The sequence below is a fragment of the Ovis aries genome, chromosome 14, assembly GCF_016772045.2.
Source record: "Ovis aries strain OAR_USU_Benz2616 breed Rambouillet chromosome 14, ARS-UI_Ramb_v3.0, whole genome shotgun sequence".
NCBI lineage: Eukaryota > Metazoa > Chordata > Mammalia > Artiodactyla > Bovidae > Ovis > Ovis aries.
This window is the reverse complement of record NC_056067.1, coordinates 4,466,775-4,755,132: the sequence shown is the minus strand read 5'-3', so window position 1 is coordinate 4,755,132 and position 288,358 is coordinate 4,466,775. Positions and strand designations below refer to the sequence as shown.

General features: G+C 47.0%; 4 protein-coding genes and 2 non-coding genes across 9 annotated transcripts in view; 2 read left to right on the top strand and 4 right to left on the bottom strand.

Moving 5' to 3' along the window:
- The window catches only part of WWOX (WW domain containing oxidoreductase), a 915,505-nt gene extending 914,702 nt beyond the window's left edge, over positions 1–803 (bottom strand). For both annotated transcript variants that reach the window (XM_012189589.5, XM_015099953.4), the window contains exon 1: positions 607–803. In XM_012189589.5, the coding sequence (XP_012044979.1) occupies positions 607–713 (107 nt within the window). In that variant the 5' untranslated portion in view covers positions 714–803. The remainder of the gene's footprint in view (positions 1–606) is intronic.
- Positions 804–30,317: 29,514 nt separating this feature from the next.
- Positions 30,318–39,993, bottom strand: CLEC3A (C-type lectin domain family 3 member A). The gene is made up of 3 exons (XM_004014922.6): positions 39,774–39,993; positions 34,398–34,481; positions 30,318–31,979 (listed from the first exon to the last, which is right to left on the bottom strand). Exons 1-3 carry the CDS (start codon positions 39,886–39,888, stop codon positions 31,585–31,587), a joined length of 594 nt encoding a protein of 197 aa, XP_004014971.1. The 5' UTR covers positions 39,889–39,993; the 3' UTR covers positions 30,318–31,584.
- Positions 39,994–73,041: 33,048 nt separating this feature from the next.
- On the bottom strand, positions 73,042–242,901 carry VAT1L (vesicle amine transport 1 like). Its single transcript, XM_004014921.5, has 9 exons — positions 242,558–242,901; positions 212,822–212,951; positions 208,341–208,556; positions 164,816–164,958; positions 155,216–155,319; positions 152,949–153,004; positions 148,618–148,812; positions 78,261–78,344; positions 73,042–75,654 (listed from the first exon to the last, which is right to left on the bottom strand). The coding sequence occupies exons 1-9, from the start codon at positions 242,788–242,790 to the stop codon at positions 75,556–75,558; spliced, it is 1,260 nt and encodes a 419-aa protein (XP_004014970.3). The 5' UTR covers positions 242,791–242,901; the 3' UTR covers positions 73,042–75,555.
- TRNAC-ACA (transfer RNA cysteine (anticodon ACA)) lies at positions 96,725–96,796 on the top strand. The gene has a single exon. It is a non-coding gene; the product is annotated as a tRNA-Cys (tRNA).
- Positions 209,229–209,388, top strand: LOC114118113 (small nucleolar RNA SNORA15). Its single transcript, XR_003591660.1, has one exon. It is a non-coding gene; the product is annotated as a small nucleolar RNA SNORA15 (small nucleolar RNA).
- A 43,734-nt stretch (positions 242,902–286,635) lies between the features above and the next one.
- NUDT7 (nudix hydrolase 7) overlaps positions 286,636–288,358 on the bottom strand; it is an 8,349-nt gene continuing 6,626 nt past the window's right edge. For 2 of the 3 annotated variants that reach the window (XM_004014918.6, XM_004014920.6), the window contains one exon: positions 286,636–287,400. In XM_004014918.6, coding sequence (XP_004014967.3) covers positions 287,032–287,400 — 369 coding nt within the window. In that variant the 3' untranslated portion in view covers positions 286,636–287,031. The other variant, XM_060397869.1, reaches the window with a different exon arrangement.

Here is a 288,358-nt window from a genome sequence, read left to right as displayed (position 1 = left end):
GGATCCAGCACAGTTTGTTCAGGCCTCAACTAAGCCTTTACCACAGCGCATCAACTAAAACTCTCCAACCAACCCTCTTAACAGATGAGTAACCCCTGAGAGTTATCCCCCCCAGCCCAAGCGCACACTGTAAGAGGCGGGAGAGAGGGCCTCCTGGGGCTTTCAAAACTTTCCCGAGAACTACAGTCAAGCTGTATTAGCTACATTTTATATACAGGCATATACATGCACACATACATATATACACACACACAGCTCTATTAGGACGTCTGTTACAAATACACACTCCCAGGCGGCCCTTCTAGACCCCCGAGAAAGGAGCAGGGCGTGCTCGTTTTTTCTGTTGTTGGGGAAAGGGGATGCAAGCGTGTGCATCCCCGCACCGCCGGGCACCGCCGCCTCCTGGGCAGCAGAGGGAGTGTCTGGGCGCCGCCAGGTGACCCCACGCTGGACAGCAGAGCCAGAAAGCGGGATGGGGCCCGTCCTCAGGAGGCCGACAGCCTTCACTGCGCAGGCCTTCCCCGCGCGGGCAGGGGTCCGGAGGCAGCACGCGTCCCGGGGCGCGGAGCGGTCAGGGTCCTCCGCGCGCCCCGGACGCCCCCTTACTTGGCGTAGTAAACCCAGCCGTCCTTGGTGGTCCTCTGCTCCCAGCCGGGGGGCAGCTCGTCCTCGCTGTCGGTGTCGTCCAGGCCCGCGTAGCGCAGGGCTGCCATGGCTGCGGGGGAAGCGGTCGCTCGCCCGCCGGCCGCCGGGTCTCCGCGCCCAGGAACTCACTCCGGCTTCAACCGCGCGCCGCGCGCCCCGCACGCTCGCGCCTGCGCACCGCGCCGCCCGGGGCCCCTCAGCGCCCGGGCCGCCGAATCCGAGGCCCGCACTTTCGCAGCTGCCGGAGCAAAGGAGGGCGGGGCCTCGGGAGAACGCAGGGAAAAGCGCGGAGCGACACACACGGCCGCTCGGCTGGAAGTAAAAACCGGAGAGCGCCCCAGGGCTCCGGAGGCGGGGCCGAGCTCCTAACCCCGCCCCGCCCCAGGCCGGGGGCGTGAGCATCCAATCCTGGGCTAGGGCTCCGCCCCCGTTGCTGGGCGACCCGTAATCACTTCCGCGTGGCTCTGGCCTATCCCGCAGGAGCTCCCGCCACTGGGCATCCTGGGAAATGTAGTCCCGGGCCTGGCCGGACTAGCGCACCGCGCGGAAAGGGAAGAGGTAAGTGGTGTTGGCTTTCTACGGCTACACAGCCTGTCCGGTGTTTACGGCAGGAAGTGAAGGGTCTTGCTCAGAAGCCTTCCAGAGCTCTCCCAGGCTGAGTCACAGATTTTGTTATGCGTGTAAAGTCAACGCTGTACCACGCTATAAAAAGGCAAATTCCCACGCACCTGCTGATGGAGGTGTTTTTCATGGAGAAGTTTCTTCCAGTCCCAGCATGGTTCTATTGGTTACAATTGCCTGCCGTTTATAGACTTTTCCAGAACATTCCCTACTTAGAACTTTCTTCTGAGCCTTACAGGGAAATCTGTAACTTCTCTGGCCCTAGTTTACAGAAGAATGCAAGACTCCACGTGTTTTAAAGTGAGGAAAATGGGAAGAAGGGAATCTTATCTTTTATCTTCAAGTCCTTTTATCAGGACTTTTATCTTCAAGTCCTGGGATTGATGTTGCTTTGGAATTTCTGCTCTGCCTGCTCTTTAGAGGAGAGACTTGCTTTCCTGGGAAGTTACCCAATCGAAAGCTCACCTAAGGTAAGCATGTTGCAGTTTTGACAGACCCACTATCCCATCGCAGATCCATCACATCACTCTTTCCAAATCCATGTACATTTAAGTGACTATTAATCTGCCAGCTTCTGCTCATCCCAATTTAACCCCTTGCCCCTGTCACCCAAGCCAACTTATTCCTTTGATGTGAATAGGAAATTAGATCCCAAAATCCCTTAGTGGTGAGGAAGGAGATGAATAGAGTCAATCTCCTTAGCCTCAGTTTCTCCAATCATCATCCATAGCCTCTGCTCAGCTTCTCAAGGACCTGCTGCTTAGACTTATCTCAGGTTACCTTCATCAGACCCTCCACTGGCACCTGTTGCCCATGACTTGGCATCTTCCACAGATGGTGATATACTATGGTGTCTTCCCCAAGCTGGGTAGTACTCCCCTTGGCAGGATTCTCAACTTCTCGTTCGAACCTCTGCCCTTCCTACCACTTTAAAACGGCCTCTAGGCTTCTCTGCCACGGACACCAGGGTTCCTCAACCTCAACACTGCTGACATTTGGGGACCCTGTAATTCTTTGTTGCAGGGTTCTCCTGTGCACTGTGGGGTGTTTAGCAGCAGCTCTGTCCTCTACCAACTAGATCCAGTAGCATCGCCTTTCCTGCTGCTGCAACAACCAAAAATGTCCCCGGGCATTGCCAGCTGTTCCTGGAGTTAAGAACTGCTGATCTGCACTGACGGTAAAGCTGGAAGTTACTAGCCTGTGAATCAAATGCTGATTTGATGATTTGATGAGATTTACTGAAGGCACTGAAGAGCCCATTTCTGGCCAGAGATTCACGAGGTGGTACCTAGATCCTACCGGTTCTGATTGCTGAGTTCTCTAGCATCATCTGAGGGCATCTGCCTCTCTAATTCCTGGCCCATCCTCAGGTGAGAGACAGGAGCTGACAAGTCTGACTGGGTGGCCCAGGCTTCCCATCATGGTCCCAAATGGTTATGATGACCTCATATTATTCCTCTCTTCCTGCCTCTAACTGTTGGCCTTGATCAGAGGTCAATGAAGAAAGACATTCAGGCCTTTGGGGAATTGTGCAATTAAGCAAGTCAGATTTAGTATTTGGACTAAAGTCTTTGGACTATTTAAGTCTTTGGACCTCACTGAAACTAATGTTGTTTCAGTTACGCTTATTAGATTGCAAGCAGCAGAGACTCACTCAAAAGTTTATGATCAGGATGTAAATGAGCTAAATTAGAACATTGTCATGACCTGCAGGAGCCCAAGGACAAGCCTGATTTTCTCTCTCATGGGTTTCACGGTCTCTTGCTCCTGCTCTGTGTTCATGGGCAAGCTTTTTTTTTTTTCCCCCTGTTTCCTTACTCGCTTCCTTTATTCATAGTTTCTGCTCCCTTTGGACTTCAACTTGGATGTGATCTTGACTTGGGATCTGTCAGAGGGTGAACCCTGTTTGGCTGGTAAGATTATTATGGGTTTGCAGAGTCTTAAGCTTGGGAATGAGCCAAGATCCTCAGCATGTGCTTACAAAAGCCTAAAGAATGGTGTCTTATTGTAAAGCCAGCTGAATCAATTGATTATTACATTGATTTAAAATTTAAAAAAATTCACCATGTAGTTATATAACTGCACACCAGATGGTGCTATTACCCACAATTTTAGGGCTAAAGCCCAATTTGAGACATGGTTTTCTACATTTGAAGTTTTCTTTCTGACTTCTGTGATAACACAGTGTACGAACAGAAGACTGGTACATTTTCTGCCGAAAGCAATTTGGCATTATTCATGCAGTGGGCACAAGTTTCAGTGAAACATTCCTGAGAGCCACATTTCTTTAGTTCATTGTCCAGGATGATGGTCCTCTCCTTTCCCTTCAGACACACAAATGGCCCAACAATTCTGCAAACCTGCTATAATTAATAAGCAAGAATACTGAACAGGATTCTCAGGGAAAACTCTCCTGGGTAATGTGGACTTAGTTAGAAAGTGTTTTTGTATTTTGACTATTCATTCAAACACACAGGTAACAAAAAATTGTATTAGATCTCTTAGAAAAGTCAAGAAAAATGAAATACACCTTGCATCCAGAAATCAGTTGGTTAGAATAAAACCGACAGACAAAGAATGATGAGGGTTCTGAGGGCAGTTCCAACCAAGACCTAGAGGTATGCAGAGATGGGGGAGAGTTTTGGTGACAGGCTTTCCTATCATTTATCTTGGGAACCAAACTCAGTTACTGTCACTTGCAAGCTGTGTGGTACAGTGGCCAAGCCACTTACCTGATTCCGTGATCATCAGCCCAGTTTCTGCAGAGGAGGCACATGGGGCACAAAGAATTGCAGCAGCGTGCCCATGGTCACTGGGTGAGCAAAAGCCAGCAAGGCCTGCAATGGAGCACAAACAAGGTCACCTACCCCAAACCCACCCTCTCAACCCACCACCCCACGAGCTGCCTTTCCAGAACAGGGGTCCCCCGTGCTGGGTCTCAGGTGGCTGCCCAGGGGGTTTTGATCCTCCATGGGAAAGTGAGAAAAGTGTATTAAAGACGTGAATTCTTCTTAAAGGTAAATACGTTCCAGTTAAAGTACTGGGTTTTTCTTTCTATGAGATTACTTCTGTCCTTTTATTTTATTTTTTTTTTTTTTTGGTAATCTATTCTTTTCCTTTTTTCCAACATGTTTTATAATGACATTTTTCAGACATCCAGAAATGTTGAGAGATGAGCACAATGAATACCCGTACTACCCCACTCCTGACACACACACATAGGTGTATCACACTTAACCTTTTGCCGTATTTGTTTTAATCAGAGGGAACTTGAGTGCCTGGAACTTTAGGAGAGAGTGCTTTTGTATTGTTTTGGAAGTTCTCCGGAATAAGTACGAATGGACTAAGAAAAATCTCCTGGGCCACAAGTAGGCACTCTCTCCTGGAGACCTCATCACAACCACTGCAGTGACTTCCAGAAATTAGACCCTTACATTTGGAAACATCACTCATCTAATTCATGTGTATCGGCCCCAGGTGTCAGTGTGGCTGTAACTGCTAACTGGCCAATATTCACAAAATTCTATTCCAGCCTAACTTCTTCCCTGGCTCCTTTCTGTCCTGCAGAGAGAAGGGCCCCCTCTGGGGGCAGTCATGTTGCCATAAGAAGTGCATTCTGTTTAAAATCTTCCACCATCTGTTTAGAGTGTCTTATTTTGACAGCCAGAGCTTCCTAGATGTGGCTCTGATCCACAGCTGTCATGAACTTGCAAATAATTCTTCCAAAGCCTTCGTGTCCTGGAGCCCAAGATTCACCCCACATCCTGCCAGACTGTGCACGTAGATATGCCAGGGGAAAATAAAAACAAAAAATAAAATTATTATGTGTGTATATATACATACTTCCCTGGTGGCTCAGATGGTAAAGAGTCCGCCTGCAATACAGGAGACCCAGGTTCGATCCCTGGGCTGGGAAGATCCCCTGGAGAAGGGAAAAGCTGCTGCTGCTGCTAAGTCGCTTCAGTCGTGTCCGACTCTGTGCGACCCATAGATGGCAGCCCGCCAGGCTCCCCCATCCCTGGGATTCTCCAGGCAAGAACACTGGAGTGGGTTGCCATTTCCTTCTCCAATGCATGAAAGTGAAAAGTGAAAGTGAAGTCGCTCAGTCGTGTCCAACTCTTAGCGACCCCATGGACTGCAGCCCACCAGGCTCCTCCATCCATGGGATTTTCCAGGCAAGAGTACTGGAGTGGGGTGCCATTGCCTTCTCCGGCCCACTCCATACTCCTGCCTGGAGAATCCCATGGACAGAGGAACCTGGTGGGCTATATATACACAGGCATACCAGGGGCAGAGTTGGGGGGGAGAGGCATAAAGAAAAAGAAACAACAGAAGTGATGACTCCAAAGCACTAAGCGCAGCGCCAAGGGCAAAGCCAGCTCTTGTTATCCAATGTTATAGCATTAAATGTTTGCTACTATCGTTGTTGTTACTGGTCATTAAAACTGGACCATGAGAGCTTTAAAATCCAACCACCAAGCACAACTCTGATTTTAGGTCTGACCTTCATCTAATGGGTCTGATAGTCCCCACTGTATAATAAGAGCTAACATGCACTCAGCATTTACTATGGTAAAGCACTGTGCTAAGCACTTACCAGGAATCATGTAACTCTACCTCACACTGTAAGGTAGGTGCAATTATTAACCACCTTACAGATGAGGGAACTGGGGCTTCGGGAGGTAAAACCTGCTTCCAAATCAGAGAAGCAGTGGTGTTGCGATAGAACCTAGTTTTCTATGACTCTTGGCTATGGCACTGTATACACCGCAGGGTCCAAAAGAGAGTGTGGTTATGAACTTGGCAATTGTGAAAGACGGTTTCAAACAGACTCCTTTCTGCCCTTGGCCAACGTGCTATACTCCCAGGAACCCCTCGGAGGGTGGAGGAATGACGGGAAATTGACAAGGAGCCACTGACTAGAGAAGGTCTTGCTGCTCTATTATGCTAACTAAGGAGCATAAGACAAGCGCCCAAGACTAAGGAGATAAAATCGCATGGCTATGGTTCTGCCCCCCACAGCCTCACTCTGAAGTCCTCACTCCTAAAAAGTGCTTGGCACAGTGTGTTTCAGACTCCAAAGTTGTACTCAGATACAGCATTTGTTTAATAAATGTCAGTTCACTGTGGCGGCGATGGTGGTTCAGTGACTGTCAGTTCATTAGACTTGGTTAATCATAGAGATAGATACTGAAATAGCTTATAAACCTAGACAACATCTATCTCTAATAGAGATTGCTATTGCAGGTGAAAGACGTGTGATAAGAAAAACCTGAACGAACTGTCTTTAAAGTGATGTGCATACCTCTTCCACCCAACTTTCCTCCTTACTGCCATCTGGAAAAAATGATGGCATGCACGGAGCTCAAGCAGCCACGTTGGACCATGAGATGAGAGCCACACCCAGAGATTGGGGAAGGCGGGGGTGCTACAAAGTTGCTAGGTCCCTGGCAGCTTTATAGAATTCTCATATTTACTCTTTACTCCCCAAATCCCATACTTACGTGCAAGAAAGAGACCTCATGTGTTTAAACCATTGTTGAGTTGGCTGTACTGCCACTTGAGTTGAACCTAATCCCAAAGGTGATGCCTTTTTTACTTTTTACTTTCCTTTATATCTTTCTACTTTCCAGATTTCAAAATGCCCTTTCTATAAACTTTTCTCCTGTTTTCCTTGTTCTTAAATATTTCTTTACCAAATGAAATAAAAAGTACTGCTTTTCGACATTTTGAACTTTGGGGAGAATGTGGCTATCAATAGGTGTCTGGTCTACCATCTTTATTCAGAAGTCTGCCCGCATGTTTTTCAGACAATCAAACAGCATAGTGAATAGAAAGTTCCTAGTCTAGTGCCAAGTACAGGGCAGACACTCAATAAACAACAGGAATTACTGTGTCTCTCTCATCATCACTGTTACAATTGCTGTTATTTGAAATGCTTTATCTAAAGGTCCCACTAAAATGCAATTGAAAAACAAATGCTATGCCCTGTATGTATTTTGTAGCTGTGCTAATCTAAGTCTCACATTTATTGAACATTTTTTAATAAATCAAGAGAATATTTGTAGTGACAGGGGATTTAAACAGCCTGATTTAGCTCCTCTAGGCAACAAAGCATGTTTTGTTGACCTAGCAGACAGAAAATGTATCATATGCCAAAAAAAAAAATCATTCCCCTGCCATCTCATTTCCTCTTGGGCTAGGTTCTTGAAACTACAATCCAATTCTTACGATGAAGTTCAGAGAAAGAGAGGCATGCGAGGTTAGGTCTGCTCCTCACTGCTGTGTGAGTTTGTGCATATATGTGTGAAGGAGGAGGTGACGGCGCCGTGAAGATGCCGTGGATTGATAGAGTCTGATGGAACGAACAGCACTTGAACTTTCATTTCACCTCCTGTGTCCACTGGGTGCTTGGGAAAGAACCTTAACTTGGCCCTCCTGTCGGGAGCCACGTTAGCCATTACTGACAAAACAGAGGCATGGCCCTAAACCCCCTCCCTTTGTTCCGTAGGCACGGACCCGGAATGAAGGAGTTAGGCTTTGTGATTCTGACTTGTGTTTTCCTTTCCTTGGCTGAGTTGACTGAAGAGAATATTAAGGTGTTTATTGTTTTTGAGAGGAGCAAGAGACGGCATAAAGCCTTCCGCAGCTGTGCTCAAAGAATAATTCATAAAGTTAATCACTGACATTTGTTCAAGGACTTTTACAAGAGAGTGTTCCAGGGTGAGCACAGAGGCCGCAGCTTGAGACCATGGGAGGGATTCCTGTCTGAGGCCCATTTGTGAGAAAAGTGTTTATGGCAAAGAAATTTGCTGAATTTAGGGCTTAGGAATAATTAAAATAGTTAGAAGCTGAAGATTTAAGGATTTCTGTAATGTTACAATATTCTACTATGGCTTATAAAAATTAGGGACTTTAGAGATATTATTAGCTAGAAGCCCTTTTTAAAAATAGTGAACTTAGGATACTAGGGGCAAACAGGACTTAGAAAGATAAGAAATAAACTGAGGAATGCGGTATGCAGCCCAGACATTAGCGTGAGTTACAGTGTACTCACAAGGACACATGAGAAGAAGTAGATACGAGAATCGCTGAGGAAGGAACTCCTTTTGAGGGGCAACAATGATTTTTGGAAAAAAATAAATCTGGGTCAATGGGAACTAAAAATATCAAACCTCTGACCTAATGCTTTTGTAAAAGTATAAAAGAGAATCATATGCTTGAAATAAACAGGCAGTCCAAAGAAAGACTGAGAGGCTGCCTCAGTTTCTCTCTCTCTCTCTCTCTCTCTCTTGCCAAGGCCGTCCATCCTGAGGGCATCCCTGGATTCTGCTGAGGCTGGATCCTAGCACCCTCCAGTTCTTCAGCTCAGAGTATGAGGACCATTTATTATTCCTCTCTAAACCTCTAAGTCTCTCTTTTTTAGAATGTTCTGGACTTCAGTTCAGTCGCTCAGTTGTGTCCAACTCTTTGCAACCCCATGAATTGCAGCACACCAGGCCTCCCTGTCCATCACCAACTCCCGGAGTTCACTCAGACTCATGTCCATCGAGTCCGTGATGCCATCCAGCCATCCCATCCTCTGTCGTCCCCTTCTCCTGCCCCCAATCCCTCCCAGCATCAGAGTCTTTTCCAATGAGTCAACTCTTCGCATGAGGTGGCCAAAGTACTGGAGTTTCAGCTTTAGCATCATTCCTTCCAAAGAAATCTCAGGGCTGATCTCCTTGCAGTCCAAGGGACTCTCAAGAGTCTTCTCCAACACCACAGTTCAAAAGCATCAATTCTTTGGTGCTCAGCCTTCTTCACAGTCCAACTCTCACATCCATACACGACCACTGGAAAAGCCATAGCCTTGACTAGACGGACCTTGGTCAGCAAAGTAATGTCTCTGCTTTTCAATATGCTATCTAGGTTGGTCATAACTTTTCTTCCAAGGATACTTACCTGATGGTTAAGAATCAGCCTGGCGATGCAGGGGAAACTGATTCAATCCCTGGTCCAGGAAGATCCCACCTGCCCCCGGGCAACTAAGCCACACCTACTGAGCCAGAGCTCCAGAGCCCGCAGCCTGAAACAGGAGACGCCACCGTGCTGAGAAGCCTGCGCACCAAAATGCAGCTCCCACTTGCTGAAACTAGAGAACAAGCCCGTGGGCACTCATGATGACCCAGCACGGCCTCAACTTGAGTAATTAATTAGATGTTCAACAAGGACTTCCTGGCGGTCGGGTGGTCAGAACTCCATGTTTCCACAGCAGGGGACATGGGTTCGATCCCTGGTTGGGGAACTAAGATCCCACATGCTGCCTGACCAAATAGAAAGCTGAGCGCGGAAGAATTGATGCTTTTGAACTGTGGTGTTGGAGAAGACTCTTGAGAGTCCCTTGGACTGCAAGGAGATCAGCCCTGGGATTTCTTTGGAAGGAATGATGCTAAAGCTGAAACTCCAGTACTCTGGCCACCTCATGCGAAGAGTTGACTCATTGGAAAAGACTCTGATGCTGGGAGGGATTGGGGGCAGGAGGAGAAGGGGACGACCGAGGATGAGATGGCTGGATGGCATCACGGACTCGATGGACGTGAGCCTGAGTGAACTCCGGGAGGTGGTGATGGACACGGAGGCCTGGCGGGCTGCGATTCATGGGGTCGCAAAGAGTCGGACACGACTGAGCGACTGAACTGAACTGAAAAGGAAAAAACAACACTGCTCTTACAGCGATGGTCCCTAACCTTTTTGGCACCAAACACCGGTTTCGTGGAAGGCAACTTTAGCACAGACGGGAGGGGAGAGGGGGCGGTGGGGGCGGTGGGGTGCTCCAGGTGGAGAGGCGAGCTCGGGAGCGTGGGGAGCGGCAGAGGACGCCAGGCTGGCTCGCCCGCCGACCGCGACCGCGACCGCCTCCAGAACCAGTCAGCGGCGGGGTGCTGGGGCCCCGGCTCCGCAGCATTGTCTTCTGTCCTTAGACCTTTGGATTCAGTTGCTAATACACTAACTCCCGCCTAGATCACGGTTCCGTTTTCCCAGGTGCGCTTACCTGCAGTCAATTGTGTCTTCTGAAAATATTACATGGAAAATTCCAGAAAGAGACAACGCCTGAGTTTTAAACTGCTGCACCATTCCGAATAGCGAGGCGAAATCTCGTGATATCCTGCTTCGTCCCGGGACGAGAATCCCATTTGTCCAGCATATCCGGATCCACTGTCCCGGATATCCCAGTGCTCCTGTTCAGATAATCCTCATTTTACCTAAGAAATGGCCCCAAAGTGCGCGAGGAGTGATGCTGGATGTTCTAATATGATAAGGAGAAGCCGTGAAGCGTTTCCTTAAAGAGAAGAGGCGGAAGTTCTCGACCTCAGGAGGGAAGAAAACAATCCTATGCTGAGGTTACTGAGTTCCACGGTAAGAGCAAATCTTCTATCCATGCAATTGTGAAGAAGAAAGAAATTTGTAACAGTTTTGCTGTCGCCCCTCAGGCTGCAAAAGTCTCGGCCACAGTGTGTGTTACATGCTTAGTTAAAATGGAAAAGGCAGTGCTTTTGTACAATAAGGTATTTTTAGAGAGAGAGACTGCATTCTCATAACTTTTATCACAGTATATTGTTATAATTTGTCTTTTATTATTGGTAATTGTTGTTATTCTCTGACAGTGTCATATGTATAAGTTAAGTTTTATCATAGGGATGTATATACAGGGAAAAAAGTGTATATATACATGGGCCTGTACCAGCCCTGGTTTCAGACATCTGTTGGGGGCCTTGGAATGTATCCTCCATGAATAAGAGGGACAACTATATATATTTCCACCCAGGGCTGCAGAGATGAGGTTTTAATAATATTTATCAAATATTTAATAGGTACTGCTGCACTGGCCAAGTCTTTCACACATATTATCCAACCTTTATTTTGACACAGATACTAATATCAGTGAGAGTTACAGTGAGGAAATTGAGAAGCAGTGGAGTAAGGTAAACAATATTGAGTAATTAGTATGAATCAAGAATGATTGTTCAGGAGACTTCCCTGGCAGTCCTGGGAACCGCTGGAACTAGAGAAAACCCTTGCACAGCAACGAAGAAGCAGCATAGCCAAAAATAAATATTTTTTAAAAACCTAGAAAAAAATTTTTTAAACAGGGAAAACAACAGCTAACATTTTTGCATATTTGCCACATGCCCAGCTCCGTCTCGCCCTTTATAAGCAATGACTTTGGCTCATTTAATTCTTGCTAGAACAGTCATGAAATAGGTAGTGAGATGTTGAATACACAAGCAGACAATGGCCGGACCATCTGTGACGGTAGAACTCTGACCCACAACCTCTGCAGCAGCCAGTCCGGGAAGCCAAACCACAATGTCTGCAACAATTGAGCCAGACTGGCCAGGATTTGATGAGTAACAGCCAAGTGTCCTATATTTTGTTTCTACTTCCAACTCAGGACCAAACAGAGAAAGCCCAATATGGCTGAAAACCCACAGCAAAGTATGCCCCGATTCTAGTTAGCCACACTCCCTTCACTTTCCCAGTCAATACCCTGCAATCAGACCACAGCTGACTCTCTTTTCTTACTAGAAAGTTAACCCAAGTGGTGGTCCTGATTCCCCCGCGTAGCAAGCTCTGAGTCAGTTACTCTGCTCATTCTCACTGGGGTCGGCTCAGCTCATTTCTACTGTAGGACAGCTTAGGGCCCTTTTGCAGCAGACAAGAGGCGCAGAGAGGCTAGGAAGGAGATACCTGTGTCACAAGGATGGTAATTAACAGAGCTGGGATCCCATCTCTGGCCGCAGACTTCCCTGGAACTCCACCTACTGACCAAAGGCAGCCCTGGGAACCCGAGACGGAAAGTGGGTAGTGTGTGTGATGTGTAGATTACGCCAGTCCATTTACCTGGAGGCTACACTGAGCTGTTGCTGTTACTCTTTTTCAGGAGTCAGTCTGATCCTTTAAAGAAACTACGTGAAAGTAACTCAGTCGTGTCCGACTCTTTGCGATCCCATGGACTGAACAGTCCATGGAATTCTCCAGGCCAGAATCCTGGAGTGGGTAGCCTTCTCGTCCCAAGCCAGAGATCAAACCCAGGTCTTCCCCACTGCAGGCAGATTCTTTACCAGCTGAGCCACAAAGGAACCCTTCCTTAAAGGAACTAAATGGGTCCCAAATTGCTAGAGCATAAGGACCACAATGCCGGGGGAGGGTGTACAGACTCCAGGCTCCTGCTCCACTTGGAAGGGATCAGAATCTCCGAGGTGTGTCTGAGAGGTTAAAAAGGGGCTCTTCCCCTGAGAGGAACTTAATTGCACTCTGGGAAAAGGTGAGCTCCCTGCCCTGAGGTCTAGGGTACTGCGAGGTAATTTAAAACCAATTGTTCTATACAAGCCTAAACAGAAAGGGGCTGCGGGGTTGGAGCAGGTACTTTATTGGGATGTACTACACAAGGGATAACTCCAGGTTATTCCTGAAATCTGAGAGAGGACACCTGACTTTTGAATACTGCCAAGGAAATATGCTAGCCCTCCCACCCCTTATCCGAGGGGAATGAATTCCAAGATCTCCAGTGGATGTCTGAAACTGCATATAGTACCAAGTCCCATACAGTCTTTCTTGGTATTCGTGAGGAATTGGCCAAGGACTCCCACCCGCCAATCCCCAAAATCTGCCAATGCTTAAGTCCTTCATATAAAATGATGTAGAAGTTGCTTTCACATGATATGACCCTGTATACTTTACATCACCCCTAGATTACTTCTAACATGTAATACAATGTAAATGCTATGTAAATAATAGCAAATACATTGTGGCAAAAACTGTTAGTCACTCACTCCAACTCTTTGCGACCCCATGGACTGTAGCCCCAGGCTCCTCTGTCCATAGAATTCTCCAGGCAAGAATACTGGAGTGGGTTGCCATGCCCTTCTCCAGGGGATCTTCCCGACCCAGGGGTGGAACCTGGGTCTCCTGCATTGCAGGTGGATTCTTTATCACCTGAGCCAGGAGGGAAGCCCACATACAATGTAAATACTATGTAAACAGTTGCTGGTGGCTGGCAAATTCAAGTTTTGTTTCTTTGGAATTCTCTGGAATTTCTTTTCCAGAGTATTTTGGATCTGAAGTTGGCTGAATCCAAGGATGCAGGCTCCACAGATATAAAGGACCTACTACTGCATACGCTGTTTTTTTTCCTACACTAGTGGGTGGGTATAGCATGGATAGGAAATGGCACAACTTAGATCCGGACTTGAACCCACAGGCTGGGACTCAAACCCAGACAAAACCCAGACTGAGACTTAACCCACTTTTTTTTTGGCTGCGCTGAGTCTCCATTGTGGTGCTCAGGCGTCTCTTGCTTCAGGGCCTGAACTGTAGAGCACACAGGCTCCGTAGCCCCCGCAGCATGTACGATCTTAATTCCCCAACCAGGAATCAAACCTGCCTCCCCTGCATTGGAAGGTGGATTCTTAACCACTGGACCCCCAGGGAAGTCCCGAACCCACTGTCTTTTAACTGAAAGCACCCATCTGGCTTCAGGACTTAAGGAAGCTTATATTCTTTATGTCTAACCACAGAAAGAATTCAGTGAGAGACAAGTGAAAGATAAGAAGTGGATTTATTTAGAGATACTCCATAGAGAGGATGTGGTCCATCGCAAAAGGCGAGTGCGACCCTGGGAGACACATCCTCCAGCAAACAGAGTGTTGGACATTTTGGAAGGCAGGAGGCCTGGAAATATGGTTCGGTTTCATGGGCTAGGAAATTTTATGGGCTAGGTAATCTAGGCTAATGAGTGCCCACCTTGCGGCCTTTTGTGCTTGGTCTCCGACCGGCCTTGGCCATGGCGGGCTTGTCCTCCAGCTCATGCTAATGTATTACCACGTGCGCATAATAAGGCGCAGGCTCCTGGAAGCCGGATCCTCCGCCGTCTCGGGCCAAGCCTGGTTCAAACTGGTGTTTAAGGTCTCCAGGGTCTGTCGTTCCCCTCTGGTTTCACGTACGCTGAACAAAGGGGTGAGTCACCACCCGGGACGGAGGGAGGCAGTGGGAGTTTTCATCATACTCCTCAAAACGGCACCCAATTTAACACTCAAGACTTGTTTACTTCTGGAATTTTCCAATGTAATGTTTTCTGGCTAAGTTTGACCATGGGTAGCTGGAACCTTGGAAATCGAAGTTGAGGGTAGGAGGGGATGACTAGAATAGTGTGAAATTATGAACTCCCTGTTTACAAACAGCTCTGAGGAAGCTCTGCCGCAGAAGGTAAATATTAGTTTACAGCAGGTTAAATGAGGACAGGGAGAGTCTAGGGGAATAAAAGAGACATGGTATTTTCTTTGCTCTTTGGACTTGTTCTTCAGTTGGTTGTTACTGGGCATATTTGAATTTTTCTCCCTCCCTCCATCAACAGCTGTTACTTTTTTTTTTTTCTTTTTCTTTTTTTGGCCATTTTCACAACATGCAGGATCTTAGTTCCCTGATCAGGGATTGAACCTGGGGCCCTGGTAGAGAGAGCACTGATTTCTAACCACTGGTCTGCCAGGGAATTCCTGGCTTCTGAAGTTTTAAAACTGCCCAAACTTAAAAGATGTACACCTAAATTCTGAGCAGTACAAAGTTATCTGGCAGCAGCAAAAGGGTATTGGCAAAAAATTAACAAGTCAATCTAAGAAAGAATTGGTATATTTTATTCGAACCAAATTTGAGGATTATAATAACCTGAGAAGAGTATCTCAGAAATCTCTGAGAACTATTTCACCCATTAGAAATCAAGACACAGTTTACATAAGTTTTGTTTTTGTTTTAAACAGAAGGCTGTACATTATTATTATTTTTTTTTTGGAGATGGGGCCGCTGAGCCACACAGCTTGCAGGATCTGTCTTAGTCCCCCTACCAGGGATTGAACCTGGGCTCTTGGCAGTGAAAGTGCAGAGTCTTAACTACCAGGAACTCCCAAGATGAGCTGTCTTGTTGATGCTAGGAGAATGTTGCTGTTATGGTTGAGCAGCAGATGCTCCTGCTGATGGGGGAGGTTTTGTCCAGTGCATGGTGTGGATGTATGCATAGTTGGAGGACAGAAGAAACTGAAAGAGAATTTTTAAATTGTTTAAATTTTTCTTATTTTGCCATAAAATGCAAATTTTATTTCACAAAGAGAAAAGGGCACATCCTAAGACCACTCCAGAAAACCAGCCAACTCCCTCATAACTTCCACTAATAAAAGATGAGGGGAAGGAATCTTATTGGAAATGATTCCTCTGACAATGTGTTTCTTTTATGAAGGGTGCTTATTGCCTTCATTCAGTATGGTCCCAGGGATCGAACCTGGGCTTCTTGAATCTGCAGGCAGATTCTTTACCATCTGAGCCACAGGGAAGCCCATTCAGTATGGTCGGGGGAGATAATTAGAAATAAAACTTCTCAGACCCCATCCCAGTCAGAATCTGAATTTTAGCAGGATGCCAGGTGATTTGCCTGAAGTTTAAAGTTTACGGGCCACTGCTTTAGAAAGCCACTGCCGTTTTCCAAAAAAGCAGCCTACTCTAGATATTTATAAGTAAACTTTTAATTGTAGAATCATTTTAGATTTACAGAAAAATTACAAAAAATTTGCATACATCTGACACCCAATTAATATTTTGTATTAACATTTCCCCTGTTAACATCTTACATTAATATGGTGCATTTATTTTACGATTAACAAATCACTGTGGATATGCCATTATCACTGAAAGTCCAGAGTTTATTCCCTCAGTGTTCCCCAATGTCCTTTCTCTCACCTGTGATTCCACCAAGGACAATTTAGTCTTCATGTCTCCTTAGGTCCTTTAGATTGTGACTTTTTGTTTTAATGACCTTGAGGGTTTTGAGGAGTGCTGGTCAGGTGTTTTGCAGGATGCCCCTTGGCTGGGATTTCTCTGCTGTTTTTCTCATGATTCATCTGGGGTTGTGGGTGTTTGGGGAAAAGACCACAGAGACACAGTGCGTCTCTTATCACGTCAGATTAAGGGTGTCTGACATCCCCGTGACTTATCAGCATCGAGGCTGACCTTGGTCATCTGGCTGAGGTCCTGCTCATCAGCTTTTAATGTTTTTAGTATGCCTGATTTAGTGCATATTAACTAAAATTGGTATCAGGAAGGGAACCGAAGGAGACCTCAGATGGCTGCCAGGAGCCCCAGCATGCAGGAGCTGAGTCCTTGGAGGTACTGGGCAAGTCCTCCTGGTCCTGGGTCCCCAGCTTCCACCTCATGAGCTTCCAGACCATCTGAGCATGTGTTTTTCTGGCCTGGGTCCAGAAACCTGCTGGAGGCTAATCGGATCCAGAAACTGGATCGGATCTGGAGTCAGACTGGGTCTGACTTACACTGGAATGGAGTGAATGTGATGTCGCTGGTGAGTAAAATTTTTCAGGCTGAGCTAATCGGTTAAAGTTACTAAAGATAATCAAGAATTGCGTGCCCTAGGTGGGGTCACTTAACCATCTTAGGTAAGCTTATCCATCTATGAGACGCCTAGAGAAGGGGTTCTCAGCCAGGCACTCTTTGTAACAACCGGAGGATAGGAACTTTACCTTCTCTACAATTTCTGGTGACCAGCATGGAAGCCTCAGGGACACCCTACTCAGTCCAGAGCCTACAGACAGCAGTCTGGGAAAGCTGGCAGAAGCCAACAAAGGGTAAGAATTGTTACCAAAGTCAGCTCCCGTGGTGTCTGGTTGATCCAAATTCAGTTGGCAGGACAAACATTGGTTATCATCCTTTCTTTCGCAGGAGAGCTACTGCCTTCTTGTCTCATTTTGTGTCCTGAGAACTTGGCTTGACAACCATCAGGTTGGGACCCCCAACATATGACCAAATTATGGTCTGGATTGCACCTCAGTTAGTGGCTGGGGTCCTGCTGACTGTTGCCATCTCTCGGGGGAATTGTCTAAGTCCGTCTTCCTTTTGGCTGTCTTTGGGAGTGACTCTGGATCTGCAGAGGGCAGTAGCTTTTGCCCTCTCTTTGAGGACGTCTCTTGTATTCAAGCAGTTGTTCAATACTACCAGCCATATTTACTGCTCTCTCAGCTGAAACCTGACAACATATTTGAAAAGTTTTTTTTTTTTTTTTTAAGTAACTCTGTGGTCATACAGGAGTGGAAAACTTCTTTCTTCCCTTCTAATTTCTTTGACTAATCTGATAATTAAAATGACATGAGACAGATTAACAGAAGAAAAACAAATGTCGTACATCAGGAAGCCCCACAAAAATGTGAGATTCTCTGGCAATCAGGTAGCTGAGGCTTACATAACTAGCTAAGCAGAAAGGGGTAAGGGCCAGGAGCTTCAAAGGGGTGCAAGATGGTTCACAAGAAGATGAGAAGAACAAATGTTTGGTAAACAAATGTTTGCCTTGCCATGCTGGTAACACTTTCTGATGTTGACTTTAAAAAGTGCACAATTTGAGAGGTGTGAGTTAAGTTTTGTTTGGGACAAGATGAGGACTGCAGATAGCGCTGAGAAACTGCTCCAAAGAGGCAGGAAGTAAGATGGTGCAGGGCGGCAGGGAGGTCAGTATACATGTGATTTTGGTGAAGGGGGGATACGTGCAATACCTGCTCTCTACTCTGAATTCCTTTTGGGGATGTTGAAAATCAGCAGCTATGGAAGCATATGATTTAATCCTTGTAGAGGTAAATGGCAAGTGCCAAGTTGTGGTTGACACTGTGTAAAAAGTTATCTCTGGTGATAGTTCTCTTCCTGAGACCAGCCCCCTATCTAAACTCTTTTTAAGGCAGTTGAGAGGGAGGGGAGAAGGCCAAAGCCTTTAACTGTGTGGATCACAACAAACTATGGAAAATTCTTATCTTAATGAGATAGGAATACCAGACCACCTGACTGAGATTCCTGAGAAGCCTGTATGCAGGTCAAGAAGCAACAGTTAGAACTGGACATGGAACAACAGACTAATTCCAAATTGGGAAAGGGGTATGTCAAGGCTGTATGTTGTCACCCTGCTTATTTAACTTCTGTGCGGAGTACATCATGCGAAATATGGGGCTAGATGAAGCACAAGCTGGAATCAAGATTGCTGGGAGAAATATCAATAACCTCAGATATAGAGATGACATCACCCTTATGGCAGAAAGTGAAGAAGAACTAAAGAGCCTCTTGATGAAAGTGAAAGAGGAGAGTGAAAAAGTTGACTTAAAACTCAACATTCAGAAAACTAGATCATGGCATCCAGTCCCATCACTTCATGGGAAATAGATGGGGAAACAGTGGAAACACTGAGAGATTTTATTTTCTTGGGCTCCAAAATCACTGCAGATGATGACTGCAGCCATTAAATTAAAAGATGCTTGCTCCTTGGAAGAAAATCTATGATCAACCTAGACAGCACATTAAAAAGCAGAGACATTGCCAACAAAGGTCCATCTAGTCAAAGCTATGGTTTTTCCAGTAGTCATGTATGGATGTGAGAGTTGGACTATAAAGAAAGTTGAGCACCAAAGAATTGATGCTTTTGAACTGTGTGTGGTGTTGGAAAGACTCTTGAGCATCCCTTGGACTGCAAGGAGATCCAGCCAGTCCACCCTAAAGGAAATCAGTCCTGCATATTCATTGGAAGGACTGATGTTGAAGCTGAAACTCCAATACTTTGGCCACCTGATGTAAAGAACTGATTCATTGGAAAAAGACCTGATGCTGGGAAAGATTGAAGGCAGGAGGAGAAGGGGACGACAGAGGATGAGACGGTTGGATGGCATCACCAACTTGATGGACATGAGTTTGAGTAAATTCCAGGGGTTGCCGATGGACAGGGAGGCCTGGCGTGCTGCAGTCCAGGGGGTCACAGAGCTGGACACGACTGAGTGACTGGACTGAACTGAGGGGGGAAAAGATTATTCTTGGATCTGCTGGATCTAATTGCTTTAGCTCGAAATAACCCCCATGCCAAAGTGGCACATGCTGGGATAGCATCTTCTCCTCCCCTAGTCAGAAGTTGCCCAAATTGGAAGCTGATACTCAGAGACTCAGAAACTGGTTTTTAGGTCTTCTCTCTTAGACTAAAGTGAAACTAAGACCCAGAGAAAAAGAAAGATATCCCAAAGCCTTCGGGGAAGTACTTACTAAAGGATTCTAAAGACACACAGCTCTAAGGTCTAGAATATAGGGATTTTTTGGAGTCCATCTTGCTAGAAATTCTGGGCTTTCCTGGTGGCTCAGACTGTGTCTGCCTGCAGTGTGGGAGACTGGGGCTCAATCCCTGGGTTGGGAAGATCCCCTGAAGCAGGAAATGGCAACCCACTCCAGTATTCTTGCCTGGAAAATCCCATGGACAGAGGAGGCTGGTAGGCTACAGTCCATGGGGTCACAAAGAGTCAGACAGGACGGATCGACTTCACTTTCACTTTCACTTGGTGGAAGGTCTACTTGCTGACAAGAAAAAGCGGGGATAATGTCTTTGAATGGCTGGGTCAGCATCATGATCATTCAGGTTGCAAGCCAGTTCTTTGAAGAATTAAAAACAACTGTGTACTTGTCATGGGGCTTCCCTGGTGGCTCAGACGGTAAAGAATCTGCCTGCAAGGCAAGAGACCCGAGTTCATTCCCTGGGTCGGGAAGATCCCCTGGAGAAGAGGATGAAAGTGGGCTGGTTCCTCGGTGTTCTATTGTTACAGAGACTGAAGGAAGTCTTGCTGCTCAGGTGCTTTTGTTGGGGGTGACTGAGACACCCCAGGACTGCTATTAAGACAAGCACAGAGGTTAGACTGACACATCCCCACCCCATCTCCCTCGGGTGGTGTGAACTCCTGCGATTCCTAGAAACTCGTGAGGTTTCCAAGCATCTTTTCTGACCATAATGCATTAAGATTAGATCTCAATTACAGGAGAAAAACTATTAAAAATTCTAACATATGGAGGTTGAACAACACACTTCTGAATAACCAACAAATCACAGAAGAAATCAAAAAAGAAATCAAAATATGCATAGAAACTAATGAAATGAAAACACAACAACCCAAAACCTGTGGGACACTATAAAAGCAGTGCTAAGAGGAAAGTTCATAGCAATACAGGCATACCTCAAGAAACAAGAAAAAGTCAAATAAATAACCTAACTCTACAACTAAAGCAGCGTTGGAGAACCCCAGAGTTAGTAGAAGGAAAGAAAATCTTAATAAAATTGACAAACCATTAGCCAGACTCATCAATAAAAATTAGAAATGAAAATGGAGAGATCACAACAGACAACACAGAAATACAAAGGATCATAAGAGACTACTATCAGCAGTTGTATGCCAATAAAATGGACAACGTGGAAGAAATGGACAAATTCTTAGAAAGTACAATTTTCCAAAACTGAACCAGGAAGAAATAGAAAATCTTAACAGACCCATCACAAGCACAGAAATTGATAATGTAATCAGAAATCTTCCAGCAAACAAAAGCCCAGGTCCAGATGGCTTCACAGCTGAATTCTACCAAAATTTCGAGAAGAGCTAACACCTATCCTCCTCAAACTCTTCCAGAAAATTGCAGAGGAAGGTAAAACTTCCAAACTCATTCTATGGATCATACACCATGACCAAGTGGGCTTTATCCCAGGGATGCAAGGATTCTTCAATATCCGCAAATCAATCAATGTAATTCACCACATTAACAGAATTCAACATCCATTTATGATAAAACTCTCCAGAAAGCAGGAATAGAAGGAACATACCTCAACATAATAAAGCTATCTATGTCAAGAAGAAGACTCACTGCAGATGACATGTTAAAACTATAAAAACACTGATGAAAAGAAATCCACTAATAGATGGAGAAAATATATGTTCATGGATGAATCAATAGCCAAAGCAATCTTGAGAAAGAAGAATGGAACTGAGGAATCAACTTGCCTGACGGACTCTACTACAAAGCCACAGTCATCAAGACAGTATGGTACTGGCACAAAGACAGACATATAGATCAATGGTGTATCAAGGAAAATATAAAACAAAAATGGGGATCTGACATACGGATGGCTAACAAACACATGAAAAAGATGCTCAACATCACTCATTAAAACCCTCCTACACCAAAACTGCAAAATAGAACTACCTTATGACCCCAGCAATCCCACTTCTGGGGCATTTGTGTATGTGGTCTTACTCAGCCGAATTTTAGGAAGATGGTTTTATATACTATCATGAATTGAATCACCAGTCTATGTCTATGCAGCACACCCGTTCATGTTTTGGGAACTCGTGAGGCTATAAAAGGGAGGTTTCAAGAGGGAGATTGTCAGGTAAGGCAGGTAAGCTTAGGTTACTCGCGCTTGGCTTGAAACGTTGGCTTTCTTTGGGTCATGATTGGCTGTGTGCACTCTGTCTCAGATTAGACCACTCTGGTTACTGCCTAATGTGCGTAAGAGGATCAGTCAGTTCCTACAAGAGAGGGTCATGAATTCCCTGACCAATATTATTTGAGATAATCAGTGTTTTGCCCAAAGACTGATTGTTCTCGTTTTTTTTTTTTTTAATTAGATGCTTAACTATCTATCTATTTATTTAATTGAAGTACAGTTCACTTACAGTGTATTAGTTTCAGGTATACAGCAAAGTGATTCAGATATATCTACATACCTGTATACAATGTCTATACGATCTTTTCGGATTCTTCTCCTTTATAGGTTATTACAAATATGAAGCATAGTTTTCTGTGTTATACAGTAGGTCCTTGTTCATTGTCTATTTTATATATAGTACTGTATATGTATTAATCCCAAACTCCTAGTTTATTCCTCCCTACCCCCCTTCCCCTTTGGTAGCCATAAGTTTGTTTTTATGTCTGGGGGTCTATTTCTGTTTTGTATGTAAGTTCATTTGATTTGTTTTAAGATTCCACGTATAAGCCATATCACATGATCATCATCTTTCTCGGTCCAGCTTACTTCACGTAGTATGATACTCTCTAGGCCATCCGTGTTGCAGAAAATGGCATTGTTTTATTATTTGTATGGCTGAGTAAGATTTCATTGTAGGTATGTAGCACATCTTTATCCATTCACCTGTCAATCAACATTTAGGTTGATCTAGGCCTTGGCTGTTGTGAATTGTGCAACAATGATGCATGCATAGTACCCTGGGGTGCATGTATCATTTTGAATTATAGTTTTCTCCCCAGATATATGCCTTAGAGTGGGACTGCGGCATCATATAGTAAGCCTAATTTTAGTTTTCTTTAAGAAACCTCCATACTATTCTCCATAATGGCTACACCAATTTACCTTCCCATTAACAGTGTAGGAGGTGGATGGTCGCTCCTCTTTCTATGCGTTCTTTTCTGCAATTATTATTGTAGACTTTTTGATGATGGCCATTGCGATTGGAATGAAATGATACCTCAAGCATTCTGGGTCTATGTCAGGTCATGTTCATTGCCTCATTAGCACAAATTGATTAGAGAAGTCACAGTCCCTAACACTCCCGATGCTGATTACTCAGCCACCGAGTTGCCATTATGCAGCCCAGTGGACGATCACTTGGACAATGTGTCCTGGAAGCCATCCACAAGTATTCTTGGTAAACGAGTTTCCAGAGGCAAAGCAGACTAGTCTGTAGACAATAAATGAGCTAATAATCAACATCCTGTTTTAGAGTGAGAGCTTCCCTGGTGGTTCAAATGGTAAAGGATCCACCTGCAGTCTGGAGACCTAGGTTCGATCTCTGTGCCGAGAAGATCCCCTGGAGAAGGGAATAGCTACCCACTCTAGTATTCTTGGCTGGAAAATTCCATGGACAGAGGAGTCTGGCAGGCTTCCATGGGGTCACAGTCAGACATGACTTAGCAACTAACACTTTCACTTTTACTGGTTTGGATTGAAATGAGTGGGGAAAACAAACTGTAAAAGACCGTCCCAGGCTTACCCATCTCTGGTCCAGTCTTGTGATGGCAGCATTAGCCCCACAAGCCTTGCAGAAGGCCACCACACAGTCTCTACTGAGCCCCAGCACATAGCCGGTCTCCCCAAGGGAGCCATCAACCACCAGAAAGATCTGGGGTCAGACTGGTACTATCACCATTCTCATAAAGTCATCTGGAAACTAAGATCATGCGGTGGGACAACTAAGCCTTGGTCCCACAACTACTGAGCCCACAGGCTGCAACTGAAGAAAGCCCAAGCACCACAACAGAGACAGTTTTAGAAAATTTAAAAATTAATTTAAAGAAACATAATTTTATTTGTCACAGTAATTGTATTAACTCTTAGGATTATAGCTACAACTTACAACAATGCTAGTTATTATCCTAGGCATTGTGCTAAAAGGTTGACATGCATTCTTGCATTCAGTCTCCGAAGTTCCGTGAAGTAGGTATTATTACTAGGCCCATTTTACAGATGAGAAAGATGAGGATTGAAGAAGTGAAGTGACTTGTTCAGCGTCAAAGGACTAGCTAAGTGTCAGAGCCGTAATGGAAGCATAGGTCTCCTCCGGAAGCCAGTGCTTTTTGCCTCTCCTTCGGTAGGGGCTGGCGCTGCAGAAAGCAATAAAACACAAGGTTTGCCCTCAGACCTGGAAAGCTAGATGACGCGTGTCCAGAAATGATTGCTGAAGTAGAATGTAATCTTCTGCCCATTTTAGTTGGATGATATGTCTATTGTTGACTCGTAAATAGATCTCTCTGTGTAGTCTAGATACAAACCTGTTATCAGATGCATGACTTACAAATATTTTATCCCACTCTGTTGGTTGTCTTTTCATTTTTTTTTCATAGTGTCTTGTGAAAAATCAGAAGTTTTAAATTTTTTTTTAATTAAAAGTTTTCATTTTGATGAAAGTCAACTTATCTGTTGTTTTCATTGTTGCTTGAACTGTTGTCTACTCCAAGGCACAAAGATTTGCACCTATGTCTTTTCTAAGATTTTTATTGTTTTAGCTTTTCCATTGATGTCTTGGATCTCTTTTTAGTTAATCTACTATACAGTGGAAAGAAATGTTTCAAATTGATTCTGACGCATGTTGACTGTCCAGTTGTCCTGGCATTGTTTATTGAAAAGATTGTTTTCCCCCATTGAATGATCTTAGCACTCTATAGTCAAAAATCACTTGCCCATAAGTATACAAGTTTATTGCTGAATTCTGTTGCACTGATATATGTCCATGCTTATACCAATATCACACTATCTGGATTACTCCAGCTTTGTAGTAACTTTTGAGGTCAAGGTATGTAAGTTCTCCACTTTGTTCTTTTTCCAGATTGTTTTGTATGTTCTGGTTGTGAGCATTGCCGTATGCATCTTAGAACCAGCTTGTCAATTTCTATATGTCTTTTTGCTTCTGCCAAGACGCCAACTTGGATTTTGATCCTGATTGCGCTGATTCTCTAGATCAATTTGGGGATTCGGGGTAGGGGGAACTCAGTCTATGTCAGACTCCAAGGTAAGCAGTCTACTGGCATTATTTCATTGCATTCTCCAAGAGCCCTATGATGTAGTGATTACCATGTGCATTTTACAGATGAGGACAGTGAGGCTTTTAGAGTGTCAGAAGTCATGTTTCTCAATAAATAAATTCATAAATGAGATTTTTCATGCTGCAGTTTTGTTGGGGGCAGGTGAGGGGGGTGTCTCCAGGACCAGCACCAAGAGGGGAGAGGAAGAAGTTGAAATGGAATGCAGTTACAACAGAGGCCTCAACTGACCCTGTGCAAAGAGCTAAAGCTGGAATGTCCCTTCAGCAAGGCCCAAAACTGAAGCAAGGGGCCAGGTGTCTGTCTCTCCTCATCATTATGAGCTGCCCCAGGACACGGTGTTAACCTGAGTGAAGCAGCTCCCTTTAGCGGAGGGCAACTGCTCAGGAGGGCTTCATCTGTGAGCAGCTGGGAGCCAACGCTCGCAGCAGCCTGCATCCCAGAAGGGGATCTGGGTGCACCACTGTGTCTACTGGAAGGCTGTTCTCTCTCATCCCAGGCCATGAGGATAGTCAGTGCTGAAGGGTAACGTCGGAAGTCCACCAACCTCACTCCAGACTGTGAACTGGAGTAAAGACTTTATTCCCACATATATTAATTTACTATCATTTGATTCCATAATCAGCCCAGTTAACTTATAGTTTGGACCTAAGAATATAAGTAGATTTTATAAGAAGAAATTTAACTCAAAAATTACAGTATTATTTTAGATTGTTTTTTATATCATGCTAAAAGACAGCACATGTTAAAAGTGAGTGTTCACTGTTAAAAAGGAATCTCTAGGACTGATTTTGGTTGCTTATTCTGGCTAAATCTACACCTTGGGAAAAAAAATTCTGTCATTTTAATCTTCTTGTCATTGTTCTCTGAATACTCAGGAAATTTATTTTCTCAGAGCCACCTGATATTTGAGTTTTGAGTACTTACCTCTGAAAAGATGAGGGCCCACCCATCCCCAGGTCTCAGAGCTCGGTTTGCAGCTGATGGTGATGCTTTTCATCTTCTGAGCCTCTCCTATGAGCAACGAACCTGGGCAGTGTCCTTCTGTGTGCACTATCTCATGAAATCATCACAAAGCTTCAAGTGAGTAGGAATGTTAATTTCATTTTCTAGATGTCCTCAAATGTTATCTGCATTTTACAGATGAGAAAACCGAGTCAGCTTGTGGGTTTTCCTCCCTGTCAAAAAGGTGGCTTGATAATCAGCTTTGCCATTACAAGGCAAGGGGAGAAGGCAGTCATGTCCATCACCTGTCACTGGACCCCTGTGGTCAGCTGGTGTTGGCAGTCGAAAGGGTAAGACAAGGAGCAGTGGATTTTCCCAGACCCCTCCTCCCTCACCTTGGTGCCCAGAAGAAGGCAGAAGCCAGGCCGCTGCCCTTTCCTCCCCAGGAAGCAGGTGCTCCTGGAAGACTTCGACCTGGATGAAAAAGTGGCGTGGCTGTTGGACCAGCAGCCCTCTCTGTCGTTGAAGTTCACTCCCAGTGGCGAGATGCCGCGGGGAGATGCGTCCTGCGCGGGCGTTCCGAACGATCGGCTTCAGCACCCGGCACAGGTGGACAGCGACGAGCGCAGCAGCCCACCCCACACTCCCGGCGCGGCCGCTGCGCGCGCCTCGCCTCTGACCGTCGCCAGCAGCGTGCCCAGCGCCAGGTCCAGCGCCAGCACCTTGGCGCTGTCGGGCCACGCGGTTGCCTTGCGCATCGCCCTGTGCCTCCTTGCCCAGGCCTGCCAGGGGCTGTGTGCGCGTGTCCAGAGCTGCAGCTGCTCCCCAAGGCAGGGCTCCCTATGTGGGCCCCCTGTCGCCTCTCTCGGGGCTTCTAGGCGCGCCCGTGGGGAGGCAGCCAGAACATGTAAAAACTTCCCCAGGCGGGTGCTGATAAGTATACCCCTTCACGGCCTAAAGGGCTCTAGTCCCCGTTGAAGTCTGTCTTGCTTCTGGAGATTTTCTAAAACTCTGTTTTGTTTTAAAATGCGTTTATCCTGGTTTGTAAATTATATGTATTTCTGGTAACTTTTTATTTCATGCTGGTCTCCACTCCCAGTTTTTAGCGCAGCCTGAATTTGTGTAACTCAAATGAATATAAAGTGAAAGTGAAAGCTACTCAGTCTCGTCCAACTCTTTGCTACCCCATGGACTGTATAGTCCATGGAATTCTCCAGGCCAGAATACTGGAGCGGCTAGCCTTTCCCTTCTCCAGGGGATCTTCCCAACCCAGGGATTGAACCCAGGTCTCCCGCATTGCTGGCAGATTCTTTACCAGCTGAGCCACCAGGGAAGCCAAATGAATATAACAAATATAATAATATTACCTGGTACCTGTGAGGCTTCTTCCAAGTACTTCTCTCACTTCCACCATCCCACTCTTAACTGAATAATTAATATATCTGAAATCAACTATTACAAACTATTAACTCTGTGTTTATTTTATTTTAACAATTTTCTAAGGTAAATATTAAGACTCCCTTCATGTTGTTTGACTTTTATTGTTTATTGATAAATTAGGAATGTATTCAGCCAGGTAAAATGATTTATTCCAGGTCACAGAGCATGCATGCTAGTATTCAAACCCAGGACCAGCTGACTCCAAATTTAGTGGTGTTACAGGACATGCTGCCTCTTCAGTTTGCAGGATCCTTTCGGAAAGCAATTCCACACCATGATCCAAAGTGGCTAAAATTATTCCTATCTTTTGATTTAACAATTCCACTTCTGGAAATCTATCTGTCTTTGCTTAGGTTTATTTTTATTTTGTTTTTGGCTGCTCAACACTGCATGTGGAGATTTTAGTTCCCCAACAAGGATCGAACCCTTGCCCCTGGAGTGGAAAAGCGGAGTCTTAACCATTGGACTGCCTGGAAATCTATCTTAACAAGGGAGAAAAATCTACAGTCAAAGAGAAAAAGAAAATCACCAAAAAATATTCATTAGCATTATTTACAGAATAAAAATGAAAAGCAAAATTTCCATTTATTTACACAAAGACTAAACAGTTATATTTAGAAGTTTAAGTGAAATTCCACTCATAAATGGCGAAATGGTAAAGAATCCGCCTGCCACTGCAGGAGATGCCAGAGATGCGGGTTTGATTCCTGGAGGAGGAAGTGGCAACCCACTTGAGTCTTCTTACCTGGAGAATCCCATGGACAGAGGAGGCTGGCGGGCTACAGTCCGTGAGGTCGCTAAGAGTCAAACAGGACTTAGCGAGTGAGCCTTCGTTCATTCATTTATGTGCTCAATTAATAGCTCATTGGAATGTTATGGAACCATAGAAAGTGCATTATGGAAAAGCTAGGAAAATGGTTATGAGTAAAATAAAGCAGGCTATAACATTGCCTAGTGATGTGACCTGTACCTTGCATGGAAGGCCGTAAAAAGATACTGCTGGATACATATGCTCAATAACTATTAACTAGATAAATGAATGAAAACGACCAAGATAAACGATAATTTCTCATTTTTTCCCCCTACTCTTCAGATTTTCCTGTCATGAGGTGTTCTGGTTATTTAATGGGACAAAGCTCTTCATTTTCTTAAAGATGCGATATCCAGAGTGCTTGCTTGCTCAGCAATTATATTTTCAGATTTCTGTGGATGATCTATCATTTCCGTTGAGAGATGAGGAAGTGAGGACCCAAATGTCTATTCTTACCTGAAATCACACATGTAGTGAGTGTGGAGTCTAGGTCTTCTGACTCCAAGTCCCTTGACCTTAACTGACCTTGACCTGGGCTGGCACTGGGAGACAGGAAATTGAGTTCCAGGCTCTGCTCTGTCCCCAGCTTGCTGGGTGATTTGAGGTTAGTCACTTCTCTTGGGGTCTCTCTTGGACTTTTGCCCTGAAGATTGATGGATCACTTTCTTTTCCATCCTCTTTCAGCGGGCGGGGGAGTGTATTGCCAGAGCTGCCTGTTCTGTCTGGCTGCACTCCCTCTCGTCACTCCCTCTCTCATCTCCTTGTCTGATTCCCTGCCTGTGCCATTTCAGTTGTGTCATGTCAGTCCTTGGACATCTCGTCGTATTTTCTGAAATGATCTTGTTGTTTCCTTTGCTTGTTTATAGTTTGTTTGCCTCTCTAGATGTGAGCTCTGCAGAGTCATAACCTAGGCTCTCCTGGTCGGTATGCCAACTCCAGCTAGCTCAAATGCAAAAGGAAAGGGATTGTAGAGTAGCTCAGAAAATGTGCAGAAGTAAAAACCAGGGCTTCAAGAATGATAAACTCAGCATTTTGCGAAAACGCATGCACGTTTCCTCTCTCTCTGTCTCTTCCCTTCCTGTTTCCTCTCTCCACCCTGTCATTTCTCATCACTCCTTATCTATGTTGGGCTTCATTCTGCACCTTGCATCCAACTGAAAGGGAAGAATTCTGTCAGAACCCTATATTCTGTTTGATCCTGCTTAATGTTTCTAGCAAAAATAAAATAGCAAAAAGCGGTTTAGGACTCCCAGTGGCACTGGCAATCACTGGGAAAGATTCGGAATGGATTTCCCTGGAATATACATGCCTTTCTGAACCAGGAGATGTGTTAGCTCTGCTTGTTGAATGTGGGCACATTTTCTCTTACTATTAGTGTATTTCAATGTGGTGTTTCTTTGTGAGAATCTGTTTAAATCAGTGCCCATTTGGTGGGTTTCTTTTTAGGTTAAACTAGATAGCAATATCTGTAAATTCACAATTTTTGTATGTAATTAGAGCTAATTTTTTTTTCCTGGACTCCAGTGGCAAGTCCTGCTCTCCTCCTGTGAGCTAGTATATATACCATCACTTACTTCCTTTCTTTCCTTACTTACGTATTCTGTAACGTGGTGCTTTATAGTTAGTAGGAGTCCTTTGAATCTGTGGCATCAGATTAAGTTAATAACTTAAATAGCTAAAATTAGTGGGATTCTCTATCTGTTAGATGTACTTCATTTGGTGAGAATACGAAACTTCTCTGTAATCAGAGAGCAGGAAAGACTTCGTATCTTTATTTTTAGTGTAAGAACTTCTATTCAACTTAAGCCTTGGAGCCTTGAGATACGTTTTCCTTCAGATCACTAAGTTGAGTCTTAATTACTGTTTCCTTTAACTAATTGATTTTTATTTTGTAGATCATATAATGACATGGCTGGAAGCATCTGTGATGGGTAGAAAAATTGCTCTCAGTATTGTTCTTCACACAGATTAACTGCAGGTCCTACCCTTGACTTGAGTTAAAGGGGAACAGACCTGCTAGAGTCAGCAGAGACTGTCTCTGGGCAAGTAGTTACAGGTTCAGACCCTCGCTCTCAGACTGTGGTGTGTGGTCCAGCCCCGTTGGCTTCCGCGAAATGCTTTTAGAAGTGAAGAATCTGGGGCCTCAGCGCTGCCTGTGGGATCTGCAGTTTGATAAGATTCCCATGCAGAGACTGTGGTTGCATTGGAGAAAGAAACTGATCGGGGTCAACCAAAAACTATGGCAGGTTCAACTTTTGAAAAGTCTTCTTCCTCGTCTCCACTCTGCTTCTTTATCTTCAAGTGAAACTGTCCCTATATACATCTAAATCACCAGTTTGATCGGATCTAGTGCAATTCTCCCCCAGTTTCTTCAAGTCTGATATAAACCAGCATAGTTTCAATAACTGCAGGCAATACCCGTATAGCCCCACACTGATCAGAATTCAGGCTTTATTGTGGTTGTGCAGTGTGAAGAACTGAACCTTAATTCCAAGCATACATAATTAAGTTTATAAAGAAGGATTTTGTTCCCAAAACATATTCAACATTTAAAGGGAGAAAAAGATGTTTATTGGAAGAACAGAATATATGTAGAATTGTTTGCTTCTAAAAAACCCATTTCCACCAAGCCTTAACTTCATAATTTCATACGAAGCAATGGCATTACATTGCACAATCTAAACAATTTAGTGGGGGCAGCACTTGGCAGAATAAAAAAATAGTATATAGATGTACATGTAACTCAAAAAATATTTTTTAAATCCAACTTCCAACTTTCAATCTAAATATAGATTTTTCTCCTAATAGACTTAAATATATGATTGTTAAAACATATATAACTGTGTAAAATATATTTTTTAAAAAAGGAAACTAAGGTGTATAATATCTGCTGTTGGTTTCATAAAACTAAAGCAGGGAAAAAGGAGACTTTAAAAAGTTCCTCTTCTTCTGTGCAGTCTGCTACTCTGTTCTGCCTTAGGTTTACCTATTCAAGTTGGAAACTGGAATGCCATACCGGGGTGGAAACTGACCAAATACGCTGCCTTAACATCTCCTTTCAGATCTTTACTGGGAACTTAAAAAAAAAAAAAAAAAAAAACAATGTGTATATCACTGGGGGCGGGGGCTGGAGTGGGGTGGGTTTGAGAAAAACAGTTAAACCAGAGCTTATCTGAGACTTCTATGTATTCATGTGGCAGAGCAGTTACATGTCCCACCAGGGGATGCTGCGACTCAAGGGAAGGGTGACGGCTAATAAGACGCTATCACTAGGAGGGAGCAGACCCAACATCAGACTGAAAAGGTTTTGGATTATGTAGCACCTCATCACTCAGATACGTACGAAACCTTTAACAGAAAATCTTCCAGGTAGCCTACAGCTTGCCTTTCTGACCATCGTCTTTTTAATACATACCTGGTCTATACAAGGAAGAGGGACCAGGAATGAGAAAGGTCTAATAGCCCATTTTTGCAGAAGCTATTTGAGCAGTGTGTACATGATGGAATGATTATTTTCCGATCCCCCAACCCCCGTGGAGGGCAAAAATCACAATAAAATGTGGTAGCAAACTTGGCTGTCTCTCGTATTCCTAGGGACATAGCCTCCCCTATGACAATTTTGAACCATTCTTGAGAACCATCAGCCTGTAAATCATGACCGGTCTTTCTGGGAAGATGTACCTGAGAAGGGACTACTGAGGGATGGTAAACTCACATATGTACCTCTTGCTGCTACTACAGGCCTCATCACTCCACTTGCCCTGAGCTGACTGGGAGAAGAAGGCACAGTTTTCCCGCTTGCCACCGTTAGGCTGTGCCTGGTCCCAATTGAGGAAGGAGATGGCAAGCCCATTGACGTCGACAAACTTGCCTTCTGCGACCATATCGTTGATGCCCAGCCAAAAGTCATTGACCCCCGGCAGGCTCCTTTTACCATAGTCTCGGAGGGCATTGATTTCATCGGAGCTTCTGGGGACAACCAGGGTCCCGCCCTTGGAAATGCAGTCTTCATTGGCTTCGTGGAAGTGCTTCGAGCCTTCCGCGGCAAGGTAGCACTTCTTGTGAAATTTTGTGCCTCGGAGACAGACTGTAAAGATGTGAGATTTGACATATTAATATTCTGTGGCAGTATAATAGTCTAGAACTGGCCCTGGCCAACAGTGGTAGATAGCTGTGGCAAGGACGATGCATAGAGATAATGGTGAGTCATTGTGTAATGAGGACTCTGTGCACAGAGTCAGACACTGTGCCAAGCATTTTACATAAATGAACCCATATCATAATCACAACTGTCCCATGATGTGGGATGCTTGTGACATCTGTCCTTACATATCAGGATAGTGAAGCTTGGGGCTTCCCTGTGGCTCAGTGCTAAAGAATCTGCCTGCCAATGCAGGAGACACGCATTCGATTCCTGGGTCCCGAAGATGCCCTGGAGGAGGAAATAGCTACCCACTCCAGTATTCTTGCCTGGAGAATTCAATGGCCAGAGGAGCCTGGTGGGCTACAGTCCATGGGGTCAGAGTCAGACACGGCTGGAGCAACTAAGCACACATATAATGAAGCTTTAAAGAGTTGTTAGCATATAAACAGGTGACTTGCGTTGCATGGAAGATTACAGCAGGTAACTGAGCCCACAGCAGATAACAATAAGCTAAATATTGTTCATCTTATCCAGGATATAACCCAAATATAAAGACAGTTTTAAGGCATAGCATTGGGGAATCAGGCTTCAGGGCTGTACTGCCTCAGCTTAGGTGTCAGTTCTGATATTTATTATCTGTGTTAGCCTTAATTTCCCTGTGCCTTAGTTTCCTCATCTGTAAACTGAGAAGAATTATAGCAGCATCTGTCTCATAAATTATTGAAGGATGAATGTGTTGATGATGGATATGAGTCTGAGCAAGCTCCGGGAGTTGGTGATGGATGGGGAAACCTGGCGTGCTGCAGTCCATGGGGTCACAAAGAGTCGGACACGACTGAGCAACTGAACTGTGTTGATGTTTATAAAGTATAATTATAGCCCCCAACTATGGCTGAAGGGTTAACCAAGCTCTTTCCCCTTCTGCAAACTCATTTGACCTTTTAACTTTCTAATTCTGTTCCCCAGGAAACTTGATAAAGGGACTTGCCAGCAGTGTAACTAGGCAACATTGCTTATGGTGAAAATGGCTCAAGACCGGTAACATAGAGCTGGGCTGGGAGCTATCAATGTGCTGTGCTCCATTGCTCAGGTGTGTCTGACTTTTTTGTGACCCCATGGACTGCAGCCCTCCAGGATCCTCTGTCCGTGGGATTTCCTGGGCAAGAATGAGTTGCTATTTCCTTGTCCAGGGGATCTTCCTGACCCAGGGACCGAACCCATATCTTCCATGTCTCCTGCACTGTAGGTGGATTCTTTACCACTGAGCCCCCAGCCCTGGGGGCTGTAAGTAGCTGCTGAAAAAGCCCTCACTTTGGTCTTCCTTGAAGGCATTAACCCTTGTAATTGGGCAGCTCTCTTCTGGGACCCCTGAAGCTCTGCCTTTGGAGTTGCTATGACAGTATCCCTCCCTGAGGATGTGAGCCTTGCAAGCCGGGCTGTTGCTGAGTCTGCCCAGCGCGGCTCTCATTTCCTCGCCCTGGGAGCTTCATGGGCTGCTGGGAGCTCTGCTCTCCGATAAAGGAACACTCACTGTTGCCCTCTGCTGGCAAGCTCTTCTCCAGAGGATCTGACCCACCCAGTGTGGCCAGAGCCGAGTCCTGTGACCCTGGGTTTAGTTCCACCTCTGCTGAGCTCTCAGTGGGTTATTTTGTTGTCATTTAGTTGCTAAGTCACGTCTGACTCTTGTGGCCCCATGGACTGTAGTCGGCCAGGCTTCTCTGTCCATGGGATCTCCCAGGCAAGAATACTGGAGTAGGTTGCCATTTCCTCCTGCAGGGGGTCTTCCTGACCCAGGGATCAAACTCGGGTCTCCTGCATTGGCAGGCGGATTCTTTACTACTGAGCTGCCTGGGGACCTAAACATCTTAGTAAACAGCTAAGGAATGCTGGTTATTTTATGTAGTTAATACTTGTTTCAATTTTGTTCCATTGCCTAATAAAGAATTATGAGGACTTCCCTGGTGGCACAGTGGTTAAGACTCTGTGCTCCCAAAGCAGGGGGGAAGAGTTCCATCCTAGGTCAGGAAACTAAAATCAGGCATCTCTCATGTCGCACAGCACAGCAAAAAAAAAAAAAAAAAAATTATGGATGGACTTCTAAAATGTATTATTGAAATGCCTGGTTTGATTTTTATTCCACTCATTGAGAGGCGAAGGAAGTGGAAAATCAAGCTGATTTCCCAAAACATTCATCCTCCCAGCTTTTGAATCCTTTGTCCTGGACACATCTCTGCCTTGTCAATGTCTCTCTCTCTCTCCTATTTTAAATGTCACCTAGAATGACATGCAGTCTCGATGTGGTCAAATTGCTGGCTAATCACAATTTCTTTTCCTGTCTTGTTGAGGTAAGACGGGTCTCACCTGTCTGCAGGGCTTGCATTTCCTTCAGGGCATTGACTTCTCGCCAGAGCTTTTCCACTTGAGTCTTCAGGTCTCCATCCTTCTCTGAGGATTTTTTAGAGTGGGGTGGGGTAGGGTGAATAAAACAACATATGATTAAAATAAAGTGCAAATAAAACAAAATAAGATAGAGTTTCGGAATACAGAACGTAAGCCCAGGGTGATTTTGATGAAACTGAGCCCAGAGTACATGAAAAACAATGGATGGAAGCAAGTTGTTCAGGAAGATTTGTAAGGGTTTGGTGGGGGTAATGGTACTGAGAGCTGCTTCTGTGAGTTGGGCCGCCTGTCTGTCTCTCCAGCCCTATCCTGTGGGACTCACTCTCCATCACTAGACTTTAGACTGATTGATTTTCGATGCATTCTAGAACAAGCTGCCTCAGCTCAGGACCCTTTGAGTGTGTTCTTTCTGCCTGGAACACTCTTGGTCCAGGTTTTGTCCTTTTTCTTTTTCTTAAGATTTCAGTTTTATTTTTATTTTGGCCCCACAGCATGTGGGATCTTAGTTCCCCAACCAAGGATCAAACTCCCATGGTCTCCATTGGAAGCATGGAGTCTTAACCACGGTTCTGCCAGGGAACTCCCTTATCCATCATCTTATCAAGCTTAAACATCTCCTCTTCTGAGAAGACTTTCTGGGCATCCTCTCTACATCTCTCTGGCTGGTCTCTTTCCTTGAACCTTTGTTTTCCTTCCACACACTTTCTCCAGCCTACGATCATGTTTCTTTACTTAATCTTATCTCTCTGGTTGTCCATGGTATTCCTGGTGTTTCACATGGTGCTCAGCACATCATCAATCTCATAATGTTTACTGAGTGAATAGGCGATGGCATACAAAATACTTTCATGTTATTTTCACTTACTCTTCAAAGATAGTTAGGAATGGAGGAAAACGAGATTCCCACTGAAGAGTGAGAATGAACTCAGTAAGCTAAATTGGCAGGTAAGTGGTAGAACTCATACTCAGACTTAATTGGGTCTCCAAGTCCCCTGGCCTCAATACCCCTACTCAACTGATGCTCTGGGTGTAAAGGCTCTTAGCAGGGCTAAGTGATTTTCATGGAGAAATATGGAAAGGCAGTGATAAAGAGCCCTATAAAAATACTTCTGTATTAAGGACCAGCAATTTACTTAGTCTTGGATGTCCCCTGATTAGGCTAATCTTCATGGCTCTCCTTGGGTATAAGTAAGGAAGTTAGGAAATTAGTCACTTTGACTAATCAAAAATCCAGACCTGATGGGCAGTGTCTTAGAAACGGACAACTTGTGAGCTCTTCAAAAGCAGGAATTATAATAAATCTTAATACACATTTAAAAATATTAAAGGCACCATACACTGTGTGCCAGGAGCTTGATTCTTTCAGTGTTACTATGAAATAGACAATATCATTTCAGAAAAAAGAGAGGCACAGGAAACTGAATGAACCTGTCGAAGACCACCCAGCTGTAAGGTGCAGAGTTGGGAGTCGAATCTTGCTGTCTTCAAATCTGTTCCCTTTCCACCCCTCCCATCTGTTTCTGGACAGTGATCGCCTTTACCTGCTTGGTCCCTAGCACGTAGCCTCAAGCAGCTAAGATGCTTAAAGCTTGATATGGCTGTTCCCGGCTGCCTCTTTGTGGGGATACCACATGGAGAATCTGTGTTCTGTCTTGGCTGTTTTCAGGACAGGCCAGTATCCAAACATGGCTGACTCAGTTTCCCCTTAAACATGTGCTTTACAAGTCAGGTGTTTCCACATTCGGGTTAGGAAATGCCTTCTGGGGTATCCAGGTGTGGACCTCCATTCTCAAGGCATCCAATAGCTCAGCTGAGAAGCACAATAGCAAGGGTTTCCTCAACGGGACCATTCGACCCAGAGTAAATATAGGGGTACATTCAGTATGCAAAGCCAGTGGCTGTTGGGGGCCAGACTTGCAAAGACTGCTAAGTTTTCCTCCAGGTTACAAGTTGTGAGCCATACAGATGTCACCCCAGTTCCTCTCAGCTTCCTGCTCCACACTATTTAAGTAAATGGCCTCCACAGGGGAGCTGCAAACATTGTAATTAACATGAAGACACATGAATTAATATTAGGCTCCTGGGAGGCCATTATGGAAATCATTATCCAGGTGGCTTGGAGTCTGCTTCTGTCCTTTGTGAGAAATGTGGTTGTGTTTTGTCAAAATGAATATAGGGAACAACTATTTCACTAAATAGAGATTATATTTAATTCATTACTACAACATAACTTGCATTGCTCATCCTAATCTGTTGAGGCCTGTGAAGTGACTGGCAGGGGAAACTTGTTTTTGGAGCTAAATCACTCAATTACCATTTTGAGTTTTTTTAAAGGCTCCCTTTAATTTTATTATTGTTGTTCTTCAAAAATAGGTACCAGATAAGAATGCAAAACTAATTGCTGGAAGAAATGACCAGTAAATACACGAAAAAATATCTCAACCTCATTAATAAGCAAAGAGATGCAAATTAAAAGTCTTCGGGGGTTTTGTTAAGCTGGCACAGCTTAAACTGGTGATAGGTCAGGTTGTCAAGGTGTGTGTTCGTGTTAGTCGCTCAGTCGTGTCTGACTCTGAGATTCCCTGGGCTGTAGCCCACCAGGCTCCTCTGTCCATGGGACTTTCCAGGCAGGAACACTGGAATGAGTTGCCATTTCCTTCTCCAGGGGATCTTTCTGACCCAGGGATTGAACCTGGGTCTCCTCATTGCAGGCTGATTCTTTAACTTTTGAGCCACAAGAGAAACTCAGTGGGTGCTCTCGTATACTGAAGTTGAGACCACGAGTTCATGCTACCATTTTGAAAGACAGGTGGTGTAACTAACTTACAATTTTAGTTCTAGAGAAGTATCATCACGATATTCTAGCATGGTGATCAATATCTGTGTACAAAGCAGTTCACTGAGGCATTGGATCAAAAAGAGATAGATTTGATGAACATAAAAGTTCACCCAGAAAGAACAGATTAAATAAGCCATAACCCATCCACACATGGAATGTTACACAGCTTTTAAAAGGGCTGAGGAAGGCCTTATATGTGAGGTTATCCAAGAGTTAACAGATAAAATCAATTAATTTGTCATCCAAGTACTTTAGACAGCCAACAATTATTTTGTTAAAAGTAGGGCTTCCTGGGTGGCAGAGTAGTAAAGAATCCACCTGCCACCTGGGAGACTCAGGTTTGATTTCTAGGTTGAGAAGATCCCCTGGAAAAGGAAATGGCAACCCACTCCAGTATTCTTGCTTGGAAAATCCCATGGACAGAGGAGCCTGGTGGGGCTACAGTCCATGGGGTCCCAAAGAGTCAGACACGACTTAGCAACTGAACAGCAACAGATCAATTTTTAATTGGACATTAAAGAAAACTCTGGGAATATTATCTCTTAGCAGTTAATCATGGTTAATTCTATGGAAAGAACTGAGAGAGAAAAAAATGACTTTTGCTTTTGATTTCATAAGATTTGGTATTATTTCCAGGCAGTTTAAAAGAACTGTTTAACAGGTTTAGGCTAATGGCTTCACATATTGTAGAATCTACTTTCTTGGATCTCACAGCAAAAAATGAGCAAAACTGCTTTGGAAGGATGTTATCTAGGATTGGACCCAGTCGGTTAAAAAGCAAACAAAAGCATGTGTTCACTTGTGTATGTGTGCCTTGAAGGATAGAACATAATGCCCTGAACTGCAGTTATTTCAGAAGTACCCACAGAGAATACACACGCACATTCACATACTCACACCCCTCCCCACAGCCCTGCTGGGTGGTCACCAGCTGACCACTCCTTCGTGGCAAAGAGATGCTGGCGGCAAAACACGCCTCATCACCCAGCAGAAATGCCACCTCCCTCCCCTTCCTTTCCCTGCCTTCGTCTTCCACAAGATACTTCATCGCTCACGAGGGATATTTTCATCTCTCTTTAAAGGAGGTAATGGAGGTGTAGTATTTCATTAGGAAAAAAAAAAATTTCTGTTTAAGAGGGATGGGCTGGGGTGGGCCATGGGAGGGGAGTTCAGAAGGGAGGGGACATACGTATACCTGGCTGGTTCATGGTGATGTGTGGCAGAGGCCAGCACAATGTTGTAAACCAATAATCAAAAAAAAAAAAAAAAAACCTTATATCAGACCTAAAGTAGGGCACTTCATAATCTCAATAACATGGCACAACAAGAGAAGCTCCTTCTCACCAGCCAGCCATTCCTGTTGTGTTAATTCAAGACTTCAGCTTTGCTGGTATTATTGTTTGTGTGTTGCTAATAATGAACTGAAATTGATGAGGAAATAGTGTCAATATTTACCCTGAAATATCCTATGAAAATACCTCAGAATGAGATACACCTCACACCACGCCTTTCTCGATGAGTTAGTTTTGATTTAGTTTCAGTGTGTTGCGTGTACATTGCCATTATCTGTTCCTTGCAAGATTTTTTCTCTCTCTTAGACCAATTCAGGGCTTCCCTGGTGGCTCAGTAGTAAAGAATCTGCCTGCAAAGCAGGAGACCCTGGTTCGATCCCTGAGACAGGAAGATCCCCTGGAGAAGGGAATGGCAAGCCACTCCAGTATTCTGGCCTGGAGAATCCCAAGGACAGAGGAGCCTGGTGGGCTACAGTCCATGCGGTCATAAAGAGTTGGGCACAACTGAGCGACTGACACTTTCACTTTTTCAGCCCAGTTCAAGCCACCCCACATTGGGATTGCTTGGAGATTGTTTTGCATTAACATATTTCCAAATGCTGTATGACTTGTGTGTTGAAATATTTTTAAGTGAAAGACTTAAAACTTCTCTATGACATGAAGAAGCTTAAACATATGATATAGACTGTCCTTATATTCCCAGGGATATGAAAATATAGCTATTGATGGAAGCCACATTACCAATAGCTCTATCCTCTACTACACGTTGAATAAGATTATAGTTATCTTACAGATCAGTTTGAACAGCTGTATAATATCTGTGAGTGGAACAGTGTACTCTATGAATCGATTTGTTCTCCTTGATCCCTCATTCCAAATAGCAGATGTTGTATCCAGGTTGTCACACTCTAATGAGCATTCTCTTGCCTAAGCTCACCTGATGAAGGATATACAATACAGAAAGTCTTTTTGCAAGAGCCTTTTTTATCCTACGAGACCAGAATCCCACCATATGATTCCTTTAAATGTCAAACAGTTCCAGAGAATTAAGAGGTCACTCAGTCCCCTGAAAATGCCATATCCGCGTGAATCCGTGGTAACTGCCGCCAGAGCTGGTCTCCTGGGGGAGTCTGGAAATGGATGTCGTCCAGCTCCTCCCCACCCTGAGCAAGCCTAGAGTTCTGCTGGATGGAGGCACCCTGTTACCTTTCACTCGGCGTTTGCTGTGCTTCCTGGCTTTGAACTTGGACGCGTGGCAGCTGGTCTGGTCCAGGAGCAAGATGATAACCAGGATGTAAATTACAAGTCCGTTCTTTGCCATGGCTGTGGGGCAAGTCTGGCAGCCACTGTGCCGGCGCCTCTGGAGTACTAAGGGCAGAGTAGACTTCACAGCCACATCTTGCTCTGAGATGCCTGGGGCCAGCTTTATAAAAGCGCGCTGTGCAGCTTGGCTGGGATCCTGCTGACGGAATGTTTGAGTGCCTCTGCTGGCTGCAGCATAAGGTGGCCCCTGTTCTCACGTCTCATTTAGGCATTAAAAAAAAAATTTCCTGAGAAGAAAAATTATCCTACTTGACTTGCCTTTTCAGAGCATATCAGAGTTTATAAAGGGACTGAAAAGTGTTGTCTTTTTCTTTTCTTTCCTTTTTTTTTCAGTCTAAAGTCCAGGAAGCTTGGGGTCTCTCTGTGAAGACTCTGATGAAGTCTTTGGTTTGGAGCTCTGAAGTTCACTTAATATTCTGAGAAGTGCATTCAATGACATACACGTCTAGGAAAGTTAGTGTGTGGGAGTGTGTGCATGTCATGCCGGAGCACCACCTGTGTGTCTACACTCGTGTGTCTGCACAGCTCATATGGAGCTTGGGAAGGGTTTATTCACACGGAGTCATGGAGATGGTCAAAGGGCCTCCTGTTAGGATTCTGTGGGTTTAGCAAGAGTTAAATTCTTGGGGAAACACACCTTAGAAAGAAGACAGTGAATTTTTTCCATAAAAATTAATGTAAAATAGCAACCATCACTATCTCACAGGTCTTCACCAGCTAACACTGTATTCCTTTGAAATTATCTCAAACACTTAAAAAACACTTTCAAAGGAAATACAGAACTAACAGAGAAATATAGTGAAAGACTTGCTGTAATTATTCTTACCTGGACAATAAATGGGCTTTAGGAAAAGTACTGAGAACCAGGGACTTCCCAGGTGGTAAAGAATCCTCCTGCCAAGCAGTAGACTTGGATTCAATCCCTGGGTCGGGAAGATCCCCTGGAGGAGGAAATGGCAACCCACTCCAGTATTCTTGCCTGGGAAATCCCACGGACAGAGGAGCCTGGCAGGCTACAGTCCATGAGGTCGCAGAGAGTCAGACATGACTTAGTGACTAAACAACAGTAGCAACAACTGAGAACCAGGCCGACTCTTATGACAAAATAAGGAACTTCCAGGAGTGTGTCCAAGGTAGACCCTGGGGAAGGACCTCCATCCTGACCAACGGACATCACTATCTGGATGACCAGGTCTGGATGGAGAGCAGGGTTTGTAGATTTTGGAAGATCCCAAGGACCAAACTCATTGTATCTTTTTTTCTTTTGGAGACAATACAGGAAGAATCAAGGGGTGATTAATTTCTTCTGAATCTTAGTGAGCAAAACCAGTCTAATCCATCTTGATTTCCCTCCTGCTAAAGCCACCTTGTAGACTATCTACAATATTGACATCGAAGTCAGACCAGTGACGTAGGAAAGTCTAACGTAATGTAACGTATGAAATAAAAAATAATGTGTGAGTTTAAAAATAGAGATTTTATTTATAATGTAAACTTGTACTGATGTGGGCAGTCTATATATAGGCCATTGAGAGCATCTTGGACACAAACTTGAGCTGGGTTCATATTTTACTCTCAACCGTTTGGCAGCTGTGTGCTCTTAGGCAAGTTACTGAACCTCTCTGAATCTTTTCTCATCTTAATAATGGGTTAAAGTAAAATAAAGTAAAAATAAAAAAAAAATAATGGGTTAGCTAGGGATGCTAACTTTACAGGGTTGTTGGAAAGAGCAACAAAGTTATGACAATAAGCATTCAGTGTGAAGTCCAGTGCTTAATAATAATAGCAATGATGATAATAGTAATAATACCTGTAATTTCCTTAACATAATTTGTAATAGTACAGCAGTGCCAGATGTTTGTAGTCTTCACAGCAAGCCCATGGTATAAACATTCTCTGCATTTCACTAATGACTGAAACTGAGCCTCAGAAAGTTGAAGTGGGTTTGGTCAGCGTCACCCAGGTCCCAAGAGTGGGACTTGATTTAAAATCTAGTTCTGATTGATCCAGAAGATACTTCTTTTGACCTGGGAAACATGTGTGTTGATTTGAAAAGGGAAAGAGGATCAATGTTTTACAAGTATCTTGTGATTGATGCAAAAGCTTTCTGCCAGCTTCTCAAATCCTTTACTCTGAGAAGAGATTTCAAGTTACAGACAGTGGTGGATAGCTAATGAGCCCTCTTAGATCTTTGGTCTGTCCTGTGCTAAAGCTAGGCTTATCTTAAAAAAAAAAATCTTTATTGTTTTAAGCTGTTTTCCCTTTCTAGGAAAGCCTCTGAAAGCCCCTGCTTGCTTCTAAAATTAGCAAGCTATTTTTAGAGCAGTTTTTTTTTCATAAATCAGGTTTATTTTTTATCATCCGTCTTTTATTTTAATTGAAATACAGTTAATTTACAATTCTGTGTTAGTTTCAAGTGTACAGCGAGTGGCTCAGTTATACATGTTAGTTAGTGTTAGTCACTCAATCGTGTCTGACTCTTTGTGATCCCCATGGATTGTAGCCCACCAGGCTTCTCTTGTCATGGAATTCTCCAGGCAAGGATACTGGAGTGGGTTGCCATTCCCTTCTCCAGGGGATCTTCCCAACCCAGGGATCGAACCCAGGTCTCTAGCATTGCAAGCACATTCTTTACCATCTGAGTCCCCAGAGAAGCCCTCAGTAAATGTACATATATTCTTTTTCAGATTCTTTTCCATTATAGGTTATTACAAGCTTTTCAGTATAGTTTCCTTTGCTATACAGTAGTAATAGTAGTTATCTATTTTATATAGCATAGTATGTGTATGTTAATCCCAAAGTGCTAACTTATCTCCTTTTCCCTTTGATAACCCTAAGTTTGTTTTCTGTGTCTGTGAGTCTCTTTCTGTTTTGTTCATTATATCTGGAGCAGTTTTCAATTTACAGAAAAATTGAGCAGAGAGTACTGAGAATTCCCATAGATCTCTTCCCACCCTGCCCCACAACCCCAGTTTCTTATTATTACTGCCTTGCGTGTGTGTGTGGTATGGTTCCTCTGTCCATGGGAGTCTCCAGGCAAGAATACTGGAGTGGGTTGCCATGCCCTCCTCTAGGGGATCTTCCCAAACCAGGGATCGAACCCATGTCTGATTATATCTCTCGCTTTGGCAGATAGGTTCTTTACGCTGGAGCCAACTGGGAAGCTCATGTTATTGACTGTAGTCTGTAGTTATGTTAGGGTTCACTTTCCCACTTGGAGAGTCCTGTGGGTTTGGGCAAATAATGTAGAATGTTGCAGCCACCAGTACAGTAGCATGGAGGACAGCTTCATGAAAGCCCACAGTTTTTGTTCTAATTAAATGTTTGGGTATTCACCTCTCCCTCACTGCTGTTGCCTGAGACTGCTTAGGACTCCCTCCTGTCTGCCCTGATCTCCTGCGCACTCTCCTGAGACGGCCGAGTTCCTTCTCCAGGCTTCAGACTCCGTCTGGGACTCTCCACTCTGACCTCTCCACCGGGAACTCCTCCTTCAGCCTCTCAGCTCTACTGCTCATGCGATGCTTCCAGCTGGATCTCAGAAAACACCTTAAACTCATGATGCTTTAAATGCAGTTCTGCATTCTTCCCCTACTCATGTCCCATGGTTTTGTAAATGAAAATTTACTTTCATTTATTCGTTTTTCTGTGTGTGCTGCATCTCATGGCTTGCAGGATCTCAGTTCTCAGATCAGAGATTGAACCCAGGCCACCACTATAAAACTGCCAAGTCTCTTAACCCCTGGACCACCAGGGGATTCCCCCATGAATTTTAAAAGGTCCCATTCTTCCTGAGCCCCCCGTATCAGAGTTAACGTTCCATCGTGCGCCAGTTCCAAAACCTGGGTGCCATCTGGGAGCCATTGGCACTCACCATTGCCCTCCCCACCCCTCTCCACAACCTGGTCATCAGCACATGCTGCTGTGGTTCCTGCCTCTGGATGCCTTTGTCATCTCTCCCGCCATCATCCCGCCCCGAGTCACTGAGAGCTAACCCGTCTCATCCCTGAGATGGAGCTGGGCTCCCACCCAACTCACAGGAGCTAGCCACAGGTCACCGATATGATCGCCACTCTCCTTCTGAAAACGCTCCGCATCTTTCTACGGAAGCTTAGACTTCTCGCTGTGGTTTCCAAGGCCCTCGTATCTGGCAAGAACTTTCCTGGTTCTTCCTGCTGACTTTGTCCAGGCATCGAGACCTTTTTTCAGCCTTGACTCATTTTCAATTCCTCCATCCTCCCCACCATTCCTTTCCACATGTTTTTTCCCTGCCACCCTGTCTCATCCCTAGGGCTTCCCAGGTGGCTCAGTGGGTGAAGAACCCACCTGCCAAGGTAGAGATGGGGGTTCAATCCCAGGGTTGGGAAGACCCCCTGGAGAAGGGCATGGCAACCCATGCCAGTATTCTGGCCTGGAGATTCCCATGGACAGATGAGCCTGGAGGGCTATAGTCCATGGGGTTGCAAAGAATTGGACGTGAATGAAGCCGCTGAGCATACACGTACACGTGTATGCCATCCCATCCCAAACTTGACATGTGCCCAGATCGGTAACGTTCAGTGTATGGCTTCCTATTTTCAGGTCTGAACTCCCAGACACGTCTTCTCTAACTGCACAGTCTAGGAAGGTCCTGCCCTGTTTACTCCACCAAAGAACTCTGCTTCCTTTATAGCCCTTATCACAATTTGGGGCTTATTTCTAAATGTTTTTACTTCGTTGATCTCCTGCAGGATGTCAGTCTCACCAGCTAGGCTGTAAGCTCCCAGAGGGCTGGGGCTGGGTCGAATTAACTCGACTTTGCACGGGTGTAGTATTTGACACGTAGTATTTGCTCAATAAAACATTTACTCATGTGGGGCAGGACAGTTTTGCTTTGCTTCCCTGCCTTCCCACCTCTCCTCTGAGGCTCCAATAGCAAGCCACTTGACCCAGGAAGCAGCATCTCAACTCACGGAAGAGCAAAGAGCCCGAGGCTCTTATTTGGAGGAATAACACCTGGAGTCACGCTAGGAAACCACCCGTCTCAGTACTGGGGACGATGCAGGTGCTTGGCCCTGAGACCAGACAGGGATGGGAACTTTCCTTTCCTCCTGGAGAGACGCCTGGTCCAGGGAAAAACAGTGGAAACTCAACGTCTGCACAATCGGCTGGAAGAGGGGGAGGGTAGAGGTAGGAGGAGAGTCGGATCTGAGGATATTCTCAAGGTAAGGATTTCTGTCCCTGTCCCCAGTGTGATTCACATCAGACGTGGCCCACCCCTTGAGGTGATCCCCCACCCCCCAAGACTGCCAAAGGAAAAGCAGGAAGAGAAATGACTGTGATCTGGAAAGAAGCCCGTCGTGAGCCACACACACATCAAAGTAACCGGGTGGGCGGGGCGGACGGGGGATCTGGCCCTCCCCGACCCGGCCCTTGGGAAAGACGGCCTCGCTGGGTTTTCCTGGAGGCCGAACAATCGCTCTTTTATGGAGCAGCATGTTGTCATCAGCTTGTCCTCTGGGCTGCACCTGGGCCTCTGAAAGGGCTATTTAAGAAAAAGCCGACATTTACAGCAGGGGAATAGGAGCTATAAAAATATTGCCTTTAGTCCCAAAATGTTTGGTGAGGATTTTAAAACTGTCACCAGGGTTTTATTTTCTTTATTAAGTTGCTGTTTACAATAGGTCCCCTGGTCACCCAGTGTCACTGGTGTGCTGCTATTTTAAACTCACTTCAGGCTGTTTTTCCGAGGATTAGATTCTAGCAAATGTCCATCTGGCCCCTTTGCTCTTTGCTGTTCATCCTCAAGGGGGAACACACGCGAGGGCTGCATTCAGAACCTGGGGCAACATTCAGGGGGAAGTGAGGGATTGAACATGGAAATCGCAGGAGCAAGGCTGAGCTGTTTGGAGGGAAGACTCGTGACGGTAGATGTGCAAGCTGCCTTCTTCCCGTGCAGGGCTCCTAGCTGCAGCTGTGACCCGTGGGCCTGGAATTTGAAGAGAAGGCTGGGGACAGCTCTGGAGACAGTAAAGGCTCCAGCATTGAACAGAGATAAAGAGCAAGGGTGCTAATAGTTTTGGGGTTAAACCTTCAGATCTGGGACTTCCCTGGGGGTCCAGCAGATAAGACTCTGTGCATCCGCTGTAGGGACACAAGTTTGATTCCTGGTCCGGGAACCAAGATCCCACAGGCCGCCTGGCGCAACCAAAAAAAAAAAAAAAATTCATTTAAGTTATTAGTTATATGACAATGGTCAGACTTTGTCAACTCTCTGAACCTTGGTTTCTTTCTTGTGGAATGGTTGAGAAAACCAGAGCCTGTGTATAAAACATACAAGCCACAACTTATCACAACAGGTGATGGATGAAAGGGCTTCCCTCACTCACCTCATACAGATGCTTGAGGCACCAGCCCCGTCCCACCCCCAGCCCTACAGATTTGGTCCCATTGGTTCTTGCACACAACATATTTCTATCTAAGGACTTCTACACACTTTATACTTACCTTGTATTTGTCTCCCCGACACGTGTTATCTCGGACAAGGATCCTGTCCTATTCCCTTCCAATTTCCTAGACCAGCGCTGTCCGATACAAGTGTTCAGCGGCCACTTACACCTAGTAGCTGCCAGGTTGGATAGGACAATTTTGGAGCTTCAAAACTGGCTGATGATTAGTGGACACTTATAAACGTGTGTTGCATGAAATGATCCAACCGCGAGGGTTTGGAGTAAAGAGATGAGTAATTTATATTCCTTCAATCCTATCTAATCCCTGGGTCAGGAAGGTCCCCTGGAGAAGGGAGTGGCTACCCACTCCAGTATTCCTGCCTTGAGAACCCCATGGACAGAGGAGCCTGGCAGCCCATGGGGCTGCAACAGAGTCAGACACAACTGAGCGTGCAACACACAGTCTTGTCTGAACTGCTGGGCTAAGGTTGTCTTTTTAACCTAAATACAGTGAGAAAGGGCCTTTTCAGGTGGCGCGAGTGGTAAAGAACCTGCCCGCCATCGCAGGAGACGTAAGAGATGCAGGTTCCATCCCTGGGTCGGGAAGATCCCCTGGAGAAGAGCATGGCAACCCACTCCAAGATTCCTGCCTGGAGAATCCCGTGGACAGAGGAGCCTGGCGGGCTACAGTCCGTGGGGTCACAAAGAGTCAGACACGACTGAAGCGACTTAGCACACGTGCAAGCATGCAGTAAGGAAGCGTTGCTATCCTTGTCTTGAGGAAGGTGAGACCTAGTCTTAGAGAGTGAAACGGTTTTCCTTAGAATCCTCACTTTCTAAGTGTCCATCACACGGGGGTCTCCCACTCAGGAATTAGCAGGGAGGTGAGGCCCATCTGGCGGTGAAGGAGGATTGGGGGCTTCATGGGCTTACCTAGGAGATCAGTGTGAAAATTCCTGGTAAAGTTGGGGTAGTGGAATCTCAAGTTTAGGAGACACTTGTAGTCATATATTTGACCTTGAGGCATGAGTCCGTGTCCAATCTACTTTGAATGCTTCTCATGATGGAGGGCTCACTACCCAGCAGGGCAGCCAGTTCTTCCATGAGAAAGTCCTGCCATTCTTTCCTCCGCGCCTTCTCCCAGCTTGCTTTCTTGGATGCCAGCCCCAGCTTAGTTCATGAAGGCCCCTGAATTTCCTCTGTCTCTCCTGCCCATTTTCCACTATTCCACCATTGCCCCAAGCTCCTCGGGTTCTCCCTGACATCGGTTACATGGCCCCTCCTGAGGCCGAGTCCCTCTGCTCTGCTCCGGGCCTGTGGGAGTCACTCCTCTGGGCCAGAGTGTGGTGTGTGATCTCATTTGTAACCAGCTCCCTCCCCTCTGGCAGGACCGAGTGTTCTGGCCCTATCCACCCTGCCTCCGTGTGGAGCCTCTCAGATGGTGGCTGAGGCCGCCGAACCCCTGGCCCCAAGCAGACATCTCACTGTGTCCTTGCCTCCCACACCGGTGTGCAGCCGTGGAAAGTGTGCAGACGACGCCATCCCGGCCTGGGGGTGAGTCGTGGCGGCTCGCTCATTTGCTAGCTCTGTGATTTGGGCGAGCTCATTAACCTCTCTGATCCTCACGCTCCTGTAATTTGGGGACCATAATGACTATGTGCCAACATGACTGGGAAGATTAAAAAGATGCCCTAGAAGCAATCAACAGAATGGCTGATACAGAAGAGAGATTTCATATGCGGGCTTGCTAGTAATAAATTATTCGTCATTATTACACTGTCCCAGCTTTTAACGACTTCACCCTGAAGTCGCCCGCCATGCCCCCTGCCCTGGCCACCCCCGCTGTCCCATCCTCCAAGTACCCACTGTAGCAAACAGTGCACTTTTCATGGAGGGCAAACGCTCGTCTGTCAGTCTGTTTTTCTTAGGCGTACCGATGGTCCAGATTTATTGTGAGCTGTGCCTGGCCCTGCTGCCAAGGTAGTTTGAGAACACAAATAAGTCAGTCTTCACCTCCTGTCCACCGAGAACAAGGTGGGTCCACAGTGGGAAAGCCTCCACTGCTCCTCTCTGTGGGTCTCCCGGGGGACTCCATGGACTCGTGCTCAGCCTTTGGGGGGCAACAGTGAGGCCCTTGTTCTCCCTCGGAGTTCAGGGGCTTGTGATGCCGCCTGTGCTCTAAGCAAGGCGACAGCAGGCTGCAGTGACCCGCTGAGAAGGCCCGCCTCTCTGGAAAATTAGCTCAGTTTCCAACTTTAGATCCATGACAGCTTACTGGAGGAAACAGCGACAGAAGTCCAGTCGCCTCGTGTTCCCCTTCAGTGGGCTTGAGTAAACAGTCAAGCTATTCCTGTTGGTTGAGGTGACATAAAGAGGGTGGCATTGGGGTCACTTTTCCAGCACATGCTTCCTGAGACTGAAACCCTAAGTGGGTAACCAGAGGAAACTAGGTCCATGGGACCTGATTCTCAGAAAGGATAGGAAAAGGAGAAAATGCCGGGTGGGTTATAGGTGCAAGGCGTTACTTATCCTTCTTTTGACTCTGAATAATTGTGAGGAAGAGAAGCAGCAGATGGGGAAAGCATGAAAGTCAGCCGTGTCCGACTCTTTGCGACCCCATGGACTATACAGTCCATGGAACTCTCCAGGCCAGAATACTGGAGTGGGTAGCCTTTCCCTTCTCCAGGGGGTCTTCCCAACCCAGGGATCGAAGCCAGGTCTCCTGCATTGCGGGCGGATTCTTTACCAGCTGAGCCACCAGGGAAGCCCAAGAATACAGGAGTGGGTAGCCTATCCCTTCTCCAGGGGATCTTCTCGACCCAGGGATGGAACCGGGGTCTCCCACATTGCAGGCGGATTCTTTACCAGCTGAGCCACCAGGGAAGCAGATGGAGGGGGTGAAAATCAGTTTGATGTTGGACGAGTCAGTCTTAAGGTTTTCATGGGACACTCAGCTGCATCTGTCTCACTGATGATTGGAAATAATGGTTGGACACTTAAATGAGGTAGAAAAACAAGAGTTCCATGAACGCATCAATCATTTGTTAATAGAGAATCAATGACATGTTAATAGTGGGAAATTGATGATGGGGATGAAGCAAGGATACTCAGATGGTGAAAAGAGTAGAATCGGAGGCAAATCCACTGGGTCCCAGAAGTTGAAGGGGTGGGAAGAGGCAGGAAAGGGCTTCAGCGGCCAGAAAAGCCAGACCTGTATTTCCCTCTACTGAGTCAACAGACCGTGTTTTAAAAATCTCAGATGAAGTTTCCTAGGGAGGAGAGAGAAAGAGCTGGCAAATAGGCCAAAGAAGCAAAATAGGAAAAAGACTAAAATAAACACTGGTCTTGGGAGTAAGAGAATGACTTGAAGCAATTTCTGTAATGCATTAGAAATGGAAGCCAGACTGCAGCTAAGTAGAGATTAAAAAGTTAATTTTTAAAATAGAGTTTTTATGAAAGAGGAGTTTTAGGTTCACAGCAAACTTGACTGAAAGGTACAGAGATTTTCTGCACCCTGCGTCGGTCCCCGCTTGTGTGCTGGGTCAGATGGGGAGGACGTGTCGGTGTGCAAGAGGACAGGGGGATCTGGCCCCCGTCCACAGGCTCCCACCCGGGCCCGGCTTCTCCCTCGTCCCCTGCGCCACCCAGATCCAGCCTCACAGTCCTGCACAGACCTCACTCCTGGTGCCGGAATGCGCTGGCCACGGCCACACACGTCCATGCCCACAGGCTGCTGACCGGGGGCGGCCCCCCTGCAGGCTCTGTGCTGGGAGGGGCTGGGTAAGGGCACAGACTCGGGAACCAAGCGGCCTTGGATTGAGTCCCAGCTTTGACTTTTCAGTTGTGTGTCACTGATGCAAGAGAAGGTGGAACAACAGTACCTGCCTCTTAGGTGGAGACTGAATTTGTCACAACACAGAAAATACTTAGAATAGTGCCTGCCCAATGGCAAGAGCTAACAATACTTATTAAGTAGGTGGGAATGTTGAGTGATTCTAGCCCTGGGCTGAAGTTTTTGTCTCAGAGTGAGGCAGATTCTCCATTTAGTGAGTTTTCTCAGACCCTCTGCGGGAACTTGGCCTCTAGATTCTCCCCTAATGTTATAAGGGCAGAAGGAGGCTGGCTTGGAGTGGGAGGTGGCAGGGGGATTCAGGATTGGGAGCTCGTATACACCTGTGGTGGATTCATGTCAATGTATGGCAAAACCAATACAGTACTGTAAAGTAAAATAAAGTAAAAATAAAATTTAAAAAAAAAAAAAAGAAGGAGGCTGGCTGATAGCTCAGAGAAACCCTGAGAAGCAGGTTTGCAGGTGGGTCTGCAACAACCCGATGACCCAAGTTATTACACACTGTTTTAATGGATACATTAAAATGCAAAGGCAGGAAGTCAAGAAACACCTGGAGTAACAGGCAAATTTGGCGTTGAAGTACAGAATGAAGCAGGGCAAAAGCTAACAGAGTTTTGCCAAGAGACTGTACTGGTCATAGCAAACACCCTCTTCCAACAACACAAGAGAAGACTGTACTCATGGACATCACCGGATGGTCAACACTGAAATCAGATTGATTCTATTCTTTGCAGCCAAAGATGGAGAAGCTCTATACAGTCAACAAAAACAACACCAGGAGCTGACTGTGGCTCAGATCATGAACTCCTTATTGCCAAATTCAGACTTAAATTGAAGAAAGTAGGGAAAACCACTAGACCATTCAGGTATGACCTAAATCAAGTCCCTTATGATTATACAGTGGAAGTGAGAAATAGATTTAAGGGCCTGGATCTGATAGAGTGCCTGATGAACTATGGACGGAGGTTTGTGACATTGTACAGGAGATAGGGATCAAGACCATCCCCAAGAAAAAGAAATGCAAAAAAGCAAAATAGCTGTCTGAGGAGGACTTACAAATAGCTGTGAAAAAAAGAGAAGCAAAAAACAAAGGAGAAAAGGAACAATATACCCATTTGAATGCAGAGTTCCAAAGAATAGCAAGGAGAGATAAGAAAGCCTTCCTCAGTGATCAGTGCAAAAAAATAGAGTAAAGCAATAGAATGGGAAAGACTAGAGATCTCTTCAAGAAAATTAGAGATACCAAGGGAATATTTCATGCAAAGATGGGCTCAATAAAGGACAGAAATGGTATGGACCTAACAGAACCAGAAGATATTAAGAGAAGATGACAAGAATACACTGAAGAACTGTACAAAAAAGATCATGACCCAGATAATCACATGGTGGTGTCACTCACCTAGAGCCAGACATCCTGGAGTGTGAAGTCAAGTGGGCCTTAGGAAGCATCACTATGAACAAAGCTAGTGGAGGTGATGGAATTCCAGTTGAGCTCTTTCAAATCCTGAAAGATGATGCTGTGAAAGTGCTGCACTCAATATATCAGCAAATTAGGAAAACTCAGCAGTGGCCACAGGACTGGAAAAGGTCAGTTTTCATTCCAATCCCAAAGAAAGGCAATGCCAAAGAATGCTCAAACTACCGCACAATTGCACTCATTTCACATGCTAGTAAAGTAATGCTTAAAATTCTCCAAGCCAGGCTTCAGCAATATGTGAACCATGAACTTCCATATGTTCAAGCTGGATTTAGAAAAAGCAGAGGAACCAGAGATCAAATTGCCAACATCCGCTGGATCATCAGAAAAGCAAGAAAGTTCCAGAAAAACATCTATTTCTGCTTTATTGACTACGCCAAAGTCTTTGATTCTGTGGATCACAATAAATTGTGGAAAATTCTGAAAGAGATGGGAATACCAGACCACCTGACCTGCCTCCTGAGAAATCTGTATGCAAGTCAGGAAGAACTGGACATGAAACAACAGACTGGTTCCAAATAAGAAAAGGAGTAGGTCAAGGCTGTATATTGTCACCCTGCTTATTTAACTTCTATGCAGAGTACATCATGAGAAACTCTGGGCTGGATGAAGCGCAAGCTGGAATTAAGATTGCAGGGAGAAATATCAATAACCTCAGATATGCAGATGATACCACCCTTATGGCAGAAAGTGAAGAGGAACTAAAAAGCCTCTTGATGAAAGTGAAAGAGGAGAGTGAAAAAGTTGGCTTAAAGCTCAACATTCAGAAAACGAAGATCATGGCATCTGGTCCCATGACTTCATGGGAAATAGATGGGGAAATAGTGGAAACAGTGGCTGACTTTATTTTTCTGGGCTCTAAAATCACTGCAGATGGTGACGAAATTAAAAGATGCTTACTCCTTGAAAGGAGAGTTATGACCAACCTAGACAGCATATTAAAAAGCAGAGATATTACTTTGCCACCAAATGTCTGTCTAGTCAAGGCTGTGGTTTTTCCAGTAGTCATGTATGGATGTGAGAGTTGGACTATAAAGAAAGTTGAGGGCTGAAGAATTGATGCTTTTGAACTGTGGTGTTGGAGAAGACTCTTGAGAGTCCCTTGCACTGCAAAGAGATCCACCCAGTCCATTCTAAAAGAAATCAGTCCTGAGGGTTCATTGGAAGGACTGATGCTGAAGCTGAAATGCCAATACTTTGGCCACCTCATGCAAAGAGCTGCCTCATTTGAAAAGACCCTGATGCTGGGAAAGACAGGGCAGGAGGAGAAGGGGATGACAGAGGATGAGATGGCTGGACGGCATCACCGACTCAATGGACATGGGTTTGGGTGGACTCCGGGAGTTGGTGATGGGCAGGGAGGCCTGGCGTGCTGCGGTCCATGGGGTTGCAAAGAGTCAGACACAACTGAGCAACTGAACTAAACTGAGTGTTTCATGTGCCCTACTTTACTAAAACTTCTTCACTTATTTTAATTTCCTATTTTTCCTTTATTGTAAATAGTGATGAGATGAACATCTTTGTGTTGTAACCTTTTTTTTTTTTTTTCCCTACATCCAGTACTTGTCTTAGGACACACGATTCTGTAAGTGGATTTACTGAAAGGCAGTAGACTGTGATGCTTAACAGCTCGGACCAGAGCCTGACTGCCTGGGCTCACAGCTGGGCTCTGCCCCCAGCTCTCAGGTCATGAGCAGTTTTCTGAGCTGCTCCACGTCTTTGTCTCCTGTCTTTAAAAAGGACAATGTGTGTGTTAGTCACTCAGTCGTGTCCGATTCTTTGTGCCCCACGAACTGTAGCCGCCCAGGCCTCTGTCAATGGAATTCTCCAGGCAAGAATACTGGAATGGATTGCCATTCCCTTCTCCAGAGGATCTTTCCAACTGAGGGATCGAACCCTGGTCTCCTGCATCTCAGGCAGATTCTTTACCATTTGAGCTAAAAAGGACAATAGTAGTGCTTAAAATGCAAGTTTATTGTGGAGCTTAAATAAGTGAGTACTTTTAAAGCCCTTACTTAGAACAATGTCTAGCAATATTGCTGGACTAAAGGGAATGACTACTCTAAGATTCTTAATACATATTGCTAATTATATCCCATGGGAAAGAGGAGTAGGTCTTAGCTTTTCTCCTTCCCAGGAGGCGGGGACAGTGATTGGATCCGGTCAGCTTCAGGACAGATCAGGCCGCCTGGATCAGCCCTCAGGGTTGTTAGTTCTTGGAAGGGTCCCACATAGAAATGGCTAGCTCTTTCTTTTTGCCTCTTCCTATGAGCTTCCTTCTCATGGTACTAAAGTCCTGAGATGTGGATCTAGCCAAAGGGAGACAGAGGCTCTTACATTTGGGGTAGGTTTCAGAGCCCAGGACACTGGGGGTGCTCTGTAGTAGAGTCTGAGCCTCAAGCTCTGTTCTAACAGAGTTAATTCTTGTATCCATTCCCCACTGTCCCTCATGCATGGGGGAGGAGGGATGGGTGGGTCAAGGCAGGATGCAGGTATTTCTATGCTCTCTGACCTTAATATCATCTAATAGTGCCCCAGAGCCATCATCTTTAGCTCTGTTTTAATAGGCTGTGTCCATTTTCCCACTAGGAAAAAACCTGTAAGAGGTGGATTTCCATTTTATATTTTTTTCTTAGTGGTGTGGAGAGGTCCTTCAAGTTAGGGAGCAGGATGGCTGGGCATAATGGGGAGTGGTGCTGGCGTCCAGAAAATACTGATCTTATTTTCAGAGTCAGAGATTTGGGGCTTTAGAATATGAACCAGCTTTTCTTTCCTTTCAGGAAACCACTTGCACATCCATTCTGAGCGTCTGGTAAACATGAAGGAGTCAGTGTTTTATGAGCGTCTAGTTTTCATCTTGGGACATCCAATTTGCATTGGGTGCCGTTCCTTGCTGAGGGGTTCCTTCCAGTGGAAACCAGACAGGAAATGTTCCCAGAGCCTGGCCGCTTGGGTGTGGAGACAGCAAGTCCAGGGGACAGTCTGATGGTTTTGAAAGACCCACATTCACCACCCCTGCTTCCTTCAGTAACTTATTTCTGCCCAAAGAGACCAGGCCATCCTCCAAAACATATAACAGATAGCTGGAATTGTTGTTGAAAAACCCAGTACTTGCCTTGAGTATCCCTTATTGAAAATAAAGGAGCAAACAGTCTCTGGCGTGCGTCTGTTGGCAGTAGTTTAGAAGGAGTAAGCAAAACAATCTTTTCTAATGCCCCAAAGTGAAAGGGGATTACTCAGAGGGGAATTAGTCTATTGGACTTTTAAACCATCATTAAAATTCTGCTGTAAAAAAATATTGATCAACATGGAAAATTCCTATAGTATATTTCTGAAAGGGAAAAGGCAATTATAAAACAGAATTTACAGGTGCTGTAATTTGGGTGGTTTGTTGTTTAACAACACGTGTATATCTTGTTAGATTGCACATCTCCTGGTTCGTACTCATGGATGCAGGTTCTGGAATAAATGACTCCAGAAGCCCATTCTTGTGGGGGGCCAGCGTGAGGAACTCCGCCCATGGCAAAGGTCATGAGGAAGGAGGCTTGGCATACGCAAAGGCGTGATCAAGCCTCAGGGAACCCCCTGTTCCCGAGCATCTACCCCAAAACCAGAGTCTGTTTTATGCTCTCCCCCATAACCGTTTTTCTCGGAGAAGGAGTAAACGTGCAGCTCCAAGGCAATAAAAATTCCTGGGCGTGACAAGAGTGTTTCAGCTTACAGACTCCTCTGAAGGTTATCTAGCCTGCCTGTATAGGTTCGTCTGGCCACATGTGATTGTTTACAGCCTCCCAATCTGAGAGGCATGAGATGTTTTAGACTTACTAAAGGCAAATTCTTTTGGGGAGTTAGAAATTATTAGTATAGTGGGTTGGTTAGGAATTATATTGGTGAAGGGTTTTTCATTTGTTGTGCCAATAATTGCCGCTAATTCCCTGCCCTGGGTGTGACAAGGATGTCTCAGGTCAAACCTCTCTGCTGACAGACTAGCTTGTGTGATAGGATTATCCATACTCCTGCCACTATGCACATGATTGTTTACTACCTCTCAACCATAAACAGCACAGAGAGTTTTGGAGTATTTTGAAAGTCTTAATTACCATAGGGCTTTTCTCATTGTTGAGTCAATGACTGCCGCCAGGCCTCCATATCCTTAGGCACCTGGGAATATATTAATCAATGTATTTGGAATATAGAAAAGGAAATATAGTAGTTTTTGATGTTAGCAATACTAGACTTTTTGAGTTAATGAATTTTCTCATTTGTAATAGATCACTATACTTTGTTATAAATCACTGTGTCCTTGCTATGTAAAAATGTAACTTTATCACTATCTTCAGACTAAATAGATCTTAAGGGGAACATTGGTGAAAGGATTTTCATTTGTTGGGCTGATGTTTGCTGCTAAATCTCCATGTTCCCTGCCCTTATAACGAATATAACTAACATATAGGAGAAATAAGTATTAACCTTTAAGCATATAGGAGAAATAAGTATTAACCTTTAAGATTAATCATGTTAACCTTGGGTTAAATAGATTCCTTTCTTGATTGTAACTCACTACACCATCACCCCATAGAAACGTAACTTTATTTGGAGGGTGGTGCCTGGTTTAAGAAAAAACACCCTTGGAAGAAATACGTTTTTTGGTTATCAGAAAGAAAGGATCATAAAATGTCAGCAGGTCTCACTCATGGCCAGAAGATGATGTAAAATCCCTAAGACCTTTTTATGGGAAGCACCTGATTTTGATAAAGGTCAGGACTGCTGACCCTTGCGTGACTCTGTATTCATCCCTATGTGTAACGAAAGGTATATAAGCAAACCCAAAAAATAAAGAAATCGGATCAATTTCCAGAAACACTGATACCCCCATGTCGCTTCTTTCTTGCTCCCCATCTCTCTGGCTGAATTCCCATCTGGAGCATGGATGCTATTCCACGTAAACCAAGTTATTCAGCCTCTTTTTCTCCACTAATTTTCCTACTACACTATCCGTTTCTAATCTCTCTATATATGTAATTAAATATGTATTTCTCCAAGGATGCCAATGCCATCCCCACCTTCGAATTCCCTGGGTCCACCGGGGCTGGACCCCGGCACATTCTCATGCCTCCGCAGTCTCTCTTGTTTCTTTCTTTCTTTCTTTCTTTTTTTTTTTTTTTTGCTATTTCTGATCAATAGAAATCACTGTAGGGCAGGTTATTTTTCGGTTTTCCACTGACTCTTATTTGTAAATCTGTCCCAGGGATGTTCAATTGACTTGTTGGGCATAACCGCTTAATGAACCAAGATGTTGGATATTTAGCAAGTGGAATGTCCTGCTATGAATGACAAATCCCACGACAGGGGGATTGTGCTTCTCCTTTCTTTTATTTAACTGACAGGGCTTGATTAAATATTAATTGACTCTCCTGGAAACAGGGCCAGAGTTTAGTGCTATAATTGAGGCTCATCTTCATAACTTAGGATTCATGCTCCTTACTGCTTCCTCTGGAATGATAATGCCATTTCCCCCAAGGCTTGCCAAGTCAGGGAGGAAAGCTAGGGCAGGTGACATGTGTCACACCTAGTTTGCTGGGTCCACTGATTGGTTTTGGCTGGAATATGGTGCCACTCTGCATACCTCTTTCAGACTTGTCCACTTGTTAAGTATCAGTTGAATCTTTCCAGGATGGGTTCTAGGTACAAGGATACAAGAATAAACTCAGAGACAAAACCTCTGCCCATGTAGAACTTAATTCCAATGTTTCCTGATGCCAGCTATTTTGAGAATTATTATGTGTTTTCTCAGTTAAATGCTCAGTTACTAAATAAAAATTTTAAATATGCTAGTTAGCAGCTGGCTAAATAGGATCAGTCCTCTAAACTTGGCCTCCCGCATCTTCTTGTCCAAACAGTGGTCCAGGGGCAGCTTAATATAGCAGAAAGCAATGGAATCTGGAATCGGTCAGAACCTGGATTGGGGGTCCCGCCTTGCCACTGCTGAGCTATGTGACCCTGCAGGATTAACCTGTTGAGTCCAGTTCCCTCGTCTGCAAGATGGAGATTATGCTTGTACCGTGTGATGATCAAAGGCAAGAATGGACTTGAAGGGAGTTTGTAAACGGTAAAGAGCCACGTAAACAATGATCATCATTGCACGGAAAATTGGGCTAGAGCCTAGTGATCTAAAATGTTTCCAGCTTGGTGTGTGTATGTGTGTACATAAGAAATAAGTATCTGTGGAGCTTAAAAAAATATACTCACAATGAGGGAGCCCATCCCAGGCTTCTAGAATCGGAAACTCCAGGATTGAGCCCCTCCTTGGGCAGGTGAGGGCTTCCCTAGTGGCTCAGACGGTAAAGAATCCCCCTGCGATGCCGGAGACCTGGGTTCCATCCCTGGGTTGGGAAGATCCTTTGAAGAAGGGAATGGCTACCCACTCCAGTTTGCTGGCCTGGAGAATTTCATGGACAGAGGAGTCTGGCAGGCAACAGTCCATGGGGTCACAAAGAGTCGGACACGACTGAGTGACTTTCACTTTTACTGGACAGGTGTAATGTCGAAAGGCCCCGTAGGTGTTTCTGATGTATATATACCCTGTATCATATGGAGTAAGGAATGTTGGAGATGAGCTATAAGAGGAGCTGGCATGGGATCTTGTGTAAGTCACTCCCCTGCTTCTGGGGCCTCAGTTCCATCACTGAGAATGACCTAAGAAAAGGATTGTTAAGGTTCCTTCCAGCTCTACAAGACAGCCCAGCAAAGCCTTAGAATCTCCGTAGGAGCCTGACCATGATGCTGGACCAGAGGATCAGAGCCGAGGGGAGAGTGAGATAGAGTGTTCGCATGTGTCTGATGACCATGCGAGGAGCACCAAGGGCAAGTCCAAGCCGAGTGCCCGCTGCTGGGAGGGGCGGGGCAGGAGGCGGGGCTGGGGCGGGGCTTGGGGGCTGTTCCTTGACCAGCCTTGCATGTCCTTCCAGGCTAAAGCTTGTTATGGAGTAGTGCGTGGGGAGAAATGGAGGAGGCCTCTTTCACAAAAGGCCTTGCACTTAGACTTTTTGCCTTATCTTCAAATGCACGTATTTCCACTGTCATAGAAATTCATAGATAGGATTGGGGGAAAAAGTCCTGCAGCTACAGATCTGGAGAAGACTCTTGAGAGTCCCTTGGACAGCGAGGAGATCAAACCAGTCAATCCTAAAGGAAATCAACCCTGAGTATTCATTAGGAGGACTGATGCTGAAGCTGAAACTCCCATACTCTGGCCACCTGATGCGAAGAACTGACTCACTGAAAAAGATCCTGATGCTGGGGAAAGTTCAGGGCAGGAGGAGAAAGGGGTGACAGAGGATGAGAAGGTTGGATGGCATCATTGACTCAATGGATATGACATGAGTTTGAGCAAACTCTGGGAGATGGGGAAGGACAGGGAAGCCTGGCGTGCTACAGTCCATGGGGTTGCAAACAGTCAGACACGACCTAGTGACTGAACAACAGCAACGCCAGATCTGTGTGTTTTTGTAGATATAGCCTTTCTTACATTCTTAAAATGAATGGATGGTCTCAAAAACAGGAGTGGCCAGCTTTCCTTTCTCTCTTCCTACACTCTCCCCAGACCACCGCACTTGAGAGATCCTGTGCCCCTGACCTGCAGAGTCAGGTGTGGACAGGGCTTCCCAGGGGTACGATGACACTGGACGCTCCAGCCTCAGAGCTCCCTTCCTTTGCAGGAGGAGCACTGTTTGGTGACACTGAACTTCAGCCCCTTCAGGGCCCTGGGGCTATTTGGGGGACCACTTGAAGGCTTCTATCTCCATCTTGGGTCTGCAGGTGCTAGGAAGGGGCTGTCGGGGTGGCTGACAGATGGTCTCTCTTTCCATCTGAGTGTTCTGGCGTGGAGGAAACAAAACTTCTGTTGATGAGTCACTGCTGAAGCCGGCCGTAGCCAGCATTTAAGTAGGAACAGCTGGCTGTAGAAAATACTGTCACCACCCAGAAGTGAGATCTGGTTTAAAACTGTTGCGAGCAAAGTGGATTTCCCACTGGCGACACCAGGTGTTCAGTTACACGCACTGGCCCGTCTTCTCAGTCAAGTGCTTGCAGGAAAGTCAGACCGCCCCAGCGCCCCGCCTCCAAGGCCTCCAGCTGCTGGGCAGACCAAAGCTGCTACAGACCTTGTTTGCGGACAGCAGGCTTCCCTGCAGTTTGGTGTGCAGAGCGCTGGGGCGCATGCATTAAAGAATGTCGGATGACAGTGAGACGGCCATTCCCCTTGCCAGCTCCCTTTCCCTCTTGATGATGATGTCCAGCAGACAGTCTAAATCTCATATCAGTCTGGCTTATAATTCTTCTAAGACTTGCTAATCTTTTTTTTTATTAACTAGGCACTGGCCTCAAGTTCAGAGACTTAGATGGACTATAGTTTCTTTCTTTCTTTCTTGACCACAAGGCATGTGGAATCTTAGTTCCCTGATCAGGTATCAAACCTGTGTCCCCTGCAGTGGAAGCACAGAGTCCTCAACACTGAACTGCCGGGGCAGTCCCACATGGACAGTAGTTTTTAACCAGACTCTACCAGTATGTATTATTATATTAATCTTGTATTATTCTTTGGGTCAATTTTTATTTTGATATAATTTCCAACTTAGAGAAAAGTTGCAAAAATAGTGTAAGGAACTCCTTTCTACCTATGATCCAGTTTCACATCCTGGCTACATTTTGCCCCACTGGCTTTGTAATGTTTTTTTTTTCCCCCCTCAGGATATTGTTTTGGAATTTTAGAGACATCATTTCCTTTTACACCTAAGTCTTTTAAGTGTGTGTTTCCTAAGCCCAGGACACCAACATAGACACAATACAGCTGTCAAAAGCAGGCAGTGTGCTGTTGGTGACTGATATTGTCTAACCTGCAGCTCACGGCAGTTTCACCGTAGCATCCCCTCTATACCCAGTGCAGGGTCCAGAGCAGGGTCACACACCAGCCGCAGCTGTTCTGTTATCCCCTTAGGCTCTCAGTTTGTAATAGTTCTTCAGCCTTTCTTTGACTCTCTGGCCGTTATTGAAGAGTGCAGGACACTTCTTTCTTTTCTTAGAACATTCTTCAGTTTGGGGTTGTCTGCTATCTCCTCCTGAGTAAATTCAGTCTGCACATGTTGGCAGGAATTCCATAGAAGTAATCCTGTGTCCTTCTCAGTCCATCCTATTAGGAAGCAGCTGTTGTCAATTGGTCCCTTTGGATGAGAATGCCTTTGATCACTTGGTTAAGGTTATCGCCTGCCAGGTTTCTCAACTACAAAGGTTATCACTTTTCCCCTCATTTGGGGGGAAAATATTTTGAGAGTAGGTAAATAAACTGTTTCTCATCAAATTTTCACCAAGTGGCCAATTTTCTAACTCTATCGTTTCCTTGCATTCATCTGTTGGCATTTTATTGTAGTCAGCACATTGTTTATTGATGGACTCACAGATTTTAATTTTATTCATGGCTTAAATTGAATTACTATCATTATTTATTTTGAGGTTCAAATTACTTGATGTTTGGACAGTGGGAGTTCGTAATCTGGCTCCATGTATTAATGCTTATGATTGCTCTCTCTTTTCTGTTCTTGGCAAGCAGTATTGATTTTCCATTTATGGAAGGAAGGGAATTTTAAAATACATATTTTAAATCACCAAACGGTTGGCATGTAAATAGCTGAAATTTGGAAGATACCGTTCTTGTATTAGGAGGTATGTTGGCTCTATTTTTTTAAATTTTGTACTTTAAATATTTGATAATTGTGTCCCAATTAAGAGCTTGTGGCATTTCCCAAGTGGCTACATTTGGACATATACGCTCTATCCCATATTGTTTATCCCCAGGTTCATCTTATCATTTGCCTTTTACAGAGGGGGTGACAGAGGCCTAGAGATGGTCACCTGTTCGAGGTCATGCAACTGTGAGAGTCAGGATCCTGACTCAGGGCGTCTGTCTTCAGAGTCCCTGCCTTTGGCCATCAAGATACAAGCAGGGTGGAGCCAGTTCTTGACAGGCAAAGCCTAGCGAGTCCCTTAACTCTCACTGCATGGAGACTGTCTTACCCCCAGGACAGACGCCCCCTTTCTCCGCTCCGTACCGTGCAGTCCCCTGCATCCCGCCCTCCGGGCCGCTAGCCTTTCTCGGTCATTGCTGTTCCTCTCTCACTCCGCGAGCTCTTCGCCTGGCAGTGGCCAGGCTGTATTTACCTCTGAATCCTTCAGAACACAAAGAACAGGGCCATGCACGTAGGCAAAGCTTGGTAAATATTTGTAGAATTTAATTGAGTCACCTTAGTAATTTTTACCTTAGCAGAGTTAGTTTGATAGATAGATAGACAGCGATAGAGATCCTAAGTAAGAATGGGCGTTCTGATGTACTCCTTAAAAAAATTTTTTTTTATTGTTGCAAAAGTCACATAAAACGTACTGTTTCGACCATATTTAATTGTACGCTTCAGTGGTACTAAGTGCATTCATGTGCGTGTGTGTGCGTGCTAAGTCACTTCAGTTGTGTCCAACTCTTTGCGACCCCATGGACTGTAGCCTGTCAGGCTCCTCTGTCCCTGGGATTCTCTAGGCAAGAATACTGGAGGGAGTTGCTCTGCCCTCCTCCAGGGGAGCGTCCCGACCCAGGGGTCAAGCCTGGCTCTCTTATATCTCCTGTGGCACTAGTGGTGAAGTACACTCACACTGTTGTACAAAGCTAGTTAATAATTAGAAACTCAGTGTCGATTGGATGGTGCACTGGCTTCCTGCCTTGCTAGCTGACTAATCTAAGAGAATCTTTGGAATGTTCTGACTTCTGCCCCTTAAACAATAGACAAACCAGCTCTTAACATCCGTAGTCAACCTGAGCCTGAGCCTTGGCTCAGAAAATAGTGTTTGTACTTGTTTTTGTGAAGGATGAAGAGATCAGCTTGACTGCCATTGCGGGATGTGAAGCCCCCGCTTCACAACACAGCCCTTTGACTCATCAGGGTGGCTGGGCACTATCCTGCCGACCGTGGATAGAATGCCCCAGAGTCAGGGAGACAGCACTAATCCCTTCTTACTCCCTGGGCAGGCTTTTGAAAAGCTAAGGAAGGCTGGCCCCCAGAATCTCTCTAATTGTCACTAGCTGTGCTTTGGAATAATTGTCTCCAACTTGTTAAGCATTTTCAATGACTTGAGCGTTAGAGAGAGCTTAGCTTGATTTCTGGCCCAAATTCTGGAAACTCAGTTGCTCTATGTAGTTTGGGGCACTGTATTTAACTTCTCTGGCTTCATATCTGCCTGCGTGTGTGTATTTATTTATTTATTTATTTATTTATTTTGTGATGCCATGCAGCTTATGGGATCTTAGTTCTCTGACGAGGGATTGAATCTCAGCCCTCGGCAGTGACAATGCCTATTCCTAATCACTGGGCCACCAGGGAATTTCCTGGCTTCATTTTCTCATCAGTAAGGTGGGGATAGTGTCACTGACTTAGGGTTGTTATGAGTATTTGGCCAAGTTAATACATGCAAAATGCTATTTTTATTTGCGTTCCCCCAAAGTAGCCCTTTGGTGCAAAGAATAGCAAGGAGAGATAAGAAAGCCTTCCTAAGTGAACAATGCAGAGAAATAGAGGAAAACAATAGAATGGGAAAGACTAGAGATCTTGTCAAGAAAATTAGAGATACCAAGAGAAAAGTTTATGCAAAGATGGGCACAATAAAGGACAGAAATTGTATGGAACTAACAGAAGCAGAAGATATTAAGAAGATATGACAAGAATACACAGGAGAATTATACAAAAAAGATCTTAATGACCCAGATAACCATGATGGTTATCTAGATGACCACTCACCTAGAGCCAGACGTCCTGGAGTGTGAAGTCAAGTGGGCCTTAGGAAGCACCACTACAAACAAGGCTAGTCGAGGTGATGGAATTCCAGTTGAGCTATCTCAAATCCTAAAAGATGATGTTATGAAAGTGCTACACTCAATATGCCTGCAAATATGAAAAGCTCAGCAGTGGCCACAGGACTGGAAAAGATCAGTTTTCATTCCAATCCCAAAGAAAGGCAATGCCAAAGAATGCTCAAACTACCGCACAATTGCACTCATTTCACGTTGCTAGCAACATAATGCTCAAAATCCTCCAAGCCAGGCTTCAACGGTATGTGAATCAAGAACTTCCATATGTTCAAGCTGGATTTAGAAAAGGCAGAGGAACCAGAGATCAAATTGCCAACATCCGTTGGATCATAGAAAAAGCAAGAGAGTTCCAGAAAAATGTCTACTTTTGCTTCATTGACTATGTTAAAGCCTTTGGCTGTGTGCTGCTACTGCTAAGTTGCTTCAGTCGTGTCCAACTCTGTGCGACCCCATAGACAGCAGCCCACTAGGCTCCCCCGTCCCTGGGATTCTCCAGGCAAGAACACTGGAGTGGGTTGCCATTTCCCTCTCCAGTGCATGAAAGTGAAAAGTGAAAGTGAAGTCGCTCAGTCGTGTCCGACTCTTAGAGACCCCATGGACTGCAGCCTACCAGGCTCCTCCGTCCATGGGATTTTCCAGGCAAGAGTACCTGAGTGGGTGCCATTGGCTGTGTGGATCACAACAAACTGTGGGAAAATCTTATAGAGATGGGAATACCAGCCTACCTTATCTGCCTCCTGAGAAATCTGTATGCAGGTCAAAAAGCAACAGTTAGAACCATACATGGAACAATGAGCTGGCTCCAAATTGGGTAAGAAGTACTTCAAGGCTATATATTGTCACCCTGCTTATTTAACTTATATGCAGAGTACATCATGCGGAATGCCAGACTGGATGAAGTACAAGCTGGAATCAAGATTGCAGGGAGGAATATCAATAACCTCAGATACGCAGATGACACCACCCTTATGTCAGAAAGTGAAAAGGAACTAAAAGCCTCTTGATGAAAGTGAAAGAGGAGAGTGAAAAAGTTGGCTTAAAACTCAACATTCAAAAAATGAAGATCATGGCATCTGGTTCCATCACTTCACGACAAATAGATGGGGAAACAGTGGAAACAGTGACAGACTTTATTTTCTTGGACTCCAAAATCACTGCAGATGGCAACTGCAGTCACAAAATTAAAAGACACTTGCTTATTGGAAGAAAAGCTATGACAAACCTAGACAGCATATTAAAAAGCGAAGATATTGCTTTGCTGACAAAGGTCCTATGTATCATCAAAGCTATGGTTTTTCCAGTAGTCATATATGGATCTAAGAGTTGGAACATAAAGAAGGCTGAACATTGAATTAATGCTTTTGAGCTGTGGTGTTGGAGATGACTCTTGAGAGTTCCTTGGACTGCAAGGCGATCTAACCAGTCAATCCTAAAGGAAATCAGTCCTGAATATTCATTAGAAGGACTGATGCTGATGCTGAAGTTCCAATACTTTGGCCACCTGATGTGAAGAGCTGACTCACTGGAAAAGACCCTGATGCTGGGAAAGACTGAAGGCAGAAGAGAGGGACGACAGAGGATGAGATGGTTGGATGGCATCACCGACTCAACGGACATGAGTTTTAGCAAGCTCTGGGAGATGGTGAAGGACAGGGGAGCCTGGCATGCTGCCGTTCATGGGGTCGCAGAGAGCTGGGCACGACTGAGCGGCTGAACAACAAAAATAGTCCCCCAGGTGAGGACTTGGGTGCAGTTTATTTGGTGATCTCAAGAAGCAGGAGTCGGGGGTGTAGGGAGTAGGAGGTAAGAAAGGAGAAAAAGCCAGTGCACTTGCTAATGAGGAAGTCACAATTGTGACAACTGGCGGCTGACCCCCACGAGGCAGTCCGCGAGGGGACCGTGTGGAACATGGAAAGGGAATCTGAGCACTGATCTGCTGGCTGCCATTCTGCATGGCCGAGGCTGCCCCTGGGGGTGGGACTCGCCTGTCCCCAGTCGCCGCCACAATAATTCTGGCTTACCATGGCCCACTTGTGCCCTGTGGCACTGGAGTGGAAAGAAAGCGTAAAGTGGGAGAAAGACGTGATCTGCTCGCTAGGAACTGTCCACAGGGTAGTGGACTCTGGTGTCAAGTGAACCAAGACAATACAGTGGGGGAGGTGTCCATGGTGGTTCCCACAGGGGCTTTAAAAAGAGTCCAGAAAATAAAACTAGTAAAACTCCAACACAAACAAACAAACAACCCAGTGTCAGGTATACAATCAATGCTCAATAGACTGGAGCCACAGCAGACCCAGTTTTAACTGCCCAGCCTCCTATCCCGTGAGGATCTAACTCTCCGTGACTTGAGGTGGTTCTGGTAGGACTGTCAATCGGATTGTCTGCACCTATCATGACCAGGTACAGGGGTGGTCACATGACCCAGACTGAGCAATCAGAATAGCCATCCCTCTGCTTCAGTGATTGGTTGATGGATGGGCATGTGACCCAAGCTGGCCAATCAGAACCTTCCTGAGAGTGCTTTGGCTCACACCAGAGCTAATGGAGAGGAAGCTGTGCTTAGCAGGGGGTGGTGAAGGGAGTGTGGAGGAGAATTGCAGGGGACGAAGGACCACCTCCCCAGGAGGCTGTGAGGTTGGAACTGCTAGTCCCCATCTTCCCTAGCTTCTGGGAAGAAACCTTTCTGTTATATGGAGTCCTGGATGCTATAGACAGAACTTCACTCTGTGACTGAGTGAGCATGAGCAAGCTACCTCTCTGGAATTTAATGTCCTTGATCTGTAAGCAGAAAGGATATCTATTTTTTGTGGTGATGTTTTGATTCAGTGAAAACGTGTAAAATGCCTGGCAAGGAGCAAATCCTCAGTAAATGTGTTTCACTTTCATGCTTGCCTTGATTTGATTTCGCTCTATGAAACTCTCCAAACTCTAAGGTGGGATAGTATTTTGAAAATGATCCCAAGCTTTATGCCCGTGAGCATTTGTAAGTATGCCACCTGCGTCATTGTCCTATGTTGGTTTTGACTCCCAGCTCCAGTAGTGATTTGCATTTGAGGGGGCACCTCTGAATAAGTGGCGCCCCTCTTAAGGAAAAGCTTACGTCACCAGCCCCTCTTTGTTTCACTCCTGAAAGGAAGAGGTGTTTGGGTTTTTTTTTTCCCCACGTTCATGTCAGTTTAGTGCTGCTGAAATTCGTGACCAAATGTGTTATGGATGGCCTCTGGTGGGGGGACTTGCCAAAAAATCGTGATTCTGATAGTACCCCTGCAATCTGATCTGCCTCCCAAAGCTAGAAGAAGCTCTGTGCACGCATGCTGTCATGTCCGACTCTTTGTGACCCCATGGACTGCAGCCCACCAGGCTCCTCTGTCCATGGAATTCTCCAGGCAAGAATACTGGAGTGGGTTGCCATTCCTTCAGGGGATCTTCCCGACCCAGGGATTGAACCCATGAACCTTGCATCTCCTGCATTGGCAGGTGGGTTCTTTACCACTCGAACCACCTGGACCATATAAATAATGGTGTTCTTCTGGGGGAGATTTCTCATGATCTCCTCTTACTTGAGAACATTCTCCATTAACCCCTGGGCTAATCCCTTTGTTTAGTACAAAATCCAGAGTCTTTGAAAGGATATTAATGTATTTCTATAATTCAGCCATATCAATCATTTGTCTCTTCTGATGCATGCAGTAGCTGAATGGACCATTCCATAAACTTGGTCTGCACTTTCCCACTAATGTGCCTAAAGATAGTTCCTTCTCCTGGACCACTCTCTTCCCCTGTTCCTGATGGACATGGTTCCTCAAATATAGCACTGTTGACTGCTCAGACCACGCCGCCTCCCTGTACCAAGCCAGGCTCTACAAATAGATGGCTGTTTGCACTAGTGAGAAAACTTATTTGTTGTTACATCATTCAACTGTAAACTCCTGAAGGGCTGGAAGAGACTGTGTACTTCTTATTTTTCCTGCTAAAATACTAAAAATACTGTGCTGAGAACATGTTTGTTGAATGAATGAATGAAAAAAAAAAAACTTGTTTTGAAAGCATCTGCCATCTGATTTCCAGATTGGAACATGTGGGTCATAGTTTCAATCTGGTTATACAAACACTTTACATTTCACCTTCATAACAATTCCAGGACACAGACCATGTGATCATCTTCATTTCAGTAGGGGAAAGCTCAGATACCAAGCATTTTACCCAAATTTGACTCTTGGTTTGCAAGATGCCAGGGCGCATGCTCTCGGCCGCTGCACATGTGGGAGCATATGCGCGTGGTGTGTTTGGGTTTCTCTTGCTCCCATCTGAGTCACTCCTTTATTTGGGTGTTTGGGAGCCAATTTGAATAACTCACAGGACACATTTCACGGCATATTTGATTGGCTCATAATAGGAGCTTTGCTCATTCTGCTCAAGACAGAGAAGGTAACACATTTACGCTTTAGAGAATTCAAGCTGCTATAGCAAAATATCATGGACTGGTAGCCTCTAAACAACAAAACTGTATTTTTCAGGGTGCCAGCATGGTCAAGTTTTCGAGAGCGAGTGCCCTTCTGGGCTGAGCACTGCCAGTAACTGAGGGAGCTGGGGAACCAGTTTTCGCATGACTCTTTTATCTGTGTTAGTTTTCAGTCTTGTCTGCTTCTTTGCAACCCCATGGACTGAGGCCTGCCAGGCTCCTCTGTCCATGGAATTCTCCAGGAAAGAATACTGCAGTGAGTAGCTATTCTCTTCTCCAGGGGATCTTCCCAACCCAGGGACTGAATCCTTCTCTCCTGCATTGCAGGCAGATTCTTCACTGTCTGAGCACCAGGGAAGCCCCTCATGACCCTTATAAGGACACTAATCCCATTCATGAGGTCCACCCTCAAGACCTCACCTAATCCTGATTACCGCCCCAAAGCCCACCTCCTAATACTATCACATGGGGAAAGGGAAGGATTTCAAACTGTGAATTTTGGAGGGACACACTGAGCCTATAACAACTTCTTTCTATTCCCACAAGCAAATCTGGAAGTGAAATAGTGAGATCTATGTATTACCTGTTGTTTAAGAAAAGGAAGCTACTGAATATTTCCTAATCACCCCATTTTCCCAGCCCTTGTCATGCTCACTAGGTACGCTTACTCCTTGGAAGGAAAGCCGTGACCAACCTAGACAGCATATTAAAAAGCAGAGACATTAACTTGCCAACAAAGGTCTGTTTAGTCAAGGATATGGTTTTTCCAGTAGTCATGTATGGATGTGAGCGTTGGACTATAAAGAAAGCTGAGTGCTGAAGAATTGATGCTTTTGAACTGTGGTGTTGGAGAAGACTCTTGAGAGTCCCTTGCACTGCAAGGAGATCCAACCAGTCCATCCTAAAGGAGATCAGTCCTAAGTGTTCATTGGAAGGACTGATGCTGAAGCTGAAACTCCAGTACTTTGGCCACCTCATGCGAAGATCTGATTCATTTAAAAAGACCCTGATGCTGGGAAAGATTGAAGGTGGGAGGAGAAGGGGACGACAGAAGATGAGATGGTTGGATGGCATCACTGACATCATGGACGTGAGTTTGGGTGGACTCCAGGAGTTGGTGATGGACAGGGAGGCCTAGTGCGCTGCGGTTCGTGGGGTCGCGAAGAGTTGGACACGACTGAGCAACTGAACTGAGCTGAACCTAAGGTACCAAGCTCTATGCCGTGTACTCTTATACTCATGAAGCATACTAAGTCAGCTTAAAAGACTGCACTAGGGCTTCCCTGGCGGGCCAGTGGTTAAGACTTTATACTGTCAATGCAGAGGGGGTGGGTCTGGTCCCAGATCAAGGAACTGAGATGTCATGCTCCCTGGTACTGTCAGAAAAAGAGAGAGAGACTGCACTCAGCCTTCACCTCCCCCATGTGCGCTTTCCTCAGCATTGTCTTCCGTCAGAGTCGGACCCTCTGCTTTGCCCCACCCTCTGCCCCCTAACATTGCCTCTTTAAATCTGTGTTACATATCTTGGTGTAACATTTCTTTTTTTAAAAACATTGCATTTCTTTTTATTTTTAAATATTATTTACTTGGTTGCACTGGGTCTTAGTCATGGCACGTGGGATCTTCAGTTGCCAGCCGTGGGATCTGGTTCCCTGACCAAGGGTTGAATGCAGGTCCTCTGCATTGGGAGGATGGAGTCTTAGGCACCAGGCTTCCAGGGAAATCCCTTGGTGTCCATTTCTGCCCTTCCTCTAGACCTGTTGTCCAAGATGGAAGAGCATCAGGGAATCAACACACTTGTTAGGAGCTTCTCTCATCCAGTGATACTTGGAAGTTAATGGAGAAATGCATCCTCTTCCCCAGGTGAGTTAGCTGTAGGTCTCCTCCAGTAGTCACTTGCTCACAGATGCACCCGAAGTGGCTTCTCCTCTTCCAGTCTTATATCCCTTCTCCCCCCATCTGTGCTTCTTGGGGTCACCTCCCAGAAAGTCTGCTGACTTTCAAATCCTTGTTTCAGCGTCTGATTCTGGAGGACCCAAACCAGGGCAAAGAAATCAAGGGGCATGCTATCCACCTCTGGATCACCTTTAGGCTCATCTCCTATCCCTCCTCCCAAGTTTACCCTTTGTAATCACCTCCCACACCCCCGTGGCCAGGTGCACAAAGTGCGCCGAGAAGTTACGCGGGTAGCAGAACTGATGCTCGCAGCTGCAGTGTGGCAGGGCCACCGTCAGGTTGTGGCGCTCGGCGAAACAGAACAAGATGTTCTGCACCATCGTGCCTGCAGTCTTGTGTGTCTTCAGAAAGGCCACGGTCATGTGCTTGGGGCACGGCGGAGAGTCCTGCTGAGGTGGGCAGCTCAGAGGGAACAGCTTGAGTAGTCATGTATGGATGTGAGAGTTGGACTATAAAGAAAGCTGAGCGCTGAAGAATTGATGCTTTTGAACTGTGGTGTTGGAGAAGACTCTTGAGAGTCCCTTGGACTGCAAGGAGGTCCCACCAGTCCATTGTAAAGGAAATCAGTCCTTGGTGTCATTGGAAGGACAGATGTGGAAGCTGAAACTCCAATACTTTGGCCACCTGATGCAAAGAACTGACTCCTTGGAAAAGACCCTGATGCTGGGGAAGATTGAGGGCAGGAGGAGAAGGGGATGACAGAGGATGAGATGGTTGGATAGCATCACTGACTTGATGGACATGAGTTTGTGTAAACTCCAGGAGTTGGTGATGGACAGGGAGGCCTGGTGTGTTGCTGTTCATGGGGTCGCAAAGAATCGGACACGACTGAACGATTGAACTGAACTGAACTGAATCTGCCTTTCTACAAGATTCAAATCAATCATTTTAGGGCCCGGGATGACTCGCCTGGTGCAGATTGTCTCAAAACACATCTTGTGGGTGAGCGGCCTGGTGCCATTCTCTGATTTTTGAGACATTCCTTTCTTTCATTAACAGACTGCTAGTAACTTCTCTCCTGGAGAAGGAAATGGCAACCCACTCCAGTATCCTTGCCTGGAGAATCCCACGGATGGAGGAGCCTGGTAGGCTACAGTCCACAGGGTCGCAAAGGGTTGGACACGACTGAGCAACATTTTACTTTTTACTTTTACCCACACCCCCAGGCTTTCATGTCACCCCACTGCACACCCTTGTTCCCTCCCCTGGAAATCCAGGATTATTCATTTGGCATTCAAAGACCTCCGTGCCCTGTTTGGACTTTGCCTCATGCCTTTCTCCAGCCGCACTCCAGCCCCACACAGGGGAGCATGTATTTCAGCTGCAGGGTTCTGTTCCCCGTCCTGCCAAAATGCCCTGCAGTGATCCCACCTCCTTGCTTTTGCACCGATGTTTTCCTCTGTCCCAAATGGCATGTGAAAGTTTTGCCTCCATTTCTGGTCTACCTTCGTCCACGTGGCTGAAAAGAGTTTTGTTCCCAGCCGCAGGTCCTGCTCCCCACTCTCAGACTTGCAAGTGAAGACTCGGGTTCTCGTTTATGTTGCAGTTTTTTGCTGAACTGGGTTGCCCTGTGACGGCACACCAACGCTGGCTATGCGAGGCCATGAGCCTTACACAGAGTACAGGAGCAGTAAGTGAGAACAGAATGAGAAAGTCCTTTGCACACTGATCTTGTAAGACTTCCACGCACAATGTGACTAACTTTTCTGCCTTGTTAACTCAAGTTTATGTATGTGGCATTTTATTAACATGCGACCTAGCTCCAATATTTTGGGCTTCCTACAAAGAAGGAAAGAAGAAGCCTCCCTAATCATGAATTCCTCCTTCACAAAACCTTTGCCCTTGGAGATTCACTTCTGTGCATCTCTTTTTGATAACCTTGAGGATATTGATTTGATCATGAAAATGAAAATGGTTGAGATGTGTGAGGTTTAAAATAGCACTTCACTGTACACTTGGATCATACGCTGGGCCAAAAAAATGCTTCTTGATGTGCATATTATTTGCTGCAAAACAAAACAAATTGCCAAATGTATCCTTGAAGTCAGAGGAAAGGGAATCCCTGAAGAGCTTCTAGTGAGAAGGGACGGTAACTTGAAGTGCATTGTATGTTGCTGCTGCTGCTGCTGCTAAGTCGCTTCAGTCGTGTCCGACTCTGTGCGACCCCATAGATGGCAGCCCACCAGGCTCCCCCGTCCCTGGGATTCTCCAGACAAGAACACTGGAGTGTGTTGCCATTTCCTTCTCCAATGCATGAAAGTGAAAAGTGAAAGCGAAGTCGCTCAGTCGTGTCCGACTCTTAGCGACCCCATGGACTGCAGCCTCCCAGGCTCCTCTGCCCATGGGATTTTCCAGGCAAGAGTACTGGAGTGGGGTGCCATTGCCTTCTCCGGCATTGTATGTTACTGCTTATTTAAGCCAGGAAGCATATGGGGCAGGTAAGGGCAAGCATTCTACTGTGGCTTTAAATCCTGGCTCCACCACTTCCTAGCTGTGTGATCTTGGTGCAAAACCTGTCTTCAGTTTTTTCACCTGTAAAATGGGCATAGCGATGGAGTGCACTTCTTAAGGCTGTTGGGAGGGCAAGAGAGTGTATTTATATATACATATATATACAAGTTGTGTGTGTGTGTGTGCGTGTGTGTGCGTGTATATATACTCAGCATGAGGGAAGCTAAATGCCTTTTTTCAAAGCTTGTGCTTAGTCGCTCAGTTGCTCAGTCGTGTCTGACTTTTTGCAACTCTGTGGACTGGATTCTCCAGGAAAGAATACTGGAGTGGGTTGCCATTCCCTTCCCCAGGGGGTCTTTCTGACCCAGGGTTTGAACCCCAGTCTCCTGCATTGCAGGCAGATTCTCTACCATCTGAGCCACGAGAGAAGCCCCTTTAAAGGCTTGTCTCATCACAACTCCTATTTTTTCTATGTAGCCTTTAGTTCCCTCATCAGAGGATTCTTCTCAGACATGTTTTATTTATATATATGCATTTTCTCTTTTAGCCACTGGTGCCTTGTGTTTTAACAGCAGGACTGTTTTTGCAACAACTATGTATGTAGAATAACCGATGCCAGGCAAGGTTATGCTATGCTGAATACTTTTATTTGTGTTTTTTAATGTAAACATGATTTGCTTTGTAGGCACAATATAACGAAAGCTCTAAAGCCACAGATACGTTAGACAATGCTTCAGTTCCCTCGTATCAAGCTGACATTACGGAGAAGCCTGCACAGTTCCTTTAAGGCAACCTGAGACATTCTGTACACTTCCTTCAGGAATACAACCACGTGACGGCAAAGATGCTTCTAACAAGAGTGTTAAACGGTTAATTTTGATACTTTGATCTCCGCCCCCCACCCTGCCCCGGTCTTCACGGCATTAGTTGATCTTATTGGTCAAACACTAGTTTCCTCTTCTCCTTCTGTATTTCACGGAGACAAAAGGGTTTTCTTTAACTCACCAGCACAATTTGTGATTAAAGTTGAAAACACAGACTTGGGGAAGAAGGTCTTTTCATGCTAATCCGCTGGACATAACAAAGGGCATTTGGCTTCTGAAGGGACAGTTCTGTTTCCCCAGCCAGAGAAGAGGCCTGCGATGCTCATGGGTATCTGCTCCCCCAGCCCCTGCAAATGCCATTTCTGTCTAGCTCACCAGGAATGTCACTTGGGTAGCTGCTCTTCTTAAGACCTCATGGAACACTTGGCTGTGGCAGAAACATGACCAGGAGCACAGCATTTAGCAGAAGTGTTGGGAGAGGGGGGAATACAACCTCTATGTTATCTTTCTGAAGTGGCCAAGACCTGGACTACTGGCGTGTCCTGGGGTAGGGAGAGAAGCTGATGTTGGCGTCTTCTTTTGAGAGACACGTGTCCCTTTGCTCATCAGATGGTGTCACCCTTTCTCATCTTCATAGCTTACATGTACATACAATGAGGAGACACTTCTTTCAGATAAATATTTGGCATAAATAAGTCATCATCAGAAGCTTAAGATAGGGGGGGAAAAGCAAATGTTCAGGGAGGTGACATTTGTTACAAAGGGACTTAGAGAATAAAACAGGTAATTGCTGAGATGCGTTCAATGCCATCACTTGAGGAAAGAGTGGGTTCTACCCTAAGGCTCAGTGGTGGAGAGATCGGGCCATGTGGGAGCCCTCTGGTGTCTTGCAGAATGCAGGTGAGTTGGGGTGCTAACCGTGTGGGCTCCTGTGTCCCCAGCTTGGTTTGCTAGTGATGGAATCGACCCCTTAGGGCAACAGGACTGCAAGAAGGTGATGAGGACCCCCACCCCCATCTCCGTGGATTCACTGATTCTCTTTCTCTTCCTCCAGAGGAATTGTTCACCTCAAGCCATGTCAAGTGGGGTGGGGCTAGGGGTGAGCTCCTTAGGAATTTGGGAGCTGGAAGGTTCATCAAGGCTGTCGATCAAGTAGTTTGGCCCCTGATTTCTGAAAAGCAGGGTCTTGCAAAGAGTCTGCACCATGATTTTTTATTTCAGAGGAGAGGAACGCACATTTGGCATCAGATAATAAACATCAACCTTTTGTATCACTAGAGTTTGTTACATGTAGGAACATGCTTTGGCAAGAAAAAGAGATACTCATTGATTTTTCCCCCCAGATAGGACTCAAGAAGGGGGTCTTCCCTGGGGAAGAAGGGGAATCTACGGTAAAGTTGGTTATCCAGTACCTGGAAATGAAAATAACAAGAAGGGTAATGCCATGGTAAGTGTGTAAAGAGAGGCAGGTCTCAGGAGTGACTTTGAAACAGTCCTGCACCTGGGGCACTTTCTTCAGATGGGATCTATACAGCAGGGAGAGGGTTTTGCTCTCGTGATGGGGTTTCAGAGGAGGAATCCCTATGGCTGGTCCTCACACTTTGCTGTTGACCTATCTTTTGTCCTGAAAAATGCACATCTCTTTCCCTGTGTTTGTGGTTAAGAACAGGTGAAGGGATCGAGCATCAGAGGGTGGGAGGAGGGTCTTCCAACCTTTTGACCATGAAACACCTGAATGAAGGTGAAGAGGTTGCCTCTTCAGTGGGAGGAAGGAGAGTACGACTTGGGGAGATCTTACAGTTAATGGGCTCGTGAAAACATCTCCCGGCCTACCCTCTTTCTGCCGGCCAAACTGGCAAGTGCTCCTCTTGGAAGCATGGGCGGCTGGCAGCAAAAAGGATCACTGGCCTGAAGAATTCTTGGATCTGGACAGTGCTCTGTGATAACACCTTTCAACCCAAACTCGTCTTTGCCCACGTCTGGCCTCCTAAGCAACGGACCTGTGGGCTCGTATCAATTTGCAAGGCTGTTCTAGAACTGTCGAGAAGGACCCAAAGATGGATGGTTTTGAAACAGAGAAGAGGGCAGAGTGGAAAATACACAGATGGGGGAGGGACGTAATACTGTGTGATATGGGCTTGGCACTTAATTTCAAAAACAACAGTGATCAACAGCTTTTTTTTTAGCTCGGCTGACAGCAGACAAACACAACACGCGCTGGACTACAGCACTGGTTCACTGGGGCACAGGAGGGTTTTCTCAGCTGGATCCTCTTCTCCCAAAGCACCCCTCCGTCCTCCTGCCTGGGCCGCGGGCTACTGGATGAAGGGCATCCTCTCCTTGTTCTCACCGTCTCCCTCGTGGTCCTCCTCCTCTTCGCCCGCCTCGCTGGTCTCTGTGCTGTCGTTGGCCATCTGTAATCCAACAGAAACAGGGATCGGCCTCTGACTCTCAGCACCACCCCCTCCCTCGTGGTCTAACCTGGAGCTGGACTTTCCCTCTCGGCCACTGACAAATGCAGGGCCTTCTCCCTGAGCTCCACCGCTCCACCCTCCTGCCCGTGCAATGCCCGCTTCCCTTTAGCACGCAGCCCGCCTCCTCAAGGAAGCCTCGCCAGACTTCTCGAATGGGAACCGTCCCCCTGTAGGGACGGCTCCTCTGTGGCCCGGATCCACGGCTACCATGTCCCATTCATACACCTGGCTTGTGGACAGATGACACCCTGCCCCGCTGTGGGGACTGCAGGCGACAGGGCCGATGACCCAGGCTCCTGCTTTCTTCTGTTTTCTCTTCTGCGGCTGGCGCAGAGCCTGGCACATGCAGGAAGGCAGTGCACACTTCAGAGCAGCAAGCACACAGTGGTGAGAGTTCTCCCTCATTAGCACGTGCTCCACATTCCGTAGTGCCAGGTGCCTACGTCCATCACCCCGCCTTCTCTCTTCTCAGCAGCCATGAAGCAGTAGCCGTAGCAATAGCCACTGCTGGCGGTTTTGCAGCGGTCCAAAGGGAGACTCAGGTGACGTGTAAGTGGGAAGCGTGAGGCAGCGGAGGTCAGCAGGCTGCAGAGAAGGTCGCCAGCCCTCTCTAGGGCCGGGGCAGATGCCAGGCCCGGAGCGGGGGCGCCGTCTGATGCCGCGGGGTGAGCGGGCAGCAGCTCCGTCCAGGCTGCTGAGACGGAGCCCCACTGCGCTAGCGTGTCCACATCAGGAGAAGGCCCCCGCAGAACAGATGCTCCCGGTGCTTGTAGGCATGTCCACTTCCACACCTTCGGCCTGCCTGCTGCCCCCACGCCTTGTAGCCCAGATGGTTTCGAGTGGCGGGTGTGCGCCCTCCAGTGGGTTCAGTGGGGCAGACTCAGGGCCCTTGACACCCCCTGAGCTCTGACAGTGGCTGTTCCGCCAGGAGAGCGTGCCTCTGGGAGCCCCTCACTGCACACACCCCCCCACACACACACACATGTGCTGCGGGGCAGTGTCGCGGCCCCACAGAGCCCAGACCCTGTGCTGTTTGCTCTCCCTAGAAATACCCTCACCACTGGCTGCCTCTCCTTCAAGCCTCCTCTCCATCCAGGAGGGACAGGCCCCTCCCGCCAAGAGATGCTCCCTGGGCCGCAGGTCTGAGGTGCCCATCTGCCATCAGCTCAGGTCCCAGGGGTGAAAACCCCCCTGAGCTCCAGCAATGAGGACAGCAACACCTGCCACGGCCAGCCTGGGCTTTCACTCGGAAAGGTGGCTTTGCAGCTCCTGTCCTGTTGAGAATCTGCCTGTGGTCAAGCAGGCTTTCCTACCAGCCCCACCACCCAGCAGGACCTCAGGTATAATGGACAGGCAGGAAGCCAGGAACAACTCCGGTGCTTGAGAGCAATAAGTGGTCCAGCCAGGCGCTAGACGCCCTCCTCTGATGGGACTGAAATAGACTGAGTCACGGGTTTAAAAAACAACACAGGTGCACAGAAGACCTGCGATTCTAGCCTAACCGTGACCCCTTATCTGCCTCCAAACACTTGCTGGCCCAGTCCTGGGACCTAGAAAGCATTTTAAAAGTTATATGCAGGTTGTTATCAGTCACTTCCATGTTGTAAAATATCCTCTCACAAAACTGTCCTTCATTGTGTGAAATGGCCATCATACCCAAACCACATTCTGGTTACAAAAGCAAGGAAACAGTTTTTAAAGCATACACATTGGACTAAACATGCCAGGATTTTACTTCTTCTTTTATCAACCACTGATGCAGCTCCAAAGCTAAACACGTGAGAAAACAAACCAAAAATCTTCCCGAGTATGTTCTTGGTTAAACCTTCCCTAGAATTTAGTTTGCATGAGACAAAGTTTTATGCATGTCATTGTAACTGACTTATGAGGGCACGTTCAGACCCAGTTTACAGACAGTGGAGCTGAAGCCAGGGTGACAACGACCGCCCAGGTCATGCAGGGGTTCAGAGCAGGGCTCAGGATCCATGCAGCCTGGGGGCAGTCTGCGTGTTGACCGCCACACTGCAGAGCCCCTCAAGGGACCCTTGCATGCGAGTCTGGGATGTGTGTGTGACATGCTTCACTCCTGAGGGACAGGGTGTGTGTGGGGGGTCCCCACATGTAAGGGTGTGGTCCTGGTAAGAGAAAACAAAAGCCCTGGGTCCAGCAGGAGGCAGCTCGGAGGCGGGTGGCATCACTTTGTTGGGGATCTGAATGTGAGTTTATGAACCTTTACCAGGAATTCCTCCCACCTGTAGCCAAGAATGAGCTCGGGTAACAGGCACGGGCTGTGGTTTCTGTCCTCTCCCGTCTGCCGTCGGATGGCTCTGGAAATGTTCTCGCCGAAGCCTTTTCCTTTCCTTATTGGCGTTCATCCCAGCTGTGACTAACCCCTCACTCGATTACCTGGGGTCTCACCCACCAGCCCCAGCAGAGAGCTGAGAGCGCTGAAAGCTGAGAGCAGAGAGCTCTCCCCCACCCCACGTGTGCCTGCCTCTGAAAGCCCTCTCCTGCCGCAGCGAACAGACGCCTCTCCTTTGACTCACCAGTGGAGTCGGGGTCTTTTCTACGTCCAGAATTAACTTGCCGATGTTCCCTCGGTCGTGGATCCGCTGCATAGCCTCCTTCACCTGGGAGACAGGGAGACAAAGCGCTGGTGAGGTGAGACGTGACGTTCAGTTCAGTTCGGTTCAGTCGCTCAGTCGTGTCCGACTCTGCGACCCCGTGGACTGCAGCACGCCAGGCGTCCCTGTCCATCACCAACTCCCGGGGTTTACTCAGACTCATGCCCATCGAGTTGGCGACGCCATCCAGGTGACAAGAGGGCCTGGACAAGCCAAACCACTCGCTGTCCACCAGGGGGAGCTGCAGGCCAGGCTTAGCAGCTCAACCGGTGCTGGTTCCCAACCTAAATTCCGGTTGTCACTCACACCCTTCGCTGTTATGCAAGCAGTTTGGTTTCCTCGGTCTTAAAAAATGAGAGTGATAGCTCCAGAAATGAAAAGAGGAACATTTCTTAAAAAAAAAAAAAAAAAAAGAACTTGGGGAGGAAAGGCCTGTGGAGTTCCAAGAGTTACATGCTGCAGAAAGTGTCAGGGCCCATTAGCCAGAGCAAATTTTGACCGATAAAATTATAAGATTATTTTTCTAGGGTCATTTGTCCCCAGCTTACTCAAATGTTACATAATCTGATTCGCAGTTTGGCTAAAATGGCCCATGACCCAGGTTGAACTACATTCAGGAACATTTTCCCCACCCAAGTGGAGACCTCTCCAGAACTAGCATTTTCCCCAGTGAGGGGGCTTCCTGTTTCTCCTCAAATGATGAGGGCTTGTCAGACAAGCACACAGACGCCTCCGGGGGCCCCCTTTGCAAAGGCAGGTGTGGACGGAGTGTGATGGAGGCTTCCAGCATTTCATTGTTGCTGTATGGAAAATGAATACTCGGGGGTGCTGTGAGGATGAGATAAAAGAAGGAAATCGCAACAACGCCAAGCTTGGGGAGGATAAGTCCTCCACACCTCTTAGTAAAATCTAACTGGGAATGCAACATCTCTTGATTTTTTTTTTTAAAAGAAACAGATCTAGTTAAAATATTTTTCCTGAAGTTTCAGTTTTAAACAAATTTGTTTATGCATTCATTCAATCCACAAATATTCACTAATTGTTTCTTATAGGCTAGGTGCCGTATCTTAATTTTTTAAAAAATAAATTAGGGTGTCTCTCTGCCTTTGAGGCACTCAATCTGGGGTTTATGGAGCAGTGTATGCTTATAGAAAAACTAAAGCCAGCTTCCTGTTTGAATGAAAACTTGACAGAGCCATTAAAAGATGCACATTCTAATTGCTTTTCTGGGACTTTTGTCCTAAAGACACAATTCAAATAATGGGGAAAAAAATTACCACAGATAAGATACTCAATTGCTTTCACTGGCAAGACACTGGAGCAACTTATATGTCACAGAATAAGGGAGTGGTCAAGTAAATCGAAGTTCTGACATATATCTACTGATTGGAAATGTTTTGTGGCTGTTAAAGTGCTAGTTATAAAGACTGTGCAGTAGGATTAAATGCCTTTATAATACAGTTAAATGAGAAAATCCAGGTGCATAACTTTACATCTCCATAAAAATATGGGCACCCTACAATAATTAGAAAGAGATTTAAATATAAAACATTATGTAGGGGAAATAGGCGCCTTTCAATTCTAATGTCCACACCCTGTTATCTGGTAACCTGTTGTCAAACCAGTGTTCATTATAAATTCAATGTATCTTTAAATGCGTTCTTTGGACAAGGAAGCGCTGGTTAGAATCATCCTCTTTTGCAGACTGATAGCATCCTGTGATTGTTGAGTTCCCTGTCCCTGATACATAATCCAGGAAGTTTCTCCTATTTCTGTGATGAACATTGCTTTCCAAGTGCTTTCATATTTTGGTGCTGACAGCTACTGTTTACTAAGAATCTTTAAGTATTGTGGCAGGCAGCTTCTAAAACTGCTCCCAACCCCCGCCTGGGACTCACCTTCGTGTGTATCCCCACAACCCCTTCACCCTCACCATTAAATGTGAGCTGGACCCAGCAACCAGCTTCTAACAAACTGAATATAGCAAAAGTGATGGGACGTCCCTTCCTGATTAGGAAGACTGACTTCTGTCTTGCAGTCTGTCTCTTTCGCTGACTCTTCTCGCTTTCTTGTTCTGATGATACAAACTGTCATGTGAGCTGCTCTATGGAGAGGACCCCCCGGCCCCCGCCCCTGCCCCTCACCGTGGCAAGGAACGGAGGGAGAACTCCAGCCAACAGCCAATGAGAAGCTGATACGCTCCATCCAAAAGCCCCCAGGCTCTGGATCCTGCCGACAGCCAACAAGAGGGCTTGGAAGCAGGTCCTCCCTCAGTCCAGCCTTGAAATGAGGCCACAGCCTTGGCTGACAACTTGACTGCAGCCGGAGGACCCAGCTAAGCCCTGCCCAGAGTCCTCACCCACAGGAGCGGAGATCATGAAGTTATTGTAAGTCAGTAAGTCTTAGGGATTGGAGAAGGCAATGGCACCCCACTCCAGTACTCTTGCCTGGAAAATCCCATGGATGGAGGAGCCTGGTAGGCTGCAGTCCATGGGGTCGCCAAGAGTCGGACACGACTGAGCGACTTCACTTTCACTTTTCACTTTCATACATTGGAGAAGGAAATGGCAGCCCGCTCCAGTGTTCTTGCTTGGAGAATCCCAGGGACGAGGGAGCCTGGTGGGCTGCCGTCTATGGGGTCGCACAGAGTCGGACATGACTGAAGTGACTTAGCAGCAGCAGCAGCAAGTCTTAGGGATAATTTGTCATGCAGCCACAGATAATTAATACATTGTTACCTCGAATGTGTAATTCTTCCCTTGCAAGACACATATTATCCCATTCTACAGATCACTACCTTGGTGCTCAAAGACATAAGCAATCTGTCCAAAGGTTACATGGCTATGGGCGACAGAATCGTGTTTCCGACTCAGATTTGTCAGACTTCAAAAACCAATGCTTTTCCCCAGTTCTGCCCAGAACATGCTGCTTCCTTTGATGCTCACATAATGGTTTCCCAGAATTCAGCTGTTTATTACCCAGGCAAGTTATTAAACACCTGGAAACTCCTTGGAGATTAGGAACGGGTTTTAAACTGCTTCTCCAATAAGGTAGAGCCCAGGGAGGCAGAAAAGCTCCTCCTGAAGTCAGGTGGTGCTAGGAAAAGAGCTCCCTGCCGGGCTGGCTCTAATCTGCATATGGTTTGCGCGTTTCTTTCTGAAATGAACTGACGCCTTGAAGTTCCGTACGTGGGGGATGGAGAAAGGATTAGGAATCTGATCCCCAGTCATGCTGTTTGAGCTTACAGTCCTCCTGGGCTGCTCTTGGGGGTGGGAAGAATCTTTTGTACAGCTCTCAGAGGGAAAGAAACTCAATACCGTTTTTTGATCAATTCTTTATGAAGCACAGCGTGAGGCATTTTACACATGTTGCTTCATTTTATCTGCACCTCAAGCCTCTTAGGTGACCATAGGCAGGCATCAGAGTTTCAACAGAGGAGAAACCCAAAGATGAAAAATCGAAGGGGTCTCTGGCAAGTCATCATCTGAATGGTGTGGGAACCACATGGGAATTGAGAGTGCAGCTTGCCCTTTCTAGGACTCTGGGAAAACCAGAGCACACGGGTCTCTGCTGTGCGCACCTCAAAACTTTCCTCCAACGACATCATCAAAAGATAAAATCTGCAAAGAGAGATGTTGCTCCCAAGTTGCCAGTTTATGAACTGAAGCACCTGCATGGGTGACAGTGCCCAGAAGATGGACGTGGTAACATCCAGAAAGCTGCTGATCTCCCTGTGGCTGCCAGGGAGCTTTCTCTAAAGCATGCCTCTGCTTGGATCTCTCCCCACTGCATTCGGGAGGAACAGCCAGCCGGTGCGGCACAGCCTGTCACAGTGACCACTAGCTGCCCGCGACACTGAGCACTTGAGCCACAGCCATCCCAGCTGTGATGTGCTGGGGCTGTGACATGCACAGCAGCTTCAGTGACTCCATCGTAATGAAAAGGGGTGCAGGCTCTGCTTCATGTCAGGAGACGGCCAGGCACATTCAGTGCATGGAGCAGGGCACGGAAGCCAGTGCTCTGGGACAGCACAGAGGGATGGGTGGGGAGGGCGGTGGGGGGCTCAGGATGGGGGACACATGTGTGCCCATGGCTGATTCGTGTCGACGTATGGCAAAAACCACCACAATATTGTAAAGCAATGAGCCTCCAATTAAAATCCTGAATTTAAAAATATCGAAACAATAGCCTTTTAAATATCTTGGGTAAAGGAAAACATGATTAAAATTAATTTCACCTATTTCTACGTTTCTGCCTGTGAAAGTGAAAATGTTAGTTGCTCAGTCGTGTCTAACTCTTTGTGACCCTATGGACTGTAGCCTGCCAGGCTCCTCTGTCCGTGGGATTCTCCAGGTAGGAATACTGGAGTGGATTGCTGTGCCCTCCAGGGGATCTTCCTGACCCAGGGATCGAGCCCACGTCTCACGTCTCCTGCTATTTTTTGGCAGGAGGTTTTTTTGGGTTTTGTTGGGTTCTTTACCACTAGCACCACCTAGGAAGCCCCAGTTAGACCCAGTTAGAAGTGTAAAAGGAAGCTGCTGAGATTCATTTTAATAATATATTTTCTTTAACCAGATTATTATCTATTATATTATATACCTTATATCTATAACCTTATTATCTATTATCTATCTGAAATATTATCATTTCAATGTATGCTAATATAATAAAAGCTATGGATGAAATATTAAGTGTTTGGAATCCAGGGTGTATTTTACTCTTGGAGCATGTCTCAGTTCAGACCAGCTACGCTCCAGTTGCTCACATCTGCCGTACTGGAGAGTGCGCCCGGATGGCAGGACAGCGGCACCGACCTCAGGGATCCCAGTGCCAAGGAGCATCTGGCATATGACAGCTTCCAGAGCGAATGAATGAACAAGCAAGGGAGTCGACTTGTGGGGAGAGTAAGCCATCGCGTGGCTGAGCCGGCCCAGAGGTTCCTGTCTGGTCCGTGCCACATCCCAGAGCCCCCGGCCCAGGTGGCCTGCTTGGTGGCTGCCAGGGTGGCCCAGTGCAGTCTGCTCACAGTCAGGGTGTGGTCATCGCATCCAGTCTGACACACCCCTGCCAGCTGTGGGAGAGATGGACTGACTGCAGACAGGATCCCAGCTGTGGGGCTGGCCAGAGCTGGTCTCAGCAGCTGGATTCTCCAGCCCATGTGGATGGTGGCAGGAGGCAGGGGTGATATCCCCACCTCCCAGGCTGCGCTTTGGCTGAGCAACATCATTCCAGCACCTCTTTGCTCCCCATATTCTTGATGTGTTATTCCGTCCACCTGTCCATTCGGTCTGTCACTCATGCAACAGTGCCAAAGCCCTTTTCCAAGAGCTGTGTGCGGAGCAGTGGTCGAAACAGACGCACTCTCTCTGTCCAGAAGGAATCACAGTGTCACTTACTAAGCAGGCTGATCATCATAAGAAGAGTTTCATGATCTGAAAATCGTTTATTTCACCCCACTGGGTGACAACCCGTCAGAGTTGATTGCGTGCCCCCAGTTTGCCTTTCAACCAAGTCCTGCAGCCTTCAAGCTGGTGTTCACGCATGACCCCCGAGGGACATGTGCTTGGCTCAGACTGTGTTCACAGAGGAAGACTAGCTGTGGTCATTCTTATTTCCTCCTGCAACGGATCTCGGAGAAGTGGTTTTCTGGAAGTTGTGGGAAATGATGATGAGCAAACCCACAAGGTCCCAGCCATCATGAAGCTCATGGTCTTACAGAGACACAGACTTAACCAAAATGAATCAAATAAGTGTAGCCTTGCCACTGGGTAATTCTGAGATGGTGTTAAGAGAATGTGGATAGGGGAGCTGACCTGGTTAGGAAGATCATGGAAAACTCTGAAGAAGAAGGGACAGTTGAGCTGGCTTTTAAAGGATGAGGAGAACAGGACTAGGAAAAGGAGTGGGAGAGGACCATCGCAAGAAGAGGGGGCCAAGTATGAAAGGAGAGACTGCAAAGAGGCCAGGGACATGAGGACAGAGAACACAAGTGAACATGGGGCAAGATGCTGGGGAAGCTGGCTGGGGGTGTTGGCACCCCGTTCCAGAGCCTGCCCGGGTACAGTTGCCCAGTGCAGCTCAGACAGACCTGCACCCTCCAGGCATTTTCAGAGTGGTCAGTTCCTTCATGCTTGAGCAGTGAGGGTTAATGATGCTCCATCTTTGTTTGGGGTCTCATTTAATGTTTCACAATATTTCATTTCCTCTTCAATGTTGTGAAAGGCACAAATTCATTAGAGTACAAATGATACCACTTAATAACCAAAGCATTTGGCTTGTGCTATGAATAGTAATAAGCCTAGCCATCTAAAAGAGGAAAAAAATTAAGATGGATTATTCCATGGATCACTGTGTCTATTCGATGATAAATTAAAAGCTTTGAAAAAGAAGAAATGAGTAATACCCTAATTAAGAAGCACATCTACCTAACTCGTATTTGGAAGATGACTCCTATTAATGACATTCATCTTTGGGGGGAATGGATGATTGCTTAAAATCCAAAGTGGGTGTGGAAAAGCAACACATTCATTGCAGGTAGACTTGAAATCTGGGGCTTATGTTCTGTCGAGAAGCTGTGAGGATCTGAAGTGAGTGAGCCCTGAGGTTTTGACCTATGTGGAAGAGTGACTGAAAAAGTACAATGTCCAGAATCATGGTCTGACCCACTGGGAAAGCTGAGAAAAAAACATAGTTCATGTTGGGATTAGATGCAAATGGATCTGTGCAATGATGCAAGGCGTGGGTTAGGGCGGGGCATTTAAGGGGGTGCTCACTCCCAAGGTCATTTGAGTGGTGGTTTAGCACCCAAGAGTGAGTGCTTCCTTAAATTTTGCACCCTGGTCACCTACCTTGCCCCATTCTAGTTCTGGCACTGCACGGAAGCCAAATACTGTTAAAACAAGGAGACAGCAAGTTGTCATTTTAAAAGAAGTGTCTGCTTGGCCACAAAATAGTGTGGCTGGTCCAAGAAGATTTTTAAAGGGCCACTGGTAGGAGCACCGGCTTAGAAGAGGGACAGGATTATTTGGAGAGTGAGGAAGAGGGAAGAAAAAACAGCAAGACAGTAGAATCAGATGAAGCAACTGGTCCTTTTTTCCTGGGGAACCTAGATGACATTGACACTGACGATCAAGTATGCATTGCGGTCATGAGGAGTTCAAATGAAGTAGACATTGAGTTGAAAGCCAGAACTGGTCTGCAGAAATCTACAACCCATAATCAAGCCGCACTATATATTCTAGTCCTGTTGTATTTTGAACTAAAGCAAAAGATGAAAAAAAAAAAATCTAGTGAATTACCTCCAACATTTCTTTGATTTTCTTTAACAATGCTCCCCAGTGTCAAATTTGGATGGTGGAGTAGAATTAAGCTGGACACTTCAAGGATGCTTATTCCAACATATAAGTGAGGTCTGGGGGGAGGATTAAAAAAAAAAAACACGTGAAATGATTCTTGTTCCCTGCAGAAAAAAAATATCTGCTGTACAGTCTGTAAGAGAGATGTTTGAAGTGTTAGTTAGGAGAAGGAGGAGAATCAGGGGGAAATTCTTGGCAGGAATGAACTTACAGACTGAGACTTGAAGGTCAGGTAGAAGTTTGTCACTCAGCCAAGGAGAAGGACATAGAAATATTAAGAGTTTAAGGAAATATTGTTCTACTCCGAGGATGAGTCATTGACAGCCACCAGAACTCTGAGGGCGATGCTGGTGATGATGCTTTGAAAATCCTCTTGAATTAAGAGTCTCAAGTCTGCTGCAAACGGGTCACATCATTGCTTGAGCTCCCACCACTCCTGAAATCCCGCACAACAGTGGTAGAACTTATAGACTATCTTGTCAATGGATTCGTGCTTCAAATCCTTTAGCAAAATCCTCCAGCCAGGGAGAGAAACTCTTATTCCTGCTTGGAGGACTCTGATGCTGCTGCTGCTAAGTTGCTTCAGTCATGTCCGACTCTGTGCGACCCCATAGACGGCAGTGCATGAGGCTCCCCCATCCCTGGGATTGTCCAGGCAAGAACACTGGAGTGGGTTGCCAGTTCCTTCTCCAATGCATGAAATTGAAAAGTGAAAGTGAAATCGCTCAGTCGTGTCCGACTCTTTGCGACCCCATGGACTGCGGCCCACCAGGCTCCTCCGTCCATGGGATTTTCCAGGCAAGAGTGCTGGAGTGGGGTGCCATTGCCTTCTCCGTGGAGGACTCTAGTTCCTCACTAATAATGTCATCCCCTTGCCTCCAGATGATACTAGTTTTATTCATTCCCTGATGGATAATGACACTGAAGGATTTCCCCTGGAACAGTGTAACGTGGAAGTTATGGAAAAGGCTTAGAACTAAAAGGAGGCCAAAGACCCTTCCAAATCTTGAAAGTTCTCGTCTTTCCAAAGGGATGACGGCCAGAGCTGCTGACATTTAGGAAACTACAGTTTAGAAGGCAGAGGTGACCTTTCCTTAGATTTCCAGAGAAAGGGCTTGTTTGCAGGCTGTTTGGGGAGCATTTTTGTACCTAAGGGAACTGAGATAACATTGACTGTGTCATCTAGACATGGCTGTCATTTAGATAAGGGTTAGGATGTCTAGGGTGAAAATGAGCGGTGGCCAACAGGGGCAGATATGCCTGGGACAACTTGTCTGGGCACTGTAGGATTCAAGGAGTAGAAATAAAACAGTAATTGTGTTTGTAGAAGAGGCATTTGCAAGCAAAGCACTCCAGTGGAAAGCTGATCCTCCACTACTTTGAAGGGGATCTTGTGGATCCTCCACTAAGAGGAAGGCAGAGAAGGTTTCAGGCTCTAGACTGCAGTAATATAACCTGCCCTCAAGTTGCCCTAGGAGAAGGTGAAAGTCTCAGGGCAAGAGCCAAATCTAAAACTCAGGTAACTGTCAACGGCAAGGCAGTGGCAGTGCATCCCCCTGGGGCTGTGGGGGAGGATGCTCGCTCTCATCACAGCAGCAGGCACGTGACAAACGCTCAGCAGGCGCTTCACCAAGCAGAGCATTTTCTATGCCTGATCTCTGCGAGGTGAGCAGGAGCTTGTCAGACTGTCAATCAAGGGTATGTACAAATAGCCTCTCTTTTCTCCTGGAGCCCCTGTTGCTTGCGGAGGAGAGCTGAGATCACACAGGTTTGGCAAGGTGACGTGGCTTGTCCCAAGCCAAGCTGTAGGTTGTGACGATGTCAGCTTCAAACCGAGCCCTGTGAACCCCCAGGGCTTGGTGCACTGTTGCCCAGTGTGTGGAGCCGGGAGGAGGCAGGAGGTGGAGAGGAGGGGCCATGGGGCCCCCTGTAGGATGTGGTATTTCCTCTGCACTTCCACAAGCACCCTGTTGCCCCGGGTTGTAACACTTAATTCCATTCTCTCTTGAAGAGTTTTTCAGCCTAGGAAGCACCGACTTTTGGAGTCAGAGAATTCTTGGTTGCGGGGGCTGTCCTGTGCATCACAGAACATTTAGCAGCATCTCTGAGCTCTACTCACTAGATGCCGGTAGCACGCCCTTCGTGACAAAGGAAAATGTCCCCAGGCACTTGCCAAATGTCCCCTGGAGGGAAAGAATCAGCTCTAGCTGAGCCGGTGTGAGGTCTCAGTCCACTCTCCACGCCTCCCATTCAAGGGCAGACGCCTGCCTCCGCACAGTACGCACAGGACACCGTGGCCAGGGACTTGACACCAGAGACTGGTTTCTGCTCCATCCTCAGGACTAGGAAGAGAATGTGGCACACGGCGGGTGCTGCGTGGTCTCTGACCTCAAAACACTCTTTAGTTAGGTCAGGTGTTCGTAAAATGTGGACGGAAGACAACCTGTATCAGTGGGGTCACCACTGCTGAGCCTATTTGCAGGGCAGCAAAGGAGAGGCAGACACAGAGAACAGGCTTGTGGACACAGTGGGGGCAGGAGCGGGGGCCGGATTGGCGGAGTAGTATGGAAACATGCACCTTACCACGTGCAGAAAAGAGAGCCAGTGGGAATTTGCTGTTATGACACAAACTGTGTGCTCTGTGACAACCTAGAGGGGTGGGGTGGGGAGGGAGGTGCGAGGGAGGTTCCAGAGGGAGGAGGGGACATGTGTCTACCTGTGGCTGACTCATGTTGATGCATGGCAGAAACCAACACGATATTGTAAAGCAATTATCCTCCAGTTAAATACATTTTTAGAAAAGTGTGTTGGCTTCAACTTAGACTTGTTTGTTGAGAACGCAGAGGCACGCCACTCTGGGCGATCCTGGGTCTCTGATGTTTTAGACTCTTGACCTAAATGGTGCTTCATGTAACAAATATCCACTGCCCACCACAGCTGAGGCTCTGGGCTTGACTGACAGCGAGAAATAAGAAAGACCAGACCCTCCCCAGGAGGGCTAAGATCTCTCTGTGAGGGGTGGGGTCTGGTGTACCATGTTTTAATATCTGGATAGGACCTGTTTGGCACTTGGCTTAAATGTAGGAAAGTAGCAGAGAGTCACAGTTACAGCCCTTTTCATTCTAGGGCAACTGAGAATGAATTATCTCAGCTTTGATTCTGCACAGCTGTGTGGACATCAAACAACTTGCTTTCTGCTCAGCGCATGAAGAAAGCTTCAGGAAAGCTAAAGGCCTGAAATCAAGGTGTCAGAAGGTGGCTTCCTAGCAAAGGCTCCGTGGAAGAATCTTTTTCCAGCTTCTCTCCTAGCTTCTAGGGGTTGCTGACACTGCTTGCTGTCCTTGGCTTGCAGCCACAGCATTCCTATCTCTGCCTCCGTCATCACGTGCCCTTCCTTTCTGTGTTTCTGTGTCTCTCTTCTTATAGGGACAGCTCATATTAGATTAAGGGCTTATCCTATTCCAGGATGACCTCATCTGAACTCAACCCTCTGCAGCTCAGCTGTGTTGAAATACATCTGCAGTGAGCCTAGCTCCACACTCATGTTCTAAGGTTCAGGGAAGGACGTGAATTGAAGGACACACCTACCCAAGCTGAGACAGGTAGTAACACCCTTAAGCTTTTCTTTTTACACTTTTTTAAAAATTATAAAATAAAACACACGCACAGACAGCCACACATGCACAGTTTGTAAGCACGCAGGTGAAGAAACAGAACTTTGCTGGGCGTCCCCAAAGCCTCTCCGTCACAGCCCCAACTCCCTCCGTTCTCCAGATGTCACCGCTGCATCCCGACTTTTAGAGCCATCGCTTCCTCGCATTTCTTTCGTTTTTCACCTAACTGTGCATCCCTAGGCACCAGCGGTTTGTTTTGTGCCATTGGAAGAAACATATACCTTCAGGTCCTTTATATCTGCCAGCTCTCCTGCTTCGTTTCTGCTGCTGTTGTTCCTTGCAAGTCGAAAAGTCTGGGTTGCTTGGCGGTGGTTTCCTTCCCACGGTCTGGACTCTGTGAACTGCAGGCAACCAGGACTGTCCAGCGGGGCCCCCTGTGCTCTGTATTTCCCTCAGGTTGGTAGGACGTCTGATCAGACTGGGACCGTGGGCGCCGTTGTGTCCTCTGGGAGACGCACGTGGCTGGTTGGCCCCCTCTTCCTGATGTTCAGTGCCCAGACCCGTTAATTTAGTGGGGGCTGTGAAATTCTGATTCCAAGACTGTGGTCACTTATTATCTGCCTTCATTTTATAAGGAGCCACGCCCCTGCATCTATTAGCTGATTATGACTGGTGAACAGCTCCTATAGGAGTGGGAGGATAAATACTTGATTCTTCCCTTGGGTTTACTGGGAGCAGCAGCCTTTTCAAAGAAGCACAGTGAAGGAACTTGAGTACAGCTTTATGCGTAAAACATTCACTCAGTTCAGTTGCTCAGTCGTGTCTGACTCTGTGCGACCCCATGAATCGCAGCATGCCAGGCCTCCCTGTCCATCACCAACTCCCGGAGTTCACTCAGACTCACGTCCATCGAGTCGGTGACGCCATCCAGCCATCTCATCCTGGGTCGTCCCCTTCTCCTCCTGCCCCCAATCCCTCCCAGCATCAGAGTCTTTTCCAGTGAGTCGACTCTTCGCATGAGGTGGCCAAAGTACTGGAGTTTCAGCTTCAGCATTCACTAACTGAATATTAATAAATTTTTATTTTATATTTAAAAGGAAAAAATTGGAAGCAAAACATGTCTATCAGGATGGTTAAGGGAATTACAGGATAACCCTGAAAGGTCACCTCATCCCATTTCTTATTGACATGCTAAGGAGAAAGAGTAATTATATATTTAATGTGGTCATACCTTCATCGAATACATATTAATATAAAGAATAAATGAGAGCTTATATCAACCCAACTACCCTGGGCATATCTGTAGTAGGATTATGGCTAGTTTTTATCTCCTCCATTATACTTTTCCTGTTTTATATCTTTTTTTTTTTTCAATTACAATGGAGTTTATGCTGAAATAGTAAGAACGCAGATACAGTGTTAAGGCTACAGATCAAGCTGAAGGTAGGTTAGAGATTTGCTGTAACCACCAGAGAAATGCTAAGAGAGAGGCCTCGGTGAGGGGGGCAGTGGTGAAGAGAAGGGGTCAGAGTAGCTGGGGAAGGCTTCGCAGCGGGAGGAAGACTCCGGAAGACACGTACTACTGGGACGAGGGAAGAAAGAACCCCAGAGGCAGCAGCGTGAACACGGGCGGGGAACTAGCAATGAAGCCGGTGTGAGGCGCGGCCCCGCCCCGCCGGAGCAGCGCCCGGGCCTAGAGACGCCGCGAGCTGCGGGTGCAGGGGCCCCGGGACGCGGCGGGGCCGCAGGAGCCTGGCTGCGCTTCTCTTCCACAGGCTGCGCTTGCTGACGCCGGACAGGCTGCCGCGGCACTTGCAGGCTTTCCCACGCACCGTGCGTCCATGCAGCAGGCAGCAGTGCAGCAAGCCTCCGAGGGCACAGAGGCGGCGGCAGGCCGGCGGAGGGCGTCCCTCAGACCCGCCTCGGCACTGGGGCTTTGAAAGTAAGGCCGTGTCAGGCTTCCAGTCTGAATCCCCATCTACTATTTCTAGGCGGCATGAAGTTCTACAAATGGAAAGAATGTGGGAAGATCCTCTGATGTAACTCGAAGCTCTTTCGGCACCGGAGGAGCCACAATGGGGAGAAGCCCTTCAAGTGTAAGGAGCGCGGCAAAGCTTTCGAGTCCAGCTACGCCTGTATCGGCCTTCCCTGGTGGCTCAGACGGTAAAGAACCTGCCTTCAATGCAGGAGACCCGGGTTCAGTCCCCAGGTTGGGAAGAGCCCCTGGAGGAGGAAATGGCACCCCACTGCAGTACTCTTGCCTGGAGAATCCCCATGAACAGAGGAGCCTGGTGGGCTACAGTCCACGGGATCGGAAAGAGTCGGAGACGACTGAGCGACTTCACTTCACTTTCACGACTGTATCATACGCAAGAAAAATTCCCGGGGTTTCTCCCGGGCGTGGATGCGCCGCTGGACAATAAAAAAGTGACCTACCCCCGAAAGCTTTCCAGCACTCCTCCCATTGTTTCTCCCCCGTGCATAGCCTCGGTGCTGCAGGCAGGTGGCGCTCCGACAGAAAGCCTGCCACACTCCTTACACGCCCAGGGCTTCTCCCCGTGCCGATCCTCTGATGCTGGGTCAGGGTGGTGGAACGCAGACCTTCGCCAGGCTCCTTACATTCGTAGGGTCCTACCGCCAGCTCCTCTGTCTTGATGCTTGACTTGCCACCTGGACAGATGCCTCTCAAAACCTCTGCTTCCCAGGGACTGGGGTCCCCTGGAGCTTCCCCTCTCTCCAGCTGGGAGACCAGATCGGGTCTGGGGGATGGAGACACCAGGGAAGCCACATCTGTATAATTCTCCCGCGTCACCTTCCTGCACAAGGCCCTCTGTGCAGAGTCCAGACTGGCCCACTGGTTCTGAGTGAAACACACAGCCACGTTCTCAGAGGCCACTGGCTCCTGAGGCCAGGTGGTTTGGAGCATGGCTGCTGTCCATGGCTCTGTGCACTCCTCCCGGTTTGCAAAAGCAGGAATCTTAAACGCCTCTTCCCCTCTGGACCCCAAGAAGCGGGTCTCTCAAAGATCATGCGGACCCGAGTGCTGGGGCCCAGAGCACATCTCGGTCTGTCTGTTTATCTTTTATTTTTTAAGCCACGCTATAAAGTATAAGTGCCATATAAAAAGCTATACATAGTTAACGGTTACAACTCAATGAACTTGAGGATAAGTGTACACCTGTGAAACCATCACCACCCTCATAGCCATAAACATATCCATCACCCCTCACCGTTTTCTCTCACCCTTTTTATCACAGTTATTATTTGGGGGTAAGAACAATTAGGAGATGCCGAGGATGCGGGTCCGATCCCTGAGTTGCAACGATCCCTTGGAGAAGGAAATGGCAACCCAGTCCAGTATTCTTGCCTGGGAAATCCCATGGACAGAGGAGCCTGGTGGACTGCAGTCCATGGGATCGCAAGGAGTCAGACACGCCTGGGCAACTGAGCACGCAGACACAAGAACAATTAATATAAGCTCTACCCTCGCAGCAGATGTTAAGTACATTGTATAGTATTGTTAGCTATGGGCACTACGCCACATTAGCACATCTCCAAAACTTACATATCCTGCATAAAACTTTGTTCCCTTTGACGACCACCTCTCCTCCCCCCGCACCCAAACCCCTGGTACACACCCTTCTGCTCTCTGCTTCTGTGATTTTGCCAGTTTAGATTCCACATACAAGCGAGATCATATTTTTGTGTCTGTCTTTTTTAAAGGGTCCACGGTGAGCATGTATTCATGGAGAATAAGTTTTAAAAGTGGTGGTGGGTAAAGCACCACCTCCACTTTGATTATCAAGTGAAGGGAGGTTGCAGAGGGTGGGGGAAGGAAGCTCATGGGAGTCTGGAGCCTTTCACAGAGATGTGTAAGTGGCTTCAAAGTGAAACGAACCACCAGCTGCACCAGGGAAGCCATGTGCTGCCATACACAGCAGCCTCACGTGCCGCGCGCCTTTCCCAGGATGCCCATCAACCAGGGCAGCAAAGACAAAGGCTCTCAGAGGAAACTTCACCGTCTCACCCCTTCTCCCCTCCCTTAGCCGATACCTAAACTCGACCTTAGTTGCAGCAAGCGCCGCCCGGAGGTCTCTGCTCTCCTCTCTCTGTGTGTTCTCTCCACCTCCGTCGCTGTCTAGGTCAAGGCCCCATCACCTCCCTCCGGGATGACTTTTCCAGCCTCCTCTGTGATCTCTGGGGCTCCAGTGTCTCCACGTTCCAGTCTGTTCTCCTTCAACTGCCAGCGCTACGATTAGCAGTGGATACATTTGTGTGTCTCTTGTGTCTCAAATGCTTGGGACTCGGGCCGTAGATTCAGTAAGGATAATGGTAATGATGGTGATTTTAATGGCTAACATCAGTAAAGATGATGGCAATGATGGTATGATGGTGATTTTAATGGCTAACACCAACCACTTAGCACACAAGCTGGGCAAATGCCACAAGCATCGAGTGTTTTTTGCAGAATTGTCCATTTGCTCCTCATTGTAACCCTATGATGGACGTGCCGTGATTATTCTCATGACACAGAACAGGAGGATCAGGGAGGTTAATTAATCTGCCCAAGGTCACAGGCAGTGTAGGCAGAAGGGGTAGGATTTTCACCTAGACAGCTGATGAAATATTGTTAGATGAAATGACATCATGTCTGGGACGTACTCCAGAAAAGCCATGGGGGAGGGGAGGCAGCAAAGGAGACAAGCTGACCAGGTGTTCCTCACGTGGAGCTGCCTCCATGGGTACCTGGCTGGTGGGGTGGAGGTGGGTCAGGATTTGCTACTCGTTTGAAATTTTCCAAGAAAGTTTCTAAAATATGAACTTGAGTTCTTTTCCCCAAACAGCAACTCTATCAACAGATTTGGCACCCAAACGCTCAACTGTGTGTGTTGGATGCTGATGTTATGAGTGAGGGGTTTGGGCTGGAGAAGGTGGAGGTCTTCGCCCATTTCCCCAGAGAGAATAATGTTATTCTTTGCAGCAAATAACCCAGCTTTGTGAGGGTAACAGATTTCAGTATTGGATACCTACCTCGCGCCAGGCAGCACTCAGCAAGATGAACACACACAGGCAACCCCTTTCCCAGACAACGCCCCCTGCCCACCGGCTGCCGCGGTGGGGACTCCACCTACACAGTCCATCCAGGACAGCGTGGGGAGAGCTACATTCTGGGCCTGAATGAAGAGCCCAGAGGGTGGAAATGATGCCACTTAGACAAAAATGGCATTTCCCCGGGGCTTGTAAGGGTGGGAGGCATTTTTCTTGGAAGAGAAAATTCACGCACAGAGTCCTGAAAGGGGAAGACGGCTCGTGCAGGGACCCGAGAGTCAGTGACGGGGACGCTGTGCCGAGCTGTGTTGGCGGGGCTGTCTTCGGTCGGGGCTGGGGGGCTTGGACCTGACTGGAGGTGAGTCTTTAGAAGACGGCCTGGGAGGGACGCCCGCAGGTGAGGCAGGGGACGAGGAGAGAGGAGGAGACCAGCGGGACCTGGAAGTCAGGGCGGCTGTGAGGTGGAACTGATAAGATCCATGGTGGGATACTGCAATAGCTGTCCATCCCACTGAACCTGTGCGATCATTTCAGGCTCTTTGGAAGTCATCTAATTCCCCAAAGGGAAGAAAGAGCCTCTAAAAAGACTTATGCTTGGAAAGGTTCTCCATCAAAGCAGAGAGGAGAGCTGAGGTCGTCTGTGATTTATCTTTGTCCATTTTAATCAGCATTGGAAACAGATGACTCTGCTAAGGCCTGGAACCTTCCTTCTGTTGGAGTCTGCGTGACCCTAAAGTCGAATTTTTAATTATCTCTGCTGCTTCGCCAAGGCGTGGAGGGGCATCTGGGGCTAACCTGTTCCTTCCTGCATTGTCCTGGCTTGTCTGTCAGCTGAGATTTTTTCCTCTAAGCACCAAGGAGTACCTATTAGCCTGAGGTTGTGTTGCTATGGCAACGAGACAGAAAACAGGCTCAATACACCGGGGGGGGGGGGGGGGGGGGAAGTCAAGGGATGAGGGAGGTTCTGTCTTCTAGACATGTTCCTTTCCCGCTCAGGGGCCCACTGTCTCAGCTGACAGGGCCATGCCTTGGGCCGGGGTGACCAGGCCACTCTGAATTCACAGGTGGTCACAGGGACTGAAACCCAGGGGACAGCTTTAGGGCAGCAGTCAGACCCTCAGGAGTCATGGGATGAGGGTGGATCTGGGAGGTGCCCACAGCTGGGAGCTGGGTAGAGGCTGGGCAGGTGGGTGCCAGTTCACCCACATTTATACAAAACTGAAGTCATATCCACACCAAGCAGTGTAGAGAGTACTTGCAGAGTCTTTACACAGTCTTCAAAGCACCTTGTAAAGTATTTAAAATTCTGTGACCTAACAATTCCACTTTGAGGATATGTCTTAAGGAAGTAGTCCTACATTTGGAATAACAAGAAGAGAAAAAAAAAAAAAAAACTTTATAAGGTTGCAAAGAGCCAGACATGATTTAGCAACTGAACAACAATAAAGGTTAAAAATGCTGAAAGGGTCTATTAGAGCGGGAAAAAAGCAGTCTGCAAAAACTTTTACAGTGTGATTATCATTTCTAAAAAAATGTCAACCCCCCGAACAAAAGAAAATCAAAACAAACCTCCAAATGCACAAAAGAAAAATATTAGAAAGAAAAAAAAAAGGTTATTTTGGATGATGGGAATTAGTTTTGTCAGCTTTTCTTTTCTTTTCTTTGAAGGGGTATATTTTTAAATGTCTCCATTGAGTAGGACATTTTTCCTACTGGGGAAAACAGTTCTTCAGTGGCTTTAGCGCTTTTCTTTTTTTACCTTATTTTTTGCTGAAGCATAGGTGATTTGCCATGTTGTGTTGGTTTCTGGTGTAGAGCAATGTGATTCAGGGAGAGAGAGAGAGAGAGTTCATTGCAGGGTATCGGCGTTCCCTGTGCTCTCCGTGGGTCCCTACTGTTTCTCTCTTCTATGTATCACAGCATATGGCTTTGAATCCCAAACTCCTGAGTGATTCCTGCCTCCTCTCCCCTCACAGCCACAGGCTGTCCTCTAAGCCTGTCAGTCTCTTTCTGTTCCATAGATGAGTCCATTTGTGTCAGACTCCACGCTTAAGTGATATGTGGGACTTGCCTTTCTCCTTCTGGCGCACCTCACTGAGTAGGAGCGCCCCTGGGTGCACCCGTGTGGCTGCAGATGGCACCGTGCCGCTCTCTGCCTGGCTGAGCAGTAGCCTGTTGTGCATGCCTGCCGTGCCTTCCATCCACTCCGCTGTCAGTGAGCTCTTGGGTTGTCCCCGTGACTTGGCTGCGGTAAATAGTGCTGCTGAGAGCTTTGGGGTACATGCATTTCTTCAGTTTTGTCTACATATATTCCTGGGGGAGGGGATTGCTGGAGCTTTTAGCTTTTTGGTTTTTTTTTTTAAAGACTTCCCTGGTGGCTCAGATGGTAAAGCGTCTGCCTACAATGCAGGAGACCCAGGTTTGATCCCTGGGTTGGGAAGATCCCCTGGAGAAGGAAGTGGCACCCCACTCCAGTACTCTTGCCTGGAAAATCCCATGGGATGGAGGAGCCTGGTAGGCTGCGGTCCATGGGGTCGTAAAGAGTCAGACATGACTGAGCGACTTCACTTCACTTCTTAGTGTTTTTAAGGAACATCCACACTGTTCCCCATAGCAGCTGTAGCAATTGTCATCCCAACCAACAGAGTAGGAGGGTTCACTTTTCTCCACACCCTCAGCAGTATTTGTTACTTTTGTAGGCTTTTTAGTAATGGCCATTTTGACTGATGTGTGGTCTTTGTAGTTTTGATTTGCATTTCTCTAATAATTAGTGATGTAAAGCACCTTTTCATGTGCCCATTGGCCATCTGTATGTGGAAGAAAATAACTTTTTTAAAAAGTTCTGCAGTCTGGAATTGGTCATGCTTCCAAGTGAATATAGTCTCACCGAGTACAGATCCCAGACGCCACTTATTACACTATTTTTTAGATGCTTCTATTGTCAGCGCAATCCTAGGCATTGCTGCAAAACCAAACGATACAGTACTTTGGCCCCCATGGACTTGACAGAGTAGGTCTATTCACTTCCTGATGCTCTGGAATTGAGCACTCCGAACAGACCCTGACTCAACCCAGATCACCTGTACAAACCAGGGCAGACAGGCCTGTGTCCAACGTGGAGTCTATATAATCAGGCTTGTCGGTTTTCATTACTTGGGATTCCTCACAGGTTTTAAGGAAATCATCGCATGGAGGAAGAGAGCTTGGGAGAGGGTTCAGCTCATGACTGCGTGTGTGCAGGTGGGACTGAGCAACCCGCCCCGTGGAGGATCCATCAGCCTGGGTTGCTTTCCCCTCCTGCTGCTCATCAGGGTACAGCCTTGGCACAAAGAAGAGGTAGGCATACGCGCCTCTCAGCCACCCGCAGCTATTTAAAACACTGAAACAGATCTAAAATAATGTGGATGAAAATAGCTACTTCAACTCTGATTATTGCAGGCAATATAATAGTAAAAGATAGTCATGATTATAATGGTTATGTCTATTGAGTGCTTACAACATGCCAGCAGTAACACGCTAACTGGCTTGCAGGCATCATCTCCCTTAATCTCTTCATCGACTCTGTACATGGCAGGTCATTATTTCTACTTTACAGAGGACAAAACTGAGAACCCTAGAACTTAATATGCTCAGGGTGACACAGCTTAAAAAAAAAAAAAGAAGAAGAGCCAGGATATAAAGATGGGAACTAGAGGACTTACAACCTGTTCCGTCGTGACCATTTAGTCATCTAGCTTCTAACAAGTCTGGACGTGATGCAGCACTGCCGTTTTAAAGGGTGAGAAATCCGAAGCTAAGAGAGGGTGAGCAGCTTTCCCAGCATCGCACAGCTAGAAGGTGGCGCAGCTGGGATTCGCGCCCAGCCAGTTCCTCCACAGTCGGCTTCCCTCCCCACTGTGACTGCATTGTGGCCCTGGCACCTAGCGTGACAAGTAAGGTCAGGCCAATATTTCATTTCTAACACTCACCATCAGACGTAGTACAGAGCAGATGCTTAGAAAGATTTGTGGAAAGGATGAATAACGGACAGGTAAGTGTCGAGACACTGAAAGCCAGACAAGGCGCCTCGATCCATCCCAAACCACACAATCAACTGGCAACCACGCATCTTGGGATCACTATTGAAGGAGTGTCCTTCCACACCTGACTGCAGAGGTCTAAAGAAATATGTCACCCCCTGAGTGATCGGTTTTGCTCTTCCACAAACTGGGTGCTCTGCTCCATGGGGTTGCCTTGCTGGGAGGTGTCTGAATATCAGATAGGAAGCAGTCACCAGGTAGGAGAAAGTGAGGCGGGAGATACAGTGGAGAGATGAAGGAAGCCCCCTTGTGATCCCAAGTAGATGGTCCCCAACCCTCCCGAGGGAGCTTGAGATTTATTTCCAATGCCCGGAGGCTGTGCCGGGCATTCCTTCTCAGGATGGAAGCTGAAGGGACATCTCTAGGATGACTGTAGACTAAATTCAGCCTCCTGAGCGGCCCAGCTCCCTAACTCCTTACAGGGGGGTTTTCAACCTCGACATTGGTGACATTCAGGGCTGCATGACTCTGTTGCATGTGGGGCTGTCCTGCCTGTTGCAGGTGTTTAGCACCGTTCCTGCCCTCTGCTCACCAGACACCAGCAGCGTCCTCCCAGGCATGAGGACCCAGAGTGCCTCCAGACCCTGCCAGTAGTCCCTGGAGGACAGAATCTCTTCCAGATGGGAACCACTGCCTTGCAAGTAGGCGTTAGAAACTAGAAGCTAGAGGGGAGCCTTTCAGTCATCCTGGGCCCCCCCTTTAACTTGATCCTTCTAAGCCAGGAGGTCACTAGGTGGAGAAGGGGAGGGAGAGGGCTGTGGATGCAAGGCTTCTCTTCCCCCCAAGGAATTATCTCTCCTTCAAAGGTTTCAAGCTCCCAGATGGCTCAGTGGTAAAGAATCCACCTGCCCATGTAGGTGATGCAGGAGGCAAGGGTTCAGTTCCTGGGTTGGGAAGATCCTCTGGAAAATGAAATGGCAACCAACTCCAATATTCTTGCCTGGAGAATCTCGTGGACAGAGGAGCCTGGCGGCCTACAGTCCATGGGGTGGCAAAGAGTTGGACACGAGTGAAGTGACTGACTAAGCACACACAGATTTCACAGGTCACCGCTGTCATTGCCACTCTGACCTCTAGAGGGCGCCGATGTCCTTCACTGTCTGCCGCAAACCTGGCGCTGCTGAGTTCAGTTCAGCTCAGTCGCTCAGTCGTGAGCGGCTCTTTGCGACACCATGGACTGCAGCCCTCCAGGCTTCCCTGTCCTCCACTATCTTCTGGAGCTTACTCAAACTCATGTCAGTGGAGTCGGTGATGCCATCCAACCATCTCATCGTCTGTCACCCCCTTCTCCTCCTGCCCTCAATCTTTCCCAGCATCAGGGTCTTTTCCAATGAGTCAGCTCTTCGCATCGGGTGGCCAAAGTATTGGAGTTTCAGCTTCAACATCAGTCCCTCCAAAGAATATTCAGGACTGATTTCCTTTAGGATGGACTGGTTTGATCTCCTTGCAGTCCAAGGGACTTTCAAGAGTCTTCTCCAACACCACAGTTCAAAAGCATCAGTTCTTCGGTGCTCAGCTTTCTTTATGGTTCAACTCTCACATCTATACATGACTACTGGAAAAACCATAGCTTTGATTAGACGGACCTTTGTCGGCAAAGTAATGTCTCTGCTTTTTAATATGCTGTCTAGGCTGGTCAGTGCTTCCCCGGTGGCTCATGGTAAAGAACCTGCCTGTAATGCAGGAGACGCAGGAGACTCTCATTCGATCCCTGGATCAGGAAGATCCCCTGGAGGAGGGCATGGCAACCCACTGCAGTACTCCTGCCTGGAGAATCCCATGGACTGAAGAGCCTGGAGGGCTACAGTCCATGGGGCTGCAAAGAGCTGGACACATCTGAAGCAACTGCGCACACAGGCATGCACACACTAGGTCGGTCATAGCTTTCCTTCCAAGGAGCAAGTGCCTTTTAATTTCATGGCTACAATCCAAGTGCTGACTGAGACCTGGGTTTAAATCCCAGCTCCATCACTCACCAGCTTTATAACTTTGGGTGTGTTCTGTAATCTCTCTGCCCCAAAGCTGCTTATCTGCAGAACAGTGATAATAACAGTTACCAGCAACTATAGCCCTGGGGGCCAGCATGAGCTGGCATGAGAAGGCATCTTGCCTGGAAAGCATCTTTGCAACCCCAGGGACTGTAGCCCACCAGGCTGCTCTGTCCGGGGGATTCTCCAGGCCAGAATACTGGAGTGGGTTACCATGCCCTCCTCCAGGGGATCTTCCCAAGCCAGGGACTGAACCCAGGTCTCCCACAGTGCAGGCGGAGTCTTCTTTACTGTCTGAGCCAGCAGGAAGGCCATCTTGCCTGGTGCCTTCCACATAATCCCACAGCGACCGTAAGTGGTGGCCACATCCAGCGCGCGCTGGAGGCACTCTTACTGGTCCAGGGAAGTCGACTGCGCACATTTCTTCCCCAATCTCAGTTCAGGGAAGTGATGTCGGTGGCTTGAAATCAGCCATGGCGGGAATATTTACACCAAAGAAACAGGCAAACAGCAGCAAATCAACGTGATAGCGCACACGGCTTGAGCCTCAGTGCGTGTGATTTAGACGAAGCGGGGCTGGCGCTCCCACAGACAGAGTACCTGCTGAGGCACCCAAGCTGCCTCGGGCCCATTCTGCCTCCAGAGGGCCCAGCAAGCAGACCCCATGAAAGGCCGGGTCTCATTTCAAGGTGCTCAACAGCCAGCGACTTTTGCTTCATCCAGGTACCTCCTCCTAAGTACAGGGAGCTTATTTAATAACACATTGAAAAGAAAACTCCGCGCTACTTCCATAAATGCGGGGGTGGGGGGCGGGGAAGATCGGTGTTGTTTGCCATTAAAAGCCAAACAGGTGGCACAGATTCTTTACTGTCTGAGCCACCAGTGAATCCCTAAAGAGGTTTAAGCAAGCTCAAAATAGCATGGAAAGCGTTAAGGAAGCCAGGAGACACAAGAGATGCAGGTTCGATCCCTGGGTTGGGCAGAACCCCTGGAGAAGAAAACGGCCACCCGCTCCAGTGTTCCATGCCTGGAGAATTCCATGGACAGAGGAGCCTGGTTGGTGGTCTACAGTCCATGGGGTCACCCAAAACTCAGACACAACTGAGTGGCTGAGCACGCATGCGCACACTCAGGAAAGCCAAACATAACGAGAAAGACAAAAGGAAACATGTCTGTCACACTCTAGCTTGATGCCCTTGCCTCCCTGAAGACGAGAACCCAGGCTCTGTTCTCTCTTGGTTCAAAGAGGAAAGGACATGTGTCCTAGAGTTGTGGAAGCACACAGGCTCCCTGCTGACTGTTCTCCTGATGTAATCTGAGGATTGAGAGAGGAAAGGTCATCGTCTTCTCATTACGAGATTCAGTGTGAGGCTGCTGCTGCTGCTGCTGCTGCTGCTGCTGCTAAGTCACTTCAGTCGTGTCCGACTCTGTGCGACCCCACAGACGGCAGCCCACCAGGCTCCTGTCCCTAGGATTCTCCAGGCAAGAACACTGGAGTGGGTTGCCATTTCCTTCTCCAATGCATGAAAGTGAAAAGTGAAAGGGAAGTCGCTTAGTCGTATCCAACTCTTAGCGACCCCATGGACTGCAGCCCACTAGGCTCCTTTGTTCATAGGATTTTCCAGGCAAGAGTGCTGGAGAATGAGAGGCTAGTCTACGTCAAAGCCCTACTCCACTGGTGAAAGGAGAGCTTTCTTGGGGAAACACGGTGTTAGATGATGCTAGAAGATTAGCAGACAGAAAAAAAAATGATCATTTAAAAAAAATGAAGCATCATTGAGCCAAATGCAAAATTCATATTAACTTTAAAGCTAACATCAGTGGCACGTTGAAGCCAGCTTGTACTGGCTTGTGGGGCTCAGCGGTTAAATTTTCAGGGCTTTAATCAGTTGACAGCGCATCCGTTGCTTGAAATTGGCCAGGGGGGAGCTTTAACATGACGGAAATTAACAAACACTACAAATCAGAGCTTCCCACAACCCCAAGATCTGATTATGAAAACATTCACAAGTGTGCTACTCGCTAATGCTTTCCATGCTATTTTGAACTTGTTTAAACCTCTTTAAGGCTTCCCTGTGGCTCAGACAGTAAAGAATCTGCCTGCAATGCAGAAGACCATCTACAATGCAGGAGACATGGGCTCAATCCCTGGGTTGGGAAGATCCCCCTGGAGGAGGGCATGGCAACCCACTAACCCACTGCAGTGTTCTTGCCTGGAGAATCCCGTGGACAGACAAGCCTGGCGGGCCACATCCATAGGGTCTCAAAGAGGCGGGCACAACTGAGTGGCTGACACAGGGACACACACACACACACACCCCTTCAGGCTATGGCCTTAGACAGCCAGGAACATCCATTCCTTCTCTTACCTCAGACTTCGTGTGCAACAACTTGAGATACACAGAGTAACAAACATCCGTAAAGTCTGATGAGCTCATTTCCATTATAGCATCTTAAGGAAGAGTGATGGAAATCACTGCTCAGAAATTGCCATAATTGATTATCGTATGTAAAGTACACTGACAATCCTCCTTTCCAACCCACACTCTTTAATGAGCTGTTTTAGTGCTGGTTCTGCTAAATGCTTGGAATTTATAATGCCCTGGAAACTCATCAATTTCTAAGGGTGCAATCAATGACTGACTATTAGGGGAAAACTCCAACAACAAACATGCAAGATACAAGACGATAAACAGTGCAGAAAGCTTTCACCCTTGGTAATCGCTCCTGTCACCACAGTGGGTTTCATTCCAAGCCTTTCTGCGTATGTTTCGGCCCAGAACCTCGACTCCTCTGGTCTTTACTTGTGTGTATGTGCGCGTGTGTGTGTGCTCAGCCATGTCTGACTCTTTGCAACGCTGTGGACTGAAGCCCGCCAGCTTCTTCTTACCATGGGATTTCCCAGGCAAGGATACTGGCCTGGGTTGCCATTTCCTACTCCAGAGGATCTTCCTGACCTGGGGATCTCTCGAGTCCTTGAGATCTAGAGATCTCTTGAGTTTCTTGAGTCCGCATTGGCAGGCGGGTTCTTTACCGCTGTGCCACCTGGGAAGCCCTGATCTTTATTTACCCAGGAAGCAAAAGGGAGACACACCCTGGTCACTTGATGTTGGGAGAAGTGGTTGGGCTCTGGCATTTAGCTTCTATGTGACTCTATCCCCTTTGTAGTATTAATGATGGTGAATGTGCAGCAATGCTTTTGTTATGGATCTCACAGGTGGGGAGTGGGTGCCCTGCTGATTTCTGGTGGAACTGCTCCCAACACAGCTGATTTGAATCTACTAGGTACCATCACGGGGGCAGAGCTGGAAGCCTTCAGGAGCTGGCGCACACAGGCTTCAGCACTCACCGCTGCTGAGAGCAGCTCCGAGAAATCTCCGGTCCTTCCAACATTTCGGAGACCTGGTAGGTAGGTGCTCTTTCCTGCAGAGAGCTGTGGACGACGTTGACCTTGGAAATAAGCCAGCCAGTTGCTTCATCAGCAGAATGTGTTTATAGCAGGGACAGGTGAGCTACAGTGAAATTTGCAGGCAAGCTGGGAGAGACAAAGAGAAGGTCGGCTTTTCTCTGGCTTTAGGAGGAAACTGGGGAGAGTTTTGAAGGAAACGTTCACTGGAAAAGAAGGGTTGGAGGCTGCGGCAGTTTCTCATTGGCTCCAAGTGGTTATTAGAGCGTTGCTGCTGGGGGCAGGGAGGGAACTTCCTTTTTCTTATAAGCAGGGAATAAAATTCCACAGGTAAGAAATGTCCTTCCTTGTCAAAAGAATTCCAGTTTTCCCTTTGCCTGCCGGTGAGGCTGGCTGAGTGGCACTCACGTGGGAAAGCCCCCTTCAGGGCTTTCTGACTCCATTTAGAATGAGTTTTCCTTCATTTTCACAAAGGGTAGTTCGCCATTTATAAGCCTGGAAAGGTGATGGCAAATGCCAGCCAGCGACGGAGAGATTACTGCACTGTCCAGGGTTTTTTGTTCATTATTTTTCTCTCCACTCACTCACTCACCTCCCAGCTCCCCCACACGCAGTAGAATGTGAGCACTGAAGGTTTTTTGCGGGGGTGGGGGGGTCCATTTTGTTTACATGTAGCCAAAGTGCCTCAAGCAGCCTGACAAGTAAATGGCATTTCAATAAATATCTGTCAAATTAATATCCAGCAGGCCAAGACAGAAGACAGAGCTTAGAGCGGCTTCCCAACTCGCAGTGGGCTTTAGGCTCACTGGGAAGCATGATAAAATGGAAGACCCCAGACCTATCTCTAGTCTCCTCTAACTCACTGGGCTGGAGGCGGGGCTCAGAAATCGGCCCAAGGAGTGCACACCTTGAAAAACCCTGCCTGTCCAAGGGGGCAACTGTGGCCGTTGCTTATAGGAGAAAGGCTTCTGGCCGTCATTTCAGAGTCACCCTTCCCAGGCGGTGGCTCCAAGCCAGGTGGATGCACCAGTAGGTGCCTGGGCAGAGGGGAAGGAGCCGAGCTGCGTGGTCTCTCTGGGTGGGTTCAGACCCACTTCAGTATCGGCGTTTTTCCAGTGCCTGGCTTCAGCATCCAGTAGGCTTGGTGATGAAATCAGCACCCAGCCCACCTGCAATTCCTGCTGAGGTCTGGAACTGCATGTTTCCCCAGTCCCTAAGCTTTCAGTGACTTAGCATCTTCCTTCATAAGACTGTCGTTCTGTCTCACATCTCTGGGCACATTTTCTCAGGTGACTGTCGACGCTATACCATGGGCTTAATAGCCTCTTTTGAATTTTCACCTGGTAGCGGCATCGGCTTGTCTCTCAATTTGTGTGAATCCAGAGACCCACCTCTCCTGGTCCAAGAGGCTTTCTCCTGGTGTCAGAACTTGGCCCTTCCCTTTGCTGTTGGCTTGTACCCAAAGGTGGCAAGGTGGAGGGAGGGGGCAGGTGTGACGTGGCATAAAGAGCTGCTTGTGTGGTGATTTGGGAAGATTCAGGCTCCTCTCACTGGACTTTGTAATCCTGGGCATATCAAGAAGCCACTCTGAGCCTCTGTTTCTTCAGCTTGAACATGGGCAGTATATTGCTTCAGAGGTACGGAGGGAATTTGGCTACAAAAGTACAAGTGTTCTTTAACCTTAAGTCTCGGGATATTACAATAACCAGGAGGATCCAGAGTTTGGAAGCACCTACTGCACCATGAGGTCTTTCCCCCATCAGTCTAGGGAATTTGTAAGATAAGTCACTGGTGCTATGATCTCTGTACAACCTTATCTTGCCTCCCACCTTCTTCCTACCTGCTTCTCCCCACCCGCCAGACATATGTCACTGACATTTGGAGGAGGAAGTCGCGAGGTGTCAATAAGGGAGGGAGGCAGGATGCTCTGGAGAATGAAATGATTATTCATTAAGTAACTAGTACGCTTTAGACAGTGCAGAGCCCTCTAGATACACATCACACCACAAGTCTAACAGCCCTGCAAACAGATGTTATCACTTCACTCATGGATGGAAGCGCTGAAGCTCAGAGGGAGTGGACATCTTATCCAGGGTCCTCCAGGTAGTTTATGCCAGAGGTGGGCTTCAAATTCTGCTCAGCTTAACTTCACGCCCAAGTATGGATTTTACTGAGCAAGTCCGTCTTTGGCCATAATGGCTGGAGACACAACCCAGGAAGTCTAAACCTCTTTCTCATGCTTCCCGCTTTTCTTTTAAATAATTGTACTGCTTTCTTTCTCTCGGCTGTGCTGGGTCCCCGTTGCTCCTGCTTGGGCTCTTCTCTCGTTGCGGCGAGCGGGGGGCTCCTCTCTGGTCACGGTGCTTGGGCTTCTCATTGCAGGGGCTTCTCGAGGGCACTCGGGATTCCACAGCTGCAGCTCCCGAGCTGTAGAGTGCAGGCTCAGCAGCTGCGGCACATGGGGTTAGTAGCTCCGCGGTATGTGGGATCCTCCCAGACCAGGCATCAAACCCATGTCTTCTGCATTGGAGGGGAAACTCTTTACCACCGAGCCACCAGGGAAGCCCTTTTCTTTTTCATGTTACTTACTAATTTTAATTTCATTTTATTTATTAACTTTTAAATTGAAGTGTAGTTGGCTTACAGTGTTGAGTTAGTTCCAGGTGGGCAGCACAGCGGTGCACGCGCACACACACACACACACACACACACACACACACACACACACATTGAGTTTTTCAGATTCTTCTCCCTTACAGGTTATTACTGAGCATAGTTGGGTATAGTTCTCTTGTGCTACACAGTAGGTCCTTGCTGTTTAGTTTACATACTGTAGAGTATATATGTTAATCTCACACTTCTAATTTACCCCTCCCCCAGCCCTCTTTGGTAACCAGAAGCGTGTTTCCTATGTCTGTGGGTCTATTTCTGTTTTGTAAATAAGTTCATTTGTATTATTTCCCACTTCCCTTTCTGATCTTCATTCTCCCCCCACCCCTTCTCATTCTCTCTCTCTCTGAAATTTGGGGTAAGGTGAAGGTTTTCTCTTAAACATTACTGAAAGGTCAGTGAAGAAGGACAGGGGACAAGGTCTCTTCTGATTGGGAAGGGTTGAAAAAGTCTTGATGCCCTGAAGAGGTAGCTTTCCCCTGATTTCCCAAAGAGTTGTAATTCTGTAGAATATCAGTTCTGTTACCTGCACTGCCGATTTATTTCATTATCTGTAATAAGCAGTAATGACATTTCTTAATTGCATTCCATAAAAATCTCAATTATCACTTTAGAATTACATCAGATTAGATGAAGCGACATCTCCCACAACCAGAAAGAAATTTCACTCTTCAAATGAAACTTTGATTATTTTTTTCAGAGATGCCCTACACTCTAGAATCAGTCGGCTGGTTTCAATTGCAAGGAAGAACCAAGTGAAATAAACTACTTTTGGTGAGGCAAAAGTAAGAGAAAAAACAAAAATTGCCTGAAGAAATGTTCTTTGGGACCATAAGGAAACAGAGCATCTTGATGCATTTCTCTCTCACTCCGAAATGAGGACTAGATCAGAGTCCCTTTTGCTGGTAGTGTGAGAGGCAGGTCCATTAAGCTTCCATGAAATTGTTCCCCAGCCTGTGTTTCTCCATGAGACCTGGCCCTGCTTCCTTACACTTCCATCGCCTTATGCAGGACGTGCCATAATTGGCACCTCCTGCTTGACTTTGAAGCTCTAAGACGGCACCCAACTGAGGACTTTCCATCTCACAGCTGAGCCATAAACCAGCCTGTCTCTCTCTGTCCGCTCTGATGCCATTCTTAGCTTTTCATGGTGCTTATTGTTCAGTGTTTTCAAAAGCCTGTTCCATACCATCCGCAGTTCCTCCTGCTGCTGTAACCAATCACCACAAACTTAGCGGCTGAAGTCAGTTCAGAATATCTTACGGTTCTGGAGATCGGAAGTCCATAACGGCTTTCACTGGGGGTGAGATCATGGTGTCGGCAGGGCTGTGTTCCTTCCGGATGACTTAGGACGGTCTGTTTCTTTGGATTCCGCCTGCATCCCTTGGCTTGTGGCCCCTTCCTGTATCTTCAAAGCCAGGAGCATCTTCAAGCCTCTCTGACCCTCATGCTCCGTCTTCCAAGTACCCTTGTGGTTACAACAGACCGCCCTGGACAATCCAGGAAAATCTCCCCGTCTGAAGACTTATACCTGAGTCACCTCTGTAAACTTCCTCTTGTCACATAACATACTCATGAGTTCCAGGGGTTAGGATGTGGGCATATTTGGGGGGCATTATTCTACCTACGGGGCTCAGTGGTAAAGACTCCGCCTGGGATACAGGAGATGCAGAAGATGCGGGTTCAGCCCCTGAGCTACAGTTTCCCCACTAAAAGAGGAACCGAGATATATTGCAGGTTTGTTATAGGTTCAGGTGAGACAGAGTCGTGAAACCACAGGCAGTGATACCTGAAGTAAGCTATCAAGTGAATTTCCATTTCTTCCTCTGCTTACTGAAACTGGCAAGAATTTAAGGGCTTGAGGTAGGGACGCTTGTGCTGCCCACATCTGGTTCCCCTCTCCTTCCTGGACGCCCAGGAAAACTACATTTCCCAGCCTCCTTGCAGTGAGGGGGACCACATGACCAGGTTTAGCCAATGAGATATGCATGGGAGGAATGCCCCAAGTCCTCGGAGTCTCACTGCCTCATCAACCACGTGGAGACTTAGCATGCACCATCCTAACATCCCTTCTTCTGTGTGCCAGTTCAGCATTCCTGGTTAAGAAAGGCCCCCTTTGTCTTTCCCCTTTGGATTTCTGCGAATTCATGGAGGCAAATAAGAATGCAGGTTTGTGGGCAGAGCAAAGAGATGAGCCTGGGGGTTCACAAGCCGTGAGCCATGATGTCTCAGCTGTTGCTTCACTGATAGGAGGCTATGTCCTCCTCCCTGACACTCTCTGTTTCTACTGTGGGTCCCAAATGATGAAGCATCGTCGTGTTCTTCCCCTCGAGTTGGAATCATTGCATCGCTAGGATCTGACAGTCTGGTGGCAGAGACACCTATCTGTTTGTAAAGAAATTAGTTTTCCAAGCTGTGTTCCAGGGAACACCTGTGCCTCAGGAAATTGCATTAAGTGAGCTGCAAAGAAAAAGGCTTCCACAGTCCAATAAGGACAGTGCGGTACATTCTCTGATCAAGGAGTCCTGCAGGAAAGAAATCTGTTGAACTTTCTTTCACCTAGCATTTCTTAAACTTTCTCAAACTGTTTCAAACTCACAGGATACATTCCCTGATTTCTCCTCCCTTCAGTTCAGTTCAATTCAGTCGCTCAGTGGTGTCCGACTCTTTGCGACCCCATGAATCGCAGCACGCCAGGCCTCCCTGTCCATCACCAACTCCCGGAGTTCACTACCTTGGAACAAAAGAAAAAGAATCCCAAAACTGCCTTGCACTCTATGTTCAGGTATGGATGAATAATGAGAACCCAAGGCAAAATAATATATTGGTAACTCCATTAGTGGTGAAACAGGCAGCCTAAACCATGAAAGTCACGATACATTCCGCACCCTATCCCCCCGCCACCACACTCAATCAGAAGTTCTCTTATCAAAAATACCAAGTTAAAAGTGTAGAAGTGGGGCTTTCTCCCTGTATTTATATTTAAACGTGTGACTACTAAGCCCGCCAGGTGCCAGCATTCACATAGCTGTGATTTCCGTGCCCCTCAGGGCTTTGTAAGGTGTATCTACATAGCCAGACTTTGCAATTTCCAACTAGGATTACAGTCTACAAATAGTGGAATGTAGAGTTTTTTTGCATGTATAATTGTTATCCCTCTGTGAAGTCACTTTCTAAAAAGTATAGTTAAAACTGTGATTTTGCACAAAATTTATGGCACTGCATAGCAGTTCAGTTGCTCAGATGTGTCTGACTCTTTGCATCCCTATGGACACCAGACCAGGCCTCCCTGTCCATCACCAACTCATCACCATCATCAGAGCTTGTTCAAACTCCTGTCTGTCGATTCAGTGATGCCATCCAACCATCTCATCCTCAGTTCTCCCCTTCTCCTCCTTCCCTCGATCTTTCCCAGCATCAGGGTCTTTTCCAATGAGTTGGCTCTTCCCATCAGGTGGCCAAAGTATTGGAACTTTAGCTTCATTATCAGTCCTTCCAAAGAATATTCAGGACTGATCTCCTTTAGGATGGACTGATTTGATCTCCTTGCAGTCCAAGGGACTCTCAAGAGCCTTCTCCAACACCACAGTTCAAAAGCATCAATTCTTTGGCACTCAGCTTTCTTTATGGTCCAACTCTCACATCCACATGTGACTGTTGGAAAAACCATAGCTTTGACTTTGGAGTCTCAGGCGGAGGCGTGGGTCGGCGGTGGTCTGCTGCAGGGCTGGGGGCACTGAGTGTGGCAGTGTGTGCATAGGACCTTCTGAAGGAGGTCACCGTGATCTTCATTACCTCCACCATAGTTTGGTCTCAGGTTAAACCACAGGGAGGAAACACAGTCCCGCCCATCAACAGAAAACCAGGTTAAACATTTACTGAGCATGGCCCTGCCCAAGACACAATTTTCCATTCAGTCAGTCTCTCCCATCAGGAAGCTTCCATAAGCCCCTTATCCTTCTCCATCAGAGGGTAGACAGAATGAAAATCACAGCCACAGAAAACTAATCAAACTGATCACATGGACCACAGCCTTGTCAAACTCAATGAAACCATGGGCCACCCCAGAGTGGTGGAGAGTTCTGACAAAACATGGTCCACTGGAGAAGGGAATGGCAAACCGCTTTGGTATTCTTGCCTTGAGAACCCCATGAACAGTATGAAAATGGTATTTCATAGGTCTCATAGAACTAACTAGTGAATTTTGCACAACAGCAAATATAGTATTTGACCCCAGAACCCTTTTCTTTCCCTCTGCTGAGTTACTTTCTAACATTTCCCAGGCCGTACTCTTGCATGGAACGCACCTCAGAAAATCTGATGTAAAAGTTAATTCTATGTAAACTGTTGTCAATTGTTTCACAGACAGAAAATGTGTGACTTTGGCAGAATTACTTCCTACCTCTGGGCCTCAGTTAGCTTCTCTATAAAAAAGGAAGCTACTGAAATAGTTAAAGCCCAGAATCTTCCAGCATGCTCTCATCGGTGTACAACAGTGTCATTTTGTATGTAGCTAAGCTGCTGAACGGAGGCCTCCCTGGTGGCTCAGTGGTAAAGAACCCGCCTGCCAACACAGGAGATGCAGGTTCGATTCCTGGCTCAAGAAGATCCCCTGGAGAAGGAAATGGCAACCCACTCCAGTATTCTTGCCTGGGAACTTCCATGGACAGAGGAGCCTGGTGGGTAGAGTCCATGGGGTCGCAAAGAGTTGGACACAACTTAGCGGTTGAACAACAACTGGACATGATTCATCAAGGTGTCATCCGTATGACGCCCCCAACCCCGAATCTGTCTCACGGGCCATGGCAGAGAGTCATTCAAAGGACAAGGTCAGACGCAAGTCCCGCTGGTCCTCCTCGCTGTGACGAGACAAGAGGAGGAGGCCCTTGTGCAGGGAAGCGCTGACCCCAACATCCCTAAGAACACCGGTAGTGGTAATAGTGGGGGATATCTAGTGGCTGGCACTGAACAGGAAACAGAAAGAATACAGGCTAGGGGTCGAATTCGGGGGTTCATCCCAAGAATGATGAGTATGTGCATGGGGGTGGCTGAGTGATTCACCCCAGGAAGTATGAGGAATACGGGCCGGGGGTACTGGTGATCCACGCCAAGCACGATCAGAAATTGGGCTTGTGGGGGAGGTGTCGGTGGCCCCTGCCAAGAAGGATAAGGGGTGTGGGTTGGAGGAGGGGCTGGGTTGGTGGTGCATTCCGGAAAGGGTAAAGAGCTTGGGCTCTGGATGTGGCTTGGAGGTTCATTTGGAAATATGGGGCTTTTTTTCTGGAAGGACATGCAGGAAGCAGAGTACATTGTGCTGGGTGGGACAGCGGCTTGGAGGGCAGGTTTTGGATTCATTCTGATGGCTTCAAGTCCCAATCCTATCACTTATCAGCTGAGCCTTCACAGATAATTTGCATAACCTCTAAGTATTTCCTCAACTATACTGTGGTAATTACAGTCCCCTACACTACGTCATCTTATGAGGACTAAAGCGTTTGGGAGGGATGAGGGTGGCCTTGGCGTCATTCTGTTAGGGGTCTCCATCCCACCAAACAGTTCTCTTCTGATCCCCTATCTGCCACCCTCCCCGCTCTGCAGACGTCAGTGGTTTGAGATAACGCCGACTGCTTGGGAAAATGGGGCTCTTTTCTTCCATTTGAAATTTACTTTTATATTTTAAATATTCTCTGGAACACATCCACGATCTGCTAGAGCTGAGAATTGCTGCCAAGGCTTTATTTATGAAGTATTAAACACTGAAAGAAATTCAGCATGCCTTGAAACTCCTTAGGGAATAATACAAATAGATGGCCTTAAAAACACACGCATGGAGCGATCGTATAACTCCGGTTTCTATCAAAGCAGAAAAAAATGTTGCTGATCCTTCCCTCACTAATGACCCCCATCTGGAAGACAACGCCCCACTGCTGAGGTGGCCCTGAGTCTAGCAAATGATTATTGACGGAGAGGGAGGAGGATTTCTGGAAACAGAAGGATGTCATATTCCATCCATCCAGAGAAGTCAGAGCTCAAATAAGGAGCAGAGTATGTCAGTACCGTGAAGCTTAAACGTAACAAGGGTATCCTGGTACAACAACCGGGACGTTGCAGTCACTCATTTTAAAAGAAAAACAAACTTACACTTCTGACTCCACTATTAATCAACTCCTCTTAATGAAGATGAGATGTTTTGTGCAACTGGTTTTATAACTGATTTTGATGAGTAACATCAAACAAGTCATTCAAGGAGCACTTGCTTTTACATCTTATTTCCTTGACCGTAACTGGTTTTTTTTTTTTTTTTTTTTTTCACATGTGGAGAGAGTAAGGGACAGATGATTTAAGGGGAAAAGGTCGGATGTAAAACCCAAGATTTTCCAGGTTTCCGAGATGTCAGCGACGGAACATTTGTACATGACTTTTGTCTCATATATAACGTGGTGTTATAGAGAGGCTCAACACTTGATGGATGAACTTTTAGAAGCCGAGGGACAACCTCCCTCCATTTCTGAGTCCTGCCCCATCCACGTTGGAATAACTGTTGTTGTTCGGTCACAAAATTGTGTCTCTTTGTGACCCCTTGGACTGCAGCATGCCAGCCTCCTCTGTCCTTCACTATCTCCTGGAGTTTGCTCAAATTCATGTCCATTGAGCTAGTGACGCCATGCAACCATCTCATCCTCTGTCGCCCCCTTCTCCTTTTGCCCTCCATTTCCCCCAGCATCAGGGTCTTTTCCAATGAGTTCAAATAACAGTAAGAGAGAAATGCTAGCAGTAGCAAGCGTGGAATGAGTGAGCAATGAATGAGTTTTCATGAGCACGCGGCACTGTGCTAGGTGGTCACATAGCTTTTCTCATTGGAAATTATCTGACGCTCATTTGTCAGAAAGGAGGCTGGTAATCACAGAAATGATGATTTCCCTGGCATCTTAAAGGTAACAAATGGTCCACAGTCAGGTCTCCCTGTCCTCACGCCTTCACAGAGGGAAACCAACTGTGGGGTCTTTGATTGGGCTCAACATTAAAATGGCTTTGCCAATAAGTCCTGCTGTGACAATGTTCTGCTTGAGCCAAACAGACACCAAAGATATGAAATTTTGCTCTATTATTCTGACAGTGTAAAGAGGAGGCATCTCACTGTAAAGGGAAGGATTGAACTGGAGGTCAAAGGACTTGATTTTCATGAACAAAAAGGATCAGAACCAGGGGTCAGAAATGCCAAGAATTTGAAAAGAATTTTGAAAACTTGATGGCTACGGCAATTTTATTTTCTAAACTGCAGATCAGGACAGCTGGCCTGATGCCAATTAATGGGCAACCAGAGGGAGAGAGCACAGATTTGCGGCTAAGAGTGCAGCCTCTGGACATGGACTCACTGGTTTTGATCCTGGTTCTACTTCTTACTAGCTGTTCAACCTCCATCATATTACTGAAACTTGCTGAGCCTCAGTTTCTCTAGCTGTAAAACAGGCACAATAGCAAAACTCACTATATGCAAAGCCCACTAAACCATGTAACGGGTACTAAGTTCTGCTCTCAATAAATAATTAAGACATTCCTAACTAAGCAGACAGGGTTTCCCTGGTGGCTCTGTGGTAAAGTTCGGAAGATTCCCTGGAGAAGGAAATGGCAACCCACTCCAGTGTTCTTGCCTGGGAACTTTCATGAACAGAGGAGCCTGGCAGGCTACAGTCCACGGAGCTGTGAAAGACTCAAACACGACTTAGCAACTGAATACTCGTGAACTAGGCAGACAGCTGAAACACGTAAATGTGTAGAGGACTTTAAAGCTCCAGAGGAAGCAGCTGCTTGATCTCTAACTTCAGGGGCTGCCAGGGTGGAGTGACCTACGGAGACAGAGTCCCTTTCCAGGTTACATGTAGAGGGAGGGGTACCCCTGCATGAGAGACGCAGGAAGAATGAGACAGGGTCGAGTCTCTGGGCCGAAAGCAAAGGCTCAGTCAGAGCTGTAGGTTGGGAAATTGCTCAGTCAGAAAAGCCACAGGGCGTGGGAGGAGGAGGGGCTGGGGAGAGCTGTGGAGCCAACTTTATTTCTATTCTGAGATACATAAGAAAAAATCTGGCCGCATTTTCATGCACTTAATCAACCACCGCATCTCTGAGTGTTCTATTTTTTTTCCCCATTATTTTTTAATGATGAATCATTGGCAGGAAAGGATCAAATGAACACGTACCATTGATCATCAAAGAACCAAATAAAGCATCTAGTCAATTTCATGGTCAAGGACTTTCAAAGCAAGAGGTGGGGGAGGGAATTAAAGAAAGATGATGCTTCCGGCGTTTTGTGTTGTTTGAAAGATTTCTCAAAGGGCACCCATCTTGTGCTCTAGCAATGACTCCCTAAGTCCACGATCTATTTTATTCTTTCAATTTCCTTTAGTCTCCCCTCTAGACTTTACATCATTTGCAATGCTGGGGAAAAAGCAAAATTGATTTCAGGAAGGGAAACTGTGAAAAATGGTATGGGTTAGTCTCATCTCCTGCTGAGTTCATTTTATTAAACGAAGCAGAAAAAACACCAGAGCCTGGGAAGCTGAAATGGTCCCTTTTTCTTAGATTAGTTCTGGGCAGAGATGAGCAGCATTTACTGAATGCAGAATTCTGCATTTATGGACCCCTTTCATCCCCTCAACAAACCTTTACCTTAAGGGGGTCTGAGCCTGATTTTCTAAAGAGTTCAAGCAACTTGATCGAGTTCAAATAATAACTATTTGGTTAAGCTGAGATCAGACTCAAATCAACATAAGGGACAGAGAGTGCTGTAACCAGGGCTAGAACCAGGATGAGGCGAGATGAAAGGAGACTCTCAGAGGCTCAAGGCTGTATCTGAACCCAGGAGAAAGTAAGCATCTCCTTAACTTTTGCTCCCTGTGTGCTTCACAGCACCAACCCAGTCCATCCATCCACCCTGCTCACCCATCCACCCAGCTGTCAGCATTGATTGATGGTGGGGGGCAGGGAGGGCAAATGAGCCTCCTGTGAGCGGGACATTGCTGGGGGCTTTATGCACACAAAGGACCACCTACCCTCTTACACACCTTACCTGCAATGTACACCTGCTTGTGAAAAAGTGCAAGTTAGTCGCTCAGTTGTATCTGACTCTGTGTGACCCCGTGGACTGTAGCCCACCAGGCTCCTCCGTCCATGGGATTCTCCAGGCAAGAATCCTGGAATGGGTAGCCGTTCCCTTCTCCAGGGGAATCTTCCTGAACCAGGGGTTGAACCCAGGTCTCCTGCATTGTAGGTGGATTCTTTACCGTCTGAGCCACCTGGGAAGCATGCTTAGGTAGAAACAGTTGTATGCACCAGAATGCCTCTTCCAGCAAGATGGCCGTATATTTGTAAAGAAATCCTTTAATTAAAAGAAACAGGACAGAGAATGAGCTGGCCTTCTCCTTGGTCCAGAGCTTAGGTATTTGCTAAGACCAAGTCCAAAGGGAAAAAAAGAAATTACTCTGCCAGCCAGAGGGAGATGAATGTGATAGTCTGGGAGGCAGGCTGAGAGGAGATAGAAGAGGGATTGGGTGGCAGCTCAAAGACTGGGGGTTCTTGCCCCTTGATGTGACCCCTACCCCCATTGTCAAATGCTCCTGAATTGCCAGCACATTTACTAAGGTTCAAAATGTGTGTGTATGTGTGCAGTGGGGGCGGGGTGGCAGGTGTATTACGGGGCTCAGTAAAGGTGCTGTGTTGGTGCCTGTGTGATCCCAGGTGAAACAAAGACCCTGCCCATAGACACAGGGAAGACCACCAGATCCTAAGCCCCAGGAAATAGCAAATGTGGAAGGAAGAGTTTCAGGCTGAGTCAATACAGCTCTTTAAGGGGAACTGGGGGCCCTTGACAGACATCTGAATTATGTAGAGATGGAGACAGTGAGGTTCAGAGAGGCTGAGTCAAGTGCTTGATACCCCAGAGCAAGTAGGAGGTGGGCTGCAGTCTCGGGCGTGCCCGTTTCACAGCTGCAGAGATGGGCATCACCACCCACGATGGGCAAAGGACAAGCGGGGCCAGGCCCCAAACCTGGAGGGGGACAGCAGGGCTGGCGGCGAGGGGCCAGCCTGACACACAAGCCCAGTGTGGGCCAGCGTGGGCCTGGGGAGCCCACAGCAGCTGCCCCTGGACAGCTTTCTCCACGGTCACTTTTTTTTTTTTCAGTGAAGACCGTGTGTTTTCAGAAGCTGCGACCCCAACTTGGGTAGAATGTTCGGGCCAAAAGGGTGCCCTGGCCCATCTGCTTTGTTTTATACATCATGAAATCAAGCCCCGTGCCCGGGTGGGAGGCTGGCTTCTGAAAAGTTCCAAAGGGATTCTACAGAACAGAGAAGAAAAAGCCCAGCAAGTGAGGAAGTCTGCTTAACCTGATAAAATTAACCCCCCAGGGACAGGGATTTGAAGACCTGATTCCAGGCCCCTGGAGTCGTTCCTTCGGGTGGGTGCTCCTTCGGGTGGGTGCTCCTTCGGGGGAGTGCTCCTTCGGGTAGGTGCTCCTTTGGGGGAGTGCTCCTTCGGGTGGGTGCTCCTTTGGGTGGGTGCTCCTTTGGGTGGGTGCTCTTGGCTGCCCTGCAGGTCCCCAACTGCTGCTCCATACTGCTGCCTGAGAACCGCCCCCACAGCCCCCTGGCCATGGAGCTGCCCTCTGGAAGCTGAAGACCTCAGGGTCTTCAGGCCCCGCCGTGGTGGAGGGCATGATGAGCTCGGGGAACTTTCCAAAGCCCCCCTCTGTGGCAGGACACTGCTGCCTCTGAGAGGCCACCAGGGCTGGTGCGGGGTTCTCAAGGTGGAGTGCATGTAGAGACTGCCCAAGATTCTGAATTGAATAGATCTGGGAGGGGCCCCTGAATCTGCATTACAAAGCTCCCGGAAATTCCCCCTTGAGTGGTTCACAGGCCACACCTGGAAGGGCACTGGCACAGGCCAGCTGGACGGGCTGGGGGCTGCGTGGCTGCGTGGCTGTGGGGAAGGGGCTGGTCCCCCTCTGTGCTCAGTGAAGCCTCTCCTGCGGCTGCTGCTGCGTCTTCCTCCTCTTTTTCCTCCTCTCTCCCTCCTCTTCCTGTTCCTCTCCTTCTCCTCCTCCACCTTTATGATCCAACTGGAAGTCCAAAATTCATTAACAGAATTTCTACTACAAAGCATAGAATAAAAGGCTGCTGATTGCGCTTAAGCTTCCTCTCTCATCACACGGGAACTGTGTTAGGAAGTCGAATGAGACTTTAGGAAAAGTGCCCAATAGGGCCTGGCACACGGTAGGGAGGCACTTGGAAACACATAGACCCTTCTCTCTTTTGGCCCCTATTTGAGAGCTGAATCCTTTCCTGCTTCTCCCACCTATGACCCTTCCCTGCCAGCAAAGGCCACATCACTGCTCTTTCCATGGCGTCCCAGCCGTGATGAGCCGCCAGCAGCCGCCTGTCTTTTCATCCTAAGGAAAGAATTGCTTCCCCTTCTGAGGCCAAGGCGGAAGAACTTCACTTGCAGCCATCAGTAGGCAGTGCGTTTCTAACAATGGTCCAGGCTCTCTTTATTCAGTTGAAACCTGTCTTAGCTCAGCTGCCTTGAAGGAACTGGCCTTGGTAATTACTGTAATTCTGTGGCTCTGAGTATCTGAGCTTGAAGACGATGCCTTTTAATCCCCAGACATTTTAAGAGCCGCATATATTTCATACACACACATACAGAGTTATTCTTCTTAGCAAATGCAATGTTCCACATGCTTGAATTTTACACACACACACACACACACACACACACACACACACACACACACACACACAGAGTTATTCTTTTTAGCAAATGCAATGTTCCACATGCTTGAATTTTCCAGGTAGTCACGACTTGTCTCAATAGATGCTAATCTGAAAACAGTTTCTCTAAAGTGTCCACAATTCCCTAATTGTTATTGATTTCATTAGGATTTGGCGGGGGCTGAGAAAAATGCATATGCCCAAAAGTCTCAAACTGATCACATTAGGACAAAAGAGCGATATTAATAGAGAGATAAAATTAAGTCCAGGATCGGATGGGCAGGTAAAACACACAGAATAGGCCCTGTGCAGGCTTACAGGGCAGCCTACATCCAGGTCCCACCAGCACTGTAAGAGGGGGACACAACTCATCATAGGACTCGGGGGTCCCCCGATGACCGGCGCCAACCAGCCTCTTAAGAGAAACACAGTTCCATCTCCCGCTGAATGGTTTTCTCCCATATGTCCTCATAACTGGAAATCTCTAGAATGGATAAGTCCTTAACATCCCTAGGAGATACACAACGGAATTTCTTCTTATTGCTATACCTCTGGCTACAAGATGGGAAAAATGTCAGCACAGCTGAGTAAAAGCAGCTCCACGAGGGCTTGGAGCAATAGGGTTTTGATTTATAACAGTGTTCTTGGGCTCTGACGTGCTCACCAGAAAACAGTAGAAAGACTGTGACCACTTGCTTCCCTCCCAGGTCCCATGACACATGTTATCACCTCTAAGAAGGAGCCTTTTTTTCTTCTAAGATAAGTTTTGGCCTCAGAATCCTTCCTAGCAGATTTTCAGGTAGCTACTGGCAACCTACTGACATTGGTATATGAGATAAAATTTATTGGTTACTGCTGGTCTAGAAGGATGGATATTTGTGTTACCTTCTGATAGATTCACTTTGTGTGTGTGTGTGTGTGTGTGTGTGTGTGTGTGTGTATACACATTATATTTATGTACATCCATCCTGGAGTGGGTTGCCATTTCCTTCTCCAGGGGATCTTCCCGACCCAGGGATCGAACCTGTGTTTCCTGCATTGGAGGCAGACGCTTTAACCTCTGAGCTACCAGGGAAGCCCATATATACACATATTATATAATACATAAACAGGCTTTCCAGGTGGCTCAGTGGGAAAGAATCTGCCTACCAAGTAGGAGATTCCAGTTTGATCCCTGGGCTGGGAAGATCCCCTGGAGAAGGAAATGGCAACCCACTCCAGCATTCTTGCCTGGAAAATCCCATGGACAGAGGAGCCTGGGAGGCTACAGTCCAGGGGGTTGCAAAGAGTTGGACACTTCAGGCAAGAATACTGGAGTGAGTCGCCATTCCTTTCTCCAGGGGACCTCCCTGACCCAGGGATCAAACCCAGGTCTCCTGCACTGCAGGCAGATGCTTTACCATCTGAGCCCCCAGGGAAGCTCTATGGAGTTACTTTGCTCTCCCTATAAACAGCGGCTGTGTTTGGGGGAGGGCTTTGGGCAGCTTTTTGGAGGTCTACTCTGCTCTTCCCTCCCCTGTTGCTGGGCTACTGGCTATCGCTCTGGACCTGGCTCCATCAGTTTCCTCTACCTTCTGAAACTTTGGATAGCATAACAGACCCAGATGTGCAGCAGTAAGAACTGGGTGAAAAGTACACAGCCCCAGGAGCTGAGCTAGGCCTTGCCTGACTAGGCGGATGCTTTTGGCCCCTCTCTGGGGTCCCAACAGCAGTCACTTTGCCATCCCATCGGGACTTCTGGCTGCATTATTCAGAAACAGTTTGCTTTTTAGATAAATGACGTATATTGAGCCTGTCTTAATAGTTCCAGGTATTTCTTCTTTCTGAACTCCTGCCCTGCACACCTAAGAGCCAAGGAGATTTAGCTAGTAAGGGATATCTTATAATGCTTCTCCCTTTCCCTGTCACAGCGGCCTTTCCTCTTTCCTGCAGAGAGATTCACTTTAGCTCATGCTACCTAAGAGCCATCACTTGAAGAAATGGGATCTCAAAAGGCGGCTCAGACTACCCCAGGAACCCTCACATAGCCCCACAGCCTGTTACCTAAATCCCAGCCCTGAGAAGCAGGGGTGGGGTGTTCTGGGGGCCACATATTTGCATCTCAAATTCATATTAAACCCTTTGCCTGGCAACACTGTTGCTGTTCCCATCCCAGCTCCAGACTCTTATTTCTGTTAATTAGAGAGTGTTTTGTTTCCACTTATCAGCCCAGCATCCTTTCCAATCAAAACAGAATTCTGGTCTGGGTCTAACACCCATCACCGAGGGGCCTCATTGGGTTTACCAATCAGGAAGCACAAGCAGCTTTGTGTTTCTCTCTGGGTACCCAGGTTGTCAGCAAAGCATCTGGACACACACAGGCACACACACACATGCTCAGATAGAGCTCTGAGAGGGCTCTTCATTGGTGGCTGGTTGGTTTCAATGCTCCTTTCCTTCCCCATTGGCACAGCCTCTACTGTGAAAGAAGATACAGATGCCTGAGCATCGCTTATGTAGCCAAGGCTCTCTTAAATAAACAAGAATATATATATATATATATAGAGAGAGAGAGAAACACACATATTCCAAACATTTACTCGGACCCTGTCCTGGCCAAATATTCTGTTATGCATTCTGAACCCAGAAATGATTAAAGGAAGGTTCCCCCTCCAAGGAGCTCAAAATTGAAGGCAAAGTAGGAACTATGTCGACTGTGGTAAGAGGTAAGACAAAGTAAATCAGGGGTCCCAGAAACATGGTGGAAGAATGGTTGACTCTTGGGGAGTAAACAAGGAAGGCTCCCTGGAGGAGGTGATGTTTGGTTTGAGTCTGAAAGAATTCCTGGTAAAACAAGATTTTCTTTCTCTCCTTGTGCCCTTCCTCCCTACCCTCCTCATCCATGGTGTTTATGTGTGTGTGTGTGTGTGTGGTGTGACGGGCTAGCCTCTGGGTAAGAGACTAGCAAGCAACAGGCGCCTTAGTAGAACAGTGACGTACTGAAGTTGTATTCTATGGCAGGCACCAACGTCAGTAAGGGGAAATGTGGGTGCTATTTTGTAGTGCACGCAAGGCAACATGCCTCTCTGGTTACACAGCAGGCTGAAGACTGGAGTGATATTCAGCAGTGCTACTCCAGGATGGAGCCAGGGCCCTGCAGGGTGTCAGGGGAGGAGAATGACCCAGGAGATGGTGGGGTGGACAGAAGATGAGGAAGCCCTGGAGCTCATACCTACTAAACCATCTCAGTTCAGTCACTCAGTCATGTTGTCCGACTCTTTGCGATCCCATGGACTGCAGCACGCCAGGCTTCTCTGTCCATCACTAACTCCTGGAGCTTGCTCAAACTCATGTCCTTCAAGTCAGTGATACCATCCAACGATTTCATCCTCTGTCGTCCCCTTCTCCTCCTGCCCTCAATCTTCCCCAGCATCAGGGTCTTTTCCAATGAGTCAGTTCTTTTCATGAGGTGGCCAAAGTATTGGAGCTTCAGCTTCAGCATCAGTCCTTTCAATGAATATTCAGGACTGATCTCCTTTAGGATGGACTGGTTTGATCTCCTTGCAGTCCGGGGGACTCTCAAGAGTCTTCTCCAGCACCACAGTTCAAAAGCATCAATTCTTCAGCACTCAGCCTTCCTTATGGTCTGACTCTCACATCCATACATGACTACTGGAAAAACCATAGCTTTGACTAGACCATTTACGGACTGCAAACTCAAGGCGCCTTGTTTGTTGTCCGGTGGGAGGCACGCTCATGGTCAGCTTGGGGGTAGGGGGGAGAATAGAGCACAGATACACTTCCTTCCCCTTTTAAGCCTGTATTTTCAGGGATGGAGCTGGATGTTGAGGAATAATTGGAAGAGGAGGCTTCCCATCCTCCCCACAGCTCTGGTTGCCCAAGTGCACCATGGGTAGCACCTAGACTCCCAGCATGCATCTGGCCCTGATGTTCTCAGGCTGGCGAGGGCAGATGGGGGGTCCAGGAGCAGAGGCAGGGAGAGAGACGGCCAGTGAAAGCATCTGATGAGGGGAAAATGACAGGGGGGATGACAGCAGTGGCTGTAGGAGTGAAGAGAAAGTACTGGGTTCAAGAGAAACGCAGAGGGAGAAGTGGACCAAACAGTGTTTGCACAGGTGTGTGCGGTGGCAGAGACATTTCTCCCATGGCCGCTTGTGTGGACGGTAGTACCATTAAGAGGGATGTAATGGGAAAAACATTTCCAAGCTTCTGGGACTCACTGCATCACCTTTTCCTGAACTCTGAGATGACACAGAATAAAACAGCTTGCTGGGCCAGCTGCTGTGGGGTCAGCGAGAGAACCTTCCAGCTTCTTCAGCCAATTAGCAAATTCCTCACTGCTTCCACTTTGCATTCCCATAACTTCCCTGTTCACATGCTTACTGGGCCGTGAAATTCTTCAGAGTGCGTCTTTGGATAGAAAAGATTTGGGCTTCTGTCTCTGCCCTTTATTTCCCTGCCTCATTGGGGAACAAATAACTGATCATTTCCTAGGATGATGGCAGGGGGCTGCCTAGGTTCTAGAGGGTCAAATCAGCCGATTTCTCCATTCCCAAGGCTCCCTTAAGTATGAAGATGGGGAGACTGGAAATTCAGAGTCCTTGCAGCCCGCAAGTCTCCCGCTGCAAGGCAGAGCAAGTCATATGCCTTCCTCGTCACTCCTTAGTGTACTTCTATAATAATAATGTCTCATGTGTGCTCAATCGTGTCTGACTGTGCGACCCCATGGACTGCAGCCCACCAGGCTCCTCTGTCCGTGGGATTTCCCAGGCAAGAACACTGGAGTGGGTTGCTCTTTCCTCCTCCACAGGATCTTCCTGACCCAGGGATCAAACCCTCATCCCTTGTATCTCCAACACTGGCAATCAGATTCTTAACCATTGTGCCACCTGGGAAGCCCATTCCAAGAAATTCACTGGAACCAAAAAGCAAGGCGGCAGAGTAGAAAGACCTTCAGATTAGACGGAAAGGACCTGAATCCCCCTGCACGCCATCTCAGTCTTTTAGAGCCTCAGTTTTGTCCTGTCCAGCCTTGTAAACTGCCTATTAATAGAAACTACAAACAAAACGTAAAGAAAATGTGGGTAAGTCTCTGAGCGGCACTGAAAATTGCCTTCTTTAATGCAATGATTTGAAGTTGAACAGGGGGGTCTTTGGGATTGCTTTGGGATGAATTTCATTATCTCTGTTAAATCTGGAATGGGATCCAGCCAAGTCCCTTTAGCAATTTTTATTAAAGGTGATACAGTTAAAGGAAGTACTTTAATAAAAGGTAATATCACTGAAATTATAACGCACAGATATGTCTTTCCCCTGTAATAGCTGTATCTTAGCGCTCAAGATAGATCACTCCTCCCTTTTTCATCTTATTTGACTCTCCTCCCCTTCTGATTCTGCCTCCCATCTTAATACTTCTTAGCAGATGAGCCTAGATTTCCTCCAACCTCCTCCTTTATTTTCCTCTCATCCTCTTTCCAAGTTGGCCCTCAATTAATGAAGTGAGTCTTCCAAGATGACTCTGAGGATCAGGTTATTTTTCAGAGGCTTCGTTAGGCCAAGGAGATGATCACTCCTGAGTATCTCTTATCTAAATCCTTCAACTGCTGGTGGGTGAATAATAAACTGTGATTCACTGGAGTAATACACAGAGACTTTTTTTTTAGTTTAATCAAAGCAGCATCTGTTAGAGCCACTGCTCGGCTGGCTATAACAGTGAGAATGACTAATGTCACCGGAGTGCCATCATCATGAATCAGAGGTCACTCTCCGCACAGGATGCCCACAGCAAAGTGGAGGGAAGGCTGGGGTCAGTTTGAACATATGCCTGCCTTAAAAGAAAAAAAAAAGGAACAAAATTCAGTATGTCCTACGAAGGATCCTCTTAGGCGTAGGTTTTACAAAAGGAAAACCTCCGCTATAGGGTCTTTTGCACACCTCATTCTTTCTTTGAAATTTTGACAGGTGATAACTATCAAAATGCCAGTTTATAAATCTCCCCTCACACGAGTTCTTTTCACTTATTTAAATCGCCTTATTCATGGACATTTGGGGCCCACACGACAAAAATATTATTTAGAGGAAACTCTTGCAGTATTTTTAAATCATTTTTAAAAAATTTAGTTGGAGGCTAATTGCCTTGCAATGTTGTGTTGGTTTCTGCCACGCAACAGCGTGAATACACGCACGCGTGCGAAGTCGCTTCAGCTGTATCCAACTCTCTGCGAGTCCATGGAGTATAGCCCGCCAGGCTCCTCTGTCCATGGGATTCTCCAGGCAAGAATACTGGGGTGGGTTGCCATGCCCTCCTCTAGGGGATCTTCCAGACCCAGGGACTGAGCCCGCATTCCTTATGTCTCCTGCATTGACAGGCAAGTTCTTTATCCCTAGTGCAGCCTGGGAAACCTCCTCTATTTACATACGTATGCTTACTAGAAACATTACTGACATAAAATATGTATAGTCCCCAATTTTAAGTGATCATAAAATATGTCATGTACTCTTTATGAAATCTATAGAATGAATTGAACCCCATAGAATGCTCTCATTGATTTTTGCCCACCCATGGTGGCCCATCTGTAACCAACCTGTGGCCGCAATTCAATCATGATCTGACAAACTGATTTTTGCCCTATAATCCAATTACTCACTACCCGATAGATTTGTTGTTGATGATCCTGATATGTGATTGATCTCTGATCTGCTGCTGAACTGTTTCTTACCCGCCTATAAATCTGTACTGAATCCCCTGTACCCTCTTTCCTAGTCCGCCCTAGACGTGACACACTCAAAGTTTAACCCGCACTATTCACATTTTCTCCATTCCTTTCCCAAGTTTGGACAGTCGACAAAATGATAAATGATAAATCAAGCCCTGATTTCTGTGGTGTAAATACTCCCAACCAGGCTGTGTTACAAGCTTCCCCAAGCGATGTCACTGCAGGCAAGTAGGGAGCAACACACACAGCCGGCCACTGTGCAGTACGTTCCCCGCACAGATGAAACACTCATGAAGGAACCCCAAGCGCATACAGAGTCAAACGTAGTACAATAATGAAGAAGTGATGAGTTTTAAGTATTTGTGCCCTTTGTCTGCAATAGAATTTTTTATTGTAAGTGTATATACTTCAGTATTTCATATAACAGTTGTGTTGATTGACCGGCTCACAAAGTTCCTGAACATCTGACAATAGGCTCTTGTGAGCAGGTAGAAGCCAGCCTTGGTACACCACGCCATTGGTGTTGTAATTTCGAGTGCTGAGCTTGGTCTGGGCAGCCATCAGAGTTCTCAGTGCTTGCTGTGTGAGTGGCTTTTTAGCTCTCAAAAGGGCCGGTGACCGAAGGGCTTGAGAAAATAAGGCCACCATCAGACGTTTTCTCACTGAACTGCTCCAGGCACCAAGCTGGACGAGGGGAAGGGATGGTCCCTGGGCTAATATTAGTGGAGACACGAGTCAAGTCATGGAAGCTGCCCGTCACCTCTTGGTTCCTTCCTTGTTGTATATAACCAAGAATCTTGGCTGATTAGCAGCTGGATTCCCCTGTTTTCTCCTCAGCAGAGACATGGGCCAACCAGAGCTACTGTGTGTCTGAGACTGAGGTTATGTTTCTCACGGTCAGTTAACACACTGGCATTCTGGTTTGGACACTGGTCTTACTGGGTGGCACAGCCTGAGTTAGACACTGGCTGGCCACTGCAAACTAGCTCAGGGGTTCTGTCCTATTGCATGATAGCAAATGTGCACAGATAACTGCTACCAGCAAGGCTTCAGAGGCGGACTGCTTGCGTTCAGATGCCAGTGGCTAGCCGTGTGCCCCCAGGAAAGTCATTCAGCTTCTTAAGGCTCTGCCTCATCATGCATAACGTGGGGTAGTCACTGCACCTTATACTCTTGGAAAGATTCAACATGGAATCGCACATTAGAGCTCTTTGCACAGTGCCGTGCCGATGGTATGCGCTCAAATGATGTAAAATGATGATAATAACAGTACTATAGTCGTATCCGAACAGTTTTGGAAAATGGTAGTTCAACTACTATTAATGAGCTTTCTTTAATACAGGACTCCAAAGAGTGCGTAAGCTCTCAGAATGCCTACTGTCATACTAAGAAGCAATACTGCAGGCTCCGCTTCCCAAACCACTAATATTGGCTGGCATTTCTGAAACACTCCCTGAGATGTCCGTTTTTAGCATTTGTTGAAATTTCCCTTCAGGAGAAAAGCAGGGCTGCTGTTCCCCAGCTTTTCATTTTCTCTCCCTCGAGGCAGAATTCTTGTCGATCCCTACACCTCAGATGCAGAGAGTCAAGCAGAGTTACAGGGACCCTCATTTTTCCTATTGAAAGAATTCGCATGTCTGCAAAGACTCTTCCAACTCAGACTGAATTTCACCTTGTTGGTCCTTCTTGGCTTCCAAAAGACGTCAGAAGAGGAATCTCTTAAGACTGCCCTCTCTAGCAGCTGGGTTGTTGACATAATCTTGATGTGGCTTCCATTTGTTTTCTTCCAGAAGCCTGAGACGTTCCCATAGGATGGCACTCAGGATGAAGGAGGGGAGAGTGAGCTCTGGAGGTTGGGCTGAAGTAGCATGCCCGCATGGAGTCAGAGTCCTATGGTTGAGTTCACACCCACCTCCTCCACCAAGCAGATGGGTAGTCTTACACCAGAGGCTGACTGTTTCTAAGCCCTCATCTCCTGAACTGCCACAGCCGGACTGGTTGTGAGTAGACTGCACCAGAAAATACGGGTAGAGTGCTCAACCCTTGGTAGCTCCTAAGTCTTCACGAGTCTTACTGCAGAGAAGTAAGGAAAAGAAGTGCAGGAGGGGATGTCCCTGGTGGTCTAGTGGTTAAGAATTCACTTGCCAGTGCAGGGGTCACGGGTCCAGTCCCCACTCAGGGAAGAGTCTACCTGGCGCAGGACAACTAAGCCCAAGCTCCACAACTACTGAACTCGCATGCCCTGGAGCCTGTGTTCTGCAACGAAGAGTAGCCCCCGCTCGCCGCAACTAGAAGAGCCCGTGTGTACTAACCGAGACCCAGTGCAGCCAAAAACAAACACATGGATACTTTTTAAAAAGGCGCGCAGAAGGAGGCGTGGATTGGGGGCAACAGGCAATTTCATAAAGAACTGTCACCAGCTAATTTAAAAAAAGCCTCTCTAAAAAGAAGTGATTTGTCTTACCTTTCACGTCTTATTGTGTGACCGTGGGCAAGTTACTGACCTCCTCTGTGTCTCATTTTCTATCTAGTTGCATATCGATAGATAATACCATCTACTTCCTGTGGTTATTGGTAGGATGAAATGAGGTACGGAGCACACAAAGGGGTTAGGATGGTGCCCAGTTTGCAGCACATGCTCACCGTGTGTTCTCCACCATCATCATCACTATTACTATGATCAGCATCCTTTGCCCGGCTCCTCTTGTCTGCCCTTTCTTCTCCCTCAGCTCTACTTTCCTTTTCATCGGTTAAGCCATTAACAGAGCATCACTGTCAGAAGATGAACACCCATCCTCCTGCAGGTTCCACAAGTGTTCTTGACTTTCTCCAAGCTCTGACAGCTCCTGTTATCTGGGCTTTCACTTGGCAATTAATCACAGAGAGCCTTCTGACGGCTCCTCTGTTGTTGTTTGAGCTGTCATCCCAGTCATTCACTGCCACTCTGTGCTTTTATTACCATTCTCTCTACACAAGCACTAAGCAATGATTCCAGGCCTTGTCTTTAATCATCAATGGTGAGAAACAGCTTTCCACAGACCTAAACTGCCCAGCTCAGGGGCAAAGAGCACATACTGTCCTCAGCACGTTTCCTCGAGGGAGACGAGAGGAGAGGAAAGAGACAGACAGGTTCCAAATTGGGAAAGGAGTACGTCAAGGCTGTATATTGTCACCCTGCTTATTTCACTTCTATGCAGAGTACATCATGAGAAATGCTGGGTTGGAAGAAGCACAAGCTGGAATCCAGATTGCCGGCAGAAATATCAATAACCTCAGATATGTAGATGACACCGCCCTTATGGCAGAAAACAAAGAAGGACTAATGAGCCTCTTGATGAAAGACTAGAGTGAAAAAGTGTACTTAAAACTCAACATTCAGAAAACGAAGATCATGGCATCCGGTCCCATCACTTCGTGGCAAAAAGATGGGGAAACAATAGCAACAGTGAGAGACTTTATTTTCTTGGGCTTCAAAATCATTGAAGATGGTGACTGCAGTCATGAAGTTAAAAGACACTTGCTCCTTGGAAGGAAAGCTATGACCAACCTAGAAAGCATATTAAAAAGCAGAGACATTACTTTGCCAACAAAGGTCCGTCTAGTCAAGGCCATGGCTTTTCCAGTAGTCATGTATGGATGTGAGAGTTGGACTATAAAGAAAGCTGAGCACTGAAGAATTGATGCTTCTGAACTGTGGTGTTGGAGAAGACTCCTGAGAGTCCCTTGGACTGCAAGGAAATCAAACCAGTCAACCCTAAAGGAAATCAGTCCTGACTAATCATTGGAAGGGCTGATGCTAAAGCTGAAACTCCAGTATTTTGGCCACCTGATGCGACAAACTGACTCATTGGAAAAGCCCCTGGTGCTGGGAAAGATTGAGGGCAGGAGGAGAAGGGGACGACAGAGGATGAGATGGTTTGATGGCATCACTGACTCAATGGACATGAGTGTGAGTAAGCTCTGGGAGTTGGTGATGGAGAGAGAAGCCTGCCGTGCTGCAGTCCATGGGGTCACAGTCAGACACAACTCAGCGACTGAACTGAACTGAACTAAGCAAAGATTAAGGAAGTTTCAGGCCCTGTGCCAGTAAATCCAATGCCGGAACATCGGTTCAACACAGTGTCTGCCCCTGTCTTTAGGAAGCTTAGGGTTTGCTGGGGAAACCGGAAGATAAGAAGACAGTGTATCTGGAAGCACAGGGTGTGTACAGGAGCTGGAGGTGGGAGTCTGCGTAAGGAGAGCTTAACAGAGGCCCGAAGAAGAAGTCAGAAATGGACCTGAGGCCTGGCACTGCTGAGGGAGGGAGCTTCTGCCTGGATATTGATTTCTAAAATATTTATTTGATTTCCAGCATTTGTTAGTTTCAGGTATACAGCACAGAGATTCAGTTACACTAAACATAGGTACGAAGCGCACGTGAAGTGAAAGTCGCCCAGTCGAGTCTGACTCTCTGTGACCCCACGGACTATCCAGCTCATGGAATTCTCCAGGCCAGAATACTGGAGGGGGTAGTTGCTCCCTTCTCCAGGGGATCTTCCCAACCCAGGGGCGGAACCCAGGTCTCCCACATCGCAGGCGGACTCTTTACCTCGCTCCAGTATTCTTGCCTGGGAAATCCCATGGGCAGAGGAGCCTGGCGGGCTACAGTCCACGGGGTCGCGTGCACGACTTAACAACTGAACAACAGCAACACATGTCTCCTTTTTCAAGTTCCTCCCCCTTGCAGGGCATGGCAAAATATTGAGTATGCTTCCCTGCTCTATCCAGCAGGTTCTTGTTGGTCGAATGTCAATTTTTTTATACAGGCTGCTAGTAAACATTCTGGAATGTTCTGAGATGATTTCCCTAGTTGTGCTGCACGAGGTGGGCGAGCCAGCACGGAGCCAGGGTTCCTCCACACAGAAGACCAGCAGAAGTGAGCTCTCTGCCTGACGGTGCTTGAGGGACCCCACCCTCCAAGCGCTGTCCTATCATTGGCCAACCCGCGGACCTTGGTACCGGGAGACGTGTCTCGGGGGAGTCAGCTGTGACCGCTGATGGTGTGTGCATCTCTCCCCAGCTGTGCACTCCTGATGGTAACTCGATCCCGGTCCTGATAGGGAGCATTTGCAACAGGGAAACTGGCAAATTCTCCCCGTCAGGGAGTTCTTTTCCAAGGCTGGCTGTTAAACAGCTTCCGGTGCACCGCTCTGAGCACCTTGCCCTCGAGTGCTGCCTCTAGCAAGGCTACTGCTTTCCAGGTCTCCAGATCTTATTCTGCTAAAGAAACTCCATCCGTTGGATTGGACCCCTTTTGCACAGCACTGGAAATCTTCCGGGTTCCCTTCATTTTCCAGCTACTGCTGCTGGGACCCGTCCCACGCGATGCTGATCAGCTTCACGCAGGCGCAGCTGACAGTGCTCTGGGCCCTGCCCGTACCTGGCCTTCACCCGCAGTGTCCCCGACGTATGAGCAGGGGAAGCCACCCTCAGACACGCACAGTGCTGGGGGCATGGTGCCTGCGGGGCCACCTGACTGAGGGGGAGTGACAGTCAACGTGCCCCCTGTGGTTTCCCAGGGAGACGGTTCTGAGATGCACTTCCTAAGTCTCCCCAAGAACCCGGCCGTCTTCCTGCGTCTTCTCATGCCATCCACCCATCGCAGCCAGTCTGACTAAGGCAGGTAAGGAGATGAAGGCTCAGAGAGTCAGGGACTTGTCTAAGATCACCATCTCGGTGGTGGAGGAGGTGGGATTTGAACCCACTTCCCGGGGACAGTGTGTCTCTCCATGCCTGCACATTGCCTCTGCCTGTCAAGTCGGTCTTGCCAGCTCACCCTCCCTTTCTCCCTCCTGAGAGTGGCTCCTAGGGGAACACCCCAGGCTGTAGGAATTAGGCGGTTGGAAACCACTATAGCAATAGCTGCCTCTGATAACAGGCTTTCCTTCATGTCCTGAGTGCTCTGCATCGCTTTCACTTTTCCTCCCTGCCATGGTTTCTCACATAAATTCTTGCACCCAAGCCTGTACCCCAGGCTCTGCATTGAAGGGATCTCAGCCTAAGACGTCGTCTGAGTCTGTTGACGCCTGTCCGTCACTCACGGGACTCTCCCCTTGTGACAGCAGTCATAAGCAGGAAGTGGCCTGGTGATGGAGAACCAGGTCAAGATGACTGACCTCCTCTTTGAAGGAAGTCTTACCCGCTTCCCCCCAAGCCCTGGTCACACTCTGTTCCCATGGGAACCACACTGCACTGGAATGGATCAATTTACACATCAGACCTCTCTCCCTAGAGACTCTGGAAAATGAAACATTTTCCATTATTTTCATCTCACAACATCCCCTAGCACAGAGTAGGTATCAATAAACGTTTGGGGGATGTCCCTGGTGGTCCAGGGGGTAAAACTCTGCACTTGGGTTCAGTCCCCTGTCGGGGAACTAGATCCCACAAGCTGCAACTGAGAGCTTGGGTGACACAACAGAGATCCTGCGTGCTGCAACGAAGGGGAAGATTTCACGTGCCGCAGCGAAGACCTCACTCTGCCAATTAAATGTTTAAAAATAAATAAATAAACTTTTTGAAGAATGAATGCAGAGAGCATCCCCCCCCCCCCAACCAAAAAAAATTGTTTACTGTTGAGCACAACTAGGGAAAGTCATTCATTTGACACTCATTGTTGGTAGAAAGTGGGGAAGGGCATTCCTGGTGTGAGCCAAGGCCATCCAACCACCACAGAGCGATGGTGAGCAGAAACTCAAAGTACCGGCAAGGCAAAGTACAAAGTTAAACCTGCAGCAAACAAGAAAATAGCCAGCACGTCCTAGAGCCAATGAAACGCGTGGAATGTCAGCGCGAGAAGCAGCCATCGCCTACTTTGCGGAAGTATTTTTTTACGTGTATCGCTGCCTTGGGTCTTCACTGCTGTGCGGGCTCGTCTTGGTTGCAGAGACTGGGGGCTACTCTCTCGCTGTGGTGCGTGCGCTTCTCGTTGCACTGGCTTCTCTTGCGGTCCCTGGGCTCCGGGGCGCAGCCTCAGTGGCTGTGGCACAGGAACTTAGTTCCTCTAAGGCAGGTGGGATCTTCCCGGACCAGGGGCTGAACCTGCGCCTCCTCCACTGGCAGGAGGATTCTTTACCGCTGAGCCACCAGGGGAGACCGATCGCTCTTTTTTTAAAGGCATGTTTCTCAACACTGCAGGTGTGTGATAAGCTTATAATCACTCTGGGGGAAGTACAAACATAGGTGATGAAAGTTACAGCGAGGGAGTGCTATTTGCAGAGCTTTGAGGATGATTCCCATCACACCCCAAACCTAAATTGCAGCTAATGATATAAACAGAGAGTAATGATGTGGGGAAGCCTGCCAGCCTAGGAACGAGAAGAAAGAGAGTCAACTGATGGGTAAACAATAAGGCAGCAGAGGACACTGAAAAAATGGCAGCCATGTGGAAGCCAGGGGCAGGAAAACAACTTAAAATGGGTCCAAACAGGAAAACCATTGCAGCAGGGGTAGCAGAGGCTACTCAGTGCTTGCCCTTAGAAGCATCCTCCAAGGAGGAGCTGAAGAAATCTTCTCGTCACATTTTTAAACCAAAAAATAAGCATCTTGACCAAAAAAAAAAAAGAGAGAGAGAGAGAGATGGCGTAATTTCTTCTTCTTCTTTAAAGACAATGATGATCTACCAACATACTGAATGCACCTTTTTCTTCTTTTGAAACACTGGAAAATTATTTCAAGACTGAGAGCACCTAAACCTTCAGCTGTCTAACAAGTTGCCAACAAGGGGTGGATAAATAAAGCCTGCAATCCTGTCAGGGAGGGTGTGGTTTATAAAGGGTCTCACCACCACCAGACCACTCAAGCAGAGCTGAATTCCTGCCGTCTGCCACCAGTATTTCTCATGAATGTTCTCACCGGTGAGCTTGCAGTGAAACATTGTAATTGTCTATTTACGTATCTACCACCAGCTGGTGTTTGCTCCTTGAGGGTACCTTGCTTTTCTGTGTCCTCAGGGCCTAACTCTGGGCTTTGGTAAATAGCAAGTGCTCAGTAAATGCAAGCTGGTGTGAAAAACTATGTGTGCAACTATATGGATATTGAAAAAAAAAACACCTTTAATGAGAAACAAGTCAAGGAAGGAATCCAAAGGCACATGAAGTGTTGGAGGCACATTTCTTTACCCCATTTTTATATTAGAAAGAAAAGAAGGATTAAACTGAGCCTCTTTAGGGAAATCAGGGAGTGTTATGAACTGAATGCTTGTGTCCCTGCAAAATTCCTGTGTTGACGCCCTAACCCTTCAATGGCCCAAAGCAAAGACCTCCTCCATCTTGTTGTGGTTTCACGTCCCTCCTTAGACAAGCATCATGCTATTCTCCTAACATGCTCACACAGGCTCAGGAGGGCACCTGGACCGCTTACAGCTGTCAGGGTGGAGGGGAGGAGATGTATAGGGATAAAGCCGAGAAGGGAGCACGTTAGGACAACAGCAGCGGTTCTGCTGGTTGTTGCTTAGTTGCTCAGTCGTGCCCAGCTCTTTTGTGACCGACCCCATGGGCTGTCGCCTGCCAGGCTCCTCTGTCCATGGGATTTCCCAGGTAAAAATACTGGAGTGGGGCGCCATTACCTTCTCCAGGGGATCTTCCCAACCCAGAGATCAAACCTGCATCTCCTGCCTGGGCAGGTGGATTCCTCACCGCTGAGCCACCAGGGAAGCCTTAGGTAGCACAATTACGGGTGACCTTTTTCTCTTTCTTCTGTTTCCTAAATGGGTGTTGTGGTCATATGATATTTATATCATTTAATCTTTTGATTGCACGAAAAAATTATGCTGGCAAAGTAGGCAAAACACAAATAATCACAGCACACATACAAACACTCAAACATACACCTGACACACAAGGACACACATACTCACAAACACACACACACACAAACACACAAAGACACACACATCACACACACATATAAACAAGTACTCATGAACACACAAAGACACACACATAACACAGAGACACACGTATAAACAAACACATACTCATGAACACACAAAGACACATGAACTCCAAAGTAAGAAACCTTGCTTGGATTCCTGGTTCTGCTGCTTTGTACCATTTATCTTCCTCAGTCCCTCTTTATAAAAATCTGTATAATGGGCACAACTCCTGACCTGCCTATCTCTGTGGGATAACTGTGCGGCTCAGTGCCCACAAGGCAAGTGAAATGCTGTGTAGATAGAAGGGGTATGGTGGGTAAGCCTCTGTGAATCGCCACCTTTACTTCCCACCACACCCTTGGACACAGTGACTGGGATGGTAAAGAGGGTCATTTGCAACATGTCCACTTGCCAAGAATAGAAGTGCAGTGATCAGCCCGACTAGCTCATAATTCACGGCCACTGGGGCAAGGCAGAGAGACCCAAGCTGGTGAGACCCAGGCGCTGGCCTGGGAGTCACGGGAGTTTGTGCCGTCACTCAAGCCTCACGTCTCGGAGGAGGGTCAGCGCCCCTCCTCTGAGTCTTCTCATCCGAGACGTGTGCAGAGCAACACCCACCCCAGAAGGCCGAGGCGGGCATCAGGTGCCTGAAGCCGGTTCACCACTGCCCCATCCTCACCCAAGAGCTGTTTGCCAACACGTGTGAGGTGATGTAAATGACACGTTTGGGAAGAGACAGGGACAGGAAGCAGTGAAGGAGAAGTTAGAGGAAGCCCCCACCCGAGGCATCTGTACACAGCACCTCGTTCACCGCTGCCGCGTGGCCGCCCCAGACTTCACATGGGCAGGAAGCGTGAGGGCCATCGGCCCCATCTCACAGAGGAAGGAAACCAAGGCTTGCAGTCCAGAGTCAACTGTCTGCACTCACAGAAGCTCGGCATGGATGCACAAGGGCTTTGAAAGCCAGTCTCACCCCTGACTCGGGAAATATCCAACTAGGGAGTCGGAGCGAGCAGGACGTAGGGCTGGGGTAGCCACCCCCTTCCAGGAGGGGCTGAGCCTTGGCTGTGAGATCAGACAAAGGACAGAGCCAGCCTGGGCGGCGAGGTCCGGCTCCACCGCTTCTTTGCCGTGTGACCTCGTCTGGGCCATGTAGCCCTCTCTCCGAGCCTCAGTCTCCCCATCTGTAAAACGGGCGACATCATGTCTCCTTCCAGGACAGTCGGGAGTCTAGGCGAGTGAAGAGCTCAGTGCAGACAGCCACCTGCAGCCACCGCTGCTACTTTGTCCCTTGTCCAAGACTTCCAGCTGCACATTTAGGCTTTATTAAATGACTAACCAGAGCACGGCACTTCCCTGGCAGAACCTCCCCCAGCAAGCTGACAGTTAGAAACCCGAGACGAGACGGGCGGAGGCGCCGAGGATCCGAACAGCAGCATGCGTTTATCGTTTGTGCTGCTCTGATCTTCTGTGCCACGAAGCGGCGCCCGTGGGAATGCAGGGAAAGCGTGAGGCTAGGGCCCCAGTTAGCCAGTCTGTGTCATGTCGTGGCAGACGGAGGGGGAATCAGCCCGCGGGCTCACCTGCTGAGGGACAGAAAGATGGGAGCCCCCCATCCCAGCCCTTGGATATGGTGACAGAGGCTGACTCAGGGCTGGGTACTGCCCCCCTGCGTTGCCCCGACAATGACCCCACAGAGGAGGCACTGCTATTACCCCATCTCACAGATGGAGAAAGAGAGGCCTCAGGAAGTGAAATACCTTTCTCGAGAACTCACAGTTATCACTGGAGGACCTGTATGGTTCAGGAACCTGCCCTTTTAAGCCGAATGGGGAATTTTGCATCTTCAGCCCTTCATAGCTCACAAAATATTTTTCTGTTTGATCTTATCTGACTCACCATTTGTTATGGATTGCATCGCGTCCCATCCTCTCCCACCCCTTGCAAGTTCGCATGCGTGCTAAGTCGCTTCAGTCGTGTCCGACTCTTGGCAACCTGTGGACTTGTAGCCCAGCAGGCTCCTCTGTCCACGGGGTCCTCAGGCAAGAACACTGGAGTGGAGACCTCCTGCACTGGATCTGCCTGGCCCAGGGATCAAACCCGCATCTTGTACATCTCCTGCAATTAGCAAATGGGTTCTTTACCACCAACGCCAACTGGGAAGCCTCAAAGTCCTAACCCCCTAGGACCTCGCAATGTGACCTTGCTTAAGGGTCGCTGAAAATGAAATTAGTAGGGTTCACCCTGGAGCAGGGTGGGCCTGCATCCAATACGACCGACGTCCTTAGAAGAAGGGGAAACGTGGACACACACACACACAGAACCCCATGTGAAAAGGAAGGCGGAGAGGGACGAGGATGCTTCTACTGGCTAAGAAATACCAAAGACGGCTAGCAAACCACCAGAGATGGGGTGAGAGGCCTGGAACAGCCTCCCTAACAACCCTCAGAGGAAACTAATTCTGTTGACACATGGATTTCCGACTTTTGGCCCCCAGACCTGGGAGACAGTAAATGTCTGTTGTTATTCAGTTTGGGATACTTTGTTATGCCAGCTCTAGGAAACAAATATAAAACTCTTCTGAGAAATAGGGTCAGTCGTTCCAATTTTATTTTATTAAAAGCTTTTTTTATTTAAAATATTTTGGCTATACCTCGCAGCATGAAGGATCTTAGTTCCTCGGCCAGGTATCCAAGCCTGTACTCCATGCAGTGAAAGCAAGGTGTCTTAACCACTGGACCACCAGGGAAGCCCCCAGTTGTTGCTATTTTATAGGTGAGGAAAAGGAGACTCAGAGAAAAGAAGTGTTAGAGGCCAAACAGCCAGAAGTGCGAGGGTCAGGAAACCCAATGCATTTGTTTACTGTCCCAAAGCTTATCACATCTGATTGGTGCTGCTCTTGCATATTATAATACGAAATTAAAAGGCGCTTGCTCCTTGGAAGCAAAGCTATGACCAACCTAGACAAACCTAGTATTAAAAAGCAGAGACATTACTTTGCTGACGAAGGTCCATCTAGTCAAAGCTATGGTTTTTCCAGTGGTCATGTATGGCTGTGAGAGTTGGACTATAAAGAAAGCTGAGCGTGAAAGAATTGATGCTTTTGAACTGTGGTGTTGGAGAAGACTCTTGAGAGTCCCTTGGACTGCAAGGAGATCAAACCAGTCAATCCTAAAGGAAATCAGTCCTGAATATTCTTTGGAAGGACTGATGGTGAAGCTGAAGCTCCAATACTTTGGGAACCTGATGTGAAGAACTGACTCATAAGAAAAGACACTGATGCTGGGAAAGACTGAAGGCAGGAGGAGAAGCAGATGACAGAGGATGAGATGGTTGGATGAGTCCATCCATCACTGACTCAATGGACATGAATTTGAGCAAGCTCTGGGAGATGGTGAGGGAGGGAAGCCTGGTGTGCTGCAGTCAGTCCATGGGATCGCAAAGAGTAGGACATGACTGAGTGGCTGAGCAACATATTGGCAGAGTGCTTTACAGTTTGCCAGGATTCAACATATATCTGTCGATGGCACAAGAACCACAGAATCCTTTGCAATTACAGGGAGCGTGGCAGCAGCCCCACTTCCAGTGGAGGAAAAGGGTGCTTAGGCAGGAGGATGGATTTCAGAAGGAGAGATTGAAATCAACATCCAGAGTGTGTTCCCCTGCTGTGGTGTGGCCTTTATTCCTGCATTCCCTGAGTTAAATGCCTGTTCTGCTCACACGATCCTGGTCTGAAGAACAGTCATTTATCCCTCTTCTCTGGTCTAGCGAATAGGCCAGAATCTGTGCTGAACACATCAGGACAGACACCTCGAAAAATATTTGAAAACAGCCCTTTGATGCCCCCTTGCAAGTAAGACATGTACCCCGATTCCCCCACCTCCTAGGAAGACAAGCAGAAGCAAACGGACGTGTTCCTGACCAGCCTCTGAAAGCAGCAGAATCTCGCCCAGGTCTTGGAAGAACACAGCAAAGAGCAGCCTACCCTGACTCCATCCCCGGCTCGCGAGGAAATCCAGTTCTGTGACTCGTTTTCAGCTAGACAACGGGCGTGAAGGTGAGAACAATCATTTTCTTCACAACAGACGTGTCTTCGGAGCTGGGCTCCCAGACCTCTGAACAGGGAGCACCGGACTGCATATAAACCTAGTCCTGCAACACAGCGGGGACTCTGGCGGAGATGAGCTCGTGTGGCTGGGGCCTGAGTGGCAGGGGTTGCCCCACTGGTGGATGCCAACCTGCCCTGAGCCCCCAGGCACCTTCTGCACTCCATCCTTGCTTGATACCTTGTCTGAGAGCCCCTGACTGCAAAGACCGCAACCCCACGGGGAACACGCTTGTGACAGCACTGTAATAACAGCTTGCCAGCTCTTACTCTCCATCCAGATTTGGGTGCAGCGACTTTTGGGACAGAAGGTACCGTTATCGTCACGGGTGACTATCTGTGAGCGTGTCAGTGAGGGCGGCTAACCCCTGGGACCTGAAAGCAGAGATTGCTAAGTGGGGGCTGGGGTCAGGGCAACGTTACGGGATGTTGGGGGTGTTTTTGCAGAGGAGTCAACAGTGCCCCTGAGTCTCGACAGGTGAGCAGGAATTTTGTAGAAGGACAAAGAAGAGGGGAGGGCATGGCAGGTGGAGAGAAAAGGAGGGATAAAAGCAAGGAGGCAACAGAGACTTGGGTCTCTGAAGAAGCACCATGGTCCCGGAGGCTGGAGTGATGTGGGAGCTGGGTGGTTGGTGGGGATTTCTCCCTACCCCGCCTTCTTCCGAGGCCAGCCTTCCTGGCCTCCCCATCTCTGCGTTCCACCCAATGCGTGCTTTTCAAGGCTTGGATGCTCCCACCTCCGTCTCTCTCTAGCTTCCAGGCCCTTCTCTGGGCCAAGGTGCGCACCTGGTCACACTCCCATCCAGCTCTACCCCTCGAGGGCTCACTTCCCACTCGTATAATTATCTGACTGCTCCTCTCAGCTTTCAGAGTGTGGCCCCTGTTAAGTATCTGTTGAACGGATGGCGTGCTGATTTCCAGTTGTTGCTATGGCACATCGCCACAGACTCACAGTTTACACAATGCAAATGTATTCTTCTATAGTTCTGCAGGTCAGAAGCTTGAAATCAGCCAAATGCATAGAAACCAAGGCATCCACGGGACTGGTTTCTTCTGGAGGCCGGGGCTTCCCTGTCCTTTCCAGTTTCCAGAGACCACCTGCCCTCCCTGGCTTGGGTCCCCACATCACATGCCCTTTCCCTGCCCCGCTTCCTTGCTCACATCTCCTCCAACTCCCCTGACTCCTCGTGAGGACTCTCGGGATGGGATCAGTCTCTCCCAAACAGTCCAGGGAAGTCTCCTCATTGCAAAACCCTTAATTTCATCACATGAGTAGGGTCCCTTTGCTACATAAGGGAGCATACTCAAAGACTTCAGGGATTAGGATGTGGACATCTTGAAGGGGCTGTTATTCATCTTGCCACGGAGGAGGATGCTAACTCAGGGGGCTTGATCTCACTCCAGCTAGAGTGGGCTGAGAGCAGGTGCATGGCGGCGCTGGGGGGCATGATGGTGCTGACATGTTTGAGGTGCAGAAGACCTGTGAGGTAGGACTTCCCTGGTGGCGCAGAGGGTAAAGCGTCTGCCTACAATGCGGGAGACCCGGGTTCAAGCCCTGGGTCGGGAAGATCTCCTGGAGAAGGAAATGGCAACCCCCTCCAGTGTTCTTGCCTGGAAGAAGGCTCCTCCATCCATGGTATTGCAAAGAGTCGGACATGACTGAGCGACTTCACTTTCACTTTCACACCTGTGAGCAGGACATGCCGAGAGAATGCGTGTGGAAATTGGAAAGCTGTGCATGGGGGACTGATTATGTTAAACTGAACAGTCTAGGGTTTCACTTGCAAGAAAGGGGGACATGCTGAAAAAAAAAAAAAAGAAAGAAAGAAAGAAAAGTAAGGGGGTTAAAGCAAACCGACTGGTTCTTCTGTGGCCTTGGTTTCCTTGTCTGAAAACTGGGAGGATGGGCTAGGCTGAATGTCTGGTTCCATCAGCCCATGCAGCTAGGATGTTAGTAAGGCCAGGGATCTGACTGCCCAAACCATAGCTCCTTCCCTTCTCTCCTGCCCTCTTACCCCATCCTTAAATAGCCCTCTTTGCTCTCTCTCCGTCCTCCTGTGTGTGTCTGTATGGAGACACACTTTACATACCACACGATTCATTCAGAGGGTGCAGAGCAATGGTTTTTAGTATCTTCACAGGGTTGTACAACTGTCATTAACTTTAGAACATGTTTATCTCGCTAAACAGAAATGCCCCCCAGCGCATGGAACCCATGACCTACTTTCTAAGCAGCCCTTCTGTGGGCCCTGCTCGTCCTGGCTTCTGCCAGTCCTTTACTCTGCTCGCTGCCAAATGGGAGGCTTAAACGCTGGCTGTCAGCCTGTCCTACCCACGCGTTCACTTCCTGACCCTCTGCCTTCAGACTTCTGCCCACATCATTCTACTGAAAGGCTTTCCGAAAGGTCAACAGTGACCCCCGGGCCAGATTCAAAGGCTTTTCCTCTGCACCTCCTGACTGGCCAGCAGTCTGGACACTAAGGACCTGCCGATGGCCCTGCCCGGGACGCCTCGTCTTTTATGGGCAGTGTGAAGGGTGGGGATGGGGTTCCGGCCTTACCCTCTTCCTTTTCAGTAGAAGCTAATGCCTGTGATCTGAATGCCAGCTTCACCACACACCAGCCATGTGAGCCTGGGCAGCTGGCTTCATCTCAGCCCTCTTTCTTTCTTGGTGTTTCAGGAAGAGTAACAGTACCTACCCCTTGGGGTTGTCGTGAGGATTAAGTGGGTTAATTCATGGAAAGTGCTTGCTTGGAGAACTCCTGGGGACATTTGTTCTTGTTCAGTTGCTCAGTCATGTCCGACTCTTTGCGACCGACCCCCTAGACTATAGCCCGCTGGGCTCCTGGCTGTCCACGGGATTTCCCAGGCCACTGGGCACATACAAACATGCTATGATAAGCGTTTGCTAATATTATTTTGCTCCTTCTTCTATTCAATGAGTTTATTCATAGTCATATATATATATATATATTTTTTTTTTTTTTTTGCAATGACTTCTATGCATTGGACTTCCCTGGGGTTCAAATTTCCATTACATTCAATTGTAAGCAAGGACTTTGGGCATGGATAACTCCCCCAAAGCCTCACTGTTGCAGCCTATAGGCTGAGGATCATAGAAGCTGGGTCTTAGGCTTGCTGCATGCTCGCTGTCTGGCTTAGCGGTGTCTGACTCTTTTGCAACCCCACGGACTATAGCTCACCAGGCTCCTCTGTGAGAGTTTTCCAGGCAAGAATAGTTGCCATCTCTTTCTCCAGGGGATATTCCCTATCCAGGGATCCAGGGACATGTCTCATGCGTTGGTAGGAGGATTCGTTGCCACTGTGCCACCTGGGAAGCCTTAGGGATTTTGGAGAATTTAAATAAATTAATCCATGCCAAACCCCCAAGGAGTATACAGTCCATGGAATTCTCCAGGCCAGAATACTGGCATTAGCCTATCCCTTCTCCAGGGGATCTTCCCAACCCAGGGCTTGAACTCGAGTCTCCTGCATTGCAGGCGGATTCTTTACCAGCTGAGCCGCCAAGGAAGCCCCAGAGCAATGCCTGGAATGTAGTAAACCCTCCAGAAATGTCAGCAGTAGTGGTAGTTGTACTTATCCAGCCTTCTCTCGAGTTCAGGTGCGTTTGACTTGCCCGTGGACCTCACTTGCTATTCTACCATCACTTTAAACTGAACCCACATCTGAGCGCATTAATTTTCTCACAGCAGCTTCCATCACTACTAACTCGAATCACACTGCTAGCAAGCTCAGCCCTGGCTTCCCAGACTGATGGACCATTGGTCATTTGCTGCCCCTTCGTCCTTTATATCGGCTCTCCATCCTTCCCAGTGACCCAGATTCGCTCATCCTCTCCCACTCCACAGCTTCCACTTCTGTCTGGGGCTTGTCCACCCAGGCATAAAAATCTGCAGTTACCTCCTGACTGCCCCAGTCTATCCTCCAAACCAGTGTGTACATGGCATACATTATGCTTCAAGAGGCCGCTTCTAAGCACTCTCCCTACACCCAGCTCGGCCTCTGAAGGAGCTCCTAAATCTTTTTATTCACTTACTTTTGGCTGCGCGCAGTCTTCGCTGCTGCACGCGGGCTTTCTCTAGTTGCGGCGAGTGGGGGCTACTCTGGAGTGGAGTGAGGGCTTCTCTCGGTTCGGGGCACGGGCTCTAGGGCGCTCGGGCTTCAGGAGTTTGGGCGCACGGGCTCACCAGTTGTGGTGCCCGGGCTCAGTTGCTTTACACACGTGGGACTTCCAAGACCAGGGATCGAACCCATGTCCCCTGCATCGACAGGCGGATTCTTAACTACTGGACAAGCAGGGAAGTCCCAGGAGCTTATAAATCTTTAAAAGAGGTCTGCACCAGCCAACTGCCATCTGCCATAATTAAGTGGGACTTTCCATGGTTTCTTCTGCAGTCTTTGCCTCTTGGTTTTGACTTGGGCATCTGTTTCAGATAACTGGCTTCATCCTTTCTTACCTTCCCAGTCTGGTATTGGAGTTGAAGTCTGGGAGTTCTTTAAAAGTGACAACCACACCCGCACCCATCCTTGTCTCTTGAGCTATTCCACCCTCCCTCTCACTGGTTCAACAGTAATCTCCCTTTTATCATGTCAACCTCTTGCTCTGTGTCAGACAAGTGTCCCTAGTCAAACTCAGCATCACATTATTTTCCCTTCATTTATTCTTTTAGGCAGACCTCTATCTTTGCAGGTTTCATGATGTCACAGAATGAAAGACACATGTATAATTAAGCCACAGTTAATAACATGAAGGGAAAAATGCCGGGGACCCACAATGAGAGATTGGAGCACTTAGATCAAATCAATGACTGCATTTGGGCAGTGAACTTCACTATAGCCAAGGCAAAGAGATACAAGGAAAGGCATAATTAACATAATTTACTAAGGGTAATCATACCAGACTGCTAGGGAAACAAATTCCTTTCCTACCTTCAAACAGGAGGATGACATCATCTCACAGACCAGCTCCAGGAGAATTTCTGCAGTGATGGATGGGAACGTCCTTCCGTCTCTGCATGGTCCAATAAGGTAGCCACTAGCCACATGCAGTTACTGACCACTTGAAATGCGGCCAAGGAACTGAATTTTTCATTTGACTTAATTAAATTAAATTTGGATAGCTACCTGTGGCTAATGGTACCATAATTAGAGCGCAATCACAGACTTATATTTAAATAATGTTATAAAATATCTTTAATGGAATATTATAAAATTGTCAAGACCTTCCTGCAACCCTGTATCTGTTTGCTAGGGCTGCCATAACAAAATATTGCAGACCTGGAGGGGGTATTAAATCACAGAAATGTATTTTCTCAAATCCTGGAGGCTGGAAGTCCAAGATCAAGGTGTCAGTGGGGTTGGATGCATTCTGGGCCGCTTTCCTGGGCTTGCAGATGGCCATCTTTTCATCAGACCACGTCCTCACTTAGTCTTTATGCAAACATCCCCCATGTCTCTCTTCAACCTAATCTCTCTTCTGACAAGGATACCAGTTGGACTGTATTAGGGTTACTCAAAGGTCTTATTTTAATTATCTCTTTAAAGGCCTATCTCTAAATACAGTCATATTCTGTGGTACCGGGATTGGGGGCTTTAACATGTGAATTTCAGGGAGTACACAATTCAGCTCATAACAGTTGCCTCTGTGTGCTATTAAATAGCAGACAGGTAACGGCACTCGTGGTCAGAAGCCATAGCTGTATACTCCGGGTGTGTCTCTTTCTAGTGCCATACTTGGGGCCAAGATGTGCTTCCGGGAACTGAGAGATGAAATGATGTCATAGTCCTTAGGCCACAGTCTCTGAATAGCAATCTTCTCATCCAGAATGTCAACTCATTCTCTTTTAAAGTGAAGTGTCTCAGTCGTGTCCAACTCTTTGCAACCCCCTGGACTGTAGCCAACCAGGCTCCTCCATCCATGGGATTTTCCAGGCAAGAATACTGGAGTGGGTTGCCATTTCTTTCTCCAGGAGATCTTCCCGACCCAGGGATTGAACCCAGATCTCCTGCATTGTAGGCAGACGCTTTACCGTCTGAGCCTGGCAGCAAAGGCAAGGCCGGTTCAAATGCAAGATCTGAACTCCATTGAGCAGATCAGCCTATTTCCTCTCGTCCTTTGCTCCTGTTCCTCTGCTTTGTTCAGACTTCTCCATCCCAGGTACCCCATACTCATTCCCACTTCTCTGATTTTCTTCACACGGTCCCTCCTGCTGGCACTATTTTGTTTTTATTAACCCCAACATCATCCTAAGAATCTATATTCTGCTAATCTCAACCAAGACCTAACTCATTCTCAAAACTATCTCTGAACACTCATTCTTCCTTAACACCATTCTCCTCTGTTTACAAATCCAGTCACTCTTGAAACTGACATCCCAGAATTGAAAATGCAGTTCTTCTGTTTCATAGGTCTTAGGGATGGTCTCAGGAATGAAGTCATACATGTAAGGGTCGGGGAACAAGTAACCTGTCCCTTCGTAGATGTGACATCTTAATACAGTGTGAGCACATAGTAGGTGCCCAGTGATGTCTCTGCTGCTTGACTGACAGATGTATTTTTCCCTCCCTTTCCCATCTCTGAACTGTTTTTCCAGTTTTATGTACAGCTGCACATTTAGTGTCTAGAGCCAGACCTGAGGCTGCAGCACGAAGTTGGAGATAGATGGCTAAAAAGGAACCCTAATCATCTCTGATATTATTAAATCCTCTAGTTTGAGTTCTCAGAGAGCCCAAGAAAATTTTCTTTTAATCTCTGTGGGCTTTCTATTCCATAGATGAAGTTATAGAGCTGGCCTGAGAAGTAATTTTGTGAACTCATTTACCATAGGGGATGGGGAGACTCATTGTAGTCATCCTTCAGAGGTTTGCAAGTAATAAGCATGCTCTGTTCTCTTCAAGCCCAGAAGAGCTGTGTGGGCTTGATAAATAGCCAAGCTTGGCCCAAGTGCAGCTTCTAAAATGCTGTCTGTAAATACTGCTGAAGAGACAGTGCCATAAAAGTTGGTGGGTGTTGCTGAGTGATTGTGGGTGCTTTTGTTAGCAAACAGGGCAGCAGCCATCTCTTTCCACTCTGTGAATGACTCGCCTGCTACAGGGATGACAGTTTCTTTGTTTTCCTGGTGACTGTCTTAACCAACATGACGTCTTTGATTTTTTTAAATCAAATCAAATTAATTAGTTATTTTTGGCTATGCTGGCTCTTCACTGTTGCATGGGCTTTTCTCTAATTGTGGTCCTCGGCTTCTCATCGCAGTGGCTTCCCTTGTGGAGCACAGACGCCAGGGCACACAGCCTTCAGTGGCTGCAGCTCCTGGACTCTAGAGCACAGGCTCAGTAGCTGTGGTGCAATGGCCTGTTTGCTCTGAGGCATATGGGATCTTTGAGCAGGGTTCGAACCTGAGTCTCCTGCACGGACAGGTGACTTCTTTACCACTGAGCCGCCAGGGAAGCCTCAATACAGCTTCATATAAAGTTGAGGTCCTCAATAGGGAAGGGTTTGCCTTCTCTCCATCCCTCTTGGGGAACATTTGACGATGGCTGGGAGCAGTTTTCATTGTCATAGTTGGCAGTGGGGGCAGGGTCTTATTGGTTTAGTGGGAGCAAAACTATCCCCAAAGGGGGGAAAATTGGTTCTTGGAGGATTTTTTTTTTAAGTCATACACTTTTAATATGTGTAAAACACAAACATACATACAGGACACAGATAGATGATGGGTGGGTAGGTAGGGAGATGGTATATCTGTGGGACTAAAGTTTCATGAAGAATTGATGCTTTTGAACTGTGGTGTTGGAAAAGACTCTTGAGAGTCCCTTGGACTGCAAGGAGATCCAACCAGTCCATTCAGAAGGAGATTAGCCCTGGGATTTCTTGGGAAGGAATGATGCTAAAGCTGAAACTCCAGTACTTTGGCCACCTCATGTGAAGAGTTGACTCATTGGAAAAGACTCTGATGCTGGGAGGGATTGGGGGCAGGAGGAGCAGGGGACACAACCGAGGATGAGATGGCTGGATGGCATCACCAACTCGATGGATGTGAGTTTGAGTGAACTCCAGGAGTTGGTGATGGACAGGGAGGCCTGGCATGCTGCGATTCATGGGGTCGCAAAGAGTCGGACATGACTGACCGACTGAACTGAACTGAAAGTTTCACAGAGGAGGTTAACTAAGAAAAAAGTATTTTTTAAAAAAAACTCCATATGGGATAATAATTTTAAAAGGTTGAAAAGACTGCTTTGTAGAAACTTCTCCCCCACCTTCACTTACTTGCCAACATATACCCTAATTTATTCCTTCCAGAACTTGCAGTTGGAGAATACCCTACTTACTTTTGTTCACTTGAGTCTTTTTTTTTGGGGGGTGGGGGTGGTGGTGGTTATTTTTTAAATTATGAAAGTGTGATAACACATTCACAGGAGACTTGGCAAATATGGAGCAAGGCTCCATATAGTTCCACTATACATTACAATTATTTTTCAAGTAGATAAATTAATATTTTTAGTTGGTATTTCAATATCAAACTCTCAAAAATTAATAGAATGAATATATAGAAAAGTGGAAGGATAGAGTAGACCTGAAAAGCACTGTGAACCAATTCAACATAATTCAGATTGATACGATTTTCACACAACAGCAGGATACAAATTCTATTCAAGTTCCCATAGACTATAAACTAGGACTATAAACATCCAGGGACGTAAAGCAAGCTGCAAACATGTCATGTCTAAAGGTGTCACTTGGGTTTTTCCTGCCCCTCCCCTCTGAAAGTGAGCTTGAAACTGAGGGCCCTTGGCCATCTGCTTGCCACTGTGACCCCCAACAATGCAGTGTTGGGCATGCGGTTGGTATTCAGTTCACATTTGGTGATTCAAGAGCATTGTAACCAAGGAATGATTTCCAAGACCAGACCAAGGACCCACTGGATCAACCAGACCCCTCTTCTATTTTAAGCCTCACTTCAAGGCTACCAGATACGTTGGATCCCTTTTGGAAACTAAGCTGAAGTCCCCTTCTTTGCTCCAGGGTCAAGTTAATCTCTTATACCTGGTCTCAACCAGCCCAAGTTTACTCTTCTCCCCGACCTCTGAGACCAGTCATTCTATAGTCTAACCCTTTTATCCTCCAATGAGAGACCACAGTGGATACCATACAGATGTCTGACCCATTAAATTAAAACATTTTCAAGAAAAATATAACCATAGGCTAACCATCTTGGAAATTATACAGCAGAGGAAATGTATGATTATCTGATTTGACTTAGCAATCAATGAAATCACAATGAACATGGGCAGAAGGGAAAAGACTGGAAGGAAGTAAACCAAAATATTAAGTGTTACCCATCTCTGGAATGTGGATTTTCAGTTTATTTTTTCCTATGTTTTTGGATGATTTAGGTGTTTCTTATACTAAGCACGCATTTCTTTTACCATAAAAGAGAAGGGGTTTTGGTGGCTGGATTTTTAAAGCACCGTTTATGATAGTGCTGTGTCAAGTAGGCATATATAGGCTTGATCCACGGATCCAGGACTGGCCCTATTTGATTACATGGTGATTCCCACAAAAATATTTTGGGTGGGAGGGGTTTCTGTGCTCAGGAAAGCCATTGGATTTTGTCCAACCTAGTCCATTAGGCAAACAGCACCAAGTTTCTTGCCAGGATGACAGCTACTATTTGTCCCACAGAATATTTTATATTTGTTAGATTTTTCATAAGTGTCCATGACTCCCCAAAATACAAGACATTCATTCATGCTATATGCAAAAACCAACCCACCAAACAAAAGAACACAAGCCCACATCTTTCACAGTATTTCCCAAGGGCTTCTTGGCTGCCTGAAGCCAAGCTCATGACATCCGGACCAAGGAAGATTTCTTAATGAAATGTCTCTTGAAGCCTAGACCACATTTCTCCATTTCTTCCTCATGGGTAGCTCCCATGACTGACTTCCCGAATATCCCAAACCACTCCTGTCCTGAAGAATTTTCCAGATACTCCCTCCTCCTAGCCCATCTCTCCTGAACCACTGCAGCCAGTTCACACTTCAGTATTTGAGGAGTTCTTGTTTCGTGTGATCAAGGAATGCTTCCAAATACTAGAACTTTGGCAGATCAGTTAATAAGAAGACTCGAACACTAGATCTAGCAATTCACGAATAATTACAGTGCCCAGGGTGAAGCTAATGACGTCTGGAAGGGGATCCAAGCACCTGGGCTCGGCACACAAATTATTCCAGCTCTGAGTCATTGTCTGCTCTGACCTCGGTCTCATAAACCCGCAAGTGAGGATGTAATTGATGTTGCAACATTGTACACGCTCTCTTGGAGTCAAGACGAATGGTACATACCCATCAAAATTTGACCTGCTGGGAAAGGTTCATGGCACAAGAGGCATACTGATACATTAAGAAGCACTACGAAAACTTAAAGTATATCTCACATCCATAGCACTCCATACTCGAGCACAATGACGTTTAGGATCCTCATTGAAAACAAACGAACCTGGGGGTGGGGGCAAGAATCCCTTAATAAAAGGCTGGGTCTGGCTACCCAAATCTGCCAGAATCAAAAGGAAGAGACTACCTGCTGGGAAACAGCATCCTTACCTCCTCCAGGGCCCACAGAGAGTCCACCACGGGCTTGATCTTCTTCTGGTTGTAGAGTGCAGTGAGCTTGTCCACCACGACCCGGATGAGGCCAGCACGGCCCTGTTTGAAGAGCAGGTTTAGAAGGGAAAACCCAGCGATGACTTTGTTCTCTTCGTATAGCTTGATGGGGTTCACCTTCTCGACTTGCCACCACTGGAAAGAGAGAAGGTGTGGGTGACGAGGAGTCAGTGCTGGGCAGGCCGGGGGGATTCCAGCTGGCCAGGAGGTACCCCTGGCTGGCGTATTTTCGTAAGTGCCTCCTAGGCTGGGCGCTGCCATGAGTGCGCAACGATGCTTCTCAGATGCTCAGGGTCTGGGCGGGGGAGAGCCCTTTACGAAGACAGCTCCTCGGCCACGCGTGACCAGAATGCTGAGTCACACGGTTGGAATCGTGACCTGGAGCTGGATCCTGTCTGACAATCTGCTCCCAGTTACTCTCCAGGCTTCATTTTTCTCAGTGACGGACCGTGGCAGGATACTGCCTCTGAGGTTTCCTGGGAGAATTTAGCCTAAAGCACTTGGCTTAGTGGATGGTGGTGGTGGTGGTGATGGGCTGGTGAAGGGAGCAGGGTGGCAGAGAAGTCCCAGCGAAGTGGGGGTGCGGTGGGGTGCCTGTGGAAGCAGCTTTCCTTGCGGGGACAGCAGCAAGGCTGGGGGTGGGTGTGGAAAACACCAGATAAAGAAGAGAAGAGAAGCGTAACAGAGGAAGAAGGAACAGCATGCTGGAGCGATGAAGCCAGAGTGCTGGGACTAAATTGGTGGTTCTCAGCTAAGGGCAGCTTCCCCCTCCCCCCTCCAAAGGACATTTGGTAAATGTTTGGGGATGTTTTTTGTTGTGATGACTCAAGGCAGGGAATGAACTGCCATCTACTGGGAAGAAGCCAGTGTGTGTGTGCTCACTCGGGTCCAACTCTTTACTACTCCTTGGACTATAGCCTGCCAGCCTCCTCTGTCCATGGAATTTTCTAGGCAAGACTTCTGGAGTGGATTACTGGAGTATTTCCTACTCCAGGGATCTTCCTAACCCAGGGGTAAAACCCATCTCTTGCATCTCCTGCATTGGCAGGTGGACTCTTTCCCGTTGCACCACCTGGGAATTGGGAGAAAGCCAGGGATGTTGCTAAAATCCTGCAACACACAGCGCAGGCCCTTGAGACAAAACTATCCATCCGCAAATGTCACTAGCACTAAGGTCCTAAGTGGGAAACCCACACCTGACAAGCACGGCTGCCTTATTTCCTGTCTCCCGTCTTCCACTGTAGACATGAAAAATAAGTGAGTGAGTGAAAGTTACTCAGTCGTGCCCGACTCTTTGCAAACCCATGAACTATACAGTCCATGGAATTCTCCAGGCCAGAGTACTGGAGTGGGTAGCCTTTCCCTTCCCCAGGGGATCTTCCCAACCCAGGGGTTGAACCCAGGTCTCCCGCATTGCAGGCGGATTCTTTACCAGCTGAGCCACAAGGGAAGCCCAAGAATACTGGAGTGGGTGGCCTATCCCTTCCCCAGCAGATCTTCCCAACCCAGGGATCTAACCAGGGTCTCCTGCATTGCACTTGGATTCTTTACCAGCTGAGCTATCAGGGAAGCTATAAGTAGGAAAAATAAGTAGATAACCCCTTAACAAACCACAGAAATATTTATCCAATTGCTTTTCTCTGTCTTGATTATGTCCCCTTTGGTTCTTGTTAGACTTTAGAAATTTGAAGTTCCAGTTTCCGGAGGACTCAAGATTAAAATGGTTACTAGTTTAACACAGAAGGCAAAGAGCCATGTGATGGACACTTAGGAACATTTATAATTTAACATTTATGTTACGGTTTGTTTCCTTTACATCCTGCCTCCTTCCAGGATTGAAGAAGCTCAAAAAAGTAAAATACCTTGGCTTTTAAAAGTGGGGACATGAGATGGTTGGAAAATAAGTCTAAGAAAGGTTGTCAACAGGGGTAAGGTTCATGCCCAACATTTTCGCCAAAATCCAGTCCCCAGGCGCCCCAGGGCCGGCTCTAGAAGAGACGTGTATTTGGCCTGGGCTGCTTGCCACAGAGGCGGAGGCAGAGAAACGATTAATAACTTGATTCATGGTGTACACTTAGTGCTTCCAGCAGTGTTTGTGAAATGAAAGCTCACTGAACCTATAATCGCTGCCCAGTCGTGGTTAAATGAGTTCCAGAGTCGAACGCCTGGTTTTGAATCCCAGTTCTGTCACTTACTAGGTGTGCAACTGTAAGCAAATTGCTCAGCCTGTCTCTGTTCAGTGTCCCTACCACACCTCACAGGGTTGTCGTGGAATAAGTGTGTTAATACACGCAAACGACTTAGCTCAGCATCTGGCACGTAGGATGTGGTCTATAAGTATGAAATCTTTTTATCATCAGAAGTTGGAGAGATATTTTGGATTGAGTGAGTAAGAGTTTTGGATCTGGAGTCAGACTGCTCTTGAAATGTTGACTTCAATTGTTATTATCAATACCCTTATGATCGAAAGACAAATGGCATGTGAACACAAACTCTGTAAGAGTTTTAAGTGGGAACATCAGTAGGATAGCTGCGTGAGAAATTCCTGTATGAGTCCAACTATGCCTTCAATTTCTAAGCTTTTCTCCAATGTACAAAAGAAGATGCCTTTCTAGAACCTTCTAGAACAAAGCCATCATTTCACTGCCTCAGCATGCCCTACCTTCAATTTGCTTCTAACCGACCAACTAATATTGAACCCGGCCTCTGAGAGGGAACAAACTTTGTTCTTAACCTCCAACTATAAAGTCTTCTGGTAATCAGAAGCCTTGTCCTGGGCAGGAGAATCTTACCCTCCATCCTGGCTGTTTTTACAAGCGCCTTCACTGAACCTGGGCACACTGCAATTATTTCATTAAAACTGTGTTGTGATTGTGCATGTAGGGGAGAAAGGGAAAACACTTCTTACAATCGTATGTAATTTCAGAGCAATTTGGTTCCCCACAGCAGGCCGTCAGCATCACATTAATTACAGCCACAGCAATGAAACAGCTGCCAGGAACACAAAGCCTGTCTTCAGGGGACATGATCCAGACAGCACCCTTCATTAGGCTCCATTCTTGCTCCCCTGTTTATCCCGTGGCTGCGTAATCCTTGACCTGAACTTTGAAGTTCAAATGCAAGCAGAGGCCCTTTCATTCCACCCTCCGGGCAGGAAGTATTGATCACTCCAGAATCAGGGGGCATTTGTGGATAAAGCCTTTGGCAATCAGAGTTGGCACTTTGAGGGCATCTGGCTACCTCCACAGTGTCGTGCTGAGAGTAAATTCTAAACCCCTTGCCCCAGCTTTGTCTGACTGCCCTATTCATAATGCCTCCACCCCATCCTGCTCTTTTCTGTTGCAACACCCTATTTTCACCCCTTTCAGAGATGTTCTGACAAGCATCTTATTAATATGTGTTACTTATTTCAGCTTGTCTCCCTCCCTCCCAAGGACATCAAGTGCACCAGCCTAATTCACTGTGGTACCCAGTGCTTGGCACAGTGCCACAAACAGCAGGTGCTCAGAAGATGCTCACAAAGCAAGTGAGTCCATCGGCACCTCACTGGCTGCTGGGGAGGGTAGAGGAGAGAGGATGAAGGCAAGCTCTGATGAGGCACTGTGACTCCTTGTTGTGGGTGTGGGGGTAAAAATGCAGGTTCAAGTCCAAGTTAGTTTAATTCTAGCAACTGTAGCCCTAGGTGGGAATGCAGACCTGAGTAGGTTCGAGAAGCAGTGAATGTGCCCGGAACGTGGCTTCTCACTTGCAGACACAGTATCCACTGTATTCAGAACATGAGCATCTAAGCTAGTGGTTCAAGTACTTGCCGCTATTAAAATACTGCCCCAGGAGCTTGCGAAAATTTGAGGTCCCACTGTATATCCAAGCCGGTAGAATAAGGATACGGAGAGATGTCAGGCAGTCCTGGAGACCAGATTAGAAAGAAGCCAAACTGAAAGGCTGGTCTCTCCATGGACCAAACAAACTTCACTAATGCTAGGTTTATTCTTGACCAGTGATTAAGAACACCAACAATCTCTGTTGAAATAAAAAACAAAGCTTTCTGGAGTTTCTCTGACTCTCTCACCTCTCTGCTTCATTTGAACAAAAGCGCCCCAAGTCAGTCCTGACCGTGTGTAACGAGCAGGGTGGGAACACAGGCTGTCTTGCAAATGAATGATGCAGACGAAAGACAAGCAAGAGTTAGCTATCAGGTCCATGTCCTTAGAAGAGCGTACAGCATGCCAAGCACCGCACCACACTCGTACGTTAGACGCATGGATACTTACTGATTTTGCAAAGCTGAAGAAGCTCTTGGTCTCTCCAGTCACCATGTTGGATGAACCTGCAAAGGGAAGACTCCTAAGTCAAGCTCATGAAAATCAATCTCTTGGTTCACACGGAAGAATGGCAGTTGTTTGGCCCTGAACTGTCAAGAGCTTGAAAAGAAATTTAATTCAGCCTTGGAAAAGTGAGGGAGATGGAGGGGGTGGGTGGTGTCAAGTTGACAATTTTAACTAAGTATCACTGGATCAAAGAGGAAGTAACATTTCTCAAGGAGACCGTTTCATCACTTGGGAAAATTGGTCATGTGGCAAAAATGTGATTTAAGCCAACATTCTAATAAAGTGATGGGCTGCCAAAATGTCTTGCTGGCTCTGTTCTTGGAGACTGAAAAATGAACTCATTTGTGAGCTTCCTTTATGGTTTTAATTTGATTCCTTGGTGAGTGAGAGGCTTGGGGAGATGACATTGACTGGGCATGTAAGTGGTGGGGAGAGGCAGGCTAGTAGAATTCAGATGGATGGAAATATAGGGTACAGAGCAACAGGTGAGGGTGAAACAGGCTCAGAAGCCAAGGAAATGGTGTGACTCATATGTTACCTCCAAAGAGGTCTGGGCAGAAAGGGGAAAACCATTTGAGACCAAAGGTGTAGGTAACCGAGCTTTGCTAGTGTGAACAAGTAATATTCAGAGGGAAGACAGGAAGCTGAGTTAGGGAAGCTTCCCTAAGATGCTCGTGCAGAAAGAAAAGACCCCCTCCTGGGTTCTGGGTTGGGTGGAGGGTGAGAGATACTATACAATATTGGTGCCTCTTCAACAACTCCTCTGCTCTGTCCCCATAGATTTGGGACTAAGATCTTCTCAGAGGACCGGTAAATGAAAAAAAAACAATGTCTATCTTAAACTCACTTCTTTGGCATTGGTGAATTTGCTTCTCCTTTTATGGCAGGGCTTTGATGGGATACAAACATCACAGAACCAGGCTTTGATTACTTAGTAGTCAAGTAACTGATATAACGAATTAGATACTTGAGATACGATCAAGCTGTATTTCACCAGAATGACATCGTGAAACTAAGGTGAAAAAACAGAACTAGGACGTGGGCAAGGATGGATAAAGTGTTCATCTGCATTTGACTCACACGTCAGTCATAGCCAATATCCATAGAGTGTACGCTGACATTCTTAGCTTCTCATCAATAGCAATAACTTAAAAGTTATGCATCCGCCTCCGAAAACTTTCAACTCTTACTACATGGCCACTACTAATAACGCCAGAATACCCCAGCAATGAAAGCTTCTTCCTTCTCTTTCTGTCACAATGATCTGATGATGACAAAATGATGCTTGACCGCTTATACCTCTCACAGATCTCTTTTATAAACTTCTCAGCAAATAGTACAGAATTCAGTATTTTTTTCCTGAGTTATACAGAACTAAGGCTCAATTTTCTACTCTATTCCCATGGGACAGAGTGCCAAAAATCTCACACGCTGGAGAACCCTAAGATCATCTGGCTTTGGAATGTGACATCTGGCTTCAGATATGTTTTTTGTTTCCTTTGTGGAGACTAATATTTAAATTGTTTTCTATGCCTATAACAAAGAGAAGAAGGGGAAGGGGGAGGAGGAGAAAGAGGAGGTGGTGTTGGAGGAGGAAGACAAGGAGGCGAGGAAGAAGAGGGAGAAAAGAGAACGAGGAGGCTCTGGGGTCTCATTCTGCTGGAGGAAACCTCTCCCAGATGTCCTTCATAAATCCCCCCAGACCCAAGAGCATATAAGTGAATGCAGAGGCAGACGTGGACTTCGGAGCTTCTGTCTTGATTGGGATGTACAGGAGTAGTTTAGAGGAGGGAATTCTGTACTTTGCAACTTCATCGTCAGTAATGAAGATCTTCCCATTTATCCCCCCCACCCCCACCTGCATCCTATCCACTCCTCTCCATCCTCCTGTGGGTCCCTTATTGCTTCATTTTTGGAAATTTCTTTGACGCTATTAGTATTTCCCTCCTGTGCCACCTACTGTGGTCAGGTTCCATCTCATCACTACCTTGGCTTGGCCTTGCTTAATTTTTCTAGAATGAGACATGTTCATAGGATAATAGTGCAGTAGGCACTTTTATAATAGAAAACAGTGAACGGCGATAGCAATAGTACAGAAAACATGAAAAAGTTGAGAGCACCCCCGTCTTATTCTGCCAACAGATCAGCACATCTCATCTTTCAGAGCTTTTGCAAGCACTCCCTGCCCCCCGCTTCTGTTGAGCACTCACCGTATAAAATGTAGGTCCCCAGTGGCTTGAGAAGGCTGAGGCCTTTCCCGGTGTTGTCCCCACAGAGGCAATCCAAAACAATGTCCACTCCTTCCGCAGAGATTCTAAGTGGCGAGACGACAAAGTAAAATATTGTAACCTGTCAGGGAACAAACTGTCAGCCCCTCTCCCCTCCCATGTCATACTGCTGACTCTCAGGAACACAGAGAGCTCGGTGGGCATCAGAACGTACAGCAGAAGCCTTGGAGGCAGAGGTGTCCTCCTGAGTCCATCTCGAAGAATTTCACCAAGCTGGAGGATGCTAAGAACCCAGCTGGTGGTGCCAGCGTGGAAGGTCACAGTCTGTCTAGCCACCTCACTCAACGTCTCTGAGCCTCAGCTTTCTCCTTTGGAAAGTGGACCTAGCATGTCTTTCTGTGCTAGGAATGAAGTGAGATGGCAAACGTGATGCTTGGCCCATTGCCAGCCACAACAGTCACTCTGGAAGTCAGTCAACAACTCATATTTGTGGAGCTTGGGTCGCGTGCCCGACTCTGTCCAAGGTGCTGAAGACAGAGTGGTACCACCAGCAAGTTCCCTGTCTTCATGGGCTTCCCAGTCTAGCAGGGTTTGCCTTTTTCCTTCTGTGCCTCCCTCCTCAGTGAATCTATAAAGGCACACTAACTTAACTTGCAAACTTCTGTTTGTCCAATCTCCAGGTTTAACTTTAATACACTCTCAGAGGAAGAGAGTGAAATAGAGGGGATCTTCCTACAGTGATGGCGGGTTCCAGCACAGAGGGAATCCACATCTGTCCTCTATTAGGAAGATTCCTTCATCTGTTTATTTATTTAACATTTAGCAATTCACTTCCTCGTGCGCTTAATAAACACTGGGCTTCCTGGGTTAAAAGAGGTTATGCAGGAGGGGCTGTAGGACTGGAACTCTCTGGAGATGCGTAGGGAAAATATTCTTGCCCACGGAGTTACCAGTTGTGGCAGGACCTGCTCTGGTCAGACAAGAAAGGCATCTCCTCAGGTTTGTGAGTTTGCAGGGGCTATCTTGTCTTAGCACGTCACTCAGTTTTTCTACCCCCACCCCCACTAGCTGATGTCACCAGCTATGTCCACAGAGTCACCAACTAGGAAATTACACAGGCACCTTCAGGGTTGGGACGCGAAGGTGACCTCATGCCCGCAAGAGCTGAGTCTTAACAAGAGTGCACCCTTTAAAAGCCCTCAGGCCTTGTCCAAACCCCAGCCCATTAGAGGCCCTTCCAAGGTGATCAGCTTTGCTTTCTACACAATAGAGGGCTGATCTCATGGGTGTGTCCGTTCAAGTTCCATCTGTAAATTAGCAACTGATGCTTTTGAACTGTGGTGTTGGAGAAGACTCTTGAGAGTCCCTTGGACTGCAAGGAGATCCAAGCAGTCCATCCTAAAGGAGATCAGTCCTGAGTGTTCACTGGAAGGACTGATGCTGAAGCTGAAACTCTAATACTTTGGCCACCTGATGCAAAGAACTGACTTATTGGAAAAGACCCTGATGCTGGGAAAGATTGAAGGTGGGAGGAGAAGGGAATGACAGAGGATGAGATGGCTGGATGTCATCACTAACTTAATGGACATGAGTTTAAGTAAACTCCAGGAGTTGGCAATGGACAGGGAGGCCTGGCGTGCTGCAGTCCATGGGGTCGCAAAGAGTCAGACACAACTGAACGACTGAACTGAATCGAGAAAATTAGGCCAGTGGATCTCAAACCTCAGTGTGTCAGAATCTCCCTGGGGGCTCTTTAAGACACAGATTGCGATTCCCCTCCTCCCCCGCCACCCCAGCTCTAGGATTCACTTGGTCTGAGGTGGGGCCCAAGTATTTGCATTTCTAAGAAGTTCCCAGCTGCTGCTGCTGATTTCAGTTCCACACTGTGGAAGCCCCTGGTTTGCTGTTTAATTAGTAATTAATTTGTTCATTGAATACTGAGCACTGGTACTGCCCTAGGCATGGGGGATGTCGTGGTGAACCCGAACAGATTCGATTTCTCCCCCTTTTGGAGCTTACTTTAGGCAGATATGAATCAATAACTCTACAAATAAAAATTAAATTGAAATCGAATGGGGTCCAGTGCCGCAAAGGTGCCATGAGACCATCTACACTGAGGGTCTGCCTGCCAGAGAAGACATCCCTGGGGAAGTGACAAGTGGCAAGTGGAGCGGATATGTGGGTGAAGAGAGGTGGTAACAGGGTCCCAGGCAGAGGGAACAGCATGAGACAGCGGCGCAGGACCGGTGCCCTGGGCTGACCCTGAGGATGGGAGGGAGAGGGAGGTGGGAGGGGCATTCAGGATGAGGGACACACGTGCACCCATGGCTGATTCATGTCAATGTATGGCAAAAACCACCACAATACTGTAGAGTATTTAGCCTCCAATTAAAATGAATAGATTCATTTTTTAAAATCTTAAAAAAAATTAACTCTCCATAATGATCAAAACTGATTGCTTCATGTGAAAAAAAATGCTCAGTGTTGCTAATTATTAGAGAAGTGCACATCAAAACTACAATGAGGTATCACCTCACAGCAGTCAGAATGGTCATCATCAAAAAGTCTACAAACAATAGACTCCGCAGAGGGCGTGGAGAAACGGGAGCCCTCCTACACTTTTGGTGGCATTGAAAATTAGGCAGCCACTGTGGAAAAACAATATGGAGGTTTCTTAAAAAACTAAAAATAGAACTACCATAGGATCAGCAATTCCACTCCTGAGCATGTGTCTGGAAAAAACACAATTCAGAAAGATACATGCACCCCAATGTTCATCGCAGCGCTATTTACAATAGCCAAGACATGGAAGCCACCTAAATGTCCACTGATTGACAGAGGAACGGATAAAGAGGATGTTGTATACACAAACAGACACACAAGGCAATGTTGCTCAGTCATGAAAAAGAATGAAATAACACCATTCGCAGCAACATGGACGGACCTAGGAATCATCATTCCAACTGAAGTAAGCCGGAAAGAGAAAGACAAGTATCATATAATATCACTTACATGTGGAATTTTTAAAAATGGTGCAAATGGATTTTATCTACAAACAGAAACAGATTCACGGACTTATAAAACAAACTACGGCTATCAAAGGGGAAAGGGGAGGGGAAGAATAAATGAGGAGATTGGGATTAAAGAAGATAACAAGTTGCATAAGGGCCTTTCATTTCATCACACTTTTATTTCCATTCACATATTTTTAAAATATGTGAGTGCGAGTTTACATAAACACGCAGAAGTGTATGTGCATGAAACAAATGAGCGTGTAAATAAGTACGAAGTCTGAACCACCATAAGATGAATTTTTCATGGTGCGTAATAATAGAAAAAAGTGGTTACAAACTTTCCTTGGTACATGTTCTTTTCTTCTGGTTTGTACACTGATTGAAATAAAGCTGTTTAGAATGTTAAAAAATAAAAAAGGGGAGGGGGCCCGCTGCGCAGCGGGGCTGGAGAGGCCGGGGAGGCGGCACAGACGCTGCTGAGGCCGGGCGGAGCCGCCTGCTGGGGAGCTGTGCACCTTCCTTTCTCACGTCCACCGGCCAGTTTTGCTCCCTGCCGTGGAAGTGAGAGTCTGCCCTGCCTCTCCTAGCCCGCCCTCCTGGACCAAGTCCTCCCCGTTAGCTTCACTTCCCTAAGACCCTTCCCTCGGCCTGCAGGGTGCCACCCAGGTGCAGGAGAGGCCTCCCCGACCCAAGGCTGTTCATACCTTCTGGGGCATCCCCGCGGGCCCTGCCTGTCCTCTGCTTCCCACTTCCTGTCCGGGCTCCTCACATCCACGTTCTGCTCGTGGGCCCACAACCTCCCCTCTGCCCATCCCAGTTCCTTGCACTGGCTGCCTGGCCTCGGCCTGCAGCTCTAGCCTCTGGACTGCGGTTCTGCAGAAGTGCAGGGCATGCCCACAGAAACACGTGACCATATGCTCTGCCCACTTCCCCATCCTCACCTCCGACTCACCCCCCTAGACACCCTGACTTTCTAGCTATTCCTAAAGCCCCACATTCAAGAGCACCTACTGTGTGCCAGGCACAGCACTAAGTCTCATCTCATGAGGCCTCGTGTCAATCCTGAGACTCAGGGCCACTGTTATACCCATTTGATGGATGAGGAAACTGAGGCTCAGTGGAGTCAGTTGACTGTGTGGGAAATAGGAGGGCCCTGGTTTGAACCGGACACCAAGTGAGAGCCCCAGAGATGGAGTAGGTTTCGTCAGGTGGGTTGTGGCCAGCCCGGGGTGACTACCACTGCCACTTCTAGTTTCCAGTGGAGGCTGAGCAGAGAGTCGGGCAATGCACAGAGGTTGAAATAAGCCACAGATTCGCTGCACATTGTTGTCATCACATCCTTTTGAAGGTCAGTGGTACAGTGGGGTGAAGGGAAGGGAGGAGATGGATTCTGCGGATGAGAAGCTGGGTACAGGCTGGTGTCGTTCCTGGGGGCCCTGACCCAGTTTGGTTATAGAAGTCAAACCTGCAAGCAGACATTGCTCCTTTAAGGGCCAGCAGTGTTCCTTCAGGTGAGAGCTGCAAAATGGAAAAGCGCTCCCTCCCCTTGTTTAGCCATGAGAAGCCCAGTCAGTGGATCTGACTGAACACTGGGTCTAGTTAAAATGCTCAGGCCCTACAAGTAGGGACTTCCCTGGTGGCTCAAATGGTAAAGAATCTGCCTGCAATGCAGGAGACCCAGGTTCGGCTCCTGGGTCGGGAAGATCCCCTGGAGAAGGGAATGGCAACCCACTCCAGCATTCTTGCCTGGAGAATCCCTCAGACAGAGGAGCCTGGCAGCCTGCAGTCCACGGGGTCACAAAGCATCGGATATGACTGAGCAACTAACACTGAACAACTTTCTTTCCACAGGGAGGCTTAAGTCAGGTCCTCCCTTGTCAATGGATGACTTCCATTGACAAGCACCTTAGCAGCATCTTTTAATGGAACGATCATGAATATCACAAGTGGGGCTCGGATATGACTGAGCAACTAACACTGAACAACTTTCTTTCCACAGGGAGGCTTAAGTCAGGTCCTCCCTTGCTCATCCTTCCATTGACAAGCACCTTAGCAGCATCTTGTAATGGAACGATCATGAATATCACAAGCAGAGCTACGCAGCCCGTCAGAGGCACAGAGACCACCCTCATTTCTGAGCCGCCCCCAGGGCCCAGTTTCTGGGAATGTCCACTTTGCCTGCATAATTACATAAACACAGAGAGGGCAGAGAGTTAAAGGCAGCACTTCCTACTCTGCTTTCTCCTGCTCTCATAAGTCTCTGCAGACTTAAGAAGCAAACATAAATAGCCCCAGCTCAGAGATTCTCTGTGCCAAATTCAGCAGCAAGATATTTTGGGATTGCTGATCCGAGATTTTCCTGTCTGTCTGTCCTTGGTCCCCAGTCCCTTGCTCCTTTCCTGAAAGTGACGCCTCTTTGCTTCTTGCCCACTCGGATCAGAGGGGGATTTCTCCTGAGTGGTGGCCTTTGCCATTGAGTCATTACTGGGTAAGCGGCCCTTCGACTTTGTCAATCAAGAGATCAATTCCCCTTTATCATCGTAACTTCCATTTCCAGCTGGGTCCTTGGCTCTCTTGCACGTCTTCTCGTTCAGAATCCCCTTTTCTCTGAGAATTCATCCGTGCCACGGCTTTAACCATCACCTCTGAACTCATGACACAGGCATGAGGCGATTTCAGCGTGCCTGGCACACAGTAGGCTGCTTAGTAAAAGTTCACTGCCGATGCCTCCCACCTGCACTTAGCAAAACAACGTCTAGGAAGGAGCCCTTTCTCTATTGTTTTCTCTCTGCTCTCTCCTGCTGGCTAGGCTTTTGTTAATTTCCACTTGGCCTCAGTTTCTTTATCTGTAAGATGTGGAATTTCCGTCTTGCTGGATACATATCAAGTGGTCTCACTAAGATGCTCAAAAGAGCGAGAGGACTGATGCAGACCTGGTGTGGGACTCACTCCGCACCTCTCTCTACGGACTAAGAGACTTCCCAGTCTTCGAGCTCCCACGTGGGGGCTGTCCACCTCTGTGCTCCCTCTGGTCTTTTTTCTCTCCTCTTTATTTTTAAAGCCCTTACAGTCAGATGCACATAATTCAAAGCTTCGAACTCTTCCACTTTGTTTCATCTCCTGAAACAAAGAGCATACTCATCTCTCTCCTGATAAGACAAGGAGGAGAGACATAAAGGCTAGGTCTGTATAAGTATTTTCCCTCTATTCCCTTTAAAATGTCTGGTTCTAGGCTGTAGACATGTTCAAAAGAAGCAGACTGACGGACTGGTTGATAAAAGAACTTCCGTCCCAAGAAATTTTACGCTATTATTTTTTCTAGTTGACTATACACAACGTTTTATAACAAACAATATCCACGGATCAGAAAAGAAGGAAAAGCCACTCTGCATTCCACTCCTGCCGCATCTTAGTGGGTGGATTTTTTTCCCCTTTCATTTTATGTCCTTACACGCCAAGGATTTATACAAAGCTGTGATCACAGTGTAGCTGGAATTTGGCATACTGCTTTTTTCACTCAATATGCTACTAGGGATATTTTTTTCATTTTCTGACAGAGTCTTCATAACTAGCATTTTTTTTTTTAGGGGCTGCATAATACTCAAGTGTGTGGGTGTAGTGTAATCTACCGAGCCATTTCCCTTCTGTTGTTGATGGGGGCTGGTTCTGAATTTTCACTATTACAGATGATGCTGTAATTCACCCTGGCGGTCCATCCTGGGCGTCTACAGCGAGGCAGAAGCAGCGCTTGGCTCTGCAACAGGCAATATGGACCTGTGGCTTTTATCTTCTTCAGGATTATTTCCTGAGGGTAGGATTCGTGGGGCAGAAAGTTTAAATGTACCTGTGACTTCTCAAGTCATTTTTAGGCTAATCCTAGGATCTCTACTTAAAAACTCAAGGACGTGTTGGAGGTCATGTTTGCAGGATGGTGGTCGGAGGAGATACTCTCAGATGGTGTTATCTTCCCCTTTTCTGACATCAGCAGAAATCGTCGATTAGGGGCTAATGGGAGCAGGTCACGTGCAGGGAGGGGATGAGGGGATGGTGCAGCTCCTGGGGTGTGGGGGCCACAGAGGCTCCCTGGTATGGACTGTCACCTCTTCAGAAGAGCTGCCATCCCCTGCTTCTCCTCTGCTCCTACCTCCTGAATCCCCTGACCACATCCTCCAGCTGCACTGGTCTCCTTGCAGACTCTGGAGCTGACCACGCCTTTCCTGACCCTGGGCCTTAGCACACGCCACTCCCCTTGGTCACAAATGCTCTTGCTTTGGCCTGACCCGCGTCCCTCGGCTCTCAGCCCACATCTCACCCTTTGGTGGATGACACCGGATTTCCCCCTGTGCCTGTGCTTATCTCACTAGCACCGTGCACTTCTCCGCCAGAGTGCACACCAGAAGTGTGAAGCAGTGAACCTCTCAATACCTTCTGTCCTGTCTTCCCCACTGAGACTCTAAGCCCCTTGAAGACAGTGGTTCTCAGGGTGGTTTCTGCTGGATCTGCTGCTCTAGCCGAGTACCTGGCCCACCACAGATACTTGGTACTTACTAAGTCAAGTTGGTCAGGGCAGGAACAGAGAAAAGGATGCTTGCAAAAACATCACTTCAGAGGATGAAAGAAAAGAGGACAGAAGGGATCGCACAGCTTGAAAGATGCAAATTAAAGAAAGGAAGGAACTTCCATGGTGGCTACTCAGTAAAGAATCTACCTGCCGAAGCAGGAGACTCGGGTTCAATTCCTGGTCCGAGAAGATCCTAGATTCCACAGAGCAGCTAAGCCCATGTGCCACAACCACTGTGCCTGAGGGCTGCAACTCCTGAAGCCTGTGCTTTGACCCAAAGCCTGTGCTCACAAGAGAGGCCACCACAACGAGACGCCCGAGAGCCACAACCAGAGAGAGCCACTCCCTCTCGCTGCAGCTAGACAAAGCCTGCGAGCAGCAGCATCGAAGACCCGGCGAGCCAAAGAAAAAAAAGGAATAAAGAACCACCCGAGGGGTATAAGAGTAGGCAAAAATATATTCTGAAAGTCTTTCAGAATACTATACATAAAATAATAAGCAACAAGGATTTACTGTAGAGCACAGGGAACTCTATTCAATATCCTGTAATAACCTATACTGGAAAATATAATCATCTATACTTAAATTTTTTATAAAATGCCTGCGATCTCTGGACATCTGAGAAATGGATGGTGAAGTTCTAGTATCTTGCTTTTAAGCTCTCTTTTCACACCTCATGGGAGATACTGGGGCAACCTTAAATAGCATGTAGATCTCCCCATTCAAAATCTAAAAACAAATAGGGGAATTCAGACCATCAGAAGGCTTTCCTCTCCAAGAAACTTACCAAGTTTCACCTAATCTGGTCCAAATCTACCACTTCAAGCAACCAGATCTCCTGTCTTGCAGCCCTTCAATTTTTCATCTTAATCAGGGATGTGGAGAAAGTGGTTTCTTTGTTATGATGCTAGCTAGACAACCTAATCTTTTGTAGCTTACACTTTTGTGCTGGAGACTGAAAATACATAAACAGCGGCTCTGGGACCTGGCTGCATCCTCCCAGGGGCTGCGAGTGGAGCAGAGCCTGGGAATCAGCCTTGAATGCTGAGAATCAGCAGGGGGAGGCCCACAGATGATCGGCAAGTGTGGCAGCAGCTGAGTGTGCCATCTGATTCCCTGTGTTGGCGTGCACATGGCCGTGATCAACGGCTTCAGGATCATAGGCAGAATACGGATCCGGTCATAAACCAAAGTCTCCCCCGTGGAGACGGCAACAGCCCGCAGACTGACGCCTCTGCCTTCAGACTCCCGTCTCCCATTCATTCTACCTGCAGCACCAGTGACTGTGCCAAACCCGCGTCCCATTTGTCACCACCGTGGTCCTTTGGTGGCTCTCAGTCACACCCAGGTTGGAGTCCACATCCCCTGGGGCTGTTATGTGAATGAATGAGAAATAAACTTCTCTGTGTTGAGGTCGTGTTGTAGCAGCTATCACAATTCAGCTTGCTGAGTTACTTAACTTCTCAGTTCCTTGGGTTTATCTCCAAAATGGGGATAATGATAAGGTTGTTGAGAGGATTAGATGAGCGAATTACACGTGAAATAGCCCAGAGCTAGTAACATGCATGTTCACCATTGCGGCCTTATGACACAGAGCGCGTGCGTGCTCAGTTGCTAAGTTGTGTCTGACTCTGCAGTCCCATGGACTGGAGCCCGCCAGGCTCCTCTGTCCATGGGATTTCCCAGGCAAGAATACTGGAATAGGTTGCTGTTCCCTTCTCCAGAGGATCTTCCCGACCTAGGGATGGAACCCGGGTCTCCTGTGTTGGCAGGCAGATTCTTCACCACTGAGCTGATGACTATTATTAGCGCTCCTCTAAATGAATGCTCCTGTTCTTTAAGAAGGGGCTTCCCTGATAGCTCCGTTGGTAAAGAATCCTCCTGCAATGCGGGAGGCCTGGGCCTATACAGTCCACGCGGTCGCAAAGAGTCAGACACGACTGAGAGAAACTCTGCAACAGAGAAGTGCAAGGACCATCCTGGTGCTCTTTGGAACAAGCATCTTACCTCTTCACTTCCTGCACATAGTCTGCATTCCTGTCGAAGAGGTGGGTCACGGAGTCCTTGATAGCTTCGTGCTTGAAAGTAGAAGCTGTTCCAAAGACAGTCACGTTGGGGACAGTGGAGCACAGCTGAGCCACAGCTTGGCCCTAGAAGTGAAATATAACAGACAAGTCACCCAGGAGCGCTACCACCCGACACCTAGTCTTGCTGGGAGAACAGCAGGATTTCCCGGCCTTGGTGCTATTGACCTTTTTTTGGCCGGATTGGTCTTCGTTGCAGGGGGCTGAATGGTGCATTGTGAGATGTCTAGCAGGATCTCTGGCCTCCACCTACACGGTACCAGCAGTATGCCCTCAGCCGTGACAGCCAAAAGTATCTCCAGTCAACATCACTCATTATTAGATGCAAATCAAAGCTACAGCGAGATACCACCTCACACCGGTCAGAATGCCCATCATCAAAAAATCCACAAATAATAAATGCTGGAGAAGGTGTGGAGAAAAGGGAACCCTCCTGCACTGTTGGTGGGAATGCAAACTGACACAGCCACTACGGAGATTCCTTAAAAATACTAGGAAAAAAACTACCATCAGTTCAGTTCAGTCGCTCAGTCGTGTCCGACTCTTTGCCATAGGACCCAGCAATTCCCACTACTGGGCATATACCCTGAGGAAACCAAACTGAAAAAGATACAGGTACCGCAGTGTTCACTGCAGCACTATTTACAATGGCTAGGACATGGAAGCACCCTAAATGTGAGCATATGAGTGGATAAAGAAGCTGTGGTACATATATACAATGAAACAGTCCTCAGCCATAAGAAGGAGCACATTTGAGTCAGTTCTAATGAGGTGGAAGAACCTAGGGCCTGTTATACAAAGCAAAGTAAGTCAGAAAGAGAAAAGCAAATATTGTATATTAACACACATATATGGAATCTAGAAAGAGGCACTGATGAACCTATTTGCAGAGCAGCAGTGGAGATGCAGACACAGAGAACAGACCTATGGACCCAGGGGTAGGGAGGAAGGAGAAGGCGGGACACACGGACACGTGCGCACTACCACATGTGACACAGACAGCCCGCGGGAATCTGCCGCATGACTCGGGGAGCTCAGACTGGGGCTCTGTAACAACCTGGAAGGTTGGGAGGGGGTGGGAGGTGGGGCGGAGGTTCAGAGGGAGGGGACATATGCATATCTACGGCTGGTTCATGTTGGTGCATGGATGGCAGAAACCAATATTGTGGAGCAATTACCTTTCAGTTAAAGAATAAATGAATTTTAAAAATATCTCCAGACATTTCAAAAATGTCCCCTGGGAAACACGATCTCCCCCAGTTGAGAACCACTGGTATAGAGGAAGGAGAGCCAGCAAAACCCTGGTACCAAGACACAACAATGATCATTTAACCATCTGGACTTCAGGTTCTCCATCTATAAATCAACACTAATATTACCTACACCCCAGGGATCTTGGAGGATGTCCTAGTTTGGGTTCCCCAGAAGCAGACCCTGACGCAAGGATTCTGAGAGCAAGTCCTTTATCTGGAATAGGATCACAGGAAATACCAGGGTATTAAGACAGAAATAGAAGGCAGTCAGTAAACAAATCAACCCTGACTATTCACTGGAAGGACTGCTACTGAAGCTTTAATACTTCGGCCACTTGATGCACAGAGTTGACTCACTGGAAAAGACCCTGATGCTGGGAAATATTGAGGGAAGGAGGAAGGGGGCGACAGAGGATGAGATGGTTGGATGGCATCACTGACTCAACGGACATGGGTTTGAGCAAACTCCGGAAGATAGTGAAGGACAGGGGAGCCTGGTGTGCTGCAGTCCGTGGGGTCACAAAGAGTCCGACATGATTTACAGACTGAACGACAAGCAACAACCTTTATCTGGACTAGGATTGCAGGAAACCCCAGGATATCAGGACAGAGATGGAGGCAGTCAGTAAAGGGTGTGTTATCAAGTCAGCAGCCACCGTGGCACCTGGAACTGGGTCCCCCTGAGGAACTCCAGGAGCAAATGCAGATTACACCTTGGATTAGCCCAACCAAGTGGTGAGGAAGCTGGAGTATCTATCCACCAAATATCCATCTGATATGGGTTCAGGGTTGCTTCTGCAGCAGTGACCCTTAGGCATGTCTGGCTTGTCCTTGGAGACCAAACGTGCTTCCACAGCCAGTTAGGAGCCCTAAGTGAGCAAATTGTCCCCCACTGAGTGCAGAGAAGGTGTGGTGTGGCTGGCAGCCGCTGCTCCAGGCTGTGGAATGAGGTGACATGTGACGCAGGTCAGTGCCCGGCACAAAACGTGGGGCTCAGTCACCGCTAATCATCCGTACAGAGCTGAGATGTCCAACCATATGAAGAAAAATCCAGTACGTGAGGTTTAAATACCAAATGGTTCAAGAGAGATCACAAAAGTAGTTAGAAATGGGTAATCTTGCCATGTCCTTTTTCAGTATGGCCAGACGTTTGAGTCAGTGGACAAAATACTGGGATCACATGCATTCACAAACCTTCCGGTAAAACCCAATTTGCTAATTAAGATGCATCCTAAAACCAAATACTATCTTTTTCCAGTGTTCCATCAACCATCTTCATGAGGCAGAAAGTACTAAGGAGGGAAATTATTCCACCAAAGGCATCTGTGATATGAATTTCTGCCTCTCATTTTATTTACATTTTCATGTTGGTGGACTTAATCAGGCTGGCAGGTCAATTTGTGGAAATATGATTCCTCCCAACATTTGCAATGAAAGGCAACATTGAGAGCATCAGAAAATGTCAGATTTATAAGCTTATCCAGTTACCCCCTCCTCCTCATTGTTTTATAAAGCAGGGACAGGGGACTCCGAAAGGTTAAGGTGACCCAGTTCTTCCGAGGCAGACCTGAGATGCAAAGCAAAGTCTCTTGACTTCCAGCTACTGCCATTTTCTATTATGCCACGCTGTCTACTTATTTTGACATTTCGCGCTAAGTGGACTTTTAAGCTGCTGTCTAAAATAGACACATTACTGACATGCTCGCTTGGAGGTCAACATTTCAGAACATGGCCGTGAACCTGAGACTCTGGACGGGCTGTAGTTCTCTGCTCTAAGAATAGCTTTGGTATTTTGGTTAATTTCTTTTTTAAAACATTTTATTTATTTACTTTTGGCCGCGTTCGGGCTTTCTCTAGTTGTGGCAAGTGGGGGCTACTCTCCAGCTGCAGCGAGGGGCTTCTCGTTGAGGCGGCCTCTCTGGGTGCAGAGCATGGGCTCCCGGGCAGGCAGCACCCAGTAGCTGCTCACGTGGGCTCTAGGGTGCGGGCTCAGTAGCCGTGGCACGCGGCCTCAGTAGCCCCGGGGCCACTTAGTTTCCCCGTAGTTGCCCTAACAAGGGACCCAAGCCGTGTCCCCTGCATTGGCAGGCAGATTCTTTTCTTGGCAGGAGTATTCTTAATTATTGAACTACCAAGGAAGTCTGGTTCATTTCTTTATCTCCTGATTTGAGAGAACAAAAAAGGTATTATCCTTCCTGTGCATGCGTCCTGAGTTGCTTCAGTCACGTCTGACTCTGTGTGACCCTGTAGGCTATAGCCCGCCAGAGTGTAAATGTCAGCAACCAATGTGACAATCCTTGAAAATTCGACAGGTACTGTTAGTACTGCCGGGGTGAGAGCTTAGAGCTGGTGCCTTCTGTCCTTAAGCAAGTGAGTGAAAGTGTCCGACTCTTTGTAGCCCTGTGGACTGTAGCCCGCTAGGCTCCTCTGTCCATGGAATTCTCCAGGCCAGAATACTGGGGTGGGTAGCCGTTCCCTTCTCCAGGGGATCTTCCCAACCCAGGGATCAAACCCGGGTCTCCTGCATTGCAGGCGGATTCTTTACCATCTGAGCCACCAGGGAAGCCTTAAGCAAACCTGACATTTATCCACTCAACTCCTTTTCAGATTCCTACTATACACTGCCTCGTCACACTGTGTAAGAGAGTCTGGAGTAGCAGACTCCTGATACGCCTTCATCTCTCTAGGCCCACCAAGCCCCATGGTTGTGTATTGAACTACATCTTACCAGCTTCACCTGGCTCTCCGGAAACCACATGTCAGACTCAAGCAATCCAAACCATAACTCATGGCTCTCTCCAAAAGAGTCACTCCTTGTATGAGCTTGCGAGGGCTGCCGTCATGGAATGCCACAGGCTGGGCGGCTTAAGCAGCAGGACCTTGCTTTTCGCGGTTCTGAGGCTGGAGGTCTGAACTCCCAGCATCAGCAGGGCTGGCTCTTTCTCATGACTGTGAGCAAGGGAGCAGACCCGGCCTTCCTCCCTGGCGTGCAGATGGTGGTCTTCTCCCTGGGTCTCCTCACACTGGTCTCTCCCTGCGCCGATCTGTGTCCACAGACCCCCTTCTTGTAAGGACAGCAGTCTTGTGAGTATAATGCTTACCCTCATGACCTCATTGTAACTCGATGATCTCTGTGAAGATCCTGCCTCCAAACAAGGGCACATTTTGAGGTGCTGGGGTTTAGGACTTTAATTTATGAACTGGACGAGGGCAGGGGGACACGATTCAACCCCAAACACTCCTCCCACTGCATTTTCTGCCTCAGGGGATGGAGCTGCAGCATCCACGCGTTGCTAAAGACAGAAATCAGTGCTGAACTCCTCTTCCGACTGGCACAGATGTCGCTTCCACTCACCGTCTCTGGGGACTGCCACTCCCTCCCCTGGACTATGACAACACCCTTCTTACCAGCCTGGCTGTTTCCACGTGGACTTCGCAGCGTGAAGGGTGATTTTCCTCAAGCACACCGCTGAACATTTCCTCGTGTGCTGCAAGGCTTCCCAGCACTTGTCCCGCCTTCCGGATGAAATGCACACCCTTTACCTGACCGCCCAAGGCCAGCCCCCGGGATCTGACCCAGTCACCTCGCTAAGAGACGGCCTCCGCCTTGCCAATATCCACTCCCTGGCTACACACCCTTGTGCCATCACTGATAGTGGCCCTGACCCTCATCCCAAGGCGTTCTCAGAATAAGCCTTCAACCTTCTTTTACTGAGGAAGGAGCTGAGGTTCACGGAGGTCGGGGCCTGGGCCAAGGCCACCAGGGTACGATGCGGCAGAACGTGACGTGCTGTGCTCCCCGGCTGAGCGACCCCAAGTAACCGTCCGCTCCTCTGCATTTTATAGTATATGCGTCATGTGGCATACTATATAAATTCTAAGGCTGCCGCGGGGTTGTATGACAGAAAGCATCCACAGGCTTAGCACAGGGGGCACTCAATAAGCATTTGCGCTCATTACCTCTAGGACGCCTATTGCCATTTTTCTCCGTATTCTTAGGTCGTACGGGCTCTGGGAGCAGATCCGCAGTCTACGACTACTCCGCAGCCCCGCATGCTGCTTGCAACAGTGCCGGTTTCCCAAATGCTTCCCCTCTCCTGTCACGACCTGGCTGTCCACTCCCTTCTGCAGCTCACAGTGCTTGCTCTGAGGCTGCCCGTCCTCCAGCAACCCAGGCAGAACCTCTCCCCTCTTCAGGGCCACCACTGAACGTCCTCCAGGACAGCAGCCACCACCGCCTTCTGCGGCTGCTCGCTGACCCGTCCATGCGCCTCAAGGGGTCAGAGATGGTGCCTCACGGGCTCCACACCCCAGGGCCCAGGGCAGAGCCTGGCAAGGAGCAGGTTTTGGTAAAATGTGTTGAATCGATGCACAAGAAATAACAGGGGTTTGACGTAATGGGGAAGCCCCTTGTCACTTTGCAGATTTCTTTATTTTTCAGCTTTGCAGAGCAGGAATAAAGCACAGATTTAACATTCAGCATTTCTAGTCTTTGGCCCAAGCAGAAATTTACCATTTCCATTTTAAAGAGAAAGATACATGTGGTAATAAAATGAAGTGACAGAAGTAACTGGGTTACCTACATATTTCTATTATTATGTAATATATGTGAGCACTAAATGTAATATATAATACATAAATATATTATATAATATAATTACAGTCAGCGCTGACTGTAATACTGATTCTGCATCTGTGGAGGCAACAACTGGTGATTTGAAAATATTCTGGAAAAATAAATTCCTGAAGGTTCCAGAAAATAAAACTTGAATTTACCACATGCTGGCGACTATTTACATAGAATTTATCTTGTATTAGGGCTTATAAGTAATCTTGAGATGATTTAAAGTATGGGGAGGATGTGCATGGGTTATATGCAAACACTATCCCATTTTATATAAAAGACTTGAGCATCCTTGGATTTTGGTTTCTATTGGGGGAGGGGTGTGGTCCTGTGGATACCAAGGGACAACTGTGTATATATAATTATGTTATACAATCTATAACTAGTATTATATGTACATATGTATGGGCTTCCCAGACGCCGCTAGTGGTAAAAAATTTGCCTGACAATGCAGGAGACAGGAGAGATTCCAGTTCGACCCCTGGGTTGGGACCATACCCTGGAGGAGGGCATGGCAACCCGCTCCAGGATTCTTGCCTGGAGAATCCCATGCACTGAGGAGCCTTGTGGGCTACAGTCCCGGGGGCTGCAAAGAGCATGCATGCATATATATATAATATAAATGCACGTATCATTAGCACAGTGTACAGGCAGCATATGCCATGCTACAATCTCTATTATTATGTGAATAACGATGAGTAGGAAACACAAGTCCAGTGCACCTCTATTCGCAGCACTCCCACCCCTCTTCTAACTCTTAATTAATTCACTCAGGCAATGAGAGGCCCTTGCAAGATCCTCAGCGATTTTCTAAAACAAATAATGCTCACTCTTCTGTACTTAAGCAGAAAAGTGCTCTCCCTCACATTTATAGAAAATCTGTACCCTCCCTTCTCCAACTCCCAAGGTGAATGCAAGATCAGCATCTAATTTATCCTCGGTTTCTCCCACGTGCCTGGCAAACAGCATGGACTCAATAAACATTTGCGGAAGACGGAGTGAATTTTCAATAAAAAGGATTTTGCAATTTACCTGCAGACCCAGAACATAAAGTGAACAAGACAATCTAGTCTCCCAACAACAGCAGTGAATGGAGATTTGCATGTACTTGTTTCTAATTGATTCCCCTTCCCTTGCAGGATGTAAGAGTTCGCAGCAAGCCTCGGCCTCCCTTCCCTGCAGCTAGCAGTGAGCAGTAACAGCGGCGTGGTTCCTGCCTCCCACCTTGTGCCAGGTACCGGGCTAAAGAGCTGCCTTAAATCCTTAAATCACTTGTAGGACACTTTGTTTCTCTTTTATACCTGAAAATGGGGATTCAGAGAGGAAAAGGAACCTGTCCAGGGTTATGGCACTTGTACGTGATAAGGCTGGGGTCAGACTCAGCTGTCCCTGACTCCATGACCACTCTGCTATCAGTCTTTTTGTCCATCCCGCTGAGCACTCACGTTGCTGACATGGAAATCTTAGAGAAAGCCATGGGTCCTTGACATCAGTCTGGAAGGCTTCTTTGATCCACACTGGATAGCTCTGTCTCAGGTTAAGATAGGTGAACAGATTTCAACCAGCTTGGTTGAAATCCCAGGGCTGCTGAGGTCTCCTCAAGCAGAGCACAGACAGCGGGAAATCCTGGGCCAGTAATTGTGAGGAAGTTGTTTGCGGGGGGGGGCGGGGTGTGTGGGGGGTGTGGGGGGTGTTCTGCAACTCGATTCTTATCAATGGACTGGCAGTTCAAAGCAAGATCTTTTTCCAGAAAATTTGGGCACAGTAGATGAACAATTTGAGGAGCCAGTTGCTGTTTGAGTTGCTCATTTGTGTCCAACTCTTTGCAACCCCGTGGACTGTAGCCCTCCAGGCTCCTCTGTCCATGGGATTCTCCAGGCGAGAAGGCTGGAGTGGGTTGACGTTTCCTTCTCAAGGGGATCTTCCCAACCCACGGTTCAAACCTCCAGCTCCTGCTTGGCAGGCAGGTTCCTTACCACTGTGCCACCTGGGAAGGTCGGAGGAGCAGGCGCATCTGTGTAGCAGGCTTAGCACACGCCTGAGACATGTTCAGCTTGTTAAATGACAATTTTTAACACAGCTGTCCTGGAATTAGGACCGAGCTTGGCTGAAGTTCTGGTTACCCACTCAACCAGAATTTAGAATGGATGCCCTTATGTGTAGAATCTAAAAAGACATGCTACAGATGAACTTGTTTACAAAACAGAAGCAGAGTCACAGACTTAGAGAGGAGCTTACGGTTGCTGCGGAGGAGCGGGAATGAGGGGAGAGAGAGGGAGTTCGGGATGGACATGTACAGACTGCTATATTTAAAATGGATCACCAACAAGGACCTACTGTATACCACAGGGGACTCTGCTCAGTGTTATGTGGCAGCCTGGATGGGAGGGGGGCTTGGGGGAGAATGGAAACATGGCTGAGTCCCTATGCTGTCCACCTGGAACCATCACAACACTGTTACTTGGTCACATTCCAGTACAAAATTAAAAGTTCAATTAAAAAAAAATCTAAAAAATATTAACAGACTTTTGGACACAGTAGGGGAAGGAGAGGGTGGGATGATTTGAGAGAAAGGCATTGAAACATATACATTACCATATGTGAGATAGATAGCCAGCGTGAGTTTGCTGTATGACGCAGGGAACCCAAAGCTGCTGCTCTGTGACAACTGAGAGGGGTGGGATGGGGGGGGGGGAGGTGGTTCAAGAGGGAGGGGACATATGTATCCCTAGGGCCAATTCATGTTGATGTACGGCAAAAACCATGACAATATTGTAAAGTAATTATACTCTAATTAAGAAAAAGAAAAGAAAAAGTCTTTGATTATGGAATAGGCGCTCCTATCAGGGCACTGAGATTCAGGGTGCACCATCAGATTCTCAAGTAAGTAGGAGACGATGGAAAGGTGGCTTCAAAGGCCCCTCTGATACAGAGGTTCTCTGCCTCCTCCTCATATGCCACAGCTCCAGCTCTGGACAGGCTGAGCATATGGGGAAAGTGCCAAGTCTTCCCTAAGCACCACACCTCTCACCACAGGACCTTTGCACTCGCAGGCCCACTGCCTGTAGCCCTCGCCCCTGTCTTTTCTCTTGGCTGATTCCCAGTCGTCCTTTGACCCTCAGCCTCTTTGTCACTTCTTTGTTGCTCATTCCATCATTAGAGGGCTATTTCATGACTGCCTCTAATAGGTTAGACCCTAACCCTAACGCTATGGGAGTTCCTGGAGATACAAAGGTGAACAAGTTATAAATGGTTTACCACTTTGGAGCTTGCATTCCTCTAGAGGCAACAGATATTAATAAAATAAAGATACTACTAAAAGTCCAGTCATACACTTAACAGTGGCGTGAGAGTGCCAGTCCCAACCACAGAACCACTGGGATAAGACCATGCGGGCACCCTGCACTCTTGCAAATGTGTGGCAAGTAAGGGGCCCGCACCTCAGTGCATGCAGACATGTGGAGGGAAAGACTAGACAAAACGGGAACTTGAACTTGATCTCCGTGGTCTCTCCAGCGCCATGATTTCTAGGTCACATGGACTGGTTCTTAGCTGGTCTATAAAAAAATCTATTTGAAAAGCCTCCCAAAGAGAATGATACTTTACACAGTATCCTACATTCAGTGAAAAATGGAATTTTCTACTGCTAACTTGACATTTCCGAGATCACTTATAAAAGAGAATTAGGGTTCTCTCTTCCACAAGTTGTTTTTGATTTTAAACAGCTCCTGGAAACTACCAATCATTCTTGTGGTCAAAGAATGGAAAAGAATGAGCTTGGGGGTATATAGAGGAGACGCCTGGAGGAAACAGTGAGGGTGGATTGTTCTGTTCCCAGAACCGTCCATTTCCTTTTTCATCTTCATCACGGCAGAAAGGCATTTGGACCAGGAGAAATAAATGACTGTTATCACAAAATTTAGTACATTGGAGACCTGAGCCCTCCTTATGCTTTTCAGATGACAATACTGACTCCCACACTGGGATTCAGATACAGGTTTAGAAACTCTTCTTTTCCCCCAGATCAGTGCTGTCATTTACCTGCTCAACAATCCACTTGACTCAATTGTTGTAAGAAGAGCACATTCACATCCCACAGCGTGGGCTGATCCATGTGACCCACCATCAAAGGCAGCAAAGAACAGTCTATGTTTTCCCCTAGTACGTTTTCAGAATCAGCTCCTCTTTATCTTGTTCATCGCTGCAAAACTCGTGAACTACACACAACACTCCCTGTAACATGTATGTGCCGAGCATCTCTACAGTGAGAAGTTCCAGGGGACAGTGGCTGAGGGAGAAGACAGAGAAGGAGGAAAAAAGTGAAGATCAATGGAGACAGGCCTTTTTCAATTGCTCAAGGTCTCACAGCACTGGAGAGACGACAGAGGATGAGACGGTGGATGGCATCACCGACTTGATGGACATGAGTTTGATCCAGTTCCGGGAGTTGGTGATGGACAGGGAGGCCTGGCGTGCTGCAGTCCACGGAGTCACCAAGAGTCGGACATGACTGACCGGCTGAACTGAACTGAAGGTCTAAATATGGATTTTTTTTTTAATCCAAAAAAGCAGTAGACGCATCTCTCTGGGAAGACCTGGTAGATGATACCTGCGGTTGATGGTCAGCTTTGTCTATTATGCAGCTCAGTGCCTCTCCTTGTGAGGGGCTAGTAGTACATCACTTCATCTGGAGACTTGCTAGAAATGCAGGTTCTCAGGCCCCTACCCCAGACCTGCAGAATCAGAGTCCCCAGGGAGTGGAGCCTGGCATCGAGGTTTAACAAGCCCCCCAGAAGATCCTGATGCCACTCATCATTCACGGCGCCATTCCACTCGGCGTGATTCAGAGGCTAAGGCCCCCGGAATGCTCTGAATACCTTAATAGTGCATGTTTTATTTCAAGCCAGGATGGCGCCTAGTTATTTGTCTGTATTTTATAAGTTCCAGAGGGCAATTCTAATGTGCAGAGTCTGCTGAGATGCAGTGCTCTATAAAGCTTCCTTCTTCTAATTTGGCCAGTTACAGCCTTGACTATGCCCCTCCCCGATGGCTCAGGGTATAAAGAATCCACCTGCAATGCAGGAGGCACAGGAGACCCAGGTTTGATCCCTGGGTCGGGAAGATCCCCCAGAGGAGGAAATGGCAACCCACTCCAGTATCCTTGCCTGGAGAATCCTGTGGACAGAGGAGCCTGGTGGGCTACAGTCCACGGGGACATACAGAGTCAGACCCAACTGATGGCTGAGCACAGCACAGCCTTGCCTACAATCCACTTCCTCCCTTCTGAGTCGAGGTTGGCATCGGAGCCCATGGGTTTAGCGTGGGAGATCCTGTAGGTGAGGATGTGACTAACAGTCTTCTGTAAGTCAGAGAGGCAGGAAGAGAAAACGGTCGCCCCTCCATCAGCACGGTCTGAGGCTCTGCAGGCCTGGAGACGTTCAGCCTCCCTGCTCCTGGGGCCTAGATGAGGCTACTGAACACCCAGGTCAATTTCACTGATTGGAAGTAAGAGGCACTTCCCGGCCACCCACAGCTCTGCCCATCCACTGATGGCAAGGTGAATATTTACATTTCTCCTCTGCTCAGGCTGCACTGAGCTCACGGAACAGGCTCTCAGGTGAGAAGCAGTGGGGCAAGGTGGTGGAGAGTCTGGATTTGTTCATCCAGTGTCATCTGCGCAGAGCTTCCTGTGTACTGGGCAGGGTTCTCTGAGCTCCGCAAACACCAGCTCATTCCATCCGCATCCCGTCCTCCATGAGAAGGGTACCACTTCATCCTCATCTTCCAGAAGAAAGAACTGAGGCGCAGAGTAGTGATGTAACCGCCCAAAGGCACACAGCAACAACAGAGACTAGATCTGGACCCACGTCGCCTGGCTCCAGCGTCCACAGACTTAACCTCTGCCCTGCGCTGCAGGACAGTAGGGGGTCTGGGGGCTACAAGGAGAGAAGGAAGGGGAAGCATCTCTCACTGGCCGGGTGCTCTTTGCCAAGCACTGTGCCAGGACCTTCCACGCACATCTCATTTCACCCTCCCAGCAAAATACTCCCAGCATGAAGACAGACTCAGAAGGATCAAGGTTATCCTGCTAGTTGCTGGAAACTGAGGCTCAGAGAGGCTAATACTAGAGGCAGGAAGTGATGGGATCTAAACCCAAACCTCCTGTCACTAAAGCTCAAGTTCTTTGTTCTGACACCAAAATAATTGCATAGAAACGAGACCCATCCATGGCTGCAGAGCAAGCTAGAGCTCTTGAAGCCCAGACTCACTTCTGTCCTGGAGCTGCTGTATAAGCTGCTTGACCCCTAGATTCCTCTTCTCTAATTCAGGGATGATAACATTTACTCAATGAGGTCAACTGTGGGTCAACTGAGGCAATATGTGTGATGTGATTCACCACAGAAGACTCAGGGCAGGTGCTCGATAACCAGGCTTCCAAAGCTGCCTCTTCCAGGAAGCCATCCTGGAGATTCCTAGTGGAGTTAATATCTCCTCATTGCTCAGTTGTGTCCGCTCTTTGTGACCCCATGAACTGCAGCATGCCAGGCTTCCCTGTCCTTCACTATCTCCTGGAGTTTGCTCAAATTCATGTCCATTGAGACAGTGATGCCATCCAACCATCTCATCTTCTGTTACCCTCGTCTCTTTCTGCCTTCAATCTTTCCCAGCATCTGGGTCTTTTCCAATGACTCAGCTCTTTGCATCAGGTGGCTAGAGTACTGGAGCTTCAGCTTTAGCATCAGTCCTTCTGATGAATACTCAGGGTTGATTTCCTTTAGGATTGACTGGTTTATCTCCTTGCTGTACAAGCGGCTCACCAGAGTCTTCTCCAGCACCACAGTTTGAAAGCATCAAATCTCTTGCTTTGCCCTAAAACTCACACACATCACTCTTCAACCATCTTCCAGTCTGTGCTGTGACTCTCCTTCCCTCCTCCTCCCTCCTGTTCCTGTCTCTTTCTTTTGAAAAATCTCTTTCTCTTGGATCTCCCCCTAGCCTATCAGCTCCTATAGGGGAGGACCATGTCTTATTTACCTTTATCCACAGCAGTGAGTCTCACTGCACAGGTCTCAGTAGCTTCATGTTGAATGGATAAAGTGCAGAAGAGATGAAAGTTTGGTGGCAAAAAGCAAGGTGGTCACAGAGGACCCACAATGTCAGAGGGCAACTGAGGCTGGGACTTCATACCTGTGCCCTTTCTAGAAGAGGAGGCTTGGAAGGATGGTCCTAGCTGCTGCCCAGTAGGCTTCCTTGCTTCCTCCCTTGCTTAGATGCTGATCTGCCCCACATGCCTTGGGCAGTTATGACTTTACATCAATGACGGGAAATGGGCTGGAAATATATGTGCTCACTCTACGGATGGGCTGTGTGACTGTGGAAAGATATTTCATTTCTTCGCACCTCCATGGCCTCATCTATAAAACAGAGAAAGGACTGTCGACTCCAAATGTTGGTCTGAGGTTCACACACAGACAGACGAGCACTCAGCCCAGTGCCAGGCAGAGAGTGGAAGCCCAGTACGTGTTTAATGCCCCTGTGCAACCCGCACTGCATGCTGTGTTATCTTCCGCCTCCGGTTAAGCCGCATGTGGACTGCAAGACAGGGAGCTGAGTTGGAAGGGTTTAGTTTAGGGCCACCACTCTCCCCTTCTCTACCTCCCGGCAGGCACAGCTGTGGGCCTTGGCAACTGGAGTGTGGGCATCTGTGTTGTAAGTGTTTAAACTTTTCTGTATATCATGTGATGTTTTGACATGTTAAGAACCTCACCAGCTGGGGAGAGGCAGGCCCCTCCTGGGCTCTCCAATTCAACAAAAAAGGCATCCCTGGGAGCCAAGGGCACGCTTTGATATGCAAACTAACCAATCCAGAGACCCTCTCTTCCTCAGTTTTTGTAGTTGGTTCATGCACCCTAAGGCAGCTCTCTTCTGCCTTATCTATCCCTCAGCCACATAGTTCAATTCAGTAGGGTTCAATCATGTCTGACTCTGTGCGACCCCATGAATTGCAGCACGCCAGGCCTCCCTGTCCATCACCAACTCCTGGAGGTCACTCAGACTCACATCCATCGAGTCAGTGATGCCTGTGCGACCCCATGAATTGCAGCACGCCAGGCCTCCCTGTCCATCACCAACTCCTGGAGGTCACTCAGACTCACATCCATTGAGTCAGTGATGCCATCCAGCCATCTCATCCTCTGTTGTCCCCTTCTCCTCCTGCCCCCAATCCCTCCCAGCATCAGAGTCTTTTCCAATGAGTCAACTCTTTGCATGAGGTGGCCAAAGTTCTGGAGTTTCAGCTTTAGCATCAGTCCTTCCAAAGATATCCCAGGGTTGATCTCCTTCAGAATGGACTGGTTGGATCTCCTTGCAGTCCAAGGGACTCTCAAGAGTCTTCTCCAACACCACAGCTCAAAAGCATCAATTCTTCGGTGCTCAGCTTTCTTCACAGCCCAACTCTCACATCCAGACATGACCACAGGAAAAACCATAGCCTTGACTAGATGGACCTTTGTTGGCAAAATAATGTGTCTGCTTTTGAATATGCTATCTAGGTTGGTCATAACTTTCCTTCCAAGGAGTAAGCGTCTTTTAATTTCATGGCTGCAATCACCATCTGCAGCAATTTTGGAGCCCAGAAAAATAAAGTCTGACACTGTTTCCAATGTTTCCCCATCTACTTCCCATGAAGTGATGGGACCAGATGCCATGATCTTCGTTTTCTGAATGTTGAGCTTTAAGCCAAATTTTTCACTCTCCGTTTTCACTTTCATCAAGAGGGTTTTTAGTTCCTCTTCACTTTCTGCCATAAGGGTGGTGTCATCTGCATATCTGAGGTTATTGATATTTTTCCCAGCAATCTTGATTCCAGCTTGTGCTTCTTCCAGACCAGCGTTTCTCATGATGTGCTCTGCATAGAAGTTAAATGAGCAGGGTGACAATATACAGCCTTGACGTACTCCTTTTCCTATTTGGACCCAGCCTGTTGTTTCATGTCCAGTTCTAACTGTTGCTTCCTGACCTGCATATAGGTTTCTCAAGAGGCAGGTCAGGTGGTCTGTATTCCCATCTCTTTCAGAATTTTCCAGTTTATTGTGATCCACACAGTCAAAGGCTTTGGCATAGTCAATAAAGCAGAAATAGATGTTTTTCTGGAACTCTCTTGCTTTTTCCATGATCCAGCGGATGTTGGCAATTTGATCTCTGGTTCCTCTGCCTTTTCTAAAACCAGCTTGAACATCTGGAAGTTCACGGTTCATGTATTGTTGAAGCCTGGCTTGGAGAATTTTGAGCATTATTTTACTAGCATGTGAGATGAGTGCAATTGTGTGGTAGTTTGAGCATTCTTTGGCATTGCCTTTCTTTGGGATTGGAATGAAAACTGACCTTTTCCAGTGCTGGGGCCACTGCTGAGTTTTCCAAATTTACTGGCATATTGAGTGCAGCACTTTCACAGCATCATCTTTCAGGATTTGAAAGAGCTCATCTGGAATTCTATCACCTCCACTAGCTTTGTTCGTAGTGATGCTTTCTAAGGCCCACTTGACTTCACATTCCAGGATGTCTGGCTCTAGGTGAGTGATCACACCATTGTGATTATCTGGGTCATGAAGATCTTTTTTGTACAGTTCTTCTGTGTATTCTTGCCACCTCTTCTTAATATCTTCTGCTTCTGTTAGGTCCATACTGTTTCTGTCCTTTATCGAGCCCATCTCTGCATGAAATGTTCCCTTGGTATCTCTAATTTTCTTGAAGAGATCTCTAGTCTTTCCCATTCTGTTATTTTCCTCTATTTCTTTGCATTGATCACTGAGAAAGGCTTTCTTATCTCTCCTTACTAGTCTTTGGAACTCTGCATTCAGATGCTTATATCTTTCCTTTTCTCCTTTGCTTTTCACTTCGCTTCTTTTCACAGCTATTTGTAAGGCCTCTTCAGACAGCCACTTTGCTTTTTTGCATTTCTTTTCCATGGGGATGGTCTTGATCCCTGTCTCCTGTACAATGTCATGAACCTCCATCCATAGTTCATCGGGCACTCTATCTCTCAGATCTAGGCCCTTAAATCTATTTCTCACTTCCACTGTATCATCATAAGGGATTTGATTTAGGTCATACCTGAATGGTCTAGTGGTTTTCCCTGCTTTCTTCAATTTAAGTCTGAATTTGGCGATAAGGAGTTCATGATCTGAGCCACAGTCAGCTCCTGATCTTGTTTTTGTTGACTGTATAGAGCTTCTCCATCTTTGGCTGCCAAGAATATAATCAATCTGATTTCGGTGTTGACCATCTGGTGATGTCCATGTGTAGAGTCTTCTCTCGTGTTGTTGGAAGAGGGTGTTTGCTATGACCAGTGCATTTTCTTGGCAAAACTCTCTTAGTCTTTGCCCTGCTTCATTCCACATTCCAAGGCCAAATTTGCCTGTTACTCCAGGTATTTCTTGACTTCCTACTTTTGCATTCCAGTCCCCTATAATGAAAAGGATATCTTTTTTGGGTGTTAGTTCTAAAAGGTCTTGTAGGTCTTCATAGAACCATTCAACTTCAGCTTCTTCAGCATTACTGGTTGGGGCATAGACTTGGATTACTGTGATATTGAATGGTTTGCCTCGGAAATGAACAGAGATCATTCTGTCATTTTTGAGATTGCATCCAAGTACTGCATTTTGGACTGTTTTGTTGACCATGATGCTACTCCATTTCTTCTGAGGGAGTCCTGCCTGCAGTAGTAGATGTAATGGCCATCTGAGTTAAATTCACCCATTCCAGTCCATTTTAGTTCGCTGATTCCTAGAATGTCAGTGTTCACTCTTGCCATCTCTTGTTTAACCACTTCCAATTTGCCTTTCTTCATGGACCTGACATTCCAGGTTCCTATGCAATATTGCTTTTTATAGCATCGGATTTTGCTTCTATCACCAGTCACATCCACAGCTGGGTATTGTTTTTGCTTTGGCTCCATCCCTTCATTCTTTCTGGAGTTATTTCTCCACTGATCTCCAGTAGCATATTGGGCACCTACCGACCTGGGGAGTTCCTCTTTCAGTATCCTATCATTTTGCCTTTTCATACTGTTCATGGGGTTCTCAAGGCAAGAATACTGAAGTGGTTTGCCATTCCCTTCTCCAGTGGACCACATTCTGTCAGACCTCTCCACCATGACCCGCCCATCTCAGGTCGCCCCGCAGGCATGGCTTAGTTTCATTGAGTTAGACAAGGCTGTGGTCCTAGGGTGATTAGATTGACTAGTTTTCTGTGATTATGGTTTCAGTGTGTCTGCCCTCTGATGCCCTCTTGCAACACCTACCATCTACTTGGCTTTCCCTTCCTTGGACGTGGGGTATCTCTTCACGGCTGCTCCAGCAAAGCGCAGCCGCTGCTCCTTACCTTGGATGAGGGGTATCTCCTCACTGCCGCCCCTCCTGACCTTGAACGTGGACAACATTTGGCCAGATAGGAGGCCTGTAATTGTTGTTGTTCAGTAGCTAGGTTGTGTCCCACTATTTGGGCCCCCATGGACTGCAGCACGCCAGGCTTCCCAGTCCTTCACTATCTCCCAGAGTTTCCTCAAACTCATGTCCACTGAGTTGATGATGCCATCCAACCATCTCACCCTCTGTTGCCCCTTTCTTCCCTCAATGTTTCCCAGCATCAAGGTCTTTTTCATTGAGTCCACTCTGCATCAGGTGGCCAAAGTACTGGGAGTTTCAGCTTCAGCATTCGTCCTTCTGAAGAATATTCAGGGTTGATTAGTGACTGGCCCTGTAGCCCAATCCCCACTGAAAGGATTCAAAACAGCCAGTCCTTGACTGTCCACCCAGCCCAGCCTGGCCTTTCCCACAGAAACCCCCGCACAAGTCATAGCCAGTGTGTGCCCCGCACCTTCCTCCTGCCTCCTGAGCAGCCTGGTGCCCTTCCTTCTCCTTGTGCGTGTGGTGTGCTCCTGTCTCTAGGGCTAGAGAGAATCATAACCTTCATTTTCCTGAGCCTTCCTCTGTCTCCACCTGGGCTTGCATCGGACTGACCATCTCATAAAAGAATATAAGACAGCATTCCTCACTGTTGCCCCAGGGGTTGAGTGTTTCTGTGCAGTGTACAGCCTGCCCAACTGCACGTGGTAACTCTGCCAACCAGCCCTCCTGGGGATCCGTATCTTTCACTGGGACTATTTTCCCATAGACAACCGGGTACCCATAGGACACTCTAGAGCCCACACTGTCTGAGAACTGGACTCTGGGAACCATGTGGCTGGAATCCTGGCCAGGGAGCCAGTCCAGGCTGCCAGATGGCAAAGTCCCCGTCATAGGGCTCTAAATCGTGGTGGGTCAGAGCCACTTCCAGGCTGGCTGCCTTCCACGCGGTGCATCTGGATACATTTCCTGGATGATTATTGTTGCACAGTGGGATGCCGGATTCACGGTTCCCAGCCAAATTATAGTTTGTACTCACATTTCAGAGCTGTGGTTTTGATAAATGTGTCTATTTCAACCCAAAACTTGTTAGGTAGGGTGAATGCATCATCCAAAATGGGATACTCTTTGAGATCAGGGGATGAGTGGGATGCTGTTACTAACTTGGCTCACTCAACAGGCAGAAAGTGGAAGTGCCCTAGGTACACTGGGTGGCCACACCTATTACTGGGCTTCCCTAGTGGCTCAGATGGGAAAGCATCTGCCTGCGATGCAGGAGACTGGGGTTCTATCCCTGGGTCGGGAAGATCCCATTCTAGTATTCTTGCCTGGAAAATGCCATGGACAGAGGAGCCTCCTGGGCTACAGTCCATGGGGTCACAAGAGTTGGACACGACTTAGTGACTAAAACACACACACACACACACACACCTATTGTGTGAGTGCCCTAAAATTAAGTCAAAGACTGGAAGGAGCAGCGTGGCCGGGAGCGAAGGGCAAAGGTGTAGGCATACATTTACACTTGGACTTTGACCCTTGATCGAACACTTACCACCTGGGGGCTGTGGCCCAATGATTCTCAACTGACAGCTTGATCTCTACAGTTGGGATGATAATACCTACCTCTATGGGCTAAATAGGGATGCCCAGGTGGTACTAGTGGTAAAGAGCCCACGTGCCAGTGCAGGAGATGCTGGAGACAAGGGTTTGATCCCTGGGTTGGGAAGATCCCCTGGAAGAGGGCACGGCAGCCCACTCCAGTGTTCTTGCCTGGAGAATCCCATGGACAGAGAAGCCTGGAGGGCTACAGTCCACGGGGTCGCAAAGAGTCGAACATGACTGAAGCCACTTAGCACACACGCATGTGCTAAATAGACAAACAGAGAGAAGCGCTGAGTTCAAGTACAAAGTGGGGGCTTAGGCAGTGAAAGTTCACATCCCTGCCCGACGACTACACTGTCTGCACCCTAACCCCGGGGACTTGTGAAACCAACTCGTGGCAGTGCCTGGGAGGCAGTAAGAGCCCCTGCTCAGGACGACAGTTTTCACGACTCAGTGCTGTGGCTTTGCACCTTTTTCTGAGTGTCCCTGTTTGTTGATGACACCTCATTAGCCAGGCAAGTTCACAGGAAAGCCCCTGTCCCGGGCATGAAATACTCAGACCCTCAAACCCCTGCTCCCCCACGCCAGCGCTCCTGGATCAGACGTCTGAGCTCTTTCTGCGACTGCCAATCCCTCAACTGAGGTTCCGAAACTGGTGTGGGTGTGGAGCCTGTGACGCCTGGAAGGTGGCATCGGATGCTTCCGGGTGAGAGAGTGTTTCAGGCTCAGTCCCACAGGGAAGAGAAGCACCATCTCCAGAGAGGAATTCCTGCTGGGGTGTTTAGCCCTGTCCGATCCATCTTTTCTTCCTCTCCATCCCCTCATGACCTGTTCTCTTTAAAGAGCAGCTCACTTCCCAAAGCTTCGTCCTGCTGTTTCATACGAACAGCTGACTTTCAAAGTCCACTGACTTCCTTTGTAAATGCAATAAATGTACAGCTACTTAACTCTTAATATTGTTTATCAAGCCATCTCCCTTGAGTAAACGTTACCACCACCAGTTTCTACGTCATGTCTTGAATCACCTCTTTATCTGGAGCCCCCGGCACAGCAATAGGCACCCAAAAGGCGTTCATAAAACGTGGGATTGAATGAATGAATGAAAATCTCTTTGCATTTTTTCCTTCTCTGACACATCTTGAGATCAAATTGCCAACATCCATTGGATCATCGAAAAGCAAGAGAATTCCAGAAAAACATCTACTTCTGCTTTACAGACTATGCCAAAGCCTTTGACTGTGTGGATCACAACAAACTGTGGAAAATTCTTAAAGAGATGGCCACCAGACCACCTGATCTGCCTCCTGAGAAATCTGTAAGCAGGTCAAGAAGCAACAGTTAGAACTGGACATGGAACAACAGACTGGTTCCAAATCAGGAAAGGACAATGTCAAGGCTATATATTGTCACCCTGCTTATTTAACTTACATGCATAGTACATTATGTGAAATGCTGGGCTGGATGAAACACAAGCTGGAATCAAGATTGCCAGGAGAAATATCAGTAACCTCAGATATGCATATGACACCACCCTTATGGGAGAAAGTGAAGAACTAAAGGGCCTCTTGATGAAGGTGAAGGAGGAGAGTGGAAAAGTTGGCTTAAAACTCAACATTCAGAAAACTAAGATCATGGCATCTGGTCCCATCACTTCATGGCAAATAGATGGAAACAGTGGCAGAATTTATTTTCTTGGGCTCCAAAATCACTGCAGATGGTGACTGCAGCCATGAAATTAAAAGACACTTGCTCCTTGGAAGAAAAGCTATGATCAACCTAGACAGCATATTAAAAAGCAGAGACATTACTTTGCCAAGAAAGGTCCGCCTAGTCAAGGCTATGGTTTTTCCTGTAGTCATGTATGGATGTGAGAGTTAGACTCTGAAGAAAGCTGAGTGCTGAAGAATTGATGCTTTTGAACTGTGGTGTTGGAGAAGACTCTTGAGAGTCCCTTGGACTGCAAGGAGATCCAACCAGTCCATCCTAAAGGAGATCAGTCCTGGGTGTTCATTGGAAGGACTGATGCTGAAGCTGAAACTCTAATACTTTGGCCACCTGATGTGAAGAGTTGACTCACTGGAAAAGACCCTGATGCTGGGAAAGATTGAAGGCGGGAGAAGGGGATGACAGAGGATGAGATGGTTGGACGGCATCACCGACTTGATGGACGTGAGTTTGGGTAAACTCCGGGAGCTGGTGATGGACAGGGAGGCCTGGGGTGCTGCAGTTCATGGGGTCACAAAGCTGAGCGACTGAACTGAGCTGAACTGCCACATCTTAGTAAGGAAATGCCTTGTTTCTTTCCTGGCATCCTTTTCACTGTCACATACATTTTGCTTGTTTCTTGTTCTATTCAGTGAAAATGCATGTGCTGTGGACATAAATCAATGTTGTGCACAGAAATCAAGCTGCTTTGTACACATTTCCTCTGTGCCACATGCTGCGTTGGGTTCTAGGAATCCTTAGTGGGAGGTTCTGACCTTTGGGGTGCCCCTGGCCGCACTCACCACCCATCTGGAAATGGAGAAGTCCTGGGAGTCCTCTGAACCCTAACCTCTCAGGCATGGATGGTAACTGCCCTGCTTAAGGTGAGTGTGAGGAAGGAAGCATGTGACCCCACGGAGGGCTGGGCATCCGGCCTAGCACCAGGCAGCATGATGGCTAAGGATTTCAAAACCTGTTTCCCCAGCAAGATCTATGCCCAGGCCGCGAAGCGGCACTCGGGGGCTGCGGGTTGACCTGTGAGAAGCCTGGGGGACCAACGGAGCAGGGACAGAGTGGCTTCTGTTTCCCTCCCTCCTCCCACACCTACTGCTTTCAGCCACCAAACATTTATAGGCTGCACTCAATGAACACACTTACAAAGGTACACAGCTCTCACAGGTCCAGAGTTTCCCAAGTGCTTCCTCATTCTCTGAAAGCTCTGGGTAAGATTGAAGCTAGTATTTCCCCAAGCACAGCACAAACTGATGACATTAGGCAATTCTCCAGGTAGGTGAGAGGACGCAATGGCACGTTTGGCAGGATCTATGCTGATCTCTACTAAGCTCTTTAAAAAACATATTATTTGAAAGCCGCACGTTTGTGTTCCTCATAAAGAATGAAATTGGGAAAATACAGAAAACAATAAAAATGCCAACCATCATGCCAGTCTCAGAGATAAATATGCTCCATAAAAAACTTTATGCTACATAAATTGACTCCTTTTGTTCCGGGAGTTGTCTGACATGTATAGATTAGTAGCTGGTTGTCTACAGAGTTGAAATCACACTGAATATACCACTGTGTACCCTGATTATTTTTTTCTAAGCTTACATCATGAGCACATTCGTGGGTCATGAAACTTTCTTTAACACCATTATATTGAATGGTTGGGGAATATTCTATTGTGTGATACACTATAATTCCTTGTAACCAATCCATATCTTAGAGGAAATTATAATGCCGTATTTCAGTGACTATCTTGGAATGTAGATCTTTGATGGTAAGTTTCAGATGGCAGGGTCTGTATCTGTTTTGCCTGCTACTGCGTGCTTTGTGTTCAGCCCAATGTTGGATAGAATGTAGACAGTCAATGTTTGAATACAGACTTGCCACTCGTTTGAGTAACTCCTTGATTATTTAAACATTGCCAGTAGATAGGGTTCCATCCTATAGTTGATATGGCAACCCTACCAGTATAAATTATGAGGTCCACCAGCTTAGCATAGTTCTAAAGAGGAGATGTGGGAGGCAAAGCAGGAATTCCAAACTCGGGAGTCCACAGACTGATAAAGCAGAGCAAGCCGACGGCCATCTCTGCTTTGAATAATAACATCTGGGGACTGGGAAATCCAACGTGGTTCCTGACTTAATAGCTGACAAGCTATTTTATGTAATGAAACAGTGTCTACGTGTGGTTCACATTTTGACAACATAGTCATTTGTTAATTCCACATACTTAATAAACGTATCCTTCTCTGTGTAATTAGGAATCTCATTATCATTGCACAGATGCTGTCTGCCTGGAACAGGTGAAGTTCATCAATTTAATTAGATCAAACAATTAAAAATGGCCAAGCACCCACTCACTCCAACTGGACCCTGCACTGCGTGCTAGAAGCAGAGAGTTGCCTAAGACTCACTGTGAACCTCGAGATCTAGATGAGAAGGCCGGAGAACAATTGCAGCACCTGATATGTGGAGGTAGCTGATGGGCGGATGGACGGATAAATGGACGGATGAGGTCTGATGAAGGCATTATTCATAACACAATTGTGAAACATTCTGTAACATCATTATTTTGAATGGTTGGGAATATTCAAACTGTTGAGGCTGTAGAAATGGAAAAGCAGGGAAGCCTTCCATGGGGAAGTGATTTTTAAATGATGAACAGGAATCTGTCAGAGAAATAAGGGGAGCTGGGAAAGGCTGTCGGGAGTGAAAATGCATGGTTGCAAGGGGAAGATGAGCAGGTGAGCATGGCTGGAGTTGAAGTTGGTGGCAGATGATGGAGAGAGGTGCTTGAGTTCATCTTTGGCTGATCATGTCTTGTTCAAAGGTTTTGGGTTTCCCCCTAAGTGAAGTCGCTCTGTCGTGTCCGACTCTTTGCGACCCCGTGGACTGTAGCCTACCAGGCTTCTCCGTCCATGGGATTTTCCAGGCAAGAATACTGGAGCGGGTTGCCATTTCCTTCTCCAGGGGATCTTCCCGATCCATGGATCGAACCTGGGTCTCCCACATTGCGGGCAGATGCTTTAACCTCTGAGCCACCAGGGAAGAAGATATGTGGGCACGTGGTTTCTTTGGCAATTGATCCGGGAAGTAAGATGAAGCAGTATGGCAGTGAGGCAGGAGAGAGGAAAACCTATCAACCTATAAAGCGGCTTACCCCAGTGATGGAGCACACTTCTAGTGGGGATCTTCTAAACCATGCAGGACAGACCTGGTAATTCTCCCAGTTCAGGTATTTATCTGCCAGCTCCCATCATGCACTTGAGGACACTCCTGGGGCATTAACTCGTAGCACTTCCACATTGCATCAAGCCAGGACCAAGTTGCAAACCAGCAAATGACCTCAGGCGGAGAACTGCAGGAATCTGATGGCATGAGCTGGGGCTATGCACTGACCTCAGAGGGGTTGGCTGGGCAAGTGGGGCATCTATGATAAAGCCTAGTGGGTAACAAGCTAGATCTAGGCAAGACAATGCTGTGATTCAGTTCAGTTCAGTTCAGTCGCTCAGTCGTGTCCGACTCTTTGCCACGCCATGGACTGCAGCACTCCAGCCTCGCTGTCTATCACCAACTCCTGGAGCTTACTCACACTCACGTCCATCGAGTCAGTGATGCCATCCAACCATCTCATCCTCGGTCTTCCCCTTCTACTCCCACCTTCAATCTTTCCCAGCATCAGGGTCTTTTCCAATAAATCAGTTCTTCGCATCAAGTGGCCAAAATATTGGTTTCCGCTTCAGCATCAGTCCTTCCAATGAATATTCAGGACTGATCTCCTTTAGGATAGACTGGTTTATCTCCTTGCAGTCCAAGAGACTCTCAAGAGTCTTCTTCAACACCATAGTTCAAAAGCATCAAATCTTTGGCGCTCAGCTTTCTTTATAGTCCAACTCTTACATCCATACATGACTACTGGAAAAACCACAGCCTTGACTAGGCGGACCTTTGTTGGCAAAGTAATGTCTCTGCTTGTTAATATGCTGTCTAGGTTGATCATAGCTTTTCTTCCAAGGAGCAAGCATCTTTTAACTTCATGGATGCAGTCACCATCTGCAGTGATTCTGGAGCCCAAGAAAATAAAGTCTGTCACTGTTTCCATTGTTTCCCCATCTATTTGCCATGAAGTGATGGGACCAGATGCCATGATCTTAGTTTTCTGCATGTTGAGTTTTAAGCCAACTTTTCCACTCTCCTCTTTCACTTTCATCAAGGGGCTCTTTAGTTCTTCACTTTCCACCATAAGGGTGGTGTCATCTGCATATCTGAGGTTATTGATATTTCTCCCAACAATCATGATCAGACAAGAATAATCTTTTTCCAGTGACTTAATACCATCAGTAACTCCTGCCTTGGGTGTTCACTGTTCCCTAAAGCCTGCAATGGACTTCTTTCTTGCTTTTCATGTAATTGCAACCTGTCTCTGCTTAAATGTCACCCACTCAGTGAGGTCATGTTTGATGATTGAATCTGCAGAGCGTCTTCCTCCGTGATTATTCTATAACAGCATCTCGATCCTTTCCAGGGGTATATCATGTAGTATGCCTGCATGTATGCATATATGCACATGTGTCCTTGTGTATATAGAGTGTATGTCCATGTGTGCATATATTTGTTTCATCTTTGTCTGTGTGCCTATCTCCATTATTTGCCATTGCATTCTAGACACCCAACACGTTGCCTGGCACATAGCAAGTGCTCAGTGAAGTCTGCTGGGTAAAGGAATTGGGTCAACAACCTGCCTCCTGTACTTTCTGGAAGAGGAAGTCTTCTCCTTGTCCTGGGGCTGGGGGGATGGGGAAGAGCCCTGAGTGGTGGCGGGTTTTGGGGGGCTAGGGTGGGGAGTAGTAGGTGGGTGGGAAGACTAGCCTCTGCTTGGCCCTGGGAAGGGAAGTCCAGGTCTCGGCACTGCACGGAGCCACTTTCTCATGGTGGGGATGGGCTCTAGAGAACAGGGCTCCTTTCAGTTGCATCTCTTGGGGCTTAAAATATTTGCCCTCCTTAATGCATTCCTACCTAGATGCATCCCTTAATCGCCTCAAATCCAGGATTTCAGCCTCACTGATGTAATTAGCTCCTTGGAAGGTTTAGGAGTTTTTGTGTGAGAGCTTGGGGGCCCCTGGGAAGGAAGGATTGCCAGATCAAATCTGAATTTTGCTAAATCTGGCAACCCTACTGGGATTGACCTTCTGCTGGGGCCCCGGAGAGTTGGGGGAGAATGTGGCCATCCCTCCAGGCTGGCTTGGTGTGTACCACGCCCCCTGTCCTCTACCCCCACAGACATCACTCCTGCCCCTGCCCACGTGTATGTCCACGTGTGCATATTTTTCTCAGAGGCCAGTGTGACCCCATACACCGTCAAAAGAGACAGCTTGTAGCAAGGTCCCTTCAGTATGCCAAAAATAAGCAGGTAGGCAGAAATCCTGAGCAGATGGGTAGACCTTACCTGCTGTCTCCTTCCTCATTTTCGGACCTGCCTTAGGGGTTTAAACACAGGCTTTGAGAAAGACCCTTCTGAGTGTGAATCCTGTTTCCGTCTTTGCCAACCATGTGGCTTTGGCTAAGGAACTTCACTTCCACAAGCCTCAGTATCCTGAACCACAAAATGGGTTGATGATAACAGTCAACACCACATAGGGTGGTTGTCAGTACACATAAAATAATGAGTGCGAGGTATTTGGCAGCATGTGTTTTAAACAATTAAGCACCACATACCTTCCTGTGTTAAATTTATGTGTGAAAATGAACTTGCTCAGTTGTGTCTGACTCTTTACTTGCGAGGCTCCTCTATCCATGGATTTTCCAGGCAAGAATACCAGAGTGGGTTGCCATTATCATTCACAAAATTTGAAAAATTGAAATTTTATAATTAAATTTAAAAACTGCTACTAGGTATTATCTTGGATCTCATTTATTCATCAGTTTGTCTGTTCAAAGAGTTATGAATAAAACTCAAATAGTGGTGCTGAGAGTATGGAGTGGGGGAGGGTCTTGTGAAGCCAGCATGACAGGCAGCTCAGGGCCCCTGTGATGGAGCCTTCCTTCCTCACTCATCACTGCCCACTCACTACTTGCAGCTCCATGTTTTCCCTGACCTTCTGTGCCATGTTTCCTGGCAGCCTGGAAAACTCACCTTTATCTGTAAGAATTCTGCTGACACAGCATCCCTCCCGCATAGAGAATTAACCCTTCTTTTTCCCAAGAGTTTCCATTAGTGCAGACTCCACATTCTAGTTCACGTATGCAGTTGCTTATCCGTCTCCTCCTGAGAGCTGGGAGTTCTCACAAGGCAGGAACTGCCTCATGCATCTTTGTCTCTGCAGAGGCCTCTCCTGGACCAAGCACAGGCTAGGCACCTGTATATATCACTCTATTTCAATGGACCCCAGGTTTACTCAGCCCCAGGAAAGAGTTCTCTTTCCTTGGAATAGTGTGACCAGCCTGATTTTGAAAGCCCTTGATAGCATCCCCTGATGGACAGTCTTGGGTATCACTTTTTATTGCTGTTGTTTTAATTTAGTTGCTAAGTTGTGTCTGACTCTTTGTGACCACATAGACTGCAGCATTCTCCACTATCTCCTGGAGTTTGCTCAAGTTTACGTCCACTGAGTTGGTGATACCATCCAACTATCTCATTCTCTGTCATCCTGTTCTCCTCCTGCTCTCGATCTTTCCCAGCATCAGAGTCTTTTCCACTGAGTCGGCTCTTCGCATCAGGTGGCCAAAGTATTGGAGTTTCAGCTTCAGCATCAGTCCTTCCAATGGATATTCAGGACTGATTTCCTTTAGGATGGACTGGTTTGACCTCCTTGCAGTCCAAGAGACTCAAGGTACCACTCCTGCTTTCCACAAAAGCCAAGTCCAGACCTGACCTTGCATTAGCCGGACTCTTACTTTGACACCACATCCCAGCCCCAGGCTGAGCCCAGCACTGTCACCTCCCAAGGAAGAAGCCTCCAGGCTCCTCCCATCACCAAGGTCCCCTGCCTCTACCTTCTTGTCAGAACAATGAAGCCCCAGCTCAGAAAGGCAGGGTGTTCAGGAGACAGGCTGACAGCCTAATGGAACTTTGTGTCAGCTCGCTGACATGCCTGGCGTCCCCACACCCCTGACTCAGCCTGACCAAGGTTCGACGTTTATAACAGAGCACAGGGGGCCCTTAGGTGGCCCTCCACTGCCCCCAGGACCACCACTGTTGGTGGGGGTGATGGTCCATGGTCAGCAAGGAGGGAATAAAGGGGCCACCAATAACTGATGTCAGAGCTGCACGCGAGCAATTAGAGATGCTTGGGGAAACGTGTCATCATCATGCAAGAGGGCTTTGAGTTGACGGTTAGCTTTAAAAAAAATTATGTTTAATTGGAGGATAATTGCTTTACAGTATTGTGTTGATTTCTGCCGTACCTCAACGTGAATCCATGTAGCTCACTCCCGGTTTGAAGTGAGTTATCGTAACCCCGATTTAGGCTGAGAATAACAAGGCAGGAAAAAAAAAGTACAAAAACAAGCACACTTATATAATTTGAATATGTGTCTCCTTAAATCCATGCTGGACAGTCTAACATCATTTCCAACAGTACAGTTAAAAATAGCTAAGCGGGCATCATGTGCTGTGTTGACTGCTTGTATAAATACTGAATGAGTTTTCTCATTTTATAAATGGGAAAAACAAGACTTGTAAAAGAGATGATACATAATCAGCAAGCAGCAGGGCACACATCACATAATCCGCAAGTAGCAGGGCTGGGGTTTGAACCCACATCCAGGTGCCAAGGACAGAGCCCTAACCTTGTTAGTAGACATGTTCTTTCCTTAGCGGCTGCGTATTTGGTTGGAACCTCTCTTTGGTCTGCACCTCTTCTGCCAGCTCACGAAAATGAATGCCTGCTCCAGGCAGAGGAACAGGACGTGAATGCCAGACAGATGTTATGGATACAAAGATAGCAATGAAGCCGAGGAGGATGAAAAGCATCCTTAGTGCCCAAATATTCCTTGAGGGCTCTTTTTCTTGCCATTTCGCACTAAAGTGCGTCCCTTGCTCTCAGCCCACAGACTCCCTCCCCTATCAAGAAGTCAGTCCTTCCACCAGGCGGGCACGCAGCCCAGCAACATGGGATTGAAAAAAGCCCGAAAGTGGAAGAGCTCACAGCCTTGAGATTTTGAAAATAACCATTCATTCCAGTGTGACACAGATGGGTACCATTTCATGAGGACTTCCCTCCTGCACACACAACAAGCTGGGTCCTACATCTGCTTTTATGAGCAAACTTGGAAATGTTACAGGATAATTATGCCGTTACGTCTTCTCTCTGACGTAGGGCGTGACTTGGATAGGATCACAGTCACCATTTACTGTACTCTCACTTGACGTTGGCATTGTATTAAGGATTCCATTCTCTTGTTAACTGCGTAACAATCTGAGGAAGGTTGTGCTATGATGTGAATTTTACACACGGGAAAATTGAGACTTAGATTAAGTACCTTGGTTAAGATCATCCAGTAAATTGTCGAAGTTGGCATGCAAATACAGGTTAATTGAATTTAAACCTCTGTGCCCTGCTGCTGCTGCTGCTGCTAAGTCACTTCAGTCGTGCCCGACTCTGTGCGACCCCTTAGACGGCAGCCCGCCAGGCTCCCCCGTCCCTGGGATTCTCCGGGCGCCTAAACTAGCATACGCTAATACAGAAATGAATACTAATTCATTCTTTAATGCCTGGCATTTCATGTGCATTACACACTACCATGTACTACCACCCAAATGACAGTGATACCTAACTCCTAGTGAATTCTTCTGAGTGTCAGGCTCTCTTAGAAGTTCCCTGTATCACTGATTCTCAAACTTGACCTTGCATTGGAGTCCCCTGGTGGGCTCGTTAAAACGCAGGTTGCTGGCTTCCATGCCAGAGTTTCAGACTCCATAGCTGGCCTGGGGTGAGACCCAAGGACTGGCGTTTCTAACAACTTCCAGGTGATGCCAATGGTCCAGGAACCGTGCTGTGGAAAACCACAGCTCTATATGAATTTACTCACTGACTACTCACATCTCCACGTTCATCCTCATTGTGAAGATGAAGAAACCAAGGTCCTGAGGGTTAAGTAGCTTGCCCAAATAAAGAGAAATACACCTTTAGCCTGAGCTTCTCTTCCTTAAGCCGAGCCCAGAATAGCTTTATTTCTCTCTTCTTGATACTAAAAGCAAACCCCACCATAAGAGCTGAAAGCCCAGGGCCCAGTTTACCCAGCTCGGGGCCATATTGCGAAGTTATTCTGATGTTTTGTCTGGTGTATATCCTGGGTTTAGTAACATCAAGTGGAGCCCAAATGGCTTAGGAGAAAGAAAGTGCGCACCAGCCCCACTGTGTACACACTTACTCAGCCCGCCAGCACTTACGAGCTTCTTCTGGGCACTCAGCAGTGCTCTAGACAACAGGAAGCATTCTCACAAAGGAGAGAAGATAAGCTTCCAGAACTAAGCACAGGGCGGAGAAGCAAGGTCTAAAGGATGATCATCGCTGGGAATTCAACCAAGGAAGCAGGCAGGCAAGCAGGGGTATGATGCTATGATGACAATAACTCATAATGGTGATCACAGTAACTGCCGAGAGCCAGGTTCTCTGAAAAAGGACTCTGAGAGCAGACCTGTGTGCAGAGTGCTTACTGGGAAGTACTCTTGGGGACAGCATCTGCAAAGCAGTGAGGGAAGCAGAACTGGGCAGGGAGAGGAGCTGAGCTGCGGCACACCTGCACGAGATGGTCAGGTGAAAGGTGGAGTCGCTCAGTCGTGTCCGACTCTTCGCGGCCCTGTGGACTGTGGCCTACCAGGCTTCTCTGTCCATGGGATTCTCCAGGCAAGAATACTGGAGTGGGTTGCCATTTCCTTCTCCAGGGGATCTTCCCGACCCAGGGATCGAACCCAAGTCTCCCACATTGGAGGCAGACACTTTAACCTCTGAGCCAAGATGGTCATGCCAGTCCCATAACTGTTTCAAAGATGGTTGAGTCCTTCAGAGCTGTCTCTGGTCCTTCAGAGCTGTCTCCATGGACGCAAGGGGGCCGGGTTTCTGTAGCCCTGCATCCAACAGTGATTAGATAGGGGCTGCCCCAGCAAGGGACAGAAACCTTGAGCAAGGCAGCTCCCTCCCCCTGACAGCTATTACTGGGGAGGGGACACAGCCGTGAGTCATCAGTAGCCACAGCTTCCGGCAGCTCGGGAAAATGTGTACCTCAGTTCTGAAGGGTGTTCGAGATGGCACAGCACAGCCTCCCCTATGGTTTCATTAGGGAACGTTTGAGTACTTACTAGGTTTGGGCACTGTTTACATGTTTTACATCTATTAATTTATTCAAGCCTCCCAACACTATGAGATAAGTATAATAACTCTACTATACACAAGGAAACTAGCAAACAGCTAAGTGGTAAGTCATAGAAACCAGGATTCAAACCCAGGAAGTCTGTTCCAAAGACTGAACATTTAACAACGGCTAACTGTTTCTCTGACTCTTATGAATTGAAAGAAGGGAATCATGGGGGGGGTGGGGGGTGAATGAACAGGGAGGGGAGCTGGGGCTGGTGAGAGTGATAGGTCGGGAGGTTTTCATCTAGGAGGTGAAGATTGGGCACATCACAAGAGAGCATGGCGTCTCCAGTGAAGGTGGACAGGGCCTTAGAAACCACTGGGTCTATCTCAATTTACAGGAGAAATATCTGGTCTACCTTACTGTACAGAAGCAGCATTGCATCACCTCATTTTACAGGAAAGCCTAAGGCACAAGATGGGAAAGGCTTACCTGGGGCTACATACACCGTGATGCCATCAGACCAAAGGATACAGTCCTGGACGCCTGACTTTCTGGCACTCAGGTATCCAGAGCTCTAATTGCTCTAAAGAGAAGCTGAAGGACACTCTGGCCATCCCTCAACCACCCAGCTTCCACCCTGACCCACTCAAATCCATTCACCCTTCAGCAATACAGAATCTTACAAAACTGTCAACCACAGGCTAAATTTCTGCTCAAAACCCTGCATGACCCCGCGTGGCTTTTAGGATGAGGATAAAAGGGTCATCATGCTGCCACGTGGCCATCCACCTGCCAGTCACTCACTGTCCCTTCCTTCTCTCTTCTTCTCCTCTCTTGCCACACTCTGCTCAGTTTCCGGAACATATGCAGATTCCACATTGTAGATTGTTCTTGTAACCTCCTAACCTCCTCCCTTCACTGTTTACACCTCCCCAGCTCCTTGTCATCCTTAAATAGCAGTCCTAAGCTTGGTTCCTAAGTACAGTCATCTCTGATCCCCTAGACCAGGTGCTTAGACCTCGTATTCTATAGGCACAGCACCATTTACTCCCCGCTTAGTGCCTATCACCACCGCCATCGATGATTGATGTGTCCCTGGTAAAGATGTATTATATCCATGAGACTGCAGGCTTCAGGATGGGGGCATCGGCTTTATGTTGCTCGCTCTATAACACGCAGAGACTGACACAGTCACCTATCCTCAGGGCTTGTGCTAGATAGATGAAGAAAGAAAGAGAGAGGGAGGGAGGGAGGAAAAGAGAAAGAGAGAGAAGGGAGGAAAGATGGAAGGAAGGGCAGAAAGAAGGGAGAACGGAAGGGGAGAGAGAAACAGACAAAGGAAAGAAGAAAAAAGGAAGCAACGAGAAAAAGATAAAGCAAGCAAGGAAGGAGAGAAACGGAGAGGGAAGAACAGAGACAGAAAGATACAGAGAAAGAAAAAGCCAGAGACGCAGAGAGAGATGCAGAGAGAGACAGATGCAGAGAGAGACAGCCAGGCAAAGAGAGATGAGAGAGACAGGGGCTGGCGGCAGGGAGGGCAGGGAATGACGAGCAAGTGTGGGGTGGGGGGTGGGAAGCATGGGGGGCGGGGGGCAAGAGGGACTCGGGCTTGTGTGAGCAAAGGTGAGGCTGAGAGTTATTCTCTCTATCCAGTCACACGGTTGAGGAGCCCAAGTGCGGTTTGAACAGGGGCTGCGTGGGGGATTCTTTGGAGTTTCTCATGGAGTGAGCTGCAGGATGGACACCGTCAGAGGGACCAGTGGCCAGGCGGGGATGGGTAGAGGGCGGGGACCACGGCTGACAGCCTGGTGGCTGCCCATGAGAACAGGCGAGGCTGCTTCTTGCTGTACACTGCACACTTTACCAGCTGAACAGTTGTTTTTTATTTCCATCTTAATATGGGCAATAATATTCTGAAAAGCAAGTGTGGCCTTTCAAGTGTGTTGCTGGGGAAGTGGATGGGTCCCTGGGGTTATATAAACTCAGCAAGATTAGTCTGTGTGTTTGGAGTTCTCAGCGTGTGTCCAAGGGCTGGAACTACAGAGATATATTTTTCTTCAAGTCTAATTATGTCTTATGTGTTTGAGGAAAGTGATGCTTGAAAAGGGGCTCGTTTGACAGCCCCGCTAATTCATGACATCATTGTGCAGACACCTGTCTGCGAGGGTGAACAAAGGATGCTGAGATCGGCTTTACCTGCCCCTTGCTCCAGGTTCCAACAACCAGCCACCCGCTGACTGTCTGATTTGTTGCTCTCTTGCTTCTGGCTGTTAAATGCCACAGTGGCACTGAGTAATATTTTCTAACCAGAGAGTGATAATAATACATGATGATAACAGTAATAATAGCAGCTGACACTGGAGTTTCCTGTATGCCAGTTAGCTTGCAAAGCCCACTCCATAAACCTCTTTTAAAATGCTGTACAAAAACTGAGATCGATATTATATCCATTTGTACAGATGAAGAAATAAGATCCAAGGGAGTTAAAGCACTTATTCAAGGTCTCTCACATGGAAAACAGAGACGCTAGGATGAAAACCAGCTCAGACTTTGGAATCTGAGCACCTGAAGTTCTGTACTGTCTCTATTCATGAGATCCAAGGTCAGAGAAACCCAAGTAAGACGGTAGGTGTTGCAAGAGGGCATCAGAGGGCAGACACACTGAAACCATAATCACAGAAAACTAGTCAATCTGATCACATGGACCACAGCCCTGTCTAACTCAGTGAAACTAAGCCATGCTGTGTCGGGCCACCCAAGATGGGTGGGCCATGGTGGAGAGGTCTGACAGAATATGGTCCACTGGAGAAGGGAATGGCAAACCACTTCAGTATTCTTGCCTTGAGAACCCCATGAACAGTATGAAAAGGCAAAATGATAGGATACTGAAAGAGGAACTCCCCAGGTCAGTTGGTGCCCAATATGCTACTGGAGATCAGTGGAGAAATAACTCCAGAAAGAATGAAGGGATGGAGCCAAAGCAAAAACAATACCCAGTTGTGGATGTGACTGGTGATAGAAGCAAGATCCGATGCTGTAAAGAGCAATATTGCATAGGAACCTGGAATGTTAGATCCATGAATCAAGGCAAATTGGAAGTGATCAAACAAGAGATGGCAAGGGTGAACGTAGACATTCTAGGAATCAGCGAACTAAAATGGACTGGAATGGGTGAATTTAACTCAGATGACCATTATATCTACTACTGCAGGCAGGAATCCCTCAGAAGAAATGGAGTAGCCATCATGGTCAACAAAAGAGTCCGAAATGTAGTACTGGGATGCAATCTCAAAAATGATAGAATGATCTCTGTTCATTTCCAAGGCAAACCATTCAATATCACAGTGATCCAAGCCTATCCCCCAACCAGTAACGCTGAAGAAGCTGAAGTTGAATGGTTCTATGAAGACCTACAAGACCTTTTAGAACTAACACCCAAAAAAGATATCCTTTTCATTATAGGGGACTGGAATGCAAAAGTAGGAAGTCAAGAAATATCTGGAGTTAACAGGCAAATTTGGCCTTGGAATGTGGAATGAAGCAGGGCAAAGACTAAGAGAGTTTTGCCAAGAGAACACACTGGTCATAGCAAACACCCTCTTCCAACAACACAAGAGAAGACTCTACACATGGACATCACCAGATGGTCAACACCAAAATAAGACTGATTATATTCTTGGCAGCCAAAGATGGAGAAGCTCTATACAGGCAACAAAAACACCAGGAGCTGACTGTGGCTCAGATCATAACTCCTTATTGCCAAATTCAGACTTAAATTGAAGAAGATAGGGAAAACCACTAGACCATTCAGGTATGACCTAAATCAAATCCCTTATGATTATACAGTGGAAGTGAGAAATAGATTTAAGGGACTAGATCTGACAGATAGAGTGCCTGATGAACTATGGATGGAGGTTCATGACATTGTACAGGAGACAGGGATCAAGACCATCCCCATGGAAAAGAAATGCAAAAAGGCAAAATAGCTGTCTGGGGAGGCCTTACAAATAGCTGTGAAAAGAAGCGAAGTGAAAAGCAAAGGAGAAAAGGAAAGATATAAGCATCTGAATGCAGAGTTCCAAAGAATAGCAAGGAGAGATAAGAAAGCCTTTCTCAGAGATCAATGCAAAGAAATAGAGGAAAACAACAGAATGGGAAAGACTAGGGATTTCTTCAAGAAAATTAGGGATACCAAGGAAACATTTCATGCAAAGATGGGCTCGATAAAGGACAGAAATGGTATGGCCCTAACAGAAGCAGAAGATATTAAGAAGAGGTGGCAAGAATACAGAAGAACTGTACAAAAAAGATCTTCACAACCAAGATAATCACGATGGTGTGATCACTCACCTAGAGCCAGACATCCTGGAATGTGAAGTCAAGTGGGCCTTAGGAAGCATCACTACGAACAAAGCTAGTGGAGGTGATGGAATTCTAGTTGAGCTATTTCAAATCCTGAAAGATGATGCTGTGAAAGTGCTGCACTCAATATGTCAGCAAATTTGGAAAACTCAGCAGTGGTCACAGGATTAGAAAAGGTCAGTTTTCATTCCAATTCCAAAGAAAGGCAATGCCAAAGAATGCTCAAACTACCGCACAATTGCGCTCATCTCACACGCTAGTAAAATAATGCTCAAAATTCTCCAAGCCAGGCTTCACCAATACATGAACCGTGAACTTCCAGATGTTCAAGCTAGTTTTAGAAAAGGCAGAGGAACCAGAGATCAAATTGCCAACAACCACTGGATCATGGAAAAAGCAAGAGAGTTCCAGAAAAACATCTACTTCTGCTTTATTGACTATGTCAAAGCCTTTGACTGTCCGGATCACAATAAACTGTGGAAAATTCTGAAAGAGATGGGAATACAGACCACCTGACCTGCCTCTTGAGAAACCTATATGCAGGTCAGGAAGCAACATTTAGAACTGGACAAGGAACAACAGACTGGTTCCAAATAGGAAAAGGAGTATGTCAAGGCTGTATATTGTCACCCTGCTTATGTAACTTCTATGCAGAGTACATCATGAGAAACTCTGGGCTGGAAGAAGCACAAGCTGGAATCAAGATTGCTGGGAGAAATATCAATAACCTCAGATATGCAGATGACACCATCCTTATGGCGGAAAGTGAAGAGGAACTAAAAAGCTTCTTGATGAGAGTGAAAAAGCTGGCTTAAAGCTCAACATTCAGAAAACAAAGATTATGGCATCTGGTCTCATCACTTCATGGCAAATAGATGGAGAAACAGTGGAAACAGTGTCAGACTTTATTTTTTTGGGCCCCAAAATCACGGCAGATGGTGACTGCAGCCATGAAATTAAAAGACACTTACTCCTTGGAAGGAAAGTTATGACCAACCTAGGCAGCATATTGAAAAGCAGAGACATTACTTTGCCAACAAAGGTCCATCTAGTCAAGGCTATGGTTTTTCCAGTAGTCATGTATGGATGTGAGAGTTGGACTGTGAAGAAAGCTGAGTGCCAGTGAATTGATGCTTTTGAACTGTGGTGTTGGAGAAGACTCTTGAGAGTCCCTTGGACTGCAAGGAGATCCAACCAGTCCATTCTGAAGGAGATCAGTCCTGGGTATTCATTGGAAGGACTGATGCTAAAGCTGAAACTCCAATACTTTGGCCACCTGATGTGAACAGTTGACTCATTGGAAAAGACTCTGATGCTGGGAGGGATTGGGGGCAGGAGGAGAAGGGGACAACAGAGGATGAGATGGCTGGATGGCATCACCGACTCGATGGACATGAGTTTGAGTAACTCCAGGAGTTGGTGATGGACAGGGAGGCCTGGCGTGCTGCGATTCATGGGGTCGCAAAGAGTCGAACATGACTGAGTGCCTGAACTGAGCTGAACTGAACTGTCTCTATAACTGACGTAAATGCTCCCTTTCCCCCTTCGTTCTTGCTGCCCCTTTCTTCCTTCATTCCCTCTATAAATACTCAGCAAGTAACCCCAGTGTACTGGGCACTGGGCTGTGTGCTCAGGATATGGTGTTGAGTTCGCGCTATCCCTGCCTTCAGGGACACAGCAGCCTAGAGCTTATTTCTAGCTGGGAAATTAACAAGAGGAGAAGCTCCTTCACTAAATCTGCCTGCCTCTTGAAAGGCTGGTTGTATCAACAGATGGTTCCCTCCTCCTCCTGAAGATAGCTCAACTCTCCTGAGTAACCCCCCAGGCTGTCTTCAGCTCCTGGGGTGGCGGGGAAGCCAAACAGCAAAACCCACAGAGAGGAATCCATTCCACTTCATTCTAAGCAGACGCTGGGTTTCTCTGCACATGGCCTCCCAGTACTTAAAAAAACATGAGCTCTATATTCAAAGACCCAAGTACACACGCAGGCCCATCCTCTCTGTGGCTGGGTGACCTGAAAGAGGTACCTGAACCTCTCTGTGTCTCAGTATAACAGGGATGAAACAGTATCTACCTCACAGCCACTGTATGGAAATTACTAAACTCTGTTTCAGCTCTTATCCCCTCATGATCTGATATATATGTTCAGCGAATATTGAGTGAATGAAGCCTCTGTCTCAGAGGCCAAATTTAACCTTTATAATGTTTATAATAAAGACAGTTTCTTTGGCTCACTCATGACTTACTATAAAGGAGTTAAAAGCAACTAAAAGATCAAGTGAGGCTTATCCAGACATAGAGCTAGCTTGGAAGAAATGTTTTTAGATATGTTTTTCTTAACCTAAGGTGTATTGCTGACTTGTGAAAGTCAGGCAGTGGCAGCCAGCATCAGAGGTTTTCAGAAGCAGGGAGGTGGGGCCTGGTGCCACGACACGTCTGAGGGCCTGTTTCTCAGGGTCAGTGGTTATAGAATGTGGGTCTTACACATCCCAGGGGGTCCCCAGGCCACAGCCCTTCCTGCTGACGGCTGAGATACAGTTAATCATTATCTCTTCTATTATTCATGGATATGACATGGATATTCAAGGATATGACAGAGGCACTTTATCCTCTTAAATTTTTCAGAGATTCCGTTTCCAAGTATTGCAGGCCCCTGGGGACTCGGAGGTCTTGCTATGGTGTAGACCCTCTTATCCAGGGCATAGGGTAGGGGCAGACAGAAGACAGGGGTGGTGCAGAGAGTTCTGAGGCCGCCTCTATGGGGCAATCTCAAGGGCGATGGATGGGGGAGTTCCTGGCCCCGGAATTCCGAGTTCAGATTTGATCCTTCCATCTAAAAAACGGTTGTGGGCTTGGAAACAACTCTGAAACTCTGGATCTGGGAAATTACAATAGTTCATTTTTACTGGGTGTTTATTATGTGCAAGTAATACTGCTTCAAGTTCAGAGGTACCGCCTGAGGCTGGCCATAGTGTCACCCTGCTTTACAAATGAGAAAGTCGACTCTCCGAGGGGTTGGAAGATGGAGCTGGGACTAAGCCCAGGGAATCCGGCTCTAGAACACATGGTCTGAAGTCTTCACTGCTACGTACTCTCCCTCGGGGATGGTTGTTACGAGGGCTACATGAATTCTGTCTACAATGACCCTGGTACACAGCTGGTGTGGGACACAACTGGGTGTCTTTGTCTCCTTCTGGCTCTGAGACCTCACGCACGTGCCCTCTAGCTGGGTGCCGAAGAGTACAGACTGGGCATAGCTGGACCGTGGGATAATGGAGCAGGGTATGGGTGAAACGGCCACAGGGCCTTGAAGAGGGGGCCTCATTCAACTAACAATGCACACCAGACGCAGACAGGAAACTTGGAACAATATTCAAAATGTGGGACAGCATGAGCTAGACCGCCAAATATGGCTTACTAGGCTGAAATTTACAAGATTCCCTAGGAGTGATTGTTTTTTTCTGAGATTAAATCAAGGATGGGACTCTCCTTAGCTCAGCAAATATGTTTTCTAGGCCATAAAAAGTGGCTTGCAACAGCGTTTTGGTTCACACGTGTTTACATTTACGATGTAGCAGTAACAAATCAGTGGCAAAGGATACACCTGCCAAAGCAGGAGACATAGGTTTGATCCCTGCATTAGGGAGATCCCCTGGAGAAGGAGATGGCAACCACTCCAGGATTCTTGCCTGGGAAATCCCGTGGACAGAGGAGGCTGGTGGGCTACAGTCCATGGGGTCACAAAGAGTCCGACACGACTGGGCGACTAACAAAGATTTGATTGGGGCTTCCCAGGTGGCAGTTGCGGTAAAGAATCCAGCGCAGGAGATGCAAGAGACAGTGGTTCAGTCCCTGAGTCGGGAAGATCCCCTGGAGTAGGAAGTGGGCAACCCAGTATTCGTGTCTGAAAAATTCCATGGACAGAGGAGCCTGGCGGGCTAGAGTCCAAGGGGCTGCAAAGAATTGGACATGACTGAGTGACTGAGTGCATGCAGAGATTTGATTAGGTGTGCCATCTTCTCAGACCATCCGACTCTGCTACTGTCAGAGGAAGTCAACAGCATCTTCAGAGATCGGACAGAGCAGGGGAGACTCTTGGGCAATTTCGATGAGAAAGTGACTGGCTCTGGATTGAATAATGTCCCTAAATGATATTGAGGTTTCTTTCCAAATCACGTTTAGGTTGGCATTTCTCACTTCCTGTCTGCAAATTCTGCTTCACAGCCTCTGATAAAGTCAGACAGAAGAAATCTTGGTACCATGAGGGCTGCACACGTTATATGAAGTAAGTTTAGGAGGCTTTATCCTGATTAGGGTGAATCTGCTTTGTCATCTGATCATCACCAAGTTGGAAACCATATGCCCAGGCCACAGCCTTCTTGGCTCTTAGAAATGTCTGCAGCCGGCACTAAAGTAGAAGACAGACAAATACGTGTTGGATGAATGAATAAATGAAGGAATGAATGATTGAGTTGTTGAGTGGAAAGAGAAGCGTGCTTGAATCAGCCAGAGGAGGGTGTGAGTCCTAGTTTTGTGACTTATTACTGGCTTTTCACCATGAAAAGGGAAGCAACCCAGAGAAAGTGGCTCTAGGAATTCATTTCCTATTGTTGCTACAAAAAATTACCATCTAGTTCCGTGGCTAAAAACAAATAAAACCAATTTATTCTGCCAGTTTTATATTATAATAGGATATATAACAATGCAGTCTGTATTACATTATATACAGAGGTTTTATATTGCAGTTCTGGAGATCAGAAATCCAAAATGGGTTGCCTGAGGCTAAAATCAAGGTTTTAGCAGGGTTGTGTTCCTTCTGGAAGCTCCAGGGGAGTCCCTTTCTCTGTCTCTTTCAGCACTGAGGGGCTGCCCACATCCCTTGGCGTATGGTCTTTTCCCCCATCCTTGAGGCCAGCAGTGTAACATCTCTGAATCTCCTTCTGACTCTTTTTATCAGACCCACCTGGATAATCCAGAAGGGTCTTTCCATCTCAAGGTCCTTTCCTTAATCCCATCTGCACAATCCCTTTTGCTGTATAAGGGATTAGGACGTGGATGTCTGGGGTGGGGTAGGGGGAGTCAGGGATGGAGAGAGAATCACCCTGCCTACCACAGCTGTGCTGTGCACCAAGTTGCTTCAGTCACGTCTGACTCTTTGTGACGCTATGGACCATAGCCCACCAGGCTCCTCTGTCCATGGGGTTCTCCAGGGAAGAATACTGGAGTGGGTTGCCATTTCCTCTTCTAGGGGATCTTCCCAACCCAGGGGTTGGACCCATGTCTCTTGTCTCCCCACAGCAGCTGGGCCAAATTTATCCAACGGTGATGGGCAACACCCTGAACCTCTCCAGAGCAGCACAGATCATGCACGAAAAGTACTCCCCAGGGAGCCCTCCCCATCCTGAGAGCAGTGGCTGGCTGTCTTCTCAAGAGGAATCTACGTCTGCTCTGGGGGCGGCCTGCTGGTCTTTCTACCATGGGGTGGTGACATGGTCTAGGCTCCCTTCAGAACCTGTTGGTTTTATAAGACTGTGTCAAGTCCACCCCATCACGCTTGAGTGTTCACATACGTGGATGTACACTTGGCAAAAAGACTTTCCTCTCATGGTAACCTTGAACTCCATGCTGCACGTGTATTTGTGCATGCTAAGCCATTTCAGTTGTGTTTGACTCTTTGCGACCCTATGGACCATACCCCACCAAGCTCCTCTGTCCAAGGGATTCTCCAGGCAAGAACACTGGAGTGGGTTGCCATGCCCTCCTCCAGGGCATCTTCCTGACCTAGGGATCGAACCCGTGTCTCTTGTCTCCTGCATGGGCAGGCAGGTTCTTTATCACTAGTGCCTCCTGGGAAGCCCCCATGCCACATACCACCCATCAAATCTTGATTGGGAAAAATGCTATTTAGAGACCCAAGCACCTGAGAGCTGGGCAGTCCAACCCCACCCTTCAAGTGTCCTTGGGTTTAGCCAGACCACATCCTTTTGGCCCCAGGCTATTCACTTTCACGAAACTTTGCTTTACTTACTTAGTGCTATTAGACTACATAACAAGCACATCATAAGAAACAGCATCACAGAAGAAGTTGGATTTATTGTAACTGTTTTGTGAGTGGATGTTCAGTACATGTCAGCATACATTTCTTACGAGAAATGACAGATAATTTCCCCTGGTCTTAAAATCCAGCACTGGGATTTCCCTGGTGGCTCGGTGGCTAAGACTCTGGGCTTTCACTGCGGGGCATGGGTTTGATACCTGGTGGAGGAAGTGAGATCCCACAACCTGCAGGGCCTGGCCAAAAACAAAGTAACTAACAAACAACACCCCAGTACTGGTTATGGTTTCCCTAGTGACTGGTTTATTTCCACCAAATGAACACGAGTGCACACGGCTGATCATTTCCCCCCCTTTGCACAACCTACTATTAGGAAGCCAAGAACCTTCAGCAAAGCTGTAAGACGCCAAAGCCTGCGTTATATGCACCATTAGCTATCTACCCTCGTTGTCCCTTTTCCCCAGTTCCTTCCTGTTTCACATTTTAGTTCTTACTGTCCTTTAGTTTAGTTCAGAGTTTAGTCCTTTCGTGTCTGTGAGCCCAGAATAAGGCATGGTAAGAACTTCTGTTATATCCCAAGACATTTTTTTCTCTTGTGTGAGACCCAGGTCCCTGATAAATTTCTCTTGGTTCCAAGATGAACAAAGTCAAATGAAAAACAAAAAATCAAAACATATAGCCAAACAATGTCAATGCCGATGTTTCAACACAGACTCTCAGCAGAACTGAATCCAGCTCCACTGAAAAGCCTGGTACTGAGGCTGATAAAAGGGAAAACAGGTCTCCTGCACTTCACATGCCGAGCACACCGAGCTCATAAATGCTAGCGTTCTAAATGGCCTGCTTGCTGTTAATAGATTCACTGGCACTGAGATCCATTTCTTTTCTGGGGGATATTTAACTTTTACTGTATCTTTACTCATGGTCAAAAGACATCGGCAAATTTGCTAAAGTGATTGAAGATACTCTTCTTAAAGGCATTCCCGAAGTTTTATGCCTTCATATCTTAGTATGTGAGCTTGTCTTCTTGGAAAGGAAAACCAGAAATGAGTTTTACAGTATATAAGGTTTTGGTAGTTGTAGAAAGCGAGGATTACAAAGAGAAAAAAAAAACCTTAGTAGAACCACCAATGAAAAAACCTTTAAGATATACACAACCTACGAGTTCATCTCTGAGTTCATAAAATGACAGAATCCTCAATACCAAGAACCTCTCACACCCTACTGGATAGTGTATCCAGATCTTCTCCTTTTAATCTCTATCCCCATAGAGCCCAAGACGTGGTATGTATTCAATGCACAGTCGCTGAACCAATGAGTGACATCTCTCACTCTCCATCGATGGAATTTCCCAGTCAAGACATGACTTAGTGACTCAGCACAAGCACCTCTCATTCTCAAAGGTGAGAGTTCTCCTCCAACCCCAAGACACCCAGGGGAACACAGTGCTTGCCATGGGGCAGGCGGGCAGTACATATGATGTGACTGGTACTGAGATCCAGCCAAACCATGAAAGAAATCTCTGCCATGCCTGAGCTCCAGGGCACCAATTTTAATTTCCTTTATTTCCTCCCATGTCAAAACACACCTTACAGATGACATTCCTACAAGCAACCACTCTCATGGGTAGACTTAGGTTAAAGTCATTCCTGCTGTGCTGGTACAATCTCCATCTACCTCCCTGCCACTCAAGAAAATATTTCAGAACACAAATGAACAAGGACACCATTAATCTGGGAAGTATCACGGATTTGTGGCAACTTATAAAGAGTAAATCATCCGCCGTTTTGGTATTTCAGATAATGTTAGTTGTACATGACCTACGGAGCATCTCACAGTGATTGACATGAAAGTTCACTGGGATGCCAAGACTGAGAGTGAGCGCTCCTCTACAGAGTCCACCACTGGGACACACCATCCAGGGGATCTTTCCAAACTCCAGAGAAACCATCTCTGAGGCTCCCATTAACCCCAACACATTCGTCTATACGAACTCTGCCATGCATCGGAGATTCAGGAGAACCACAGAGATCATCTCTATGAATGGACACAGCTCACAAAGAAACATCATCAACCGTGTGTCACTCCACTCTCTCCACCCTGACCTCGGGGAGGAGGACGCACAGCAGCCCACTCACCACGCCGCCGCCAGCCGAGTGTATGAGCACAGACATCCCCTCTCGGAGGTTGGCGACTTCGAAGAGCATCATGTAGGCGGTGACGAAGTTCATGGGGAAGGCAGCGGCCTCAGAGAAGCTCATGTCCTCGGGGATCTTGTAGACAAACTCCACAGGTGTGCACACCACCTCTGCCCAGGCGTTGTAATTAACAAATGCCATGACACGGTCCCCGATCTGGCGAGAGGGAAGCACGGCGTTAGTGAGGTTCTTAGTCTCTTCTGAGAGATTTCTCAGATACACTTAACGATCTAGCGAAAACTATACAGTCCTTCCCAGGAGGGAAAAAAAGAAACCTCAAACCCTAAAATGTGCACACCTTCCCCTCACCTGCCTTTTGAGGCATTTTTGGATGCTCTGAACAAATCTCTGCAAGCTTCCCAGAGGCCATGGAAGCCACAGTCTCCATCCCTCTTCTGGAGCATAAATACACAGCGTGCACCATTGCGGGCCTTGGAATGTGAGTGTCAGGAGGTCACATTACCGATCCGACCTCTCATCTAATCTCCCTGTCTCAGGATGTGGAGGGTCAAAGGCGCAGGGCTTGGAGTCAGTCTCTTCTCTTTGGTTCTCTCCCAGCCCATATTGATTCCCTACCAGGCCAGTTCACTGCAGTATTTGCATCAAAGGTTAGCACCGGATTACAGATGGCATTAGATGTGAAACGTGGTGCGTCAGAAAAGTCATGTAAATCTGAGTGCAGGGAATTGAATAAAAGCAACCAGGCTCATAGAGAAATAGGAGAATGCCAGCGGGTGTGAGGAGTGACCACCAACCTTTATTGCACACGTATTACACGGCAGACGTCACCCTAAGGCTGTCACGTGTTTTACCTCCTGATCAGAGGAGGCAGGGCTGAAGACTGTGGTTTTCTTTTTTTAATCAGTGGTTTACATAGCCAGACACCAGGCAGAAAAGAAAAGAGTGGTCTTCCTTTTAAAGTGGTTATAATCGTGTGCTAAGTTCCTCCCCCCCCCATAACATATCATTATTTAAGGGAAATACACAGTAAACCATCACAAACATCTTATAAGAGCTGCCAAGTGCTAGTCCAATGGAACCATTCTGCTATCTGATGTTAGGCTTGTACTGTGACTCTTCAGTGCAATATTCAAACTGTTGCAGTCATAGTGATTTCTCAGCAAACTAACGGCTTTCATGTATCTGTGTTTTAGTTTACTTTTTTTTTAAGTAATTGATTCTACTGTTTTCTTCTAGTTTAGCCTTTCTCTTTTACCTCTGTTCAACAAACAACAACAAAAGCCTCCTGTGAGACTGTCTTTTTTTTAATAGCTCCATATTACAGATGAACAATGAGAGGTTTTTGCAGACACTTAAACTGAAGCAAAGAGAAGGTCACATCACTGATCTGACCCAAAAGTCATGGAGGCTGAGAGCAGCTGGACCTCGATGTGAACACAGCGAGGCTGAGAGCAGCTGGACCTGGATGTGAACACAGCGAGGCTGAGAACAGCTGGACCTGGATGTGAACACAGCAAGGCTGCCTCCAGATAAAATAGTTAATTCATTACACCTAAGTGCTACAAAGAAGACACCGAGTTATATACGGCTGTGCAACGGGAAACCTACCAAGTCTGGGAGTATTAGTCTAAGGTCTTTAAGTTTCCGTTTCCTTGGCTCTTACACGGGTTTAATATTAGGAAAGGGTCCTTATGAGATTAAATAATATAATAGGCAAGCAACCTGCACGGCATGGTGCATGTAAACTGAGCAAAGAACAATCAGTGACCTCCCATGGAATTCACAGTTTAATGATCAAAAGCTAATTACTGACCCACTGAGTCTCATGAAGCAGAGGAAGAGCTGTCTAATGAGGAAACTGATGGGTGGGAGAGGCTGTCTCATGGGCAGTGAGTGCCAATCCTTGGAAGCATTGAGAATCAAAGGATGATGTCAGGAACATCACGGCTTGGACCAGAGGATCGTGCAGCTCTAATACTGGCATCCTCCTGTTTCAGAGTCATGCGAACCTAAAGCTCTATCATAACACCACAGAGTAGCTGGTGACCTGCAGTGCACACAGAGTGTGGGAAAAAGAGTATCTCAACCACCTTGACAGTGATGGCCATACCACCTAGACCACCCTGACAGTAATGGTCAAGCCATCCCGGCAGGGCTAACCGCCCCAGGCCTCTCATTTCATTATCAAAATGTCAAAAAGGGGGTCAGCCATCAGATAAACCCTAATCTCAGCATCCAGAGGTGGGAGACTTTTTAAAAAATATCTAATTCACCTCATTATTTGATTCTGTTAGGGAAAAAAATTAGTTTTGGGCAACAAAGCCCAAATGATTCCTTTTCTGCAGTGCCCTCGGCAATAATTTTTCAAGGCTTCCTTGTAATTGATCAAGCCAAGAGAGCTAGCTGTTCCGGGTGTTGCTGTGTGTGCTGGAATTCTATCTCCAACATGATTGAAAATCTTAAGTCAGACGTATAGAGGGCATATTAGTATTGGTTTTTCTCCCCGGTCACGCCCTGATTGGAAACCCGTAGGTGGCTTCTTTTATTTGTTTGTGCAGCTGAAAGTACTGGAGGAGGGGTGGAGGAGATATGATGGATCAATCTGACAATAAGCAAGCAAGGGCTAACTAGCAAAAGAAAGATCATACGTAAGGGAAAATATATACAATCAAGCACAGTGATTCCTCCCTATAAACCAAGGTCAACCCATCCCTAAAATGGTGGGTTGTTTATCCAGTGCTCAGGATTGATAGAGCAAATGGTATGATCTTTTCCTTTGGGACCACGTGGGGGAATGAAGAACAGATTGTATTTCTTATACGCAGCATTTTCAGGGAGAGACGGTGCTGCCTCTGGTTATATTGCCTACCTGGGGACAGAAAATGTAAAGTCATAGAGAAGAAAAGAAAAAGCACAACTACTTCTCTCTGAACATTTTTCTGCTGTGTTATCTGGAAACCACTGACAAAAAGACAGATGAGCTGGTTGAGGTGTCCAGACATTCATCATAACGAATTTGGAGCATATTGATATTTTCAAAGTATACTGAGGCTCTGAGGCACTGAGACCAAGCAGCAGGCTCAAAATTGATTCCAAGGGGATTTTGGCATTGCCTTTTACAGGCTTTTTCTTCCTGTATTAACCATCCAATGCCGCATTTGCAGGTGGGGAGGACGGGTAAAGACTGTGGGAAGAGTCAAAATTCTCTAGTGGTCTGAATTCAGGTTCACCTTCTACTTGCTCTCATTCTGACCTCATGGAAAACTACCAAACCCTTTTGAACTTCATCTCTGAAGGGATAATAATCTTTACCTTGCAGGGTTGTGATGGGGCTGAAAAAACAGTAACTTGCCCATGTTTCCGGGTATGGTGGATTCTCAGGTGTGAGGTCTCTTTGTCTCTCCATGAGGAAACACTAAAGTCGAGTGAGAGCTCTTATGCCTGATTTCCAATGGTATTTCTTGCTCTCAACTACCACAGTTTTGTGTACTTGATTTCCCCATAGGTTTTCAGTTTTTATAGACCAGATCCTATTTGATTTGCATGGTAAAAAGTATCTTTTCAGTGATTAAAAATTTTTTTGATATTGGGAGTTATGTACATGTACAAAAACAGAATTATATAATAACCCTTTGTAGATTGTCTTATTCCCCAAGCCACCAACCCATAGCCAATTCTGTCTCATTGTCAGATACCTCTACCCTTTGTCTTTAAATTTTTCATCCAAAAATCCCCTTTCTCAATGTCTGAAATAATGACTTATAAGTGATCACTTAAATGCATTGGTTAAATAGATATTTAAAGGCACCAAATTATAAAACACAGAGGTTATTTCTCACCAACCTTTGCACTTTGTAATTAACTTCTGAGCCTGATGTGATGGCGAAATGGGAGCCGCAGGTAGAGAGAGGAGAGGTGTACGCTTGGTTAACCCGCGGCCAAATCCATAGTTGTATTCATTTTAATCTTTAAAAAAAATTTTTTCTTTTCAAAAATCTTTTTAATAGCTATAAAGTGAATAAAGGGGATGCTAAGGTTTCCCCTGGCCACTTCACCAGACTGTTGCCAGGAGCTGTAACAAGATGGTCCCTGAGAAAGGCATGAGACATTGGGAAAGTCCTACCACTTATAAGCATCGTGTGTGAAACAGAGAGCTGATGGGAGCTGCTGGCAGCATGCGGAGCTCCAGGCCATGCTCTGCGAGGGGCGGGGCGGGCAGGGCTGGGGGCGGTGCAAGAGTTAGGGGACATGTGTGTGCCTATGGTTGACTCACTCGTATGGCAGAAATCAACACACGACTATAAGGCAATTATCCTTCAATTGAAATAAATTTTAAAAAGCAAATAAGAAGGCACATAGATGATTTCAAACGCATTTTGCATAATATTTTGTTTAATCTTGTATTATTTCAATAGATTCCAGATAAGTATCACCCTTCCAGTCAGAAGTCAAAACATTACCTCAAATCCTTTAACGCTGTCCCCGAGGGCTTCAACAATCCCAGAACACTCAAATCCTGGCACCAGGGGGGTCTTGGGAGGGTTGTCGATATTCCCCTGGCGCACCATCAAGTCAATGAAGTTTAAACCACTGTAAACAGCAAACGTGAAAAGAGAGAAATTCACAATGAGATGGAAAGAACGCACTGGCTGGACTCTTCTTTCCTTCCCATACCCTCCCTCCCTTTCCTCCCCCAGTTTCTCTCCTCTTTCTGTTTTAACTTTCTGGAAAAATGTGTCTAATAGTAATGTTACTTAGCTAGATGTCACCAAGAAAGCAAAACAATGATCTCTCTAGACAACTTATGCTTTCTCAGCCCTTCAAATGGCGTCTGCAGCATCCACGCTCTAATTCAAGAGAGAGCCTCGTTGTCCCCACTCATAGCCTCCTTACTCTAACTCTAAAAATGTATTGACCAGCCTGGTCATTAGCCATTCTAGCACTTAATTGAGGGTAAAAAAAGTACTAGGAAGAGCTTATAAGAAGAAACACAGAAAGCAGCCAGACATAATGGCCACCCACCAATCTATGAAAAAGAAAGAGAAAAAAAGATCTAACTTAAAAGGTCTCAAAAAGACTGTCCCAAGTAGCTCAGCTGGTACAGAATCCACCTGCAATGCAGGAGACCCCGGTTCCATTCCTGGGTTGGGAAGATCCTCTGGACAAGGGACAGGCTACCCACTCCAGTATTCTTGGGTTTCCTTTGTGGCTCAGCTGGTAAAGAATCTGCCTGCAATGCGGGAGACCTGGGTTTGATCCCTGGGTTGGGAAGATCCCCTAGGGAAGGGAACGGCTACCCACTCCAGTATTCTGGCCTGGAGAACTCCAGGGTTGCAGAGTCAGACATGATTGGGCAACTTTCACTTTCACTTTCAACCAGCTCATAGACTTACACCAGCGCTGTGACACAAAGGCTAGCCGTAATGGTGACTGTGAGCCCTCACGAGAGCAGGCTGGGTGCGCCTGCAGGGCGGTGGCTCAAAAGAGGCCAAAGGCCAGTGGGTGTGGGGAGCCTGAGAGGTCTGTTTCCAAACCTGAGTTGTCTCTGGCCGAGAGAAATCTTTTGGTATTCTCTATAGACATATTACTTTTGAAATAAGAAAGTTATCATTAAACTATATCAAAGTCATTGCCTTGGAAATCCACATACTTAATTCTAATGATGCTACTAATCTTCTAAACTATTTTTTTTAAGAGCTACAATTGAGAATTGCATTTAACACCCGTGAAGGAATGAAGTGAGAAAGCGTGTGTGTGAAATACATGACCGTTTATTTTTTTGCACCAAATGTGGCTCTAATGTGCTTCCTGTTTTCACAAGCTGCCATCGAAGGAAGACATGGGTTGGAGAAACCAAACTCCTCGGTCTGGCGCAAGGCCTGTTAGCCTCTGACCACAGCTTCTCTCCCAAGCAGAACCCTGAACTCTTTCTTAAACACAGCTTGTCCGTTTCTTCCTCGGCCTCTCTGGAGCCAAGGACACATGGATGTCCACCTACCACCTCTGGTCTCTACTTGTCAGTCTCACCCATAAGCAATGGATAGGGGCAAGGAGGTGACTTCCTTGAAAGGTGGACTTTTCTCAAGGGTTTTCTAGCCACAAATGAGGCAAGATTCACATATTCCTCCCACCGAAGTTTCTCTGACGTGTGCCCTTTCTGAAGACAGCTGCATGCCTCACACTTCTTGGCTCCCAGAATACCTGGCATGCCTCATACCCACAGCAACATAGTAGGTACTCAAGCAACATACAGTGAATGAAGGAATATTCATGAATATTCAAACACACGTGCTGCCAGGTTGAGTACTAACGCCTTTTAGAAAACAGCAAAGGGATGCTCAGAGTCGTGGACACCCTTCTGAAATGTGTGTGTAGACTTCCAAAGGTCCTGTTTGGATGTTTAATAGTCCTTAGGGCCACTTATCAGAGAAGGCAATGGCACCCCACTCCAGTACTCTTGCCTGGAAAATCCCATGGACAGAGGAGGCTGGTGGGCTGCAGTCCATGGGGTCACTAAGAGTCGGGCACGACTGAGACTTCCCTTTCAATTTTCACTTTTCACTTTCATGCATTGGAGAAGGAAATGGCAACCCACTCCAGTGCTCTTGCCTGGAGAATCCCAGGGATGGGGGAGCCTGGTGGGCTGCCGTCTACGGGGTCACACAGAGTCGGACACGACTGAGGTGACGCAGCAGCAGCAGCAGCAGCAGCAGGGCCACTTATTAACCAAAATGTTCTCCAATAATGTGGCTGAATAAAGTCTCAATTCCACGACTTCTCCCTGGGTAACCTTGGGTCGGTTGTTCAACCTCTCTAAGCCTCAGTTTCCTCACCTGTGAAGTGGGGGTTATGAGAGCACCCATATCACCAAGTTGCTGGGAAAACTGATGAGAGTCAAGCGTTGTGCCAAGTAAAAAGTACGTATTCAATAACAATAATATCTGTGTCTTCTATTAAGAAGGTTGAAGTGTGAGATATATTTTGGGAAGATTGCCATTAAATGAGAGTGAAAAATCGTTTCAGAGCTGAAATGGGAAAACTTGAGCTATCCGTAAGCTTCGCTTCTGTGAAATAGCCCATTTTCCGACACAATCAAATAAATAAAGCATCACTGTATAACAATAAAAGGAATTTCTACGTGCCAAATCAAACACTCCATCTCATTTCACACATATTTCAGCTCACCGTGTTATATCCTCCATGTGAAAACTTATGATTTCCCAAGACCCTGATGGAGAACTGGCAGAAGAGATGACTTGGCAGTTCTGTAAACGCCCCAGCCCCTTGGACAAGGCTTCAGCCGGAGGCCTGTCGCACTGCTCCGTAGGGCAGCCTTCAGTTTCCATCCAGCACAAAGTGGGGGCAGTGATTGTAAATGAGGAGGCAGCTACTCAGTGCCAGAGAGAAGGGCCAAGACTTATAGAGCCTTATATAAGGGCTTAGCCTCTATAAGGGCCAAGACGTTATAGAGCCCCGCCTTCTCAGGGAGGCATGCAGTGGGGATCGTGGAGGAAGCCAGCCACCTTCAGGATGGAAACATGAAGGAGGGGTGTCCCACGCGAGGGGGGATGGGTCAGCGTTGCTTATCTCAGCACAGAGAGGAGGTGACGAGGTGGTAATGAAGCACCTTTATGCTACATCAGACCTGTTTCGTGGTGCCTGCCCATGCACCTCCGCCTCAAATGGACCCAGCCAGCATTTACTGAGGGCTTCCTTTGGGGCAGAAACTGGGATAAACATTTTCCTTTTGTTATTTAAGACCCAACAACACTCCTACAAAGTATGAACTATCATACCCACTTTTCAGGTGAGGAAACTTCGGCTCAACAAGTTACTTGCGTAAAGTCTCATCTTCGGAAACCGTCAAAGTCAGGACCCAAATCCAAGCCAAGTCCAGAACCCAGGACCTCACAGATGACATCCTATTCCCTCTTTAAGGGACTTCATCCACTGCCCTTGATGAAGGGGGTGCATCCGGGGGCCACATTTATAACTTCCTATCTCTTGGCCAGCTGACTGTACCAGCGGTTGGACCCAGTGTTGGAGGAGTCGCCATTCCTAGTTTGAGCAGGAGCCCATTGGTCCAAGAACTGGATCTCAGAACCTATGAACTGGGAAACATGCATCAAGAGAACACCTTGGTAACCAGAGAGGATGTCAAAAGACAGGACCAAGCTGGCTCGCAGAGCCAGCCCAACAGCTTCCACCAGGGCCAGCTATACACACCTCACTGCTGAATTATCAAGGATGGAAGAGTCCACTCTCCACCTGTGGTGCTACCTAGCCCCATGTGCCCGCTGCCGTCAGACATCTAAGGGGTCCTTGGATGCTTCACATATGTGTTTATAACAGAGCTCTTCATTGGGTTATGTATGTGGTTTCTGCCTCATGAACCCCAAATACAAACGAAAACAAATACCATAATCAATATCCATAAATCACTCACTGGACAACCATTAATGACCTCATTTGTTTTTTCAAGCAAAACAAGTAACATTGTTTAGAGATAATAAGCTCTTGCCCAAGACCACAGGCAGTGAATGGTAAAGGCATGGACTTAAACTTGGGTCTGTCAAACACATTTTTCTTTCCACCCCCTCAGGAAAAAACACAGGGGCATATCAAGCCACGCATCGTCATTATAATAGTTTCCAGTTTTCTCTAAGATTCCCTGGTGGCTCAGACGGTAAAGCGCCTGTCAACAATGCGGGAGACCTGGGTTCGAGCCCTAGGTCGGGAAGATTCCCTGGAGAAGGAAATGGCAACCCTCTCCAGTACTCTTGCCTAGAAAATCCCATGGATGGAGGAGCTTGGTGCAGGCTACTGTCCATGGGGTCACAACGAGTCGGGCACGACTGAGCGACTTCACTTCCACTTTTGGAAATTCTGAGTGGGGGGAGGGGGCAATGACTATGTCTGATGATTCAGGCCCACACCAGGGGTACCTGTCAGATGTCTTTCTTGCTGGCTTTTTATGTGGCTCTCTTAAATGTCAGAGAGCACTCCAAAAAGAAATAGTGCTGCAAGCTGCTTGATGCAAAAGCGCAATCCTGTGTTTCTCCAAGACTGATACAGTCATAAAAGTAAGGCTCTTCTTCCCTCCCACATTAAATGATTTAGTCAAATAAGAGGCTTAAGGTGTTATTACTGAGATTTATAGTGTCTCAGACATAATAGCAAAGTGATTTAGTTTTTTGTATATGTATGTATACATATGGGATTCCCTGGTGGCTCAGACGGTAAAAGCGTCTGCCTGCAACGCGGGAGACCCGGGTTTGATCCCCGGGTTGAGAAGATCCCCTGGAGAAGGAAATGGCAACCCACTCCAGTACTCTTGCCTAGAAAATTCCGTGGATGGAGGAGCCTGGTGGGCTACAGTCCATGGGGTCGCAAAGAGTCATTTCAGATTCTTTCCCATTATAGGTTATTAAAATATATTCAACATAGCTCCTTCGCTATAGTAGGTCCCTTTTTGAATCTATTTGATAGACAGTAGTGTATATCCGCTAATCCTAAATTCCTGAATTTATCCCTCCACCCTCCTCCCCTTTGGTAACCATATGTTTGTTTTCTTTGTGAGTCTATTTTTGTTTTTTAAATAAGCTCAGATGTGCCACTTTTCAGAGTGCACATATGAATGACACTGTACGATGCTTGTCTTTCTCTGTCTTGCTTGCGTCCCTTACTATTTCTATCTTGCTTGCGTCCCTTACTATGATGGTCTGTGAGCTCATCCATGCTGTTGCAAATGGCGTCATCGCGTTCTTTTTTATGGCTGAGTGGTCTTCCATCATACGTATGCATGTGTCAGGGTGTGTGTGTGCTCAGTCATGTCTGACTCTGCGACCCCGTGGACTGCAGCCTGCCAGGCTCCTCTGTCCCTGGGACTCTCCGGGCAAGAATACTGGAGTGGGTTGCCATGTCCTCCTCCAGAGCATCTTCCCAACCCAGGGACTGAACCCGTGTTTCCTGTCTCCTGCGCTGGCAGGCGGGTTCTTTACCACTAGCACCGCCCGGGAAGCCCATGTACGCGCCACATCTTCTTTATCCATCCATCTGCCGATGGACATTTAGGTTGTCCCCACGTCTAGACTATTGTAAACAGCACTGCAGTGAACACAGGGGTGCGTATCTTCTCAAATTATGGTTCTATGCCCAGGACTGGCATTGCAGGACCAAATGGCAACTCTATTTTCAGTTTTAAGGAATCTCCCTAATGTTCTCCGTAGTGGCTGTACCCATTTACACTCCCACCAACAATGCAGGCGGGCTCCCTTTTCTGTATACCCTGCTCAGCATTTATTATTTGTAGGTTTTTCAGTGACGCCACTCTGATACTTCATTGTGGGCTCGCGTTGCATTTCGTTGCTAATTAGCAATGTTGGGCATCTTTTCGTGTGCCTGTTGCCTCCTTTGCATGTCTTCTCTGGAGAAATGCCCATTTAGGCCTTCTGCCCACGTTTTGATTGGATGACTTGGTTTTTGATATTGGGTTGTACGAGCTGTTTGTATAATTTGGAAATCTGTTACTTGTCCGTTGCACCATTTGCAAATATTTTTTTTCCAAGGCTGTAGGTTGTCTTTTCATTTTGTTTATGGTTTCCTTTGCCGTGCGAAAAGCTTCTGAGTTATTTCTTAAAGGACACCAGTAAGTGGATGACTGAAAAATCAGTCCAGCTATAGCTTACTAATTTTCCAGTTTGAGAGAAAATTGGCCCAAAGAGGGATTTAGCAAAGAAGAGCAAGCAGATGTGGAGAAAGTCCCCTTTTATTTTCCAGGTGACGGCAAGGTGAAGGTTGCTCACGGGAAAGGGTTTTGGACCTCCTGCCGTCTTGTTCTTCCCAGAGGCCATCAGCATCCTCGGCACTGACCTCAGGAGTCCAAACACACAGATCACTAGACGAAGGACAGCGAGACGAAAATCTTGAGAATCTTCCAGAAGCCCACTTCTCTACTAGTGCAGCCCAATCATATATTTTGATCTCGCACTCAATAGGAATCCCTAATCTTGCCCCATCTTTGGTTCAGTTGAGAGATACATGGCCACAGAAACCACCTTTAGAAACCCCCTGTTTTACTTTCTGAGGGATGCTGTTGAACATATCATTTGTTACAAGAGACGTTCTCTTCTTTATGAAGACTGGGGATTTTGCCTCAAATTTCAACACAGAGATTTAGTTTACATGGGTCTTACAGGCCCAGTACAGTGTAGAAACTGATCATACTTGTTTCTCTGCACTGGCGACTAGGAAGCTCCAGGCCAAATTTGTAGCACCCCTCCCTGAAAACAGCAGAGCTTTCTGGAATTCATCCTCTATGTCATTCTAACACTCACCATCATCTTAACTTTCTAAATACTTTGGGGTTTCCATTTTTAAATATCTTAGGCTCTATTGTCTTGGATCTCAAACTTGATTGTACACCAGAATTCTGAGGAGTTCTTATTAAAACACAGATGGCCGGGTCCCACTCCTGCACGGTTGACTAAGCTGGTCTAGGGCGAGGGTCAAGAACCTGCATTTCTAACAAGCTTCCCTCGCTGCTGCCGCTGACGCTCTGAGAAACACACTTAGAGAGCCACTGCTGTACCATTTCTTTTAAAGCTATCTCAAGTTGTCTTTGGGATGAGACAAGGTAAAAATTAATAGATGATGATTAAGTAGATAAGAAAATGAAGAGCTCTCTCATAGTCCTCTAAGGCAGCTGAATTTTTTGATCCTAGTCCAAAGAATTATATTTCTCTTGTTAAATGTGGTCTTATTAGATTAGGTTCATCATTCTGATTTGTCTGGCTCTTTCCTGGATCCTAATTCTTTCATCCAAAAAATTGGCTCTTCCTTTTGGATATGTAGCCTCTGAGAATGCAGTTATCAAGCCATTGAGTTTTCTGTCCAAATTGCTGATGAAAATTTTGGATTAGCTGTCACGTTCCTGGTTACTAAGGGTATTTGTGAAGACTGCAAAGAGATGTCATGGAGGAAATTCAAGATATAGAACCAGTTGACATATTTTAAGTTTCTCCAATTCATGAACTCTTTGATTCTCTGAAACGTCTCCAGGATACTGGCATGGCCAAAAAGTTCTTCCAGGGTTTTCCAGAGCGAACTTCTTGGCCAACCCGATGCTTTGAATTCACGTTTAACAAGATCTGTGTAAGTTAGTGAGCCCCACTCCTTGTGAGCAAAGGCAGTCAACCCCCCTCTCCCCACAGCAGAAGTTGCTAACCACGTGGGCGCAGTCTGAGCCAGTGCCAGGCACGGTAGTTTTCTGGATGCATGTCACGACCATCATAGCTGTCCCCCCCACCCCGCACTATAGGTATAGATATAGATATCCGCCCCCCCCAACCCGCAAATCCCCAAATGCGCACACTCTGGCCCTAACTCTGAGAGTGCTTTACCCAGGCACACATTCTCATGTGCGATCAGCACTGAGGAAAATTGCTCTGTTGCTGCTGCTGCTGCTAAGTCGCTTCAGTCGTGTCCGACTCTGTGCGACCCCATAGACGGCAGCCTACTAGGCTCCTCCATCCAAGGGATTTTCCAGGCAAGAACACTGGAGTGGGGTGCCACTGCCTTCTCCAGAAAAGTTGCTCTAAGCAGCCTCAAATCAGCTGTTCCCACAAAGAAGACTTAAGAGATGGGTCCTTTCTGTGATGGGTTCTCACGTAGGGCTTTGCGATGGTTGGAGGGGCCCCCAAGAAACTAGTAGATCTCTAGAAACCCCCATTCTAATTCCTCAGATGATAGGGATGAGGAGAAAAGGAATTATTTGCGGCTAAGTCATTGTAATAGATAACATTTATGGGGTGCATACTATGCATTGGGCATGGTGTTAAATGTCTGTAGGTGTGATACTTAATTTTTAGAGCAACCATAACAAGGCTGAGACATACACATCACCCACATTTTACAGAGAACAATACGGAGACACATCACGGTTTATAAAGCCAAGAGGTGAAGGCAAGTGATGGCTCCAGAGGCTCCTGGCCTTTGCTGTCCTTTCCTCACTCAGCGGTTCCAGCTACAGGGAGGGGACTTCTCAACTCACATGTCACACTGGGCACTTACTGTGCCCTGAGCAGATACTGAGTACTGGATGGCTACAGTTCACAGGGGGCTCGGTTTCTCACGGGGAGACAGAATCGTGAAAGCTGATCACAACACAGTGGGATGAGTGGTTCCACAGAAGTGTAGCCAGAGAGCTCACCTGGCCACCAGGAGACGGACTCACAGACAAGATAACCGAGGAGTCAAAACAAGGACCCTCAACAAGGTTTTCTCAAAGAACTCTTAGCTTTGGTGACACCCTCTGTGAAAGTGACGGCTCCCCTTGTGGCTCAGTTGGTAAAGAATCCGCCTGCAAAGCAGGAGACCCTAGTTCGATTCCTGGGTCAGGAAGATCCTCTGGAGAAGGGATAGGCTACCCACTGCAGTATTCTGGCCTGGAGAATTCAATGGTCTGTATAGACTCGGACACGGGATCACTAAGAGTCAGACAAGAATTAGCAACTTCCACAAGAAAGTGAAAGTCGCTCAGTCGTGTCCGACTCTTTGTGATCCCGTGAACTGTATAGTCCATGGAATTCTCCAGGGCAGAATACTGGAGGGGGTAGCCTTTCTCTTCTCCAGGGGATCTTCCCAACCCAGGGATTGAACCCAGGTCTCCCACACTGTTGGTGGATTCTTTACCATCTGAGCCACAAAGGAAGCCCAAGAATACTAGGGTGGGTAGCCTGGCCCTTCTCCAGCAGATCTTCCCGATCCAGGAATCAAACGGCGGTCTCCTGCATTGCAGGCGGATTCTTTACCGTCTGAGCTACCAGGGAAGTTCTACAGTCAGAGCTAAACTTAAACCCTTGGCTATTGCTCTCTGGCTTCTCCACAAGGGGGTTGCTGCACCTCCCTGAACCTTGGTTCTCTCATCTCAAACATGCGATAGTCGCAGCCTCACGCTGTCGGGGTTGGTGTGGATCACGCGTGACAGGACCTTGTGAAGCAGGGTGCCTCACACGCCGCAGTGCTCAGTGAGTGTGAGCTGCAGTCGTTGTCATCAGCACACAGACAAGGTGTCATGGGTCAGGCTCCCTGGGAAGCAGACTCTGAGACTCAGCTTTGCATGCAGGAGGGCCGATGGGAGGTACCCCGGAGAACAGCACCTACCCAGCGGTGAGGGAAGCTGGACTGAGTGGATGGAGAGGTAGAAACACTGACGGGGTAGTAAAAAAGGACACAATTTATCCGTGGAAGTTCTGGAGCTAGGATGGGACCTCGTCATGATGAATCCAGGCAAGCGGCCTGGACCTTTTGACCTCATGTCAACTGCTCATTGGATGGGAGCTGTCCCCGGGAGGAGCTCTGATCTCAGGCAAGGGCATTCCCTTCTGCTGAGGACAACTCCTCGGCAGGGACGAAGTTGCGAGCCCCCAGCAGCCAGCACTCGCTGTAGCTGGGGGAAGGAGCTTTTCAGCCCCAAAAGGGGGCCGTGGGTGATGTACCCCAGCATCCACCGTGAGAGGGGTGTTGTGGTCTTCCTTTGCAGGCTTTTATTCCTCTGCTGGCCCAGAGCAGCAGTCACCAATGGTGAGAATTTACAGAGGTGTCCTTTGCGTGGTGGTTTCTGAGAAGGAAAGGTCTAGGGTTCTTATGACCAACGCTGGGAAGGAAGAAAAGGATGATATCTTTAAACTGGGATCTGAAGGATGAGAGACAAAGAGGCAAGGGAAAGGGAGGACTTGAAGAGATCACAGTGTCAAGGACATGACAAACTAAGAAAAAAAGAGAAAAGGAAAGGCGGACGAACTATCAAAACACATGCAGGAGTTGATCTTAAATGTTTCACTATAGAAAAGAAACGGTGACTTTCTGATAGCATGGAGGCGGCTAATGGGACGGTGGTAATCATTTGACAATTTACAGCTGTATCAAATCAACACTTTAAACTTACACAATGTTATACATCAGTCATATCTCAGTGATGCTGGGGGAAAGGAAAAAAAAGTCTTTTCCAGGGTTTAATAGATAATTTTCAGCTATGAAAAATATACATGCAGGGTTACTAAACTGCTTGGGGAAATCCATAAAAAATAGTAGCTTGGGGCTTTCTCTGTGTCTACGGGAAGGCGGGGATCACAGGATACTGGTGGAGACCCAGACACCAGAGGGAACACGGTCAGACGCCACGTGGGGAGTCTGAAATTCCCTCTGCTTGGTGAACTCACTGCCCAGCAGCCATCGCAGCCTGGTGCGGAGGCTCCCAATGTGTGGCTTTGCGCTGAGCCACAGCAGCCCGGAAGCTGTGCCCTTGCTTTTCTTTTCTTTTTAACATTTTTAATTGTTGCTTATTTGGTGGTTACCCCAAACTGCTTTGCCCTTCCCTCACCTCTCGACCGGCTGCTGCGACGCTCATCAAAGCACTGAGTTCCGAACCCAAGGGGGTGGGGCCAAAGAAACACAGGTTTGAGTCATTCCCTCGTTTCCCCAGAGCTGAAGATTTTGGTTTTGTTTCTTAACCACAGCTGATAGCTTAAAAACATCTAGGACTATAATCAGCAGAAAATCTTGCTCCCAATTCTTCTTCTTCTTTTTTCACCCCCATTTTTTTGGCTTTGTTTAAGCAAAATGGCTGTCTGAGGAGGCCTTACAAATATCTGTGAAAAGAAGAGAAGTGAAAAGCAAAGGAGAAAAGGAAAGACATACCCATTTGAATGCAGAGTTCCAAAGAATAGCAAGGAGAGATAAGGAAAGCCTTCCTCAGTGATCAGTGCAAAGAAATAGAGGAAAACAACAGAATGGGAAAGACTTGAGATCTCTTCAAGAAAATTAGAGATACCAAGGGAACATTTCATGCAAAGATGGGTTCGATAAAGGATAGAAATGATATGGACCTAACAGAAGCAGAAGATATTAAGAAGAGGTGGCAAGAATACAGAAGAACTGTACAAAAAAGATCTTCATGACCCAGATAATCACGATGGTGTGATCACTCACCTAGAGCCAGATATCCTGGAATGTGAAGTCAAGTGGGCCTTAGGAAGCATCACTACGAACAAAGCTAGTGGAAGTGATGGAATTCCAGATGAGCTATTTCAAATCTTAAAAGATGATGCTGTGAAAGTGCTGCACTCAATATGTCAGCAAATTTGGAAAACTCAGCAGTGGCCCCAGCACTGGAAAAGGTCAGTTTTCATTCCAATCCCAAAGAAAGGCAATGCCAAAGAATGCTCAAACTACCACACAATTGCACTCATCTCATAACACTAGTAAAGTAATGATCAAAATTCTCCAAGCCTGGCTTCAGCAATACGTGAACCATGAACTTCCTGATGTTCAAGCTGGATTTAGAAAAGGCAGAGGAACCAGAGATCAAATTGCCAATATCCGCTGGATCATGGAAAAGCAAGAGAGTTCCAGAAAAACATCTATTTCTGCTCTACTGACTATGCCAAAGCCTTTAACTGTGTGGATCACAATAAACTGTGGAAAATTCGGAAACAGATGGGAATACCAGACCACCTGACCTGCCTCTTGAGAAACCTATATGCAGGTCAGGAAGCAACAGTTAGAACTGGACATGGAACAATAGACTGGTTCCAAATAGGAAAAGGAGTACGTCAAGGCTGTATATTGTCACCCTGCTTATTTAACTTACATGCAGAGTACATCATGAGAAACGCTGGGCTGGAAGAAGCACAAGCTGGAATCAAGATTGCCGGGAGAAATATCAATAACCTCAGATATGCAGATGACACCACCCTTCTGGCAGAAAGTGAAGAAGAACTAAAGAGCCTCTTGATGAAAGTGAAAGAGGAGAGTGAAAAAGTTGGCTTAAAGTTCAACATTCAGAAAACTAAGAACATGGCATCCCGTCCCATCACTTCATGGCAAATAGATGGGGAAACAGTGTCAGACTTTAATTTTCTGGACTACAAAATCACTACATATGGTGACTGTAGCCATGAAATTAAAAGATGCTTACTCTTTGGAAGGAAAGTTATAACCAACCTAGACAGCATATTAAAAAGCAGAGACATTACTTTGCCAACAATGGTCCATCTAGTCAAGGCTATGGTTTTTCCAGTGGTCATGTATGGATGTGAAAGTTGGAGTATAAAGAAAGCTGATCACAGAAGAATTGATGCTTTTGAACTGTGGTGTTGGAGAAGACTCTTGAGAGTCCCTAGGACTGCAAGGAGATCCAACCAGTCCATTCTAAAGGAGATAAGTCCTGGGTGTTTATTGGAAGGACTGATGTTGAAGCTGAAACTCCAATACTTTGACCATCTGATGCAAAGAACTGACTCATTTGAAAGACCCTGATGCTGGGAAAGATTGAGGGCAGGAGGAGAAGGGGAGGACAGAAGATGATATGGTTGGATGGCATCACTGACTCGATGGACATGAGTTTGGGTGGACTCCGGGAGTTGGTGATGGATAGGGAGGCCTGGCGCGCTGCAGTTCATGGGTTCGCAAAGAGTCGGATGCCACTGAGCAACTGAACTGAAGCACCCATTTTATGATCTCAAGACTATGAAAGAGATTGATACAAATCTGCTACGGAAGGAAAATCTCTTGTCTAAAGCAAGGAAAACTTGCACGCACATCTCAAATGGCACCATTTACTGGAGAACAGACAGAATTGTCCTGGGTGGACCTCAGGAGAGAGAAACCACCCGAGCTCCATCTGAGGTTGGAAGGAGTGTGTGAGGACAGATGCAGATACAATCTAGTGGTGACCAGTGGGGAGAGAGGGGGAATGGCAAGAAAGGGGTAGAGAACGGAGAGGAGAAACTACCATGTGCAAATAAATGGGCTTCCCAGGTGGTGCTAGTGGGTAGGACCCATCTTCCAATGAAGGAAACATAGGAGACATGAGTTCGATCCCTGGGTTAGGAAGGTTCCCTGGAGGAGGGCATGGCAACCCACTCCAATATTCTTGCCTGCAGAGTCCCATGGACAGAGGAGCCTGTCAGGCTATGGTCCATAGGGTCGCAAAGAGTTGGGAACGACTGAAGTAACTTAGCACACACAGCAGATAAAATAAATGAGCTACAAGTACGTATCGTACAACACATGGAATACAGCCAGTAGTTTACAGTAGCTATACATGGAGGACACTTTTAAAACTGTGAATCCCTACGCTATATACCTGAAACTTACATGATACTGTACATCAGCTATACCTAAATAAGAAAGGAAGGCAAAAATAAAAAATTACAGAAAAGAGGGAGTAACCGCCAAACAAATAGTTTTGCTTATGCTAAGCTCTTCATCAGTTAGCACGCAGACTACTCTTCAAATCCTTCAACCAAGGATAAACAACTAAGATATGACATTTGAATCGACTAAATATTTTCAAGTGAGATGTAAGCAAAAGAGACAGAAGGGAAATTTTCAACTACAAAAATATTCAATTCTATCATATTTTCTAAACAGACTGTCATCTTTGATGCTAAAACATAGCATGGGATAGTGTTAAGAGTCCAAATTCTAAAATGAACTTCCTGGCTTAAAAGTCTGACTCCTCTACTTAAACACAACAATGCAACGAAACCCACAGAACCGGAAAACTTTTCAGTTACGACTCCACCATGGTTCTTCTGTCCACATAGAAAATAAATATAAAGAAGATTTTTTTTTTAGTGTGTTATGGACCCTCAGGCTATCTTCTTCCCATCCCTAGCCACAGCTCCTGACAGCGCTCTCCTCCATGTCTGGGTCCATGTATTCCTCCCTACCTTGTTTAACCATTATTTTTAGATGTGAGACCTGAAGTTTTCAGACACATCTGATGTGTTTTGAGATCGACCACTTACTAAGTGAACGATGCTGCTTTTGCCCAGCCCAGATGCCTGTATCTCTAACACAGGGACTGATGGTGTGCTGACGCAACTTGAGCTGTAGTTTTATTGGTCTGTTGTTCCTCAGAGACAGGAAACATGTCCCCATCACAGGTCCGCATTAGTATTTGAAACACATGTCGGTTTAATATTTCAAACACAGAACAAAATGGCCAAGGAGATACACAGAGAATCTAAATATGAACAGCCATTCTCCGCAGAAACCAAAAAGCGCGGCATGAGTGTGTCCAGGAAAAATTCTCCCTGATGCCGAGACGGACCCCTTGATTTCTGGACCTGGAGGAATTTATTTACTCTCAGCCTGTCCTGGGAACAGAGCAGGCGTTTATTCCCAAGGAGATTCCCAGAAAGGTTAAGATCTCTGCGGTCTGGGTTAGATGTTGATGGAGTCACTGACTTCAAACAGGTGCCTGGCCGTGACTGGTTGTGCAGAGCATTCAAATGAATTTAATTTAAATTCAACAGACCTTTCACGATTTGGGGCTTGGCTCGGGACTAATGTGACTACAGGGACGGTGGCACCTCTGCTTCCCAAGAGTTCGGAGACCAACAAATTAAGTGCCTTCACAGTATGACAGCCCCCTGCAGGCCGCGGGACGCGGGTCACGGCTAGCACAGGCCGGGCAGCTATAGTCCACCACGCAGCAGTCGTGCAGGCCCTACGGCGAAGCGCACTCAGGCGTGGCTGCGCCCTCTGCTCCCGTTCTCCCGAGCTCTCCAGCGTCATCCCACCTCTCCGTGGAAGGGAGACGGTGTCACCGGACAGTGCAAACTGCTTCCTGCCTGACCTCTCACCGGAGCCCCAGAGGGGCTGGGAGGAGGGCTCCCCCAGAGAAACGCTCCATTTTTGCCTCAACGTGATGGTTATCTCCTGTCACTGATGCTGATAAAAGCTTTGCTCCATAAAACAGTTATGTCAGTAGGAAAACAAGTAGGGTAAGACCAGAACAACACAGTCCAATAGAACATTCTACAATGGCGAAAATATTCTGTGTGTGTTCTGTTCAATGTGGCAGCCACTAGCCATGTGTGATTACCGAATGCTTGAAATGTGGGTTGTGTGGGTGAGGAACTGGATTTTTAATTTTAATCAGTATTTAAGTTTAATTAGCCTTTATTAGAGACATGCAAATCAAAACTATCAAGCCTGTCAGAGTGGCCACCATTAAAAAGCAACAAGCACTGGAGAGGGGAATGAGAAGGGAACCCTCTTATGCTGTTTGCTGGGAATGTAAGTTGGTGCAGCCCCTATGGAAAGTAGTCTGGAAGTTCCTTAAAAATCTAAAAATAGAACTACCATATGATCCAGCAATCCCACTCCTGAGCATATACATGGAAAAGAGGAAAATTCTAATTTAAGAAGATGCATGTACCATAGTGTTCACTGAGATTCACAACAGCAAAGCTTTGGAAGCAATGTAAGTGTTCACCAGCAGATGAATGGACAAAGAGGATGCGGTACAGTGTACGATGGAATATCACTCAGCCACAGAAAAGAATGAAATAATGGCGTTGGCAGCAACACAATGGGCTTAGAGATTACCAACCAAGTGAAGTAAGTCAGACAGAAAGACCGTTACCACATGAGATCACTTATACGTGGACTCTAAAATATGACACAAATAAACTTATTAACAAAACAGAAGTAGACCCACAGACAGAAACCAACTGCTGGGTGCCAAAGGGGAAGGGCTGAGGGAGGGACAGGTCCAGAGTTTGGAATTAGCAGATACAAACGACTGTTTACGAACTAGATAAGTGACATGATCCTACTCGAGAGCAAGGGAACTGTATTCAGTATTCTGTAATAAACCAAAACGGAAGGATTTCTCTGGTCGTTCAGTAGCTAAGAATCCACCTGCCAATGCAGGGAACATGGGTTCAGTCCCTGGTCCGGGAAGATTCCATGTGCTCCAGGGCAGCTCAGCCTGTGTGCCACAAATCCTGGGTCTGTGCTCTGGAGCCAGGGAACTGCAGCCGCTGAGCCCACGTGCAGCAACTCCCAAAGCCCGTGTACCTAAAGCCCGTGCTCCACAGCAAGAGAAGCCTCTGCAGTGAGAGGCCTGAGCTCCACAAGCAGAGAGGAGCCCCCCTCGCTGCAACTAGAGAAAGTCTGCATGCAGCAATGAAGACCCAGTGCAGCCAAAAATAAAATAACATCTGGAACCACAATGGAAAAAATATGTAAAAGAACATATATATATATATATATATGCAAAACTGAACTGTGTTGCTGCATATCAGAAACTAATAGCATTGTAAATCAACTAAACTTCAGTAAAAAATTTAATGAGCTTAAGAAAGAGACAGTAGCGACATCACTAGCCTGCTGTCTTCCTGGTGGACTACGCACAACTCGAAGGGGGAGTCTCCCTCAAAATCCATCTTTCGATGTTCACGGCTTAGCCCAGGGCACAGTCTAGCCTTGCCAACAAAGATTCCTCCACTGAAGGTGTTAAGTAGGAAAATACCGAGGTGTGATTCAAGCTCTTTCCTTCCTCCTGCTAAAGGCAGTTACTGGTTGGCAGCCTTGTCAGTAGTCAGGGTAAAACTGAGAAGATCAAAGACCTGCTTGATTGATGTGCTTTGGGAAGAGCAAATATTTATCCTGGAAGATAAAAGAAGAGATGTGAGAGGTGAGCAAAGATAGGTGCAAAAGACAAGAGCGAGTGAGGGCAGGGTTGGAGAGTCTGGGAGAGTTTGAAGAGCACGGGGAGAGAGTTTGGAGGGAGAGGAGGCACTGGGGGAGGCGGAGGATGTCTAAATGGGAAGAGAAATTTTCTAGATGTTTCTTCTGCAGCACGAATAGTTCCAGCTTTGGCATTTTCTAAAGGACTTGATATAATTTGACAGTGCGTCTCAATTATATTGAAAAATTGGGTTTCTATTCAAGAGTGAATCATCCCAGCTAGATGTGGGCTACAAAAGGGAAAACAGAATAGGAACAGGAATAAAACTGTTAAAAGAGCAAAAGGAAAGGTGTCCTGTAAGCGCCATAGGCTGAGGGCAGAGAAGGGCTTCAAGCTGGTGAGAGGCAAATTTGCCTCTGCATTTATTTCCTAGGAAGGAGCAGTCCCAGGCATGGACCAGCTCCTCTGTGATCAGAGAGAACGGTTCTCCAGGATCTGAAAGCAGATAAACCTGAACAGGATGTTTTGGGAAGGGTAGGGGGGGGCACGTTTTTAGCTGTATTATACATCCTGGGTTCTGGCTGCAGAAACACTGAGTCACAGCTTATTACAAGGTCCCCAGTCGGAACAATTTTAGTCAGTTTAGCTGGAGGATAAAGAGAATCCAATTACGAAATCATTGAGACCAGTCGTAGGAACGATGGATTTAATAGCTCCCCATTAGCTGATTGAACTAGGGATAGCATAGATAAATGAAAAGCAATTCTTTCTGATCTTAGGGATTTTTTTTTTTTTAAGTCTGTTACTTGATGGATAGTCTGTTTTAAGAAGATGTGTCTGCATCGGGAGGGCGGGGAGAGGGCTTTGCAGTTTGCAAGCTTCATCAGAGCTTACTGTAGAATTTAGACTGAGCCACTGGGGTTGTCCCACTATGTATCTATTTGCATGAAGAGCAGATAAGCCTGGGAAAGAAGAGAAACACTCATGCTAAGGGAAATGCGAGTTGGCGAATAGGAGCCAAATGAAGAAGCCTATGGTAATACAAGCGGGAAGCTTGACTCTGAATGTGGGCTTCGGTACAACTCAGATTGCCCTTCAACTTCAAGGGCTTGTGACGAGTGGGTATAAAGTGAGTGAAGAAAACCCTGGCTCAAATCCCAGCTCTTTGTCTCATGAGTTTCGTCATCTTTAGCAAGTTCTTTATTTCTCTGATCCTTTCCCTTCATCAGAAAATGTTTGGTATCACGCTAAGTGCACGTGTGCATGCTAAGTCGCTTCATTTGTGTCAGACTCTTTGCGACCCCATGGAGGCTCCTCTGTCCATGGGATTCTCCAGGCAAGAATACTGGAGTGGGTTGCCATGCCCTCCTCCAAGGGATCTTCCTGACCTGGGGATTGAACCAACATCTCTTGCGTCTCCTGCTTTGGCAGGCAGGTTCTTACCACCAGCACCACCTGGGAAATTTCTATAAAACCCTTAATGTGGTGCTGTGAGAAATCACTCAGTAAAGGTCTTTGTGATAATAACGATGATAAATAATGAATGACGAGGGTGTCATTATTATTAGCTCCAAACAGCAGAAATATTGATAAGGAGGGTGGCACATGCTGCTTTAGGACCCGTATTGGGGAGAAAGGGGGCTGCATTCTCAGCAGAAGGCCAGGCTCCACCCGGGATGGAGAAGAAACGGGAAACACACTGGGTGGCTTCAGTGTGCTGGGAGGAGCAGAGCAGGGCAACGGGAGATGGTTACAATCAAGGGGAACCAGAACTGTGTTCTGAGAGTCCAGGCCACAGCAGCTAAGACACCCTGGCAATGATGTGGGAGGCACTGAAGGTGGGGGTCCTGATCCTACTAAGGAAGGTCAGAACAGAGTCAAGGACATACCACTTGTTCTAAAAGGTTATCTTCCCCCCAGTAGTTTGAAATATTTATTCACTTATTTTCCAGTTGTACTGAGCTGTATTTGACACACTGTATTAATTTAAGGTATACAGCATAATGATTTGATATGTACGTATCATACACAAGGATTATCACAACACTGTTTACTTTAGGGAAACGTTTGAACAGCCAGGCTGGTGGAGCCTCGGGTCCCCAGGTGTGCAAATGTTGCAGGGACACTTGAGTTAGTGCTCTTGGAGTAACCCTCGCCAGAAGCAGCACACTGGGCTCTTGGAGAGAGCCCCGGCTGCAGCCCCCAGTGCAGCCGCCTGACAGTGAGGAGGAAACCACAGAGCATCTTGAGAAGTTAGAGACCCACATTTCCCCGCCTCTGGGGAGTGGTTATGAGAGGGCTCACGAAGCGATCTTCTGGCTTCAAGAGAGCAAACTGTGTCAAGGAGAAGTTAAACTCCCCCAAAACACAGCTCCTTTGGTATTCTTTCAAATCCCCATTCAAAGACCTGCATGCTGGAGGGAGGGAGACTCAGAGAAAGCTAAGATGACAGAGGAGAGCGCAAAGGAACACGGGCTCGGACGGACCACTGTTTGTATTAGGAAAGTCACATTTACAAGTGACACAGCCGCTGCTGCCGAAATGTACACCCAACACTCTAGGTAACACACTCACTCACTCCCCCAAACACTGATTGCACGCCTACTGTTACAGAAGCACCAGGCATGGTGTTCATCAGTTAGAGGAGAACAGAGAAAGCTTCTGGAATGTCCAAGATGACCAGAGATTCAAAAGACAATGGGCCTCAAAGTTGACAACATTATATATGTTATTTAATATGATTCAAGGACTCATGCTGAGGGATGTCAAGTCCCAAGAGAGGGCATGGAGCTGCCTTCCTTCCCCAGTGCCCCCTCTGATTCTTCACTTTTTTCTGGACAAAGAAGCATCTCCTATCCACCATGATGGCTACCATTCTGATCAGTCCAGTGTTTCTTACCTACCTGCGTCATCTGATAACCGCCCTCCATTCCACTTACAGCATCTACCCCACAGTCACCACACACACACACACACACACACACACGCATGCTTCATGAGTTCCTGGCCCGGCTGTTGATCACAGTGCTCCCTTCCTTTAGGTCAGAACAGGCGGGCGTGAGACACCAACGTGGCCAGTCATTACGCCTTACTCCCTCGTGCCAGACAGAGAGAGACCCAACGGCTGGTATGTGATTTATGAGGGGCCAATTAGATCCCTTCCCTGACATATGAAAACTGGGAGAAGAAAGTCCTTTTTGCATCAGGCCTTGCTAAACTCTCAGGAGGCGGCTGGGGTGAAAGGCCTCCATCTTTCCAGGTCTCGGGAAGGCAGCTGATCACAGTAACCCACGAGGAGAGAGAAGACAAGAGAGGGAAGGGGAAGGGAAGCAGAGTGCCTAGGAGTCCAGGGACTAGTTCACCAGGGTGAACTTCCTTCAGCGTGGCTGAGAGGAAGGACAGAGAGGTCAGAGCAGAAGTGACTGGCCTCCCTTCCGAAGGTCCCTGAGCTTGGCCCGGCCCCTGCAGCGCTGCCGGAGCACCGCACACTGTGGCCCCGCTCACACTCCTGTTGCCTCGGGAATGCACCTGGATGTCCGTGTTTACGTCATGCCGTGGTGGCACAGCCTATCCGGGCTATGTTTTTTTTTAAAAAAATCTGACGGCATTTGGTCTCAGTTGCGGTGGGATCTCCTAGTTATGACATGTGGATCTCAAGTTACTTTGCGATCTAGTTCCCTGACCAGGGATCAAACCCAGGCCGCCTGCATTGGAAGCTCAGAGTCTTGGCCACCTGGACCTCCAGGGAAGTCCCTCAGCTACTTTTGATTTTAGGGTCTTATACCCTTTAGTGGAGACACGTGGAGTCTGAATAGGGACTCCGTTCAGAAAACTTTATGTCTTAAGGAGGGACTTTCTAATGTCCTATTTTTTTTTCATCTCCTTCCCACCATTAATATATATTAAACACACACTATACAAGGACTCCATTCATTCAACAGATGTGAAATGTGCCAACATCATTGCTAAATACTTTAGACGCGATCTAAAATTACCCCATAAGGACTATAATTATACCCATATTACAGCTTAGCAAACTGAAGTTTCAAAAGAGGAAGTCATTTTCCCAAGGTGATAGAGGTTGCTCAAATGATCCACTTCAAGGACTTGACCACGTCTGTTTCACTCCAAACATTAACCCTTTTATATCCCCAAAGCATCCTGCCTCCCATCCAGTTTGGATGTTTAGTCAGTGCCAGCCCAAGAAATGAATCATTATCAGTCTTTTCGCAGAAGAGAATTATCCTACAAGGGGCTCTGGAGGAGGGGAGAAGTCAGGATTAAGAGGATTCAGTGCTGTAATCTGCAGAGAAGGCAGTGGCTCACATGTTTCTGCCCCCTGGACAGTGCTAAGGAAGGGGCTAAGGCTGAGGGGCCAAGGAGCTGGGGAACAGAATTCCCCCCACAGGCTCTCATTTAGAAAAACATCACGTTCAAAGAGGAAACAGCTCCTCTCACTGGAGCATCTATTTTGTCTCTTGGGACTCCAAACATTAAACATTAAATTTACTCACTTTAATACCGTGGCTGCAACTGATGTTCTGTGTGAGATCACATACAGAGGAATCAGACTAATTCGAGATTACGTGCCTGCTGCCCTTTCCTAGGAAGAGCCTCTTCTTGTTTCTAATTAAACTTTTTCTTCTATGACAAATGCCAAGATGCCAAGAAAGGCCTGGACGAAGAAGAAGTGGCAGGAACTTGGGGTCGTGAGGGCGTTCACACCCATGCCTGGGTGAGCTTTGTTGTTGGCATGAATGTCAGTGATCTGCCCAAAGGTCATGGGATTTTGGTTCCCCTGGATGCGTGCAAACCAGACTCCGGATGCTGGGCCGTTTTGCACGCCCAGCTATTGGAGAAATCTGTGCTGTCACCCACAGATGGGTGTGCAGAGAGCTGGTGTCAGGCTAGCATACATTCCCCCTAGCCCATTCCCAACCCTGGGCATAGGACTCAAAAGCCAGCACCCTACTCCAGCTGTGCATGTTGTTGGATAGGAGGTGATCAGGACAGGGCACCGGAGGGTGGGGGTCAAGTCCAGTAACAAAGCAAGGGAAATAACTGACTCACTATGTGCAAGGAGCAGTGAGGACAGTCAGAGACCCTCAGCCGGTCTTCACGGTAACACCAAAGAGAGGGTGCTCTTACCAAGGGGAGGCTACAGGCAAGGTGTCGGTATTGTCTGCTCACCATCACCCAGCCGTGGTGAGGCAGGATTAGAGTCTGAACTCAGATCTGTTGTAGGTCCTTACTCTTCCCATTTCATCTCTGAGTCCCTTTTTCCTTACCTAGAAATTAAGGAGGACAGCCTCATGGGTGAGGGTTGGATGGGAAATGACAAGGATGATAGGCTTTGTTGCTGCAAAGATGCTGCCGGTGGAGGGGAGGGTGAACTTGAGTCCTCACTCCCGTTGCCCACCGTGAGCCCCCTGCCTTTGGCTTCCATCTAATGAAGATCAGGCTGCTGTTTATGGGAACCTGCTCTATGTCAGATGTCCAATAAGATGTTCTGTGTCTCCTCTTTCTATGAAGTAGAAGAAACTCCGATCCTGGGCTTCGTTTCTTCCTCAAAGTGCTGGGGAGACGGGAAGTCCATTCTGTTATCGGGTCAGAGCAGACATTGTCACCATCACCAGCCCTCCCCGGGGAGGACACAGTTAACGGAAGAATGCAAACTCGGATGGACAAGAAAGACCCCTCAGGCAGCACCTCCACCTTCTCATCCCCAAATGGGGCTCAGTGTGAGTCTGGAGAGTCAGCCTTTCCTGTCAAATCCTGATGGCCCATCCAACACAGAGCACTTTATTCCAGTCTCTGGCACAGAGTGGCTCCCAGCTCGGGTACTGGGGCCCTCCAAACAATTTCTCGGTTTTACAAACATCGGCGGTGCTTAACCTCACACAGTCCACTTATTTATTTCAATAAACACAGAGAAGAAAGAGCATTGTTGCTGTTCAATCACGCAGTCGTGTCCGACTCTTTATGACCCCATTGACTGCAGCATGCCAGGATTCCCTGTCCTCCACTATCTCCCAGAGCTTGCTCAAACTCATTGCATTCAGTGGGTGATGCCATCCAACCATCTCATCCTCTGTTGCCCCCCTCCTTCTCCTGCCTTCAATCTTTCCCAGCACCAGGGTCTTTTGCAGTGAGTTGGCCCTTTGCAACTTGACCTCATACTCTCCACTTATTTATTCGAATACACAGGGAAGAGCATATCGGCCATATTTCACTGGCTTGACCTTTCATGCTGTGTTGTTTGACATACCCTGCGCTCAAGTTGCTGGTGTAGCCACGGACCAGTGGAGGAAATGCGGCAGAGGAAGGAACTTAGTCTTGAGTGGTGATCACATTTAATCAGCATGGGTATTCTGGGTCAACCGTAGTAATGTGATTCTAAGTGGATCCCAAAAGCACTCCAGACCCCAGAAATGGCGAGGAAGTGGATGTGGCTCAGAACCACGACAGCCGCTTTGGGAGGCAAGATGACAGCACGCAGCTTAAAATATACATATATACATTTGTTTACTTTTGATCATTCTTGGCCCGCTGGGGCTTTGTGGCCGCTCACGGGCCTTCTCTCGTCCTGGCTCCCGGCTGCTCATTGCAGTAGCTTCTCTGGTTGCAGAGCACAGGCTCCAGAAAACAGGTTCCCCACTGCAGGGCATGGACTTAGCTGCTCCGCCGCATGTAGGATCTTCTCGGAGCAGAGATTGCACTGGTGTTCCCTGCACGGCAACATGGAGTCTCAACCGCTGGACCATCAGGGAAGCCCCATCATGTGGTTCTGAGTGTGATCAGCTATGCTTCAAGTCAGTCCAGTGCCTCCCATTTCTCTGTGTTTCCAACCCCAGTCTTTGGGTCTGTCCGCCTCTCTGAGTCTCTTGGTCTTTCTCTGCCTCTGTCTGTTCTCTCTGTCTACTCTGTGTGTTTGCCACTGTGTCCCTCGGATCACAGAGTCCAGAGCAAGGCAGGCTTGGATTTTTATGTCGCTTGTCCACCTAAAATTTGCAATCTTAACATATCTCTGAACGCCAGGTCCCCCATCTTCAAAATGGAGACTGTAACACTGATGTTGTTGATGCTGTTGAGTGGTCACTAGGATAAAACAAAGCAAAGTATACAGCAGGCAACTCAGTGGCTGCCTCATCCCCAGCGGCCAATGGATGGGCTCCCAGCCCATCTCCAGTGCACCTGACCTTCATGATGTATCAGGATCCCACCAATCTCTTGGCTTTCCTCTAGCGCGGCCCCCCCTCGGCCCATCTGCAGATCAGCCAATGGAGCCATGACTGGCTGCAACTATTTTTCCTCCAGTTGGTCTCATTCCAGCAGCTTCACGTGGCCTCTTGCTGTAAATCAATCTGGGAAAATAAACGTCCCCAGTCCATTAGAGCCTTTCCACCACAAGCCAATCTGGGCCGCAAAACAGACAGGCTTGTTAATGGCCACTTAAGTAGTTTCCTGCAGCCCAGTCTGGGGACCCTCACCCTCAAATCCTCCCAGATCCTGTCCAAGAGAAGCACCACTGTGGCAAGACCCCTGGGAGCAAGGGCGTAGACAGGACCCTGAGCAATTGCTGGGGACTGGGGGAGGAGAGACCACAAACCCTGGTTTGTCTAGAAAAGTCCCAGTTTGTCCCTGCTGTCCCAGAGCAGTTATTAACAGTATCCCTTTCATTCTCCAAAGAGTGCTGGCATGATAACCTATCAGGGGAACCTGTGGAAACCAAGAAAGCAGTTTGAACAATAGCATCTAGCATTTGTTGGCCTCTTGCTCTGTGTCAGGCATCACCACAAAGGTCCGGATGCACCGTGTCACTGAAACCCCCTACAACACTCTACACTGGTTGTTCAGTTGTTAAGTTGCGTCTGACTCTTCGCAACCCCGTGGACTACAGCACGCCAGGCTCCCCTGTCCTTCACTGTCTCCCAGGTTAGCTCCAATTCATGTCCATTGACTCAGTGATGCTGTCTAACCGTCTCATCCTTGGCCACCCTCCTCTCCTTTTGCCTTCAGTCTTTCCCAGCATCAGGGTTTTTGCCAATGAGTCAGCTCTTGGCATCAGGTGGCCGAAGTACTGGAGTTTCAGTACCAGTCCTTCCAATGAAGTCCTTCAGGGTTGATCTTGAGGAATGACTGGCTTGGCTCTGAAGGGTGGTGCTATTATTATTTCCATTCTATAGACCGGGAAGCCCACGTTTAGAGCGGTAAGCGCGGGGTCAAGGTCAGCCAGTGTAGAGGACACTGTTCACGCCTCACGCAGGTCTCTTTCACCAGGCAGTGCACCCGTCCCCCAGCTGGCTGTCGGAGCTCAGAGCAGCCCTGTTCCTCCTTCCATGAGTTACAGAGGCTCCACACCCCCACTCAGGAAGCAGCCCAGAGCCCATCACCGACCGATGACAGGGCGGGGGGTCCAGAGGGCTCCCCCAACTGCTACAAGGTCAGATTGACTCTGTGGTACAACTTGTGCTCTAGAACTCCTGGAGGGATCCAGCTGAGACCAACCCTGGCTTCACTCCTTCCCCTGCCCTATCCTGCTCCCCTTCTCCTGAAAGGACACCCCCACACACACCATCAGCCTCTTCAAACAGCATTCCTGTCCCAGGCTGTGCCTCCAGGGGACCAGTCCTAGGATAGCCGGTTAGCAGGGGGCTGAGCTAGGCTCACGTCTAGGAAGGGCTCACTCTCCATCACTAAGTAGATGAGACCCAACACTGCCTGTATTATGACATGCATGATTAGAAGGATGGCCTCCAGGTCATCAAGTTGCCAGCAGATGTCTCATGCAGGCATCAGTGTGACAACAGGCACAACAACCACTGTTTCTTGTTGTTCAGTCGCTGAGTCGTGTCAGACTCTTTGCGACCCCATGGACTGCAGCACGCCAGGCTTCCCTGTCCTTCATCATCTCCCGGAGTACATTCAAACTCATGTCCGTTGAGTCAGTGATGCGATTTAACCACCTCATCCTCTGTCGCCCCCTTTCTTCCCTTACCCTCAATACTTCCCAGCATCAGGATCTTTACCGATGAGTTGGCTCAATGCATCAAGTGCCCAAAGGACTGGAGCTTCAGCTTTAGCATCAGTCCTTCCAATGAATATTCAGGGCTGATTTCCTTTAGGATTGATTGGTCTCATCTTCTTGGTGTTCAAGGGACTCTCAAGAGTCATCTCCAACACCACAGTTCTTGCTGCTAACCTTGAGGCCATCTCTTTCTTGCATCTGAACCTCTGAACACTATAGTGTTCATCTTATTAACCCCATTTTGCAGTCGAGGCAGAAGTTAAGAGAGATGCTCACCAAGGTTACACAGATCTATCTTTCTCCAAAGGCCACACGCTTTTTCCACGTGGCCAGTTAAATCACTTGCGGTGCAAATGTTCACTGAATGGCTGGTGAAATGGGTTCCCCATAAACAATGATGTTCTGGTAACAATTCAGATGGAAGACTGGGCTACCCTTCCCACCCTGTACAGCCCGCAGTGGTTCTTTCTGAGCCGTGTTTAACCATCAAGCTTTCACTTTAGGGAGAAAGCTGGATTACTCTGGGGACAGCCAGAGAACGTTTCCTTAAGCCAGACATAAACAGATTAAAAGGGCTTCCCAGGTGGCACATAAAGAACCTGCCTGCCGATGCAGGAGACATAAGAGATGCGGGCTCCATCCCTGGGTCAGGAAGGTCCCCTGGAGGAGGGCGTGGCAACCCACTCCAGTATTCTTGCCTGGAGAATCCCATGGACAGAGGGGCCTCAGTGTGGGCTACATTCCATGGGGTTGCAAAGAGTCAGACACAACTGAAGCGACAGCACCCGTGCAAACAGATCAAAGCCACACTCCCCGAAGAAAGGGAAGAAAGCAAGGCTATGTGTCAAAGGTCAGAGAAGTAAACTACATCTCTTCTGGCTTTTCAACAGCGGGAGACAAAATAAGAGGAGAAGAGCAGCGCTTTAAGGAGAAATGAACTAGGATTCACACCCTAGCTTCATTACTTGTGTGGTGTTTTTAGCAAATTACTCAACATCTCCAAGCCTCAGTTTGCTTTACCACAATACCTACTGTGTTAGACCACAGATGAGAGGGGGGAAATGAGATAAAATATGTATCTCCCCCTGCCTTCTCTCTTCCATTTCCACAAAATTTATATGGTAATCAACTTGGACCCTCATTCCAGGTCTGAATGATGCTAGTTCAGATGGACTATGCTTTATTTTCCAGCAAAAAGCAAATCCTATTTGATGATAAAAGGTTTCCATTAAAAATAGAGAACCGAGAGAGAACGGATAGGAGGGGAACCTTTATCCAAGAGGCCATCAGCTGATTCATAAAACCACAGAATGAGTCATCCTGGCTCCCAAGGCTAATCTTACAATCAATGGGCATCTCCGGCCAGCCAATCCTAGCCCAGTGGAGAAAGAAGGGCCCAGGGGGCAATCCTCACAAACCTATTCCAATCCCCCCCTGCAAAACTGATTAACTCTGCTTCCAGCTTGGGTGAAATGAAAATCAACCTGGGCCCTTTGCAGTACTGTCTTCCCTCCCCCATCCAGCATCATCTCCCACCCCTCATGGCTTGTTGGCTTTCTAAACAACTGGGGCAGGGGGATCTGCGGTGATTCTACTCAGTGTGTGTGTGTGTGTGTGTGTGTGTGTGTGTGTGTGAGTGTGTGCAGCTCCAACGAAAAACAGGCTTCTGTGTCTGGCTTTGAAAATCAATCTCCCAGCCTTCATCCTGACATTTATTATTTCCAAACCCTTCAAGTCCTCTTGGCATTTATGCAGTAAATGCCAAAAGGCTGGAGAACCCAGGTCTATTTGTCCTGCAGATGACGATCTTTTAACAAAAAAGTAGCTTCAACATTTTTACTCTCTGTATATACACTCTGACAAAGAGTCCTAGAACCCAGTCCTCAATTTGAATGGAGGGTCATAAATCACACACACACACACACGTAATATTTTTGATTGGTGGTTGAGGAAGGAGAATGAATCAATACACAGGTTTAATTTTACTAGGTAGACATACTTCCACCAGCAAGTGAAGAAAAAGAATGACTCAACAATCTCCCTCCAGGCACCTTTCCCCCATCCTTCCATCCAGCAATAACTGAGTCATTCAGCAATAGCATATTCAAGATACACCGGGTGCCAAGCTCTGTGTTGGGCATTGGGAATTTATCAGTGAGCGTATATCAGAGGCACGCTCTGCCTTCCGGATCAGCCAGCTTGGTTCAGCAAGAGTTAACAAGATGGAACTGTATAGGCTCCCCGAGTTGGCCAAAGCCGCCTCTGCCACCCTGAATTCCCTCGGGAGAGGCCCTTGTGTTTAGAGTCAAAGGCGCCCAGCCCCCTCTGTGAGAAGAGGGCCAGGGACCAGTGCCTGCCTCTCTCCAGCCACCTTCCAGTCTGAAGAATGAAACCCCCACCTGCTCTCAAAGTGGCAAAGCGGAGGGGAAGCTCCTCTGCACTCTTCCTGCCTCTAGACTGTTCCCAGATGCTGAGTTTGGGGGGCTAACCAGGGAGCTGGCTGCTGCTTTTAGGGAGCTGGGTCTGTTAGGGGCTTTAAAGAACGGCGATGGGAAGGGATGGGTCCATCTCACTGCGCTAACAGCAAGTTCCCCGGGAAAGCTTTCCACGCTGCAGCGCACAACTCGGAGCGCTGGTCCAGAGAGCCCTCCGGGGTGAGCCCTCTCCCTGGAACTCCAGGGAAATGACCATGCAGTGATAGCACAAGCGATGTTTAAACACTCCAGGAGGAATCCCAGCCCCGGGAGGGTCTGCCGTCCCCGGGGAGGGGTGGGGACAGGAAGGGTACTAAGGAGTTGGAAGCAGGAGTTGCAAGATTCAGCTGTTTTGTTTGCTTGTGCTTTTCCTCTTCAGAGAAACACAGAAGACGCTGGTGGGCAAGAGGGGAATTAAGTAGCAGTGCTGGCCTTACCTCTCACCAGGCTTAAATGCTGGGTACCTAAAACGCTTCCTTCCCAGTTCCTTTCCTGGTGTGAGACCACAAGGAGGGAGTGTACAGCCGTGAGGAAGGACGCATTTCCCCAGCCCTGCTCTCCGACCCCAGCCCCAAAGGGAAAACTGCCTAGAGGTTGAAAAAAATGCCATATCAAATCCTGGCCATGCCGCTTAGCGGCAGCCGGCTGATCTTGGGCAAACCACTCTCTGAGCCCCGGCTGCCGCACCTCTGACAAGCGGACAAGGATGATGCCTAACTCTCTGGGTCCCAGGAACTATTAAATAAGATCGCACACGTAAAACTCTTTTAAGAACCGACGGCAGGTAAGCAGTGAGCCAACGGTTAGGATTTTCTAACCATGTTACCATCAAACCTTCCTCTCCTGGCCCCTGAGCTGTCCTACTCCACGGAGAGCTCCCGTGGCGCGATCAGCCAGACCCTGAGCGCTGGGCGCCACCGGCCACCCTTCCCCTCTCGGAGCTCACCGTCTCCTCCGGTCACCCCCAGATCTGGCTTGGGGAGAGCTCCGAGGGCTTGCCTGCCAGCCTCCTTCCCAGCATCGGCGGGCCAAGGGGCGGCGGGAAAGGCTCGGGGAGCCGGTGAGGGTGCGCGGGGGGCCGCCCAGGGAGGCTCTTCCCCTCGGGCAGCGTGCCCGCCGAGGCTCTGCCAGCCGCTCCCCCGGAGCTCTGAGCGCGCAAAGAGAGAGAGAGAGAAAGAAAGCGAGAAAGGCGCGGATACTGGACCAGGCTTTGACGCGGATCTTGAGCTCGCCGTCCTGCGGCTCGGGCATGGCCTTCCTGGTGACCCGCAGCTTGTTGAGCCCCCCGAAGCCGGCCAGCACCACGGCGCGCATCTCCTGGGAGTCCCCGAGGCGGTGAGAGCCGCCGCCGCCGCCGCCCTCGGCCGGCTCCTTGCCTGCCTCCTTTTCGATCATCTGCTCCGTCTCCTCCGCCTTCTCCACGCCTTCCTTGGCCATGGCGCGCGGGGGCGCGGGGCGCACGGGCTGCAGCGGCTGCGGCGCTGGGGGGCTCGGGGACCCTTGCTCGCAGGTTCCTCCTGTTGAATGCGGGATGCTCGGCGGCGCAATGGCTGCAGCCTCTGCGAGCCGCGCCGCGGTCCACGGCCTCCGCCGTAATCCTCCCAAGAGCCGCGCGCCCCGCCTCGCTGCCCTCCTTTCTGTCCTGCCCGAGCAAAGCCTCAGCTCCCGCTTCTCAGCCAGTTTCACACCAAGCTCTTGATTGCAGAACCCAGAGCCCAGATCTGCCAAGAAACCCCCCCCCCCCAAAAAAAAAAAAAAAAACAACCTCGTGAATAAAACACACAGAGAGAGGACGCCTTGTCCTCCGCCGTGGACGCAATACTTCATTATATACGGCGCGGGCTGGGCGCCTTGAAATGGACAGAGATGAATGTCTGGGCCTGGAGGACGCCTCCCTGCCCCAAGGTGGCCTCCTCTCCCACCGACGTGCGGGGGCCGGGGAACTGACGGGAAACGCGGCTGCTTCCCAAACCACCGGTCCGGGTTAGAAGGACCGAGAGGTTCGGGAAACTGGAAACTGGAAACCTCATTGGCTGCCCTGAGGAGTCCAGATCCAGGTCTTTTCACTTGGGACCTCCAGCGATCACCCTGGATCGCAAGGAGCATCTCATGATGGCTAACTCTCACCACCCGACCCATTTGGGGCCTTTGAAGAGGCTCCAACATAGAGTTCAGTACCAGAAAGGGGTTCTGTTCTTGATCTGACTCCGTGGAAGATCAGATCACTGTACACACACACACACACAAACACGCAGAGCAATACCTGGCTTCTTGTCTTCTGTTAGCAAGCCCTTTTGAAAAGAGCTCATAGAAGCACTTAGATTTTTTTTTTTTTAAGGAAAAAAGATGGGGTATTCCCTTGCAGCAGTTTAAAGAAAGATGCAGTTGAGGAGTGATAGGTGTATATTCTGGTTATGAGCCAAAAAGCCTAGGTCTTTGAAGAAGACCTCAGGGAGCAGGGGCCTTGAGCCAGACCTTGAAGTTGAACCAGGTTCCTCAGATAGGTGATCTCAAGCACCTTCAAACACATGGCAAGGTGGCAGGTGAAAGGACTACTGGGGAGACACTGGTTTGTTCTGTGTGAGCTGATCACTGGCTGTGTTTGACAGTCGCTGGAGACTAGGCTTGAAAAGTTGGTTGGAACCAGCTTTTGAGGATTTTTACATATTGTGTTATAAAAGTTAAGACATAATCAGCCCTGACTCAACAGAAGGCAGTGGGCACCACTGGACTCTTAAAAAAAGAGCGGTGCATGGCATCACCAGATTGCATTTCAGGATAACAAGTTTGGAGGTAAAGGGGTGATGGTTTGGACGATAGAGTTACTGGAAGCATGGAGATCCATTAGAGACTCGAGTGCAGACAAAAATCAATCAATTGACAAATCAGTTAGTAAATAAGAGCCTCAGCTGAGGCAGTGACTGTAGGGTAGAAGAGAGGAGATTAGAAGGAGGCTGAATAGACAAGACTTGACTAGTGGATTGAACATTTGACTGTAAACCAAATTGCCCGAATCGTTAAGTCTGTTGACATTGTGCGGGATAGTGTTCAGGCTGGATTGTATCCTGATATAAGAATTGGATTGCCAGTGCTTTATTTGGGAGGTGTTCCCAGGAAGCTTCCGTCAGGAAGTCAGGAAGTGAGCAGGGAAGCAATTGAAGCCAACACAAGGAGCGTGACCACAGGGGCAGGGGGGGCCCAGATCCAGAGACAGTGTGGGGCACGCTCAGCGCCGCCTCATCCAAGGAGTAAGAGCATGGGTGCTTTAAACTAAGCTTTCTGCTGATCCGCTAAGGGCTGTCCTGGAAGTGTTAACTCCCTGGTGCTTTCAGCCTGCCCCTCGTACCTGTGCCGAGATGCTCCAGGCAGGATGCTCTCCACAGAAAGCCGTTATCTTAGACAGGGAATGGTGAGTTCAGAGGGGCTATGGGACTGGCACGGATAACATCTTCAAGGTGTGGTCTTGATTTGTGGGTATCTACTCTTCTAGACCCTTTATGTATCTTTTGTAATTTAATTCTCAGAATAAACCTTATTAGGTAAGCATCATTGTTCCCACTTTATAGAAGAGAAAAGTGAGTCTTACCATGGTGAATTATCCTGCTCAAAGGAACACAGGGACTGTGGTGGGATACATAACCAGCTCCCAAAGGATGCTCTTAGCTTCTCACCATGCATGCGTATTTGGATGGATAATACTCCATGGCATTTTATGTCCTCTGGCCCTTTGTTGGCCTCCTAATATTTCTGTCCCATTAGGACCCCTTGCCTTGATTCTGAGGGCTTTCCTTTAAGAACAGAAAGTTAATCTACTTTGCACTCAGCACACAGCATGTTTAAGAGAAGTGTTTGCCTTATAATATGTTAAAAGGAATATAATTACTTCCTCCAAGGGAATCTTCTGGTTGTTTATAAACACCAGATTATAATTGGTTTGCAGCTGACTGTAACAACAGCTAAGAGGAAACACACCAGTCTGCTGCTGTTGGAGGAAGACCTTCTGAGTCCTGTGCTTAACCTGGATGGTTAAGTATTCTCAAATCTTCTCCTCTCTGATGGAATGTGGCAAAAGCCCTGCGGCAAGGCATCTGTCCAAATAAACACAATAAATCTGTTTTCAATTTATAAAATTGATTCCTTGGGCATTGGCTTTAGAACTTCAGTTTCAAAATACCTTACTTTGTAGGGCAATGTCACCACAGCGGCCACTGCTGGTGAAATGCAGCATTACAACTCAGCTCTATTAACTTGTATATGAGGTAGGAACGGGAGGGGTGTAGGGGGTCTAAATAGGAACCCCTCACAATATAAGCCATCTTAGGGGAGTGCCACACAAAAGAAGTGAGATCTTTGGGAAATAATATAATAATCTTAGTACGATTTCTGAATGGTTTTCTAAGTAACTTGAAAAGGTTCAGTAACTTTCCAGAGAGATACATCACCTGGGGTGAATAGTCAATGTCTTCAACTGTATCCTTTAATAAGATTTCTTCTATTGTATTTTCCTCAATACAATTAGACTCGTTTATTATAATACATTGTTTAATCTAAAAAATAATCCTGTGCCATAGGCACAGTGTGTATATGTGTGTGTGCTCAGCCGCTCAGTCATATCTGACTTTTCGTGGCCCCATAGGCTGTAGCCTGCCAGACTCCTCTGTCCATGGAATTTTCCAGGCAAGAATACTGGAGTGGGTTACAGTATTCCCTACTTCAGGGATCTTCTCGACCCACAGACAGGTACTATTATCCACATTTTACCCAGGAAAAAATTTAATAGAAACTGAGTAACTTTCCCAAGGTCACCTACGTAGTCTGGCAGAGCTGGGATTTGAAGTGCAAGGCATTAGACTCTAAAGTGTGGATGCTTAACTTCCCTGCATGATATTTATGATTTTATAAGCTGTTATGGGTTTCAAAAATGCCATAGAATAGATTGAGGAAGAAGACAAATTTAGAAGGTCAGTAATGAAGAACGGTTAATGGTTTGATGGCCGTTGAAAGATCTTAGTAATATCCAAGAGCTCATATTAAAGGATGTGTGCTATAATTTCTTATAGTTTGCATTGATGTAATTTAAAAGCTGATGAAGCATGATTGCCACAAGTACAGCATTATCTTCAGAGAAGTACTGAGTAAGTGTGCAGCCCATCCCGAAAGAGGTAGAATAAACTTCCTGTTTATAGCTCATAGCACTAGCCATAGAGGGTTAGCTCTAGACATGTCAGAGGGAAACAGTGAACTGATATTCTTCATCACTTCTTGAGTGCTGACCTTGTACGATTACTAAGTACTGGAGATAGAATGGGGAATAAGACAAACATATTCTCAGTACTGGGATTCCCAGGTGGCGCTAGTGGTAAAGAACGCCGCCTGCAAAGCAGGAGACTCAGGAGAGCCAGGTTTGATCCCTGGGTCGAGAAGATCCCCTGGAGGAGGAAATGGCAACCCACTCCAGTACTCTTGCCTGAAGAATTCCATGGACAGAGGAGCCGGGTGGGCTCCAGTCCATACGGTCGCAAAGAGTCAGACACGCCTGAAGCTACTTAGCATGCACGCATTCTCAGCACCAATGGAACAAATAGAGGACACATATATTGATCTAGGTTGAGTTCCCCAGAAGCAAACCTTTTATAATTTAACTATTTGAGTGTAAATGGCTTATTTGAGTGACGATTCTGGGAAGTAGGTGTCTGTGGAATTGATACGGGGAATGGAAAGAAGTCAGTACAAGGTGCACCATCTAGCAGGTTACCTCTGTCATTGACTCAGGTCAAATCATGCTGGAGAACTCTGCGTGACACTAGAGAACACGCCTCAAAGGCATCACAATCGAGAGGCAAGGTAAATGGGCTCTCAACCCCTGCCAGTCCTTGGCCAAGGGCTGTTTCTCTGGGGTGCTAACCATCTATCCTTTTCTGGTCTGCCCTGTACATGGACTGTTTTGGAATTGGCAGCTAACCAAGCTATTCTGAAAGAGTTGCAGGTGTTTTGGTTTAAACCCATTGGATTACTGTTTGTGGCAGTGGTGAGTTCTAAGAGGGTATATGTGGAACAAAGCAATCTCTCCTATTGATATGACTCCCCTCAAAAAATCACACAGATAATTAATCATTTACTAGTATAAGCACTGTAAAGAAGAAATAGAATGTTCTCTCTGGAAGGTCAGGGAAGGCTGTAATATTGAGCTATGAATAATAAAAGCCTCAAGATAAAGAGTGGCTTAAAGAAGACAGAATGCCCATAAGGACGGTATGGAGCCTCCCCAGAGCCATCAGGATCAGGGTCCCTTCCAGTTTTGTACCCCACTCAGATGAGGGACTGACCTCATCCTCATCAAAGTATACCCCTCACATCCGTGTTTCAGGCAGCGGGAGCAAGGCATGTGGGAGGAGGGAGAAAGACCCACACGCTTCTTCTTAAAGAAAGGAGGAGGCAGCCAAAATACCTCTGAAAGTAAAAGTCACTCAGTTGTGTCCAACTTTTTGTGACCCCATGGACTGTAGCCCGCCAGGTTCCTCTGTCCATGGGATTCTCCAGGCCAGAAAACTGGAGTGGGTAGCCATTCCCTTCTCCAAGGGATCTTCTCAACCCAGGGATGGAACCCAGGTCTCCCACATTGCAGGCAGATTCCTCACCGTCTGAGCCACCAGGGAAGCCCAAGAATAGCGGAGTGGGTAGGCTATCCCTTCTCTGGGGGATTTTCCCAACCCAGGAATTGAACCAGGGTCTCCTGCATTGCAGGCGGATTCTTTACCAGCTGAGCTACCAGGGAAGCCTTACCTCTTATTAACCAGAGCCTAGTCACATGGCCATATCCTGCCGCAAAGGAAACCAGGAGATGCAGGCTTTTTTCTTAATTAAGTGACAACCCTGGAGGTAACAGTCAAAGTTCTATCATTGGTAGGGAAGAGGAGAGATTCTATTGGGAGGTATAGCAGGGGTATATAGAGATGCCACTGAGAGGCCTTCAAGAAATGAATGATAAGAATACAGGTTAATCCTCATAACTTCTGAAAGGGCAACATTATCCAAGGATCCCAATTCTGTGACTCAATCTTGCTCCCCCAACAACTCCTTTTAGAGAGGTTTTCACCCTCTAGGATGTTTCTCCTCAAAGGGACTTGTCTGTAATTTTATAATGAAAGTTAATAGAACACTCAATTCTCTTCCCATAACCAAAAGATGCTGCTCCGGAGAGCATTTTAGCTCTTTATGAGCCCAATCACGTATGAATACAATTAGAAGTGTTTCACCTGCTCTTACTCATTTATCCATAAGCCGCTGCTATCCACGGAGACGTGATCTTATCGATCGTTTAGTATTATTTGGTAAGCACAGTCAGCTAAGTGAGGGGAACAATACGCTGCACGAGGCTGAGTATGCTACCCATCATGAGTAAGGAATCTCAATCAAGCAGCTTATGTTTCTGAAGCCTTGTTCACCCTAAAACATTTCTGAGTGGTTTCTTCTACCCCTCCCCCTGAATTTTATCGAGGGCTTTCCCCCTAGTGTGAGACTTTATGATTCCTTGTAGGTATCGTCACCAAAATGATGTGGTCCGCTTCTTTCCAGTGCTGCGGAGAGCTGTGTTTTCCCTGAAGTACTTTGCTATAGATCATTGTGAATAATGGTAATGGGACGGAGATGTAAAATTTAGATTCAGAAGTAAACAAAGCATTAACTCCTCAGATGGAGTCCAACAGAAGTGCAGAAGAGGGAGTATTCCCTCCCCTGCTCCAGCCTCACCATTTCTCTGCTTACAAGCTGAAAGCATCATACTGCAAATCGGGTATGAAATCACCCTCCAGCCACCTCAGTCCCTGTTTCCCTAATGTCTCTGGTGTGGGCTAAGAGCTGATTTTCCTGAGAATTTGTTTCCATTGTTGTTGGATTGGCCCATATCCAGTTGGTTGGAGCTTTCTCAGAGCAATGACTGTGTGAAACTACAGGATCTCCATGTAAACTGGAAATACTCAGTGTGAGAAGGGCGCAATTTGCCTTTTCTCTTCTGAGATTAGAAGGATCAAACCCCAGGAAATAGGGAAAGCTCTCTAGGAGCAAGCATCCTACCCTGTTCCTTTTAGTATGCCTCTCCACAAAATTTAGTACGGTGCCTTACATAAAGTAAGTGGGCAAGAAATCATATCCATGCACCACCCAGCCAGTCTTCCATCGACCATGCATCATTCATATATACATCCACCCATCTATCCATCAATTACCCATCATCCATCAATCACCCGTCCATTCATCCATCCACCCACCCATCATCTATCCAGCTCCGATATTCTTACTATCCAATAAGCAAAGTGGAAGGAACACATACCTTGTTTCCAGGACTTGTTCATATCCCAGTTTTCCGTTCACTAACTATTTGGCTTCTAGGCTTCAAGAGGTTGAGAGAATTGCCCAAATTGGATGAGCGTCAGAAGACCTAATTTTCAGGCACGATGTGGAGAACTGTAAGCCATTCTATGTCAAAGTCTTGCAGGCATCATCTGAAGCGCTTGATGAATGGATAGTAATTTCCTCTCTGCTTCCTTCACGGGTGAGGCCTGGTACTTATCCTGAGAGGGAAGCAGACACACAAACAACATGGTCCGAAGTCCCGGGAGGCAGGACCGTGTGGGTGGAGAATAGGCGCTTAGGCTGTGCGGCTGGATGGGCTGTACCCCAATCCTGGCGTGAACGCTTCCCAGCTGGGTAACCACGGCTAACTCCTTTTCTGTTGCCTTATTGTCTATTCTGTAAGGTATGGGTAGAAATCACACCTGTTCTACATATATGTAGGGGAAATCTCAAAAAAGCAATCCAAATACATGTCTGTGCTTAGAAAAATTGCTCTTTATATGTTAGCGCTTTGGAGCTGCCTTTGTCATTTGCTGTTATTCACTCACTACGTCGTGTTCGAGATCCCATGGACTGGGCTCGTATTTCAATGACTGCGTTTAATTCAGAAAGTTCCAATACAGGCTTTGTCAAAGTATATTCTATAGAACAGTAGTTTCTTGGGATACTGATTGGTGCCAGGTAAAAGAGAGTTCTGTGGTGACCAAATTGTCTTGAGTCACTCTAGGCCCAGTGCAGCTCAGCAGCTTTCTTCAATACAGGGCCTTTTAGGTTCTCTTTAAATGGAGATACAGAATGCAGCTTCACCCGAAATTTCTTGACTTCCAGCCTTTTTACCTTGCAGACTAGCATTCTGCCAGATGTCTTTTGGGAAAAGATTCTCTAGACAAATCAATGGATAACTATTTTTGAGTGTCTATTCAGGGATAGCAGAAAATAGCAGGATCTGCCCTCAATGAGCTGAGAGCCGTACTTGAGGGAGAAGACTTGAAACACTCAGCTGGGGTCCAGAAAGATTACAAAACCAGTACAGGGGGTCTGCTGAGGGCAACAATAGGGAGCGGTGGGGACTGTGGCAAAGGGGGACACAGGTGGTCGTTCTAAAGGCCATCAGCTCAACTTCAGTTTTGCATTGCCTTGTGGGGGGACGTGCTCCATGTTGGCAGGTCTTCTAAATGTTCAAAAGAAGCCAGAAGTCTGGGTTTTTATGTGAAATTGCCCCAATTTTTAAAATCCTGACAAACATTACATAGGATGAACAAAGCATACCTGTGAACCAAATTTAGCCCATGCAGCACCAATTTGTAATTTTTGCTCTAAGCTCTGAGTTCTTAGCCAGGGGTGATTTTGGCCCCGTTAGGAACAACTTCACAATGTCTAGAGACGTTGTTGGTTGTCATGAACAGCTGTCTAAGGGGCAGAGGGTGAGTATGCTGCTAAACATCCTACAAGGCACAGAACTGTCCCCCAAATAAAGAATTATTCAGCCCCACCCATGGTCAATCATGCAAAAATTGATAACGCTTGCTCTAAGTCACGAATCCTTAGACCCAGCGAGCAAGGCAGCCCATGGTTTTGACTTGCCGCCTGCGTGACTTTGGAAATGTCCTTGTTCCTGTTGGTAAAAGAAGATACTTGGATTAATTGATGCTCAAGGGACTTTCCAGCCCAGGGGACCGAGGTCGCATCAGTCATCAATGTTGGCAGTGGCCTGGCACACGGGCTCTCTCTGCAGAGACGACATTGATCAGAAATGATAGCTCCCGAAATGACACACACTGAGGGACTGTTCCCAGCCTGGAATACTGTTTGTCCTTTTGATGAGTTCAGAAGCCCATTTCCTGCAGGTCTCACTCCAGACACTTGAGTAAATTGGAAGCTGATTTTAGAAGGCTGCTAAATCATCCTGGGCAATTTTGTTGTAGAGACCGCTCATATTTTATTGAAGGAAAAAAAATCAAAGGACACAGTTTAATTTAATATACCACTGCCTTTCCAAATAAAGATAGTCCAGTGGATATTGATTTGGGGTTTTGGCATTGCGTGAGCCTGCTTATCCAGTTGGTTATCAAGAGCAAAGTTTTTTGGTTCTTTGTTTTTATCTTGAGGGTTTAATTCAATCAAGCCTGCAGTGGAATTGAGGCAGGCTGCAGGATGAGGTTCTGGGCACGGGAGTTGGATGTTTTGACCAGGATAAGCAGTGACGGATGGGGGATGGGACAGAGTCAATGAAGGTAATGAAGGCTGGAGTCTCCAACAATACACTCAGCACATTAATGCTAAAGTCTGCTCTGACCCTATCTCCAGACTCTGAGTCAGCCACTGCGCAGTCTGCCTGGTGTGACATCATCCCTCCTTCCCACAAGGCACTGCAGCATTTCTTTCTGCATCCCTGGAGAGGTAGAGGCTGGGATATTGTTTAGGGCCTCCTGGACCCTGACCCTGTTTCCCATGATCCTGAGAGAGGAAGTTGTGACCTTTGATGTTGCTGAACTTCAGAAACCAGGAGAGCCAAGTGTTTGCAACATTTTCTTTAACAGCAATGCATGGAGATTGTTAGAGTAGGTTCTTCTGGAAGGATGATATGAGCTCGAGGATACAAGAGCAGTGGCCACCCTCCCCCCACCCCTCGCTGTGATGGATGGTGTCATCTGCAGCCCTGCCCCTGTTAGGGGTTCAGGGGGGCAGAGGAGCTGCACCAAACGTGCTCCCTCTAGCCCTTCTCTGGGTGTCAATCACTCTTCTAATGACTTCCTGCCTCCTTAGCCTATTTCCTATAGGAAATCAATCTGATTGTATGGCAGGCATAAGAGTGAATACACAGAACCCTGGCCCGTCCCTAACATGCTTGACGTGCAGGTCAAGGCACAGTGCTGACTGCTGTGCAGGCGTCTCGGTTATGCTTTCCCCTAACACAGACTCTTGACCCTAGGATTTGACCCAAGCAGTTTGTTTGGGGGAAGAACCCAGGAAACCCTGGCAAAGGAGTTGGGAGGGTCAGGGACTGAGAACAAACAGAAAGATGGGTGCATTTTCAATCAAGTGACACCTGGGACTCATCCCCAAGGAGGAATTACAGAAAGCAGTGTAGAACATGCTTTTGAATTGTTCCAAAGGGGCACTGAGGAAGCTGGGGCATCTATCCACTGAGAATTTCTTGCGAGCCGCTTTCAGAAGCACCAACTTTTCAGAACGGCTGGCCTGCTCTGCTTTCAGACCAGTCAGGCTCCGAGAGCAAAAGCCCTCGGGCAGAGAGCAGCAGGTGTTCACTGCCAGCAGCTTTAGGAGTGCAGAGCTAAGTGTCGAGGGCAGAGGGTGGGCAGGGCTGGCAGCTGCTATAGCATATTGATTTAAATTATTATTATCATCCTACCACTTACATGAATGCAAGCCAGCTGTAATATCCTTATGCCTACAGCTCTTATAAACAACTCCATAAAAGCCAAATATGCTTGCATATTATATCTTTAAGCAGTAAAAAGCAATATAAATCAAAATGACGACATAACTCCGCGTGATGGGTGGTGGTGTTTGGTCAACTAAAGTCAAGCTTTGCAATACAAATGTGATTCTGACTGCCAAAGCAGCGGGCTGCTTTGAATCCAGAATTCCAGTTCAGTGCAGTTCAGTCGCTCAGTCGTGTCCGACTCTTTGCGACCCCATGGACTGCAGCACACCAGGCCTCCCTGTCCATCACCCACTCCCGGAGTTTGCTCAGACTCATGTCCATCAAGTCGGTGATGCCCTCCAACCATCTCATCCTCTGGCATCCCCTTCTCCTCCTGCCTTCCACCTTTCCCAGCATCAGGGTCTTTTCCAGTTCTTCACATCAGGTGGCCAAAGTATTGGAGCTTCAGCTTCAGTATCAGTCTTTCCAGTGAATATTCAGGACTGATTTCCTCTAGGATTGACTGGATTGATCTCCTTGCAGTCCAAGGGACTTTAAACTCCAGTTACGTCTTGCAATGACTAGAGGTTCCCTCCAGCTTTTCTAAATTCTAGTTGCTACCAAAAGTCAGCCCTGCAGCGATGAGGTCATCTGGCCTCCACAGGACATGAGTGCATTATTTTATGTTGTCAAAACTTGAAACTGATTTAACCTAGAAAGGAAAGGGATTATTTGGAGGGTGCTGGGAAGCTCACAGGGTCCCTGGGGAGGCTATAGAACCATGCAGGATGGTAAGCAGCCAGGACCCCAGCTGACACCATGTCACAGAATCTGTCTGGTGAGGGCACTGCTCTGGCCATTTCTGCTAAATGTGGGACCCCTTTGCTTGTATAAACATTACCGCCAACAGAGGTTGGGCACCACTGCCACTCCATCACGCTGTTGCCACTAAAATCTTGACCTTGCTGCGCTGCTCCAGCCAGCCATCACCTGAATCAAATCTCCGCTACCTTGCTTCAAAGCCCAGGTGGGGCGTGAGTCTGACTGGTGGCTTGGACCATGAGCGTGCACCCTCACTGGGAAGGGAGCTGGCAAAGCAAGCATATTGCATCATCAGGTTCTAGAGTGGGACTCAAGGTTTGCCCCCTTCCAGGTTCCAGGCGGGGGTATACCCCAGACACAGGAAGAAAGTTCAGGCGCTATGCAGCCAAAAAAGCGTGACTAGCATCCACCCGGGCTTCCCAGGTGGCTCAGTGGCAAAGAACCCGCCTGCCAACGCGGGAGACACAGGAGATGCCGCTTGGATCCCTAGGTGGGGAAGGTCTTCTGGAACAGGAAATGGCAACCTACTCCAGTATTCCTGCTGGGAAAACGCCATGGACAGAGGAGCCTGGCGGGCTGCAGCCCGTGGGGTTGCACAGAGTCGGACATGACTGAGCCCCCGAGCAGCGTGCACTACAGTTTTTTCTCTTCCTTTTCTGACTTGTTATTGAGTCGCCCAGTCGTGTCCAACTCTTTGCAACTCATGGACTGCAGCACACCAGGCCTCTGTGTCCCTCACCATCTCCCGAAGTCTGCCCAAGTTCATGTCCATTGCATCGGTGATGCCATCCAGCCATCTCATCCTCTGATGCCCTCTTCTTCTTCTGCCCTCAACCTGCATCAGGGACTTTTCCAATGAGTCGTCTGTTTGCATCAGGTGACTAAAATACTGGAGTTTCAGCTTCAACATCAGTCCTTCCAAAGAGAACTCAGGGTTGATTTCTCTTAAGATAGACTGACTTGACAGCAAGGAGATCAAACCCGTCAGTCTTAAAATTAACACGTCACTATTAGAGAGGCTGAAGAAAAGCTTGGTGAGCTGGTCACAGTCCACTGAAAGTACTCCAAAAGATTATCAAAGTGGTCAAACTGTTAAAAACTGTTTTAACATTCCCAAAATAGAGAAATGCAAAGTGCTCAGTACATCAGGGCAATATAGTCTCAACTCGGCAACTGTTGCTATATATCATTCTAGAAGGAAAGGGTTATGTCTTATTTTTCCTCTGTGGATAAGGATAGACATTGGCTATATTCACTTAAAACCTAAATACAGTTCCATGTATTTTGGTATCTACTATTACTGCTAAAAGTTTAGGAAGTTTATTATCTTAGTGATTTAAAAAAATGTTTTTTGAATTAGGCATGAAACCTCTAATCCAATTCTGAGAATATAAATAAATACTCTGTTGTAAAAAAAAAAACAACAACAGGCAATTAACATGTGATACAGCATTACTACCTAAATTAGATATTTCGTTTAAATTTCAAAAAATTTTATGCTGGTGTCCATTATTTGTTTTCACACCTTGCTCAAGACTCCACATTGTATTTAATTGGGTTAAGCAGCTTCAAATTCTGGTATGCAACAAATTTGCCGCATGAGACAATTTCTGGTAAATTCTCTTTTCATTTTTATTCTGTTACAAATATCTTCTCATTTTCCTTGTTATGCCTCCTTAGATACACTCAGCATTTAAAAGTGGACATTCAATTTCCAAATACATGGGATTTTTAAAAAGTTATCTTTGATATTAATTTCGCATTTAAATGCTTTCTTCTCTGCAATCACACGTGCACACACAAAAGAACAGGCATTGACTAAAAGAGGGAAAGGAGGTGGTAAGGAAAAGCGTAAGGAAACAGCCTGCATTAGGTGTTAAGCTCTTAAACATGAGTAGATTGGGGCATTGGGTTAGAAGGCACCATTTGGCTCTTTCTCCTTTGAGAATTGCAGTTTCTAGGACAGAACAGAAGAGAATCCCACTTGATGTGGGAAGAGGGACTAAGAAAAGGTTTTCTGAAGCTCAGCTATGGTTTGAAGAAAGATCCATGAGTGTGAAACCAAAGTGCTTATAAGAATCCCAAATATTCTAGGGGAAAACGTGCTGAAGGCAACACTCAAGGGTAACTTGGCTCTCCACAGTCTTTGCCCTGGAAACAAAACTCAAAGGAAGTCTCCTCCTCAAGACCCCTTGAGAAGTAGCTTTGGATAACTTCGGCTAACACCTTAGAGCTTCAGCAGGGTAGCAGGGATGAAGTTTTGTTATTTTTTATAAAACATCCTAGAGTCCTGGGTAAATTTACTTTACCAACTTTCTCTAATTATGTAAAAATAAAATTATTCCCATGACAAGAGAACTGGAAACAGATGGGCTGCATAATCTCTCCAAGATTTTTCCATCTGTGTGTTTAGGCATCTGGGCATTCACTTGGGATTTCATGGAAAGGCATATGCTCAGAAATGAAAGTCGTTTTCAGATAAACACAGCTCACATGAGAAGACCATCCCTACTCATGGAAAAGGCCCAAGACAGACAATCTGGACAGGGCAGTGACTTATTTAAGATTATTCCAATTGGTAAGCCAGAAGCATTTAATTTTAAATACAAATTTAAACGCTGACATCCTTTCTTTGGCCAGTAAACTTGAAAAGTGTGTTTTTGTGTGTGTGTCTTTGGATGCTACACAAGCCAGCGTGCCTTGGGAACAAGAGGACCCTCTAGACATGATAAGGACCATGACTAACCCACACACCAAGTGCAGACACCACCGGCAGGCCCTGGGTTAGGGTGGGGCGAGCGGGGCTGAGCTTTGCGAAGGCAGGGATGGATCTGGTCTTTACCAAGATATCGACATTCCAGTTATTATGGATGTTTGTGCTCATTGTGATGTCTAGAGATGATGTATTAGAATATTCTTTCCCTTGATTACTTTGCCGTCTCCTGAAATCTTGTATCTGAGGTGGGTGCCTCCCTCCCTTGACCCTAGAGGTAGCTTACCTACAGCGTATCCCAAGGTTTATGTAGGTCTCACACAATGTCATTTTAGGTGGTCCACTGCCATGACATTAAATAACACTAGCCTTTCATGAGAAAGGGATTTTTTGTTTTTCCTTTTCTCATTTTTCCCCAAACCTTTTGACCAAGTTAAGTGGAAAGTGGAAGGTCAGGTGCCAGCAAGAATTTGATACTTTTCTAACACTTGCTAATCTTTTAACAGTAAGTGATTAGACTTTGGGCTCAAATAACTGGAGGTGTGCTAGTATCTTCTATTTGCCCTGCGTGTCCACTCTCCTTTTCTTTCTACCAAAGCTCTGTGCCCTGGGAGGCTGATCTTCATGGAAACCATTGGAAGACATAATAGGCTTACTTGATTGTTAGTTTCTAACAATGGGAAATGCCAGCAGGTGATGGAAAGCCTGGAGGAGAGACGCTCCGGGTCCTTGCTCCCCAGCCCCTCCACTGCCCCGTCCATCAGGCACAGAAGCCACAGCTCTATCCAGGCAGCCTTCCTCCTGCAGACCTCGCTCTGCCTGTGTGTTTCAGCAACCGCGTCTCCTCCTCTTTCCCTCCTAATGGGAGGGTTGCTAGAAAAATACAGGATGTCCAGGTAATTTGAATTTCAGACAGCAACAAACAATTTCAGTGCAAGTAGATACCAAGTATTGCCTTAGGCAGAGTTATATTAAAAATTATTTGCTATTCTCTGAAAATTGCTGTTGTTCAGTTGCTAAATTGTGTCAACTCTTTGTGACCCCATGGACTGCAGCATGCCAGGCTTCCTTGTCCTTCACTATCTACCAGAGTTTGCTCAAATTCATGTCCATTGAGTCGGTGATGCCATCCAACCATCTTATCCTCTGTCATCCCCTTCTCCTCCTGCCCTCAGTCTTTCCCAACATCAGGATCTTTTCCAATGATTCGGCTCTTCGCATCAGGTGGGCAAAGTATTGGAGCTTCAGCTTCAGCAGTAGTCCTTTCAATGAGTATCCAAGGTTGATTACGTTTAGATTGACTGGTTTGATCTCCTTGCAGTCCAAGGGACTCTCAAGAGTCTTCTCCAGCACCATAATTTGAAAGCATCAATTCTTTGGCACTCAGCTTTCTCTATAGTCCAACTCTCACATCCATACATGACTACTGGAAAAACCATAGCTTTGACCATATGGACCTTTGTCATCAAATTATTTGTTGTTTTTACTGGACATTCTGTACTTTTATTGGCTAAATATACTAACCCTACCCTAGAGGGTCCTTGCTCTCTACTCTTGCAGCCCCTTGTCAGTTTCCCTAACCCTGCCCACAGCTTTGTTGGTAGTTTCTCTGGTAAACGCTCCTCAGTGTCCCCATTGGAGGGTGTCGTCTGTTTTCTGATGAGCCCTGGGCTCAGCCTGGTAAACACTGCTCTCTGGCTGGAATTTTATACCACTGTTCTGTCTCTTGCTTTGACTTTACCTTCTCTCGGCAGCAAGTGACATTGGTATTCCTTTCATGGCAGGGAAATATATTTTCCCTTTAAGATAAGTGTATTTCAGTTTGCAAATGGGACACAGCAAGGACGAAAAACAACACAGAGCTGGTACACGAGCTGGCTGGCTTTAGAGAAAACACTCAGCGCTGAAAAGCCTGGCGTCTGGACTCAGACCAACTCTAGCTGGAATTGCAGCAACACGGGGTTGTTGAGATGAGATGAGACCAGGACGGCAAAGGCCTGGGCTGGGTGTGGGAGCCCCTGTTCACAGCAGTGCCGTATTCACATACCAGGAAGGTGCACACCGTCAGCCTCCCAGAGACGTCAAGCGGCTCACCCATGGGCACAGAGCAAGTGGGGGGACGTCTGAGAGCAGAGAGCAGAGGGCAGGCCCCTGGCCCCCTGCCCAGTGTGACCAGAGGACCAGCAGCCCGGCTGCGCTGTGTGCGGAGGAAACGCCGCGTCAGCTTTGACCTGCTCACCATCTGCAGTCTGTCTGGTGAGAGCAGTCTGACTTCATGACTCTGGGTTTTTGGATTGCTGGAGTGAAGGCCTTTAAGTATGGCCAAGTTGCTATTTCAGAGGGAGACGCTGAAGACCTGTTTTTACCCCTTGGGTTTAAAGAAGGAGAGCATGACCTCATCCACTGTGAATGAATGAATGAGTGGATGGATGGATGGATTCACAGAAATGAAAGGGGAGTGTCAACCTGCCAAGCTGTTTGCAGTGCCCTGTCCTCCCATCTCCTGAACATTCCCCAACCAGCTTTAGCTGAAACTCTGTGGCGTCTTCTCCCCTCCCGGAACCTACCTTAGGAGGCTAGATCTGGCCGGATCTTGGCTGCCTGGGCTTCCCTGGTGGCTCAGATGGTAAAGAATCCGCCTGCCATGTGGGAGACCTGGGTTCAATCCCTGGGTTGGAGAGATCCCCTGGAGGAGGGCATGGCAGCCCACTCCAGCGTTCTTGCCTGGAGAATCCCATGGACAGAGGAGCCTGGCAAGCTGCAGCCCATGGTGTCGCACGGAGTCGGACACAACTGAGGGGCTAAGCGCAGCACAGCACAAATACCAGCCAGGAGCCTTCTAGGCGCAAAGCGCATCGTAAGGCAGAAACTGAGCCCCCAAGAATGGACAGGAAATAATGAGGGTTTCCCTGTTCCCCAGCCCCGGACAGGGAGAGCAGCTATAAGCCACTGCTCGTACCTGGCAGCGCTAGGGGCTCCACACCTCCTCTCCTTCCACCCTCACCATCTTCTGAGCCCTGAGATTCTGGAAAAGCCTCTGATGGCACTGGCGTCCTCATGCGTGTACTGGGAAAGCCCCCACCCGCAGAGCTGGCAGCTAGTGTTGCCTTCACGCCCAGCTCTGGAGGCTGAGACTTAGTTGGTGTCTTGCCCACATGTGCCACAGGCTATGTGCTGTGACTTCCTCAAATCAGGATTAAAACCCAGACCGCAGGTTGTATCCCATCGGAGCCCTGTGGAATGGTGGTAAAGGGGATTTGCTCATAAAGCCGGAAAGAGGCAGAGTGAGATTTGAATCCACATTTTGTTTCATAATTATACAATTATAATTATACAATTATATTTCCTAAGGAATGTAGGGTGTTAAAATCTGGGTACCTATGTTTCTGTTGCACTGAGTTAAAGTACCTGAAAAGTGCTATGGGAACAAAAGAGAGAGAAAGGAGGAGAATGAGAGAGAAAGAGAGAATGACAGAAAGCTCTCCGGAGCTAAGGCAGCCCTGAAGGCCGGCCAGGGGTAGGGCGGGGCAGTTGCAGGGGAAGGACATCTCAGGGGACAAGGCTGGCGGTGAGGGGACAGCGCGGGACCCGGTCGTGTCTGGTGCGTCCTCTGCACGCCATTCTCACCCGGCCCTGCTGGCAGACTTTCTGGTGTGCGTCCATCTGGGGCACAAGAATCTTCTCTGCAGAGATCTCCCTTCTGGTACTGGACTGTGATATATCTCAATTCACAGCCACCTGCCACACACGTCTTCTACCCCTGTGTCCTCCAGTTTGCAAGACACAGAGCTCACTGGGGGAGATAAGAGCAGGTAGAAGTCATGCGAATAGAGGGACAAAAAACTCCCAGCCAGGAAACACTTTGTATCTAATATTCATTCTGTCTTTCCTGGTGAGCGGTGATGGGAATGGATGTCCAGGGCCCAGCATGGACATCCCCTGTGACCCTGGAAGGGACAAGCCCCTCCTTGCAGGGCACGGGTCAGCCAGGTAACCAGACAGTTCTATTTCCTTTATTGGAAAGAAACAAAATTCTTTTTTTTGGCAAGAATCTGTTGTCTCAGATCCTCTTTTTTGAAGCTAGGAGCATCCTGATTTTCCTATTTGCCTTCTTTGATAAAAGGACAAAGCTAAAAGCTTTGCATTTTTCCATCTATTTTGCAGCATGGGCCTTTCAAAAATGGGAAATAAGAAGTAATATTTGCACAGTTTACAAAGGGACTTAGCACTTTTGATCCTTCATGTAACTATTTGGAGGGACAGATGTTCACTGGCATCAAGCGAGTCACTGAGCCCTGGGTACAGCTGAGTGATCTGAGGCTGGAGTTGGTTAGAAGGAGTTGGGGATGAGGGCTGAGCAAATGCAAAACTTCCTGTGTTTGAGTCATCACATGTCCCATTCGATCCTGTTGTCTCTGGTGCTATTTCTCCCTCACTTAAATTGTTGTTCAGCCGCTAAGTTGGGTCTGACTCTGCTCTTCACAGTCTCTGCGAGCTCACTCAAACTCATGCCCATTGAGTCGGTGATGCCATCCAACCATCTCATCCCCTGTCACCCCCTTCTCCTCTTGCCCTCAATCTTTCCCAGCAGCAGGATCTTTTCCAGTGAGTTGGCTTTTCGCATCAGGGGCCAAGGTATTAAATTAGAAAGCACATAACCCTTCCACTTGGTGCAATCGTGACCATGTCATTGGGGCTTAAAAGGTATTGGCTAGTGATGCTGGCTAGCGACTTCCCTGGTGGTGCAGTGGTTAAGACTGCCTTCCAGTGCAGGGGGTGTGGGTTTGATCCTGACTGAGGGGCTTGAGGCCAAAAGACCAAAACATAAAGCAGAAGCAATATTATAACAAATTCAATTAAGACTTCAAAAGTGATCCACATGAAAAACATCTTCAAAAAAGCAAAAAAGATGCTGGCTATATAATTTCTTAAGTCATTGCTGCAGCTGCCATCACTTCTCTGCTGCACTCGGGCATCTGGCCCAGTGGCAGAGGCTCTGTGACTTGGGATGCAGGATGACACGATGGAAGGATGTGGAGTTTGCAGCTGACTGGGGTTCATGTTGCCTTGGGTGTGTTGCTTAAGTCACTTCACCCTTGATTCTTTTGCTAGAATGATGGGACAACCAGACTCTCCATTTAGTCTTAAACTGCAGATCACTAAATCAATTTAGAGCGTGATGACCAACATTTTAAAAATGAAACAAAGCAGAGCAGAATGGAACAGAAAACACGTTGGCGCTCTACACTCAGTGTGTACTGTGATGGGACGGCCACGCACTGCAACATAAAATGAATTTCTTACTGTGGGTGAAATTCAGGAGTCTCAAGCACTCCGCTGTAAAGATTAGGCATAGTTAAGATAAGGCAAATGATCGTTGTGACCAGCTGCCTCTTTGTCCCCTCTGTGTCCAGGGAAGCCAGGAAAACCCATGGGCTGTCCAACTACATTGAACCAACAGTCCATTGATCTCAAGAGTACCAGAGGACAGCTCAGGCAGCTAAGGCCGTGCTCCTTAATCCTGCTGACTGTCAGAACTGCCTGGAGATGCCCATTCCAAAGGCGGATGACTAAGATCAGCATGAACCTTCTGAATCTGAGACACACCAGGCTTGTCTTGAAGGAGTCAAGCCTTCCAGGCATGCTGTGCCCAGAGCTCTCTTTGCCATTTCATACCTGGTGTCCCCTCCCTGGTTACAAAGGATTGAAACAGCAGCTGGTGTGTTGATGATCACTGAACAGCTGTGCCCCAGCTCAGACCAGAGTGGCATCTGATTGGAAAAAAACACCTTGTTTCTCTGGGTCCCTTTTTCTCCAGCAGTTCAAGTGTGAAGCTGCACAAGAGGGATGATGAGCGGAAATATATTGAAACACCTGCAATGAACTGAGAAGTTAATTTAATTGTGCTGAGCTTTTGCAAAATAGCCTCAACACTGTTGCCAGAATGGCATTTCCTCAATGATGCTCTGATCTTCTCAGTCTCGATTTTTAACCCTTTAACAGTTGCCTGCACTCTACAGGATGGACACCCATTTTCTTGGTGAGATACTCAAAACCCTTCCTGATGCAATCCTCCTCAACTGCTTTCAGACTTAGACTCTAGTTCCCCTAACACTGGCAGCTCCTTGAATAGGTTTTGTTGTTTCATGTCTCCAAGCCTGTTTAGATGCTGTTCCCTCTGCTTAGAATGGCCCTCCCCATCACAATCACCGGCTGAATCTGAATTTCTATTCCATTTTCTTACTGTGGACTCATTTACCTCTTTTGTGCAAATTTCAAGGTTAATTACCTGTTCCGCTGAAAACATATGAACCTGAGGGATATGTCTATAAATACTCAGTTATAATATATTATAGTCTGTTTCTTTGCCCCATCTACTAATGGGGGCATCTACTAATTACGATATTCACTAAAGGAATAAAAATGTTAACCAACTTTTATTATTAAAGACCTATTAAGTGCCAAATCAGAGACTCAGGTATAGTGGCCTGCCTTCTGGGCCTCCCAAATATCCACACCCTCACCCCCACAACTGTGAATATCACCTTACACAGCAAAAGGAACTTTGCATATGTGAGTACGTGACGGATCTTCAGATTATAACCCAGAGAGTCCTGGACTGTCTGGCTGGGTCTCAAATGTAAACAAAGGTCCTTATAAAGAGGCAGTGGGGAGAGAGACACGAGGCCACATGGAGCTGAAGCAGGGTGCTGCTGACAATCCTGGAGGTGGAGGGGGATGCCACCGGCCGAGGAATGTGGCTCTAGAAGCTGAGAACGCGACAGAACAGAGCCTCTCTTGATGGCCTTGGCCCTGCCAGCGCTCTGGTTTCAGCCCTGGAGAAACTACTTTCCGACTTCTCGCTTGCAGAGGCTCTGGAGACTAAATCGGTGCTGCTTTAAGCCACTGAATTTGTGATAACTTGTTTCAGCAGCAATAAGAGTCTCATCCACCGTCTGCCATGTATTATGGGGAGAAATTACAGATGGTAAGTACAGGGGAAGAGCGAACCAGAGCAGGGCTGCTCAGACTTTGGTATGTACAAGAATCACCGGGAACGGCTACAGTGCAGACTCTCACTCACTGAGTCTGGGGATGGGTCTGAAATTCCACATTTCTCACAAGCTCCAGAGTGAGGACCAGGGTGCTTATCCAGGGACCACATTTTGAGTAACAGTGCACTAGAGAGCAGGGGTTGAACACAAACCAGACTGATCAGAATGAAGACTCTTAGACAGCCAGCTGTGGGCACAGAGTTCTGGAGACAGGAATCTGTTGGGCACGAGTCTGTGCTAAGATGGCCCCAAGTGGGAATGAGACCTGCCCTTATCACTTAGTGCCCTCTTGGTGGAGAGTTTGGAGGCTGCTCACTCTCAGTGCCTCTGTTACTTCCAACCACCTTGCAGAACAGACAAGGTAATGCTCCTCTGACAAATGAGTGCATGAAGGATTATAGGATTAAAGGACTTTGGCCACACCCACCAGGGATGAGAGGTGATGGGTCCAGAAGTCTCTAACTCCCAAATGAGTAGGGTTTTCCCCTACTTTTCTCCCCCACTTTTTCTCAAAAGTGGATAATATACAGATGCAATGGAGAGCCTCAAATCCTCCGAGGAAATATGCTCATGTTACAGGGATTGATATTGGATTTGCCAAGATCCAGGCTGAGACGGAACCGGAGCTTTTGCCAAGGCACCTCTTAGGTAAAGAGGCAGTCCAAGTGCTGAGTGGGCAGAGTCCTGTCAAGGCAGGGGGTAAGGGGTGAAAAAAATACAAGGCATCCTCTTTCATTTGGTGGGTGGAGGAGAAATTGGAAGAGGGCTGTCCCCAGAGGTCAGATCAGAGAAGCCAAGGGCATTCAGCAAACTCAAGAAATGGGAACAGGGTTGAAACATGAAGGGAAATTGAAGATCCAGAGCCAGAATGGAACAGAAATGGTATCAGGAGCCAAGCTGGGGTCACAGAGGGAAACCATGTCCTTCACCCCTCATCAGGCCTGCGGCTGGCTTGGGTGGGTCTCCTCACCTGTACATAGGAAAAGTTATACCAATGCTGTAGGTGACTTACATGAAGCTCCGTCATTCTCAAGCCATCACGAAAATGACTGATTCCTTCCAACAGTCAAGATGTCTGTGGTTGGTCTTGATGTGCTGCCGATTTTACAGTCCCAGATGGAAGAGAATGACCTAACATATGGGTTTCTCACAAGTTCTGAATAGCCAACTCCTGTATTAGCAAGCTTTTCTTGCCATTGTTTTTGTATTGTTCTAAGGCACAGAACATATGGAAGTTCTTGAATTTTTCCCAAATTACTCAGGATCATCAGAGGCTCAGAGTTGAAAGGAGAGAGTACATCAGAACAAAGAAGTTTTAATTTTGTGGTGACACCATTTACTCCTGGCTGGTATTTATGTAATGCACAATACAAAAGGGCCTTCCTAATTCCTCCTGCACCCACCTCCTTAGTCTACTGTCTAGGCCTTGTGCCTTAATCCCAAAGGCTACTTTTTCTTGCCTGGGCAGCAGAATTTATAGATTCTAGAGGGCACTAGTGGAAGATAATTGTATTGTTGGCATTAGGGAGACAGTATTGTGGATGGCAACCCATACCAGTATTTCTTTCCTGGAGAATCCCATGGACAGAGGAGCTGGCGGGCTACAGTCCATAGGGTCGCAAAGAGTCAGACATGGCTTAAGCGACTTGGCACACATACATGCACATTGCGGATTTCTAAAAAACATAGGCTTTACAAATAGAAGTGGATCGAGCTCCAACTTTACTTGAAGAACTGGTTGATCTTCTCTGGGTTTGTTGTAAATCTGTAAAGTGGGGCTGGAAATAGCATCAGTCTACTTCCTAGTCTTTGTGAGGGTTTTATAGGAAAATGCTAGAAGAGCATTTACATCAGGTTCAGTAACCTTTTTTCTATAGAGGGTCAGAGAATAAATATTTGGGGGCTTTGTAGAGCATAGGTGTCTGTGGCAATACTCCGCTCTATCAGTGTGGAGCCAAAGTGGCCACAGGCCATTATTTATGTAAATAAATGGGCATGGCTGGTGTTCTAATAAGCCTTTGTTGACAAAAATAAGCCTTGGGCCATAGTTTGTAATTCTCTGCTTTAGAACAATACCAGTAAGCCTTCAAAAGTGGTAATAGCGATTTGGGTTCTTTGCTATCACTGTTCGGACCATCATTATATAGACCTAATCCTTACTCTTTCAACTACCAGTTCTCCAAAATTGGGGCCGGTCTCATTCATTTTTATCCTCTTTGGAGTAGTTGTTGTAATAGAAGTGCTAGGAGGGAGAGGGGCATCCTTTCCTTTGGGCTTTAAATCTGACAACAGAACCCTATAATCCAACTGTTCTGTGTATTGTATGAATATTAGTCACTCAGTCGTGTCTGACTGTTTGCAAATCCATGGATTGTAGCCCGCCAGATTTCTCAGTCCACGGAATTCTCCAGGCAAGCACACTGGAGTGGGTTGCCATTTCCTTCTCTGGGGATTTTCCTGACCCAGGGATCGAACCCAGGTCTCCTGCATCGAAGGCAGTAGCTTTACCCTCTGAGCTACTAGGGAAGCTAGTTTTGTGTATTGCTTTTAAAAAATATGTTGGCCCCTTCATGATTTTTAGTGATTAAATCTTAGAGAAACTGAGAATAAATTGAGAAATAAATAACACACAGCATAGTTCACTTCTCATAATAGCACAGCCAAGAATCAATGGAGAGCTGGAGAAGGGAAACGTTATACAGAACAATTTACTGCAAAGTATGAGCAAATCAAGATAATCTAATTGTTTACTTTTGATTGCCCCTGAGGACCGAGTACTCACAGCCAAGAGAATTTATCTGAAGAGCTTAGTCCTAGAAACACAACTTTTTTGGGCCTACTAGCAGAGCACAGGCATTAATTTCACAGTGTCGTATGCCCTCTGAACATCAGTGGCCTTATGTTCCAGAGAAAAAGTTCATCAGGGAGCTTATCTGCTGATATGTTATTAGCTGGAAGTCAAAATTAATGAATTTTGTCAGATTGCCTCGAGTAGAGATAGAAAAGGATAGAATTTTCTGGCAGTCAATTTCCACCTGTCATCTGCTTAACATTTTCTTCTTAATGTTACTCCTAAGGATCTTCTGAACTCAACACTGCCTGGAATTCTCAGGGCACACAATTGAACAGTAGCGTATTTTCCCCTACTTCCATAATATCCTTTAAGATATCTAAAAATTTGCTGCCCAACCAAGAAAATCAATACTGGGATCTGTGACAGGAACCTCAAAAGAAGTAACTGAGGCAAGACAAGGATTTTGGCCATTAATGCATTTGAGTTAGGGTTCCTCTTTGCGACCCCGTGGACTGTAGCCTGCCAGGCTCCTCTGTCCATGGGATTCTCCAGGCAAGAATACGGAAATGGGTTGCCATTTCCTTCTCCAGGGGATCTTCCCAACCCAGGGATCAAACCCAGGTCTCCTACATTACAGGCAAATGCTTTATCCTCTGAGCCACCAGGGAAGACTTTCTTTCACTTTCACTTTCTTTCCTTTGGTTGTAAGACATGGGGCCCCAATTCAGACTAGCTTAAGCAAAAATAATTATATGAACAGATGTAACTGGGATACTCAGTAATGGCTGATGGCCAAGGGCAATAGGAACTCATGCTGGGCAGATCACATGTCCAGCTACTGCAGAGCTCGACCATGATAAACATGATTTCTCTCCCCTTGGTCTTTCATGAGAAATTTGATGGAGAACCAGGAATCACTTCTGCCATGGAGATCCTCATTCAAATAGCCATGGGTTCTTAGAAAAGCACTGAACATCACCAAATATCCTGACTCCTGGGGTACAACATGGATAACTGGTCCAGTGTTGCATACAGGATTGTTGCTGTGTATTCAGTCCCTAAGACATGTCTGACTCCTTGCAACCCCATGGATTGCAACACACCAGGCTTCCCCGTCCTTCACTACATCCCAGAGTTTGCTCAAACTCATGTCTATTGAGTTGGTGATGCCATCCAACCATCTCATCCTCTCTTGCCCTTTTCTCCTTCTGCCCTCAATCTTTCCCAGCATCAGCGTCTTTTCCAATGAGTTGGCTCTTCACATCAGGTGGCCAAAGTATCAGAGCTTCAGCGTCAGCATCAGCCTTCCAATGAATACTCAGGGTTGATTTCCTTCAGGATTGACTGGTTTGATCTCCTTGCTGTCCAAGAGACTCTCAAGTGTCTTCTCCAGCAGCACAATTTGAAGGCATCAGTTCTTTGGCGCTCAGCCTTCATTATGGTCCAACTCTCACATCTGTACATGACTATTGGAAAAAATCATAGCTTGGACTATACGGACCTTTGTCAGCAAAGTGATGTCTCTGCTTTTTAATATGCTTTCTAGGTTTGTCATAACTTTCTTTCCAAGGAGCAAGTATCATTTATTTTTATTTATTTATTTTTTTGTATCTTTTAATTTCACGGCTGTAGTCACTGTCCATAGTGATTTTGGAGCCCAAGAAAATAAAATCTGTCACTGCTTCCACTTTTTCCCCATCTATTTGCCATGAAGTGATAGGACTGGATACCATGATCTTAGTCTTTTCAATGTTGAGTTTCAAATCAACTTGAAACAACACAGGATTGTAAGGACAACTAAAGAAGAAGCAGCATGGAAGCACTGTAAAGACAAGCAAGACTCACGTGCTGTTTGAGTCCTCTTAGGCTCAACTCATGAGATGCCTGGATGGCATCACTGACTCGATGGACGTGAGTCTGAGTGGACTCCAGGAGTTGGTGATGGACAGGGAGGCCTGGCGTGCTGCGATTCACAGGGTCACGCAGAGTCAGACACAACTGAGCAACTGAACTGAACTGAACTCCTTCCAGGAGGAGTGCATGGAAGAGAAGGCCACGGGAAAACAGCTGCATGAGCATTGTGCGCAGAGGATGGAAGGTTTCCAGAGTTTATGATCCCATGATAGGACTTGCTTAGTTCAGTTCAGTTCAGTTCAGTTCAGTTGCTCATTCGTGTCTGACTCTTTGCAACCCCATGAATCGCAGCACGCCAGGCCTCCCTGTCCATCACCAATGCCCGGAGTTTACCCAAACTCATGTCCATGGAGTCAGTGATGCCATCCAGCCATCTCATTCTCAGTCATCCCCTTCTCCTCCTGCCCCCAATCCCTCCCAGCATCAGAGTCTTTTCCAATGAGTCAACTCTTTCCATGAGGTGGCCAAAGTACTGGAGTTTCAGCTTTAGCATCATTCCTTCCAAAGAAATCCCAGGGTTGATCTCCTTCAGAATGGACTGGTTGGATCTCATTGCAGTCCAAGGGACTTTCAAGAGTCCTCTCCAACACCACAGTTCAAAAGCATCAATTTTATATTAAGAATCTGTGGAATGAGAAGCAAGTGTCTTCTGCACGTGAAGGCTCAGACTTTTTTAGTTACTATGCATATATTTTTTTCTCAAATAATTACACACATCTGGCCCTAATTGAAATCCATATCTTCAGTTCAGGAAGCTCGTGATTGTCACATGGCTTTGAAATTCGGCATGATTACAAACTTTTATTTCCCTAATCTTGGTGGACACGTTTAGGGTCTTTTTTTTTTTTTGTAATTGGAGTGTGATTGCTTTACAATGCTGTGTTAGTTTCTGTTGCACAATGAAGCGACTCAACTGCATGTATACATATATCCCCTCCCTCTGGGACCTCCCTTCCATTCCCCACCCCGCCCATCTAGGCCATCACAGAGCACTGAGCTGAGCTTCCTGTGCTTTATAGCAGGTTCCTACTCAGTCCAGGTCCGTTCAGTCACTCAGTTGTGTCTGACTCTTTGCGACCCCATGGACTGCAGCACGCGAGCCCCGTCCCGTTCATCACCAACTCCCAGAGTTTACTCAGACTTTTCCTGTCCATTGACTCGATGATGCCACCCATCCAGCTCATCCTCTGGTTCCCACTAGCTACCCATATACAACAGAGTATTACTCGGCCATCAAAAGGAACAGAATTGGGTCACTCGTAGAGATGTGGATGGACCTAGAGACTGTTGTACAGAGTGAAGAAACTTCGAAAGAGCAAAACAAATACTGTATAATAGTGCCTATACGTGGAATCTAGAAAAACAGTACAGATGAGCCTATTTCCAGGGCAGGAATAGGGATGAAGATGTAGAGAACAGACAAAGGGAAGAGTTTTGCAACAGGGATATAGCAAAAATCGTTCAAGACAAGTAAGTGGCAAGAGCCCCAGAGCCCTTCCGTGGAGGCATGCTCACGGGCACGACTGAAGAGGCAAGAGGATTAGCAGACATCACCATTCATTTTATGTGATGACCTCCCTTTTCAAAAATTCCAAAGAAACCTCTGGTTCTTTGTCCAATTTCAGTCTGTTATTCTAGACTCTCTCTCTCACAGGCTGATTCTCTCCTAGGGGCCCTGAGGTTCTCCTGGCAACTTGGTCTATTCCATCAAGCTCCGACAGGCGTGTACACAGCTGTATCCCATGGCTGGCACATTTCAGTTTGCTTTCCCAGGACAGGGTTCAGACCCCTTGTGAATCAGTAGATGAGAACAGATGCCCAAGAGAGGGAGCAGTCACAGCCTCACATATGGAAAAACTTCCTCAGCTTCTCTGAGTGTTTTGTCATTGTTTTGTTGCCAAGTCTTCTGTGACCCCCATGGACGGCAGCCTGCCAGGCTCCTTTGCCCGTGAGATTTTCCAGGCAAGAATTCTGGAGTGGGTTGCATTCCTTTCTCCAAGTGATCTGCCTGACCAGGGGTTGAACCCATGTTTCCTGCTTGAGAGGCAGATTCTTTACCTCTGAGCCACCAGGGAAGCCTCTGAGTGTTTTACACATGACCAATTTGTCGTGCGGGTACGTAATTACAGCGCATGGCTGGGATGTAGAGGGATGAAGTAGGATGCGTGAGGGCTTGAGTAGGAGAGAGAACCAAAGGGAAGTGGTCTCAGAGCCATCAGCGTTCTGTCGTGGTGTTGCCCGTCAGCTAAGCCAATGCCTGCAAAGATGTACTAAGGATTACTGTTATCTGAGCACCCCAGCTGAATTCACCAGCAGAAAATCTTGGTTTCAGAATTTGAATTTTTACTTCTTTTTTTTTTTTCCACTTAGGGATTGTTTGTTTGTTTTTTTTTTTTAATTAAAAAACTCTCTCCTCCACACAAACATTCTAAATCCTTATATTTGCCTTTCAAAAATTTTTCTGTTAAAGGATAAGCCCGATCACCCTTTCTGAGAAGACCATTTTAAACACTTGGACAAATGTCCTCCTAAACAGAGAGGTATGGGTAAAATTATTTGACAAAAATGGAGTCGTATATTTTTCTGTAATTTATCATAGTTTATTAAAACAACTCATAACTGGTTGTATGTCTATACTGCCCTCATTTTTCCCCCCTAATATAAATGTAGAGCTGGGCTACTTAGCTAGAGTAAAGTAGATACTTTTTAAAAAGAAAAAACCATTAGCGATTATAAAAGATCATTAAGGACACATAAATGGTTACAAAATTGTCCTATCGTGAAACAAATTATCAGTATTGAATAGTACCAAAAATAAAAACTGAAGTGTTTGGGCAAATTTTATACCTAATCACTGATCTGATTTCATTATTGTGCTGACCTACTTCTTTGTGGCAACATGACTTGACCATTAGTTTTCAACAAAATTATTTCGCTCATCTGTGCAAGATACATTTACTGAGTTCCTGGCAGGAAGTAAAATACAACAAAAAAGGTCCCCACACTGCCAGAGCTTATGCTCTGCAGAGACGGAGAGAGGCGGGAAAACAAATAAACTAGTAGATAAGTATACAAAAATATCATATACAGAAACGGTGTGCAGAAAATTAAAGCATGAGTGTGTCACAGGGAGGGGTTCAGGGTGAGACTCTCCCAGGAAAGGAAGAGCATACTGAGAATTGATGATAAACTTGTGCCAGTCATGCAGAGAGCCTGGGGAAGACCACTCCAGGGACAAGGACTGCTGATGCAAAAAGCCTGTGGTGGGAGTGAGCTTGGCATGTTTCAGGAAGACAAGCAAGGTCGGATACATTTTAGTTCACCAAGGAAGCTGGAGAGGTAGACCAGGATGAGAAGGTCAGAGGTAGGGAGGGTCCAGGTTGTGCCAGTTTTGTTAACCAGGAAAGAAGTTTGCAATTTATTATAGGCAATATTGGAAGGTACTAGAAGGTCTTAAGCCAAGAAGTGACAAAGATGTTACTCGTGTTTTCAAATGATCACTCTAGATGCTGCATGAAGGATGGAGCACAGGCGGCAAAAACAGACTAATTAGGAGACTGTTGTAGGTCCAGGTGGGAGGTCATGATGGCTGGACCACCTGCCACGGAGGAGGTGGGAGAACTGGATGAACCTGGGATATGAATTGGACACAGAATGAGCAAGACTTGCTGATGGAACGCAGATGAGGGATGTAGGGGATAAAGAGCCAATGAAACTATGGAGAACAGTTACTGTGACTGCTAAGCGTTTTCTGTATAATCAAAGCTATGGTTTTTCCAGTAGGCATATATGGATGCGACAGCTGAACCATAAAGAAGGCTGAGCACTGAGGAATTGATGATTTTGAATTGCAGTGCTGGAGAAGACTCTTGAGAGTCCCTTGGCCAGCAGGGAGATCCAACCAGTCCATCCTAAAGGAAATCAACCCTGAATACTCACTGGAAGGACTGATGCTAAAACTGAAGCTCCAATACTTTGGCCACCTGATGTGCAGAGCCAACTTATTGGAAAAGACCCTGATGCTGGGAAAGATTGAGTGAAGGAGGCAAAGGGGGTGACAGAGAATGAGATGGTTGGATGGCATCACCGATTCAATGGACATGAGTTTGAGCGAACTCCAAGAGACAGTGAAGGACAAAGGAGCCAGGTGTGCTGCAGTGTATGGGGTCACAGAATCGGATATGACTTAGCAACTGAACAACAACAATAACAAGCATTTTCCTGAAAAACAGCATATTTGGACATCTATTATAATATGATGCACAGGGTGATTTTTTTTTCTCATAATAAAGAATGCCTTCCATTTGTTAAGTACCTACCATGTGCTGGCCCCTCTTCCTTACTGTGTGTGTAAGCCGTTGAATTAAATTCTCTTCCTTTCACCTCACTTAATAAATTACAAAATAACCCCTATTTTCCATATGGCCTCTGTCCCTCTGAGGATTGCATTGCCAAGGAAACAGATTGCTAAGCAGAGGCACTGTAGCTAAATCCTATTAAACATGCAATAATTAAAAAAACTGCATAAAGCCAGCGAGCACTTGGGTTTGGAATACTGGCTTCCAAATGTCCCCCTCCTAATGCTTGACCATATACGTAATAAGATGCACTGTTTAGATGCCTCATTCTACCCAGAGCTCTAGACTTGTACATTCCTGCCCCAAATCCCTGCTCTGAATGTCAGAATTTTTTAATTAATCTCCCCAAATGGTATTTTCACATAATGAACTCTCTGCATGCTGTTAACTTCAAACAGTAGACAAAAAGCGATTCTTTTCCTCAGTCACATTTTTCCTTTGTAAAACATTCAGCAAAACTGCTTAATCACCTGTATGGGTTCAAATAGAGTTGGAGAAAGTCCAGAGTTCAAGATTTCAGAAGTCGACATTGTTTAGAGACCAGCTAGTGCAAATATGCTCTACACCTAAGAAAGCTGAGGTTCAGAAACATTGATTTATGTGTCCAAGGTCACACAGAATATGAATGGGCACTGACAGGGCCAATGCCCACTTCCCCTGGCTGGTGACCCAGTGGGATCTCTGTTTCAAGGTTGTTCTCACCACCTCTCTCCTAAAAGTCATCCTGACTACTCCTTTAATATAGATTCCTCATGTCCAGCTCTCACCTACAGCCTTTGCAACCCAGCCTCGCTTGCCCATCTTTATTTTCTCTCCTACCTTCCCTCTGCCCAAGCCTCAAATCCAGCTTCTTATTCCAAGTCCTTCTGATCTTATCATTCACTCCCATCACCATTTCTCAGGCTCATCTATCTCCTTACACAATCAATGCATTTATACATCAAATGGGTTTTGCACAAATGGGTTTTTTAAACCCACAGTGCCTACGAACCTTGGCTATAAAGGCTGTCCTCACTTCACTCCGTCACTTCATTGAAAAAAGAAAGAAAGATCCAGTGGAGTGAGAAAAAGGTGTTACTGGAGTTAATGTACCATGTATAGACAAATTCTTTATTTGGGAAAACTCACTGCTCGGCCTATTGAATATGCAAGATGAGTCCCAGTGGGCATGAGAAGCAAGGAATCAAATAGGTAGATTCAGCCTTCCTGCAAAAGAAATAAGTATCTTGCTGGTGGTGTGAGCAAATAGAGAAGACCAAGGCTGGGGCAAAAGTATTGAGAAATACAACATCAACCTGGAACCCCAGTTTGACACAAATGGACAGGACCTTTTAAGAACAAGAAAACATAATATTCAAACATAACCTCTGCAATTTACATTTACCTGGCTGATACCCCTTTATCTCCAACTAAAGTCACACAGAGGTTTATGTAAAAGGCAACATTGGGGAAAACGAGGAGTGGTCATCGTCCTGGATGTGGGTTGACGCCACAGTAAAGGAGATGTGGTCTTCCACGTCAAGGCACAGGATGCAGAAATAAGGCTCACAGAAGCTGGAAACTGAACTGGAGATGACTGGAGAGATGCCAGCCTGTGAGGGTTTGAACAAATCACAGGAGACCTCTGAACTTTGCACTTGAATTACCATGGGGACTCCAGTCAAGTTTACCTAGGAGATGAGCCCCATATACATCCAAGCATTGGGAATAGAAGGAAGAGGAGGATCGAATTCTTATCTTCTGGTAGCTCTTAGGAAAGTACATCAGGACAGCTAGGTATGGAAATGACTACAAGGGAAGAACTGGTTAAAGATATTCGCTCATGTTGACTTTTGGTAGGGCACTTAATATACTTTATCCAGTAAACAGATGACTCGCAATGATATCAGGCCACCTTACATTAACTTTTATCAGGCTGACTGTTGGGAAGAGACTGATTTTTTTCTTTGGCCTACTTAATTGGCTATCTGATTAGAAATAGCTGCCTTTATATTTATACAGTTTTATTCTTTCATTGAATACATATCTATGGAGCATCTTTTTATTTTTTTGGCTAAGAATTTCAGGAAGTGCTTGGAGTACAATGACGGACCACAATTGAGACATGATCCATCATTATGGAGCTCAGAGTCTAGAAGAGGAGAGAAGCATCAATCATAGAATCAGACAAAGCATTATAATATTGTAACTGTGACAGGAGTGATAGGAGAGTTATATGGTACCAAGAGAACACAGAACCAGTGGAAGGGGACAGAAAGGAGCTTCCCGAAGAAGCTGAGATCTGAACAACCAGTAGGAGTTAACAACAGGCAAATGGGAAATCATTTCAGATAGAAGGGTCAGAGCATGTGCAAGAGTCCTGTGGTGTGCATGAACTGAAGCAAGGCCAGTGTGGTAGGAGCAGGCGAGCAGGTGAGGAGGCAGGTGCCACATGAAACAGACAGCTGGGGAGGCAGACAGGAACCAGAACACAGGGCTTACAAGCTCCATTCCTCTTCCTCATAAAAACAACGAAAAGCCAGCAGGATGTCTCAAGGAAAACATGATCATATGTAGAGGTTGACTAAACAATGGTCTGTAGAGGACAATGGGGTGGAGCGATGGTAATTACCGCACGGATATTTTGAACAAGTCTGTGATGGCTTAAACTAAGCTAATGTCAGTAGAGATAGGAAGAACCAGATTCGACAAATATTCTGAAGGTGAATTCAATAGAGGTCAGCAGAAGTTTGGATATAGGAGGATCTTAGTTTGGGTTTACTTAAAAATAAACTCTGAGACAAAGACTCAACTTAATGGAATATACAAGGCACACTGGTATGGGGGAGGGGAAGAGAGACAAGGGAAGGAAGGCAACCACTAAAAAGTGAGGTTATTAAGCCAGTTACTGTGGGCTTCCCTAGTGGCTCAGCAGGTAAAGACTCTGCCTATAGGGCAGAAGAGGCAGGAGATGGGGGTTCGATCCCTGGGTCAGGAAGATCCCCTGGAGGAAGGCATGGCAACCCACTCTGGTATTTTTGCCTAGAAAATCTCATGGACAGAAGAGCCTGGCGGGCTACAGTCCACGGGGTCACAAGAGTCGGACACTACTTAGCAACTGAGCATGCACGCAACCCAGTTACTGTAGTCAGTGACTGGAGCAGGGCTTGGTTCATTCTGAGATCCAGGGAAGAGTCATGCTTCAGAATTATCCAGCTCAAGAGGTAAAGAAACTGGGTTTATTTTTTAGCAGCTCTTCTAGGTCTTTTTCTAAAAACTGTGTATTTATTTATTAGCTGCATGGAGTCTTCCTTGCTGCACGTGACCTTTGCTCTAGTTGCGCCGAGCCGGGCCTATCTCTAGCTGCGGTGCAAGGGCTTCTCATTGCAGTGGCTTCTGTTGCTGAAGAGCACCGGCTCCAGAGCTCAGGCTTCGTAGTAGTGGCTATTAGGCTTAGCTGTTCCATGGCACGTGGGGTCTTCCTGGACCAGATATCGAACAAGGCAAATTCTTAACCACTGGATTACCAGGGAAGTCAAAAGCTGGGCTATTGATACACCAAATCCTACCCAACATTGGTTGAAGGCCTAACCCTAACCCATCACTTCATGGGAAATAGATGGGGAAACAGTGGAAACAGTGTCAGACTTTAGTTTTGGGGGCTCCAAAATCACTGCAGATGGTAATTGCAACCATGAAATTAAAAGACTTGCTCCCTGGAAAAAAAAGTTATGACCAACCTAGACAGCATATTGAAAAGCAGAGACATTACTTTGTCAACAAATGTCCATCTAGTCAAGGCTATGGTTTTCCAGTAGTCATGTATGGATGTGAGAGTTGGACTGTGAAGAAAGCTGAGTGCCAAAGAATTGATGCTTTTGAACTGTGGTGTTGGAGAAGACTCTTGAGGGTCCCTTGGACTGCAAGGAGATCCAACCAGTCCATTCTGAAGGAGATCGGCCCTGGGATTTCTTTGGAAGGAATGATGCTAAAGCTGAAACTCCAGTACTTTGGCCACCTCATGGAAAGAGTTGACTCATTGGAAAAGACTCTGCTGCTGGGAGGGATTGGGGGCAGGAGGAGAAGGGGACGACAGAGGATGAGATGGCTGGATGGCATCACTGACTCGATGGACGTGAGTCTGAGTGAGCTCCGGGAGTTGGTGATGGACAGGGAGGCCTAGAGTGCTGCGATTCATGGGGTTGCAAAGAGTCAGACATGACTGAGTGACTGAACTGAACTGAACTGAACTGATGAGGGCCCTTATTTTCTGGCACTTCCTGGCCACCTGCTGTGGGTTTAGAAAAAGTCCTCAGGAACAGAGATGTAAGAATTGGCTGTTAGAAGTGGTCTGGAGCTCATGACAATGGTAGGATCCAAGGGATATATGGGTGGGACCCAGACTGTGTCTGTAGGAGGGGGTAAGGGTGAGAGTCAAAGGCCACTTACGGGGCTTCCCTGGTGGTCCAGTGGCTGGGACCCTGCGCTCCCAGTGCAAGGGGCCCAGGTTCAGTCCCTGGTCGGGGAGCTAGAGCCCACATGCTGCAACTAAGACCCTAGACAGCTGAAAAAAAAAAAAGAGGCAACTTAGATTTCCGGGTTGAGCTGCTGAGATACGAAACATTGGGAAATGTTGCATGCCAGGCACTGCCAGGCCCCGGGAAGGCCAACAAGCTACAGCCCCTGCCTTCACGGCGTCTCCAGTCTAGCAACTAAGCTAGTTCATGAGAACACGCAAGGGTGCTCTCCAGGGAACAGGCACACAGACTCTGCCTGGTCCCAGTCTCAAGGGAATTACTGAAGGGACAAATCTGATTAACTGAGTTTGGGTTGGGTGCCAATCCAGAGCAGTCAACAGAGGACTGTTTCCACCTTATTCCTGAGACAGAGTGGAGAGCTAGCCCTAAACTAGGAGGTGGTTACAGAAGCTGCAGGTTTTAGCTTTCTAGGGCTGGTATAATGAATGACCATGAACTTGGTGGCTTTAAACAACAGAAATACCTTCTGTCACAGCTCTGGAGGCCAGAGTTCAAAATCAAGGTACAGTCAGGGCCACGCTTCCCCTGAAGGCTCTAGGAAAGGAGACCTTTCTGGTCTCTCCACCTTCTCCTGGCGGCTGGTGTTCCTTGGCAGGTGGTAGCATCACTGCATCTCGGGTTCTATCTTCAACCTCCCTCTCCTTTCATTTATAAGGACATGAGTCACTGCACTTAGGGTCCATCCTAAGTTCAGGATGGCCTCCTTTCAAGATTCTTAACTTCATTACATCTGCAGAGACTCTCTGTCCAGTTCAAGTCACCTTTCCAGGTACTGGTGGGTAGGACTTGGATGTCTTCTTGGGTCTTTCCAAGTGGCTCAGTGGTAAAAGAACATGCCTGACAGTGCAACAGACGTGGATTTGATCCCTGGGTCATAAAGATCTCCTGGAGTAGGAAATGGCAGCCCACTCCAGTATTCCTGCCTGGTGGGCTATAGTCCACGGGGCTGCAAAAAATCGGACATGACTTAGCAACTGAGCATGCATGCATTCAATTCAGTACAGAGGGCTAAAATCAGTATTTGTTCACAACAGGTTAGGAGTTCTAGCAAATCTTGTTTATCACCTGGTCTGATGTTAAGCCATATGGATTTACAGTCAGAAAAAAAAATGTAGGTGATTTCCCATAATGCTTTTATGAGCTCAATGGGATGTAGCAGATTTAGAAGAAAAACCCAGGCTGGTGGAAGGAGATGAAATGAGCCCAGAGCAGAATCTGTTCATAAACTAAAACAGAAATGCAAATGAATTAAGAAGGTAGAACAAAACAACCAGAAGAGAAACTTCAAGTTTCCTGTGCAAAATAAGTCAAAAAGAGAAAAAGTGGAAACAGGGGTACCATTGACAATCATGATGAAATAAGGGATAAAAGCTCAAAGATATAAAATGAAAAATGAGGAAAACTACAGTCAAGGAAATATCAAACCAAGGCTACATCTACACAAAGAAAATTTATGGACTTGAGTATGAGACCTTTAAAAGGATCTTTAAGTTGCTTCAGGAAATATTTCTTCTTCCAGTCATTCCTAGTGGAATCTCTGACATGAAAACTACTGCCTACATCAAAGAAATGCCCACCACATACTGGCCATCTCTAACAAACACGTGAAAAGACACTCAGCATCACTCATTATCAGAGAAATGCAAATCAAAACCACAATGAGATACCATCTCACGCTGGTCAGAATGTCTGCTATCCAAAAGTCTACAAACAATAAATGCTGGAGAGGGTGCAGAGAAAAGGGAACCCTCTTACACTGTTGGTGGGAATGCAAACTAGTATAGCCACTATGGAGAACAGTGTGGAGATTCCTTAAAAACTGGAAATAAAACTGCCATACGACCCAGCAATCCCACTGCTGGGCATACACACCGAGGAAACCAGAATTGAAAGAGACACGTGTACCCCAATGTTCATCACAGCACTGTTCACAATAGTTAGACATGGAAGCAACCTAGATGTCCATCGGCAGACGAATGGATAAGAAAGCTGTGGTACATGAACAGAATGGAGTATTACTCAGCCATTAAAAAGAACACATTTGAATCAGTTGTAATGAGGTGGATGAAATTGGAGCCTATTATACAGAGTGAAGTAAGTCAGAAAGAAAAACACCAATATAGTATATTAATGCATATATATGGAATTTAGAAAGATGGTAATGATGACCCTGTATGCAGAACAGCAAAAGAGACACAGATGTAAAGAACAGACTTTTGGACTCTGTGGGAGAAGGCGAGGGTGGGATGATTTGAGAGAATAGCATTGAAACATGTATATCACCATATGAGAAATAGATGACCCGTCCAAGTTAGATGCATGAAACAGGGCACTTAAAGCCGGTGCTCTGGGACAACTCTGAGGGATGGGATGTGGAGGGAGGCGGGGGGCGGGGGGCGGCTTTCAGGATGAGGGACACATGTGCACCTGTGGCTGATTCATGTCAATGTATGGCAAAAGCCACCACTTGTATGGCAAAAGCCATCAATGTTATAATTAGCCTCCAATTAAAATAAATTAATTAATTTTAAAAATTCAGAAACTATTTTTTTAAAAGTTCTGGCCATCTAATATTTAAACTCTAACTTCTTGGGCTTTCTCCTCAGCATGAATGTGGGCCAAAATAGTTCCTGAACATCTATCATCTTCTGTCATGGTTCAAATTCTTTGGAAAATGTAATGCACTTAGCTCAGCTACTTGAGTTGTTGTTGTTCAGTTGCTAAGTCCTGTCCAACTCTTTGTGACCCCAAGGACTGCAGCACACAGGCTCCTCTGTCCTCCACTATCTCCTGGAGTTTGCTCAAACTCATGTCCATTGAGTCAGTGATGCCATCCAACCCTCTCATCCTCTGTCATCCCCTTCTCCTCCTGCCCTCAATCTTTCTAGGCATCAGGGTCTTTTCCAATTGGTTGGCTCTTATGCAGGTCAGGAAGCAACAGTTAGAACTGGACATGGAACAACAGACTGGTTCCAAATAGGAAAAGGAGTACATCAAGGCTGTATATTGTCACCCTGCTTATGTAACTTATATGCAGAGTACATCATGAGAAACGCTGGACTGGAAGAAACACAAGCTGGAATCAAGATTGCCGGGAGAAATATCAATAACCTCAGACATGCAGATGACACCACCCTTATGGCAGAAAGTGAAGAGGAGCTAAAAGCCTCTTGATGAAAGTGAAAGAGAAGAGTGAAAAAGTTGGCTTAAAGCTCAACATTCAGAAAACAAAGATCATGGCATCTGGTCCCATCACTTTATGGGAAATAGATGGGGAAACAGTGGAAATGGTGTCAGACTTTATTTTTTGGGGCTCCAAAATCACTGCAGATGGTGACTGCAGCCATGAAATTAAAACACACTTACTCCTTGGAAGAAAAGTTATGACCAACCTAGATAGCATATACAAAAGCAGAGACATTACTTTGCCGACTAAGGTCCGTCTAGTCAAGGCTATGGTTTTTCCTGTGGTCATGTATGGATGTGAGAGTTGGACTGTGAAGAAGGCTGAGTTGCGAAGAATTGATACTTTTGAACTGTGGTGTTGGAGAAGACTCTTGAGAGTCCCTTGGACTGCAAGGAGATCCAACCAGTCCATTCTGAAGGAGATCAGCCCTGGGATTTCTTTGGAAGGAATGATGCTAAAGCTGAAGCTCCAGTACTTTGGCCACCTCATGAGAAGAGTCGACTCATTGGAAAAAACTCTGATGCTGGGAGGGATTGGGGACAGGAGGAGAAGGGGACGACCGAGGATGAGATGGCTGGATGGCATCACTGACTCGATGGATGTGAGTCTGAGTGAACTCCAGGAGATGGTGATCAACAGGGAGGCCTGGCGTGCTGTGATTCATGGGGTCGCAAAGAGTCGGACACGACTGAGTGACTGAACTGAACTGACCTGGCTCTTTGCATCAGGCGGCTGAAGTATTGGAGCTTTCAGCTTCAGCATCAGTCCTTCCAGTGAATATTCAGGGTTGATTTCCTTCAGGATTGACTGGCTTGATCTCCTATATGCAAGGGACTCTCAAGAGTCTTCTCCAGTACCACAATTTAAAAGCATCAATTCTTTGGTGCTCAGCCTTCTCTTTGGTCCAACTCTTACATCTTTACATGACTTTGTTGGCAAAGTGATGTCTCTGTGTTCTAATTCCTATCTAGGTCATCTGTTTAAATAGACCACATGAGTCACAGATTTCATGCATTCTCAGTCACAGCCAATTCTTTGCGACCCCATGGACTGTAGTCCGCCAGGCTCCTCTGTCCATGGGATTTCCCAGGCAAGATTACAGCAGTGAGCTGCCATTTTCTTCCATAAAATCAGATGCTACCTTTGGGTTGACCGTGGACCCCTGGTCCATTCACCAGAGGCCAGGAGAAGTCAGACTGAGGGGTTGCATGGCCTGTGGATCTGTTTTATATGCGTGTGCTCAGCTGCTCAGTCGTGTCCAACTCTATGGCCCCATGGACTGTAGCCCTCCAGGCTCCTCTGTCCATGGAATTTTCCAGGCAAGAATGCTAGAGTGGTTGCCACTTCCTTCTCCAGAGGATCCTCCTGATCTAGGGATAGAATCCACACCTCTCGTGTCTCCTGTATTGGCAGACAATTCTTTACCATTGTGTCACCCGGGAAGCCTATATATATATACATGAGAGAGAGAGGTATGCAAAGAGGTGTGATGAAGCAGTGTCTGTGCTACGTAATAGGGCTGGTTGGAGGAGTGGGCATAGAGGATTTGAGTCTTAAGTCTGAGGGGTGTGCAACCATGGAACGGCAGACAGAGCTGTCCAAGTGGTGATGAGGGGGCAATCAAGATTTCTGAATGGAGGACTTCTATGGCGGTGCAGTGGGTAAGACTCCTCACTTCCACTGCAGGGGGGCATGGGTCCGACACCCAGGTCCCTGGCTGGGGAAGTTCCACGTGCTGCTCGGTACACCAAAAACAAAGATTTCTGAACGGAGTTTATACAGAGACCTCAGGAGGGACTCTAGGGGCTGATCACTCCAGCAATTGTATCAAAACTCTGTGCTAGTCTCAGATAGGAAACCAGCTGGAAACAAGAAAAAGACTTGATTTATGTTTAATCATCTCATCTGAAGGGTGGAGGAATGTTGTGCCGTCTCAGTTCTTTACCCGGAAAGCTGGCACCGTGAAAGGAGTTGTCATATGAGCAAGGACGCCAGCACTCTCACTTATTAATTGGTATGCTCCACTTTAATTAAAATCATCATAGCTAATCACTCATTCCAGTGTGTGCTGCAGCAGCTGAAGAAACTGGAGGACATGACAGAGGGGAAAATAAACTCTGCTCTCTCCTAGTGTTTTCAGCTTTGCTTTCCCTTTCCCGTGTAGTGATTCAGGGGAAAGGTTAACTTAACCTTTCTGTCCTTGCCTCTGTCCCTAGGAAGTGAGCCTTATGTTGAGTAGGTGAGTATAGTAGAATAGGAGCTGTGAAATTCATTCATGTGTATTTGGATGTTGGCTCTGTGACCATGGGCTAATATTTAACTTCTCTGATTCTCAAATTTTCATGTCTAAAAATGGGAATAATAATAATACTCACTGCAGGGATTCGGTGGAGGGTTAAATGAAATAATCAAAATGAAGGGCCAGGTTTATAATTGTTGTTCAGTCGCTCGGCTGTACCCGACTCTTTGCGACCCCATGGACTGCAGCACGCCAGGCTTCTGTCTTTCGCTATCTCCTGGAGTTTGCTCAGACTCAAGGTTTATAACAGGTGCTCAATAAATCATAGTCCCCATCATCACCACCATCATCGCATTCACCTGGGTAGTGTCTCCTTATCCGTCAGCCCAGCTCAGCCTCCACCTCCTCAGGGAGGGCTTCTCTGAGTCCCTCCTCCCTCTGTGTGTTCATTCCCATCACGTGACTGTATTTGAGTCTGCCATTTACTCAGGTGCCCAACTGGTGTACACAGTTAAGCAACTGTTTTTTTAGGATTGAAATGAAATAGTATTTTTCTAGTACTTAGTATATTTTCAAATGGCTACCAAGTTAGGAGGACATAAACACTTGTTAAATCATTTACATATAGTAACATAACAAACCAAATTATTAGGTGTTTTCCTTTGGCCTAGATATACTGTGAAAAAAATGACTGACTGTGAACCAAGAAAATTCATGAACTTCTGGTGTAGGAAAAATGATGATATTCAGAACTAGAGAAATAGTAATGCTTATTATTATTGTTATAATGTTGTCGTTATAATAATACCATAATTACCAGCTAACAGTAACACTGCTACTATTTCCTAGGCATTATCCTAAGCATTTGGGTGTGCTTTAAGTAAGAAGGTCACATGTACTAACTCTTCTAATCCCATCAACAGCCCTAAAGTAAAGAATTTCTCTCTCCCACATTAGAGAGGAGGAAACTAAGACCTTAGAGGATGAGTAACTTGCTAAAGGTCACTGCATGGATGGATGCCTTAGCTGGGATTCAAATCAAGACATCCTGACTCCCCGCTCAGACTTAACCACCTGCTTACCAAGGCCACAGGGACGCAAAGAAAAGAGTTGAGATGCCTGGATGGCAGAACACACAGATTTTAGGGACTGGAGACAGTAAGTGTTTGGGGATGTCCGTCCAGCCCACTTTCTTCAGGAATGCTCCCACCCAGACCCACCTGACCCGGGGGACTTTGGGAGACACGTGCAACTGTGGCCCCAACTCTGAGCCTTGCCCTTGAACATGTCCACAGGTTCCTGGAAACCTGCCAGGTGACCCGAAGGAGGCCAAGCGGAGTCTCCTCTAAATAATTAGGGGCTGAAGCACTTTTCTCTGTCTGTATCAATAAACTCAAGAAGATGGTTATCATCATAAGAATGACAGGATGCAAAAGTCGAGATTCACCTCCTCTTGCTTTTGAGGTAGAGGTTTCTCACCCTGACGATTTTTTAATTGGGGGATAACTGCTTTACAATGTTGTATTATTTCTGCTGTACACGAAGTGAATCAGCTCTATGGACATATATATCCCCTCACCGTTGGACTTTCCCCCCACCACTGCCCCATCACACCCCTCTAGGTCATCACAGAGCACCAAACTGAACTCCCTAAGCTGTACAGCGGCGTCCCGCTAGCTTCACACATCAGCTCAGCTCTGTTCGGTCGCTCAGTTGTGTCCGACTCTGCAACCCCATGGACTGTAGCACACCAGGCCTCCCTGTCCATCACCAGCTCCCAGGGCATACTCAAACTCATGTCCATTGAGTCGGTGATGCCATCCAACCATCTCATCCTCTGTCGTCCCCTTCTCCTCCTGCCTTCAATCTTTCCCAGCTTCAGGGTCCTTTCCAATGAGTCAGTTCTTCGCATGAGGTGGCCCAAGTATCGGAGCTTCAGTTTTACATATGGTAGTGTATATACGTGAATCCTCCCAGTCCCACCCTCCTAAGTCATCCCACCCTCCCCGTCCACCACCCACGTCCATTCTCTAAGTCTGTGTCTCTAATTCTGGCCTGGAAATAGATTCACCTGTACCATTTTTCTAGATGCCACATATAGGCGTTAGTAAACAGTATTTGTTTTTCTGACATGCTTCACTCTATACGACAGACTCTAGTTCCATCCATATCGCTCCTTGAGGTTGATTTGTTCAGTGGTTCTGCAGAGTTTGTGAGATCAGTGCTCTGCCAATAGTTTCTTTGAGTCAAACTTCCTAAATGTCTGGCCGTTGTAACAGGATATTTAACTAGAAGCCTGAACATAAATGTCATGAAATAAAGCACTAAAAATGGGGTGGGCAGTACCTCCATCACTGTGGTGTTGGCAGTAGTTCAGTCGCTCAGTCATGTCCAGGTCTTTTTGACCCTGTGGACTGTAGCCTGCCAGGCTCCTCTGTCCGTGGGATTATCCCGGCAAGATTACTGGAGTGGGTCGCCATTTCCTCCTCCAGGGGATCTTCTTGACCCACGATTGAACCCGCGTGTCTCCTGCCTTGCAGGGCAGATTCTTTTCTGACTGAGCCAGTTGGATGGCCATGCAAGTCGCTCAGAGTTAGGACTTAGGTTGGGTCATCTCCTCTTAGAAACGAGGCAGGTCTGCGGTGTTTGCATAAGCAAACAGTTCGGAAGGTTCTGCACTACCAGAGGTCAACTATTTACCCAGCAATTACACTGCTGTCAGATTGTAAATACATATTTGCAAATTCCTCTACCGTTGTTCACAAACCATGTAGGCCTGTTCCTGCAGGGCTGGTTATAGAATGTTAACGGGTCAACTCACCCGACATCTGCTTTCGAGGCTGGAGCCAGATTTGCACCGTTTCAACATTTACAGGCATAAAGCTGCAGATGGAATGTTTTCCTCTGCCAGCTCTCAGAAAATCAGAATTCAGCAGCAATGGACAGTGGCATGGCTAACTAAATGGATTCAGCGTGTGGGCACCGTATCTTCGGCTACGACACAGGACCCCCTCAGTCCCCGATCTGGTCCAGGATGGCTAACACCATAATTAAGGAAAGAAATCTCTGCTAACTCTAAAGTTTGACATATGATGATGCCCCTGTAAGAAGTAATGGATTTCAAGGCATGAGATTCAGAATATACGTCTCTCTGACTTCTGATTTGAGGGTTGTCCTTGAAATGAGTGTTTTTCTGCTATCATATTAAGGCAGATAATCTGCCCTGGTTGTCGGCCTCTCATGTTCTTTCAGCTATTTTGGATCATGACTGTCAAACCCCACCAACACCCAAAGTCATCGTGTGCATGTCCCGGGAACCGTATGTTAAATGTCGGATCATTCTGAGTTCTAATTACTGGCAACACCTAAAGTTTGGGTGAATATCCATCCAACTGTTTTCAAGTGTTATGGTGTATCATTCAGGCTATAGCTCCGCTGTAACAAAATGACCCCAATTACAGTCGCAGAAATGACAGAGTTTTCTTTTTCTCCCATGTAACAGTCCCACAGGAATAGCCCAGGATGGCGGGTTGCTTTGCTCCAGTCTTTCAGAGATCCAAGCTCTTACATCTTTTAGCTCTGACTCTCCTGCAGGAATTGTCTTATCTGTAAAGTCAAGGCTGGGTTGCAAATAAATCATGGAAAAGGCAATCGAGGGAGTTTGGTTTATCTCCCTCGAGGGAGTTGAAATTGGCGATGACCAGCAAGAACGATTTCACATCCCATTGGCCTAAATTCAATTTCAGAGCTACATTTAACTGCACTGGAACTTAGTCAATGCCGGTTCTGCCTGGGGAGCTATGGGCTCAGCTTCAACTCTATAGCCAAGGAGAAGGAGGGTGTGTTCTGATGGCTGGTCAAGAGTTTCTGTCACATGTAACAGAGAGAGTGAGGTTGCCTCGTACAAACAAGATCAATGCCACATGGTCATACATTCAACAAATATTTTTAAAATATTGATTTTATTCATTTGGCTGTGCTGGGTCTTAGTTGCAGCATATAGGGTCTAGTTCTCTGCCCAGGGACTGAACTCAGGCCCCCTGCTTTGGAAGCTCAGAGTCTTAGCCACTGGACCACTTTCCTTACACACGTAAGACAAGTATTGTTACACAGATTGGGTGTGAAACTATGCAACAGTATAAACACATTTTTCTACTTTTGAAAGACTTGCTTTTTCAGACAGTAGAGGACAACTGGGGAAAAGTCAAGGATTTTTACCTTCAAGTTACAGTAAAAATATTCACACCTGTCAAATTCCAGTAGCTGGTCGAATCATTGTTCCATGGCTAAGCCCACAAGAACACTGCTCAGAGAGTCATTTGGGTGTTGGTCTCATAAATCATAACTTGCTCAGAGCATGTTTCTGAGGCTTCAGGAAGGACTCTTCAGAGGGTGGAATCAAATCGCTGAGATTAAAGTCAACCTCAAAGGAGGGTTTTTCCCCCAAAACCACTAAGGCGATAAACACGGCACATCTTGCAGTCAGTCCCCGGATGCAGTATGTCACACCATGTTCAGGGTCCGTGTACTCAAAGCAGTGAACAATAACACGACGACCGCGGCGTGTCAGGTAGCTCTGATGGTACACACGGGGACGCAGGAAGTATTCCAGAGGCACCAGGAACACGTTCTTAACTTCATCCGGGTTAGGTCTGGCCTCAAAGTCGGAGTCTATAAATCCTACAACCGGAGTTATCCACATATCCTTCTGAAAGCAGAACAAGGAAGACGCTGAGATGTGAGAGATACCGTTTCAAAAAAAAAAAAAAAAAGTATGTCTAAACGCATGCTGCTGCTGCATAAACTAAGCTCATAGGCCAAAGCAGTCCGTTACATAAAACTTCCTCTAAAACTAAACTTTATGTCCCTTAAATGGAGGTGTGGGCTTCCCTGGCTCAGTGGTAAAGAATCCGCCTGCCAATGCAGATTGGAGACAGGAGACGTGGGTTCAATCCCTGGGTCGAGAAGGTCCCCTGGAGAAGGAAACGGCAACCTACTCCAGTATTCCTGCCTGGAGAATCTCATGGACAGAGGAGCCTAGGAGGCTAGTGGCGGGGAGATTTCTGTTTATAACCACCACTGTTCTGAAATGAATGCAGGGTGCTGTTAGGTGAAAGATTCTACCTGGAGTCTGGCGGGGGAGGCCTGGGGTTTAGTGTAGGAGCTGATGGGGGCGGCATGACCTTGAACGAGAAAGGGAGACAAAACGGGGAATTCCTGAAAGAAAGTGAGTGGGGAAATCCAGGGAGACACTGTGGGGCTGGGCTCCTTCAGGAGGACCAATATGCCTGTGGGAGGTCTTGAGGGAGGGCAGTTAAGGCACGTTGAGGAGCAGTGATGACTCAGGCGGTTGACCAAATTAACAACGCAGTCAACATTTGGACCCGGAGCGGAGGAGGGGAGCACGGGCTCCAGACGTCCCTAAGGTGGGACCCTCACTGTGCTCGGCCTGCCTGACAGCCTTTTCTGTCACGTGGTCCCCCCAAGCAGCCACTGAGATGAACGCTCAGATGCCAGGGGTTTCTTAAGGAAGAGCTCGAGGACAAAGGGGTGAGGGTTGGAGCGGGGAAGCCAGGCAGGGATGCTGTGGGCAGCTCTGGGGTATAAAGTGTGCGTTGGTCTGTCCCAGGAGATGATGAGGGGGCTGGGCTTTCATGCCCGGCCTC

Coding starts and splice junctions, on each gene's coding strand:
- VAT1L (XM_004014921.5), bottom strand. CDS start 242,790: ATGGCCAAGGAAGGCGTGGAGAAGGCGGAGGAGACGGAGCAGATGATC. Junction 155,320..164,815: donor TATGTGCAGGAAGTGAAGAG/GTAAGATGCTTG, acceptor CTCGCCACTTAG/AATCTCTGCGGAAGGAGTGG. Junction 148,813..152,948: donor TCTTCAGCTTTGCAAAATCA/GTAAGTATCCAT, acceptor CTCTCTTTCCAG/TGGTGGCAAGTCGAGAAGGT.
- CLEC3A (XM_004014922.6), bottom strand. CDS start 39,888: ATGGCAAAGAACGGACTTGTAATTTACATCCTGGTTATCATCTTGCTC. Junction 34,482..39,773: donor CAGCAAACGCCGAGTGAAAG/GTAACAGGGTGC, acceptor AAAAATCCTCAG/AGAAGGATGGAGACCTGAAG. Junction 31,980..34,397: donor AATGCAAGCCCTGCAGACAG/GTGAGACCCGTC, acceptor ACATCTTTACAG/TCTGTCTCCGAGGCACAAAA.